We start from the raw sequence: 287,568 nt of genomic DNA on the forward strand, positions 1-287,568 counted from the left end.
TATTTTTGCTCACTTTTCTTCCAAGCACCTAAACATATAGAGGTTGCACAGATCTTAAAGTCCTTTGTCTTCTAGGTAAATTCACCTCAATTGATTGCAACCCAATTCAGTGCAGGTTTTTGTTTCCTGACACTTAGGTTTCCTCCTCCAGGCTATTTAGGGAAACAATGAAAAGAGTTTGTAAAATTCTTCCAGAGCTTGGGATGCATGATTAATTGGGGGGTGAAGGATCAGAAGAAGGCTGAGGAAAGAGGCCAGGTAAGTAATTAACAGCGGGCTGAAGGTCCTGTATCTAAATACGTTTTGAACCTTAGGACACGTAATTGCTGAGTGATTCAGTGAATCCTTTGTGAAGGTCTCTAGTACAATAGTTTGGGCATGATTTCCTACTATGTTTTTCAGTAAAATGAAAAAGGTACACCAGGTGAATCTCCTTTACCTCTTACAGTTGGTAAACATTCTATAAGTTTCTCTACTTTCTAGTAGGGATGGAAGCCACCCAGAATCCTTGACAACACACAGTTGAAGGACTTTGATCTCCAGGCTATTGTGTGAATCCCTCAGGTACTTGACTAAGTGCTCAAGGCAGGTCCAATCTTCAGAGGGGTATAGATGTAGTCCCAGGGGAGGGACTGCAGTGGGCTTTTTTTTTTTTTTTTTAAATTTTTAATGTTTATTTATTTTGAGAGACAGAGAGGCAGAGCATGAGCATAGAAGGGGCAGAGGGGGCAGAGAGAGAGGGAGACACAGGATCCAAAGCAGGCTCCAGGCTCTGAGTTGTCAGCAGAGAGCCCATGTAGTGGGCTTTAAGAATGTCCTGGAACAGCCTCAGTATCAAGTAGCAAACCATTTTTCTGGCACAGACAGGCTAAAGTGGAGAAAGGCAACTCAGTTTTCTTTCAATTCATCTTATTTTAGGAGATCTATGTTTGAGGTCTGAACTAATTGTAAAATTACAGAGCTGACCTTAGATAGTTGACCTTTATGGGTATCACGTAGTCTCTTCTAAAAACAGAAAAAATTTAGGGGCGCCTGGGTGGCTTAGTCGGTTAAGCGTCTGACTTTCGCTTAGGTCATGATCTCGCGGTTCGTGGGTTCGAGCCCCGCGTCGGGCTCTGTGCTGACTGCCAGCTCGGAGCCTGGAGCCTGTTTCAGTCTGTGACTCCCTCTCTCTCTGACCCTCCCCTGCTCACGCTGTCTCTCTCTCTCTCCTAGAAATAAATAAAACATTAAAAAAAAATAAAAAAAAAGTTTAAAAAAAAAATAAAAACAGAAAAAATTTAAGTTACACAAATAAGACATGAATACATCCTCTTCGTGAACAGTTCAAATAGTGTGGTAATATAGAGAATAAAAAGCAAAAGTCCCCTTTACCCTTCTTCATTTTACTTCCCTCCCCAGGGATAACTGCTGGTGTCATTTTGGTAGGGAGGTGTACCTTTTCATGCCTTTTTAAAAAAAATGTTTATTTATTTATTTTGAGAGAGAGCGAGCGAGCACCCAAGCGGATGAGGCAGAGAGGGAGAGGAGAGAGGGGATCCGATGTGGGGCTTGATCTTAGGAACCATGAGATCATGACCTGAGCAGGTATCAAGAGTCAAATGCTCAACCAAGTGAGCCACCCAGACACCTCTCCAATCCTTTTTTTTTTTTATGCATTCAGTTATATGTAAATATAGACAGTTATTTTTTCCTACACAGATGATAACACTGATTGCGCTATTTTTTTCTATTCAACACCTTTAAAAATTTTTTAAAAATGTTTTTATTTATTTCTGAGAGAGAGATTGAGAGACAGATAGAGTGAGCAGGGGAGGGTCAGAGAGCGAGAAAGAGATACAGAATCTGAAGCAGGCTCCAGGCTCTGAGCTAGCTGTCAGCACAGAGCCCGACGCTGGACTCGAACCCACAAACCGAGAGATCATGACCTGAGCAAAGTCGGACACTTAACTGATTGAGCCACTCAGGCTCACCATTTAAAATTTAACAATAAATCTTGGGGGGCTCCTGGGTGGCTCAGTCGGTTGAACATCCGACTTCTGCTCAGGTAGTGATCTTGTGTTTTGACCCCTGCATTAGGCTCTGTGCTGATAGCTTAGAGCCTGCTTCGGATTTTATGTCTCACTCTTTCTCTGCTCCTCCCCCACTCACTTTCTGTCTCTCTCAAAAATAAACATTAAAAACTTTTTAAAAAACAATAAATTTTGGAATCCTTTCATTGAAGTACATATAGGTTTGCCTTATTTTTTTCACAAACTAAATAGTATTCCATTGTATGAATGTAGCAAACATTTGTTTAACCTGTTTTCTATTGTTTCCAATTTTGAGAGGCCCCCATAAACAGTGTGTCAGTTAATCTTTACATAGTCGTATCTGTACAAATTTGCAATATCCACGTGTAATTCCTAGACATGAAATTACTGGGTTAGTGGGCTTATGCATTTTCAATTTTGATAAACTTGGTCAAAATGCTATCCACAGAGGTTTTAGCAATTTTATACAGCATCGCTGTATACAAAGATTTATTCCTCATCCTTGATCTGTTTAAGGGGTGTTTTACCACTAACATTGTAATGTTATAAGTCTATTCCTTTGCTTTCTGATTTTTCAGCATTTACTTGTTTGTGTGTCTACCATGTGCTAGGTACTGTGCTAGGTGCTGGGAATACAACAATAAAGGAGACTGAAACAGTCCTTGCCCTTGCTGCACGTGGAGTCCTGAGTTTCATACAGTTGCTTGAAAACAAAAGACAATGAGTAAATGTTTGCTGAAAAGTGTTGGCCTCCAACCAAGGAAAGGCAGATGTCAAAAAGTATTTTTAGGACATTATGCTAAGTGAAATAGGTCAACTGCAAAAAGACAAATACTGCATGATTCCACGTATGTAAGATATCTAAAGTAGTCAAACTCTTAACAGAAAGTAGAATGGTGGTTGTCAGGGACTGGAGGGGGTAAATTAGGAGTTGTTCAACTGGTATAGAGTTTCAGTTTTACAAAATGAAAAGGTTTTAGAGATCAGTTGTATGACAGTATGCACTACTGTACAGCATATTAAAAATAGTTAATATGATACATAAAGATGAAAAATTTTATGTGAAGTGTTTTTATCTAAATTTTTAAAAGTATTTTTGGACACAAAGGGTAGTATGAAACAGATGGCTAAGAGACAAGTCTAGCTTAGGAGGGAGTGTTGAGGAGGATGGATCTTTTTTTCCAAAGGTAGCAAAAACCAACCACTCAACGCTTCCTTCCCGGTCCTCCCACCTTTGTCTGGGAACAGGTGACTATAAAATCTTATAGTCTGCTACAGATAAATCGCAGCCAAAGATACGTTCCTATCCTTTTTCCCCTGAGAGCCCTTCTGCTACCTATTACAGGGCATAAGCCAAAAAGAGAAGCTTTAGCTTCCTAGGTCTCTGTAAGAGGTCCCTTCTTCAGTCGGCAGAACTAGATAGAAAACAAAGTTCTGATGAGAGTGAGGCAAATTAGGACCAAATAGGAGACTACATTCTCCAGCACGCACTGCTCTCCTAGACGCAGTCAATGACGCAAAAAGACGCGATACTTTTGCGACAGGAATGGGGCGCGCGGGCGAGGGACGACTACATATCCCAGAAGGCAAAGCGCCATCACTCGTTACAGTCTGGCTCGCTTCTGGCTAGCTGGCGTTCCCAGCCGAAGGGACGCGAGGGGAGCGGAACGTAGCCCCGCAGCGTGCCGGACTTGACACTTCGAAAGAGAAAGGAGAGCGGGGGGTGGGGGGGGAGTGTTTTACCCTAACTCAAAGTAGTTCCCGCGCAGGGAGGTGAGGGTTTGTGGGCCCCCTCCCTTATTTATTGTTTCTCAGAGGCAATCCCAGGCCCTTATTGGTGGAAGACCTCGAGGGCAGGTGGGAAGTCTCTGAAGCCCCAAATCGAAGTTATCTGCGTCTCCCCATTGGTCTTTCTCTCGTGCGCAGGCGCGAGAGCGCCGACTCCAGTCCCCAGGGACGGGTGAGCGGCAATTGGCCAAAACCCGCGAAGTAGGAGTCGGGATTGGTAGTTGCTAGCAGGAGCCTGGTTTCTTCCTTGACTTCTGCAAGTGATAGTGTGTGATTGGTTTAAATCCGCGGGCACCTCACGGTGATTGGGCGGGAGCCACGAGCTGGGTACGATCATTGGCTGGTGCTGGGGGCATCCCTCCTCGGGCGGGCAGCGAATGATGAAATGGGAACGGGGAGGGGAAAGGCCGCGACGTGAGCGCGCGACCTCCGGCGCCATTTTGTAGAGAAACAAGCGGAGTTAACCGAAGAGGGGGTCGAGGAGAGCCGGAGTCGAGGACTCAGGAGTTTCCTGTGTCCAGCGCTGCCGGAGCCGCCTGAGGTGAGGCGGGCCGGGGTCGGGGGCTGTGGCCGGCTGGCGGTGTCAGCTACGGAACGCGAGCGCCGGTGGACGAGGGAATGGGGTGGTCCAGGGGCCATTGGGAGCGTTTCCCGGAGCTCCGCGGAGCGAGGGGCAGTCGGGACGGGGAAGTGGCGAGGCGGGAGCGGGCGGACTCTTCCCACGGCTCGCGGACTCTTTGGGCTCTGAAGAGAAAAGGTCGGGGCGCAGGCTTCCCGGAGCGCACGGCAGAGCGCCGGGTGAGCCCCGGGGTGGTCCCCGGTCCGGGCCTGGAGGCTCTGAGGGCGGCGGTGGCGGCAATTCCGGCGGCTGGGCCTCGCTTCGCGCGGGCTGCACCCTCCTCGGACCCCACGAGCTCCTCAACTGCCCCTTTCTCTCGGGGCTTCCGGACGGGTGTAGCGGGCTCCGGCCCCCGAGGCCTAGTTCCAGAGGCGAGGGTCCCGGTTCTTTCTGGTCGACCCGGAGCTGGCAGTCCCACTCCCGCTGCCCCCAGCACGTTGTCAAACCCCTGGTGGTTCGGGTGTCCGCCGGTGGGAGGGGCAGGCGGGAGCCAGCACTTCCTCATTACTTCTTGCCACAGGTTTTGTTCCACTCGCGCGCCGGGGCGCTCAGCTCAGACTTTCTCCGGAGTGTCTGTGCTGTGGCGGCGGGTTCGGCTCTCCCGTGGGAAGTGCCCCCCTAGTGAGCTGGATGTTTGTAGGCCTCGATGCTGGGCAGAGATTTCCTTCCTGCAGGTCTCGGAGAGGCTGCTTCAGGCCGCACGCAAAATACTCTCACTCGTTACCAGTCTCTCTGCAGAGTTCACCCACCTGGCCTCACACAGAATTACTTCCGCCAGGAGTAGGATTTGTAGTTTGTGTGTGTGTGTGTGTGTGTGTGTGTGTGTTTAAAAGAGATGCCTGATATCTGTGGGTTTGGAAATGCTGCGTTTAAAATAAACTTTGAAATGGAAACTTCTCCTCAAGCCACCCAATCAAACGTCACATTTCTTAGGACTCCAGTAAAAAGCCTGTTTTCTCGCTGTAAGCTGCGTAACGATGCTTAATTTCTCGCCTTATTTCTCTGTAATTCTGTTGCCGTGAGAGATTTATTTTAACAGTCAATAATTGAGTCAAAATAATTGAGTACCTTTGGCGGGGGGGGAGGGATTTTGAACATTGCCCTAGTGATAATCCATTTGGTAGGTATAGGGATACAAAGATGAAAAAAATGGGAGGACAAGTAAAAAATTAGAAAGCAGGTCAAACAGATTAAGAACAAATAATCTGTTAGTAAATCTGTACTCAGGTTGACATTCCTACCTTTCCAAAGATTGGGGCAGCATGGTGTTTTAGCTATTAATACTGTGGTAACAGTTTAAATAATCTTGTTTTAGGACACTGCAAATCGTTACCTTGTCTAAGTAGAAAATGAACTGAGGATACATAGAGTTTTAGGCATCTAGTTGTACTTTCACTGAAATGGTAGCATGTTGATTAAACTTGTTGAAAGTTGAGAGGGTTGGTCCCTTTTCAACAAGTGTGGGTCCCAAGTCCTTCATTGGAATCCAAGCACAAAGACTTGATCATCAATAACTGAAAGCATTGCCCTTTTTTGCCTAAGATTGTAACCTTAGAAGTTTTAAGGCAGGGTTTTGTGGCATCCTGGTGGAACTTAACTGAAATGCTCTTAGTTCCTAACTCAAATGGATTAGCTTAGCTTTTTCTCTCTAGTCTGTAACTTTATATTGGGCGTTTACATCCCGGTCTCTTCAACATGGAATCTGGTCAGGCTAAGTTCTGTGACATCCTTCTAACTTTGGGTTGTGTATTTAAAAACGAACTACTGTGTGAGGACAGGAGAGGAGATGCTTGCTATCTCTTCAAGACATGCTTAAAGACTAAGCTCATATTTATCCTTGCATGTTGCTTTTTTTTTCTAAGTATGTTTTTTGTTAGATTCTGACTTACTTATGAAAAGCTTTCTTTTTAACCAGCCTAAATTGATGAACTTGAATTTTTATTTCATTCCATGAGGTAACAAATCTTTGGCACTCAATGCTATGGAAGGTAATCTGTCCTTATAATAATTTTAATTGAATGCTCACACATCATTTAAGACACTAAATTTTGATGTTTATACTTCTCAAATGAACAAAAATAATAGCCTGCCATTTTGAAATGCTATATTTTATGAACTTGGTATACTTTATTAAAGTACAAAACTAACTTTCAAGTCATTTAAAGATATTAGCTGAAGCACTTCTTAAATGGCCCTGTGACCAAACTGAACTTCCTGCTGGGACCTTTCAAAATGGTATCCCACTGAGTCTTATTTTAAGACCTTATACATAGAAAAATCCTACAGTTCCTTTCTGTTTGCACACAGTTTTTGAGAAGCATGTTTCAAAGCTAAAATGGGCCCAAAACCTTTAGCACCTTATATGTACACACTATTTTAATGTACTTTTCACTCATACATTTGTAAGGATGTGACAAAGCAAATAAAACACATTGTTCATTGAAACCACTGTTTGAAAAGTCAGTAATTAGAGATGTAGACTTAATCTGAAACTGTTGAGATTTGAAGGAAATGCAGCCTTAGGAAGTGTTTAGTATAGATTTAAGAAATGTATTTTTGTGTTTAATGCTGGAAAGCTCAGCAGAAATCTTCGGGATAAAATGTCTTTGTTAATTTTGTTAACATTTGTTAGGTGGAAATTCCTAAAATGTTGAATGCGATGTTAATGGTTTGCAGGAGATGTGTTTTTTTTGTATATGTATTGTCGGACTAATTATATAAACTATAAAAGGGAATGAAGTTGTATTTCAAAAGACATCATCTTACTGTTCTTAATCCTCCTCAAGAGCTCAGCATTTTCCCTTTCACAGATAATTAGTTTGAAAGTTTGTCACCTTGGAGTTATAGCTCATATTTTTGAAATGTAATGTTTTAAATTTTTATGTAGACTAATCATAGTCTACATAGTTATCCCTTTGTTTCAGACCTTTTCTCTGTCTTTTTCTCTCCCTCCCTCTCTCCCTCCTTCATCCTCTACCCTCCTACTTCCAACGTGGGGCTCGAACTCATGACCCCAAGATCATGAGTCCCGTGCTCCAGCAACTGAGCCAGCCAGGCACCCCATTTTGTCTTTTTTGCACTAGCTTTCTAACTAATCTCCACTGTCTTTGCCCCTATGATTTGTTTATTGTTTGTTTTTATTACATAAGTAACACGTAAGTACATTCCAGGTGTAAATGATTCCAGGAATACAGTGAATTCTTTATGCCCAAATTGCCTCCCAAATCATTGGTTTGAAAATAGGCATCCTCTGCTCCAAAGTCCTTCAAATCCCTTGGCCTAGAGCTGTGTAAACATTGATCCCTCCCTACCTGTGGCATCCTATTACTGTCTTATGCTGTAGTCAAAAGACTTATACAGTGGTTCCTGAATATATCTTTGCCCCTTTTATCTGGAATGTCATTGTTTGTATCTACCAAAATTTCCATCATTTCAGTTCAAACATAAATATATTGTGTGTATAAATCTTCTCCCTGATTTTCCTAAGCAAAATTGATTTCTTATATACCTCTTGGCTAGTTTCACTTACCTGTAGCATATGCTTTTTTGCCTTACAGTAAGTTTTCTACCGCATTTTATAGTGGGTAAGGAATCTCCCCTTCCCCACAAATAATGTAATTGCCCTGAATTGTAAATGAAAAATGCTTGTTACACTTCAGAAGATTTATAGAGAATTTTTTTTTGCACAGTCTTGTTGACATCTTTTAGATGGTTAAACTTTGAAAGCTGGTCATACAGAATTATGGTATCATCCTTTAGGAAATTGAAGCTGAGGAAAGTAAGGTGACTTACTTTAAGGTCAGAACAGGTTTTCCTACTCTACCCTAGTGTTCATTCTGTAATTTTCACACTCTGCTTGAGTTCAGTTCAAGCAAAAGAGACCTGTGAATTTGTTCTTCAAAAAAGTGAGCATCATCTATGTGGTCAGTCATTTGGTTTTTGAAAGAATGTTGATCATCGCACAATTAAAATCTCTGGAGGTTGATTGGTAGTTCAGGATTTCACTTTCATGGAGTAAATTGGAGTTTAGCACATCATACTATGTCTATTAACAATAATTCTATAGAATTAGGGGTGCCTGGGTGGCCCCATTGGTTAAGCATCTGACTCTTGGTTTTGGCTAAGGTCATGATCTCATGGTTTGTGAGTGTGAACCCCACATTGATCTCTGCTGACATTGGGGAGCCTGCTCGGGGCGCGCGCGCGTGCTCTCTCTCTCTCTCTCACACACACACACACACACACACAATAAATAAATCGACTTAAAAAAATACTAATTCTAGTATCTAGAATTAAACTGTTTCTTAGGTAATTAATTACCAAGGGAAATTTTTCCTTTACTCCTAATACGTGATTTTCCCGTTTTGTTGACATAATTGACACACAATTGTGTAAGTTTTATATGTAGAGTATATAAGTTTTATATTTAGAATGTAATGGCTTAGGGGCGCCTGGGTGGCTTAGTCGGTTAAGCGTCCGACTTTCGCTTAGGTCATGATTTCGCAGTTCGTGGGTTCGAGCCCCGCGTCGGGCTCTGTGCTGACTGCCAGCTCAGAGACTGGAGCCTGTTTCAGTCTGTGACTCCCTCTCTCTCTGACCCTCCCCTGCTCACTCTCTCTCTCTCTCTCTCCCTCCTAGAAATAAATAATAAAAACATTAAAAAAAAAAAGAATGTAATGGCTTGACATACATATATTGTGAGATACCACTAACGTGTATTTGGATAAGATTTTCTTAGTTGTGATGAAAGCAAATAGATTTTTTTTTCCCAGTCAGGTTTTGAAGGACAAGACAAAGGATTTGAGTTTTTCTTTTCTTCAGTGTAAAAATAGAAAATTCTAGTCTGACAAAAACGTGGTCTTTTCTGTTGGAGTTATTGTGAGTGGTCATTATTTAACCTCTAACTTAACTAGCAATTCTGTTAAGACCTCCAAAGGATGGGGAGGGACTTAGGTTTTAAATGTTCTTCAGCACTGTAAATTGAATTCTAACAAATGTATGAGTAAGTTTTGTCTTGGTGTAGTTATTTTTAAAGTAGCTCTATGAAGGATACTCCGTTATCTTTTAGTAATCGAGTATATTATATACTACATAGCTTTATAATTTTGCAGGTACTCGTAGGAAGATGCTTCTGAATATTCAACTGATTCCAAGTCAAAAACTTGATTCCTTTCTGAGTTTGGAGTAGGTGTACTTTTCTGCTTCTCCACTTTCTCAGTTTCAAAAAAAAATAGAGATTTTTTGGGGGGGGGTGCCTGGGGCTGGCTCAGTCTGTAGAGCATGGGTCTCTTGGTCTCATGGTCATGAGTTCAAGCCCTACATTGGGTGAAGAGCTTGCTTTAAAAAAAATAAGGATTCATTTGCTAACATTAACAGTATCTCAAACTATGCTAATGTATGGATTGGATTAAGTCCTGTAAAATTCTGAAACTATTCACAAGCGGATGTTAAATGTTCTTTAACATCCTTAAGATTCTGTTGAATTGAGTAAAATTGCTTGTGTAAAGTGGCATGGTTAGGAAACAAGTTAGTTCGTGTCCCATTTATTATTATCTCATTTCACACCTATTTACTATTTGTTGACCATCATGTCATTGGATATTTCCTTATCCCTTGTCATCTTGTCACCAAAAAAAAAAAAAAAACCACCAAACGTTTAATATTAGGCTTCTCTGAACTTTGTAATACATAATTTTGGGATGTCCATGATTGGATTAGTCACACTTGTTTTTCACTCTTTAGTTTGGATAATGGAGAGTTAAGTCTACCATCTATATGCCCACTGTTACGACATGGTTATTTTAAGAATATTCCCCTTTCCTAAAGCAACTGGTTGGCTTAGTTGATAGAGCCTGTGACTCTTGATCTTGGGGTCATGAATTCAAGCCCCATGTTGGGTGTAGAGATTACTTAGAAAAATTTATCTATCATCTAGATGTAAAGAAATATATAAGATAATGTTAACAAAAAAGGGGTCCCTGGCTGGCCCAGTGAAGGAACGTAACTCTTGATCTCTCAGGGTTGTAGGTTCAAACACCATGTTGTGTAAAAAAAAAAAAAAGAATCTTTAAAAAAAAAAAAAAAAAAAAAAAGAATATTCCCTTCCCTTTTCAGACAAATATACCAAAGATTACAGAAGTTGAGGTTGTCCATCTAAATGTAAAATGTAGAAATTATGTGAAAGTATTTAGTCATGCCTGAATCTGTAAGCTCTCAAGTTCTCTGGCAACAACAAAACATTGGTGTGATAGCTTGATATACTAACTTAGTTTTGGCTTATTTATATACAACTTTGTAGAGTTCTTCTGTGTTGGGTTTCAGTGACTAATTCTCTCTTAATGTGCTATTCTTATCTACCTTGTTTTTGCCCTGGCTTCCCTGTAGTTCTCAGTTCATCATCTAGAATGATGTATTTTAAAAGTCATGTCATTCTGTGCAGATCCATCCATTGATTCTCCATTTGTCTTTCATAAAAGCCAGAGTCTTTTCTTTTTAAAAATTTTTCATGTTTTATTTTTTATATTTGAGAGAGTGTGTGAACAGGGGAAGGACAGAGAGATGGAGACAGACTCTGAAGCAGGCTCCAAGGCTCCGAGTTGTTTGCACAGAGCCCAGCGGAGGGCTCGAACTCCAGGGCAGTGAGATCATGACCTGAGCCGAAGTAGGATGCCCAACTGATTGAGCCACCCAGGCCCTCCAAGCCAGAGTCCTTTCATTACCTACAGAATTTAACTCTGCTCTATAGCTCCTCAGGTATTCTCCATTTCCCTCCAGCTTATCATCCCTGTCCCCCCATTGGTTTCCTTCACGTACCCTTGGCCTCCTTGCTTTGCCTTTCACATGTCATGCACTCTTAGGAAGCCTTCGCACCAACTGATTGATCCTTCTGCCTGGAACATTCTCTCAGATATGTGCATGGCTACACCCCTCAACTCCTTCAGGTCTGCTCAAAGACTTCTGTCTCAATAAGGCTCACTCTGACCACTGTCAGAAAACTTAATTTGCAAACCTCCTATCTTCTGTTTGGTTCACTTTTACCTTGATATTTTTTTTCCTATAGTACTTAGCATCTTCTAACATGTTTCATAATTTCTAATGATTACTGTTTCTCACCTCCAGTGGGAATGCAGGAATATGTTTATGTCTGTTCACTGATATATCTTAAATGCCTGACACATAGTCAGTACTCAACAAATAATTGACTAGGTTAGTACATACAATGAATAAGCTGATAACTTGTGGTAGCCACTATACAAAAGGGATACACTATTTCTTTTTTATGTTTTTTATTTATTTTTGAAAGTCAGACAGTGCGAGCAGAGGAGGGTCAGAGAGAGAGGGAGATATAGAATCTGATGACAGGCTCCAGGCTCTGAAATAGTTGTCAGCACAGAGCCCGATGCGCCGCTCAAACCCACGAACCATGAGATCATGACCTGAGCCGCCCAGACAACCCAGCGATACACTATTATCATCTGATGAATTTCAGTTGTGCTTGGCTTTGTTAACTTTGTGGAAAGCCAGACTTGAGGTGTTCATATCTAGGGGTCACCTTACAGAAAGTGGATGCAAAAGCCTTTTTCTCAGCAAGGCACTGTTGGTGTTTGGGCAGGATAATTCTTTGGTGGTGATACTGTCCTTTGTGTGATGTTTATTTCATCTCTAATTCTCATTGTGTGCCAGTGGCTATCCCAGTCTTACACATTTCACAATGTTTTAGGAGGGGCGCCTGGGTGGCTCAGTTGGTTGAGTGTTGGTTGGTTTCAGCTCCGTTCATGATCCTAGGGTCCTGGGATCGAGCCTGCATTGGCCTCTGCATTAGGTGGCTCAGTCATGATCTCAGGTCATGATTGCATGGTTTGTGGGTTCAAGCCCCACATCGGGCTCTATGCTGATAGCTGAGAGCCTGGAGCCTGCTTGGGGTTCTGTATCTCCCTCTCTTTCTGCCCCTCCCCTGCCTGTGCTCATGCTGTCTCTCCCTCTCTCTCAAAAATAAACATTAAAATTTATTTTAATTTAATCACACTGTCCACTATTGTTTCATGTTTATTATCCTTTGTATCAGCTCCCAGAGACAGGCGTCCCTAATTTTATAGTGCAGCATAGATATTGAAGAGGAGGGGAGATAGATTAGCAGATTTGCCTGTAGATGATCTGAAGTGGTTTAGGAGGTTTTGGAGGGGCTAGGGCTTGAAGTTGGTGCTGGTCTTATTACCTGATGCATCATCTCCTTTATGGAGAAGTGTTGGTAGCCACTAACTTTCTTCTTGAAGGTTATCAATGATCATTTAGTTGCTATTTCTGATAATTTATAATTTTTATGTACTTTTGATATACTGCCAACTATACCTTTTAAAATCTTTCCCACATGGGGCCACCTGGGTGTCTTGTTTAAGTATCCAACTCTTGATTTCAGCTCAGTTCATGATCTCCTGGTTTGTGGGATCGAGCCCTGTGCCTGGCTCTATGCTGATGGTGCGGAGCCTGCTTGGGATTCTCTTTCTCCTTCTTTCTCTGCCCCTCCCCACGTGCTCTCTTTCTCTCTCAAAATAAGCTTTAAAAAAAAAAAGGTCTTTCCCCCTTGATTTACACAGACTATAGGTATATTAGTTATCAATTGCTGCATGACAAAATACCCCCAAGTTTAGCTATTTAACCTTTCTTGTTCTTTATTTCATATAGGCACAGCTTGGCTAGGTGCTTCTGGCTCCGTGTCTTTCACAGAGTTGCAGTGCAGGTATTCACAGGCTGCAGTCATCTCAAGGCTGGGAAGGTGGAGAGATCTTACAAGCACACTCGTGGCATTTGGCTGGCTTCAAATTCTTGCTCTTGGTTGGGAGACATCAGTTGCTTGCCACATGTGTTTTCTCCATAGGGTTACTTACAGCGTGGCAGCTTGCTTTTCTTAGAGCACAGGCTCAGAGGTAAACAAGACAGAAGCCAGTCTTTTTGTAACTTACTCTTGGAAATGATTATTTTCTTCTTTTGAAGCCACACTTAAGGTCCAGCCCCCTTGTAAGGAGAGGGTATTACATAAGGATAGACATTTTAGGGATTGTTGGGTTGTTGAAAAAAATTTTTTTAATGTTTTATTTATTTCTGAGAGAGAGAGAGAGAGGCAGGCAGTGTGAGCAGGGGAGGGTCAGAGAGAGGGGGAGACACAGAATCCAAAGCAGGCCTCAGGCTCTGAACTGTCAGCACAGAGCCTGACGTGGGGCCCGAACCCATGAACCGTGAGATCGTGACCGGAGCCGAAGTCGGACGCTTAACCGACTGAGCCACCCAGGTGCCCCTGTTGGGGTTGTTTTAGAGGCTGCCTGCCACAATGGATATTTGGTGAAGATTCATCCTTAAGGCTCTCTTTAGGGATGCTGTTTGTAGGTTTTACTTATTACCGCTAAGTAGCGGCCTTTGCTTGATTTCTGGTATTATGCATTCTAAGTTTCTTCCACCTCTCAGGCTATTCTTCATTTCCCTTCTTGAGTTCCTCTTTATCCACCCTTAAATATCCACCCTTAAATGCTAAGCTTCCTTAAGATTCTCTCTAGACTCTCTTATTTTCATTCTGTAGTTCTCCTGGGCTGTCTTTTTTATAAGTTGATGACTCCCAGATCTATTGTTTGTAGCTCACCTTTGCTGTGGTGCAGGCTGTAATTCATAGTCATGTCCAAATTGAATTCTTCATTTTCTTTCTTGCCTTGTAAACTTTCTCTTTGCAGTTGTTTCATGTCAGGACTAAGTAGAACCCAGGTGCTTAGTGGATCTATATTTGACTCCTCCTTTTCCTTCATTTCTCTTGCTTATTGACACAGTTTCAGAGTCTTTGCAGTTCTCTTAAGTGCATTCACTTTGCTTTCCCTCTAATACTTTCTTTATTTAAAAAAATTTTTTTCAATGTTTTTTTATTTATTTCTAGGAGAGAGAGAGAGAGACAGCGTGAGCAGGGGAGGATCAGAGAGAGAGGGAGTCACAGACTCTGAAACAGGCTCCAGGCCCTGAGCTGGCAGTCAGCACAGAGCCCAACGCGGGGCTTGAACCCACGAACCGCGAGATCATGACCTAAGCGAAAGTCGGACGCTTAACTGACTAAGCCACCCAGGCGTCCCTCTAATACTCTTTTTTGTTTGTTTTTGTGAGATGAGAGAGCATGCTTGAGCGGGGGAGGGGCTCATTCTCAGACCATGAGATCATAACCTGAGCTGAAATCAGGAGTTCACCTAGGTGCCCCTCCCTCTAATCTTAAATTTCCTTGTGACCTCCTCTTAATTTTTCACATTGTCACAAGTAGCCTCTAAAAATGATTGTTACCAGATCATGTCCTCTGTTAGTAGCCAAAGCAGGTTAATGTAAAAAACAGCCCCAAGATACAAGTGGCTTAACAGTGTAAACATTTATACTCCGATTCCTCAGGTAACTTTCATTAAGAGTGTTCATAAGGTTGCCTTGTGTGAGGTAATTCAGAAACCCAGCCTCCTTCCATCTTGTGGCATTGTTTTTCTCTAGAAGGAGTCCTCTTTATTTAGCTGGCAGGTGGTGAAAAAACCGGAGGGTCATGAGTAGGAGGTTTTATGGACCAGGTCCAGAAGTGGCTGGTATCATTTTTGGCCTACGTTTATTGACTAGAAGTTGGAAACTTGGCCACACCTATGCAAGAGAGGCTTAGAAATGTAGTCTAGCTGTTTAGCCAGGAAGAGGAAACAGGATTTGGTAAGCATCTACCTTGTCTCTCCTACTCCCTTACTCCCTAAAATATATTCTTAAACCAATTCATGTAGCTTTCAGGATCATCTTTATGATGAAATCTAGATGTCTGAGATGGGTTTTATACACATGAGAGAAGAAAGCCACAAAATGGGTCTCCGTTACCTCCAGAAGACATTTCATTTTGGCCACTGGCAGGGTTAGTGTGTAGGGATTGTTTAGGACTGTGATTTATTACAGCAAAAGGATACAAAGCAAAATCAGCAAAGGAAAAAGGCATATGAGGTGAAGTCTGAGGAAACTAGACTCATGCTTCCAAGCTGAACCTCTCCCAGTGTCTTTCCCAGTGGAGTCACACCACTTAATTCCTCCAGCAAGGAATTGTGACAGCACATAGGTGCAAAATGTTGTCCAGCAGCTGCAGCTCCTTAGAGTCACAGTGCCTAGGATTGTTATTGGGGAATTGTCATATAGGCACCTTCTGCCTGTCACACAATAAAATTCTAGGTTCCTGGAGGTAAGACAGGTGTTGAACATGAACCACATTTTTGGTACAGTTTAGGCACAGTGAGCCACTCTTAACTAGCTCTGGGGGTGGGTATTAGTTTTCCCCAAATCCAGATTCTCACACCAGCCAAGGCATGGCATGTCTTTCTAAGGATAGCAGTGACAGGCCATTTGTGCTCTTTTCTGCTCAGTGAGTGAGGTGAAGGGTCTCCATCAAAAGGGATTTTGTATAGAGAATCTTGGAATATGCAGAACTTTGTTGGCCTAATATTTTGTCTTTGAAAATTACTTCTCTATTTCAGTAGGGAAGAAAGGTTCAATTTCCTTCTTACCTCCTTTCATCTAACTTTTCAGATAGTTATTTTTGTATCATTTTGGATACTCTATATATAAGGAGATATAAACAAACACACAGTGTTCTCTAACTTGCTATTTTTTATTAATTTTTTAAAATGTTTTATTTCTGAGAGGGAGACAGCGTGAGCAGGGGAGGGTCAGAGAGAGAGAGAGAGGGAGACACAGAATCTGAAGCAGGCTCCAGGCTCTGAGCTAGCCACCAGCACAGAGACCGATGCAAAGCTCGAACCCACAAACCGCAAGATCATGGCCTGAGCCAATGTCGGATGCCTAAGTGAGCCACCCAGGCGTCCCGTCTGTAACTTGCTTTCTTCCCAAAAGAGAATTTCCAGTCTAACTCCTTTTTTTTTTTTTTTTAAGATTTTTATTTATTTCTAGGAGAGAGAGAGAAAGACAGCGCGAGCAGGGGAGGGTCAGAGAGAGGGAGTCACAGACCGAAACAGGCTCCAGGCTCTGAGCTGGCAGTCAGCACAGAGCCCGACGCAGGGCTTGAACCCACCAACCGCGAGATCATGACCTAAGCGAAAGTCGGACGCCCAACCGACTAAGCCACCCAGGCGCCCCCCAGTCTAACTCCTTTTTAAAGAGATTACATGGTATTCCTTTTTATGACTTACTTAACCAGTGCACTTTTACATGGTATTTAGGCCTTTTTCACTTGATACGGTTTTTAAAGAGTTCACTTCCTGGATGAAGAAGGAATGGATTAAAGATGATTCCTGAGTATTCAGTGCAGAATTGGGGCTTTAGTGGTCTAAAACTTTTACTTTTCATCCTAAGGTTGGAGATACTCCTATCAGGAACTGTTTGTTTCCTTGCTTTAAGACTTGGTATTACAACAGTTATTTAGACTCTTAATGATTTTGAAGGCACACTATAAGGATTTTTGTTCATTTTTAAATCATCTTAACCTCTGCTGTCCAGTTCTTTTAAGTTGTATTAGATACTGTCTTTAAAATTCTACTAGTAATTGCCATTTAAACTATTCTTCAGCTATAAACTTGAGATAATACCTTCCTCAAAGAGTTACCAGGTTTGAATAAACTAATATATATAAAAATGCTTAGAACAGTTCTAAGTATTGTGATTGTACTGGGATAAGTTATCCTATTTTGTACACAATAATTAAGATTTTAATAAGTAAACCAGCATTTTGGATGAATGAATCAGGACTGTGTACTATAAATCTAGAATCTCTGCCTGTTGGAGGAACATTAAATATTGGTATGGCCTTTTGCCTCATTGCATCCAAGAGAGCAAACGGGTCACCAGCAGCTGTACTGGAGCTGTCCGAGGAAGTTTGGCCAGGGTTCTTGTTCTTGCTGCATTTGCTAGAGCCAGCAGGGTCGGATCCAGAAATGCTCTCTCAGTATGTGCTGCCGGTGTTTTCATCAGTCCATGGAGGATACGGGCTTCATTAAAATGGTTTAAGTGAACTTCCTTGAATGGGTCATCAAAGAAACCTACCTTAAGTGCAGATATCCAGGATACCGACCTTAATGCCAACTCATTGTACATAAAATAAAAACACTTTAATTAAAAATAAGTAAGTAGGGGCACATGGGTGGCTCAGTCAGTTGAGCTTTGACTCTTGATTTTGGCTCAAGTCATGATCCAGCATTGTGGGATGGAGTTTCATGTCCACCTATGGCACTGAGCCATGGAGACATACTGAGATTCTCTCTCTCTCCCTTTCTGTCCCTCTCCGTGTGTGTGTGTGTGTGTGTGTGTGTGTGTGTGTGTGTGTTTACTCTAAAATAAAAAATACAAACATTAGATAAATTGGGATGAATATTTTGTTTTGAGTTGGTGATTTGTTGGTTATAAAGTCCCATAGAAAATAATGAGCTCTCCCTTTTAAGGAAACGAAGGGGAAAAGTGGGGGCATTTGGGAAAATTAGTATTAGTTGTTTCTGGATGCTAGAATAAGATACCCTCTCTGATTTATTTGGGTCATTAGGAGTTTACAACATTGGCCAATATGGTAACCACTACCCACATGTGGCTGTTTAAATTTATACTAAGATTAGTTAAAATTATATTTAAAACATTGAGTTTCTTAGTTACCTTAGCTACATTTTAAATAGCCACGTGAGGGGCGCCTGGGTGGCTTAGTCGGTAAGCGTCTGACTTTCGCTTAGGTCATGATTTCGCGGTTCGTGGGTTCGAGCCCCGCGTTGGGCTCTGTGCTGAATGCCAGCTCAGAGCGTGGAGCCTGTTTCAGTCTGTGACTCCCTCTTTTCTCTCTGACCCTCCCCTGCTCACGTTGTCTCTCTCTCTCTCTCCTAGAAATAAATAAAAAACATTAAAAAAAAAAAAAAAGCCACATGAGGTTAATAGCTGCCACGTTGAACATTACAGATGTAGAACATCTCCAAAATTGGAGAAAATGAGAAAAGAGAACACTCAGCTTGACTTCTTGGTTAGAATGCTACTTTTCAGAGTTGGGAAGAGAATTTCCAAGGTCAAACTGTACTATTAGTAGACTTAAGTATTTGTTCCACATTTTTTATGTAAAAATTTTAAAATACTCCCTACACCCATCTGGGGCTTGAACTTAGAACCCTGAGGTCAAGAGTTGCATGCTGAGCCAGCCAGGCACTCCTCCATATATATATATGTTTTAAATTTTTTTAATGTTTTATTTATTTCTGAGAGAGAGAGACAACGTGAGCAGGGAAGGGTCAGAGAGAGGGAGATACAGAATCTGAAGCAGGCTTCAGGCTCTGAGCTATCAGCACAGAGCCCGATGTGAGGCTCAAACCCACGAACCATGAGATCATGACTTGAGCCGAAGTCGGAAACTTAACCGACTGAGCCACCCAGGTGGCCTACCCCAATATATTTTTAATATCAGAAGTTGGAGTTTTAATAAATTAGCTTTGGGTCTGGCCTATTTGGCTTCTGTTTTTTAATGTCTGTTTTTGAGAAAGACAGTGTGTGAGTGGGAGAGGGGCAGAGAGCGAGGGAGACTCAGTTTGAAGCAGGCTCCAGGCTCCATGCTGTCAGTACAGAGCCTGACAGGAGGCTCAAACCCATGAATTGTGAGATCATGACCTCAGCTGAAGTCGGATGCTTAACCACCCAGGCACACCTATACTCTTTCCTTGAGGATTTTGATTATCTTGGTGTAGGGTGGTGCTTCGGGGTCATTTTTTTTTTTTTTTTTTTTTAATGGTTGTTTTTTTTTTTTTTTTAAATGTTTTATTTATTTCTAGGAGAGAGAGAGAGAGACAGCGTGAGCAGGGGAGGGTCAGAGAGAGAGGGAGTCACAGACTGAAACAGGCTCCAGGCTCTGAGCTGGCAGTCAGCACAGAGCCCGACGCGGGGTTCGAACCCACGAACCGCGAGATCATGACCCGAGCGAAAGTCGGACGCTTAACCAACTACGCCACCCGGGCGCCCCAGCTTTTTTTTTTTTTAATGTTTGTTTATTTATGACAGACACACAGACCCACACCCACCCACCCACCTACCATGAGCAGGGAGGGGTGAGAGAGAGGGAGATCTGAAGCAGGCTCCAGGCTCTGAGCTGTAAGCACAGAGCTTGATGTAGGGCTCAAACTCAAGAGCCATGAGATCTTGGGGGCGCATAGGTGGCTCAGTTGGTTAAGCTTCCAACTTTGGCTTAGTTCATGATCCCTTGGTCTGTGAGTCTTCCTCTCTCTGCCCCTTCCCTGGTCACGCTCTGTCTCTAAAAGATGAGTAAATGTTAAGAAAAAATAGTATATATATAAAAGAGCCATGAAATCATGACCTGACCTGAAATCAAGAGTCAGAAGCTTAGCTGACCAGGTGCCTCAGTTTTGTTTGTTTGTTTTTTTTTTTTTCTATTTAAGTAATCTCTACACCCAGTGTGGGTCTCGAATACGTGACCCCGAGATCAGAAGTCATATGCTCTTCTGACTGAACCATACAAGTACCCTGCATCTCTCAGTTCTTATGCACGATTTTTTTTCACAATTGTTTTAGTGACACAGCACTATAGTAAAAACCTGTATATATTCCATTAAGCCCCTTGTATTTACTTTTTGTTTACTATAGCACCTAAATTATGTCTAGGGCATAATGTTAGGCTCAAGTGTTTGAATTAAAGCGTGCCATCTTTAGCAAATGAAGATATTTATAAAGTATATTGAAGTATATATACTAGAAGGAGACCATTTCAGATATTTTATACAATTCTCATAAAATAAGGGATGATAATTTTTCCATTAAAAATATTTTCAGGCCACCCATGTAGCTCAGTTGGTTAAATGTCTGACTCTTGATTTTAGCTTAGGTCATAATACCACGGTTTGTCATTTTGGGTCCCAAGTTGGGCTCTGTGCTGGCAGCGGGGAACCTGTTTGGGATTCTCTCTCTCCCTCTTTCTCTGTCCCTCCCCTGCTTGCCTGCTTTCTTTCTCTCAAAATAAATTTTAAAAAAATTTTTCAAAGTTTAATGAATTTGAGCTTGTTTCTGCAATCAGATTTATGTTGGTTTTTATGCTTGAAAGCCTACATAGCATTTTAATCTTCAAATTACTGACAGTCACCATCAAAAGAAGTCTCATTTACATAAAGTTGATACATTTTAAAACATTTTTAGAGTCATTCAAAGATTTAGAATTGAAATATTTAAAGGTAAAGGTCTTTTTGGGGGGCAAAATGGATAATCGACTTAAAAATTTGTGAATATATTTTAGCCCAATACTAAAAATAATTGTGAGGGTAATGATTTATGTTTAATATGAGAATTTATGCATTTCAACATTGTAAGGCATTACAGCTATATTCGTTGCTACCAAAACAAGACAAAAGATTTAAGGGTTTGGGTTCCTTCTGTCAAGAACGTACCTCTCAGTCTTCCCATATCATCACTCTGGACTAGGTAGTCCTATCTTCGTTAGTCTGGTTATGCTCCTTGGGAACTCCTGCAACAGCTCCATCTGAAGATTGGCAGCTGTTCACTTTTCAGCAAGCTCTTAAAGCAGATATTGAGGTGATAGAGGATCTCATCCTGTGTACTTGTCCTGGATACTTCCTATTGATCACCTGATGTTATCAGAGGGTAGGACTGGTTTGAGATGCTCTCTGGAGCTAAAGACTGTCTTGAGGGCTTAGAAGATTCTTATCTTTGATCCATCTCCTGCCCATTAGAGGTCTACCCTTTTCAGAAAGCTCTGTTATAGCCGTGGCCTAACTTTTACAAATAGAGAGGAGGGGGAAGCATAAAGTATCAGTCACTTGTTCAGGTTTATCTAGTCTTGTGTTCTGTGTAGTTGCTGGTCCTGTGGGTTTAAATTTGGATTATTATTATTTTTAATATTTTATTTTTGAGAGAGAGAGAGACAGCATGAGCAGGGGAGGGGCAGAGAGAGACGGAGACACAGAATCCGAAGCAGGCTCCAGGCTCTGAGCTAGCTGTCAGCACAGAGCCCGACGCGGGGTTCGAACCCACAAACCGTGAGATCGTGACCTGAGCCGAAGTCGAACACTCAACCGACTGAGCCACCCAGGCGCCCCTATACTAAACTGTTTTATCTCAAATACTTGAGCATGCATTTCCTGCAAATTAAGACATTCTTAAATAGCCAAACTACAGCTAAGATTATTAAATACTTTTATAGTATCCATTTAACTAAAAAACGTCATTTGTCTCAAGAATATCTTTTATAAGATTTTAATTTTTTTTTAATTAAAATTTTTTTTGCGCATGAGAGAGCACAGAGCAGGAGAAGGGCAGAGAGAGGGACAGGGTGAGAACTTAAGCAGGTTCCATGCTCAGTGTCGAGTTCAGTGCAGGGCTTGATCTCTCTCTCAACCCTGGGATCAGGACCTGAACCAAAATCTAAGAGTTGGACACTCAACCAAGTGAGCCATCCAGGTGCCCCTTATTTTTAATATTTTGAGGAACTTCCATACTGTTCTCCATAGTGGTAGAATCACTTTACAATCCCACCAGCCGTTCAGAAGGGTTTCCTTTTCTCCATATCCTCTCCAACACTGATCTCTTGTTGCTAGCTATTCTTAAAGGTGTGAGATATTTTATCCTGATTTTGATAGGCATTTCCCTAATGAGTAGTGATGTTGAGCACCTTTGCAGATACCTGTTAGCTATTTTGATGCCGTCTTTGGGAAAATGTCTATTTCGTTTCTCTGCTTATTTTTTAATTGGATTGTTTGTGCTTTTTTTTGATGTCCTTACTGAGTTAAAATTTTTTTTTAATGTTTATTTTTGAGAGATAACATGATCAGGGGAGGGGCAGAGAGAGAGAGAGAGAGAGGGAGACACAGAATCTGGAGCAGGCTCCTCTAGGCTCTGAGCTGTCAGCACAAGCGCAACGCAGGGCTCGGACCCACGAACAAGATCATGACCTGAGCAGAAGTTGCACACTTACCTGATTGAGCCACCCAAGTGCCCTGAGGCTTTCTTTTTTTTCTTTTTTTCTTTTTTTTAAATATATCTATCTATATTGAGAGAGAATGTGTGCCTGCACAGCTAAGGGACAGAGAGAAGGAGAGACAGAATCCCAAGCAGGCTCTACACCATCAGCACAGAGCCCAGGGCAGGGCTCAAACTCACAAACTGTGAGATCATGACCTGAGCCAAGATCAAGAGTTGGGTGCCCAAACAACTGAGTTACCTAGGTCCCCCTGTAGGAGTTCTTTATAAATTTAGTATGTTAACCCTTTATCTGGTACATGTTTTGCAAATATTCTCTCTAATTTTGTAGATTGCCTTTTTATTTTGTTGTTTCTTTTGTTGTGCAGAAGCTTTTAATTTTGATGTAGTCTCATTTGTTGATTTTTTTCTCTTTTGTTGTTTGTGCTTTTTGGTGTCATATTCAAAAACATCATTACCAAGATCAGCACTGAACTTAACTTTGTATGTTTTCTTTTTGGTATCAGGTCTTCTGTTTAAGTCTTTGATCATTTTGAGTTAATTTTTGTGAGTGTATAAGATAGAGGTCCACTTTAATTTTTCTGCATGTAGTTTTCCAGTTTTTCCAGCACCATTTGTTGAAGAGACTATTCTTTCCCCATTGGTTGCTCTTGTCTCCCTTATCAGATGTTAGTAGACTGTATATGTGAGGGTTTCATTCAGGGCCCTCTGTTCTCGTGTGCGTGGCTATTTTTGTGCCATACTCTTTTAATTACTCTAGGTTTGTAGCATAGTTGAAAATCAAGAAGTGTGTTGACTCTGAATTTTTTTTTGTTGTTGTTCTTTCTCATGATTGTTTAGGCTTTTGAGGGTCTTTTATGTTTTCATACCAATTTTAGGACTTTTTTTTTTTGTTTATCTGAAAAATGCCATTGGGGCTTTCATAGCGTTTGTGTTGAATCCAGGTGGCTTTGGGTGGCATGGACAGTTTAAGAGTATTAACTCTTCTAATCCATGAACACAGTGTCCTTCCACTTGTTTGTGTCATCTTCGATTTTTTTTTTTTCAACAATGTCTTGTTTTATTGTATGGTCATTAGACTCAGGAAATTATAGTTTTAAAAAAAAGTTTCTGCTAATAATTCCATTTCAAATATAGTATTTTAGGCCTTTAAACTTCTGTGTTTACCACATTTTTTGCACTGAATTTGGATTCCTATTTATTTGACTTACCCAATAATATAAAAATAGCTTAAACTTTTTTATTTAAAAATTATTTTAATGTTTATCTTAGGCAGAGAGAGAGGAAGACACAGAATCTGAAGCAGGTTTCAGGCTCAGTAGGCTGTCAGCACAGAGCCCAACGTAGGGCTTGAACCCACGAACTGTGAGATCATGACCTGAGCCACCCAGGTGCCTTGTAAACTTTTTAAAAAATGTTTATTTGCTTATTTTTTGAGAGAGCATGAGTGGGGGAAAGGCAGAGAAAGAAGGAGACGTAGAATCTGAAGCAGGCTCTGCACCATCAGCAGAGAGCCTGATAATGGTGCTTGAACCCTTGAACTGGAACATCATGACCTGAGCTGAAATCAACCAACTGAGCCACCCAGGCACCTGTAGTTTAAACTTTTTAATAAAATAAGTTTTAAATAAAATAAAAATTTTTTAAATGTTTATTTTTGAGACAGAGAGAGACAGATCCTGAGCGGGAGAGGGGCAGAAGAGAGGGAGACACAGAACCAGAAACACGCTCCAGGGGCTGTCAGTGCAGAGCCTGAGCCCAATGTTGGGCTCGAACTCACAAACCATGAGATCATGACCTGAGCTGAAGTTGAATGCTTAATCGATTGAACCACTCAGGTGCCTCTTAATAAATTTTTATTTATTTTTTAAGAAAAAAAATTTTTTTTAATGTTTTATTTATTTCTGAGAGAGAGAATGAGGGAGAGGGAGTGGGAGACAGCGTGAGCAGGGGAGGGTCAGAGAGAGAGGGAGATGCAGAATCTGAAACAGGCTCCAGGCTCTGAGCTAGCTGCCAGCACAGAGCCCAGCGCGGGGCTCGAACCCACGAACTGTGAGATCGTGACCTGAGCCGAAGTCGGACACTCAACCGACTGAGACACCCAGGCGTCCCAGTAAAGTAAATTTTTAATAAAATTGCTAACAGTAAGCATGAGTCAAATTTCTTTGATTTCTTTTTGTCCTGAAAAATAGGGGCACCTTGGTGATTCAGTTGATTGCGCATTCAGCTCTTGATTTTGGCTCAGGTCATGATCCAGGGTTGTGGGATAGAGCCCTGCATCAGGCTCTGTGCTGAGCATGGACCCTGCTTAAGATACTCTTCCCCCCCCCCCCGCCCCCTCCCTGCCTTCAAATAAAAAAAAAAAAATACATCCACCGCTCTACATTGTATATCAAGGATGTATAGCATCTCTGTTCAGTAATTATTTGAAATAATTTGTTTTCATTGTGTTTTATGTTACCAATTTGACACTCAGGTTTATTTCTCTTTGTATTTGGTTGTATTTTTTCTTTAAGAAAAAAAGTTGTTTAATGTTTATTTTTGAGAGAGAGAGAGAATGAGCAGGGGAGGGGCAGAGAGAGAGGGAGACACAGAATCTGAAGCAGGCTTCAAGCTCTGAGATGTCAGCACAGAGCCCGATGTGGGTCTCGAATTCACAGACCAGGAGATTGTGACCTAAACCGAAGTTGGATGCTTAACCAACCGAGTAAGCCACCCAGGCATCCCTGATTGTAGTTTTTTCTTAACTAAATTTCGAACATGGAAAATAATTACATGGTTCAAAAGTCAAAAACATATAAAAGACATACTTGGTGAATTTTCAATCTGATTTGTATGCCTTCTACCCTTTTCTCCCTTATGGGTAGCCATTTTCATTAGTTTGTGGCTTATCTTTCCTGTATATCGTTTTGCAAAAAGCCAGCTGTATATATGTGCATATATATGAGCAAAAAGTATCATATATAGAAATAACAGTTTTATAATTTTTTTTTTGTGAGCGAGAGAGAGGCAGAGTGTGAGTGGGGTAGAGGCTGGGAGGGTAGGGGAGGGAGAGAGAGAGACAGAGAGACAGGATCTGGAGTAGGCTCCAGGTTCTGAGCTGCCAGCACAGAGCCCGCCATGGGGCTCAAACTCACGAACTGTGAGATCATGACCTGAGCAGAAGTCAGATGGTTAACCGACTGAGCCACCTAGGTACCCCTAGAAATAACAGTTTAAATAAAGGGTAGAATACTGTATACATTGTCCAAGATGTGTATTCTGTCACTGACTCACAGCCATTCCTTCGCTATGATATCTATTGCTGCACTGAATACTACTACTGTACATGCTGTATGTATGAAGGTATGTAGATTTCTAGGACTTAAAAAATTTTAAGTGCACACAAGCTGGGGAGAGGCAGAGAGGAGAGAGGAGTTCCAAGCAACCTCTTTTGCTCTCAGCACAAATACTGATGTGGGGCCCAAACTCATGAACTGTGAGATCATGACTTGAGCCGAAACCAAGAGTCGGATGCTTAGCTATAACTGCACGACCCAGGGGCCCCTCAGATTCTTTTTTTAAATGGAATTTTAAGTGAAAGACTGTCTGTAACCACTATGATTGAGACCTTCTTTTCTCTGCACATTCTAGAAACATAAGATGTCTTTCTGAGATGCATTCTTGATATTCATAGTTCTGTAGCTTTTCACTCAGTGTTATGGGTATTCTTTTATGTTAACATTTAGAAGATTAACTGTAATCCACTGTGCTTGGTATTCCTTTGATTTGATGTACTAGAAACAATTTGTAGTGTTCTAAGAGTAAGAGCCAGCAAAAGAGACTGAGAAGGAGAGACTAGTGTAGTGAAAGGATATTTTAGAAACAAAGTAATGTAAGTCTGTATCTTGGAGGGAATGATCAGTTTTTTGTTTTTTGTTTTTAAGGATTTTTGCCAGTTAGGGTGATCACATGTGTTGGTTTATACCTGTTCTGGTTTAACTTGTTACACCTTTTACTTTCAGAAGTGTTTTGGGGCGCCTGGGTGGCTTAGTCGGTTAAGCGTCCGACTTTCACTTAGGTCATGATCTCGCGGTTCGTGGGTTCGAGCCCCGCTTCGGGCTCTGTGCTGACTGCCGGCTCAGAGCCTGGAGCCTGTTTCAATCTGTGACTCCCTCTCTCTCTGACCCTCCCCTGCTCATGCTGTCTCTGTCTCTCTCTCCTAGAAATAAATAAAACATTAAAAAAAAAAAAAGTGTTTTGGTTTGGTTGACAAATTGTGTTGCCATTCTAATAGATGTAATAAGATAAGGGCTTGGAATTGGTCATAAATGCATTAACTTTTGTTTTTTTTAACTTGTTCATATAATGAAGATTTGGTTTTTGAAACTTGGATTACACTAGTATGTTTATGTATAGCAGTCTTCAGATGTTAACATGGAAAACATGAGGCTTTTTATCAGAAGATAATGGTATAGTCAAAGTACCGAAACCTCAGTTTTAGTAGAGGAATTTTAGGAAGGTTATTCAGTATTTGTTTTGCTGTACGTTATCATAAGTAAAATAAAGTCTGTGCTGTCCCACGGGTAAAATAACAGTTAAAACACACTGGGGTGTCTGGGTGGCTCAGTCAGTTAGGCGTCCAGCTCTTGATTTCGGCTCAGGCCATGATCTCACATTTCATGAGATCAAGCCCAGTATGGGGCTCTTTGTTGACAGCATGGAGCCTGCTTGGGATTTTCTCTCTCCTTCTCTCTCTGCCCATCCCTTGTTCTCTGTCTCTGTAAATAAACAAACAGTGAAAAACTTTAAAAAACAAACAAGCCAGGCTGCCATGGTATCTATTTCATGGTAAAGTTATTCTGTTCCTTTGTGTCAGCCTTTTAAAAAAAATGTTTCTTATTTTGAGAGAGGGAGAGAGAGGGAAAGGGAGAATCCCAAGCAGTCTCTGGGCTGTTAGTGTGGAGCCCAACGTGGGGCTCTTTGTGGGGCTTGAACTCACAAACTGAACCATGAGATGATGACCAGAGCCGAAATTGAGAGTTGGACACTTAACAGACTGAGCCACTGAGGCACCCCAACCTTTGTGAATTTTCTGTACCTTACATGGTGAGTTCTGATTGTAATGAAAGTATGAGCAGATTTTATAGAACATGAAGCTTTGTATAAGTTAAGCTCCTTGTACTCAGAGATTTTTGTATTTCAGCAGCAGTGCTTGGTGAATGCTTAAGAAAAATGTGTAGGGGCTGCTCGGTGGCTCAGTCAGTTAATTATCTATCTGACTCTTGATTTTGGCTCAGGTAATGATATCGCAGTTTGTGAGATGGAGCCCTGTGTTGGGCTCTGAGCCGGCAATGAGGAGCATGCTCAGAATTCTCTCTCCCTTTCCTGCTTGCAAACTGTTTCTCTCTTTCGAAATACATTTTACAGGTGAGCCTGGGTAGCTCAGTTGGCTAAGCGTCCGACTTTAACTCAGGTCATGATCTTAATGGTTCGTGAGTTCAAGCCCTGCCTCGGGCTCTGTGCTGACAGCTATTTCAGAGCCAGGAGCCTGTCTTCAGATTCTCTGTCTCCCTCTCTCTCTGGCCCTCCCCTGCTCACTTGCGCGCTCGCTCGCTCTCTCTCTCAGAAATAAATAAAACATTAAAAAAAATAAATACATAGTACAAAGGGGCGCCTGAAGTTGTGGTTTAATTTTATTTTTAAAATAGATTAATATAGCAGCACTGTGTGGCTCAGTCAGTTAAACATTTGACTGGCTCAGGTCATGATCTTGCGGTCCATGGGTTCGAGCCCCGTGTCGGCCTCTTTGCTGAAAGCTCAGAGCCTAGAGCCTGCCTCAGATTGTGTGTCTCCCTTTCTCTGTCCTGCCCCTACTCATGCTCTGTTTCTCAAAGGTGAATAAACATTAAACAAACAAAAAAAAAAGCTTATGTTTTTTTTTCTCTTTTTTTTTTGTAATACAGAATAGTTCCTCTGACTCAGCCTCTGGTTGGAATTAAACTGATGAGCATCCTGTCATTTTAGCTATGTCGCTGCTTTGGGCTTCTCTTTCTAAACTTGCCTAATACAATTTTCAACATTGTGGGAAGGAATTTGGGTTATGGAGCCCCTATTTGCCTTTAAGACAACCATTCAGATACCTAAAACATACATCCTAAGGTACAACTTTAAGACCAAACTATCTGATTCTGTAGCAGTACATAAGGCTTGTAAAGTTAATAAATGGGATCTTGTAAATAGGTTGTAGATAGATAGTGTGGAAAGAGAAACTGAAAATGTCAGATGAGTCTTTCTTTCCACCTATCCTAATTTTAAGTACTTTTGCTGTTCCTAAAGGTATAGTGTAAATCATTTTGAAGTATAGATAAAGTAGAAATCTTATATTTGAGGTTGTCTCGCTAAACTGCAACTTTTTGGGGGGAGTGGTATTTTCTTTTTCTATTGGCTCTACATAATTTTCAAACTTGGCCTCATTTATAAATAGTGTTTGAGACATTTTAATTTGGTTTTTCCTAAGTCTTTAGGAAAGTATTTCTAGTATTAAGGTTGAGAGATGATGGTGGTTTTACTTTTTTTCCCCTAATAATAAAAGCTACTTTAAAAATCTGATTTTTCTTTTTCTTCTTCTTTTTTTTAAACACAGGTGCCATGTTTCAGAACAGAGTAATACCCCTGGTAAAGAAGAACTGAAGACATTGCACAGACATCAGATATAGGCTAATTACAAAGAAAGCATTAACCTGCCTCTGAGGTGACTAAAGGGGAATAATGGTGATTTTGCGCCGGGCTCGGCCGCCTGCTTCCGCCCCAACCAGCAATGAATCTTGACTCGCTCTCGCTGGCCTTGTCTCAAATCAGCTACCTGGTGGACAATTTAACCAAGAAAAACTACCGAGCCAGCCAGCAGGAAATACAGCATGTAAGTAAACTTAGAAAACAAGTACTAGTAAAGGAGTGAGTATGCATTGGAAGGAAGGTTCTCCTCAGCTTTACTATATGAAAGAGATTTATCCTAGTCCATTTTTTGAGGATTCACAGATTTTAATTTTTCTGTTCAAATTATGAAATAACTTATTTGTTTTGGTCTCTTCCCATTTTTTTCTAGCCACATTTTGAAGTTGACATAATACTTCACAACATGTAAAACTCATCCTTTTAAAATGTGCAATTTGGTAGTTTCCAGTAATTCACAAAATTACTTAATTATCACCATATAACTCCAGAATATCTTCATCTTTGAAAGAAATACTTGACGCTGTGAGCAGTTGATCTTCCATTTCCTCCTCCCTTCAGCCACTGGCAAGCAATAATCTTTCTGCTTTTATGGATTTGCCTTTCTGGACATTTCATATAAATGCAGTCATACCAGACTTTTGTGTCTGCCTTCTTTCACTTATCACACTACTTTAAAGTTTCATCCGTGTTGGAGCCAGTGTCAGTACCTAATTCCTTTTTATGAGTAATAATATTGTGTGAATATTATTCATAATAATGAACAATAGTCATTTCTATGGATATTTCTCATTTACTTCATCAAATACATTTAAATTTGTTTGCATTTTGTGGCTTTTGAGTAGTGTTGGCTTTCAACATTTGTTAATTTTTTGGGTGGATATTTTAAAGTTTTTTTTTAAAGTTTATATATTTTGAGAGAGAGACACAACACAAATAAGGAAAGGTCAGGGTGAAGAGGAGAGAGAATCCTAAGCAGGCTCTGCACTGTCAGCTCTGAGCTTGATGCGGGGCTCAAACTCCCATAACCATGAGATGATGACCTGAGCCGAAACCCAGAGTTAGATGCTTAACTGACTGAGCCCTGTTTTTAATTTTTTTAGTATATACCAAAGAATGGAATTTGTGGGTCATACAGTAACTCTAAATGCTGAAGAACTGCCAGAGTATTTTTCAGAGCACTGGACCACTTTTCAGTTCCACAGGCAATGTATGGAAGGTTTCAATTTTTCCTCCTCTTCACTAACACTTATACCCATTCTAGTGAGCGTGAATAGGTATCTCATTTTGGTAATGATAGATATTGATGTTCAGCATTTTTCGTGTGTTTGGGTATCTTTGGAGAAATGTCATTTCAAAATCTTTGCTCTCCAGGTTTTGCCTTTGACCCCCAATTTTTAAAAATTATTGTTTTCAGGTATAGGTTTGACTTAGCATTTTATTAAATCTTTTTGAAAGTCATATAGTATACCTTCATTTCAATGATGGTATCCCCTTTGCATTAATAAATCAAATGGCATATCATACTTTGAATTACATATGTTGCTAAAATTAAACATACTAGTTGTGTGATAGTAGGTAATTTCTCTGAACCTTATTTTCCTCATCTGCAAAATAAGAAAAATAAAATTTGCCTGCCATCCTTGTTAGGATTTAGTGGTTAAGTGGAACACGTAATACAGTTCTTGTCATAGCATTATTTTTAAAAATGCTAATTCTCCTGTCTCTGCATTATAAATTACGGTTATTATATAAGGTAAGTAGTACACACGTATAAGCTTGTAAATAAAGTAGGTGCCTAATTATTTGAGCTAAATCTAAGAATTAAGAGTTCGTATGGGAACTTTTTTCTCTCGTTTTTGGAGTGTGTGTGTGTAGAAGTTACAGTTTAATTTTATTTTTAAAATAGAGTAATATAGGGGCACCTGTGTGGCTCAGTCAGTTAAGCATCTGACTTTATCTCCGATCATAATTTTGTAGTCCGTAGGTTCAAGCCCCGCGTCGGGCTCTGTTGCTGACTGCTCGGAGCCTGATCCTGCTTCGGATTTTGTGTCTCTCTCTTCTCTGCCCTTCCCTGTATACACTGTCTCCCTCTCAAAAGTAAACATTAAAAAAAAAAAAAGTGAAAAAATAGTAAAATACTTCTCATCCTTTTTTACATAGTGCTGTATGATAGTGTGCTACGTCTTGATTTTTTTTTTTAAATTTACCAGTCTGTTTTAGAAATTATTCCTTAATCCATACATGAAAAGTTTCTTCATTCTTTTAAAAGGCTGTATAGGAAACCATTGTACGGATGAATTACAATTTTTTTCACTCTTGAGGTACATTTAGGTCTTACAATTATTTTTTTTTCTTTTTGCTATTGACAATACTGTCCTAAGATTGTTTTTTACTTGTGTGTTAGTTTATTTGTAGGATAAACTCTTAGAAATTCAAGCTTGGGCAACTCTTCTACTTACTTTTGCAATGGAAAAGCTCAGTTCCTGGGAATTACTCAGTTCCTATTTGCCTTTTTCTCTTGGAGTGTTTCAGTGTACTCGTACATTGAAATATCAGCACGTTTGTATGCTTACAGGGTTTAATGCATTTGATGCTCGTTTAATTAACAGTTCTTTAGTTCGTTTTTCTAATACCTTCACAGGTCCTTTTCGTACAGAACAAAATCCAAGCTTCTCAGTCTGAGTTTCAGGACCCTTTAAGTTTTTCTGACTCTTGGAATTCTCATCTTCGAAGAACCAAATTTAATAACACCTCATCAGTGAAGACTTAATGTCTTTTTTTCCTTTATTTGGATTAATTCTTTAGGATAAATTCTGAAAGCTGTGTTGGTCTGTGACCTAAGAATTTGATGCAGCTACTATTTAAGCATCTGCTGTGTACCACACATTATTTTTTTAGTCATTTTTTTTTAAAGTTATTTATTTTGAGAGAGAGAGAAAGCTCAAGTGGGAAAGGGGAATAGAGAGGAGAGAGAGATTCTCTTGTGATTTGACTGGTTCAGACTCACCAACTCTAAGATCATGACTTGAGCTGAAGTCCATATGTAAATGAATAAGCCTCCTGGGTGTCCCTAGTCAGCTTTTTATTGAAGTAAAATGTATATATACAGAGAGGTTCACAGATCATAAATATGCAAATGAAGGGTGCCTGCATGGCTCAGCTGGTTAAGGGTTGCACTCTTGATTTTGGCTCAGGTCATGATCTATCTCATGGTTAGTGAGATCAAGCCAAATGTCTGACACCGAGTCCCGTGTTGTGCTCTGCGTAGACAGCATGGAGCCTGCTTGGGATTCTCTCTGTGCCCCTCCCCAGCTTGCATGCTCACTTGCACACTCTTTCTCAAAATAAATAAACTTAAAAAAAAAAATATGCAGGGGCACCTGAGTGCCGAAGCTGGTTAAGTATCCAGCTTAGGCTCAGATTGTGATTTCAAGGTTTTCGAGTTCAACGTTGGTCTTGCACTGTGGTGTGGAGCTTGCTTGGGATTCTCTGTGTCTGTCTGTCTGTCTCTCTGCCCCTTCCCCACTTGTGTACGCTCTCTCTAAATAAATAAATTTAAAAAATAGGTTAATTTTCATAAAATGAACACAAATCTGTATAACCATGCAGATCAAGAAAAATGATACTAACGTCTTCGAAGCTTGTTTTTAAGGTACTGAACATATCACTTATGACCCAGCAGTTCACTTCTTTGTATACAATAAAACAGAAATGCATATGCATGTTCATTAAAAACCATGTATTGCAATAGCCCCATGCTGGAAATAATCCAGCTGTCTATCAGTAGCAGTGAGATCATTAAGTGGAACAACATTGATCTTAACAATGTTGTGTGGAAAATGGTAAGCATTCTGTTAGTTCACTCATTCTTTGTGCATACTCAGTTCTGTTACCATTTCTTCCTAGCAACCATTGAAGCACTTATAATAACCATGAAGTATTATTTTTTGATGTGATTTTTATGTCAGTTTTCACATTCTCCTCATAGTAGTGCAGGGTAGGTGGTATTCTGTTTTACACGGAGGTTCAAAGACATTAAGTGTTTTGCCCACTGGTACTGTCCCTGAAAATGGCAGATGTGAGATTTGAATCCACAACATTCCTATGATGGATCTCATTCTTCATGGAGGACAACGAAGTAGAAGGAAATTAGACTGGATTGGAATGTCTTTTTAGTCCAAAGTTTGGCTGCCCCAGACAGCCCCTACTCTAAAATGTCTTCCACTGTGTTGTCAGAGTGACCTTTTAAAAATGTATAGCTAATGGTCTCTGCTGTTTTAAAATCTTTAGTCTATCTCTGTCCCACTCAGTTAAAAGCTCAGATTCCTAAGCTCGCCGTGTGTTGCTTTTCTCTTGAAGCATGTAAGAGGTAGTTTGGAATCCAGGTTACTTACAAGGTTTCCACAACTGTAGAGAAAGGAGACCAATTGGAAACAGAACTGGGCAGAAGGAGAACTGTGGTGGAAATGTTGGTAAACTGTTTGGGGAGTTTGGGAACTAATCTCAAAGTCGACCTACAGTGGGCCCGGGTGGCCAGGCCTTTACATCCTTTATTATCTCCTATTATATGAGATCTACCTCGGGCAGAGCTTTCCCATGCAGCCGAGACAAACTCTGAGGGACCTGACTGCCAGTGTGAGTGAAACTTCCTTGAAATAAGGAATATTGATGGTGCAGTATATCACTTTACCCCAGCAAAGCTCGCCTGAACTGGTCAGCTTAATAGTATACTATAATTGACCTTCAGTTGTGGAACTATCCTCTAGTTAATATCTTTATACCTATAAATGCAATTGAGATGAAAGAAGGGATAAAGTATTTAGTAATTTATTTATTTTTTTTAAAAATTTTTTTTTTTTTTTTTTTTAATTTCTAGGAGAGAGAGAGAGAGAGACAGCGTGAGCAGGGGAGGGTCAGAGAGAGAGGGAGTCACAGACAGAAACAGGCTCCAGGCTCTGAGCTGGCAGTCAGCACAGAGCCCGACACGGGGCTCGAACCCACGAACCGCGAGATCACGACCCAAGCGAAAGTCGGATGCTTAACCGACTAAGCCACCCAGGCGCCCCTAGTAATTTATTTTTTAAAAATATTTTATTATTTTTTTAAAATTAATTTTATTGGGGCACCTGTCAGTCAGCCAACCGAGCCACCCAGGTGCCCCTTAAAAATTGTTGGGCTCAAACTCAGAACCCTGAGATCAGGAGTTGCAGGTTCCACTAGAATGAGCCAGCTCTGCACCCCAGTAATTAATTTTGAAGATAAACGTTAGACTGTTTGGTTTGGCCTAATGATGGAGGTTTTCACAGTGTCTACAAAGTTTTCTCAGACAAGTAAATTTTGTGTCTTTGATAGCATCTTTGCAGGGGGCGCCTCTCTCCCTCTGCCCCTCCGCTGCTTGCGCATGCTCTCTCTCACAAAATCAATAAACTTAAAAAAAATAGTATTTTTACAGCCCCCTTGTATTCTGTTATTTTCAGAATGATTAGGAATTTAGAACTGATGTGGAAGCAGTGTTACAATTTTTGGTTCTGTCTTGATTGCTTTAGGTGATTGGTAAATGTTTATTATATTCTTGAATGCTTAGAATATTCTAGGCTTGCTTTGTTGTGGCTTAGTCTGAGCAGACTTAAAAGCTTGACCAGGAGTGTATTCCCTTTGTAGTTTCTCCTAGAGAGAGGTGATAAAGGAATGTTCATTAAATTTATTAGATATATGGGTTCACTAGACATGTGAACTAGCTAGTATTACCATTTTATAGATGAGAAAACAGGATTAGAATCTGTCCCATCAGTCATGATTGTATGTTATTCCTTAAAGATCAGCCCTTGTAGTTCTTTCATGCATCATTCAGGGGCACCTGGGTGACTCATTCAGTTGAGCCGTCCGACTTTGGCTCAGGTCATGATCTCACGGTTCATGGGTTCAGGCCCCGCCTCGGCCTCTGCTGACAGCCAGCTCAGAGCCTGGAGCCTGCTTCAGATTCTTTGTCTCCCTCTCTCTCTGACCCTCCCCTGCTCACACTCTCTCTCTCTCTCTCTCTCTCTCTCTCAGAAATGAATAAAACATTAAAAAATTAAAAAAAAATTATCATTCATTGTTGGAACACCCTGGTGACTTAGTAGGTTAGGGTTCGACTCTTGGTCTTGATCCCACACTTCATGAAATCAAGCCCCATGTCAGGCTCTGCACTGACAGTGTGGGCCCTGCCTGGGATTCTCCCTCTGCCTGTCCCTCTGCCTGCCCCTCTCCCTCTACTACTGCCACTGCCCTGCTTGTGTGTTCTCTTCTCTCAAAAACAAAAAGTAGTCATTGTCATTATGTGAAAGAAACTGTATAAGTAAAATAGAAACAAATAAAATTTTCAAATCCTCTGTTTCTTAACATTTCTGAATATTTTAATTTTGTCTTAGCATTAAAAATACATGTGCTATAAAAATATTTTATGCTTTGGGGTGCCTGGCTGACTTAGTCGGAGAGCATGGGATTCTTGATCTTGGGATTGTTTGAGCCCCATGTGGGTGTAGAGATTACATAAGTAAAACTTAAAAAAAAAAAAAAAATCTTGTATCTTGTCCTTTAAGTTACAGAGTTTCTGTAAATATAATTTAAAAATATTAAAATATCAAGTTTATTATAATAAAAGGTGATATAAAATAGATTTAAAATTTTATTAAGAATAAAATTTACAGTAAGAGTTTTATTAAAGATAATCTCAAGCACAGGAAGACAGTATATCTTCCCAAATCTATCATCCTTATTTTAAGTCATGACTAATTTTGTTCCAGTCTTCTGTTTTTGTTTTTGTTTTTTTTTAAAGTTTATTTATTTATTTATTTTGAGAGAGAAAGAATGCACACGTGGGGGAGGAGCAGAAAGAAGGGGAGTGAGGACACCAAGCAGGCTACTCAGGTGTCCCCAATCTTCTGTTTTAAAACTGGTCCCATACATAATTTTATTTATTTATATATTAATTTAAACCTAACCACAATGCCAATGTCCTATCTTAATAAAAAAAAAGCATAATAAATTTCTAAATGTAATGTCCAGTGAACAATCAAATTTCCTGTTTGCCTCATCTAAAATATATAATACTTGGGTTTGAATTAGGAGCCAATAGGGGTGCCTGGGTGGCTCAGTAAGCATCCAACTTAGGCTCAGGTCATGATTTTGGGCTTCTTGGGTTCGAGCCCCGCGTTGGGCTCTGTGCTGACAGCTCCGAGCCTGGAGCCTGCTTCAGATGCTGTGTTTCCCTCTCTCTGCCCTCCCCTTCTCATTCATGCTCTATGTCTCAAAAATAAATAAACAGTAAAAAAAAAAAAAATTTTTTTTTTAAATGAATTAGGAGCCAGTAAAATAAACATTTGTCGAATTTGCCCTTATTAAATGTCTTTTAAGATCTGTGGTTTTCTGGGGTGTCTGTGTGGCTTAGTGGGTTAAACATCCAACTTTGGCTCAGGTCATGATCTCACATTTCCTGAGTTTGAGCACAGCATTGGGCTCTCTGCTGTCAGCGCAGACCCTGCTTCAGATCCTCTGTCCTCCTAACCCCCTTCTTAAATACATAAAAACTTAAAACATTTTTTTGGCTTTTCCTTTTTTTTTTTTTGCAAGTGTTGGTTAAATCAGATTGTCTTGTAGCTACCCACAGTGTGGATTTTGCTGATTATAGCTCCAGCATGCTGTTTAATGTGTTCTATTGTCTCCTGTAAGTCAGTAAATTTAGAAGCTTAATCAGAATTTTTTCTTCCCTTAAAACAGTTTTATTTAAAAAAAGAAAAAAAATTTTTTTTGACATTTATTTATTTTTGAGACAGAGTGTGAGCAGGGAAGGCCAGAGAGAAAGAGTGACACAGAATCTGAAGCAGGCTCCAGGCTCTGAGCTGTCAGCACAGACCCTAATTCAGGGCTTGAACTCACAACCATGAGATCATGACCTGGGCTGAAGTTGAACACACAATAGACCGAGCCACCCAGGTTGCCCCTCCTCCCCAAAACAGTTTTAAAGGTGGTAGTATATACTTTTCATCAGGAGGTTTGCAATGTCTGGTTGACTCTATTTTTGTGAATTTTAGCAGGCTTTGTTCAGGATTGTAAAATGATGGTACTCTTGTTAATGCATTTTTGAAATAATTCTGTAAAAAGAAACGTGCCCTTACCAACTATATGGTTATCTGAGGTACAGTGGTTAAAAGAAGGACAAGATTAATGCTTGATTCTGTCTTTGCCAGTTTTCAAAGTGACTTGTTTCCTAGCTTCTTCCAAACATGACCATGAACATGAGTATTTTAACATTCTTTGGAACTCTTTTTTATTTGAGAGAGAGAGAGCACAAGCGCATGTGAGTAGGGGAGAGGGGCAGAGGCGGGGAGAGAGAGAGAGAGAGCACTCTGTGCTGAGTGCAGAGCCCAGTGTGGGACTTGATATCATTTACACTGGGATCATGACCTATGCCAACATTACGAGTTGTATGCTCAACCACTAAGCCTTCCAGGCACCCCAGTAGCTGATGTATTTTTAACATTTGATGTATTTATTTTATTTATTTATTAAAATTTTTTTAAATTAACGTTGTTTATTTTTGAGAGACAGAGACAGAGCACGAATGGTGGAGGGGCAGAGAGAGGGAGACCTAGAATCCCAAGTAGGCTCCAGGCTTCAAGCTGCTAACACAGAGCCCATTACAGGCCGGCAGCTAATGGTTGCTGAAGGTTGAGGAGGCTGTGGCAGTTTCTTAACATCGATCGACTCTCGATCAACTCTTCCTTTCATGAATGATTTCTCTGTAGCATGTTGTGCTGTTTGATGTATTTTATTTGCAGTAGAATTTGTTTCAGAATCATGGAGTCAGTCCTTTCAAGCTCTGCCACTGCTTTATCAACTAAGTTGATAAACAAGTTGATGGTTGATAAACTAAACTTAGTTGTCATTACAATAATCTTCACAGCATCTTCACCAGGAGTAAATTCCATCCCAAGAAACCACTTTCTTTGCTCATTTAAAAGAATCAACTCTTCATCTGTTAACTATTTTTTTTTCTTTGAAAGAGAGAGCGTGCGAGCAAGCGGGGCAGGGGCAGAGGGAGAGAGAATCTTTTCTTTAAAAAAATTTTCTTTAGTCTTTATTGAGACAGAGACAGTGCAAGCAGGGGAGGGACAGAGAGGGAGGGAGACACAGCATCTGAAGCAGGCTCCAGGCTCTGAGCTGTCAGCACAGGGCTCCAACCTACCAACTGTGAGATCATGACATGAGCTGAAATCAAGAGTCCAACACTTAACTGACTGAGCCACCTAGGCGCCCCTCATCTGTTAAAATTTCTGTCATGAGATTGTAGCAATTCAGTTACATCTTCCAGTTCTGGTTCTCTTGCTATTTTAGCACATCTGTGGTGTAGTTCTTCTGCTGAAGTCTTGAATCTCTTAAAGTAATCTGCTGCAAGGGCCGGAATCAACTTCTTTAACTCCTGTTAATTTTGATGTTTTGACCTCTTCCCATAATCATGAATGTTCTTCTTGGATGGCCTCTAGAATGGTAAATCGCCTTCCATAAGGTTTTCAGGTTACTTTGCCTGGATCCATCATCAAAGATGATCATCACCTGTGCTGGCTCTAGCTTCACAAAACGTACTCTTAAATAATACAACTTGAATGTTTAAAGGACTCCTTGATCCACAGGGCTGCAGAATGGATGTTGTGTTAGCAGACCTGAAAACAACAATAATCTCTTTGTATATCCCCACCAGAGCTCTTGGGTGACCAGGTACATTGTCAGTGATCAGTAATCTTTTGAAAGGAAATCTTTGTTTCTGAATGGTAGATCTCAACAGTGGACTTCAAATATTCAGCAAACCATAGTGTAAACAGATGTGCTGTCTTCTAGGCTTTGTTCCATTTTTAGAGCACAGGAGGGTCAATTTAGCATAATTTATAAGGACCCTAGGAATTTTGGAATGGCCAACAAGCATTGGGTTCACCTTAAAGTCGTCTGCTGAATTTGCCCTTAACAAGAGAGCCAGCTTGTCTTTTGAAGCTTTGAGTCCAGCATTGACTTCTCTTTAGCTGTAGAAGTCCTAAATGGCATTTTCTTCTTCTTCTTCTTTTTAATGTTTGTGTGTGTGTGTGTGTGTGTGTGTGTGTGAGAGAGGGAGAGAGAGAGAAACAGAGCCGGGGGGCGGGGAGGTAGAGAAAACAAGTGGGGGAAGGGCAGAGAGAGAGAGGGAGACACAGAATCAGAAGCAGACTTCAGGTTCAGCTGTCAGCCCAGAGCCCTATACAGGGCTCAAACCCATGGCAAGATCATGGCCTGAGCTGAAGTCGGACACTTCACCAACTAAACCACCCATGTGCTCCTGGCATTTCTTCTAATAGAAGTCTGTTTCATCTTCATCTTTTGCTTACTGTAGCTGCCTTCATCATCTGGCCAGATCTTCTGGATAACTTGCTACAGCTTCTACATCAGCCTTTCCTTCACCTTGTGCTTTTATGTTAGGGAAATGGTTTCTTTTCCTTAAACCCCATGAACCGACCTCTGCTAGCTTTATACTTCTGCAGCTTCCTCACCTCTCTCAGGCTTTATAGAATTGAATAAAGGTTGGGGGCTTGATCTGGATTAGTTCTGGCTTAAGGGAATATTATGGCTGGTTTGATCTTCTGTCTAGGCCATGAAAACTTCCTCTATGCCAGCAAGAAGATTCTTATGATTTTTATCACTCATGAATTCACTGGAGTAACACTTGTAATTTTTTACAAGAAACTTTTCCTTTTTAAGTGTTCACAGCTTGGCTAACTTAAGTGCAAGAGGACTAGCTTCTGGCCTGTTCCGACTTTTAACATGCCTTCCTCAACTAACATTAATCATTTCTATCTTTTGATTTCAAGTGAACTATGTTTGACTCTTCCTTTCATTTGAACACCTAAGAGGCCATTGTAGGGTTATTTGGCCTAATTTCAATATTCTTTTGTCTCAGGTAACAGGAGATAAAAAGTGGGGAGCAGCTGGTTGGTGGAGTAATCAGAACACACATATTTATTGATTTATATTTGCTGTCTTAAATGGATGTAGTTCGTGGTGCCCTCGAACAATTACAGTAGTAATATCACTGATTACAGATCATCATAAGAAATATAGTAATGGGAAAATTTGAAATATTGTGAGAATTACCAAAATGTGACACAGAAACAAGAACGAGCAAATGCTATTCAGAAAATGGCGCTGACACACAGTTGCACAAACCTTCAATTTGAAAAACAAAAAATGTATCTTCAAATTGCTGTGAAGTGCAATAAAATGAAGTGTGGCTGTATATCTCAGTAGAGATGTACCATCAGATTAGTGTTTGATGTATCATCAAATTAGTGTTTTAAAGCTATTTAGAATTAGTTGTTGGTATAGTTACACCACCAACTAGATACAGCATTAGGTTCATTGTTTTCATATTACTTTCAATATTTAGGGACTACCGGGGTGCCTGGGTGGCTCAGTCGGTTAAGCGTCTGGTTTTCGCTCAGGTCATGATCTCATGGTTCGTTGGTTCGAGCCCTGCATTGGGTTCTGTGCTGACAGCTAGCTTAGAGCCTGGAGGCTGTTTTGGATTCTGTATCTCCCTCTCTCTCTGACCCTCCCCTGTTCACGCTGTCTCTCTCTCTCAGAATTGAAGAAAACATTAAAAAAAATATTTAGGGAATACCTTTTTATTAAATTTTGCTTGGTAATTATGTAAAATTTTTGTTCCCAAAGTTAAATATGTAAAACAATTTATATTCAAAGAGCAATTTAGCCTTACTAGAAACATACTATATATTGAAATGGATTCAGTTCTTCCTGCCTGTCCTTTTACTACAGTTTCTAGTTCCCCCCAAATATCTTCTGTTTTCATTTATTTCTGTTTTGGCTGTAGATTATTGTCAGATATGTTTTATTTAGAACTTGGATGCTGGTAATGGAGTTCTTTCATGCTTGAGAATGTTCCCATTTTTATTTAAAGTCCAATTATGACTACATATGAAATTATTACATTACGTTTATTATTTATTTTGAGAGAGGGCAAGTAAGAAGGGAGCAGAGAGGGGATAGAGAGAATGCCAAACAGGCTTTGCACACTTAGCACAGAACCTGACGATAGGACTCAAACCTATGAACTGTGAGATCATGACCTGAGCCAAAATCAAGAATTGAATGCTTAACTGACTGAGCCACCCTGCTGCCCCTAAATATGAAATTCTTGAGTCAAGGTTACCCCTAGTTTTTTTTTTTTTTTTTTTAACGTTTATTTTTGAAAGAGAACGTGAGCGACGGATGGGCAGAGAGAGAGGGAGACACAGAATCCAAAGCAGTCTAAAGGCTCTGCCAGCACAGAGCCTGACGCAGGACTTGATCCCACAAGCTGTGAGATGATGACCTGAGCCGAAGTCGGATGCTCAACTGACTAAGCCATCCAGGCGCCCCTTACCCCTAGTTTTATAAATATTGCGCCCCATTATTACTTCAGCAGCATATAAAGTCATGCTTGAATGTCTTTCCTTGTTTCTCTCCTTCCTCGTACATTTTATTTTAGGTAACTAACTCTTCCTACCAGTATCTATTCCTAACCTCAGTATCCCTGTGAATTTTCCTTTTTTTTTTTTTTTTAATTTTTTTAATGTTCTTTTTTTAATTTATTTCTGAGAGAGAGAGAGATAGATAGTGTGAGCAGGGGAGGGAGACACAGAATCTGGAGCAGGTTTTAGGCTCTCAGCTATTAGCACAGAGCCTGACGCGGGACTCCAACCCACAAACCGTGAGATCATGACCTGAGCCAAAGTTGGACGCTTAACCGACTAAGCCACCCAGGCTACCCGCGCCCCCCCGCCGTGAATTTTCTTTTAATTAGAGTTCACTAACTTTATGTGTATGCTGTAGTATTGGTTATCTGCATCAGCCTTTCTTTTGCTATGGTATACCTTTCAGTCTTCCCATTCAGATCTTTATTTCATGGATATTTTTGTTTTCTTTTTTTTTTTTTTTCATGTGGATTGAATTAGATTTCATGTGAATTGAGATGGATTGTTAGGTTATCTTTTTTGAAGATTTTGCCTTAATTTGGTTAAAAAGTTTTTTGTATATACAGTTTTTATCTAAATGTTTATTTTTGAGAGAGAGAGAGAGGGCACGTCCTAGCCTGAGCAGGGGGAGGGGCAGAGAGGAAGGGAGACACAGATCTGAAGCAGGCTCCAGGCTCTGAGCTGTCAGGACAGAGCCTGATGCGAGGCTCCAACTCCCAAACCGTAAAATCATGACTTGAGCCAAAGTCCACAGTCGGCTGCTTAACTGACTGAGCCACCCAGGTGCCCCTGAATTTGGCTTTTAAATGTTTATTTTTATTTTGAGAGAGAACAAACAAGCAGGGGAAGGGCAATGAGAGGGAGAGAATCGCAAGCAGCCTTAATTTTCTTTAAGTAGCATAAGCTTGCTTTCATTTCCTTCTGTTATCCTGTGTTTGAACCAGTCTTTTACCTTTTTGAGGACTTTTCCCCTTCAAAAACAAAAACAGTTCTTATAATATCTTTGATAGTATGAAATACTATTTGCTGAACTCTTTCGTATATTTGGGCAAGTCCTTTCAAATGTATGTTCTTCATGTGTCTTGTTTGTTTATTTCTTTGGTCTGTTTATTTTACAGTTACTTCAAATAAGTTCCATGCTAGGTCTTTGGATTTTTGCTCATCTTTACTTACATGCAAACAAGTCTTGGAGATGCTTGAGGGCAGGGAAGTATGTTGAGGGTAGTCTGCCATTTCTGTTTTCAAATTCAGTAATGGTTACCACTGTCATAGTCTCTTCTTCATTCTGCTTCTGCAGTATTCTCCTTTGGCTAGGTGGTTTGCTCAGAGACATTTAAGTAGCATCTTGAATTTGGTTGTGTCCTCAGCTCTAGCTCCTTTGCCATTCTGCAGTATGTTGGTCATGTTTCTAAATGGTTAGTCTTTTCTTTCATGGCTCAGCTAGCCCCGAGTTCATCATTTGAACAAACAAAAGGATATCGTTTTTTTTTTTTTTTTTAATATTTTTATTTATTTCTAGTGGGGAGAGAGAGAGACAGAGACAGAGACAGTGTGAGCAGGGGAGAGTCAGAGAGAGAGGGAGACACAGACTCTGAAATAGGCTCCAGGCTCTGAGCTGGCAGTCATCACAGAGCCCGACGCGGGGCTCGAACCCACGAACCGCGAGACCATGACCTAAGCGAAAGTCGGATGCTCAACCGACTAAGCCACCCAGGTGCACCTTAAAAGGATATAGTTTTTGAAACAGTTATCAGTCCCAGACATTTTTTACTTCTGGATTTATCAGTTCTTAATAGAAATCTACATTTGACCTGTCATATGAGGTGCTAAAAATGAGCTATCTTCCATATCTCTTTGGGCCACTTCTTTCAAGAGTATGTTTGATTGAAAATGGAAATTAAGTTTTTTGTTATTTGGAAAAAATAAGTGCTGTAGTCCCTCCATATTTGAGTAAGGACTTTGAAAGTTTTGTCCTTAAAATTAATGATTTTTTTTTTTTTTTTGAGAGAGAGACAGCATGAACAGGGAAGGGTCAGAGAGAGAGAGAGAGACACACACACACACACACACACACACAATCTGGGTCAGAGAGAGAGAGAGACACACACACACACACACACACAGAATCTGGGTGAGAGAGAGAGAGAGCTCTCTCTCTCTCTCTCTCTCTCTCTCTCTCTCTCTCTCTGAAACAGACTCAAGGCTCTGAGCTAGCTGTCAGCACAGAGCCTGATGCCGGGCCCAAACCCACAAACTGTGAGATCATGACCTGAGCTGAAGTCGCTCACTTAACTGACTGAGCTACCCAGACGCCCCTAAAATTAATGATTTTCATTAGAACTAACCCTTTATACTTGCTGCATGGTTTTTTCTTGTTCTTTTCAATATAGTAAACTGTTTGAAATATACACAGTATTTTTTTTTTACCAAAGTAACCTAAAGTATTCATAAAGATAATATAATAACCTGTATATATCATTTTAAGACTTAAAAATTATTTAACTAGTGTAAGAAATAAACAAGGATGCTCTATTATTTGGATAGAGTATATTACAGTGTAAACTGTAATCATTGTTATGTATAGAGTTACTGCCTTCAGTTTAAATTTTAAAAATCTGTCACTTTATAACTGTGTAAAATCTTGGGCATAGTTTGGACCTTTGAGGTCATTTGACCTTATGTGAAAGTCACATCTGTAAGTAAATATATAAAATCTTTCTTCACAATGCCTATGATTGAAGATACAGTTCATCAGATAATTGCTACTTTATCAATATTCCAGCAAAAGAAAGTTAATACTAGTTAATAGGGAAATATTCTTGTTGTTTTGGACTATGAAGATTCTTTGACTATCTCGTAAGATTACTTATTACCATTTATGGACAACCTTTATTAGGCATTTCCTTATAATGAGCTAAAATAAATGTTTGGGGCTCTTTCTGTATAAGATGTATTATTTCATGTAACTACCCTTCACACAATTATGTCTTTAATTCTCCTTCATGTTTTCTAGGATAAATAGTGCCCCATTTTTCTAACCATTTCACATGATTTTCTCAATTTCAACTATCATAAATGCACTCTTTGTTAATCGTCCTCTTAATGTGTGACTTCTAAATGAGAATATGTTACTCTAGTCACAGATCAGATCATTACAGAAGTATTGTGGAATGCCTTTGGTATAGTTAATTTATATTTTAATGTAGCCTACAGATTTTGTTATCGGATTGTAATGTAGTTATTTAGCTAAAACTTTGAATTATTTTACTGCCCTCCCCTGTACAGTGGGTGGAATGTTTTGATTTTCTTCTCTTTTTTGAGAGAGAGGGAGAGAAAGAGAAAGCTGGGGGGTGAAGGTGGGGGCAGGGAGAGAAAGAAAAAGAATCCCAAGCAGGGATCCCAGCACTGTCAATGCAGAGAACAAAACGGGGCTCAATCCCATGAACTGAGCCAAAATCAAGTTAGACACTTAACCAACTGATTGGGCCATCCACGTACCCCAGATGGTTTGAATTTTAAGTAAAAATGCATATGACTTGGTCTTTTGGGAATCAAAATCTTGGCCTTAACATCTTTGTAATCCAAGATCACATATTAAAAATACCACTTGATTTTTTTTTTTTTTAAAGCACTTAAAATGATTTTTTATTTTAGCACGAGCGAAGGAGAGGGGCAGAGGGAGAGACAGAGAGAATCTTAGGCAGGCTTCATGCTCAGAATGGAGTCCTATGTGGGGCTCAATCCTTCCACTCTGTGATCACGACCTGAGCTGAAGTCAGAAGTTGGATGCTCAACTGACTGAGCCCCAAAATACCACTTTAGTTTTAGAAGAAAAAAGTTGCTTCTAATGAAGTGCAGCATGCATGGTATCACAGAATGAATATTCCATTCACCTAGCAGCTATAAAACACACCTTCTGATCCTACGACTCTACGATAACTTATGTGTGACATTTGTCTTTTTTCTTTGCAAACTTGATTTTCGTAAACAAAAACCCAACAACTGTATTTTTAATAACATGGTATTGTTTTTATATAATTTTTTTAAGGTTTTATTTATTTTTGTGTGTGTGTGAGAGAGAGAGACAGGCAGACAGCGTGAGCGGGAGAGGGACAGAAAGAGAGGGAGACACAGAATCCAAAGACAGGCTCCAGGTCTGAACTGTCAGCACAGAGCCCGACGTGGGTCTTAAACCCACACTGTGAGATCATGACCTGAGCCGAAGCTGGTTGCTTAACTGACTGAGCCATCCAGGTACCCCTGTTTGTCTGTATATACTGAGGGTTGTTAAGATTGAATGTAAAAGCAGTTGAAAAATTATATTGTAGAAATAAGTGTAAATGATAAGGGAGCTTCTTAAAATTCTGCATATTCTAGTTTGTAAAACAAAATGTTAAATTTGTGCTTTTTTTTTTGGCTGTTGAATATGTCTTCCATCTTTTAGATTGATGTAACAGTACCAGATAAGTCAGTGGGTTCGTTAACCATGATCTAGTCTCCTGACTCCTTTGGCTTTTTTTTTCTTTTTGTTATTTATTGCATTTGCATACTATTTACATTTTGCCTCTAATGCTCTTTCCTCCAGCTCTGTGTGTGGTTGTTGTCACCTCAGTTTATATGTTAAATCTTTAGAGAAGGCCTTTCTGAGGCACCACTCCCCCCTCCTATTAATATCAGATCACCTTGTTTTTTTTAAATCTCTTTAATCTTTATTCATTGAGAGAGAGAGAGAGAAAATATGAGTGGGGGAGGGGTAGACAGAGAGGCAGACACAGAATTCAAAGCAGGTTCTAGTCTCTGACCTGTCAGCACAGAGCCAGACGTGGGGCTCAAACCCACTAACCACAAGATCATGACCTGAGTGGAAGTCAGATGCTTAACTGATTGAGTCACCCAGGTGCCCTTCACATCACGCAGAACACTTAATGTTACCAGACAATTTCATACTTTTTCCCTCTGTGAAAATGTACTTTATGAGAACTACAGAAACTGTCGGTCTCCTTTCCTGCTATATTTGCTGTACCTTGAATTGCATCTAGCACGTATTCAGATTTTTTTTTTTAAGCCAGGTGTTCTTGATCATCTGAGTGAGAGGTCCGTTTGGTTGGAGCATAGATCATTTTATTCCTAATTATTTTTAGAATTGGCCCTTTAAGGTAATGCTTTCTGCATTCCAGGGGATAGGAACAAATAATCTCTGCCTTTATAGAACTTACAGAATTTTAAGAACCCACAGAACCAGTATATTGTGAATATGGTCACAATAGTTTTTAGACATGTGAAGTTCTTCTCGACTATTTGATTTTATTGATTTTAACTTGAAGATCTCTGTGGGACAGTGTAAAAATTAGTCTTATTTAGCTTCTTTTTTTTTCTGGCTGGGGAAAACTGAAACTGAAATAAGCTAACTCAGCCAGCTACCACATAATTATGATACAATACAAAGAGCATAGGCTTTGGAGTTGGACTATGAATCCAAACTTACCAACTCCTTGACTACACGAATTGATGCTCAAGTTGTCTGATTTAAGTGTTCAACTGTTCATATATAAAATTGCAGTAAATTTTGGCAGAGTTGTTGAAGATTAAACCAAGGGAGCTCAGTACTGTACTTAGCCTAAAGTGTGTTATTTATAATATTCTTAAAAAGCATTTAGTAAGATAATAATTACTCTGTACTTAAAATGCACTAAGCTCTTTTCTAGACTAGCTGCGAAGAGGTAAGCCTAACTACACAAATTCCCTCTTCTCATGCAACTTAATGTCTAGTGAGGGACATAGAAAATAAACATAAATTATCAGGTGATTTTAAGTGCTATGGTGAAAAGTAATGCAGCGTGAAGGGGAGATGGTGAGGCAAGTCATGTAGTTATGAAACTGATAGAACAGTCTGTGTTAGCACTCTGAAGCTTTTTTTGTTTTAATTTTTTTTTTAATGTTTTGTTTATTTCTAGGAGAGAGAGGCAGCGTGAGCAGGGGAGTGTCAGAGAGAGAGGGAGCCACAGACTCTGAAACAGGCTCCAGGCTCTGAGCTGGCAGTCAGCACAGAGCCGGATGCGGGGCTCGAAACCATGAACCGTGAGATCATGACCTAAGTGAAAGTCGGACGCTTAACCGACTAAGCCACCCAGGGGCCCCAGCACTCTGAAGCTTTCTAATTAGAACAGCAGTAACATTGGTAAATTTGAGAAACAGCAAGAAACTAACAGAGCCCAGGGGCAGCATCTAAATAAAGTACTGAGGTCAGATTGTTTTTTGTTTTTTTTTTAGGACCTTGCCTTGTATGCTATCATAATGAGTTACAGTTGTGTTAGATTTTGGGTTAGGTATTTAGGGTACAAATAATACACAATAAAAGTGATACTCTCATAACTCCAGTTTGTTACAAAATTGTTGCCTTACCACTAAAAAAAAAAAAAAAAAACCATTTAGTATTCTCATTACGTGTCATTTATGCTACTTGGTTTTTTGGCTTAGATATTGACCAAAGTGCACACAGTTATATATATATAGACTAATTAATTAGTTCTTCTGGTTTTTTTTCCTGCCAGTGACTGTAGGAAACATTTTAAAAAACCTTTAATTATAAGAGACTCATACCTCTATATCATTAATTCCAGTAACTTTTTTCTTTTTTTTCTCAGTAACTCTTACTCAACATGAAAAATTAATGTTAACTTGGGATTTGCCTAGAGACATTTTTAGTACTTTTAAAGATAATTATCCATGTTTGAGAGAGAGAGCATGAGTGAGGGAGGGTCGGAGAGAGAGGAGGGACAGAGGATCTGAAGTGAGCTTTGCTCTGACAGCAGCGATGAAGGGCTCGAACTCACGAACTATGAGATCATGACCTGAGCTAATGTTGTACAGTCAACGGACTGAGCCACTCAGGTGCCCCAGTTTTTTTAATCCTCCTTAATGTTGACTATAAATTCATATTTTTGGTCTTTTTAGATTGTGAATCGGCACGGTCCTGAGGCAGACAGGCATTTATTACGCTGCCTATTTTCGCATGTGGATTTCAGTGGCGATGGTAAAAGCAGTGGCAAAGATTTTCATCAGGTATTGGGGCTTACAGAGCTCATGTTTACTTAGATCTGATTGTTCAAGAAATTGCATTTTGGGCATAGTGTATGTATCAAATGGCTTACACAGATCATCCAGAGGTAATCTTAGCTGAATGGCTAAAAGGTTTTGGGACTTGTCCTTTTTTTGTCCTTCCCTTCTCCTGCCTGACTACAGACCTTGACAGCTACCTAGTTCAGACTTAGATTGCTGGGTATCAGTCCTGCCTGAAGGAAGCAGAAGTGAGGGGGAAATCCTGGTTGACAAGTAAGGCCAAGAGAGGGGCTGTCTTCTTCTAGATTGACTTTCTTTGGCTTGATTTTCAATCTGGAAATAGTCTGTCATGATGTTATTCCTTATAGATATCTTGTCATTGGACTCTATTATGTAAAAGTGTTCGTTTAACACTTGTTGCTTATAGACTCTATGGGTTTAAATGTGATTTTAAAGAGCTGATTTGATAATTTGGAAACAATATCCAATATTGGATTACACTTCAGTATTCTGGGCACCTCTGCATCTGTTTGTGAAGAAGATGAATGTTAATGCTAATGACAATTCACCTTTTATTTTTAAAGACTCAGTTTCTGATTCAGGAGTGTGCGTCGCTGATTACAAAGCCAAATTTTATCTCGACGCTGTCCTATGCCATTGATAATCCATTGCACTATCAGAAGGTTGGTATTTTTATCTTTAGTAGTCTTACGAATGTGACTTTCTGAAAAGACCTTAAATCTTGATCTAATAATGACATGTTTTAATTTAAAAATTTCAGTAGTTACTATAGGGTTTTTTAGCTTTCTAACAAAATCAAGACTGTTAGAAACTTAACTAAAACCAGATCATGCAAAGACTTGTTTGTCATTCCATAGTTCTAGGACATGGTGTATTGTTTATAGCAACATTACAGATTCGGGTGAATAGATACTTTTATAAAACTTACTGAAAATCGTAAGTTTGTCTTGTTTTTAAATTCTTTCTTTGAAATAAATTTATGTTTGGTTTGTTTCAGAGTTTAAAGCCTGCACCCCACTTATTTGCCCAGCTGAGTAAAGTTCTCAAATTAAGCAAAGTACAAGAGGTAAGTGATTTAAGAAGAGATACACGCACAGTTGGAATTCAGAACAGCTACTCGACTCTTTGGTCACTTTAACCCTTCTTGTTTCAGGTAATTTTTGGCCTTGCCCTATTGAATTCTTCCAGTTCAGATCTTAGAGGTTTCGGTGAGTTGTTTTTTTCTTAAAGATCCTGTAGTGAAGTTATTTCTCTAAAATCCATGAGTTTTTGAATCTTGAGGCACTAAGATTTAGAGAGTAAGATAACTTCAGATTATTTTCTTTTGGCCTCTTGTATGAATGTATGTATGTATGCATAGTAAAAAACCTAATAAAATATAAAACTTACCTCATAAGCATTTATTTTTAGTTTTTAAAAATTTTTAAATAAAAAAATGTTTATTTTGAGAGAGAATATGAGTGGGGGTGGGGGTAGAGAGAGAGAATCCCAAGTAGGCTCCATGCTGTCCTTGCAGAGCCTGATTTGGGACTCCATCTCACAACTGCGAGATCACGACTTGAGCCAATATCAAGAGTTGGGTGCTTAACTGACTGAACCACCCAGGCACCCCCTCCTTCATAATTTTAAATGTATTTTGAATGTATAATTCAGTAATATTAACTATATTCACGTATGTTGTGTAACATATGTCTGGAACTTCTTTGTTTTGCAAAACTGAAACACTACCCACTAAACAACTCCCATCTCCCCCTCCCACCAGCCCTCAGCAGTTAGTCTCTTATTTTACACTTGCCACGTAGAGCTGTGAAAATATTAGAGGATGAAGGGTGAGTTGGTGAATAAGAATGATAGTCATCTGTATTCTGATGTAGCTTTTTATCCACTGTGGTGCTAAAGTAACTTGTGATTTTTGCTTTACCTGACTTCTAGCTGCCCAGTTTATCAAACAGAAGCTTCCTGATCTTCTGCGTTCATATATTGACGCAGACGTCAGTGGAAATCAAGAAGGTGGCTTCCAAGATATAGCAATAGAGGTCCTACATCTCCTCCTCTCTCATCTCCTCTTCGGTCAGAAGGGAGCCTTTGGAGTTGGACAGGAACAAATAGACGCTTTTCTTAAGACCCTGCGCAGAGGTAAAGGAGTATCTGTTGCCTATAAAAGATGATTTCATGACAAAAGGATTTTAGAATATAAATGAAGACCATGATTTATCTTTCTATAAATTGGTAATTTTTTAAGGAAGTATTTTGTAATTTTAAATATAAAAGTTAAAAAAGCCTCATGGAAAAGGTATAAAAGGAACATAACTTTAATAATCTTGTTATATAGATATAATTTCAGTTAAGACTTGGTGTTTCCATGTAATCTGATTTCTCTCTTAGGGTGGTGGAGAGTATACTGTTGTGACATGTTCTTTTTAGTTAAAAAAATTGGATATTGATATACCCACTTTGTCTATTTGGCTATTTGAATTTCTATGCTAAGAGAACTCTTGTTTCTGTTGTTGCTATTCTTTTCTCATATGTTTCCTATAGAGATAGATATAAGTAGTCTTTTTGAAATAGATCTTTTTTTAAAATATGTTTTTAAAAGTTTATTTATTTAATTTTGAGACAGGGGGGTGGCAGAGAGAATCCCAAGCAGTCTTCACACTATCATTGTGAAACCCGATGTGGGGCTCAAACTCAATGAGATCCCAACTCTTAACCGACTGAGCCACCCAAGCATCCCTAAAACAAATCTTTGATTATAAACCAATCGCTGTCCATTTCCACTGTTACTTTGCTTTGTAATGTTTAAATACCTTAATTTTAAACTGTGTTAATTTACTTAGTGATAGGACATTTTCTTATCAGTGAAACAAATACACAATGATATTTTCGTTGTCTCTGATGGTTTCTTTGTATGGGAACTGATGGTTAATCCTGTCAAATTTTAACATAAAATTTAGGTTTTCAATTGGTCACTAGATATTGGGATCCTCGTATAGAAACTTAGAAATATACTTGAGCGATTCTTGTGATGAGAAAACATTCAAATTTTGGAGTTAATGTTAAAGTCGTAACTTGGCCTAGCTGGATTGGAGAAAAGTGAATAACCTTTGAATATGAATTTGTGGAAGATACAGCTTTGGGGCCTTTTAAGGACTGTAAATGAGGATAATTTGTTTTTAATCAGTATAACAATTGTAATCTTTTCCTCTTTCAGATTTTCCCCAGGAACGCTGTCCCGTGGTGCTTGCACCACTTTTATACCCTGAAAAACGGGACATTCTAATGGACAGGATCCTGCCTGATTCCGGAGGGGTAGCTAAAACCATGATGGAGAGTTCCTTAGCTGATTTCATGCAGGAAGTAGGCTATGGCTTTTGTGCAAGGTTGGTAGTAAGATACACTAAATTTCTGTTGACTCCTGTGTCAAATATGATGGAATTCTTTAAGGCAAGTTCCTGAGATTACTTAATCTGTTATCTTTGTCTCTTAAGAATTTTGCTTCCAAATTTAATCTACATACAGGCATACCTCATTTTTCTGTGCTTCACTTTATTGTGCTTCACAGATCCTGCACCTTTTTCTTTTTCTTTTTTCTTTCTTTCTTTTTTTTTTTTTAAACAAACTGAAGGTTTGTGGCAACAAACAACCTGTGTTGAGAAGTCTGTCCAGTACCATTTTTCCAATAACATGTGCTTACTTTGTCTCTGTCACATTTTGATAATTCTTACAGTATTTCAAGCTTTTTCATGCTCTATTTGTTAGGGTTCTCTATGATCAGTGATTACAACTCACTGAAGCGCAGGTAATGGTTAGCAATTTTTAGCAAAAAGTGTTTTTTGATTAAGGTTTGTATATTTTGTTTAGACCTAATGCTGTTCCATACTTGATAGACTACAATAGAGTGTAAACATAACTTATTTACGTTGGGAAATAAAAAATTTCATTTGGTTTTATTGCGGTGGCCTAGAACTGAGCCTCCAAAATCTCTGAGGTAGTTTTGGTGACAAAATCACCTAGTTTTGGTGACAGCTGTAAATATCATGGTAGCTCAATTTCTGTTTCTTTCTCTACCTCTAGTTTCTCAAATTTAGAAATCATAGGTTCCTAGTCTAGTTGCCAGGATAGACATTTTTAGCTTCTGGGGAAGATAGAGCAGCATTGAGACAGGTGTTTATGGAAATTGTATCCTTTCCTACCTCATGTGTTTAACCTTCTCTTACCTCCCTGCACCTTCATATTCCCACTGTACCTTCCTTTTCTACAACCTTCCTTTTTCTCTGCTGCCTCTTGAATGTTTTTCTCACTTGCTAGGGACACCAAAGGAAATAGTTTCACCCTTTTGGTAGCACTTAGGACTGTGATGAAGTGGATTGTCACTATTTTCCTGAGAATTAATTAATGATATTAATGTGCATTGCTTTGACTTTAAATGTAGCTTTTAATGTTTATGTTTTTTAATTTAATGTTTGTTTCTTTTTGAGAGAGAGTGTGAAGGGGTGGGGAGGGACAGAGGATCTGAAGCAAGCTCTGTGCTAATAGCAGTGAGCCCTATGCAGGGTTTGAACTAATGAATCGTGAGATCATGACCTGAACCAAAGTTGGACGCTCTACTGACTGAGCCACCCTTTTGCCCCAGCTTTTAATGGTTTTAAAACTCTTCGTACAAACCAAATTTCCTGTTATTTTAAAAAATTTTTTTGTGTGTATACATGTGTGCCTGGCATAAAACTTGTTTAGTTAAACTTCAGGGTGTAAAGTAGCAAAGTTAAGGTGCATTTTCAAGGCTGTGTTCATATCAGAATAATCAAACTCCCCTTGAGTGTCAGCATTTTATTGTATTTTAAAATTTTATTTATTTAAGTAATCTCTACACCTAACATGGGGCTCAAGCTTATGACCCTGAGATTAAGAGTCCTATGCTTTCCTGAAGGAGCCAGCTAGGTCCCCTGAGTATCAGTATTTTATTTTTATTTATTTTTTAAAGTTTGTTTATTTTGAGAGAGGCCATGCAAGTTGGGGAGGGGGAGAGAGAATCCCGGCAGGCCCTGCACCATCAGCACAGAGCCTGATGTGGGTGGCTTGAACCCATGAACCATGAGGTCATGACCTAAGCCGAAACCAAGAATTGGGTGCTTGATCAGCTGAGCCACCCAGGCGTCCCTCTTCCCCTGATCTTTTAAATTTTTGCTATTTTCCTTTTTCTCTCTAGTTTTATTGAGAAATCGTTGATATCCATCACTGTACAAGTTTAAGCATATAGCATGCTGGTGTGATTTACATGTATCATGAAATGATTGCTATGATAGATTCAGCTCATAGCCATCTTCTAATACAGATAAGCAAAAAGGAAAGAAAGGTTTCCCATTTTCTTTCTTTCTTTTAATGTTTTATTTATTTCTGAGAGAGGGAGAGAGAGAGCGCGCGAGCACGAGCAGGGGAGGGTTACAGAGAGGGAGACACAGAATTTAAAGACAGGCTGCAGGCTCTGAGCTGGGTGTCAGCACAGAGCCTGACGCAGGGCTCAAACCCATGAACCGCCACCCAGGTGCAGTGGGTTTCCCATTTTCTTAGTTAAGTAGGTGGTTTTTATATTCCTAGCTATATAAAAATAACATGGAATGAAGCTGATGTTAGTAAAAGTCTAAGGATTTTACTTAAGGCTTATAATAGCATTTCTAATTTTTGGTATTAAGGGTGGGAGTGTTTATTTTCTGAAACTGAAGTTTATTTTCTGTTTCAGTATTGAAGAATGTCGCAATATAATCATGCAATTTGGTGTCCGGGAGGTCACAGCTGCCCAGGTTGCCAGGGTTTTGGGAATGATGGCTCGAACTCATTCAGGATTGACAGATGGAATTCCATTACAGGTAAGTGTAGAAATCAGCTATTTTATAATGTGAATTAATATCCCACCCTCTTTATTTTATTTATTAAATTAAAGTATGATTTAAATTATAGTATGATTGTAGTATAGCATTAAATTATTAGTATGATTGATTGATCTACCTTCCAGAGCTGAACACAAAGTAGTTGGTTTTGTTTAATTCAAATTTTACTTGTACAGAGTATCTCTGCTCCTGGCAGTGGGATCTGGAGTGATGGAAAAGATAAAAGTGACGGAGCACAGGCACACACATGGAATGTAGAAGTCTTGATTGATGTTCTCAAAGAACTGGTGAGTACATGTAATCATGATTTTACATTCATGATGTTAATATGATACAGCCTACGAAAGCAAATTTTAACAAAAGTCTGCTGAATATGCAGTAGTGTTTGGGGGTTCCTGACTTCATTGGCTCCAAAGCAATGAAGTGTCCAAGATGATTCTGTACTGGAGATAGTTCATAATCAAATACCAGTTTTGTTCATTAGGAGTTGTTGCTCTGCAGTTCTAAGTGAAACTGCTGAGGTGATTTGGTGGAGCCCTGGTGTGGTTATTTTGGAGGGACAGATTTATTGCAGAGTAATGATTGTATAAAGAATTACTGAGAGAGGAGGCCTTCTGAATATTTTCTGGAAAGTGCAACAGAAATTCTGCTAACTTTTTTTTTTTTAAATAGTTTATTGTCATGTTGGTTTCCATATAATCTGCTGTCTTCTATGGTGGGTAAGGATATCAAAAATCCATACTTCTCTTACTACTCTCACTTCTAGAATATCCGCAAACTAAATAATTGGCCCCCAGATAAAATACCTTTCCTAAAATGTTAAAATGCTTGAATAAATTATTTAAAAGCTTTGAGGTTTTAAAAGGGAGTAATGAAATTCAGTCATTAGGAGAATAGTGGAGTCAAGGTGTAATGTCATTAGTCTCATTCATAAAATGACAAGGAGCAAAATATAACATTAAAGACGACACATACCTATTTATAACATTTTTTTTCCTCAGGTTATTTATCCTTCCTAATTCTCAGTTTTAGTTTATTATGTTTGTAACTTATAGATGGAGTTGGGTTATAGTTGTCTCTATTACCTTACTATTAACAGTATCATGGGTCTTTAAATTTTTCTTTTTTTTTTCTTTTTTTTAATTTTTTTATTTTTTTATTTTTTTATTTTATTTATTTTTTTTTCTTTCTTTAAATTTTTCTTTTTTTCTTTTTTTTTTTTTTTAAATTCTTTTTAATGTTTTTTATTTATTTCTAGGAGAGAGAGAGAGAGACAGCGTGAGCAGGGGAGGGTCAGAGAGAGAGGGAGTCACAGACTGAAACAGGCTCCAGGCTCTGAGCTGGCAGTCAGCACAGAGCCCGACGCGGGGCTCGAACCCACGAACCGCGAGATCATGACCTAAGTGAAAGTCGGACGCTTAACCGACTAAGCCACCCAGGCGCCCCAAATTTTTCTTAATAGTAGGTGGAGTTATAGTGTTCAGACCTATTCTCCTTTAGTAATAGGATAAAATAATGTTTGATCATGGCAGAAAATTTGGAAAATGAAAAGCAAAATAAAGCCATAGTTTCATCACTTATGGATAAACCAGTTGTTTTTATCCTGTGGTTGTCATGCAAAAGTGAAAACAGCCTTTTATTCAATAGTTTCATTATTGTACTTTATTGCCTTAGTGAAAATAATTTCTCTTTAAAAATTGCAGACAAGGACAGTATTTTTATGGATCTGAACCTATTTTCTGTTTTCAGAGATTGTAAAAGACTATAAAATGGAGTGCCCTACACTGTGGGTTTGAACACTTGAGTTAGTAACCCCTTTCTTCCTTCCTTTTTCTTCTCGTATTTTAGAGTTTTCTGTACACACACAAAAAATGTACTTTAAAAATTTTTTTAAATGTTTATTTTTGAGAGAGAGAGCAGAGAAAGAGAGAATCAGAAACAGGCTCCGGGCTTTCAGGGTAAACCTGATGTGGGGCTTGACCTCAAAAACTGTGAGATCATGACCTGAGACGAAGTTGGATGCTTAACTAACTAAGCCTCCCAGATGCCCATTCTGTACATTTTTGGACACAGCAGAAAACCATTTCAGATACGTTTGGGGTCAATGATTTTTGTCTCCATTGCTCACCAAAGATGAGAGGAAGAAACCACAGGGGATTCTTAGTGTTTTAACAAATCAGCCTGTGGTTTTACCAAACTCACCTTTGTGATAATGCTATCAATAGTATGTTAATGGTTCTGTTCTGTCACAGTCATTGAGGCAAATTTTAGAAAGGAAAAAACAGTCTTATGTTCTCAGTGCTCTTGTTGGCTTGGAGTGAATATTTAAGTTGAAGTTTGTTTGTACCGTTGCTTTTTTCTTCTTAAGTTTATTTATTTAGGGAGAAAAAAATGAGTGAGTTCGGGGAGAGAGAGAGGAAAGAGAGAATCCCAAGTAGTCTTTGTACTGTTGGTGCACAGCTGGATGCAAGGTTTAATACCATGCACCGTGAGATCATGACCTGAGCTGAAGTCAAGATTTGGACCCTAAACCGACTGAGCCACCCACACACCCCTGTGCATTGCTTTGTAAAAAGCAAGCATTAATGTCTTCATGACTTGAAAGGGGTCACCTTAGAACAAAACTAAACTGGCCATGATGTTTTAAGTAGATTAAATTCAAAGTGTGGACAGCCTTTTTCTTTTTAAGCATGAAATAAAGTTAGTGCACTTTGTGCAGGGTGGTAAATTGTCTTCTATAAATACGTGAACTTTGCTTTGTGTTTTCTTGAGTCTCATACTGCTTTTTTTTTTTTTTTTTTTTTTAATATTTTTATTCATTTCTAGGACAGAGAGAGACAGCGTGAGCAGGGGAGGGTCAGTGAGAGAGGGAGATACAGACTCTGAAATTGGCTCCAGGCTCTGAGCTGGCAGTCAGCACAGAGCCCGACGCGGGGCTGGAACCCACGAACCGCAAGATCATGACCTAAGCGAAAGTCGGACGCTTAACTGACTAAGCCACCCAGGTGCCCCTCATACTGCTTTTTTGAGTGCCTTTTCATATTACATTTTTTTCAATGGAATATTCAATCATTTTGACATAAAGAATTTAGACCACTTTTCCTGATGCCTATAATTGGTATACTTTCTGGGGAGATCTTTAGTTAATTAAGAATGGTATTTGGGGGGTGCCTGGGTAGCTCAGTGGTGGCTCAGTCGGGTAAGCGTCTGACTCTTCATCTTGGCTCAGGTTGTGATGTTAATGGTTTGTGAGATTGAGCCAGGTGGGCCCTGTGCTGATGGCACAGAGCCTGCTTGGGTCTCTCTCTCTCTCTCTCTCTCTCTCTCTCTCTCTCTGCCCCTCCCCAGCTGGCAGTGTTTCTCTTTGTCTCTCAAAGAACAAAGAAACTTAAAAAAGGGAAAAAAAACCCAACCCTTTTAAAAAAGAATGGTATTTGGGATCATTGATTTACCTTTGCTACTTTGTTCCAAGTTAGTAGAATCTTGGCTTAAAGACAAAGACTCATTGATTGAAGAGTTTTGCCAGACTGGGATGGAAGTATTGTTGGACTAAGTATGGGAAGAGAGAGTCCCTTTTATATACTCCCATAGTCAGAAATATGTCTTGAACCAAAAGGTTGGAGTGCCTTACTAGTAGAGCCAGTTTAATTTGAATATTATTTGTTTCTAAGTCTCTAGAAACGTCAGATTATGATAATTTGATATAATTACAACATTTTAATTTCAGATTTAATTTGGCTCTTTGGATAAAGCATAAAAATATTTACACTTTTTGTTCATTAACTTTTCAAATGTTTTTCTGTTTTAGAACCCGAGTTTGAATTTCAAGGAAGTAACTTATGAACTGGACCATCCTGGATTTCAAATTCGTGATAGTAAAGGACTTCATAATGTGGTTTATGGCATTCAGAGGGGTCTAGGAATGGAAGTGTTCCCAGTTGACCTCATATATAGACCTTGGAAACATGCGGAAGGCCAGGTGAGCAAATGGTGTTTAGCTGTGGAAGAGGAAGCAAATAAAGACTTACTCTTTATGTAGTGCCATCTGTCCATTGATTAAAACATTTTTTTAAAGTAGAATTTGTCTTGTGCAGTTTAGAATAGCAGAGACTCCATTAATTTTCAAGATTATTATCATAGTTTAGTACTAATCAGACTCGAAGTGAAGCAAACTGTTTTCCCATATGTTTGTTTCCAACACCATTTTATCTCATACCATTATTCTGTTTGAATTGTCTGTGGCTTTGAAAGAGCAGAAAATTGTTTTAAAGGAAAATTGTCATTCTAGTAACCTTAAGATTGAGATTAGCCAAATGAGAATGTTTCAGATTTTCATAGCATTAGCAGTCATTTATGGTAGTTAAGTATTTTTTTTTCTTGTTCCAGCTCTCTTTTATTCAGCATTCCCTTATAAATCCAGAGATCTTCTGTTTTGCTGACTATCCCTGTCATACGGTTGCCACTGATATTCTGAAAGCACCACCAGAGGATGACAATCGGGAAATTGCCACCTGGTAAACACTCTCCTCTAGCTTTTCTTGAAAGGATAACTTGTACTTTTTTGCAATAGAAAGTTAATAGGGAGCAACTATGTAGTTAAAATGTTTTTACTGAAACAGGATTTTTAGTGAGTCAACTTGCTTTAAATCTTTAGAGAGATATTAGTGGATAAAAGTCTAATTTTAGTCCCATTATCACTAGATAGTAACTTTTTTTCTCTGTAAGGTCTGCTACTGGGTATTCTCTGAAATTGTCAAATATTGGAAAAGAGGTTTGTACTTTTCCTTTAGATTAGATCCTTTTCTTCTGCCTACAGATTTACTTGCTTTCTTTCCTTTGTAAGTAGCTCAAGATGGCCAACCCATCCATTCTAATCCTTTCAGCTAAATTACCTAGTTTATTTGAGTTCCAATTCCTAATTTCTGAGGGAGAATCAGACTCTGGCCCAGTACGTTTCTCCTGGAACTCAAGTCACTCCTCTCTAGGAATGTGAGGTAAGGATGGTGAAAGTACTTCCATTACTGTTGAAATACACACACTCACATGTTCACACACGCTCAACAGAGGGGCATGAGCTTGATTGCTCCCCAAAGGTAACAACTTTATGTTTCTTCTTTCTCATACCTGTAGTTTTCTGAGACCCTTTTCTGATACAGAAGAGATGATTGTCTGCAGTTTGAGGGCTGTGGGTAGGATTTTTAGGGCAGTTTAAAGCCCTTTGGATATTTCTAGATCTTCTAAAGCCAAAAGATGGTAGACTTTTCCTATGAAGGTTTAGTTAACATCTGCCTTTTCTGGCCATATGGTCTCCTTAGCAAGTACTTAAACTCTTTTATTGTAGCAAAATATAAATACAGGTGTAGCTCTCTCAAGAAAATATTTAGTGAAATAGTCAGTAGGTGAGGTTGGTCTGTGGCTGTAGTTTGCTGATCCCTGTTCTGAGAGATTGGCCCCAAGGAGTAGTTTGTCCTAAAATGTGTCCTTGGGTGCCTGGGTAGCTCAGTTGGTTGAGCATACAACCCTTTATTTTGGCTTGGATCATGATCTCATTGTTTTTGAGTTTGAGCCCTGTATTGGGCTCTGTGCTGAATGTGTAGAGCCTGGTTGGATTCTCTCTTTCTCTCAAAAATAATATGTCTTTAAAAAAAAAAAAAAAAAGAAAAGAAAAGAAAGTGTATACTTTTCCCAGGTGCTAGCAACATTGGATCTGCAAGCTTGATTGATTTTTTTTTTTTCCTGTGAAGTCTAATGTGTATAGCAGTATTTATTTTATAAATCCAAAATTTCATACTACATTTAACAGTTACTTAACGTAGCTGTACATTCAAGTCTGTCTCAAGAATGTCTTTTAACAGCTTGTATGATTAAGAGTTCAGACAAGGTTAATATGGTTTCTTTTATTCTGTAAGTTTTCCCTTTCAGATCCTCACTTGAGTGTTTGACTTGAGCTCAGGTCATGATCTCACAGTTTGTGAGTTTGAGCCCCCCACATTGGGCTCACTGCTGTCAGCTCAGAGGCTGCGTTTGGATCCTCTGCCTCCCCCTGCTCTCAAAAATAAAACATGAAAAATAAATATAACTTTTGCCATGGATTTGATGAATAATGAGATCATTTCTCCTTTAGATTGCCCCATGGTATGGGGTATATGTTTCCTCTTGGCATTTAGTTTGATCTCTATCCCCATAGTTTTCATGCACTACGAGTACAGTAAGATTTTGAGGTTTGATTAAATTCAACCACATTCAGCTTCTTGGGGCTAGAATAATGCATATGGGATACTGTGGACTTCTGAACTTGGTTGATATCAGGTGGCACTTAAGTTATACCCTTTCATTATCAAAGTAAACATCCAGCCTGTATTTCTGTGTAAAATTTTTCTGTGTATAAATTAGGTCGATGTTTATATTTTTGATTTTTGACTATTACTGAACTGTATGATGTTTGTTTCTATTTTTTTACACTAATTACAAAAATCTTTGATGGTATCTCCTTGCTAAGAAGGATCCATGATTATATAAGTGGTCTGTAGTGCCCTTTCCATCACTTACTGTCAACTTGGGCTGTCTCTGAAATTAGAGTGATATACTAGTATATAATTTTAATATGAACACCAGTTTAAATATTTTTCAAATATGGATAGATGACACCTCAGTTTTGTCATGGTAGTTGGTATCACTTACTTGGAAAGTGGATTTTTGTATACTTAATGTTTTCATTGACAGAGTATCTTACTTTCATTCTTGTTAGGAAGAGCTTGGATTTGATTGAATCTCTTCTGAGGCTTGCAGAGGTGGGGCAATATGAGCAAGTCAAACAGCTCTTCAGCTTCCCTATTAAACACTGTCCAGACATGCTGGTATTGGCCTTACTACAGATCAACACCTCTTGGCACACCTTGCGCCATGAGCTCATCTCCACTCTGATGCCAATTTTCCTCGGAAACCATCCTAACTCTGCTATTATTTTGCACTATGCGTGGCATGGCCAGGTAAGATATGAATATTTCTTTGTCTTAATGTTTGACATTTTGTAGAAGGTGTTCAACTAAATTGTCAGTTTTGAATATGACACTTTGGAACAGTCACACATTCATGAAGCCTATTTTATCTTTTAGCATCATGTGGGTTTTAAAGTATAAAACTTCAAAGAGTAAGAAGGCAGTAAAAAAAAAAAAATCAGTATCATGAAGGCTCCATACTACTGGGGCAACACTATTCTTTTGAGCTTAACTATTTATCATGGAACTAGAAGGTACTTCTGTCACTTTTTAACAGTAAATGGGAGAAGATCACATCAAATTAATTGACATTAGTTTCTCTTTCATCCAAACCCAGCCTTTAAATTTTATTTTAGTTTCTGCTGAAATAGCTTTTAAGCCCTTTGCTTTCCCTACCTAATTTTGTAGAATATATGTAACATGTAAATATTTTCTTGCCTGTTGAATTTCCACCTCCCCCTGCCACCCACTAGCCTGTTGTTTTAATAATGACAAATGCAGAAATGGAGGGAAAAAAAGGCAGTCATCAACCCCTTTATATCAAGTTCCTTTTCTGGCTATTGTTTTTTTCGTTCACCATTTTTATTCTCTGTGAAGTTTATGTTATATATAAGTGCTTTTAAAACATTATATAAATGAAAAATGTTAGCTTTAGTTCCATGCTGTTCCAGTCAGCCCTCCATTTCTAGACACTCAACTTACATGGTAAACTTACAGTTTACAGAATATTTAGCAGCCAAGTAACCAAAGTTTGCTGCCCAGACATTTTTAGGTCTTTCTCACCACAGCTATGAGGTACAGATGGCAAATGGAAAGGAGCTGCATCTCCTCATTCTGTTGAATACTTGTTTCACTTGGACTTTCTGTTGTCCCAGGACAGTTACTGGAAAGTGATTTAGATAACAGTGCTAGTAATTGCCTTGCCATTGCTTCCATGGGAACTGATTACTAGATTATGACTGTTGGTTTCTGTCATTCAGCTACAAGCCATTAGATCAGTTCTCAAAGTCAGGATGTTTTCTGGAAAAAAAGGAAATTGAATAATTACCCAAGAAAAGGAGCATTCGCATTTTTGAAAACAGCTAGATTTATAATGTACAAGTACCATTCCCAGAAATACTGGTAGAACATTACGCTGTGCCACATGAGAAATGATCACCTAGAACTATTTTTTTTTAAATCTATAAACTAGTAATTTATAACTTAGTAAGGAATTAAGCAAATTTCACGTACCCTCATGTTCACGTCTAATCTGAAAATGTATTGGCCTATGTTTTATAGGACAGGTACATTTATTGAATGACTGTATGACCCAGGGGTTAGGGACAGGTTTTCATTTGGAAGGTGTGGCGATAACTTGACTTTCTTATAAAGAATGTTACTGCAATCACTGCTTGAGCCTTGAACTGATAACACCTCAATTTTATGTAAATATAACAAGTAAAATTAGCTGGGCATTTATAGTAGTTCCTGTGAAAATGTTTAGCATTATTGATATGTAACCCACGTTTTCTTAGGGACAGTCTCCCTCAATCCGCCAACTTATCATGCATGCAATGGCAGAATGGTACATGCGAGGGGAGCAGTATGACCAGGCCAAATTGTCTCGAATACTTGATGTGGCCCAGGACTTGAAGGTGAGCTTGGAGGGACAGACACTTTTATTTATTAATGATAAGTAACATTTTTTATGTTTAGATACCTTAAGGATAATGCAAATGTAACTAACTCTTAGCTAGATTATGTTGAGCTTTACAATATTGCCTTATAAAGTAGAAAGGGATTGAAAGGAGAATGGTTTTAGAAATGTAAAAAGTGTTTTCAATGTTTACATTTGATTGAATTTTGTTTGGTCTTTTATGATAGTCGCAAGGCTATTTTAAAGCAAGTGACAATTGGCCTCAGATGTAATCTGTGAGATATAATTTGTGGAGAAACTGGTTGGGTTTTACCTCCTTTGTAGATTTCATTAGCATTAATGGAATCTTTTGACAAATAGTCTCTGACTCTTGATGTCTTTGACCAGTAGGTGCATAGTACTGATATTGCAGTCGTGGTTAGGTTAGTATAAGCCCTAGTTTAGATTTTTTAAGATGGAGTAAGGATACTTTTTCATGCATTGTATCTTGCTCTGATTTAAGTTTAGTTATTTTAAGAAGCACAGGGTCAGTTTATTTTGAAGGTCAAGTCATGTGTCCACCTTTGAAATGTGATCTTAATTTAAGTAAGAACTAAATCTCCATTGAATTGTAGTCAGCTTTTTAAAAAAATACGACCAAGGAAATATTAGGAATGTTATATTTAGACTTGTTTGTAAAAATAAAAGCAGGAAACAAAATAGGACAGAGTGATAGAAAGACACTTAATTGTATGACTTACAGTTTCTGATATTCTTTTGCTTTAGGCCTTGTCTATGCTGCTAAATGGTACTCCATTTGCCTTTGTTATTGACCTTGCTGCACTTGCTTCACGTCGTGAATACCTCAAACTTGACAAGTGGCTCACAGATAAAATTCGAGAGCATGGAGTAAGCAAGATTTGTCCCATTTGTTAACTGCTCTTAAATTTTGAGGGCTAAAATAGCTAAATAAACAACCTTTTTAAATGGCAATGAAAATGTTATCATATTGTGGATTTTAGTCATACTGTCTTTAATAGTCTTTAATCTGAAAGCAATTATCTTAAATCTGAAGGCAATTAAGATCAATTTCAGATACACGAAGAAACTTTATATTTTCCAGGAGCCTTTTATCCAGGCATGTATGACTTTTTTAAAGAGACGGTGCCCTTCTATTTTGGGTGGACTTGCCCCAGAGAAAGATCAGCCCAAAAGTGCTCAACTGCCTCCAGAAACTCTGGCAACAATGTTGGCCTGTTTACAAGCTTGTGCAGGGTAAGAAAAGCATGCTTAAATATGACTATTTAGTATTGGAATTAGATTATATGAATAATTTGTTTTGGGGAAAGAAGGGTTAAGTGTAAGTGACAGGGGTTTAGATAATCCAGTGGTTTTTGTCTAGAGTACTATATTAAAAATACATATTCTTTCCATTTGAATGGATTTTTTTGTGTGTGTATGATGTGAGGTGGGGTCCAGATTCAATGTTTTGCATATGGAAGTTCAGTTGTCCCAACACCATTTGAAAAGACTGGTCTTTATCCTTTAAGTGGTCTTTTGAAAAATAAGTTGCCCATAATGTATGGGTTTTATATCTGGATTCTTCGTTCTATATATGTCTATCCTTATGCCAGTACCACACAGTCTTAATACTACAGCTTTTCAGTGAGATTTGAAATTGGGAAATATGAGTCCTCCAAACTGTGTGTGTGTGTGTGTGTGTGTGTGTGTGTGTGTGTGTGTGTGTGTGTATGTGTGTTTAAGTATTGTTTTGGCTGCTCTGAGTCCCTTGCATTCCCATGTAAATTTTAGGATCAGCTTGTTTTGCAAAGTTGTGAAGAAGCCCACTGGGATTATGTTGAATCTTTACGTCGTTTTGGGGGAATATTGCCATCTTAAAATACTAAGTTTTCCGATTCATGAATCTGGGATGTTTTTCTGTTTAGGTCTTCAGTTTGTTTCAGAAATGTTTTCATTTTCAGTGTACAAGTCTTACACTTTTTTTGTTGCATTTATTGTTAAATATTTTGTACAAGTCATGTCATATGCAAATAGAGGTTTATGTCTTCCTTTCCCATCTTTTTCTTTCTTATTTTCTATAGTGTAAACCTGCAGACTAATGTTGAATAGAAATGGCAGCAGTTCTTTAAATCTTCTGTAGAATTTAGCATTGAATCCATCTGGTGCTAGGCTTTTTCTTGTGGATAGTTTTTAATTACTAATTCAGTATCTTGTTATGTGTCCATGCAGATTTTCTTTTTTAACTCGAATCAGTTTTGGCAGTTTGTCTTTCTATGAATTTGTCCATTTCACATAGGTTATCTAATTTGTTGGTATATTGTTCTTATATACTGTATCCTTACAGTCTTCATTTCTCTAAGGTTGGTGGTAGTAGTAATCCTGTCTTTCATTTCCTGGTTTTAGTAATTTGAATCTCTTTTGCCTTCTTCCTTTCCTCACTTAACACCCCTTTCTTGTCATTTTGGGTAAATGTGTGTCTATCCTGTTGAACTTTTCAAAGAAGCAACTTTAGGTTTTGTTTTCCTCTTGTTTTTCTGTTCTCCATTTCATTTATTTCAGCTCTCAACTTTTTTTCCTTCTTATTTTGAGTTTAGTTTGAACATTTTAAACCTGATTAAGATGGAAAGTTTGGTTTTTTATTTGAGATTGTTCTTGTTTAATTGGGGTGTTTATTGCTTTGAATTTTCACCTATGAATGCATTAAGTTTGGTATTATGTGTTTTCATTTTCATCTGAAAGTATTTTATAGTTTCCTGTGACCCATAAGAATATGTTTAATTTTCCCATGTTTGGGAATTACATGGTTTTCTTTTGTTACTGATTTTTTTTAAGTTTGTTTTTATTTATTTTGAGAGATAGAGAGCAGGCGGGTAAGGGGCAGAGAGAGGGAGGCAGAGTTGCACGTGGGGCTCGAACTCACGAACTGTGAGATCATGACCTGAGCTGAAATCAAGAGTCAGACGCTGAACCAACTGAGCCACCAAGGCACCCCTTCTTTTGTACTGATTTTTAATTTTATTCAGTTGTGGGTGGAGAATATACTTTATATGATTTTAGTCTCTTAAAAATATTTTTTTATAGTTTATTTTTGAGACAGAGAGAGACAGAGCATGAGTGGGGGAGGGGCGGAGAGAGAGGGAGACACAGAATCCGAAACAGGCTCCAGGCTATGAGCTGTCAGCACAGACTGTGATGTGGGGCTGGAACCCACGAAATGTGAGATCTGACCTGAGCCAAAGTCGGATGCTTAACCAACTGAGCCACCCAGGCGCCCCTAGTCTCTTAAAATTTACTTGGACTTACTGTAAGGTCTGTCCTGTAGAATTTTCCATTTGCTCTGGGGGATATGTGTACTCTGCTGTTAAGAGTGTTACAGGTCTGTTAGGACTAGTTGGTTCTGTAGTGTTGTTGAAGTCTTCTTCCTTTTTTAAGTGCTCTATTGTTCTATCCGTTAATTTCTAAAATGACATATAATTGATGTTGTGTTTTTGTATGTGTTGATGTGATACATTTATATATTGCAATATATAGTTACCATAGTAGTATGGCAAGATCTATTCTCTTTGCAACTTTGAAGTGTATAATATAGTATTGCTGACTATTAAGTATTGAAAGTGGGGTAGAGAAGCTTCAAACTATTTTTGAGTTGTCTGTTTTCCCTTCAGTTTCCCCTTCATGTGTTTGGGGACTCTGGGTTTTTTTTTTTAATCTTTTATTTATTTTCTGAGAGAGAGAGAGAGAGACAGACAGCGTGAGCAGGGGAAGGTCAGAGAGAGAGAGAGGGAAATACAGAATCTGAAACAGGCTCCAGGCTCTGAGCTAGCTGTCAGCATAGAGCCTGACGCAGGGCTCGAACCCGTGAACCATGAGATCATGACCTGACCAAAGTTGAACACTTAACTGACTGAGTCACTCAGCTGCCTCTTTCGTGTATCATCTTAATTCCCTTGTTTCTTTGAGTTTATGGCTTTGAGTTCTTTTTTTTCTTTGTAGTTACTTACAAAGATTAACATTTTAGGGGTGCCTGGGTGGCTTAGTCGATTGAGCATCCAACTTGGATCAGGTCATGATCTCATGGTTTGTGAATTCAAAGTCCTACATCAGGCTTGCTCCTGTCAGTACAAAGCCCACTTTGGATCCTCTGTCCTCCTCTCTCTTTGCCCATCCACTGCTTGTGTGCTCTTTCTCTCATGTAAATAAACATTTAAAAAATTAATTTTTTAACTTAAAACAATCTAATTCTGATTAATACCGACTGAAGTTCAATAGAATGCAAAAATTTACTCATAAAGCTGTGTTCCCTTTCTCCTTCATTGGGCTGTTGTATTCAGATTACACCTGTATCTTGTGTGCCCATGAAAAGATAGATAACTATTTCATGTGCTAATCATTCTTTAAATCAAGTAGGAGGTAGGTTTGTGGCAAGCTATGGACACTAGTCTCTCTTCCACAGGATGAGGGTTGTTAAAGTTGTCAAGAACAAAGCTTGCATTTGAAGTTTAGAAGAAGATGAGAGGGTAAAATTGATTAATGTGCTCAAAAACACTTGGTAATTGAGGATAAAAATCAGTAGCACATACCCAAATATAGGATGATAGGTCATGTAACCGACAGATATCATTTGTCCGGTTCCTTATGTTGGTATATAAGGAGATATGATAGTTTGTAAAGCTTATGCTCATGAACTCCCAAAGTATGGTGCAAAGGTTGTCCTGACAATTCTGCTGCAGCATATTCTACTGGCCTGCTGCTGTCTCACAGGTTTTTCAGTAGGGTTGGCATGGACAAGATCTGTGAAGGCTAAGTGGAGGTGACTGGAGAGGAATTCAACACTGACGATGTACCTGGTACCTTCACCTGCTATTTGAATGTAGGACTTGTCAGAACTACCGCTGGAAATAAAGTTTTTGAGACCCTCAAGGGAGCTGTGGATGGAGGCTTGTCTATACACTGGTTACAATTTGGAAAGCAAGAAATTCAATGCAGAAGTACATTGGGAAGCACATCATGGGTCAGAATGTTGCGGAATATATGTGTTACCTAATGGAAGAAGATGAAGATGCTTAGAAGAAACAATTCACTGAATACATAAAGAACAAAGTAACTGTAGACATGTGGAGATATATAAGAAAGCTCAAGCTGCTTTACAAAAGAATCCAGTCTATGAGAAGAAGCCTAAGAAAGAAAATGAAAGGAAGAGGTGAAACTGTCCCAAAATGTCTCTTGCCCAGGAGAATGTAAGCATTTGTAGAGCTCAGGATTGGGACACTGAGAGCTAATAAACAAAACCACAATTTCTCTGAAGATTTTTCAGATAAAGACAATAAACTTATTCACCAAGTCAAAAAAAAAATCAAGATAAAAAGATTATAAATTTAAAAAACCCTCATAATGTGTTTTATATTTACCTATGTCAATTTACTGGTGCTTATTTTTTTCATGTGAATTTAGATATTGTTCAGTGTCCTTTCATTTTAGCCTGGAGGTGTCCCTTTATTTTAGTATATGTGCTGCCGAAGCGAGCACAAGGAGGTGTCCCTTTATTATTTCTTATTCACCAAGAAAGAATTCCCTCAGTTTTGATTTATCTAGGAATGTCTTAATTTTTCCTTTGTATTTGGAGGATAGTTTTGTAATCTAGGAATCTTTTATCTTAAAAAAAAAAAAAATCTTTTTTTAAGGGGCACCTGGATGACTCAGTTAAGCGTCTGACTTCGGCTCATGGCATGATCTCATGGTCTGTGACAGTTCAGAGCCTGGAGCCTGCTTTGGATTCTGTGGTCCCCCCTACCTCCTGCTCATGCTCTGTCTCACTCTGTCTCTCAAAAATAAATATTTAAAAAATTTTAATAAAATTTTTATTTTTAATTTTCATTTAATTTGGAGAAAGCATGAGCAGCAGGAGGGGCAGAGAAAGGGAGACACAGAATCTAAAGCAGGCTCTGGGCTCTGAGCTGTCAGCACAAAGCTGGATGAGGAGCTTGAACTCTGTGAGCCTTGAGATAGGACCTGAGCTGAAGCTGGGACACCTAACCCACTGAGCCACCCATATGCCCCTGTAATCTAGGAAACCTTATTGATACTCCTTTTCCTTCAGTTCTCTGAAAATGTCATCCTGCTCCTTTCTGGTTTCCATAATATCTGATGGGTCATCAGCTGTTAATTGTTTTTGAAGCTCCCTTGTATGTGCTAAGTTACTTTCCTTTCTGTTAAGATACTTTGATTGTCTGGATGCCCAGGTGCCTCAGTCATTTAAGCACCTGATTCTTGGTTTCAACTCAGTCATGATCTCAGGGTTTTTGAGTTTGAACCCTGCGTTGGGCTCTGAGTTGATTGGATATGTGCATGTTCTCTCTCTCTCTCTGAAAAAAAACTTAAAAAAAAAAAAAAAAAAAAGATACTCTTACTGTCTTTTTTCTTTCTTTCTTTTTCTTTCTTTCTTTCTTTCTTTTTTTCTTTCTTTCTTTTTCTTTCTTTCTATATATATATATATTTAATATTCATTTATTTTTGAGAGACAGAAACAGAATGTGAGCAGGGGAGGGGCAGGGAGAGAGGGAGACATAGAAACCGAAGCAGGCTCCAGGCTCTGAGCTGTCGGCACAGACTCTGATGCGGGGCACGAACCCACAAACCATGAGATCATGACCTAAGGCGAAGTAGACGCTTAACCAACTGAGCCATCCAGGCTCCCCTTTTCTTTTTTCTTTCAACAGTTTGATTATGTTGTTTCTAGGTTTGGATTTTTTTATGCCTATATTACTTGGAATTTGTTGAGCTTCTTGGATATGTAGATTAATAGTTTTCATCAAATTCAGGATGTTTTCAGCTGTTACTTTAAAAAAAATACTTTCTGCCCCCTTTCCATTTCATCTATCCGGTGTGACTCCCATTTATTTATGTTGGTAAATTTGGTAGTGTTCCACCTGCATCTCAGTTTATTTTTCTTCCTTTTTTCTTTCATTTTTTTCAGGCTAGGTAATCTTAAGTTATTTTCAAATTCATATTCTCTTTTGTCTGCTTGAATCTAGTGATGTTTTGGGAAACTGGTGAAGCTTTCAGTTATGTATTTTTTTAACTTTAAAAGATACAGTTAGGGGCGCCTGGGTGGCTTAGTCGGTTAAGCGTCCGACTTTCGCTTAGGTCATGATCTCGCGGTTCGTGGGTTCGAGCCCCGCATCGGGCTCTGTGCTGACTGCCAGCTCAGAGCCTGGAGCCTGTTTCAGAGTCTGTGTCTCTCTCTCTGACCCTCCCCAGCTCACGCTGTCTCTCTCTCTCTCTCTCTCTCTCTCTCTCATAGAAATAAATTAAAAAAATATTAAAAAAAAAAATAAAAGATACAGTTATTTTTTTAAAGTTTATTTTTTTAAACCAATCTCTATACACAGTGTGTGGGGCTCTAACTCCTGACCCCAAGAAAAGGACCGTCAGCCATCCCAAAAAATATTATTTCTTACAAATACCTCAAGAGGAAAAGGCTATTTGTAGTTGGCCTGCTCTATTTTTAGGGACTTTATTTTAAAGATTTTATTTTATTTTATTTTTAAAAATTTTTTAAAAATGTTTTATTTATTTCTAGGAGAGAGAGAGAGACAGCGTGAGCAGGGGAGGGTCAGAGAGAGAGGGAGTCACAGACTGAAACAGGCTCCAAGCTCTGAGCTGGCAGTCAGCACAGAGCCCAACGCGGGGCTCGAACCCATGAACCGTGAGATCATGACCTAAGCGAAAGTCGGACGCTTAACTGACTAAGCCACCCAGGCGCCCCTAAAGATTTTATTTTTAAGCAATTTGTATACCCAGTTTGATTTTGCGGCATGTCTTGTAAAATATGGTTGAAAACTGGTAAGTTTAAATAATGGGGCAGTTCTTGAAGTTAGGCTCTGAAGCAGGCTATACAGGCTCTGAGGTGTCAGCACAGAACCCTGTGGAGGACTTGAACTCATGAACTGTGAGATCATGTCCTGAGCTGAAGTTGGACACTTACCAAGTGAGCCACCCTGGCATCTCAAGCATTTTATTTTTAAGTAATCTCTGTACCCACCATGGGTCTCAAACTCACAACCCTGAGATCAGGAGTCTCATGCTTTACCAACTGACCAGTGAGGCACCCTTATAGTAGTCTTTTTTTTTTTAATCATGTTTGGCCACTGAAGTCTCTCTTTGGGTAACCTTGTGGTCAGCTACGCCAATCACTTGACAATTTGACAATAGCCTTTACTTTCTCCTTAGAGCCTAAAGGCCAACTTGAGGTGAGCTCTTGGTCCTTTTTAGGTCTTTAATGGGCATATACAGATTTAGGTATTGGCAGAACTCTACACATGTCTGAGGATTTCTTGATTACTTGGGAAAATGAGAGTTTTTCAGAGTTCTATCCATGAGAATCTGATTCCCAAATTTTCCTTTTAAGCTTTTTGGTTAACCTATTGTTTGCTCAGACTGTGATCTTCTTTCCCAGGGAGCCAGAAAATTAAAACAGTTAACTTTAAATGTTTTCTACAAATACCACTATTTGGAGCTGGCCAGCTATTAGGTCAGATAAAGATAATCTTGCCATTGGTGGTCTCATAGCGAATCTTACAGTGAAATAATGGCAGTTCTCTAAGAATGAGGCTTTGAAGATGCCTCAAGCTGCTTCTGAACCCTCTCCTGTGGCTGTCAGGCTGCTGGTTTTCTCTGAGTTTGTGAGCTATTAGTTCTCAAGGCAGTGGGATAAAGTGGGAATAAAGATGGAAGAAAGTTTACTTTTATTACCAAGGTTTTCTTTCTAGAGTAAAAATTCCTGGATTGTTGTAAGCCTTTAGTCTCCAACATTTTGATAAAGTTGATTCTGACAATATTTTCCACTTTTCTAGTTAGTTTTATGGGGGAGAGAATATATGGATATCTTTACTACACCATTTTTGCTTATGTACTATGTATTTTTTTGTATGTGTGAATTCTGAAGTGTAATAAACAGGTATGAGTCTACTCTCCAACTTAAACTGTAACATTTTTGAAGCTACCTTTCTTTGTTTTCCTCTCCAATCCTGTTTTCTTATCTCTCCCACAAAGATCTTGAATTTTATTTTGCCTTACTTTTTAAAAAAATTACATGCATATGTATGCCCCCAACCCGGTGTTCTCAATCAATTAATATTTTGCTCCCTTAAAGTCCTAAGACAATATTATTGATTGTTTTAACCAGAGAGAAGTGTGCTATTGGCATCTAGTGGGTAAAGGCCAGGGATACTGGTAAACATTTTACAGTGAACAATAGAACCAACACAACAAAGTGCAAAGTGCTAATAGTACACCATTTGAAAAACCCTGCTAAGTTCTTCATGTGCTAAAATTTAAAGTTTGAGAGTTTTGACTCTCACATTTATACAGTTTAATCCACTGTAATTAAATGATCTGAAATTAAATACTGGAAGTTTAAGGGCATATTGAAATTGAATAAAATGTTTTGTATTTATGTGTAAGGAGGTAGTTTACCTGACTTGGATCTCAGTTTCTTTTGGTGATGTATTAGAAGAACCTATTTTCTTGAAGAATTTAACTTTACTCATGTAAAGTATTTAGAATCAATACTGATAAAAATAAATTCCAAAGAAGGAAGGTTCTTCCAGTTAATAAATATAGAAGTAATTATGATGGAGTCACAAAGTTTAGTGGATGTTAAAAGGAGTGAGTGAATGTTTCAGGAGCAGGACAGTCACCTAATTTCAGAGTGTCTCCCCACAAATTAACAAAGGGAAAAAGCAGTGACGTTTCATTGAAAGAACTGGCATATGCTACATTAATTCTTTGATCAAAGTGATCACCAGCTCTCTATCATATACCTCATAATAAAATGTGCGAAGGGCACCTGGCTGGCTCATTCAGTAGAGCATGTGACTCTTGATCTCAAGGTTTGTGAGTTTGAACTCCATGTTGGACATAGATATTACTTAAAAAAGAAAATGCACTGGGAAGAATACAATGTGGTATTTCTTCCATAAATGTATCTAAAATGCACTGAGAAGAATAACTAATGTAGTATTTCTTCCATAAATGTATCTAAAATATCAGACAAACTCAAATTAAGGGACATTGTATAAAATATATATTTTAAAAAATCAATTTCAAGAGAGACAAATAACAGCTGATGAATTTTTCCAGTTTAAAGAAACTAGGAGTGCCTGAGTGGCTTGATTGGTTAAGTGTTCAACTTTAGCTCAGGTAAATTGATCTTATGAGATCAAAACTCTTAGGAGTTTGTGAGATTGAGCCCTATATCAGGGTTTCTGTTGTCAGCTCGGAGCCTGCTTCAGATTCTGTCTCCCTCTCTCTCTGCCCCTCCCCTGCTTACGCACGTGCTCTCTCTCTCTATCAAAAATAAACAAACATTAAAAAAAATAAAGAGGTGACAACCCAATGCTGTGGATTGGATCATGATCCAAGGGTAAAGTAGCAGTGTAGTATGTAAATAGAACACTTGATATAATTTGAACATGGCCTGTTTAATCTGTGTTAAACTTTATTTTTATCATTTTACATAGTTGTGTAAGAAAATGCTCTTGGTTCTTAGGAAATACAGTATTTAGGAATTAAAGATATTTATGTATCTAACTTTAAAAACTTTGTGGAGGAGAGAGTAAAAAGAATGGTTAAACAAGGCAAAATGTACCTAATTGGTGGGTGAAGCATTTATGGTAATTTTTTATAATTGTCTAGCCTCTTCTAAGTTTGAAATTGTGTGAAATAGAAGAAAGTTTTTCTAGAATAATGAGTATTTTAATCAAATTTTATCAATCTGATATACCCAGCTTTTAATATTTTAACATCTGAAATGATTCATATCATTAGTGACCTCTGAATTAGAAATCTTACTGTTGGCATCAAGAAGTAAAAGTAGTCACATTTGGAAAAAGAAAACAAAACTGTACATTAAATGGGGTGCCTGGATGACTCAGTCGATTAAGTGTCCAACTGTTGGTTTTGAGTCAGGTTATGGTCTTATGGTTTCTCAATTGGAGCCCCTTTGTAGGGCCCTGCCCCAGCAGCAAGGGGCTTGATTGGGACTCTCTTTCTCTTTCCTCTCTTCCCATGTGCATGTGCTCTCTTTCTCTCTCTCAAAAAAATAAACTTAAAAATTCAAAACTTATTAGCTGCACTGTACACAAGATTTAGTTTCAGAGTTATAAGGTATCTCAGGGACACCTGGGTGTCTCAGTTGGTAAGCGTCCAAATCTTGATTTTAGCTCAGATCATGATCCATAGTTTGTCGGATCAAGCCCCACATCAGGTTCCACGCTGAGCATGGAGCCCCTTCCTCTTCACCATTTGTATGAGTGAGCTCTCTCTCTCTAAAATAAAAAAAAAAAAATTTTTTTAAATTAGATATCTCCAAGAGAGAGACAGTGCTCAGAAAATCCTAGTAATTAGTGATGAGTGCAAAGGCATATGGGGGATGGTGGAAATTTAGCCATGTGTTCTAGTAGGTTTTCTTTATTAGAAAATAAGGTTTGTTTATTTAGGTGTCCTAAGGAGTAGCAAGTGGTATTTTTCATTCTTCTTTTGTCTTTAGGAGTGTTTCTCAGGAGTTATCAGAAACCATCCTCACCATGGTAGCCAATTGCAGTAATGTTATGAACAAAGCCAGACAGCCACCACCTGGAGTTATGCCAAAAGGACGCCCTCCTAGTGCTAGCAGCTTAGATGCTATTTCTCCTGTTCAGGTAAGTGAATGCTACAACTGGTATGTCTGCATTTGTTCATAGACTTGGAATAGAATAAACTTCTACATCATTAGTAATCTACTCAAAGAAAAATTTGTATGAGCTTATTACCAATGAGATATCTGCATGTCTAGCATCCACTACTACATTTTAAAGGAGATCTATAAATAGGCAACATAGTTGAGGATAGAGTTTAATCATTAAATAAAATATGTCTCTGAGAGGAAAGAGACAAAATAACTTCTTTAGGTAAATGGTAAGGGCTTCTTTTTAAAATAAGAATAACTTAGACTTGAGAAATAAGCACTGCCTTTGAACCTGATGTGTCTTGTTTGTAGCTTCACGGGCCAAGCAACAGTGCTAGAGCATAAGGACTTGTTATAACTGGGGCTCTTCAGCTCTCAACTGAACTGCTCTTTTAAAAACAAGGTACATTTAAGTTACTCCCTGACACCAACCATCCCCTTTCTCTCTGGGAGCAACATACTCCACTTCTGTTTTCATCTGCATTGACTGGCAGATTGGGGCTAAAAAAAAAAAACCAAAAACTTTTAGTGATTCTTCAGTGGCTGCTTTATAAAAGGCATTTTGTGTACCGTTTCAGTAGTCATAAAAGTCTGAAATAATGCCATGAACAAAGAAGCTTGGAAGTACAGTTATTAGATATTTTAAAAGATCTTTTGGTGAAAAGCATACCTTGTTTTTTGTTCATTTTAAATTAGAGCTGATCTCCAACCCTTAAGATCCTCACAATTTGAGTAGGTTTATTTGTTTCGGTCCATCAGAAGATTTATTTCTAATTACTAAGCTTTTATTGTATTGGAAGTTAAATAATGTAGTTTGAGAGATTCTTTATCTTGTAAATGGGCTTCTTGGAAATTTTAAAGACCTAATGTAACAGTTGTGATGTGTCATTACTAAGTGCTTAGTGCTATGGCTACAGGGCAGTTCGTGTTAAAACATGAACTCTTGAAGTTCCATGTCCCTCATACTATAGTTCTGGTACTTTGGCAGAGGCTAACTCTTTAAACCTCCTCTATGATATAGTAAGAAAAATGTCTAGTACACTTGACTTGATTTTGGGATTTAGGTATCATCAGGATTGCTTGGGTTTTGCAGTTTACTTATTAAGCATACGAAGATAAAAGATTTCTTTACCTGTGTCATAAATCTGCATGGGCTTGACATATGTTTAATACATTCTTAAAATGTTTTTCTTTAGATTGACCCTCTTGCTGGAATGGCATCTCTTAGTATAGGTGGTTCAGCTGCCCCTCACACCCAGAGTATGCAGGGTTTTCCTCCAAATTTGGGTTCTGCATTCAGTACCCCTCAGTCACCAGCAAAAGCATTTCCACCCCTTTCAACCCCAAACCAGACAACTGCATTCAGTGGTATTGGAGGACTTTCATCACAGCTTCCAGGTAAGGGGGATGGCGGATGGAATTGCAGATCATTTGTAAGTTTTGTTTTACTTTAGTGTATAGTAAGGTGTTCGGAGTCATGGTGATGAACGAAAGCTGTTTAAATTGTGAAGGTTACTTCAGCCTTCAAAGCTGGGAAGAGAAAATTATACTATTATAATATTAATTCATTCACATTGTAAAGATCCTGTATTACCAGATGATTGTATAAACAATAACAAGTATGTTAATCACATATTCTGCAAGATTTAGGTTTAGATAAAGAATTCACAGCTTTATGAATTACAGTTGGAATAATAAACACAGAAAATCTTTTACATATGAGATTCAGGTATATGTTCTGCTTCATCCCACCTCACCTACCTTGACAATGATGGTAAATCCCTAAAACCTTTTCAGTTTTTTTTCAGGTATTTTAGCTTTGAACTTTTCTGTTGAAGTAGAGGTTATATCCCAATCCAACCCCCAACCCCACTTCTGTACCCATTTGTTTTGTCCTAAGATATCTGCATTTTGACTCTGTAACCTAATTAACACTGCTGTTATATGGTTCTAGCCCTGATTGTTGATTTATTTAAGTCAAAGTTACTTTGGGGAAGGCTTTTTGGCAAAGTCCTCACTTAAGTTGTTTGCTAGAGTTGAGGAATAGGGAAGCCCTCCTGGTTCATGTTAACTGGAAGATAGTAGCCAGAAATTTCATTTTCAGTCATGGAGAAAAAGAAAAGCAAGCCAGTTCCCCCTTATTTTGACTACTTTATGTATCATATCACATAAGAGAATGTACAGTTAAGGATTTGTGTATTAATATCTTTTTAAGAATATAAATACACAAATAATTCTGAATGCTGCAGAAATTCTGGCATTTCCATTTTCATCTCCTTTTATTAGCTTAGGTTCTCTATAAAATTAAATAGACATTGAGGGAATTAAGAAAGACCCTGACTTTTTAAGTAAGAACCTGTATCTCTGACGTAAATAAAGTCAAGAATATAAGTAATGATAAGACTTCTGGCTGCCTTCCTTCTTTCTAGTAGGTGGTCTTGGCACAGGCAGCCTGACTGGTATAGGAACTGGGGCTCTTGGACTCCCTGCAGTGAATAATGATCCTTTTGTACAGAGGAAACTGGGCACCTCTGGACTGAACCAGCCTACATTCCAGCAGAGTAAGATGAAACCTTGTAAGTGGTAGTGTTGTCTGTGATTGTGAAGTATGACTGATGCACATAAAGCTTTTTAGATTTTCAGTTTGTTCTTCCTAGGTTTATGGACGGCCCAGAGTTATGTGGACAAACACATGGACTTCTCTTAATATATTGTTAGTAGGGCCACATGTTCATGTGCCTTCTAGATCAGTGGGAATTAGTTAATGAACTTGAGTTATTAAAATAAAAAACTGAGGTATCACTCCACCTTTGATCTGGATTGTTAATATGATGGTTAATAAGAGGTGTCATCCTTCAGGATCATTAGTCTAGAAGTAAGAAATACAGTAAAAAGAAGACTTTTAGCAGTTTAAATATATGCATAAGTATTGTAAAAATGTGTTTGTGGTGGTTTTTTTTTTTTTTAAAACAAATAGAGAACAGCCATGAAAATTTCAGATTATTATTTCAGTTTGGCAGCTTATAAAGCAGTTTATTTTAAGTTTATAGCTTTATGATCTGTATAGCATCATATATAATAAATATCACCATATATATGATGTGACTTGGAAAACTGCTTTTGAAGTTTTACCTCCTTAGTAAGGTAATTCTCAAAGTCAGAAGTCCTCTTTGTAAATACAAAGGCATCATTTACGTATAAATACCCTTCTTATTGGAACAAAATAGTCATTGTACAGGATTTGAAAATTATACCAGTTGACTTGAAAATGTTAGTGTGAAAGGCTTGTCTGAATGTTAATGTTTTGTAGCATGCTTTGTGTTTATATTAGTGTGTCATGCACATGCATTGATAATTCTTAGATGTCATTTTTAAAATAAATATTTAAAAATAATTTATTTATTTATTTATTTATTTAGTTTGAGAGAGAGAGAGAGAGAGAGTTGGGAGAGAGCAAGTGCAAATGGGGGAGGCAGAGAGAGAAAGAATCCCAAGCAGGCTCTATGTTGTCAGAGCAGAGCCCCAACACGGGGCTTGATCCCATGAACCTGTGAGATTATCACCTGAGCTAAAACCATGAGTCAGATGCTTAACCGATTGAGCCACCCAGGTGTCCCAAATGTCACTTTTATTAAAAAGTAGTAAAAGACTTGTTAATGTCAAATGAGGTGCTATTAAGGGTAAATGCATTGTGAATTTGAATGTAGTGGGCTTTCATGGGTTGATAAAGCCTGATGAAGAAAATACTAATTTCGAACTATAGTTACAAGGCAATTTTGTTAAAATCTTTTTTATGTAATTAAAATACTTGAATACTGATATTGACCACTTAATAATTTCTTCATTTTCTCCCTTAAAATTAAAATGAAAACCGCAGTGTTCTTTTTGGCTTTCTGTGTGCTTCATGGGGGAAATGAGAAAGAGCTTAAATGCCCACTGGGTTTCCTTTCTGTTTCTTACAGCGGACTTGTCTCAGGTGTGGCCAGAGGCAAATCAGCACTTTAGTAAAGAGATAGATGATGAAGCAAACAGCTATTTTCAGAGAATATATAATCACCCACCACATCCAACTATGTCTGTTGATGAGGTAAGTGTCTCGGATGTCCCAATACTTTATGGTTTCGTAGATCTTAAATAAATGCCCTCTTCAAAGAGTTTAGAAATTCAGCTGAGATTGTTCTGATATGTCTGTGTACCTTTTCCGATGTTAACATTAATATCTCACTCAAGTGTATTGTTAAATATTTTGCTTAACAGTTATTTTTAAAAATTACTTCAAGTGTATTTATTTTTTCTACACTTGATGTGGGGCTCTAACTCATGACCCCAAAACAAGAGTCTCATGCTCTTCCAACTGAGGCAGACAGGTGCCCTCTTCCCCACTTAAAAAATTATTTTATTTTAAAAATATGTTTATTCTTTTTAACAATTCTTTGAAGACTCTTTGAGGAATGCCTTTCATAATAGTTTCCTTTATGAATGTTTTTGTCTTGTTTTTTTCTAGGTATTAGAAATGTTACAGAGGTTTAAAGACTCTACAATAAAGAGGGAACGGGAAGTATTTAACTGTATGCTGAGGAACTTGTTTGAAGAATATCGGTTTTTCCCCCAGTACCCTGATAAAGAGTTACATATAACAGCCTGCCTGTTTGGTGGGATAATCGAAAAAGGACTGGTCACTTATATGGCACTAGGTCTAGCTCTGCGATATGTTCTTGAAGCCTTACGCAAGCCTTTTGGATCCAAAATGTATTATTTTGGGATTGCTGCACTAGATAGATTTAAAAACAGGTGAGTGGATAGGTTTCCTATGAAGCGTCTCTTTTGTAGTATAAGAAGAAATAATAACCAACTAGTTCTTGCCATGCCCCATCATTATATATATCTTAATGTATGAAGTTGAAGAGGAAGAAATGAAAACAGTTCATTACTATTATGAAAGAAGTGGTAGGAAAAGTATAAACTGAAATAGATTTTTTTGTTGTTGAGGGGTAAGTCATTGTTTTAGATTACATTTCTTTGAATTTTGTCAAAATTTATACAGTTATATTACCACTACTATCACAATCAAGATACTGAATATTTCTATCACTCCCAAGCAGTTCTCTTGTTTCCACTTTGTACAAGTTCATCTTCCTCCATCTTTGACCCCTGGCAGTCACTAATATGATTGCTTTCTAGTTTTTCCAGTGTTACTTAAATGGAACCATACACAGCATGTATGAGTCTAACTTGTTGCATTTAGCACCCCTCTTTTGAAATTAATCTGTGTTACTCTGTGTTTCTGTAGTTTTTTTTCTTCTCATAGCTGAGTGTAATATTCCTTTGTATGGATTAACTCTGAATTGTTTTTCCTTTTAACTTTTTTGAAGAACATTTGGAGTTTTTCTAGATAGCAATTTTAGTGGCTCATTGTAATTTTAACTGAAATAGGACCTTTAAAAAGGTAATTTTCTTTTTTTTTTTTTTAAACTTTATTTTGAAAAAGGGAGACACAGGATCTGAAGTGGGCTCTGCACTGACAACAGTGAGCCCAATGCAGGGCTTGAACTCATGGACTGTGAGATCAAGACCTGAACCAAAGTCAGATACTTAACTGACTGAGCCACCTAGGTGCTCCAGAGATACAGTTTTCTGATGTAAAAGGAGTGAAGTTCATAAATATTTCTCTCTACTTCTGTGTTATTAACTTTGGCATTCTCTTCAGATAAGGTGTTTCCAAGGTAGAATGAGGACAGTAGCCTAGAGTAGCCTAGAGTAGCTAAAACAAATTTAGAAAAAAATTTGTTAATTGTGCTTCTTCTGTTCTTACTTGAAAAGATGAATGAATGAATGAATGACTATTTTATTGGCAGATTGAAGGACTATCCACAGTATTGTCAGCACTTGGCTTCTATCAGTCACTTTATGCAATTTCCACATCATTTACAGGAGGTAAGTGTGTTTACTACCTAAAATCTATCTAGTAGTTGGAAGGTTTATCTATTTGATTTGGATTTACTGGGACTGGCATTAAGATTTCTTAAAGATTGGCATGTTATAAGCATACGTATATTCGGTGCTCATTTTGCAGCTTAATAATAGGTCATGAAAAAAATGTCATTCTTGGATTATCTTTTCTAAGCAGTGGTTTTTGCTTCATTTAATGAAGGGCTTTTGTCAGGTACTTTAGCCTGATAATGCTGTTGAAGTATAGACATCTTTTACTAACAATTCCTGTCTGATTCTGTAAAGGATTTGGAGTGGGAATCTTGGATAAAAATAAGTAAAGATGTTCCTTTGATTTAAATGTTAGTATGAGTCAGAGCTGTTTCATATAAGACTAAGATAAGTGTTTCTTGAAACTACAGCCTGCTTGGGGCATCTGGCTACCTCAGTTAGAGCATGTGACTCTTGATCTCCCAGTTGTGAGTTTAAGCTCCATGTTAGGCATAGAGATTACTTAAAAAAAAAAAAAAAATTCAGCCTTAGATTCCTTTCATATACTTGTTTAAAAGGAGGTAGTCCTTGAGGAAATGGACCTAGAGATTATAGTTTTAAGGCATTTTAAATGATTGTTCTTGAAATTTGTCAACTATTTTAGTAAGTGATTTTAGGTTGATTGGTTAATATTATTCATACCCTTGTCTTGCTTTAGGCAAAGTCTGCTTACAGAGAACAAGAAAGTTGATACATTTTTATTATTATTTTAAAAGAAGCTGAAAAATGGCTTTATAACATCATATTTCAAGGAATCAGATCAGAATTTGAACCTACTTTTAATTTTTATTAGAATTTAGTCCAGTGTTTTCTACCTCATACCATTGGGTTTGCTGTAGGAGGCCAGGGTTTTTGTAAAGGCTTAACCTAGGAGACCTATGGAGTGCCAGGCGCAAGTGTTACTCATTCATCTGTGGGGGTTGGGAGAATATGCCAATATAGTAGTACTGAAAGCTATGCAGGAGAGCAGAGTTTTATAAAGCTGAGAAGCTAGAGGCTTACCACAATAAAATGTGTTTGGAATTCAGATCTAGGAATATAGGTCTTAGGAGAGTGGAGACCAGGAGAGAGGGGTATGGGCATGAACACACAAAAACAGTGGTCCCCGTCACCCCTTGTAACAAGATAGCTAGAGAGTGGAAGAGCCAGTTGTTTATATTTGTTTACTTAGTTTAAAAATGCTATACTTTGTTCAGAGATTGTCTTCCTTGAAAATGTCCTTTTTTGAATACAGTTATGTATCTAGATAGTAGTTTTTGTTTTGTTCAGGCATAGACTGCTGGAAGTAGGATCCAGAACCCCATGTCAGTTTTCTAATTTGTGCTAGAAAGGTGGTTAGATGGTCTGTGAAATGGGAAAAAATGTCTGCTGTCTTGCTTATTAATTCTAGAAGTGACTTGCCCTTCTACAGTGTGTTTATTTGGTAGTTATGGCTTTGCTGAGAGATAACTCCCATTACTATGTATTTTTTAGGACTTAGATTTCTCATCAGTGTCCATTAAAAGAGATCAGTTTACTATATAAATTTAAAAATACTAAAGTTTATGTATATTAAGGGATTTATGGAAGTATATATGCAAGCATTGGTGGTGGCTGTTTTTGAAAGTTTGCTAGACTAGTTCTCATAAATATTTTAAAACATATTAATATTTTACTTCCTAAAGAGCTCATAGTATCCACTTACGTATATTATATATAGAAATGTGGACCAGAATGGGGCAAGAAGTAAGGGATATAGATGAGCCAGAAGAGTGTTCTGAAATGATTTTTCCCGTTACAAGTGAGGAGAGTATAATTCAGAATTTTCAGTTTTTGTTAAGAACTCTTTTAATATGTTTCCCTCTCCCTATCCCTATAGTATATTGAGTATGGACAGCAGTCTAGAGATCCTCCTGTGAAAATGCAGGGCTCTATCACAACCCCTGGAAGTATTGCACTGGCTCAAGCCCAGGCTCAGGCCCAGGTTCCAGCAAAAGCTCCCCTTGCTGGTCAGGTTAGCACGATGGTAACCACCTCAACAACCACCACTGTTGCTAAAACGGTTACAGTCACCAGGCCAACCGGAGTCAGCTTTAAGAAAGATGTGCCAGTAAGTAGATCTTTTTTCTTTTCTCAGATTTGTTACGTTATAATGTATCTAGTAGTGAACATGTGTTTTTATTATAAAACAGCACATGCGTATTAAAAGTATCAAGATCAGCGTTTCTCCCTTTGTATCTCCCTTCCCTAGGCAGGCACTATTAATAGTTGAATATATATTCCTGTCAACACTTCCAATGCACAGCAGTATATACCATGTATATGTTTTATACTAAATTTGTATACATTTTTTCCCTGAGATTTGTCAAGCAGAAATTTCAATTCATTTATTTTATGTACTTTGTGTTTTTAGCCTTCTATTAATACTACAAATATAGATACATTGCTTGTGGCCACAGATCAAACTGAGAGAATTGTAGAGCCCCCAGAAAATATCCAAGAGAAAATTGCTTTTATCTTCAATAATCTCTCACAGTCAAATATGACCCAAAAGGTGAGCATGATGTAATAGTTTATATACCATTGTGAATACTATCTATTTTTATCCCTAGTGGGTTGGGGGATTTCTGTACCTTTTTAAATACTCAGTTTACTTTAAAGATTGAAGTAATAGAGTCAAAACAAAGGAAATACAGATATACAATTAGTAGCTGTGGTTTTTATAGACATTAAATAGCACTAGTTTTGTGGTGAGTTTTACAGGCTTTTGAAATAAACTACACGATCTCATCGTGATGGAACATTTCATTTGTACCTCATTGCAGCTCATGTCCTCCCAGAGACCATTCAGAACTTTTTTTAGGTGCTTAATAACTGAGGTAGACCTTGTGCAAAGCACAAGAAGTGATTCTTGTCTTTCAAGATTATATAGTAACCCATTGGAAATGCCCGTTTTAGCCCATAAGATTAGCTTGAACAAGTAGGTTTTGAGATATTATGTATGTACCATCTTTCAAAATCCCACCAGAATTGATTGTGGGTAAAAATAAGCCTTTAGTGTCCTTTTGGAAGCGGAGTTTCAAACTGTAGAGAAGATTCCTGGAGAAAAATTCAGAAAAACATACAGTTCTGGTGTTAAGTCTGTTAATGGCAGGTTGTGCATTAGTAATATATGCAATTTGGGTCATATGGAGAGTTGGGTAAGATGAGGGTGAGGAAGTTAAAGGTGAAAGGAACCATAGATGTCTTAGTTGTAATCATCCAGTTGGAGAGATGATTGACTCTATACTAACATAGAATTTTATATATTATACTTCATAGCATATGTCTTATGTGGAGGGAGATGAAGCATGGGGCTTTAGCATCTAATTTTGCAAGAAGCCACATGGTATAGGATTGTTCACATAGAAGAAACACAAAGCTGTATTTTGTCATCTTTTAACCTTGTACTTCCTGTGTCTTATTGATTGGCTAGGTTGAAGAACTAAAGGAAACTGTGAAGGAAGAATTTATGCCTTGGGTTTCACAATACCTGGTTATGAAGAGAGTCAGTATTGAGCCAAACTTTCACAGCCTCTATTCAAACTTCCTTGACACGCTGAAGAATCCTGAATTTAATAAGATGGTTCTGAATGAGACCTACAGAAATATCAAAGTAAAATTTAGTTCTTCTATTCCTTTTCATTACTCCTTTGAATTTGGAAATGCTTGATTGTACAAGCAGAATTTTGGGGGAGGTATTGGCTGTTTTTTTCTCTGTGTTGTGTGTATAAGGTTATTTAGGGTTTGTTTAAGAAATATGGAACTAAATTTCATGAAGCATTTCATGAAGATCTGCTCTGTACTGTTTACTTTGAAAGTAACTATACTATTCTGAATTTGTTTTTATTATTCCATGCATAATTTTAAATATTTACTCTCCGTTTATACTTTCAACTTGTTTTTTTCCCGTCTTTGTATTTGTAATATGCTCTTAGCTCTAGTTCCTCACTTTGTTTTTAATAGTCTTCTAGAAATCCATTGTATGGATGTTTATTACTAATGGATAATTAGATTGTTAATAACTTTATTACAAAGATAGTCCTCCAGTAAATCTTTTAAGGATCCTCAGCAGTTTGTAGTCAAAGTTTTCCTAATGAGCTAATGCTTATTTCATGAAATTTGGTATTTCATTTCTTGGGAGGAATAACGTTTCAAGCTGTAATCATTCTTTGATGAATGATTTGGGCATTGGCTTAGGAACCAGCACTATATTTAAACCTTTGGATGGAAATTTTCCCCATTCTTGGTTACGCTGTAGTGCAAAATAATTCCTGGCTCTTTCTGTTTGCACAGCTGACTTTGTGCCATTCTGCTGTTGCTCTATAGAGTTAAGGAACATAACTATACTCATTCGCCCCTCCCCCCAATCTGATTGCAGCGATGATTGGGATGTGAAAATTTCCACATAATTCTGGAGCAGAATCTCAAGATTCTTTTAAGCAAATTAAAATTACAACTTTAAATTTATAGCTATAGATTTATAGGTAACGTAGTAAGATGGACATATATGTTTGCCCCAGAACACAATCATGTGATGTTTATGTCCCCCTTAGGAAACTAAGTACTACAGAATTAATGAAACAGATAGGTAATTAAATCTATATTTAAATCTAGAAATTTTACAATAAGCACTTTAGCAATATTATACTGTATTACAGAAAGTTGACCTGGAAAGCGCTAAAAGATTATAATAGATATTTCGATTTCAGTCTTGGTTACATTTCTCCATATGCTTGTTTTTTTGAAGGCCTTGGGAACTATAGCTTTAGTCATCATTTGAACTGAATTTTGCTCTTCAAAATAGATTTGCATTTGGGTGCCTGCTTCAAACCAGCTAAAAATTTCAGTTTTAAAATACTTTTCTGTAGGACTATATACATGATCCCTTAACCTTGTATAGTGTAGTTAATACTTTGATCATATGGAGTAGATCTACTTTGGGATGTGTTCTCAGAATTGACATCTTGTTTTTAACATTAGATAAAATGGAATTCTCAAACATTAAGTTGAGAATTTTTTTCTTAAACCTGCTTTCTTTATTTCTTAATTCTTTACCATTTCAGGTGCTCCTGACCTCTGATAAAGCTGCAGCCAATTTTTCAGATCGTTCTTTGCTGAAGAATTTGGGACATTGGCTGGGAATGATCACATTAGCTAAAAATAAACCCATCTTACACACTGTGAGTTCCAGCCAGAAGTTCATGTAAAATTTGAGAGTATATAGCATATTATGTTTAAAAGTCTTGACTTTATTTGGGACTGTTTTAATGATTTTGGGCATTTATAAGAGTTTGGCCCATGGTTTGAATCTCTAATTGCATGCTCATGATTCTGTATTTTTGAGAACAGTAAAAGTCAGTAAGGTCTGGTTGTCACCCTTTTTGTAAGGCAAGGGTCATAAATACCTTTCTTTGGGTGCTTTGTGAGGGGTTTTGAGTATATTCCCAGCTTTTTAAAAATAGTTTTCTTATTCTAGGACTTGGATGTAAAATCTTTGCTGCTAGAGGCTTATGTTAAAGGACAACAAGAGTTGCTCTATGTAGTGCCCTTTGTTGCCAAAGTCTTAGAATCTAGCATTCGCAGTGTGGTGAGTAGATTTTAATATTTTATTGATGGTTAATCTGTAAGAGTTAGTTTGTTTCAGCAAAGGATATAATCTCGTGATTATATCCTTAGTTCTGAATATAGAGCTAGTTCAGTCAGTCTTCCTCAGGGAAACTTGGATTTCCAATGTGTGAGAAGTTAAGGTAGCATTATTTAGTAATTCTGATTTTAATTGATGACTGGGTTTTGGTGTTTTTCTAAGTTATGATATAGATGGAAAAACCAGGGATTTTGTTATAGCCACACAGGTATAAGTGCCTAACTATTTTTAAATAATACAAATTAAAGAATGAGTTTGGGGCCAACTCAACATAATAGCTTTTCTTTAGGTTTTTAGGCCACCCAACCCCTGGACTATGGCAATTATGAATGTATTGGCAGAGCTACATCAGGAACATGACTTAAAGGTACATTTGTTGCTGCTTTAACCTTTGAAACTTCCTTCACATTATTAAAAGTTACAGGAAATGTGGAGAATTGTGGGGTGGGGGGAGCACTGTAACAATTGGGTAAGAATAATGATAGTGAATAAAACTACATTTTTGTCTTTAAAATTCGTTATGCAGTTAAACTTGAAGTTTGAGATTGAGGTCCTCTGCAAGAACCTTGCATTAGACATCAATGAGCTAAAACCTGGAAACCTCCTAAAGGATAAAGATCGGCTAAAGAACTTAGATGAGCAACTCTCTGCTCCAAAGAAAGATGTCAAGCAGCCAGAAGAACTCCCTCCCATCACAACCACAAGTAAGTGTGATAATTAGCCCTCTGCTTTACCAGAATTTTCTTAAATGGAACATCTTATTCATGCTACATGTCACAAGTTACATTATTTTCCACATAATGTGGTGTTGAAATTTTGTATACTTTTTGGTGAGCCATCTAAATTATTAAGGAAAAGTCAGGAATGTCTAGGCATTGTCTTCAGTTTAAGAATTCATCTGGGTAATTCTTAATGGCATTTTTAATTAAGTATCGTTAATCATATCCCAGCTAAGCTGGGTGATTCTTTATATTGTTTGAGATCAGAAAGAACTGCATGGCACAATGGGTCTGTGTTATTTCTCAAATGGTAGCCAGACTACCAGGTAGACCTGCCCACGTAGTGGATTATTATATATGGATCATAGATTGGAAATGTGGAGGCTATAGGAGTGTTGAATGAAAGATTAGGAGGTATGTAAGATAACTAGCTTGTCATTCTTTCTCAGTAGCTAAGAATCCTCAAGTGAAACCAGAAAACAGCCTAGATTGTAAATAAACCTCTGTAATGAAGAGTAATCAAGTCTTGGGCTTGCTAATGTAGCATGTCCTTGCAGTTGATTTCTTTGCTGTGGGGCATTGTCACTGACATAACTTTACATAGTTTGTTCAGATCTCTATATTAAAACAATAGAAATTTTCTTGTTATATTTTCGGTTGGAAAAAATGTGACCTGTACCATTCTCATCTCCACCCTAAGAGACCAGTCCAGTTAAAGACCACTTAATGCCCTGATTTGTAGCAAAGTCAAGAATTGTGCTTTTTATTAGCTCTTATTTTATCTCTTTAACATTTAGCAACTTCTACAACACCAGCTACCAGTACCACTTGTACAGCCACAGTTCCACCACAACCACAGTACAGCTACCACGACATCAATGTCTATTCCCTTGCAGGCCTGGCACCACACATTACCTTAAACCCAACAGTAAGTAAACAACTGTTCCATCCCCTAACTCCTAATTTATGACAAGGTAAATGGGTCACCTTTTCTTTGTCCCCTTCCTTCTGGGTTCCTAGGTCTTAGAGGATTTTGTGCAGAGAGGAGGGATTGGAAACTGCTGTATATAGTACAGCTGGGGTTTTTTCCTACTCTAAAAACAGTTATTGTGACTGGACATTATCTATGTTCCTCGTATCTAAACCCTGTATATCAATCATCTGGCAATATAATCAGAATGGCCATGAATTCCTCACACAGATCAAAAGATCCTTAAGTATTCCATAGTTTTTTGCTCTTTTTCATTATCATGCCATTCTTCGCCCTTGCTTTAAGCTATTTTGGATGATAGCTAGAACTCAGTTGATTCCTGTGTTATGTAAAGTCTCCAGGCCAGGATCTAAAAGTGGGACTTAATACTTTCAATTATATGTCTGTAGCCTGTTCCAGAAGGAAGTTTGGTTTAGAGTCCTGTAAAATGCCTAAGTTAGAGGCATTTTACCTGTGCATTCAGAGTGATGATTATCTTCTCTTTTAGTCTCTTTAACATTTTTTCAGAATCAGATACTAGAGTATCCATGCTCTTTGATTTTTAGACTGTAAATGTTCACAATACAGGAGTAACATTAACACACTGAGCTTTTTAATTTAAAGGACATAACGGGATTTAAAACATCATTTTAGGGGCGCCTGGGTGGCTCAGTTGGTTAATCATCTGACTTTGGCTCAGGTCATGGTCTCATGGTTCGTGAGTTTGAGCCCCTCATTGGGCTCTGTGCTTATAGCTCAGAGCCTGCTTCATATTGTCTCTCCTGCTCTCTCTCCCCTCCATTGCTTGTGCTCTATCTCTCAAAAATAAATAAACATTAAAAAAATAAAGATTTTAACCTAGGTCTTCCCCCACCCCTGACCCCTAGGGCACTTACATTTTTGGGGTGGGGAACCCTTAGATTTAGACATTGTGATTCCCCTTTATAACACTGTCAGTAATCTGAACACTTTTATGTATCCATCCATGATATTTTAGAAATTTCTTACAAATTAATTAAGAGACCAAGTGAATATTAGGGCATACCAGAGAGAAAAGATTAGAAACAGTCGTTCAGGTGAATGAAGCAAAATGCCTTCAATTTATGGTAATGTAAATGTTTGCTATTCTGGAGAATTATTTGTATTAATGTTTCTATAGAAATCCTTTTCTCTGTTTACCTGATTCTTTTTGCATTTCTCCAAGCAACCATAAAAACTATTTTAAGAGTACTTAAGCTACAGATTGTAAGTAAGCACGTAATGCATCCTGTAATAAAAAATTTGCCCATCAAACTTAAAGATTTCTTAAAAAATCAAAGACCTGTTTATTATCACATATCATATGGTATAATTAATGCAATGAATACTGCTCTCTTTGCAGCCTAGCTTCTATGTCATGACCTTTTTTTTTTAATTTTTTTTTAATGTTTTATTTATTTCTAGGAGAGAGAGAGACAGCGTGAGCAGGGGAGGGTCAGAGAGAGAGGGAGTCACAGACCGAAACAGGCTCCAGGCTCTGAGCTGGCAGTCAGCACACAGCCCGATGCGGGGCTCAAACCCACGAACCGCGAGATCATGACCCAAGCGAAAGTCGGACACTTAACCGACTAAGCCACCCAGGCGCCTCTATTTCATGACCTTTTTATTGGTTAATTTAAAGTAGAAATTGGTAGTTACTGGTTAGCCTCGAAGTCATTTCCAGAATCACAGGTGTGATTACTGATGTAAGTTAGGTTTTCTTACCTTGAACAGGCTATTGATTTAACTTGTCCTTGTCTTCCTCCCCCAGATACCCTTGTTTCAGGCACATCCACAGTTGAAGCAGTGTGTGCGCCAGGCAATTGAACGGGCTGTCCAGGAGCTGGTCCATCCTGTGGTGGATCGATCAATTAAGATTGCCATGACTACTTGTGAGCAAATAGTCAGGAAGGATTTTGCCCTGGATTCTGAGGAGTCTCGAATGCGAATAGCAGCTCATCACATGATGCGGAACTTAACAGCTGGCATGGCTATGATTACCTGCAGGGAACCTTTGCTTATGAGCATATCTACCAACTTGAAAAACAGTTTTGCCTCAGCCCTTCGTGTACGTTGATTATTTTCTTGATGTGATACAGAATTTGTGATGTTTGCCCGAGTTTCTTTTTGTTTGCATGTCACCACATTTGTTTGATGTCTCCCGTCCTATTAGATTGTAAATGCTCTGAGGTGAAGCCTCATGTTTTTTTGCTCACTATTGTATCCTCAACACAGTGAGATATCCAGATATTTATTGGTTTAAAGATAAGAAGCGTTTAAAAATCCCCACGTTAACAATCTTGTATCTGGTTATTATTAAGAATTTAGATTAAAATAGTTTCAGTAGGTCAGTGGAAAACTGTGTAAAGTGACTACACACACACTTTCCTCAGGTTAACTCAGTTGCTAATTTTGGGTCTTCCATGTCACCATTAATGATGGTTCCCCCCCCCAAATTGCTTTACTGTTTCCATATTGTTCACTTTCTTCACAACAACCTGTAAGTAAAGTGTTTTGGGTCAGTAGTATTTTCATGTTAAAGATGAAGATGATTATTAGGCTATTTTATGGTCACAGCTAATAAGTCATAAATAGAGCCAGAACTTTAAAAATTTATATAAACACTGCATCTCCTATTATTTGTCTTACCTGTCTACAGAAAACTTTAAATTGTTTTCTTCTGTCTCTTCCCCTTCCAATAGACTGCATCTCCACAACAGAGGGAAATGATGGATCAGGCAGCTGCTCAGTTAGCTCAGGACAATTGTGAATTAGCCTGCTGTTTTATTCAGAAGACTGCAGTAGAAAAAGCAGGCCCTGAGATGGACAAGAGATTAGCAACTGTAAGTGTTTAGCATCTGTCATTTAAGTATTTTGTTTTTTCTATTTAAGAAAATGCCTCATAACAAGAACCTCAGTGACTTTTTTTATTTGTAGGAATTTGAGCTGAGAAAACATGCTAGGCAAGAAGGGCGCAGGTACTGTGATCCTGTGGTGTTAACATATCAAGCTGAGCGGATGCCAGAGCAAATCAGGCTGAAAGTGAGAACTGGGGCCTTTGTCTCTCCCTGCCCTTCTTTATTTTCTTTCTGTTCATGTTGCTTAAACTTTGCACCAGGACTAAGACAGTGGTGTTACATGTTGTTTCTGGGACAACATCCCACCCTCAGTAGCATATCACTTGAAGGCTACTGTGGAGAAGGCATAAAGATACCTTAGATGAGGGTACTGGGCTGGTCCAGTTGGTAGAGCATGTGACTCTAGGTCTAAGGGTCGTGAGTTCAAGCCCCACATGGGGTGTAGAGACTACTTAAAAAATACTACTTTATAAAAGAAAAGTTAACCTTAGATGTATGCACCTGACAGTTGTTGAAGTCCCTATGTAAAGAGTTCATGTGCCTGTTAGTTTTTGTGTTTCACAACTTGGTTTCCTTCTAGTACTTCTTTTTTTTATTGTTAACTACTTATTGGTGAGAAGATGATGTAAGAAATCTGATCATTTTTCCCAGCTCCATTGGAGAATTGCACTTGGCATGGTTCTATTTGAGGCATTTTCCACTGGAAAAACTCAAATGAATTTTTAAACAAAGGGGGCTTTCGACAGGATTCAGGGAAATGGGACACACTGTGAATTGTGTGGACACATACATAGGCAGGTCATGCTATTAGATGTTGTAGTAGCTCCCTTGTGCCTTCTCCAGAATCCCTGTGCATACTCCTACCCAGAGTTTCCACTTTCAGAGAACTTTGCTATGATTCTTTGAAGAGGATCCTGTCAAAATAGGTTTTCTTCTTTCCAGGTTGGTGGTGTGGACCCAAAGCAGCTGGCTGTTTATGAAGAGTTTGCACGCAATGTGCCCGGCTTCTTGCCCACAAATGATTTAAGTCAGCCTACAGGATTTTTAGCCCAACCCATGAAGGTAAATCGTTCTTTGGATTAAATTGAGTATTTTACATTCATTTAATTTGAATGTTTTTGTTAGTCTATCACTTGCTTCCTGAGAGTTTTAAGTATTAGGGGGAAAAATTACCCACAGTTGTTGAGTATGGCTATTCTTTTTATCAGATCATCATGGCACACAAAGGAACTTTTTTTTTTTTTTTTTAAATCCATGAGGTTGATTTTCATGTTTTGGCCTAATTAGGGGAATTTATATGGTGACTCCATGGCTTTGCCTATTTGTTGTAAAAAGATTTTCTAAAAATTTGAAACAATTATTTGCAGAAGACTTGGAGAGGTAGGGGAAGACATTTTGACCCTGAACCATTTGAAAATAAGATGCTGACCCTGGTGTCCCAATCAGTCTCAAATACTTTGGTGCAGCTGTTGAAATCAGGAAGCTAATATTGACATAGTAATATCTAATTCTTAGGCCTCATTTAGATTTTATGAAGTGTCCCAGTATCATCTCTTTATAGTTAAAAGGACCTATTGCAGAATCATACATTTTCAGTTATGTTTTTAAAATTTCCTCCAGATCAGTCTGGTATAGCACCTTACCTTTTCCTCATCTTTCATGACCTTGACACTTTTGTAGACTATGGGCCAGTTATTTTCTAGAATGTCCTGATTTGGATTTGTTTAATATGTTCTCAGGAATAGATTTAAGTAGTGCGTCTTTGATAGGTTTATCACAGAAATGATGCTGTGTTATTATTCTATCAGGCTTTGACAGTTGGACTGAGTACTATATTTTCTATGGTTTGGGTTACAGACTTTCCTAGGCTATATCCTATCCCATTATTTATCTTGCTTTCTTTGATTACTTGATTGTGTGTATCTGTCAGGCTTTCCATAGTTATGTGAAATACCCCTCCCCACATCCCTGCCTTGTACTGCCCCACCTAATATCATTAAGATTGAATAGTTCAGGAAGGGGAATGAAAGAGTCCCTCTATTCTGATGGGGAAGAAAAAAAATAGGGGAGTAAACATATTAAAATATTTTTTAATTGTTACATGTGCCAATGAAAAATCTGAAAAATTTTTGCTTATCTCTTTTTTTGTTCTTTCTCTCAAACAGCAAGCTTGGGCAACAGATGATGTAGCTCAGATTTATGATAAGTGCATTACAGAACTAGAGCAGCACCTACATGCCATTCCACCAACTTTGGCCATGAATCCTCAAGCTCAGGCTCTTAGAAGTCTTTTGGAGGTTGTAGTATTATCTCGAAACTCTCGGGATGCCATAGCTGCTCTTGGATTGCTCCAGAAGGTTAGTTCTTTATTTAACGTTTGTTTATTTTGAGAGAAAGGGAGCAGGGGAAGGGGGGCGGGGAGAGAATTCCAAGTAGGCTCCTCCCTATCAGCACAGAGCCCAATGTGGGGCTCAGTCCCAAGAACTGTCAGGGCATGACCTGTGCTGAAGTCAACAGTCGTACACATAAGGACTGAACAACCCAGATGCCCCATTGAATGTTACTTTCAAGAAGAAACTATGTTTGTAAATCTAGTGACCTGCACCATCATCTACTTAAGTTAGCTTCAGATTTTAAAATTAAGATAAAACAAGTTTTGTTTGATAAAAAACAGGTGATTTTTCTCCAAAATAGAATGTGGTCGTTGGCACTTAACCAGCAGCGAAGTGGGAAAATTATTCATTACAATTTTTTGAAAATATAATCATTTAAGAAAGTTTAAAAGTCACACTTTAGATTTGGAGGAAAGGTTGATCCAAGTAGGGTTATATGGGAGGATTGGTACAGAGCATTGGATTTTAACTATGTAGGGACAGTGGGACTTTTTATGTGGAGAACATGTATGAATATAAATTACAATGTAGAGAGAATGTGTGTGTTAAGGTAAGTGTGTGTGTGAAAAGGGTTTTGGTGAGTAGAGACACTATTAAGTCGAGGCTCTAGAAGATCTATTCTAATTTCCGTTAAGGTTTGGTTTTTGGCTTTGAAAGTTGGGCTGAATACTGTATTTTCCATGTTTGTGAATACTTACTTTCTTCCATAGGCTGTAGAGGGTTTACTAGATGCTACAAGTGGTGCTGATGCTGACCTATTGCTGCGCTACAGGGAGTGCCATCTATTGGTTTTGAAAGCTCTTCAGGATGGCCGGGCATATGGGTCTCCGTGGTGTAACAAACAGATCACAAGGTCAGTAGCCCTCTTACAAGAGTACTGTTTATTGGACTGCTTTCTAAGATATCTGGCCTTATTTCCAGGGGTTTCCAGAGGTTTCCTTTTTTTCTAGAAGGTAAATGGGACACTGGGAATTTCTAGGTAGTGAGAAATAGTTGAATGGTTGGCCTTTTCTCATTTTGTACCCTTGACAAATAACGAAATCCAGTACTTCGCTTTGGGGAATAAATTGCAGATCATTGGCTTTAAAAGGTTTCAATGATTTCATAGCAGTGGTGTTCATATATAAATATTTAAGTGTTTTACACAGAATGATTTGTTTTCTAGGCTTTGAAAGCAAAGCTTGAGTTTTAATCTGTGTTTGTCAGCATCATTTCTACTTCATTATTGGCTATTTTGAATTTTGGATTCTGATTTGCAATTGGTTCTCCAAGCATCCTTAATCTGGAACAAATTACCACTGAATACAATTAGGATCTTTATTTTACCTGTTACATACTGTTGTACCTATATGAGTAAAGATACACTTTTCTAGGTGCCTAATTGAATGTCGGGATGAATATAAATATAATGTGGAAGCAGTGGAGTTGCTAATTCGGAATCATTTGGTTAATATGCAGCAGTATGATCTTCACCTAGCTCAGGTATGGAGGGAATTTTCTTAAACAGGCAAAGGGCTCTGGTAGTTGGGAAGTATGTTTGTTACAAGTGTTGTCTATGTTACATTTTGCTTTCTGTGTTGCCAGTCAATGGAGAATGGTTTAAACTACATGGCTGTGGCATTTGCTATGCAATTGGTAAAAATCCTGCTGGTGGATGAAAGGAGTGTTGCTCATGTTACTGAGGCAGATCTATTCCACACCATTGAAACTCTCATGAGGATTAATGCTCACTCCAGAGGCAATGCTCCAGAAGGGTGAGGATGAAATGTTCTGCAATCTCTGTGTATTGAGTCTAATAAGGAGCTTTAGAAATGAATGTGCAGACTTAACTAACATTACCTGTTAAAACTGCTGTTATCTTCAAAATGTGGGAAGCTTTAGTGAGGCCTAATATTGTCCCCTGAAGTTATGAAAGCTTAACTAATTGCCAAGCCGCCTTGTTGTAGAGCAAGCAGTACATACAGTACTAGACGTGGTGTCAGGAGTCCTGATTCTAAGCCCTAGACCTTTAAATTCTGATTTTAGGCAAATTGACTTATCCCCTCCAAGCCTTTTCTTGAATAAAATAGAAATAGTATCTCAAAGCATTGTTTAGATTAAGATAACAAACCATGGCACATGGTAGGCACAGAGTATTTGTTAACATAGCACATCAGCTCCCTCTCAGTAAGCATTTTTTTGGGGTCAAGAAGTGGCTTTAACTGAGTCGGTCATTTGCATATTATGTGATCATGAATAAACAGATAGGAAGAGACCAAAGATAGCTTTGTTTAAATATGGAAATCACTGTGTGGTTTCTATTAAATAAGCAGATTGTCCAACTGTATGTCTGTGAAATTACAACCATGAGTAGACTGATTTTCACTCTGGATTTATTGTACTAGATTGCCCCAGCTGATGGAAGTAGTGCGATCCAACTATGAAGCAATGATTGATCGTGCTCATGGAGGCCCTAACTTTATGATGCATTCTGGGATCTCTCAAGCCTCAGAGTACGATGATCCTCCAGGCCTGAGGGAGAAGGCAGAGTATCTTCTGAGGGAATGGGTGAATCTCTACCATTCAGCAGCAGCTGGCCGTGACAGTACCAAAGCTTTCTCTGCGTTTGTTGGACAGGTAGAGCTTTTGGAAAGAAAGGTGCTTTTTATTCAACATAAGTAGGGTGTGATTCCTCCAATATTTAAGCTCAGTATTATGTACCTGTGGTGAGACAGTTACCTCCATACTCATGTAAACAAACCAAAAATGTCAGCATTGTTATTCTGTTAAATTGATAAAGCCTATTTCATTCCTTTTCTTTGGACACTAAGCAGTAAATTCAGCATTTCATGCCCCCTTTAATTCTATTTATCTCATTTCAGTTGTCATAGCTACAAAATACAGTGGATCAGATAATATGAATAATGAAATTGCCAGATTTTTGTAGTAATTTTACTGGCTTGATAATCAGTAGTGAGGGGATTTGGGGCTAATGAATAAGTAAAATTCTCATAATAGCCCATGTTTTTAAAAAAGTAAGAAAATACAACAAAACTTAAATATTTAAATGGTAGAGTGTTTTATTATATTTTCTAAACTAAGTATCTTATCTACCTAAAATTGATTAACATTTTCTTTTGGGAAATAGTTTCAATTATTTATTTTCATGTGATTTTATCTAAATTGGACTTTGAGTTAAAGTGTTAGGAAACCAGTTCCTAGAAAAATTGGGTTTGGAAAGAATATTTGAACAGGATGAATAAACAATGATGTAGCAAGAGAGCTAACGTACCATTTTAGCATTCTGTTTTTGATTATTGCTGGCTATTTTCAGCCACTGTAAGGGATTCATACCCATTAGTCAGTTTGTCCTGATCATATTATTTAATTGCAGGAGTGGTGCTTTTGCTGAACTGGCCTTAGAATTCCTTTAGTTGAACTATTGTAATGTTTATTTAGGGAGAGATACTAGCTTATCTGCTTATTTCTGCAGATTGACCATTATATTTCTTTAAACTGAGACCAAAGCTTAGGTATGCAACCAAAGAAAGATTGCAAGTTAGATCTTTTGTCAAATGACAGTGGATTATGGAAGAGCTTATTAAAATTTTAGAAGTTGTTAAAAATTGGATTTACTGTTCAAGATGAATGTTAACTTAGTAAATAAATCATAGTAAGTCTCTACCCCAAAAGAATTCTAAAATACACCTTATTAAAAAGCTATTATTGAATATTTACGGTTTGATTTCTGATTTGGATGGAAGAACTTTAAATCATTTGGTTTTTGTGATCATCAAAATTTCATGGGTATGGATGTGGCACCTGTCTCAGCTCTTCCTGCTGGCTTAGTTACTTGTTTCTTCTCTCTGTTTAAAAAAGATAATGTATTTATCCTTTTTATTCTCTTTTGCATCCTTTTGAGAATTCTTGTGCTCCTCTTAATCATAGCAGTCTGCCTTTATTTTTTTAACCACCCCCGCCCCCCGTAGATTTTCAGATTTCAACGTACAAAAGTCCCTTTGCTGACCTTCTGTCTTGTCTAGAGTACATAAGTCTCTATTCAGTTACTTTATTGCTTATCAAGGGACAGTGAAATTGTTTTAAAGTTTCCAAGATACTGCTCAAGTTTTCATTCTGGGCTTAGTGTCTTTAAGCATTTGCCCCCTTCTCCCTCTGTAGTCTTAACACCCTACTGCCTTTTTCTTTTGTGCTAGCCAAATAACTTATCTGCTCTGCTTCACTTCGAAATCATATGTCATAAAATTTGTATTTTATCCTTTCTTTTAAAGAAATTTATTTCCATGTTATTTTAAACTTAATTTGAAATAAACTCAATTTACATTGAAGTAGCCAGGTATGATCTGTGGCTATTTTCTTTGGTGTACCTGCTTATTGCACAAATTATTACTTGACTTTTCCTGTTGCAGCTAGTTGGAGTTTCAAAAATTTCGTTACTGGTTAAATCAGTTGGGAGAAATTATCTTAAATTCTGTGAAAAAGTAAAATACAAAATATATGTAACTTAATCTCTTACCTGGGACAAATATGAATTGGTTAGAATGTCTTGCTATGACTTAGTGGGTTACTAAAAGTTGGTTCGTTTGGAAAGTTAATTTTTCCACTTTATGTTGACTTAGTGGGTTACTAAAAGTTGGTTCGTTTGGAAAGTTAATTTTTCCACTTTATGTGGTTATGGACTGTTATTCAAAATTGCCATATTATTATCTCTTTCTCAACTTCCATCTTTTCTGATCTCCATAAAACCTAAAACTAAGAAATTCTGCCATCTGTCTTTAATGGAGAAGACATTTTCATGACACCTTGTTTTTACAAAGTAAGAATTAGAAATGTTACAAGGAGTAATTGGGAGAATACCTCTTAAACATGAAAATTAAAAATATATTTGTGTGTATTTTATCTTACTGTTCCTTTATATTTTTGTTCCTTTGCTAGATGCACCAGCAAGGAATCCTGAAGACTGATGACCTCATAACAAGGTTCTTTCGTCTGTGTACTGAAATGTGTGTTGAAATCAGTTACCGTGCTCAGGCAGAGCAGCAGCACAATCCTGCTGCTAATCCCACCATGATCCGAGCCAAGTGCTATCACAACCTGGATGCCTTTGTCCGCCTCATTGCACTGCTAGTGAAGCACTCAGGGGAGGCCACCAACACTGTCACAAAGATTAATCTGCTGAACAAGGTCTGAGATTCTCTTTTGCCTTAGTCTTGATACCCTTGAAGCCTGCAGTGGTGGTTCTCAGGACCCAACCTCTCTCCCAAAAACACTGTAATATCCTTTTTTCCATCCTGAAATTAAATTTGTAGATAGTATTATAAACATAATCATTAAATTTGAGAAGAGTATTGTGTCTGAACTAAAAGTCTACCCCCGACTCCCACCACCATAAGGTATTTCAGTATGTTTATGCTTGGTAATGACTATACTAGGAGATATTTAGATAATATGGAATTTTTGCTTACATGCAGAATCACCCTGAATGGGGTGAGTAGATCTGTTCACTAATAACACCTCAATACCAGGAGTGACATTGTAGTTGTTGATGGATTTTCTTCAAAGGAACAAAATGGTTTTCTTTTGATATATATAGAGTTCCTGGAAATTTGAGTATTACAACTGCAAAAAAGAACTTACTCTCTTGGTAATTACATATAGGCTGCCCTGTCCCTCATTCTTCAGTGGAAAAATCAAGTGGAATGCAGTATGGGTTTTTTTTGTGTGTTAAGGTTTATTTATTTATTTTGAAAAAGTGCTCAAGCTGGGGAAGGAGGGATAGGAGGGAGGGAGAAAGAGAATCCTAAGTAGGCTCCATGCTGTCAGCACAGAGCCCATTGTGGGGCTCTATCCCACAAACCATGAGATCATGACCTGAGTCAAAATCAAGAGACGTTTAACTGCTGCTTAAGCCGCCCAGGCACTCCCAGTTGTGTGTGTGTGAGACATTTCTGCAGCTTGAGAGCTTCCCTGTCTTTCTAGCTATTAAATGACAAGAGAAGTAGAAATGGTTTTGCCTCTTGTCAGCTTTATATCAGAACAAAAAAATTAAGTTGTTACATTGCATTAACATGATGGAATATGATAAACCATGCGCCTTTCTAGAGCTTAAGAAAAACTAGTGGGTGTGGAGAGTGTGTTTCTGATCCAAGATCATCGAAATTCAAAGAAAACACAAAATTCTGCAGACCACTTCAAACCAATATATGGCCCTTTTGGCTGCCAGCATATAATTTTGTATTCAAATGGTATGTGTCCTTTAATGTGGGGCTTAAGAATACAAGGTAAAAAAAAAAACATGTCTGTTGAGTGGTAAGTGAATTGTCTTTATGATGTATAGGTTTGTAATGTGTGTTCTATAGGTTCTTGGTATAGTCGTGGGAGTTCTCCTGCAGGATCACGATGTCCGGCAAAGTGAATTTCAGCAGCTTCCCTATCATCGAATTTTTATCATGCTGCTCTTGGAACTCAATGCACCTGAGCATGTATTGGAAACCATTAATTTCCAGACACTTACAGCTTTCTGGTGAGTATTGTTAATTTAATAAAGAGTTCCTGTTAAGAATTGCTGTTTTGGTAAAATTTGAGAAGTAGTACTCTTGTGAATTTGAGCCATGTTGATTCGTAATACAACGTGCATGTTACTTACATTGATTTGGTATTCACCATATTTAAGTTGGACGTTCTTCTGACTAAGGTTTTCTTCTTCCAGCAATACATTCCACATCTTGAGGCCTACCAAAGCTCCTGGCTTTGTGTATGCCTGGCTTGAACTGATCTCCCATCGGATATTTATTGCAAGAATGCTGGCACATACGCCACAGCAGAAGGTGTGGCTGCAGTTTATCTCCTACAGATGAAGACTGTAACTACTTGGAGCTTATTATTAGCACTCTTAGTCATTTAGTAATAACTTTACTTCTTCCAGGTTTAGTCAAGAATAATTTCATGAGTAAAGTTTTGGAGAGAGGTTTAACAAGTACTTGACTGCCTCTGTCTAGAAGCCATTCCTCAGTGATTAGGGTATCACTTTTCCAAGTCTGTTGTTAGCCATCTATGTTAATCTCTTAAGGACTTTTTTTTTTTTTTTTAAAAAAGCTGAAACCTGGAGCACCTTTGTAGACTTCTGTATAAAACTGTGGGTAATGGAGCTCTAGAACGCGCCAGTTTTACAGGTTCTCACCTTAAATGCGTTCAAACTCAAGGCTGAAGACCGCTGGTCTGTATTTGAAGAAATTAGGATCAAGTTCTAGTAGAGTTTGATTATTAAATTTTTTTTTATTAAAATTTTTAAAAATGTTTTTGAGAAACAGAGAGTGGGAGCAGGGGAGGCGCAGAGAAGAGAGGGAGACACAGAATCTGAAGCAGGCTCCAGGCTCTGAGCTCTCAGGACAAAGCCCAATGCAGAGCTTAAACTCATGAATCGTGAGGTCGTGGCCTGAGCTGAAGTCAGACGCTTAACCTGCTGAGCCACCCAGACTCCCCTATTATTTTTTAATATTTATACTTGAGAGAGAAAGAGAGTGTATGAGCAGGGGAGGGGCAGAGAGAGAGAGAGAGAGAGAACGAGTGCGCATGCGCGCCACCCAGGTGACCCCTGTAGTAAAGAGTATTTAAAGTGTAATTGCAAATAAACACAGTTAACATGAGAGGTTTCTCTCTCATTTTATAATTAAGCGGCAAATGAATATGGTAGAATGTACCCTTGATTGGCCTTTTAGAATAAACTGACTACTTATGTGCTTGGCAAAAAAGAAAGTGAGATAATCCTTAAATTGAATGGGTTTTGTCTGGTGTTCCAGGAGGAGGAACACAGCAACATATTGAATAAAATTACCCCAAAATAAACATAATTAGTAAAATTGGGAGATAGTGACAGGCCATGTTTGGCTGAAAATAGAGGATTTATAGTGTAAACTTTTTGTAAACTGACTGGATCAGGTTATTTGACAGGAGTTGGGAGTAGAGAAAGAAATGGTTTCAGACCTAGGACATAATTAAAAGAAGAAACTTAAAAATATAAGAAGGAACTAAGACTAAGAAAACAGACCTCTGTCAGTTTCTTAGTTGACCGATTGTTTTGTGTCTGAAATTTTCTTCAGGTTTACTCCTCCTTCTCTTTAAATTTTGCTTAGAGGCACGAGGAGCAGTGTGTCCTAGAATTCTGGAGCCACTTTGTTTTTAAATACTTCACACTGTTTCTATAATTGTCCTTACTCCTTTTGAATGCCAGTCTTCAAGAGACTTATTTATGTCAATATTTTCTAGTTATATTAGCATTAAGATAGTAAACAAGTCACAGTGTAGATGCTTGGGCAGATTTTAGGTGGTAGAGCAGTAACAGTATAATTATGACTCCTGTACATTTCTTTCTTTCAGGGATGGCCTATGTATGCACAGCTACTGATTGATTTATTCAAATATTTGGCGCCTTTCCTTAGAAATGTGGAACTCACCAAACCTATGCAAATCCTCTACAAGGTAATTAACTTTGAGTTATAAATTAAAATAAAATTTAAAAATACATAAAAATTCTCAGCTGGAAATGTGACGCCTAATATTTCTTAAATAAAGCTTTTAAAGTATAACATATATTCAGGAAAGTGCAAAAATCAAATGTTCTTGTATAACCAGCACCCAAACAGGGTCTTCCATATGTTCAAATTTAGTAGATACTACTTTTATAAAATATACATATCTTTGACACACCGCATGTGCCTGGTATTGTCCGTTTTGTTTTAGCCATTTTGGCATTGTGCAGTAAGATCTCATTGTGGTTTTATGTTGGATTTCCTTGATTTTTTTTTTTTAAATGAACAGATTGCCCATTTGGATATCCTTTTGTGATGCTCCTCTTTTTTTTTTTTTGCTCATATTTCTACTAGATTATCTGTTCTTCTTACTTTTTATAGGAATGCTTCACATGTTCTGGGTATAAGCCCTTTGTTTAATACATATTCAAACATTTCCTACTCTTGTGGCTTACCTTTTCACTCCCTTAAACATAAGGTGTCTTTTGAGGAATGGAAGCTTTTAAGTTTAACATAGTCAAAATTACCAAGTTTTTACTTTCATCACATGTAAGATATCTTTTTTTTTTTTTTTTTTATCTCATGTAAGAAATCTTTGGCAATCCCAAGTCGCATTATCTTCTGTGTGTGCTCTGTTCACTGCCCAAGAAGCCGTATAATTCTGGCTTTTACGCTTAGGAGGTATCACCTATCTCAGACTTATTTTTGTGTATGGTAAGATTCATTTCCTCCTCCTTCCTTATACTCCCACCCCAATAAATAATGTACAGCCTTTCAGTACAATTCTTCATTCCCTATTGAATTGCTTGGGCACCTGTGTCAAAATAATTGACCTTTTGTGTATGGGTGTCTCTCTAGTTTATCTGTTTTGTGTTCTTAAGCCAATACCAAACTGTCTTGATTTGTAAGACTTACATATAAAGCCGGAGTAATCAAGCAAAGCTATTCCTCTTCAACTTTGTTCTTTTAAGATTATTTTAATAATTTAGCTAATTTGTTCATTTGCTGTTGCATAAAACTGCACAGTCATCTTCACTTCTAAGAGCTGGCTGGAATTTAGATGGAGATTGCAGTCAATCTGTAGATCATTTTGGAGAGAATAGACATCTTAATAATATTGAGCCTTTCAATCCTGAACGTGAATATTTCTATTTAGTTAGCTCTTTAATTTTACTCTGCAGTGCTTTGTAGTTTTCAGCTTTTCAATCTCTTTCTTTAGACTTCTCCGTATATATTTTAAGAGATTTTTGGTGATATTGTAAAATATCTTTAAACCTTTTCATACTTGCTGGCAATGTATAGAAACAAACTGATTTTTGTATGTTAGCCTTGCATCCAGCTACCTTGCTAAATTTACTTCTGAGAGTTTATGTCTTTTGTGGGGAGAAGTGTGATCTGTATACACATATTCCATCTACATGTAGCTGTGGGTGTTTTACTTTTTCTTGCTTTATTGCACTGGCCAATAACTTCCAGGAATGTGTTGAATAGAAGATAGTGATAATGATATGCTTGTCTCATTAATGATCCTAAAGAAAACTTTTAGTTATTCACCATTAAGTATGATATTTTTATAAATCTGCAGTTTTGTTTTGCAGATACTATTATCTGAATAAGGAAATGCCCTTCTGTTCATAATTTATTGAGTTTTTAAAATCATTAAATGGGTATGGAGTTACCTTGAATGCCTTTTTTGCATTCAAGATCATGTAAAAAATCTTTTTTCTGTTAATATAATTCCATTAATATTCAAATGTTTAAACTGCCATTGCATTTTGGATCATTTGGTCATGATACATCACTGTTGTTTCTCTTAATATTTAGGATTTTTATGTGATTTTTTTTTTTTTCCACATCAAGTTTTGGTATCAAGATTATGCTCATCTCATTCAAAGAGTTGGAAAAAGCTGTCTCTTTAAAAAAAATTATATTAATAAAGGCTGGGGGAGCTCTGTTTATTTTAGAGAGGGAGAGGGAGAGAGAGAGAGAGCATGAGGGTGGGGAAGGACAGAGAAGAGGGGTCAGGATCTGAAGTGGGCCCCGTGCTGATAGCTGTGAGCCCCCATGAGGAGCTCAAACTCATGACCTGTGAGAATATTACCTGAGCTGAAGTTGGACATTCAACTGACTGTACCTTCTAGGCCCCCCTGAAGTTTTAAGATCGTGAAAATAACATTTTTTTCTTAAATATTTGTAAATTTTCCATTAAAGCCATCTAGAACTATTCAGAGTTTTTTTTTTTTTTTTAAGTTTACTTTTGAGAGAGCATGCACATGCAGGGGAGGGGCAGAGAGAAAAGAGAGAATCCCAAGGGGACTCAGCACACAGTGTGGGCTCCATCTCTTGATCATTGTGAGATCATGACCTGAGCCGAAATCAAGAGCTTAACCAACTGAGGCACCTAAGCACCCCTGTTCAGATTTTATTTTGTTTGGGTTTTTGGCAAATTGTATTTTTAAAGTAATTTGTCTATTTTATCTGAATTGTCAAATTAGCATATAATTGTGTGCCATTTTTTTAAAGTATTATGTCTGTAGGATCTGTAGTGATGGTCCCATTTCATTCTTGGTATGGGTACTGTTTTTTCCATCAGTCTTGGGTAGGATTCATCAATTTTATTAATCTTTTCAAAGAGCCAGTTTTGGTTCACCCTCCTATAGTACTTTTTAAACATGTAATTGATTTTGGTTCTTTTACTTTCTTGGTTTTCATAAATTGTCTTTTTTAGCTTCTGAAGTTAGAAGCTTATGCCTGTCTTTTATTTATTTATTTATTTATTTATTTATTTATTTATTTATTTATTTATTTGCTTGCTAGCCTCTGCTTATGTATAGCATTCAAGGTATAAAGTCCCCAAAATTAGTTTTTGGTGATTTCCAAAATTGAGTTACTTTGGCAAATCACTTATATCTTTTATTAAAGCCTGTAATTTGTTAATGAAATATACTTTATACTTTTGTTTACTCGAGTTACATTCATGATAGTATAAATGTTACTCTCATTTTCTAACTTAAAGTGAAAACAACCAATGTTTTTCTCATTTTTTAAAAATAGGGCACTTTGAGAGTGCTTCTGGTTCTTTTGCATGATTTCCCTGAGTTCCTTTGTGATTATCATTATGGATTCTGTGATGTGATCCCACCTAATTGTATTCAGCTAAGAAATCTCATCCTGAGTGCCTTCCCAAGAAACATGAGGCTCCCAGACCCATTCACTCCTAATCTGAAGGTAAAGTTCTAAACAGTTCAAGGAAAAACAGTTACGTCTTAGTATTTCAGTCCTGTTCTCTGGTAGTAGACTAAGTGTGTGGCCCTGATGCTGCTGCTGTAATTTTTATGTCTTTTGTATTCTTTTTCTTTAATTTACTTTTTTAATGTTTATTTTTGAGAGACTGAGGGAGAGCAGGGAAGGGACACAGAGAGAGAGAGAGAGAGAGAGAGAGGGAGACATAGAATCCGAACTAGGCTCTAGACTCTGAGCTGTCAGCACAGAGCCCAACACAGGGCTCGAACTCAAGAGCTGTGAGGTCATGATCTGAGCTGGTCAGATGCTTAACTGACTGCACCACCCAGTCTCCCCTCACATGTATTTTTTTTTTTTTTTTTTAAAGTAGTAAGTATGATGTTCTTTTCTTCTGAGGCATCTTTTCAAAGACAGGAATATCTCCTCTGTACTCTTACTTTGAAATCCAAGTCCAGGAAAAAGATAGTGGTACACATTAGACTTCTTCACAAAAGGTACCTATCTTGCCTTAATTTAGGAAGATAATTTGTTACAGAATGAGAGATTCCTATCCTTTTATTAGATTTTTAAAGTGGCAGCTCTAAGGTCTTATTACAATGTGTAGTTTTAGGAAAACAATCCTACTTTTTAACACCCATAGAATTTGCTGTTAACTCCTACATATGCTTCTAGTTTTGATTATTGTATCTGTCTGTGGCAGGTGGATATGTTAAGTGAAATTAACATTGCACCCCGGATTCTTACCAATTTCACTGGAGTGATGCCACCTCAGTTCAAAAAAGATTTGGATTCCTATCTTAAAACTCGATCGCCGGTCACTTTCCTGTCTGACTTGCGCAGCAACCTACAGGTTATTGGTTTGACTTTCAGCTGTGTCTTTGGGTGTCCTGTTTGGGGAAGTTCGTGTTTTCAACCAGATTTTAAAATTTCTCATGGTTGGAGGAGATTCACTGAATTATGCATTTTACTAGTTCATCTTATCACTGACCCAAAGCTATAGCCTTAGAAGAGGCAACCAGGGGATTAGGCTGATTTTCTGTAAGAAACATGGCTGATCATGGCTCCCTGTCAGTATTCCCAAAGGTGGTAGTGGTGGTTTTTAATGTTTATTTTTGAGAGGGGAAGAGAGACAGACACAGCATGAGTGGGGGAGGGAGAGAGAGAATCCGAAGCAGGCTACAAGCTCTTGGCTCTGAGCTGTCAGCACAGAGCCCGATGTAGGGCCTAAATCCATGAACCATGAGATCATGACCCAAACCAAAATTGGATACTCAGCCAGCTGAGCCACCCAGGTCTCCCCTCAAAATTGTTCTTAATAAGTAGATTCTGGCTTAGTTTGTTTAGAAAAGGACTTCAAATCGTGTTTTTCCACACCAGAGTACCATTCCCCACCCCACCCCACCCCTTTTTTTTTTTTTAAGATTTTAAGTAATGCCCACACCCAACATGGGGCTTGAATTCACAACCTCGTGATCAGGAATCTCACATTCCACCAAGTGAGCCAACCAGGCACCCCTCCAGATATTTTTTATAATTGAGATAATATATTGACTTTATAAAGTTTATTTATTTTGATACCCGTTAAAGCTTTGCCTTCCTGTTACTGACACAACCAACCATAGACAGCTGTGTTATTTGTTCTGCAACCTCACAAAGTCCAGTAAATTCCTAAAATTTAAATCACAAAGAACTCTTGAGAGCAGTTCAACTTTTTTATGAAGGCATAAAGAGAGTTTAGAAGTACTGAATCCTCTGTGAAAATAAGGGGCTTTCTATTTTGTTCATTTAGGTATCCAATGAGCCTGGCAATCGTTACAACCTCCAGCTCATCAATGCATTGGTGCTCTATGTAGGGACTCAGGCCATTGCACACATCCACAACAAGGGTAGCACGCCATCAATGAGCACGATCACCCACTCGGCTCACATGGATATCTTCCAGAACTTGGCTGTGGACTTAGACACTGAAGGTGAGTGAAGCCAGCCAAGTCTCAGAGTTAAGTTCTCTGTACTGTTTGCCAGTCTGGTCATAGAAATACTTTTAAGTTGAAACAGACATACAATATTTTGTCAGTACATTTATGGCTCCAGCTATTGTCTTCTTGGGGGAGTGGGGGGTGGGGAGGGCTAGGAAACTCTTTTGTCATGAGTGTATAGTGGAGTTTTCCAGATGCTACAGGAAACCATACTGAAACAGATTGAACACCGGAGTGGAAGAATCCAAGTGTCTTCTATTAAATGACGTTAAAGAGATCTGTGAAACGTAAAACAGTGATATTCTTCCCTAATTGGGGTGGGATGAATGCTTTAACGTGTATTCACATGCAGTGTTTTTAAATATTTCTAAAAACTGTAATGTGGAAAATAAAAAAATAAATAAACCTCCCCCAAAATGGAAACATTGGGGACCGGAGAAAGGATGTGGGAAAAGCCAGGGTCCCAAATCCAACCCCTAGCCGCCACTCAGAATGATGTCTTTTTACATTGGCCTCTCAGAGCAAGTGTGTAATAAAACTTCATTTCCTGATTTTCTAGGTCGATATCTCTTCTTGAATGCAATTGCAAATCAGCTGCGGTACCCAAATAGCCACACTCACTACTTCAGCTGCACCATGCTGTACCTTTTTGCAGAGGCCAACACTGAAGCTATCCAAGAACAGATTACAAGGTAAGGGAGTTTTTCAGATGATTCCCAATGGATAGTAAAGGGGACAAGGCAACCATTAAGTGTTTTTTTCCTGTGCTGTCAGTGTTCATGGATATCTTTTTTGTGTCCATTTAAAACATCTTTTACATGTGTTAATATGGGGTATAGCTGTGAACAAAATGTTCATGGTTCCTACTCTGGTGGACACAAAATCACGAGTAGAGAATTGCAGATCATAATCATTGCTAAAGTAAAGAGTTTTCGACAAACGGTATAGGTATCTTGATTGAAAGTCAATAGTTTCTCTCAGATGGTGGTGAGAACTTTTTCACACAGGCCTATTAAAAGCCATTTTGTTAAAGAGCTTGGGCTTTTATTCTTCATCCTCTAGGTGGAAAGTTTGCAGGAGAAATAAACAGGATTATACTTGCGTTTTCCAAATGATAGTCCAAGCAATCTATAGCAGTTTCCTAAACTATGTATGGCACTGGAGATTAGGCAATGGGTAGACTCTGGTGAGAGAGACAGAGAGAGAGAGAGAGAGACAGAGAGAGAGAGAGAGAGATACATTTAAAAAACTGGACCAGACTTAAAACTGGTCCCTCACTTAATAGTTTGTGTATTAGATACAGTATTTTATCTCAATAATATCCTTGTGATTATTTTTACATATACACAGGTAGTAGAATTCATTTCCTTTCACGGAGTAGACATTCCTTAAGTAGCTTTCTGTGAGCTATGTAATCTGATACGATTATCCTTTAACTTAGTTTTCTAGGCTCACTAATGGGAAGAGGCAGAATTCAAACCTAGGTTTTCTAATTGCAGGATGCACATGCATTAACCGTGCTATATAGAGTTTAGACCTAATCCACCTGTCTTCAGTAAAGCTAATAACTTTTCATGTAGTTTATTAATCAAGGAGAAACGATAGGTTATAAAAGGTAAAGGAGAAGTGGTCATAAATTTCTGTGGTTCTCTGCATTAACTTCTCTTTTTTTCCCTTCAGGGTTCTCTTGGAACGGTTGATTGTAAATAGGCCACATCCTTGGGGTCTTCTTATTACCTTCATCGAGCTGATTAAAAATCCAGCGTTTAAGTTCTGGAACCACGAGTTTGTACACTGTGCCCCAGAAATTGAAAAGTGAGTTCAAAGTAATTTAATTGTCCAAGGATGAGAAACTGATGATGGCTCTAGGGTGGGTGATTAAGAGGGTTAATAATAGCCACAGCTAATGTGACACAAGGTACTGCCAGGCCTGAAATGTTATCACAAACTTGTGATTGTCTTTTTTTTTCCAGGTTATTCCAGTCGGTTGCACAGTGCTGCATGGGACAGAAGCAGGCTCAGCAAGTAATGGAAGGGACAGGTGCCAGTTAGATGGAACTGCCTCTCTGCTGTAAATGTGTCAGCCTGGAGGTCCTACTGCACCAAGTTCATAAACTGGCTGAAAAATCCTTTCAGCTCTTCCTGACTTTCCCAGCCCCTTGGTTCTCGGGTACCTGTCCCAATTACTGTTTGGGTCAGCTTCCTGTGTATGTGGGCACGTTCCAAAGTTTAAATGCATTTTTTTTGACTCTTGGCCAAAATTTAGAACATGCTGTGAATATCATTTTGAAGTCATGTAAATATATGAGAGAGAGAAAACTTTTGTCTGGAACTTCTTGGGTTTGTGCAAAATATGTCCAAGGCAAGTAGATAAACTGGTACCTGCCCAGCTTATAACTGAAAAGGCTGCTGCTGCCATCCACTTGTCTGGGGACAGAACATATAACTCCATGTCTTCTGACATTCCTGGTGTCCCAAAGAATAGCAAAAAAGCCAGTTTAAATATTGTGTAACTTATTTTTTTAATGTGGACAGGGGACCTTGAAAGTCACAAAGTTGTTAAAAATGTGTTATGTGCTATAATTTGGTATGCTTTAGGGGACATGGGAAGAGCTCACAATGGAGATCCCATGGGTTTTTGTTTTGCCTCTTCCCCAAATCTGCTGGGAGAGCATCATTTTCTCATTTCTACTAGAGAATCTGCCCCCTTAGGCCCTGGGAGATGCAGTCAGCTCTTTTTGTAAAGGGAAACCAGACCAGGCCTAAAGTGCCCCGATCTTTCTCCTAATACTTGTAAATTGTGGGAAAGGGAGCCAATAGGGTATGAATTGCCCTTCCCCATTATCCCAGTGAATAGCCATACAGGCTATGTTGAACCACCACGAAATCAAAAGGACCAATACAGCCCCTTTTGTAAGGATTTTGAATGTTTTGTAAATTGTATTGGTCCGTGTGTTGTATTTTGTAGCCTTTCTAGTTCCTGGGCTCTAGCTCCCATACTTGTATGTGTATGCATACTGTAGTCAAACATTAAAGTCATGACACACATGTGAGTCCACTGTGCCTTTCTCAGTAGCAGCAGCCAGTGCTGATGGTGAGGAAAGTGGACAACCCAGCCTCGCAGAGCCTGCGGCCGTTGGGAAACATCACTTCTTGCTGAATGGTAGCTCTTTCCCATGAATCTGGCATGTTTAAACAAACAAGCAAGGAAGTGAATTTTGCAGTGTTTCAACAGTTAAAAAAATTGTCCCCTGGTATTTTGATATATACCTACTCGTTTTAAAAAGTATTTCAAATTTACACTATTTAAAATACCTTTAATAACTCAAGTTTTATGGCCACAGAAGACAAAAAGATTCAAGATTAAATAGCAGAAATCTTAAATGAGTGACGCTTGAATGTCATTGGTATCTTAGGGTTTCTTCCCTTACTGGTGAGCTGTGCTACACAGAGGAAACTTCCGACTCCTAAGCAAGTACAGTAATTGCTGAGTGCCAGTGCCCTGTCATAACCCGTAACAGGAAATGGAAGTTTTGGGGTGGGAGGAGTAGCTTGTAGACCCAGATCTACTTTCACAGTCTATGTTACTAAATGCTAGACTACACTGGGAACCCATTACTATCATTTCTTCTAACCTTTGGTTCAGACTGGGAACAAAACAGCTATAAAATTTGTGATCTTAGTAACAGCAATTTGCAAGTCTGCTGTGCCCAGTCCTTAAACAGGTCACCCCTTACCTCAGAGTTAACCCTAGCATACCACCGTTGCTACTTTTCCTTTTGGTATTTAATAAAAGGAAAAGCAAAAGACCCAGATTTTCCTTGTTTTCAATCATCACTGAATATTAGCTTAGAATAAAGTTCCTGTGGAAGGTCCTTCAGGCAACAGGGAACCTGCTAACTTGTCAGTTCCAACAGCTGATGTAAGATCATCTTCTGACCATAGCGAACCTGCAAGGCCTGCTGTTCCCTCCAGCTGAGCTTGGTGTAGACCTCCTTGTTACTTAGTAAATCTTGTTCCGATTTTAAGTCTGTGGCATAAGTTTGCAGGGTCAACAAAACACTGTCCCGAAGCAGCTGTCTCCATGATGCTTTCAGCTTGGGGATATTTGTGGTTGTCAAGCTCTCCTCTTCCCTTTTATCATCTCCCCATCCATCCTGGTCTTTAAACTCTCTGAACTCCTCAGCAGGCATGCATAGTACCTAGAAGCAATCATTGGGCCCTTTAATTATGAATTGCTGAATTTAGAGAAAAGCCAGCCCTATCCTGGCAGCATTTAAGTGTCCTCTCCTTCCATCCCACCTTTCCTCTTTCATCTGTTCTCAGCCCTTTACCTTGAGTGTGGTGATCAGTTCCTCTTCAGTTAGCACCTCCTCCCGCCCAATCACAAAGGCTCCCTCTTCCCCTACCATCTCCAGTTTGCATAGGAAATCCCAGCGTTCATACAGTAGGAGCCTTTCAGCTTCAATTTTTGTTCCTGCAGATAGAGAAACAACAGGGTGAAAGTCTCCGTATACCCAACAGTTCATTCCGTCTTCAGTCTACCACCCAGTCTACAAAAAGGGCAACTACTATTTAAGAGCACTTGGGGTGGGGATAGAGACATGTGTCCACCAGTGTCTAAGACTCAATCCGACACTCACCCAGTAATGCCGCTTCACGAACTGTCACCATCTGAATGTCAGCTGTGTCATCTGTGTTGTCGGGATATGGTTCAACAAACCCATACATATGAATCAGCTGCCAATTAGCCATTTGTCCGTAAGTGTTGAAAATTTCATGGCCTTTAGGAATGGTCTGAGTGGCCACCATCCGAAGACAATTCTGGGATGGAAGGGAGAAGCTGGGACTAGGCCATGCCCTGGCCCGCCCCACGAAGATCACTTCTGTTTTAGGAAAGGCCTCCAGTGGGTACAGTTCAGCAATGGGACTGATGATATACCTTCCAACATTCTATCTTTAGTTCCGGTTAAAATGCCTGAGGTACAGGCATACCTCAGATTGTGCAGGTTCAGTCCCAGACCACCACAAAAGAGCAAACGTGTTAAAAACCAAAAGGCAGGTCAAATGAACTTTATGGCTTCCCAGTGCATATAAAAATGATGTTTATGGGGTGCCTGGGTGGTGCAATTGGTTACGTGTCTGACTTTGGCTCAGGTCATGACCTCATGGTTCTAGCATTTGAGCGCCAAGTTGGGCTTTGCCTGGACAGTGTGAAGCCTGCCATGGATTCTCTGTCTCCCTCTCTACCCCTCCCCAGTTCACATACTCTTTCTCAAAAATACACTTGAAAAAGTTTTAGAAAATGTTTATGCCATACTGTTGTCTATTAAGTGTGCAGCAGTATTAGGTCCTAAAGGACAGAAGAAAAATGTGCTTATCTTAAAAATTTTCTTGCTAAAAAATGCGAATCACCATCTGAGCTTGCAGTGAATTGTAACTACTGATCACCAAAACTATAGAAATGATGGAAAAACTACGAAATTGTGCAATTTTTGCACTTGTAATTCAAAGTATGATACACAGACCTGAAGTACTGTAAAGTGACACTGACAGCCTTGCTCAACGCAGGGTTGTCACAGACCTTCAGTCTGTAAAAAGTACAAGATCTGAAGTATAACAGAACGAGGTATGCCTGTATAGCAGGATGAAAGGGGTAAAAGTCGCTAGCTTTTAAAAATGAACAATTAAACACAGATCAAAGTAGGATTGGCACATGGAGGCAAAGATTAATAGTCATTTCCTAATTTTTGATTCCATGAAGTCGGATCTGATCTTGCAACTTAACACATACCAAACAGAACTGATAAAACCTTCGTATCAAGTTAGATCTGACCTATGACCATCCCCTTTCCCCCCTCTTCTTCCCCAAGTGTAGTGACAGTATATCCAACCCACGCTGCTGTCCAGAGGGCCCCAACATGACCTTCGTTCACTGGCACTGTACAGAGAAGCCAACCTCTAGCACCAAATGATGACAGTAGCTTATTACAGAATTAACCACAACTGTGCATTTTGAAGTTTTGTGTTCTATTTCATTGGAATATGGAAACTCAAAGTACATACAGAAGAGCTAACTTCACCTATGCAGTTTTAGCATGAGGAGAATGGAACCCACTTAGCCCAACTGTCAGGGCAGCATTAACGACCAGACACTGGTATGAATCAAATGCCTGATCATCAGTGCACATAAGAACAATAACTGAGAGGGATCCACTCACTGGAGAGTATTCTAGATTGGCATTATGATTGGCTAAGTGGTTTAGTATGTCTGCAGCAGGCACCATCAAAGGGGAGTTTGGCTCCTTTTCATCCTCCTCTTCCTCCAGTGGTTCCTGAAAGCTGCCACAGAGAGAACTTTGCTAAAGCCCAGGGTAGGGTGAGAGACTGGGGTGTGGTTCACTGTTCTTTCCCCGCCTATCCCTCAACAGAGTTCTAAAGAAAAGGAGTCCTTCAAGGTTCGGCTCACTGACCTGTAGGCCATCACAAGAGCCACCAGCTGGTGATAGAGCTCCAAGGAGCGAACCCTGGGGCTGAAAAGATCCGGGTGGGCTTCCATGAAGGGCAATACGATGGAATAGTATTCGCTGCGGATGTTGGCCAAATCCTTCTCCACGGCCTCGGGTACCCCCGTGCCCTGCAGCAATCGCCGGCGCTCCTCCTCAGGCCTGCAGGGACACCCCACCCGGGCTCCCTTCACACACCCTACCGGCACTAGCGCTCGGGGGGCCGGGTCCCCGGGGCGGGAAGAGCCGCGAGGCTGCGGGGCCGGTGCCCCCCGCCCCCACCAAAGCTCTCACCAGAACATGGGGTGCTCCAAGCGGCCTAGCTCCGGCCAGAGCGCAAAGTAAGGGCTCCAGGGCGAGGCCGGGGCCTGCAGCTCGTGCAGCAGCGCCAGCAGCAGCGGCACCCAGCCCGACTGGCTCTGCAGCGCACCACGCTCTGAGGGAGACACGGAGGTGAGAGCACCTGCGCGGCCCCGCGGCCCGCCTCCCCGGCGCAGCCCCGCCGACGCACCCACCTCGCTCCAGCAGGCCGCCGATGGAGCAGGTGTGCTGCGACAGGAGCGCGGCCCGCGGCACGGCGAACAGCAGCTCCCCGGGCTGCACGCTCTCCCGGGCCACCATGCCGTAGCCGGCCACCGTGCCCTGCCGGCTCACCGCCACCTGGGCAGGGCAAGCGGCAGGTCAGAGCTGGCCTGCGACCCAGCCGCGTCCGCCCGCACCCCCGCCGCCTCACCTTGGGACTCAGCTCCAACCCGACCCGCCGGCACCAGCTCAGGAAGCCGGCCACGGGGTCCGGGTCCGGGTCGCCGCCCACAGGCCCCGCCACCTGGAACGAGCCAGCGCGGTAGAGAGGGTCGGCCCAGGAGAACGCGCGGGAAGCGGGAGGGCACCGCGGCGGCGCGCGGGGGAAAGTTCGCTCTAGGTGGGGGAGGGGACGAGGAGGGCGGCCGGAGACCCGCGCGAGCGAGCCTCGGGGACCCGCGGGGCCGCACTGCGGGCGGAGAAGGGGCGAGGCACCCGGAGAGGGGCGGGCCCCCCGCCGGCCCCCCGCGACTTACCCGCCGGCGCTTCGCCCTGGTCGCCATTGCGGAGGACGCGCGGCCCCACCGCTCAGAAACTCCGCGTGAGCGCTTCCGGCGTCCGGGAAAAGACCTCCCGGCGGGTGGGGCCTGTGTCCCCGCCCCGGCGCCACGTGACGCTCGCCTCCGGATTCCCGCGGAAGACGAGTAGGGATTTGCACCTGGTCAAATCACTCTTCTTGAGAATATGCTTGTGGAGCCCGACTGCCCCCAGTGGGGTTTAGGTCGTGTCCGGGAAGGCGTGTCTCTATGCCGCCTCGAGCCCTTCGGTCTCTGTGAGCGGAGACCTTTCGTACAAGTCCCGATGAAGAACAAGACTCAAGTTTTCCGGTCCCAGCGCAAGGGCGTCCCGGCGCACCGGCTGTGAGCGCACCCAGGTGGGCGAGCCTGCCTGCTTGTTCTCGAGTCCTCGTTAGCTACGGTCATCTAACCGTTTTATTTGTTCAGTTAGACCAGGTTGTGTGTGTGTTTCCGAGGGGTAGGGGAGGGTTCCCAGAACTAGAATAAAGCCCTTCTGCCCGCATTCGCTAGTATATCCGTTTTTCATCATTTGCATAGCACATGGTGGGTTTTATTTTTATTTAGATGCTTCTTTATTAGTTGACACATAGCAGGTACGCAATATCTACTTACTGAGTAAATGAGCGAATGAGTCAGAAATGGGGGTTAAACATGGGAAAGTAGCATGCTGTTAAGTTTCAGTAAATGAAGCATTGCATATAGAGGGTTTTGAAGCCAAACAATGCCAAAGCCAGTTCTCAGCTTGACTTATTAGGGTAAATTCCTTATCTTGAGGCTCTGTTTCCTCAGCTGTGGAAACTAAGGTAATATCTACCCTATGGAATTAATGTAAGAAATGGTAAGATAATGAATGTGATAACAGGAATTACGTGGGGCACATGGCTGGCTCAGCCAGTAGAGCGGAGGACTCTGAATCTTGTGATCTGATTTCAGGGTCCTGAGTTCAAGCCCCAGGGAGGGCTTAGAGTTATAAAAGAAAAAAGAACCAGAAGTAGAAACATGGATGGAAACTCCTACAGCCTTAACCCCATCTAAACCCCAAGATGCACCAGCTTCAGTGCTGTCTTCTCACAGGCTTCCCATGATGGGGCTGGTGTCACCATACTCGAATTCTTCTCAGTTTATTAGTTTTCCAGCACACTTAACTCTTAATACTTTGACAAGGGCTTTTATTTGTTTTACATTTTGTCATCTCAAAGTTTCATGACATCAGCCACCAGAATACACAAAATTAGGTTCTTCACTTTATATAGACAGGAAAATAATAAACTCCATTAAAAGTTCACTTTGACCAAAGAGACAACCTCCGATGGAAAACCACACGCAGGAAGACCCAATATACATATATATATATATATATAATGTATAGATATTTATAGATATCTGAAAGAACACAGAAAAAAATCCAAGATTTGTAGCGCTATCTACAGTAAGAGAGATTAATTCTACCAGCTTTTCAAACAGTCACATTTGATATTCAAAGGAAGCACATAAGTGAGTAGAACTGGGGACAGACTAACACTCCACCAGGCTCTAGAGCAGTCTAGTAATGGCTTAAGATTCTAGAAGGGGGTGATATGTGCAGAAATGTGAATGCAGGTGTCCTCTCAGCCTCAGAGCATCCCACACACAACTGTCCCCTGCACAGCACTGCCTTTGTCATTGCTCGCTCTCCCCTCTTTTATTGTTTCAGAGTTTGTGGCAATTGATTTAGGCTCCAAGACCAGTGGCTCTGGTTTCGGGGCCAAGAGATTCTCCCTGATAGTGCGGGTGGGTGGGATGTGTATGGCACAGTCCTGGGCTTCAGATGAAAGTAGGGGACCGGGGTGCCTGGAGAGCCTTTCTCCTCTGCCTGGCCTGTGGTCACTTCAGGAAACTTCACCTCCCACCCCAGGGCCAAGCAAGCCACAACCCAAGCTCCAACAGTCCTGAGGTGGTGATGTGCGCCTGCAGAAGTCTCACTACCTTAGACCACTTCTTTCCAGATAAAGTCTCTTTTTTCGTAGTGATGCCCACATAAAATGTTGGCATAGCTTGACCAGGACTCTCCCTAACAATGCCATGTTTCTGGTGGCCTTGGACACACTGCTGCTGATTGGGTTGTCCTCCATGGCACCTGGGGGCAAAAGAGGGGGTTTCCTGGGAGTCTCAGCCACCACTGCCTCTAGTCACATACTGGCTCCTGAAGGCAGACACCATGAAGTTCTCAGGGGTGCGTCTAACCCTCATGGGCTATCCCAGCATTTAAGTTCAGCCCCCAAGTCAGGCCCCTATGGAAATAGAAGATCAGGTAACTTTCTACCTCAGGGCCTTGGCTCAGTCATGGGACAGGGCCAGGAGGTGGTGGAGTGTGTGGTCTGGGACAGTCTGTGGGGTTCCTGCCTTTAAGACCCTCTGTGTTTGGTCTTCCTTGGGCAAGAGACACCCTGTTCAGCCCCTGCCTGCCTGCCTGCCTGGCCCTCCATCCAGGCCAGCCCAGAGAGCACCAGGAAAACTGCCGCCTGGTAGGAGTGCCCCCTTGTGGCTAGGGTTCAGATGATTGTCACATGTGCAAAAGACAGAAACAGATGTGCTTGGTGGTGGAGATGGGGAGAAAGGGACCCGCAGGGCTCCAGGGCTCCTACCTCCCAATGCTCCCCAGTGCCGTCTCCTGGCTCTCACCCCAGTGCCTGAGCTGGACCGCGGGCTCCTGCTGTCCCAGCACACCACCTTCAAACCCCATTCCGTCTTCAAACCTGCCCGGCCCTGCCCACGGGGGTCATCTCATGCCTTCTTCAGTCCAGGATATTACCCTGGATCCTGCCCAGATCCCCTTCCTCCCTGAACCCCGCCCGGACTGTGGGGAGTTGGAAGAGGGGTCTAAGTCAGCCAAGTTAACAAGGTGAGTGAGGGGGGGGTGGGGAGGAGTGAGCCTCTCAAACCCTCTGGAGACTGTTCTGCGGCAGCATCCAGGATGAATCCCCTCATGTTTTTAACAAAAGAGAAGTGAACCCATTTCCTCCCCTGGCCTTCACACAAATAAACTAAAGGGAAAACGAGCCGGCGCGAGGATGCCAGTGGTACGTCGATGCGGGCGGGGGCAGGTGTGCGTCTCTGCCACGCTAGGGGCTTCAACAGGACACCTCCATGGTGTGGTTGACCTGACCCAGGCCCTCGCTGCTCTCCGAGTGGGTGCAGGCCTGCGGGCGGCTGCCCTCCACTGAACCGGCACTGGTGAGCGACGCGGTACGAGAGCGGGCGAGGCGGGTCATGCTGGCCGAGGGCACTGTGGGCAGAGAAGGGAGCGGGCATGAGGACCGGCAGCCAGGGCTGGGTGCCAGCAGGCAGGAGAAGGGTTGACGCAAGCAAAGCGGCCAGCAAGACCCGTTCTTCCAACGGTGCAGAGGCCCCTCCCAAGTCAGGGCTCTGGCATCTACTCCGTCAAGCTGGAGGCATGCAGCACCAGCGCGTGAATGAGCCAAAGAGGTGGGGGACCGGGAGCCCTGCAGAGGCCAGCGGGACCCAGCGCACGGCAGCTGGCCAGAGCTATGGCCAGAATGGGGTGGGTGCCTGGGTAGCCCTGAGCTGTTACAGGGATGGGACAGAATTCCAGCAATGCCCCGCTCAAGAGGATGATGCGACAGGGGAGTAGGACTACTTCTGTGAAGGCGGATTAGGTCTGGTGGCCGCAAACCGCCCTAAATCTAATTTCTATCCTTATTTGGAGTTTCACAAGCAAGACCCTCAGGGGGCAAACTCCGCCTTCCTGAGCTGGGTAGCTGGCTACTGGTCCAGCTGGGGCATGGTCAGACACCCTTGCCCCCAGGGCCAGCCTAGGCTTCACCTCTGAGAGGCTCTGGTTCCAAATGCCTGAGCTCTGAAAGCCACCCAGAAGCCAGACTGCTCTAAACCCCAGCCTGTCCAGAGCCCTAACATGGGACACAGCCCACTAGGTCCAGGATCCATGAAAAAGCACGACTCTTTCGGGCTTTAGGAGGTGAGCAGAACACAAGAAAGTTCCAAACCACAGCAAGATGAGGCCCGGCCGCAGCGCTGCACAGAGGAAAGAGCAGGGGGGACTGGGGCGGGGGTCCATGCATCAGGGGAGGGGCCACAGGGCTACCTGCTCCTCCACTCAGCCTTCGGTCCTTCAAGTACGCAACTAAGAAAGAAGACAGAGCCAGAGGGGTGGGGTGGGGCGGGGCGGGGGAGACACAGAACACGGGTGAAGAGCGTGAGCTGGCAAGGCCGGGGTGTTGCAAGGGTCAGACACGACGACAGGCCGGGCACAGAGCGGGCTGGGGCAGGGCTAGAGCCTCAGGAAGCCCCCTCCTGCCCATCCACTGCGGCGGCGGCCCTGGAGGGAGCCCTGAGCCCACAGTCCAGGCACTCATCTTGCTTCTCAAGCCTGGGCTGCGACCCTGAGGGGCTCATGGCCACAGGCCTAGTGCCAGCACCCTCGGCCTTCTTCCGGGCCCCAGTGCCCCCATGTATAGAACAGGAGAGGCCCACACAACCTCCTAAATCCTGCCCAGCTCTCGGGCTGCCTGGTGGCATTTGGCCTGGGGTCCTGAGAACATGTCCCAGCCCAGCAGGCCCCGGGCTCAGGCCCAGCCTCAGAGCTCCTGTGTGGCTCGCTGATGGCTCTGGCCTCTCTTTGCCCCACATCCCCAGGGAGAGGCTGGCTGGGCCCCCAGCCTTCCCCCACAGGCCAGTCCTTCTAGGGAGGCAGAAGCTCCAGAGGGTAAAGTCCACAGGGAAAAACACATTCAGGGAGAAGAGTTCTGCTTCCAGCAGGAGAGCCAGGTATATGGGGAAGGGGGGGGGGTGGGGTGGGGGGGAATCAAAGCGATAGGGGTGTGCGCATGTGTGATTTAGAGGTGCCCATGAGCAGTCTGGGGATCTCATCCCCACGCAAGGGGCAGTTTGGAGAGGGGAGGACAGTGGGTATAGCCACCCCATAGCCCCTATTACCTTGGGGTCTTCACATACACCACCCCCAGTTTGGTTGCCTTTGGCTCCCTCCTAACACCCAGGTGGTCTCACGTGCCTTCCCCACGCCCTAGATTCCAAGACCACTCTCATGTCGCACGTACCATCCCACCACCTGTGACAAAAGCCTGGCTTAGGCGCCGTAGGCCTGGCAGGGGGCCGGTGGTATGTATGACTCATCTTTAGGCAGGCTTTCTGGGCAGGACCCAGCCCTGGGCTCTTGCCCCCCGTGGCTGGAGAAAGAGCCTACCGCTCCAATGCTGCCATGAGAGCACTGTCCCAAAGCCCCTCCAAGGGCCCAGGGCAACCACACACAGCCTGGGATCATGAGATGCCCTAGAGGGTCCCCAGTCACGGTGGGGAGCATGTGGTGAGTGGCACAGCATCTGGGCCCTGGGAACACAGAGCTCATATGCCCACAGGCTGCTGAGTGTCGCCTGACACCGTGTGCCAGCCCCACTTTGCTGCCTGCCCACCAGTCTCTAGGGTGGGGCGGGGGGAGGAATACTTACTGTAGCCCATGCCTTGCAGGAAATATTTGAAGGCCTCGGTCAGCTTCCCCGGCTGCAGGACAGAGGGACAGTACATGCTTTGATTGGCTGCCTGGGATTAGGGGGTAGGGAGGCTCCCCCCACCTAGGCTAGAAAAGGGAAGGAGGGCCAAGTGTCTCACCTGTGTGACCTGGGGGAGCCCCCCGGAATCTGCCATCTGCAAGGAAGAAAAGCAGTGAGCTGAGCAGGGGCCACCTCACAACTTGCCTGGGCCTTGAATACCTAAACAGGCTGCCCTGACCCCGCACCCTGTCCTGCTCCCGCCCTGGATGAGACCCCTAGCAGGCCCCTCCCTGAGGCTGGGCCCTTGGCTGGGGTGCGGGCCGATGGCTGGGGAGGAAGGCCTCACCTTCAGGAAGGTCGTGGTGGTTGGATCCAGTTTGGAGTTGCACTCCACCTATGGACAAGGTCAGCAGAGTAAGGCAGCCCCGGCCCCGGGGGTAGCAGGGGAGACCCCTGCCCCGGGTTCTGTTCCCAGAGATGGTGAGAAGGGTGTGCAGGGGCAGACGGAGGCTAGCACCTGGGCCTGGCTGAGGCTGCCCCACCCCTGCCAGGCTGCCTTCTGGAAGTCTAAGTCCCTGCAGATCAGCAAGCAGCTCCCCAAGGGATCTGAGATCCTCGGACTCCACTCCTAACTGCCGGTGGGGGGTGGGGGGGGAAGGCTGTGCAATGTCCTTGTGGGGAGCCAGAGCCACCTTGATGGCAGTGGTGGGGAAAGAACCAGGTGGTGAGGTGAGGGAGGGTCAAGGATCGGCAGGAGAGCGCACCGCATCTGTCCCGGCCTCAGGCACAGGGAAGGTATGCTAGTGTCTGTAGCATGGGGGGCTGCCCTGGGTACTCCTGGCCCCCTGGCCTGTGGTTGCTAATGGAGACATGAACCCCCCCAGCTGCCTGCTCCCAGAGTTCCAATGGGAAAGGAGACAGTCCCCAAACACAACAGGTGCAAGTGGAGGTCAAAGGGTGTGCGTGCTCAGGAATTGCTTCATAGTGAATGAAGCACCATGTAGAGAAGAGAGAGCTCAGTCTCTGCGCCGGAAGTGGGTAGAGACCGAAGTGGGGCTGCACTGCTGGGAGGCAGGAGGGACAGGGTGACCATCAGGTGGTCTGACCCCAGCTCCCTCCTGTCTCCACGCCTCCCTCACTCGAAGGGTGGGACTGTGCCAGGTGATGATGCATGGCAACATGGCGGGGGGTGGCATGAGAAATCCAACATCCAGTGCCTGGCCCTGCTGGCCAGAGGCCAGTGATCTCCGTACTCCCGCCTCCCACCCCCAGCCAGGACGCAGTGCCTCACTCACCACACCGTCCTCGGCAGGCGCGTTATCCCCGACCACCAGCATCACGGGGCAGCTGCAGACACAGAGGACAAGGGTTGTCTGGCCTGGGCATGGTGGGCAGGCGCACGCTGGGGGGTGAGGGGCACTCACCGGAGCGTCTTGGCATTGGGCACCGTTCCAGGTCGGTTAATGTCCAGGTCTCTGCGGCTGCGGGCAGAGGCAGAGGTGGGCATCTCAGGACTGGATCCCAGGGGGTTGTGTGCCCCAGGCCCGCCCCTGCTGTATTTCAGCCTCACCCCGTCCTCCCGCAATGGCAATTATGGTCCAGCAGCCCAGGCTGGTCCCAGAGTTGGGGTTTATGGTTATTGAGTTGTCTCAACTATGGAAAAGGCCCTAACAGATCCCTGTGTGGGGTAAACAGGGAGGCAGGGACCTGCTCTGCACAAACAGGGGTCTTCAGGCCACCCCTCATGCATAACTTCTCAGACCCCCCCCAATTCATGTCAGGGGAGTCCTCAAATTTGGCTGTCCCTCCCCCTTAAAACACTCCTCCGACATGTGCACCACCTGTGTGTGGGATGTGGGATTCCTGGGTTGTGGAGGGAGGCAGGGCCTGGCCCTCTCATTCTCCATTGTTCCTCCAGCACCATGCACACAGCAGGTGCTTAATATATATTTGCACAAGAAAAAGAAAAGAGGGAAGGCCAGGGGACTCTAAGGAGCACAGCTTGAAAATCATGGACTTCATCCAACACCCTCCCCCCAGATGTCAGCCCTGAGGCTCAGGCTGGGGGGCACGTCAGGGATGTTGCCCACATTCCCCCACTGCTCCTGGCTGGCCAGCAATGCCCCAGGGGAGAAGGCGTAAGAGCCCAGAAACCAGAGTTCGAAACCTTCGAAGGGTGCGACCCTGGACAAGAGGTGACTCTTCTCAGAGGTACAAGTTGCTCATCTACAAACTGGGGAGAGAACGTCTCCTGCCTGCCTCCTTCCGTGAGTGGTTGTGCCAAGGGGACCCCAACAGAGGGAGCGCTCTGGGGCCTGGTGCTGCGCGGCTGGGCCCCACGCTGCCCGCACCTGTTGTACATGTTCCAGAAGAGCTGCAGGTTGGCCTGGTTTACCACGTTCCCGATCTGCTGCCGGTAGCTCTGCACCAGCTCTGTGTTGTTCACCAGCTCCTCCTGGTCCGGAGGGATAGACGGGGGAGGTGCAGGAGGGGAGGGGCAGTCAGGGGCGTGGTCTCAGACCCACACAGGGGTCACAGCCGGAGCCGCCCTCCCCCCATTCCACACACCCCCTGCACGGGGCTGCGTGGCCGCATGAAGTGAGGGAGGAGACCTCCCACGTGTGTCTCAGCCACGTAGAGTGAGACAGGTCAGATGTTCATAACGCCAACCCGGACTCCCCGCTGGTAGGCGCCCCGGGGGCCCCTGGGAGTAGGCAGAACCAGGCCCTCCAGAGGCTCCCAGGACCCCCCAGTTTAGCCACCACTGCTGCTCTCGTGGGGGCCCCACCCCCTTACCTGGCTGAAGAGGTGGGATAGCACCGTGTCAGGTAAAGTGCTGGTCAGGCCGGAGAGCTGTGGGCCAGGGCGGAGGCCAGTGTGAGTGCCACCCCTCGCTGCCACCACCCCCCTCTGCTAGGGGGACCACGCTCACCTTGGTGGCCGCCCAGTCGATCCAGCCTTTGCCGTTGGGGTCAATGTTCATCAGCACCAGCCCCTCCACCAGGTCGGGGAAGATGAGCTGCCGTGAGAGGGAGAAAGGGCTTGGGAGGCCGGAGTATGCAGGGAGCCCCAGTCTTCTCACCCGGCAAACCCTGCCTATCTCACGGGTGGTTGGGAGGGGCCAATGAGGAGGACATGCTCTGGAAGGGCTTTGCGGAGCCACAGATGATTCAACTGGCTACAGCTGGAAACCTGCCTGCCTCCCTCCTCCTCACCCCTTCCAGCTGCCCCTGCGCACCCTCCTCCCTACACAGAACCTTTCGGTATTCTTTGATTGGTTTCAAATCTAGGCCTATTCACCTCTATTAATAGATCTTTGAATCTGTTTGATCTGTTGTAAAACTGAGGATTAAACATCTTCAATAAAACATTTTGTTTAGGGGCGCCTGGGTGGCTCAGTCGGTTAAGCATCTGACTGCAGTGCAGGTCACGATCTCACGGTTCATGCGTTTGAGCCTCGCGTTAGGCTCTGTGCTGACAGCCGTGTCTCCTTCTTCTCTCCCTCTTTCTCTCTCTCTCTGCCCCTCCCTCACTGTGCTTGGTCTCTCACTCTCTCAAAAATAAAAAAATATGACATTAAAAAAATTAAAAATAAATAAAAATTTAAAAAGAAAACACTTTTGTTTCTTTGCTTTCATAGAAAAAGAAGCTCCAGTGAAGAAACTGACCTTTCCAAAGCCTGTTTTGCATTTGATCGTAAAAGAAATTCGAATGATCTGTTCAGCTGTTTGCCCACATTTAGGGGAATATGTTCATATACCTACAACATTACTATCCTGTCAAGTTTATCTGAGATGACAGGGAATGGTCTATAGTTAACAAGTAGTTAAGTGCTGAAATCCATACTGGAGTTGAAAATTCCTGGTCTTTTCTTTTGAAAAAAGCAACGTTTTGAATCCTGACAATTTTTTGTTTTTAGAGATGAAAAGCTTGTGGGCTCCTACTCAACACGATGTTTCAGAAATGCAACTTTCTTTAAACCTTCCAAACGTAACCTAAGTGTAATTTTTGGTTGAGAAAGGACTTGTGTTGGGGCGCCTGGGTGGCTCTGTCAGTTAACCGTTTGACTTTAGTTCAGGTTATAATCTCACAGCTCACAAGTTCAAGCCCTGTGTCAGGCTCTGTGCTGACAGCTCAGAGCCCGGGGCCTACTTCCAATTCTGTGTCTCCCTCTCTCTCTGCCCCTCTCCTGATCACGCTCTGTCTCTCTCTCAAAAATAAATAAACATTAAAAATTTTTTTAAAAACGAAAGGACTTGTGTTTCAGGCATCAACCTCTTTGACCTCATCCACAGCAACTTACTAGACATGTCTCCTGAGGCAAGGGAAACAAAAGCAAAAACAAACTACTGGGGCCTCATCAAGATAAAAAGCTTCTGCACAGAGAAATTAACAAAACTAAAAGGCAGCCTATGGAATAGGAGAAGATATTTGCAAATGACACCTCTGATACAGGGTTGGTATCTAAAATCTATAAAGAACTTGTCAAACTCAACACCCACAAAATAAATAATCCAGTTAAGAAATGGGCAGAAGACAGGAACAGACATTGTTTCCAAAGAAGACATCCAGATGGCTAACAGCATGAAAAGATGCTCAACATCACTCATCATCATGGAAATACGAATCGAAACCACGATGAGATACTATCTCACACCTGTCAGAATGGCTAAAATTAACAACTCGGGAAACAACAGATGTTGGTGAGGATGTGGAGAAAGGGGAACCCTCTTACACTGTTGTGGGAATGCAAACTGGTGCAGCCACTCTGGAAAACAGTGTGGAGGCTCCTCAGAAAGTTAAAAAATAGAACTACCCTATGGCCCAGCAATTGCACTACACAGTATTTATCCAAAGGATACAAAAATACAGATTCAAAGGGGCACATGCACCCCAATGTTTATAGCAGCATTACCTACAAGAGCTGAATTATGGAAAGAGCCCAAATGTCCATTGACTGATGAATGGATAAAGAAGATGTGGTATATACAATGAAATAGTACTCAGTCATCAAAAAGAATGAACTCTTGCCATTTGCAATGATATGGATGCACCTGGAGGGCAGTATGCTAAGCGAAATAAGTCAGAGAAAAGCAAACAGCACATGATGTCACTCATGTAGAATATAAGACACAAAACAGGTGAACATAGGGGAAGGGAAAAAGAGAGAGAGGCAAACCATCAGAGACTTAACGATAGAGAACAAACAGGGTTGATAGAACGAGGTGGGCGGAGGGATGGGCTGGATGGGTGACGGGTATTAAGGAGGGCATTTGTGATGAGCACTGTGTTGTAGCTAAGTGATGAATCATTAAATTCTACACCTGGAACCAATTTTGCCATCTATGTTAACTAGAATTTAAATAAAAACTTGAAAAGAGGGGGGAAAAATGACTTGTGTTTAAATATTACCCTAATTACCGAATGAGCAATTAGGATAATCTTTACTTAGTGGCTAGAGCAATTAGTTGTATGGTTTGCTGCTAAAAGAAACTTTGGTTTTGAATAATGGTTAAGGAAGTTATAGTCGATAGCATTTTGAGGAAATGTATGGAGAAAGTAATCTCTCTCTCTCTCTCATTTTTTAAAATTTCCTAGGGTGAATAAAAGAAAACAAAAGGCTTTTCTGAGTGAAGAGGAAGTGGGGGGAGGGGAAGGAGAAGGAAGAAAGAGTAAACATTCCAGTGGTTGAAGGGTGGCCCCTCCAGGAGACATCAGCCCGGGGGTGGGGGTGAGAGTAAGGAGACTCACTGCAAACTTGGCCAACACATAAGCTCCGGCTCCCACTCCAATGCCAATCACGTACTTGAACCTGGTGGAAAGCATGGCTGGTCACTCCAGGGCTCGGGGAGCTGCCTCCCATGATGGCCATCAGGTGGCTCTGATGGCACCCCCCCCCCGCACAGGGGCAGGGTGAGGGCGGAGACTCACCCAAAGTGCTGCACCACGCAGGGGAGCATGGCGGCCAGCTGCTCCATGGAGGGGAACTGGTACCTGCAGGCAGAGCGGGAGGTCAGGGCCAGGTGCCGCCTGCAGCCCAGAGCTGGGGAAACCTGCAGGGGGCGTTCCCTGGTACCTACCCCTGGGGAAACTGCGACGCCCCCACCTGCTGACCAGGGGCATCCACGTGGCACACCACAAAGTGCTTGGTGATCTCCTGCATGTCCTCAAAGTTGAAGAAGGTGTTGAAGCACAGCTTGTCTGCAAAGACACACCTCTCAGCCGTGGCTTAGCAAAGGGGTAGGGAGGCCTGTGGCCCTGAGAGGGAAGGCAAGGCAGAGGTGACCAGACTTGTGGCCCGGCAGGGACACCAAGGCCCAAATGGCTAAGGGCACCAAGCTGAGTGTGAGTGGGAATCTCTAGGACTCTGTGGGGAAGGAGGGGAGGCAGAGGAAGGCAGGATGAGGCTGGGTTGCACTTACGATTGAGACCCACGTCATGGTAGGTGAGGATGGCCGGGCGGTTCCCTTTGGGGGAGCCCCGGATCACCACGTGCAGAAGGCCATAAGGCGTCTCGATGTCATGTTCCTGGAGGGGAAACGGCACTGGACACTCTGGGCAGCCCTCACTGCTGGTTATGGGCAGCCTGGGGGCTGTTGGGCCTGTGGTAGGGCCTCCACCCCCCAGAGGGGGGGGGTATCTCATTTTCATCAGCCCAAGCAGCCCCCAGGGAGAACAGAGCAGATGGAGCATTCCTTCCCAGAGGTGCTGGCACAGACACAGCAGGACCCAGTCCGCGCAGGGAGGATCCGCAGACCAGCGGGGTGGGTGGCCACTGGCCAGGCCCTGCTGCCCTCAGCCCTGCAGAGCCCGGTGAAGGTGAAGCTCATTTTCTCCATCTCCCTGAAGCCCCTCCAGGACAGTTCTGCCACCTGGGCCTGAGTCATGACCTCAGCACGTTCCTCCTCCATTCAGAAGGTAAATGGCCTCAACAGCCCTGCTGAGAATCTGAAGTAACCTCCCCCACTGTCAGCCAAGCCTAGCCTCCAACCCCCGCCCCTGACCCTGGCTCCCACCTCCACACTCGTGCTCATGCTGTTCCTTCCACCTCAAATGTCCCTCTCCAGGATCCCCAAGGACCCCTTTCCAGCAGGGCATGGTTAGACGTGCACCCCTTCCCCTAAGGCCTTCTGCAGTGAGCACTCTGGGATCCTCCTGTGTTTGCACCCTTGGTTTTGTGGCTTGGGGTTGTTAATCCTTTAGGAAACAGGTGCTGGATGCTGTAGGTTCAAGACCCCCTCTGTCCCTTACTGTGTGACTCTGAACAAGGTATACCACTTCTCTGTGCTCAGCCACCTCTTCCCACGCATCTCACGGGGACCCCATGACAACGGAAGAAGCTGATGTCTGTGGAGCATTTAGCACTTGCAGAAAAGGAGGCTGAAGTGCTCGGGTGTCCCTGAGCCTTAGGGAGGTGCCCTGCTGGCTGGTCCCTCTGCCAACTAGTTCCTTTTGGCCACTTGAAGAACAGACTCTAAGAGGGTCTGTCACAGCTGAATTAGCAGCCTTGCCCTGCACCATGGGGACCCCTGTGAGTTACCCCTGTGACTTGGAGGCAAAGCTAAGGTCAAGGGCAGGAAAGGAACAACATGTGAGTGACCACAACTGCGTGCCAGGCACCATGCATGGAATGCATGCATTTCCCCCTTTTGCAGATGGAGGATGCTTAGGTTCAGAGAGAACCCACGTTCCTGCCCCTGACAGAAAAGGGAAGACTCAGGAGGCAGGAGACGGCTTCCTGGGGTCTGGTGTTCTTGGGTCAGGGCTCAGAGGACCACTGTTCAGGCCTGTGTCTTCAGTGGGGAATGGCAAGGTGATGTCATGGCCAAAGGCTATACCCTGGGAGCCACAATTCTGGTGTGAGGTCTTGTTCAAGAAACCTGATGTCCTCTAAGTGGGCCCAGGTCCACCACAGCCTCCCCACAGCCCAGGCCTGTCCTCAGGGCCATCAAAACAAGGAGCACTTACTGCTCACTGACTGACCAGCAACTTTTCATGTGTCTTCTCATTTACTCCTCACAGGGACCCAAGTCCCAGAGGAGCAAACTGAGGTTTAGAAAGGAGAAATGACTTGGCCAAGGTCAAGCCCAGAGAGGACACAGCAGGCCTTGCCAGGTGCCAGCCTCAGAGATCAGAGGTATGCAGTGAAGGCTCCACCCAATGATTTGCAAGCAGGCAGATCTCCAGGGCTGCCTGGCCCTGCTGGGGGGCAGGGGGAGGGGCATGCAACCCCCCCTTAGCTCTGGAGGGCTGGGGTCAGGGGCAGGAGGGGTGCACAGTCCTATGGAGGGCGGGTGGGGAGAGACTGGGAGGGCTGGGGGTAGGAGGGGCACCCATCGCACAAGAGCTGCAATGCGCTTCCTGCGGCGTGAAGGGCAGGTCTCCGTGTGGGGTCAGCTCCAGCCCCGCTGGGGAGAAGTCCGGGCCCAGGGCAGCAGTCTTCCACGCCCAGACCTCCACCACCGGCGACTGTGCATGAGGGGTGTCTACCCGCCCCCAGCCGTCGTGTGACCACAGCATCACCATCACCAGCCCCCGGGCAATGCTCTCCCCACTAAGGCTTAACTGCCCGGGGCGGGATGGGCTGTGGAGGGCAATGGTCCGGTTGCGGAGCCTGCGCCCGTCCCAATGACTTGGCTGAACCCTCTCCCGCCAATCCAGAAGCTCAGACCCAGCTCATTCAGATAGAAGCCCATATCCCCGCTCCTCCGGGTGCTGCACAAGAGGGGCGACCCAAGGGCCGCAGGCGGACCCGCTTGGAGCCCCCAGCCCTCAGTGCCGAGCGCTCCCATTGGCTCCTGGTGACATCAGAGCGCCCGCCTCCAGGTGGGCGCCCGTGAGGCACAGCTGCCGCAGCAAGGAGGGGGCTCTGACGTCCTCTCTGACTCCCTTCTCCCATGACCTTGAGGGCTGGAGGGTGCTCCCAGCTGAGGCTCAGCGCATGGGAGGGGGTGAGGGGCTGGGGGGCCAGTACAATTCATTCCATCAAACCACATCAACGATTTGGCTCCCTGGGTGCTGACGTCGCTGCCTAGGTGCAGGGCACCCGGTGGTCTGCGGACCCTTCAGGGCAGGCTGGACGTGGGGGGTGGAGTAGATGTGCCCTGCTTCTCCCTCCTGGAGGAAGGACAGCACCCCTGGGCGCTGCTGCCCGGACCCCGAGCCCCACATGGCTCCAGCGTTGCCTTCTCCCACCCACGAAGTATGACCCTGTGACTCCCTCCTCGATCCCTCCCCAGCAGGGACCTGGGCCTGAAGACTCGGTTAGCACCGCACCCAGACCTCCCACCTCAGCCAGACCGGCACAGCCATTCCCTGGGGACCACGGAGGAGCTGCAAGCAACTCCTAAGGAAGGAAGGAAGAGGCTGGCTGTCCTTCGGTTCTCACTTCGGTACAGCGATGCAAACAACCAAGACAACGCTCGCAGGGCCAGGAAGGGGGAGACTCCAGCACGTGCGGGAAACACAGCCTCCCCCAGGGCTGAGATGGTCACAGGCGGGAGGCAGACGCGGCCGGGCACCTGCCAGGCGGAGGGCACACCGCCCTGGGGATGTGCACGCGCTGGCACACCGGCCCACCCCGGCTTGCGGACAGGTCATGGCCCATTCCATTTTCTGCAGATTTCAGCTCTTCCCCACAGACCCTGGCTAACAGCTAACCCCTAACCACTGCTGCAGGCCAGGGTCACCGGGGAGACTAGAAACTGCTGGCCTTGCCTCAGTGACTCCCAATGTGAGGCGACTGAAGGCAGATCGGCCACCAGAGGCAGAGGGATGTCCCTTCCTCCCTGCCCACCTGGCCGCCCCCAGAGCCCTCACTCACCCCATCCCAGCACTCCGGCATCTTGCCGAGCGAGAAGGCGATCCGCCTCTACCAGGAAGGGCAAACAAAGGCCTGAGTCACCACGGTCCAGAGGGAGGGGGGCAGTGAGAGGGGGAGACGGCGACGCTGTGATGGGGCGCAGCTCCCGGGCCGTTTATAAGCAGAACCGGGTGGCCTAGGCCGCCCCGCCTCCCTGCGGGGTTTCTGCGCAGTCACTCGCTCACCCCGAGCCCCCGCTTCCAGATTGGCTGTCGGGAAACAAAGCTGACTCTAACTGGCTTCTGAAGTCCTCACTCACCAGCTCCTGCTCCGCCCCCTGCTCCTCCGCCCCCAGCAACACATCATCCTTGACGGTCCCCAGCCCCTGCATCCCGCCCGCCCCCAGCGCGCAGGCACACACCAACAGCTGCAGCCGCACGCGGGGCCCTGGGAAGATGAGAGAAGAGGCCACACGTACAGGTGTGCCCTGCGTCCGGTACACAGGAGCTGTCATAGACACGGACACTAACGCGGGGCAGGGGAGGCCACACAGGCATGCCTAAGGCGGCACCGCCCTTGACCCATTCCCTGGGGAGAAGGGAGGGCCTCCTGAGAGGGCCCCGGAGCCCAGCCTCCCCATCCACGGCGGGAAGGTCTGGATGACTTAACCTTGAAGGGATGGGAGACTGACCGGCTATCTGGGGCAACCTTCTGTCCTGACCCCATTCTAGGGAGTGCACGCCCAGGTTCTCCCCTAGGGCAGCCCCCATTCCGCCCACATGTATGCCCAGTGCCTGCCCACAGTGCAGAAATGGGGGTTCTGGGAGCAGGGGGCCTGGGCAGACTGCAGGACCAGCCGGTATGGTGGGGCACGTGCCAGCCTTACCCTCCCCGCCCCCATCCTGCAGCAAGGGGCTGGAGACTACGGGAGAGAGGAGGGACTGGGTCAGCCTGTCAAAGTGGACATCCCCAACTCCTGCAGACCCACCTGGCCAACCAGTGTGTGGGGCTTGGCTCCCGGGTCTCTGGGGAGCAGGATGCACGAGCCACCTCAGGCTCTCTGCCCTGTCCTCCTGAACAGCAAGGACTTGGGTAGGGAGCTGGCTAGTTGTGGAGGTAGAGGAAACTGGGAAGGAGGCGGCCAAGGAGAGCAGAGGAGAGGAAACTGGTCAGGGAGGTGAGCAGAGGAGGGAGCCCAAGGCCTAAGGAAGCAGGAACAACAGAGGAGGAGGTATCTCTTTGATGAAGGAACGTGCCACTCAGCCCGGCAGTGACAGCCCTGCATGCTGTCTAGCAGCACTGAGGGAAGGGGATCACCTCCCCATCTCTGGGTGCCCAATGACCTGGTCCGCACCTGCCACATGTGCTATTTCTGGCCACGTCCTCTGTCTGGAGCGCACCAACGACTTTCCCTGCTCCGTCTCTGACCCCGTGTCAGGATGTGGAGCAGGGCATCCCATGGCCCCTCACCTAGTGGCCACGTTCCCTGTTCCCTGCGGCCACTTGGGCACAGCCACGCCCCCTGTCCACAAACTCCCCCTACCTGCTCCTCAAAGGGGGCGAGGGGTGTCCGCCCACCCTTTCTGCCACTAAACCCCTGCTCCTCCATGGTCGCCTTCCAAATTTACGCCCAGTCCGGGCTCTGACCTTTGAGTGGCGCTGCCACCCTGGGACCCAGCTGAGAGACTGACCCTGGATCCTGCCCACTCCAAGCCATGGCCTCCATTTCTGCTCAGCTCACTGCCTTCAAATCCACAGATTTGAGGTCAAGTCCCGGCTCCCCCACCCACCAGCTGGGTGACCTCAGGTAAGGAATTTTAACTTCTTTGTCCCTCAGGCTCAACTGTAAAATAGGAGCCATGCCTTCTGGAAGAGTTGCTACGAAGACAAGAAAGAGCTGCGTGAGGGGCTCTAGACCTGAGTCCACGCCTGCCCAGGCCCTGACAGGGGAGAAATGGGGCAATCTGTGTGCCCAAACTGGGAGTTAGCCTCTTCCCTGGAGGTCATGCAGCTGTGGCTGGACGAGGCAGGCTCCGGTCCTACTAGCCAAACCTAGGCTCCAGCCATATCTCTGCCACTTCTCTGCTGGGTGACCCTGGGGAAGTCAGTCAACCTCTCTGAGCCTCCACATCTGTAAATGGGAGAATAGCTGTGGTGTCTGCATAAGTGGCTGCAAGGATAACACATACTCCTCACACACCTATGGAAAAGGATGAGAAAACTGAAGCACAGAGAAGCTAAGGGTCCCAATTAGCTAGTACACATGGAGCTTACCCGCAACTTGGCACTCCGGGCCTGAGGTCACATTACTGAGTAGCAAGTGTTTGGAGCCTATTTCCTCCTTGCCAGTCTCTGTCAAATGCCTTACACGTGCTACCTTATTTTATCCTCTTAACATCCACTTTACCGATGAGGAAAATGAAGCGCAGAGAAGTTCTGTAACCTGCCCAGCATCACACAGGACTGGGAGCCACACTCGGGTTGTCTGCCTCTGACTCCATGCTGTGGCGGCCACAGTCCCAGTTAGCTCCGGATCTGAGTGCTGGGCCTGGGCCTCGTTCCCCAACCGTACAAACACGCAGGGGGATCCGAGCTCTGTCTTCGCTGTACAAATGAGGTAGTGACGTGTGCTGGAGGTCACGTGGCCCATAAGTGGCAGGGCTGGGCTTTGGACCCAGGTCTGTCTGGCTTTTGTTTGTTTTGCCTCCCCCACTGGCTGGGTCCATTGAGGCAAGGAATCAAAAATCCCGGTCAGGCCTTGGCCCAGATAAGGGTCATCTATCATCTCAGCTGCTTTTCTAATTAAAAAAGAAAAAAAAGAAAAAGCAGCCTGTGCGCAGCCTCCGTGTGGTGCAACTGGCGTAGAGGGGAGGTGAATGTTAGCATGAGCTCCCTTTACCAAGCAGAGGGGCCCGAGCACTGCCGGCAGCAGCCCTGGGCTGGGCCGGGTACACGGGACTTAGCTGCAAAGGACCCCAGGACACCCTTCTCCCCTGTCATACCCTCCAGGGTGTGTTTTGGGGGCTGCTGGTCGGCCCCTGGTCTGGCAGGTCCCACTTGGTGTCAGGCAGGGATTGGGTGCTCTGGGATTTTACGTCTCCAGCCCCTCCTGGGGCAGCAGCGCCGTCTGTGCACACATGGTTGCCCTCACTGGAGCAGGGAGGACCAGAAGTCCCTCTCGGGGTGCCGCACTGATCTCCAGCTGGGCCCAGGCCATCTCCTGGCCACCCGCCCTCCTCTCTCCCTTCCTGGGCTCCTGTTTGTTCCCCAGAGCCCTTCACATTCTCAGCTCCAGAGCCCTTTGTGTTTGGAACCCGTGCTCCCCAGGGACCGGAGCACATGCACTGTTCTCAAGCCTCCTCTGGTGTCCTTGAAGGGACACATGACCCAGGGCCCGAGGCACAGTCCTCCGATCTGGACACCTGCACTGTGCATGAGGGGGAGCGGCCTGGAGGCCACCCCATTTCTCCTGTCACCCTGGACCCAGACCAGGTGGCTGGGGCTATCCGGGGGCTCTGAGACCAAACCAAACAAGTCAGGCCCGGGGCCAGGGCAGTGGCCTGGGGGCTAGTCCCATTTAGCCAGGAGGAAGGTCCTAGAAGGGTCTGATTCTGTTCAGCAGGTTTTGATGGCCAGCAGGGCCTTGGCACCTGCTGAGGTCCCCCATTGTGTCTGCCATCAGATGTGTTCCAAGACCTGGAAATAAATGGCCACGGTGGGACTCAGAGGGAAGAAATGGCTAGCCAAGTGAGCGAGCTCAGCGTGCAGAGGAATAAAAACAAAGAACAATTTCAATTTTCACAGGGAATCTGGCATCAAACTAAAGAGGACACGGTTGTCCTGGCAACAGCTTCCATGGAAACGGGAGCTATTTCAGAGCACCAGCCTCGCTGGAGGAAAGTGCTGATTCAGATGACAGCACTCTTCTCCATCCTCACTCTCCCCAGGCCTCGCCCCTGCTTCAGTCCCGTGCAGGGAAGGAGCCGCATGTCTCTGCCGGGCAGGGGGCAGACAAAGCTGCTGTGAGTGAGGGCTGGTCCCAGGGGCTGTGACCCTCCTCTGGGGCCAGGCTGCTTAAGGTAAGGTGCAGGCCACCTGTCAGGCCCCTACCTTGGCAGGCTGAGCTGAGACCTACCTTCCAGTCTGTGTCCACGGCCAAGAGGAAGGTGTCGGAGTTCTCCTAAGGGGAGGCAAACAGAGAGGTGGCATGTTAGGTCCCAGCTGGCCCGGGAGAGGCCACAGGGGCTCAGCCTTGAGCAGACTTACTAGCTGTTCCCCAGTCCATCTTACTGTTAACAAAAGTGACCCAGGGCTTCCCAGGTATCGGGCCAGTAAGTGCCCTGATGCACGAGCCTACAAGCAGCTACTCCTGTCAATTTTACCTATTCATTTAAAATGCGAAGATCCCCATCTTACAGGTGGGAAGGGTGAGGCTAAGAAAGGCTGAATCACACAGCTATTCAGTGGTGGCATCTCTGAAGCCAAATCTTTGCCATGTGTCACTTGTCCTGCTGCCCTACAGACGGTTTTCAAGGTCATTGGGGCATGACAGCACACCCATTTTTAGGGATGGGGAAGCTGAGGTCCATGCATTGAGGGAGGAACTCGTGGGCTTTTCTAAGCTGCACAGAGGCTCTGTTTGGGCCTGCTCCCACCTCTCCAGACCTGCCTGTTCTGTGCTCTCAAAGCATGGAAGTCTCCCGTTTTCAGGCTCATTTACCCCAAACAGTGTGAGTCTCTAGTGCCTGTCCCCTGTGCTGGGCTGTAAGTGCCATGAAGTCAGGACCGCGTCTGACTCTGCTCTTACCAGAAAGCCTGTAATGGAATGGGCTTCCCAAACCCAAACAGATATGGGTGAGCCAGTCTGACTTTGCTCAAAAGCAACACTGTTTGCAAGGTAGCAGAAGTGAAGTCTGACTTTGCAAACGAGGGGAACTGAGCTCAGAAGCACCCATTGTTTGCAAGGCAGCAGAGACGCTGAGAGCCAGAGGGCAAGAAGCCCACCCCCACGTGTCTGTGTGGCAGGGTTCTCCCTGATGCCACCTAACAGCCTTCAGACACTGCGTCCTCTGTGGGTCTGGTCTAGGGAAGAAAACCTCATGGGAGCCAGGGGGGAGTCAGCACATTTCCAGAAAAATCAGAGATCCTGGGTCTCCACCTTGCTTCCGACTGTGTCCGTCTAGAAACCTCTCCTCCCCTCTGCTCAGCTATGACAAACAGGGCAGGCCACCTTGCTTCTGAGCCTCAGTGTCTGGGAGGATTCGAGAAAGGCACGGTGTTAGCTGTCGCTCTGTCCTTTATACTCCTGCACTTGACTTTGTATGCTACACGTGACCCCTAAGGCTCTGCTGAATAACTACATGGATAAATGAGACAATCGGATGAGAACCAGGATGTTATCGGAGGACACCAAGACAAGGGGTGGGCTACTAAGGCACAAGAAGGAAAATGACCCTAAATCACAGGAAAAAAAAGAAAAAGAAAAAGAATGAAAACCAGCAATTCAGGTGTTTTACTCTCAAAGTAAGGCAAAGTTCAGCCACCTGCTGTGCGGCAGGTGGGGTGGTGGGGGTGGTGGAGAGAATGAGACGGCACTGGGGGGGGCTCACACCCCAGCAGGAAGGCAGCCGGAACCGGAACCGTATCAGACACAATGCTGTCCTCTGGCTTCACCTTCTGGCCCCTCCAGGGCCTGGGGGGTCTGCATGGGGGAGGAGTGGAGAGCACGGAGGTGGCCAGGTCTCTCCCAGAGCTCTGAGGGAGAGGATGGCGGTCTCCGGGAAGGGGACGAGGCTGGTTACTGATAATCCTCTCACTGGAAGATCACGCCCAAGTGGGAAAGCGATATGAGAGATTTTTATAGCTGGGAATCCTAAGGGGACAGTTATCTCCGAGAAGGAAGCAGTTTTGTTAAAAACACAATCAGTGCAATGGATGAGGCAGATAATGGCGGGGTGTGCTGTGCGCTCTCAGAGGGCCGGGGGCCCCCAGGAGATGAGAAAGCCTCTGGAGGGGCAGGACCCCAAACCAAGAAAGAGCAAGAATAAATACAAGCCAATCCAGAGACCCCGGGAGGGCCTGGGGGTGCAGGAACAGAGGGAGGAAGGAGGTGGGAGGAGGCCCAGGAGCATCTGTGGGGAGGACGGAGATGTAGGCGCGGGGAAAGGAGCAGCAGCTCTCCCGTGGAGCCTGGACACCTGGTGTCCGAGTCTTAAAGGCCAGCAAGCCTGCAACAGTGAGAGGTGGCGGGTAGAGATGTGGGACCATTCACTCCTTCCTGGACTCAAGAATTTGCACCTAGAAGTATGCAGTTTAAAAGTGAGGGGACAGGGGCGCCTGGGTGGCTTAGTCGGTTAAGCGTCCGACTTTCGCTTAGGTCATGATCTCACGGTTCGTGGGTTCGAGCCCCACGTCGGGCTCTGTGCTGACTGCCAGCTCAGAGCCTGGAGCCTGTTTCAGTCTGTGACTCTCTCTCTCTCTGACCCTCCCCTGCTCACGCTCTCTCTCTCTCTAGAAATAAATTTTAAAAACCTTAAAAAAAATTAAAAAACAAAAAAGTGAGGGGACAGAGGGGCACCTGGGCGGCTCAGTCAGTTAAGCATCCAACTTCAGCTCAGGTCATGACCTCATGGTTTGTGAGTACGAACCCCGCGTCGGGCTCTGTGTGGACAGCTCGGAGCCTGGAGCCTGCTTTGGATTCTGTGTCTCCCTCTCTCTCTGCCCCTCCCCTGCTTGCACTCTGTCTCTCAAATATAAATAAACATTAAAAAAAATAGTGAGGGGACAGACCCCTTCCCGCACCACAGCTAGAAAAGGAGAATCAATAGAAGAAAAGAGAGCCAGAATAGCTCTGGAAGGCAGATTGAGGTCACTGGAATCCCCAACAGCCATGCTGGGAGCGCACAGGTGATTAGGGGGTGGAGGTGGGGCTGCTAATGTGCCTTTGGTAAAAGTAGATGTGACCCGTCCACAGCCCGGGGCTGGTGCCAACCCAAGAGAGAGAGAAACTGAGCTGGGGACTTGATGCCTCCCTGAGCCCACATCTCAGCCCTTGTGATGAGGTGCAGGGGTCCGTATGAGCACCGTCCGCCCACCAAGCCTCACAAGTAGGCTGGTCTCTGTTCGCATGCCTTGAAAGGGGTTGTGAGGAGGAGGGACCTTTTCAAGAAGTTTGGAGAAACTTCCTTCTGAGAAGCATCTCTGTCTGTGATGACCCAACCCTCTCTGCTGAGAGACTACACTGTGCAAGGCTCTGCTAGGCACCGGGGAGACAGGGAATAAAACAGACAGGATCCAGGTGTCAGTATCAGACCCCGTGTCAGGCAAAGCCTCTTTGAGGACAGGGCGTCTGACCAGAGCCTGAATAAAATCAGGGAGAGTTTGGGGCGCCGGGTGGCTCAGTCGGTTAAGCGTCTGACTTCGGCTCGGCTCAGGTCATGATCTCACGGTTTATGGGTTCGAGCCCCACGTCGGGCTCTGTGCTGACAGCTAGTTCAGAGCCTGGAGCCTGTTTCAGATTCTGTGTCTCCCTCTCTCTCTGACCCTCCCCGGCTCATGCTGTCTCTCTCTCTCAGAAATAAATAAAACATTAAAAAATAATTTAAAAAATGAGGGAGAGTTTGGGGCTAGGAACCCCAGGCGGAGGAAGCAGCTGGGAAGGTGATTGGCCAGTTCAAGGAAGGGTGGTGGGCCTGGCATCAGGAGAAGAGGGACGCAGTGGGGCATCTGGGGACAGGGTCACGCCTCATCCCAGGCCTGGGAGGGATGGTGGCTGTGGCTGTGAGCAGGTGGCAGCCACTGAGCAGCGTTAGGCAGAACATGACATGATGTGCTTTCAAAGGCTGTAGGGTAAAGAGAGCTCTGGGGACAGGCCACTGGACAGGAAATGAGGGGGGCCTGGAACAGGGAGGCGGGGCAGCTAGAAGGAGGGTACAGCTCACCAGCCACCCCCCTGACGGTTCCTGGGAGCTGCCCCCACATACTCAGGTTTTGTCGGGGAACTCAAGGTTCTGTCTTTAAGGTAAGGGATGGAACTGAGCCCAGACAGCCACTCGGTCCCAACACGAGGCCCTCGGTGGCACGTGGGCTCACCTCCCGGCTGGAGGCTGTGGAAGGGCAGGGTGGGGACTGGTGGGCTGAAGTCCTGGAGACTGGGCTCTGGGCTTCCCCACCTGTAAAATGAGGGGTGGGCAGCACAGCCAGCAGAGAGCTGGGGTCCTGACACAGCAGGGTTCTACAAGCAGTGGACCCTCAGCTTTTTCTTGCGGGGAGGGAGAGGGAGGCTGCGCTAGGCGTCACCACGACAACAAAACGTGGGGTAGAAACAACTTCAGAATCTAATGCCTGGTGCCCCAGTGGGAGCCGTCTGGACACAACCACCTCGACAGCCTCAGTCCGACGGCTCCTGACGGCACTGTTGTTAATATCTGCCCTCGTCCCTTGGAGGCTTGTGAGGAAAGACAGAGAAAGCTGCAGACGAAAGGCCCTGGCACTCTCCAGCAGGTACCCTCTTGGGGCTTCGGGGCCCCCCAAAACCAAGGGTTGAGTATGGCGCCATTCCCCGAGAGCTATGCGACCCTGGCCAAGTGTGTTAACTTTCTGTGCCTCCGTTTTCTCACCACTGAAATGGGAATAACTCTCCCAAACAGCCTCCCAGCCCCAAAGAAAGCACCACGGAGGGTCCACGGGCTCCTTGCCATCAGCAAGACCCAAGGGAAGGCACGTGGTTTCCTTCCTGGCCACGAGGTGGCGCCCTCGGTGCCAGGACCGCGAAGGGGCGACTCACCAGTTCGGCGGCGTCCTGGCCCCGGAGCAGTGGCTTCTCCTCAGGGAATCGCAGCTCCTGCAGCCCGGCCATGGTCACGTCGTGGAGCAGGAGCCCTAGGGAGGGAGGAAGGGAGGACGGGGATGAGGGTTGGGCCCTGCTGCTTAATCCCCCCCTTGCGGAGGAGGACAGCACGAGCCCAGGCCTGGCCCGGGCACAGGGCACTGCCCCGACCGCCCCATCCCCCCTGCGTCCCGAAGTGTAGACCCATCGCAGTGCTTCACGGGGCAGCAAGGCTTCGTCTGCAAGCCCCGCCTATTTGGCTCAGAGGACGTCATTATTTTATTTGCTCTTAGAAGTTAAAACATGTTTAGAAAGAAAGAAGAGAAAAGGCACCACGGGATGATTTCTAAAGCAATTTCAAGGGAAATTCTGCATTTATTGAGATGCAGAGGGATGGGTGTGGGGAGGGAGGCCACACGCAGGGCCAGACGCAGACAGACGCCCCCTGTGGTTGGAAGTGGAAGGGCAGGGGCGGGCTCCTGGACAGAATGGGGAGGAACAGAACCCAGGGCTGTCCTGGGGCCTGGGTGGGCATGGCTCTCGCAAGCGTGGCAGGCAGAGTGCAGTGGGTGTTGAAAGAGGGGGTGGGGGTCTCCTCGTGCCAGCAACAGGGTGGGACGGCCACTCAATCCACAGCCACCACATGATAGGTCCCACGCCCTAAAAGTTAGGTGTTCCTGGGACCCCTGAGGCTCTGAACCTCAGGAAAGGGTGACACTGCACCTGTGTGTACACATGCACGCCTGTGTGTATATTTGGAGGTGGGGGCGGGGGGCGGCGGAGACAATCTGTCTGGCCTGGCACAGCCATCCCTACTTGGATTTCACGACATCATAGATTAGAACGCAGCAACAGAAAAACTAGCTGAGGACATGCACTGGAAATCCAGAAAAGAATTAAAATTGACTAATAAATACATGAGAAAATATTAAAGCTCGCTACAAGTCAAAACGTTCCAGTAAAAACAAGATACTCCTCCCCCATGGAACTGGCACTTCTCTTACACAGTTTGTGGGTGTATCAACTGTTAGGTCTTTCTGGAGGGCAGTTTTGCAGAATGAAGTAATTTAAAAGGTTCATGTTCTTGGACTCAGCACTCCTCTCCCTGAAAGAAATTTCCTAAGGAAACCAGAGAGGGCACCTAATGATTTATCTGTAAGAATGCTCACCACAGTGCCTTTTATAATAATAATAATAAACTAGAAAAAGCTAAATGTCCATGAATAGGCACTCAACAGACTCTGGGTCAATCACTTGTAAACGATTATGCAATAACATGGGGAAATGCCTGTGGTGTAATAAATGGAAAAAGAAGGTATGAAACATACAGTATCCTTGAGATTATAAAATAGGAATAGTTCCACAGAGAAGCCTGAAGGATGCACACCCAAAGCTCACAGGCATTATTCCTGGGTTGAGGACTGAAACACCAGGGTCTCCCATCTGAAATCTAGCGAAGCCAGCATTTAAAAAAATTTTTTTTAATGCTTTTTATTTATTTTTGAGAGAGAGACAGCATGAGCAGGGGAGGGTCAGAGAGAGAGAGGGAGACACAGAATATAAAACCAGCTCCAGGCTCTGAGCTAGCTGTCAGCACAGAGCCCGATGCAGGGCTCAAACCCATGCACCGTGAGATCATGACCTGAGCCGAAGTCTGACACTCAACTGACTGAGCCACCCAAGCGCCCCTAGAGAAGCCAGCATTTTTTAGAGGCTATATGAAGATGGTCATCAGCGCCCTATTCTTGTAAGCATTTCATGGCTTACAAAGGACTTCCTTGTGCTATTTGATTTTACCCTCAAGGGAAGGGAGCTGGGGAAACCTGTGCTAAGGGACACTCCAGGGCATGCTCAGGTAGGGCCAGGCCTGGGAAAGGGGTCTGTGAGTTCCTGCGTTAGACCAGTGCTCATTCAGTAACACAGCCGCCTGGCCGGGAAGGATGGATTCCTGTCCTTCCTCCCATTCGTTCATCCCCACTCCGTCCCCCATTCTCTTTTAGTCACTTGTGAAAAATTTTAAAACATTTATTTATTTTTGAGAGAGAGTGAGCACGGGTGGGGCAGAGAGAAAGAGAGACAGAGAATCTGAAGCAGACCCCAAGCTGTCAGTGCAGAGCCCCACATGGGGCTCAAACTCACATACCCCAAAGAACCGAGAGCTCATGACCTGAGCCGAAGTCAGACACAGCCGACTGAGCTACCCAGGTGCCCTGTATCTTAGTCACCTTAAGGGTGAAGCCCTCAGACTTTGCCTCCTGCCCTGAAGGCTGACAGTCCCCCACTAGCTGGTTGGTCAGACGACACCCCCCACCCCATCCCTTCCCTGGTGGAAGGGGCCCAGTGACTGCGGAGTCTGCACTGTGGTTGCGTGGGGCCCAAGGGCACGGGCCTCAGATGGGACCTCTTTCTGTGGTAGACTGTCATGAGACCAGGCGGCGGCTCCAGACCTTCCCTTCCCTGGGCTTCCTTCCCACCTGTCAGAAGCAGGAAGCCTTAGCCTCCAGAGCCTTATGAAAAGCTGCCTCGTGACAGCATGGGGGTCCCCACCTGAGTCCAGTTTGGGGTTTAGATGTGCTGAGGTTGGGCTGGGAGCTGCCGGCCACCCAGGCCTCCTGGGAAGCTAATGGAAAGCTGCAGAGCCCCCCCAGGGAAGAAGCCCAGCAGGGAGGTCCCTGCCCACTCAGGCCTCCAGGTCCCCCCACCTCTGAGCCCTGCTAGAGCTCTGTTCCCAGTGGTTTCCGGGGAAACCAGCTAACACAATGCAGATGGGCTGTATTTTTAGAAAGGCATCCTCTCCCCTCCCCCCTTTCTCTTGCACCCTCTCTGGTGTGTGCACACTCATCCATCCATCTGGGCGGGGAGCTGAAAGAAGGGCCCCCACCTTGGAAACCTCTTCCCCCATTAGGACTTTTTTTAGCTGCTAGGCTCCTTGAATAACCAACTCGATTAAACGCCTTGGCAGCACTGGGGTGTCCCCGCCCTCACCCAAGCCTGTTACGAAACCACGTGGAGACTGTCCTCCCCAAGGATGGTGCTATTAAAAGGGCTGAGAGTGGGCAGTGCAGGGACAGATGGCCTGTGATGGAGGGGGTGGTGGGGATGGGGTTGGAGAGAAACCTTAAATCCAGAGAGCTGGGAATGTCTCAGCCTGTGGAAGACAGGCAGCTCAGGGCCCAGCAGGTGGTGATGCGGGGCTTCAGAACAGAGACATTCCCACAGGGTGCTGGCCTAGAAGCTTCTTCCTAAGAAAGTTAGGGTTAAAAAAAAAAAAAAAAAAAAGAGGAGCTAGATGATAAGTTAAAGGAAAATGGGATTCCTTATAAAATCAACACATTATATACCTTAAATGTACATAAAGTTATCTATCAATTGTATCTCAGAAAAGGTGGGTTGCTGGCGAGGGGTGCCTGGGTGGCTCTTGATTTTGACTGAGGTCATGATCTCACGGTTTGTGGGTTCGAGCCCCACGTCAGGCTCTGCGCTGGCAGTGTAGAGACTGCTTGGGATGCTCTCTTTCTTCCTCTTTGCCCCTCCCCCACTTGCATGCTGGCTCTCTCTCTTTCCCTTTCTCTCAAAAAATTAATAAATAAACTTTAAATAGAAAAGAAAAGCTGGTCAGGGAGGGGAAGAGAGATTCCTATCAACCTCCCACGAGGAAGCCAGAAAGCTGGGGTCATGTCTGCAAGGAGGTAGGTGGCACAGGGCAGGGTCCTGTGGGTGACCCCAGGGGTTTAGGAAACAACAGTGATGGCTCTTTTCACTCGGTCTGTTTTCCTTCCTTTTGATCCCTGATTCCCTAAAGGCAAACTAGAGTTAGATCCAAACAAGCCTGGGGTTATTCTCACTCTCCACATTCTCAGTGCTGAGGCCTGGAGTCACTGGAACTATGGCCAGTATTTCTTCCCCGTCACTCACTTTATTTCGGGCAAACCACTAAAAGATGCTTCTCTGCAAAATGGGAGCATGTGCCTTCCTTTGCCAGGAGGTGCATCAGAGACAATGGATAGAAAAATGCCTTTTAAATGGAAGATTTGGGGATCCACCTAGGTGGGACAAAAAGAATTTAACAAAGGTGATTGATCAGGGTCTTCCTTAACTTCCTAATCATGCATAAGGCAACTCTGGAGTTCTTTTCCTGCAGTCTTTTGCTCCAGGGAGGAGTCACACCTGCTGGCAGGGAGGTTACAGGAATGTTTGCAGTAGAGGGCATGGGCACGTGGCCTCTCTGACCCGGTGCCAGAAACATGTCACAGGGCAAATAGGAGCTGGGGACAGCAGCGGGGGCTCCTGAGTGGATGTGGGTGATTCTTTAAGAGGATTTGCATTTGTTTTAAATTACTTTTGGTTCCTGGTTTGTGCTTCTATCTTTTCTTTCTTTTTTTAGAAAGAGGAAATCTTTTTAAAAAACATTTATTTATATATTTTTGAGAGAGATAAAGAGCATGAATGAGTAAGGGGCAGAGAGAGAGAGGGAGACACAGAATCTGAAGCAGGCTCCAGGCTCTGAGCTGTCAGCACAGAGCCCAATGCTGGGCTTGAACTCATGAACCGTGAGATCATGACCTGAGCCGACATCAGACACTTAACGGACTGACCCACCCAGGCTCCCGGACTAAGTGCCTGTGACTCTTGATTTCAGCTCAGGTCATGATCTCACTTTTGTGGGATGGAGCCCCGGCGTCAGGCTTTGTGCTTGGTGTGGAGCCTGCTTGGGATTCTCTCTTTCCCTCTCTGTCTCTTCCCTTCTCCCCCACTTGTGCTCTCTCTCGCTCTCAAAAAATAAAATAAAATAAAATAAAATAATTGCTTTAAAACAATAAATAAAACCCACACTCCATGTGTATTCTGCCTCCCGCGCTAGCTACCCAACAGGAGGCCACAGGGGATATGATTTTTTTCTGGCCCAGCTTCCACGTCCTCTCTCTAGTTACGGCCCCTTGATTTATGCGCATCCTGAACCAGATCAGTTCTCCTATTTTATTCTGACTTAGGCCTATGAACTCCCACCTCCCCACAACCGCCGCCACCCTGACAACACACACACAGTCACCCTTCCAGCACATTCCATTGTACTTAAGGCAGCCATGTGGGGGGATCCTGACCCTCACAGCTAAAGACCCCGGCTGACGCAGTGAGCACATTCTACCCACCAGAAGCATGTCCAACCTGTTTCTCATCATACTTTCCCCCACTAATTATAGCAACCATTCATGATTCTTGCCTACTTATTGTTGTGTTTTCTTTTTTTTTGAATTTTTAAAAATGTTATATTTATTTCTGAGACAGACAGAGAGAGAGAGCAGTGAAGGGTCAGAGAGAGAGGGAGACAGACCCTGAAACAGGTTCCAGGCTCTGATCTGGGTGTCAGCATAGAGCCTGACGTGGGGCTTGAACTCACGAATTGCGAGATCATGACCTGAGCCAAAGTCGGACACTTAACCGACTGAGCCACCCAAGCACCCCTGTTGTGTTTTCTTAATGACACTTTTCTATTTCCACTATCACTTCTACATTTATTAATTGGAGTTCTCCTGTAAGAAAGAGCTATCCTTTCTCCTCCATTTACTTATTTATCCGATTATTTGTACTACGACAGACTTATGCATAGTTATTCTAGTCAATGGGTTATAATCCAATCTTTATTTCATTGTTCAAACTGTGTCAGATTTGGCCATTAGGGGTTCCTCCAAGTTGGCTCCTCTGAATGAGTTCTTTTACTATACACCCATTATTTTTTGAGTAGTTTCAAATTTTCTGGTGCCTTACGATGTTCTAAACTCATTTCGTATTTTCTCTGCCTGAGTCCTGGAATCAACCATTTCTCCAGAGAGCCTGGTTTCCTTGTATTGCAGAATACTGTCTAGAAACCAAGATTTAGAGGCCCCTGGCTGGTTCAGTTGGTGAACCACATGACTCTTTGACTACGGGGTCGTGAGTTCAAACTCCACACTGGGTGCAGATACTGCTTAAAAATAAAAACAAAAACAAAACAAAAAAAAAGGAAACCAAGATTTGGGCATTAGTGTGCTCATTGCCACTGGGATGCCATTGTTCCAGGCTGTTTTAACAAGCCCGGTTAGGATATGTGGGTGAGTATGGTAACAAACACTTGTGTATCTAGATATCTGTGGGTGTGTGCATAAATCTGAAATTAAGGAGAGCCTGGGTGGCTCAGTCAGTTAAGCATCCAACTCTTTGTTTTGGCTCAGGTCATGATCTCACAGTTCGTGAGTTCAAGCCCCACATCCGGCTCTGTGCTGACACTGCAGAGTCCGCTTGGGATTCTCTGTCTCCCTCTCTCTGACCCTCCCCACTTGCGCTGTTTCTCTCTCAAAATAAGTAAATAAACAAATACTGAGACCTTTAATTCCAATTCAACACCACAGTTTTTAAACGAAATTTTTCATTAATTTTTTTTTTAAGTAGGCTCCAAACCCAACATGGGGCTTTAACTCATGTCCCTGAGATTAAGATTCACATGTTCCACCAAGCCAGCCATGCACCCCAAAAGAGTTTTTTCTAATTTCTCCCCTTGTGTAATTTTTTCTGCCATAATAAGAAAGCTGGCTCTCACTACCCATAATAGTTTCACTTATTTGTTCGTTATTTTATGCAACAAAGTAATTTCAGAACTGCTACTCACATAATGAGTTCTTAAAGTTCAGAACTTTTCATTACTTAATTTTTTGTACTTTACTCTTTTAGACCCAGATTTTTAAAATTGTTTTATTTATTTCTGAGAGAGAGTGAGAGAGTGAGAGTGAGAGTGAGAGAGAGAGAGAGAGAGAGCGAGCGAGCGAGCAGGGGCGGGTCAGAGAGAGAGAGGGAGACACAGAATCTGAAACAGCTTCTGTGCCTACAGCTCAGAGCCTGACGCGGGGCTCGAACCCACAAACTCTGAGATCATGACCTGAGCTGAAGTCACATAACCAACTGAGCCACCCAGGCGCCCCTAGACCCAGATTTTTAAAAGCATCTATCAGTCTTGCAAATTCAAAAAGAAGCTACATGTGAAATAAATGGTTTAAAGCCTTACTAAAACTCCTCCACATCCAGGGTCCATGCCCCTGAGTCACTGTCATTGACTGCGTGCTTCTCCACGCAGTCTGGCTCCTGGGACATCAGGAATGCTCGTGGCGCGGGCACTTCGCACCAGGGCTCCGCTGCCATCCCCGGGATTTCCCTCCAGCCCCAGATTCCGTCCGAGGCGCGGGGCCAGGCTCCCCAAAAAAGACTGCATTTTAGACACGAAAGAGTATGAAAAGGAAGTGCACCTTGGAGTTGACATAACACAGCTCTTTCATAACATTTCCTTCTACTGAGATTGAGCACCAATGTGGGAGCTCTGTTTCTTTACACGACATGGCCCCAGGAATTAAACACAGACCGAGGAGAGACAGAACTAGAACCCCAATAACATCCCATGTGGGCAGCTCCTGGAGGGACCCAGTATGAGTCCCACCATGGCAAGGACTGTTAATTGTCCCCCAATATCTGTTCTCCCCTTCTTCCTTAATAATAGACCCCTACATTTTAAACTATCTATTTATGTGTTTATTTATTTAAAGTAAGCTCTACACTGCTAGGAATTTACCCAAGGGATACAGAAATGCTGAGGCATAGGAGCACATGAACCCCAATGTTCATAGCAGCACTCTCCACAATAGCTAAAACGTGGAAAGAGCCTAAGTGTCCATCAACAGATGAATGGATCAAGAAGATGTGGTTTATCTATACCATGGAATACTACATGGCAATGAGAAAGAATGAAATCTGGCCATGTGTAGCAACGTGGATGGACCTTGAGGGTGTTATGCTGAGCGAAATAAGTCAGGCAGAGAAGGACAAATATCATATGTTTGCACGTATAGGAGGATTAGGAGGAACTTGATGGAGGAACAAGGGGGAGAAGAGGGGCAGAAATGGTGGGGGTAAGGGAGAGAGGCAAACCATGAGAGACTCTTGAATGCTGACAAAAACTGAGGACTGATGGATGTGGGGGGGAGGGGGGATGGGCATGGAGGGAGGACACTTGTGGGGATGAGCACTGAGTGTTATGTGGAAACTAATTTGACAATAAACTATTTGTAAAAAGAATAAATAAATAAAATAAAATAAAGTAAGCTCTATACCCAATGTGGGGCTTGAACTCACGATCCTGACATCAAGAGTCATGTGCTCTACCAAATGACCCAGAGAAGCACCCCTGGATCCCTACATTTTATTTTATTTTTATTTATTTATTTATTTTTGAAAGAGAAAGAGAGAGAGTGGGGGGGGCAGAGGGAGAGGGAGAGAGAATCTCAAGCAGGCTCCCTGCTCGGCGCAGAGCCCAATGCAGGGCTTGATCTTTTGATCATGAGATCAAGACCTGAGCCCCAATCAAGAGTCCGATGCTCAACTGACTAAGCCACCCAGACACCCCTAGATCCCTACATTTTAGACAGGCAGGTGGATAATGGGAATGAAACTTACTTATGACCCTGTGACAACACTGTTCTAGTAAGATGTAAATGGAAGCATGTGACTTTTAATGGAGGTGACATGCTTTTCTTCAATCCAACCTCCTTCTAACTGGCTGGAACACAGATGTGCAGGTGGGGGCCTGAACAGCCATTTTGTTTATTTATTTATTTTTGAGAGAGAGAGAGAGAGAGAGAGAGAGAGCGAGTGGCGGAGGGCAAAGGGAGAGGGAGACACAGAATCTGAAGCAGGCTCCAGACTCTGAGCTGTCAGCATGGAGCCTGACGTGGGGTTTGAACTCATGAGCCATGAGATCATGACCTGAGCTGAAGTCAGATGCCTAACCAACTGAGCCACCCAGATGCCCCTGAACAGCCATTTTGGGCCCTGGGGCAGGATACTAAGGAGTCTATAGGTACCAGAGAATCATGAAGCCATGATTCAGGATGGCCTGTCCTCAGGTTCTGTTTATAAAAAAGAGAAATACATTTTTATCTTGTTTAATCTATGAGTATCTTGGGTTTTCTGTCCCATACTGTTGAAATGAATCTAAACGTGGGGCATTTTTCTTGGAGGCCCACCCTAATGTGCTGAAGGAGCAGAAAGCCAAAGGAAAGGAAAGAGCTTGCCCGAGGAAGGCCAGGGGAATGCTAGAGCGCAGCGAGAACTGGCAGCTTCCTCTCTCCATGGGCAGTATAATCTAGAAGCAGTCCTCTCTGTTCACTCTTCAGCAGAGCCAGCCCCTCTCACCCACCCCTCACAGGTACACGGTGACTGTGATGAGTAACCGTGACCTACCTAAAAAGGTAAAGAGCCCACTTTGGCATTTTTTTTGCTACCGATTCTCAAGTTTCTCTAACACCGGTGCTTCAGTTCAGCTGTGTATCTGCCTCATTTGGCAAATTTCCCAGAAACAAAGATATACTTGTCCTGGATCTTTATGCAACATCCAAAGAGGTAAGCTAAGGCAGCAAGCGTCGTCCAGCTCAGGAATCTGCACGAGGGTCTGAATTAGTAGGAGGCAGCAGCTTTCGTACTGGGTATTTTTACACAGAAAGTCCCTGTGAAATGCCTAATCTGTTAGTGTTTTCAGGAACAACATTCACCCAGGAGAGAAGGACCCACTCTAAGCAACTCCGAGTCTCCCCGCTTCAAACACAATGTCTACAGAAGGGAGCCCTGTGTGGGGACCCACTCAACACCCAGGTCTTTCCCACTTGTTTTTGTTTTTTAATGTTTATTTATTTTTGAGAGAGAGAGAGAGAGAGAGAGAGAATGAGCAGGGGAGGGTCAGAAAGAGAGGGAGACACAGAATCTGAAGCAGGCTCCAAGGCTCTGAGCTGTCAGCACAGAGCCTGACGTGGGGGTCAAACTCACAAACCGTGAGATCATGACCTGAGCCGAAGTCAGACGCTTAACCGACGGAGCCACCCAGGCGCCTCAGGTCTTTCTCACTTGTAATGGCACCTGGTTTCCTTTTAGGAAACCATCCCCCCACTGCTCTATTGCCCATCCATGTGGTTAAGGCCGGTGTGGCCAAGTGACTCAGGCAAAAATCCATCCGTCCAACCATCCAGTCACTAGATACTGACTGAGCACCTACTATGTGCCAGGGACTGTTCCAGGCACTGGAGATGAGATAGTATTATAGACAAAACCCTCTGTGGAACTTTCTAGGAGAGGAGGTCAACCTCAACAACTCCCAGTTAATCCACGGTGTGTCAGACATGCCAAGTTCACTGAGGAAGCAGTGTCGAGAAAGGGCTAGACAGCAGGGCTGGGCACTGCAGTCTGAAACAGGGTTCACGGAGGCAGGGAGAGGGCCCTGTGGATGTGGAGGAGCAGAGGCCAGAGAGAAGGGCAGAGGCTGTGAGGCAGGCATTTGCCTGGCACGTTCAGGGGAGCACGGGCAGCAGCACGGCTGGGGAGGGGGTGAGTGGGGGAGGACTTGGGGACAAAGACATAAGGGCAGGAGCATCAGATCGTGTTTTGCCTTGAAGGCTGTTAGGGAAACTGGCTCTTCTCTGAGTGTGTTGTGCTGGAGGGTTCTAAGCACAGGGGTGACGTAAGAGGATTTCCATCTTAAAGACTCCCTCCACCTGCTCAATGTGGACCAGATGTGGGGGCGGAAACAGGGAGACCAGCTGCAATGATCCGGAAGAGACTGGGCAGCTGGTGGAGGTGGAGAAGCCCTCTGGTTCTGGTGTGTCCTGAAGGCAGAGCCGGTGGGGGCTGTGGGCCATCGGACGTGGGGCATGAGGGAGGGACAAGAGTCAAGGGTGACTTGGGTTTTGCTCTGAGCCCTTGCGGGGAGAGAGCTGGGAAGCAGCAGCTTGGGAACAGACAGCTGGGGGGTGGGGGGGCGGGCGGGGGGAGCAGGTTTAGCCTTGAGCAGGCAGAGAAGCAAATGGCTGGGCTCCTGACATCACCACAGAGACAGTGCCCAAACTCGTGAGACCGGACGGGGCCGGGCAGGGGGTGAGTGAGGACACAGGTGTCCAGGACTGGAGCCCAGAGAGAGGAGAGGAGGGGAAAGCAGCAGCGAGGTGGGAGAGCCTGAGTGGGAACCAGGCGCACGCGGCACAGGGTGTGGCCTCGGAGAATGCAGGGAGCCTGTGGGCTCCCGTCAGGACCAGGCCTTTGCTGGCATCCTTGGGAAAGAGACACTCTTTGCCGGGGCTATCGGGACGATGGTCTGTGAGCCAGCAGCCATCTTGCCATCAAGAGGCAGAGCCTGACTTAGAATCAAAACAACCCAAAGACCCGAACAGGTAGGTGGGGGAGAGATAGAGCCTGGTGGCCCGGTGCACCCCACAGTCTCCTCTGTGTCACCCTAGGCTCAGTTTCTGTAATCAGGAGACGGAACGGAAGGTCCAAGGTCTTTTCTCCCGCTTGGCCTGGCACCTGCCCATCTGCCCGGCAATCACACGGGGCAGCCGGGCCCGGGCATGGGCTCAGAGGGCTCATGGGTTGGGGGGTAGGACTTGCCCACCACACCCGAATGACAATGCCACAGTCCACTCTAGCTGTGTTCCGGGCTTTTCCATCCCGGAACATCTCAGGGCCCGTAGCCCTCCTGGATGACCACTTCAGATCTCAAGGGACCTCGGGGCCACCCCCAATCACTGCCCGCTCTACCCGGACCGAGTGGGCCAAGTTCTCTGCGAGTACTCTGGAGCTGCCCAGGGCTTTAGACCAGTGAGCTCAGAGCTGTTACTCTCAGCACAAGGAAAGGCAAGTGTACAGCTCAGGGTGGGGCAGATGGGATTCTCCAGGGAGCTTGACAGAGAGTCGGCAGTTTCCACGTTTCCCCCCCAGGCCCCAGGGCCCCAACGGACATCGCTACTCCTGAACACCAGCACGGAAAGGACTGTTAAAAGCCACTTCTGGCACCCACAAGCCTGGGCCTGGAGCAGGCTGTCAGGAAACTGTCTCGGATGCACAGATATGACCCTGGCTACAAACCTCAGATGTGGCTACAGAACCCCCACCCCCACCCCTGTCTAGGGAGATGACATTCCAGAAATATTCCCTCTGTCCCATCCAAGGAGGCTGGGGTCCCCGTACCTCACCTGCTAAGACTGGGTGCAGCACCAGGCACACAGCATCTGTCCTGCCACGCCTCTCCCAAAAGGTGAACCAGAGGGGCGCCTGGGTGGCTCAGTCAGTTAGGCGTCCGACTTTGGCTCAGGTCATGATCTCACAGTGGATGACTTTGAGCCCTGAATTGGGCTCTATGCTGACAGCTCAGAGCCTGGAGCCTGCTTCGGATTCTGTGTCTCCCTCTCTCTCCCTCCCTCTCTCTAAATAAATAAATAAATAAATAAATAAATAAATACATAAATAAATAAATAAAGCATTAAAAAAGGAAAAGAAAAATAAAAGACTGCCTGTGAGCTTGGCCCGGCTCAGCCCAAGGTCACATGGCCAGGGCAGGTTAGATGTGGCTTTCCAGATCTCAACCCCACAGTCTGGCCACCACCCTGTGCTGCCAGCCACTGAAGGGGCTGAGGCACTGGGTCTGATCTGCATACCCTGGGACTGGCTTCCTGGGTGTCACAAATCACCATAACCTCGGCAGCCTCCAACAAGGCATATTTATTGTCTTATCGTCTTGGAGGCCAGAAGTCCAAACTCCACTGCGCTGGGCCGCAACGAAGGTGTTGGTGGGACCACTCTTCCTCTGGAGACCCGAGGGCACAGTCTGTTCTCCTGCAGGCCCCAGGTTCTAGAGCTGTGTTCCTTGCATTGCTTGACTCCTGGCCTGCCCTCCATCTTCAAGGCCGGCAGGGTGGAGAAAGTCAGGCATCTTGCTGGGGGCATTCCATCAGCTTCTTCCATGCTCTGTGGTCAAATATCCTTCTGCCTAACCCCTTGTAAGGACGCATTCAGGGCCCCCCTGGCTAATTCAGGACAAGGACCCCATCTCACGTGCCTTCACTTAATCACACCTGCAGTCTCTTGTCACCTAAGGTAATATTTACAGCTTCTAGTGCTAGGATCTGAATATCTTTAAGCGCTATTATTCAGCCTAGTGCACACACACCCATGGTCTTGCAGCCCTACATTTGTCAGAATTGCTCACTGTGCCCCTACACACTTGCTCTTCCCTATACTTAAGGAAAGCCAACTTCAATATCCACTGCTCTGCCCTCAAGCTTTCCAAGAACACACCCCTTCCATAGCACTGGGCTTCAGCTGTTCCTCAGAGTTTCCGCCCGCTTGATTTCATCAACACCCCAGCACTTAGCACTCTCCCCTCTGCGTCTGTTCCTTTTTAGTTTTTAAAACTTGAACTTGAATTTCATGTAACACACATTCACTAAGAAAAGTCAGAGAAGCAGAAGAGCGAAAAGAAGTAAAAAGCACATATAATCCTACTCATTGCAGGAAACCACTGTTAAGATATCTACTTATGTTCTTTCGTCTTTTTTCACTGCTGATATACATGCTGAAAAAAGCTTTTTTTCCTCCTGAAAACAAAAAAAAAACTGTTTTGAAACACAATTTTGGACTCTGGAGACAGATATCCTGGTTCAAATTCCAGCAAGCCGCTTCTTACCATCTATGTGACCTTCGGAAAGTTACTTAACCTCTCTGTGCCTTACTTTGCTTTACGTATATAAAGGAGGAAATAATACCACATCCCTCCTAGTGTTGGTGGGATGAGTTAACACATAGAAAGTGCTCAGAACTGTGCCTGGCACATGGCAAACACAAGTGTGATGTCACCACTTATTATTACATGCATAAGGCAATGTCTGTCCGGATAATAACCTGTGATGGCATAATTTGCGTTGCTGGGGATCCCTGGGATGATGGCACCCGCATTTATTTAACGTCCTCTGCTGTTAGGCATTCATATTGTTCCAGTTTATCTTTTTTTTTCTATAAACAACTACAGGATAAACACCCTTGAACAAACACCTCGGCACACATCTTTATTTGTTCCTAAAAATTCAACTGCTGAGTCACAGATCACACGTCTTTTTAAACTTCTGATACATCATGGCCAACCGGCCCTTCATAAAAGCTGCACCAGTTCCTCTCTGCATGCACAGTGGGACCCTCACCTGTGGGGGGTGGGGGGGGAGAGGATCTGCGCGCCCCTCCCTCCTGCAGACCACACCCCTCTCACTCATCTGCATGGCCTCCACCCACACTGCAGCACACTGGTGAAGCAGAGGAGTTTGTTGAAATGGATGAACTGGAAATGAGGATTTGGGATCCTATTTTCAGCTTGCTGGGATAAATCTGTGCTTCTCATTTTCCCCCACATGTAAAATGTGGGTCAACACACCTGCCAAGAATCAAACACTATTTAAAGGTAGTCTATGAAATTGTGTGGGACTGCATATTCCGTGCATTCAAATGACACCAAAATTCCAGACAGAACAGGCAAAAAGTTTTGCTTTTTAATCACACATCGAGTATATTTTTAAAACATTTCCAACACCCAACATCAGGGCTCCCCAGGGACCATATCAGAGCCCCAAATCTGCCATTTTAGAGTTCCCTCGGGACGCCAAACCATCCTGGAGGCATACTGTTTGAGTGTCAATGCACATAAGCCATCGCTTTCCTATTTCCAAGCAGACGAATGTCCCACTTTCCCACATCGCACTAAGAAATAAGAAAAAAAAACCAGCCACAAAAGGCACCAAGAGCCTGTCCTCTGAAGACTGCAGCAAACTTGTGTGGGTGCACGGGGGGCAGCGTGTGGGGTCCTCCCAGTGCTAATGAGGTAGGGCCCTTATTCCCGTTTTACTGATCAGGAGACTGAGCCTCAGAGAAATTACGAATTTGCTCAGGAGCTGAGACCTGAAATTACAACCTCTGGTCCCCAAATCCCTGCCCTCCTTACACGCAGGACTCTGAGAGAGTCTGGAAGATGCTGGCCACCACGTGCATCACTTGCCTGTGAAACTTCCTAGAACAGCCCCTACCACCTGCGGCTTCTCTCGGCAACAAAAAGACATGCTCGGACTGGGCACGACAACCCATGGACGTCCTTCCAGCCCCACAGGTGAGGCGCACCTGGCTTTCCCCACCTGCTGTCAGAGCTGGGACCTGGGGCCAGCAGGGCCCAACTCCAGATGTCATGCCCCAGTCTGTCCCGCGTGACGGAGAACTGAGGTCTCAGCAGAGTCCCCCGGGGGGCACACTGCAGGGAGATCTGGATTTGTCCCCCGGGGGCACACTGCAGAGAGATCTGGATTGTGTGGAGAAGACAGAGAAGGAACTGGAACATCTCAGAAGAGGAGCAAAGGGGAAGGGAGAGACCCTAGGACACTGAGGAGGGAGCTCGGGGACAGCAGCCCTACAGATACGATTTGCTGACGTCTGCCGGACGCTGCACGCAGCGTGGACACACTCTCACAGCTAACTGCTGAAACACACAACCAGATAGGTTCCATGATGATCCCATTTTACAGACGGGAAAAAGAAGTGTAGAACAGCTTGAAGGCTGGCCCGAAGCCAGGCAGTTTGAACACATGGGATGGCTCAGTGCTCAGGTTTGAAACCGAGCTCCACCTCTTCCCCGTTGTATGAAGACATGGCTGACCTCACTGGGGAAATGGGCAGGATGATAAAAGGGGAGAATGTGAAAACTACAAACAGCTAGAGAAATAGTTCAGCAAAGAGGTTCAATGGAACAATTCCCTAATGCTGTCAGGGAGTTATGGGCTTCTAAGGAATTATCCCGGAGACACCACTGAGCCTGGACTCAGTCAACAATGATTGAGCATTTGCTGTATGCCACCACAGTCAACACGGAGCCATGCTGACCTTGGCCTGCTCGTCACCCAGCAGGGAAGACAGGTCAGAATCTCACAGATGCATGTGAGCAGGGATAAGGTGGGATTAGGGACAGATCCAAACTTTCTAGTGGCCAGCCAGCCAGGGGAGGTGGAAGCTCTCCATGACAGGAACTCTCCAGAAGGGAGATGAAGCCCCAGAGGTGCCCACCAGGGCCAGCCCCCTCACCTGTGCTACCTCAGTGAGCCTCAAGCCAACTCTCAGAGGGAGGGGTCAAGAGTTTCATCTCTAAAAGAAAACTGAAGTCAGAGAGGTTAAGAAAGCTGTCTGAAATCACACAGCTGGTCAGCAGAGGGGCTGGGATTTGAACCCTTATCTGTGGGACCAGGAGGAGGACAGGAGTTGGGGAGAAGGTCAAAGACCACCAGGCAGAGATGAAAGGGATGCACTGTCTCCCAGAGCCTGGTGGGAGGTGCAAGTGGGGCCTGTGACCCACGACAGTGCCCGAGGGCTCCTGTTCCAGCCTTGCCACGGGCTGAGGAGTCTGCCAGAACCAGGCAAGCCTGTCTGATGAGGGAGGAGGGCCCTGAACCTGTACCCAGGAGATAAGGGCACACTTCACCGGGACCCCAAGGCTGGGCCCCCAGGGGAGCCCCCATGCATGCCTCCCCAGAGCTTTCTTCCTCCGGGGCCTTCTGGGGCCACAGAGGAGAAGGGGAGGATCCAGAAGTCCTGCCCTCTGAGCAGGGCTCCAAACATCCACGGGGTTGAAAAACTTTCCCTCAAGGGCATTAACAAGTGCATTGGCCTCGAAGTCAGGTGGGCCGGCCTGCCTCTAGTGAGCTCTACAAGAAAAAGCTGGCAAGGGATTGGAGCGAGGGCCAGCCCCGTGGCTCACCCAACTCAGATCTGGCCCTTCTGAGCCCCGGGCCAGGCTTTCCAGTGCTTCAGAACGGCCCCCTCTTCCCTTGTTTGTGAGCCTGCCCAGAGCCCAGGAGCAGCAGCCGCAGGTGACAGCTCTCACTCACAGCCGGAAACCTCACCAGACCTCTCCTTCCTGCTCCAGGCCCTCCAGCCTCCGCATCACCCACAAGGCCTATATGTGAGCTGGTCCCTCCCTCCGCAGCCTGCGATGCCACTTCTCTCTCCATTAATAGAAATGCTGCCTTTTAGGGTCCAGTTCGAACACTGCCATGTACTCAAATCTCTCTGCTCCCCTCCCGCGCCCTGACTCCGACTCCAGCCTGTTTCCTGAGTGCACCCCCACACTGCTGCCCCCTTCGCTGTCTTGTAACAGGGCTCCTGTGCTCTGTTCTCACACCAGACAGAAAGGTCCTCTAGGTCAGGAACAAAGCCTTCCAGGTGCCCGACCACCTCCACTGCCCAGGCCCTGGCGAGATGGGGGCCCTGGGTGTTTCCCTTTCCTCCCCCCTCCCTCCCCCGAGTCTCTCCTCACAACCTCAGGGGTGGGAGCGCTCTCCCACCTTCCGGACACGGGGTCTCCGGCCTCGCTCTTTCCTCATCCACTTCAGGGCATACCCAGTGTCCCCCGCAGATCTCCAGCCACAGCACCCGGGATGCGGCTTCCAGCAGGGTGTCCGGCTCCTTCTCCAGAGGAGCCTCGAGGCTGAGAGTCCCCACTCAGCGGGGTCCCATCTGGTTGCCCACTTCACAGACCACTTGGCCTCTACTCCCAGCAAGAAACTTCTAGGGAGAGGCGCTCAGATTGTAAAAGGCCTACGGCAGGGGTCCTGTTGGGAGCCCAGAGAGCTCCTCCTTAACCGGGGACCGCGACACTGATTGGAGGGCAAGGGCTCTGAAATCTCTCTCGGTGCCCCGACTGCAGCTCGGCTAGTCGGACGCTCCAAGCGGCCGCTCCCCTGCCCCGCGCTCCCGCCTGCGGGACGCCGGCACCGCGGACTGGAGCAGAGCCGGGCGGGACACAGCCCCGCGTCCCCTCTCCGGCCGTGCTCCGCGCAGGGACCGAGAGCGAGCGCACCAGCTCGGAATCGGCTGGCCTCCGCACCCGCACCTACAGCTCGAACCCGAGCCTCCCCGAACCCCGGCCGGCGCGCCGGGCTCCCGCTCCAACTCGGAAAGTAGCGGGCGGCGGAGGGGAAGGGCCGGCGGTACCTGTCAGCAGTTCGATCTTGTGCCCCAGCACCTTCATCTCCGCGTTGCGGCGTCGGGGAGCGCGCTCGGCAGAGCCGGGAGAGGGGCGCGGGAGGCGACGAGCGGAGCAGCCGGAGAGCCAGGAGCCAGGCAGGCGGAGCTGCCGGGAGCCAGGAGCGCTCTCGCCGCCCCCCCTCGCCGCTCTCCCCCCTCCAAAGCCGGTTAAAAAAATCCACCAATTGCACGACCGCGCACCCCTAAAAGGCGCGCGCCGCCACCTGGTCGGGGTGATCTCCGGGAGGCGGAGGGAGCGCGCGGGCTGGGTGCGGGTGACACTCCCGGCGGCGGCGGGAGGGGGGCCCCCTGCGCCGGTCGCCCGAACAAAGAGGCCTTGCCGCCCGCGTCTCCCCCACCGCGACACCTGGGGGTCCCCGCGTCTGGCTGGGAGGGGGGTACCCGCCTCGTAAGCCAAGGGTGGCCCCAGCGAGAGGGCGCGCGGCTCGCGAGTCTCGGGTCGTGCGGGGAGGCAGAGCTGGGGTGGGGGGCTGGCCGCAGCCGCAACGACAGAGGGGCGAGGGGGAGAAGGGCCTCGGCGCCGCCGACTCACCGGGGTGATGTGAGAGAGACGGACACGCAGGCGGGGAGCCGGGCCTCGGCGCCGCCGCCGCCAACGCGCGGGTGCAGGTGCGGGCAGCAGGGAGCCCCTCCGCCTCGCTGCCGCTGCGGGGGGCGGAGGCCGGGCTGGGGGCGGAGCGCCGCGGGGGGCGTGCCCACGTGGGTGTGGTGGGCGTGGGCGCTCAGCAGGCGCGGCGGGCCCCGCAGGGTGGCTGCAGCCGAGAAGTCCCGGCGCTCGGCTTCCCGCTCCGGCCACCGCGGGAGCGCCCTGCGGATGGGCGGGCCGGCGGGCGAGCGGACGCCGCGGCCCCCGAGCCTGGTGGGGATCCCCGGTGGATCCGCACAGTCCCTTCTCTCGCAGGCGTCCGCGGCAAGGGTCCCCGGCGTTCTACCTGGCCGGGTGCGGCGGAAGGCCCCTAGCTGCCCGTGCTCCCTGCAGCCGCGCGGCGTCGGGTTCCCGGGGAGGGGGAGGCCTCTGCCTCCGTCTTTGTTTAGATTCCCGAGGGTAACCCCGGCGGGTGGGGACAGCAGCCTCCTCCGCCCCAGCCGCCGGCCCCCGCCCCAGCCCGTTGCCGCTGGGGACCCGTTAGGGAAAAGTCCGGGGAGGGGGGAGGGGAGGTCGGAAAGAACCAGGTGCTCAGGGGCCCTTGGAACCCCGTCCAGTTTTCAGAGCCCCTGGGTTTTCTGGGGAGCTGGTGGGGGAGTGATGGTTGCCAGGCAAGGGTGTTCTGGGCCCTCAGGGTCCCTGCTCTCCTCAATTCACCCTCACCTGGGCGAGAAGGGGAGCTGGCACACCTTGTCTTGCTCAGGCTCACTCCGGTCTGGCCCAGTGACGTTGCTCTCACCTGTCACCCCAAATGAAGCAGCGCTAAAGTCCCTAGTTGGAGACCTACTGTAGGGAGAATGGAAATCTGACGACCTGGAAACATTTACTTGGGCAAGACAGTTGGAAACAGTGCTTCTGGAGACGACGTTCTATTGAGGCTCTGCCAGTGACCTTGGTCAGGAATCTGCCTCCCCCTGTTCAGTGCAGAGTGAATGAGTTGGACCAGTCATCTGGGAGGTCCAGGGTGACATTGGGTGGGAGTTCAAGAGGATCCTGCAGCACCAACTCCCCTTTGTCTGGGCTGGTGTGTGGTGGGGTTCTGGCTGTCCCTCAGCTCCAGGCTGGCGGAGGCTGCCATGCCATTGAATGGACTGACTCATGGATCTCAGGGAAGCTGGTCAGATTCACTGGCCCAAGGTGGGGTGTGTGCCCCTGCTCCTGTACAGAATATAAACCACATAGAAGGTAGCAAGCTTGGGTTCTCCTTACAGCTCTGGGTCTCACCTTGGGGAAGTCCCTGCCTCTCACTTAGCATTTTGTAAAGGGGATGGGGGGAAGGGGGGTCAGTGGTGACAGAGTGAACTTCTGTGTCTGAAACATCTGGGAGACTGTGGTTCTTATGTGTATGCATCTGGAGCCAGTCCTTAAGAGCAAAGGCTGGCTCTACAATTTCCCCGCTGTGTGAGGTCCAGCAAGTACTCACCTTCCCTGAGCCTATTGGGGTGATGACCCCTCAGAGGGATCCTGTGAGAATTAAATGATGGAACATAAAGAAAATGCTTAGCATAGTGTCACACACGTGGTTTAAGTTGTTCACTAAATAGGTGCTATTGTTATTGATGATTTGATTGTTATGACTGTATTAGGGATTCAGGCTTCCCTGAGTTCTACCCTTTTAAATAAATTCAGACCTAGTCATGGAACAAAACTAATGGTTGATGTTCTAGTAACTTCATGAGGCCTAGCTAGTTCTGAATTCCCTGGGGGGGGGTGGGGAACACAGGCCCCAGGAGTATGTTAGGGCTGCCAAACAAAAGCTTTGATGCTGTGACATGTCTGTGTGTGGAATGGCATCTGCGAGGGCCTTGAACTGATGTGCACAATCCATGAAGCTCAGATAATTCACGAACCCCAAGTGAGCATTCAGATGGGTCAGGTTGCAGATTTGAACCTGTGAAAGTGGACCTTTGATAGCTGGTGAAGGAATGTAAGACCACCCGCCCCCCACCCCTGAGGAGTGGGGGGGTAATGCCCCCAGCACAGGTGCTTAGGGAATAAGCAGGCAGCGGGGGCCCTGGTCCCTTCGGGAGGAGACAGTCAGTCATGCCAGAAAGAGGGAACCCTGCTGAGTTAGCAGAAGAACAAGCCCTCGGTCTCTTCTGCTCCCAGGCTCTCTTCATCTTCAACACCCCATGCAGGAGGCATGATGTTTGAGGACAGGCCGGATTGCAGGGCTTTGAACAGAGGAAAACAGAACACGGCAGAGGGCCAAGCTATTGGCTGGGACTGGGGGTCTTTAAAGTGCATCCCCCAGCCTAATTACCTGAAAGATGCTGCCTAAGTCAGTGCCTTTGCCAGACTTCCCCTCTGCCAGTTGTCAGATGGGCAAGAGACTGTCCGTCAGAGACGAGAGGCAGCCTTTCTGAAGAGCTCTCTGAGCCTTCGTTTGCCCGTCTGGAAATTCAGGCTAATGCAGCAGCCTGGGCAGTTGACAGAAATAGAGAGCGACTCTGGCTAGCTTAGACAGAAAATGGCTTTGTTACAAGGAGGGCAGGCGGCTCTTTGGATCTCAGGAGCCAGGCCCAACACTGCAGTGCTGGTCTGGTGTCAAAACCACCACTGCCGTTGCCGGGCACAGACACTGCAGCCGGCGCCGCCTGTGGGCAAGGACATGGGACACTGCTGTGCATCAGGACCTCTTAAGTCTGAGGTGCTCATGCTGCCACGTCCTTGCCAGAATGGATTCTGTGTGGCCTCAGCTCCCTAGTGCCGCTAGTTTCTCATTCACAGTCCAGAATGGGCGTGTCTGATTGGAGGTGTCCAGGTCAGGTAATCTGCCAAAGCTGCAAGGGAGGCTGGGAAAAGACGCTTTTAGTTCCTCTAGAAGGAGGTGGGCTCTGCCTTGTAGGAAGGGCAGCTCAGATGCTGGTGGCCAGAACAGTGGCAGTGCCCAGAAGAGTGGGCTTGTGCAGCCGCTATGAGACGCACACAAGGGCACTGACCTCGGAGCCGGGCATGGAGGGAACACACCACCTCGGGTCGCTGAGATTCATAGCCCGACTGCAAATCTACAGTGTCAATGGGTGGTGCTCCCTGCATAGTCCAGTCTTTGATTTTCCAGCAGGTGAAAGACAAAAGGACCTTGAAAACAGTATGGCTTTCTGCCCTTCCAGATGCAGAGGCAACTCGGGTCCGTTGCCAGGAGGACAGGTGACTGGGTTTTTCCACTGTGGTGATGAATTGGGCTGAGTCACCATTCCTCTCCAGGCCCCTCGTGACCATGACTGGAGCAAGTAAAAAGAACTAGCAGGTGAGGTCGGAGGTGCAGACGAGCCTGGGGCCAGGAAGCTTGCTCTCCTAGCAGGGGAAGGTGAGATAGGGACTGTCCCCCACTCCCCAGCGCTAGTCATGAGTCAAAGGGCCTCAGGGAGAGAAGAGTGGATCCTTTTTCTTTTCTTTAAAGGACTGGTTGAGTGCCTCTTGGGTGCCAAACCTTGTGTTGTGGGGTGTGCTGGGGAACGAGAGCCAATGAGGGCATTTATTGACCTTGCTACGGTTTACGCACTAATGGAGGAAACCAGCTCAGAGTCCCATAATCTAGATACTGGGCAGACTCTGCTAAAATGTGTAATTGAAGTTACCATGCAGTAGGGTGGGGGCCTGGAGGGATCAGCAAGGGCTTCCTGGAGGAAGAGGCATCTGAGCCTGCAGAGAGATGGAAAGTCAGCAGATGGAGATGAGAAAGTGGGTGATGGGGGAGATACCATCCAACCATCATACACTAGGACAGCCAGGTTTGCAAAGGCCAGGCAGGCACCGAGCTAAACACGAGGCAGCCGTGCCCCCACCAGGAGCTCCTGAATGGAGGTGGAAAACGCTGCGTGTGTGTGCGAGAGCAGATGGTAAAGAAGCCGGAGCAAGGAAGTGGGCAAGGGTGAGCTTCTGGCCTCAGCCTGGCTCTGGAATTTCACCAGGCACCAGATTACGTGCTCCCACTCCTGGGCCGCCCTGGACCACTCGCCGGCATTGCTACCCCCTTTCTCCCACGCAGGCAAAGCCCCTCTCCTGTGGGGCCAGCCCTTGCTCTCCAGGTAAATCCAGACACCCTACCGTCTCCTCCCCCCTCCACAGGGCAGCAGAAGCCCCTCCAAGTCCCTTTGAGAATGACCCTCCCCCTCCCCTGAAAGTTTTACCAGACACACGGAGCCGAAGTCTGTGCTGAGTCAGGATGAGGGGTGATCTGGCAATATTTTTTAAGAATTCCAATAGTCATATATAATCAATGCAGAAAACTTGTAAGATGTAGAAGGAAAAGTAAAAATTTCTCATGATTCCATTGTCTAAAAATAACCAGTGTTAACATGTTAACATTCTGGGGGGTATATCCTTCAGCACTTTACATGTGTGTGTGTGTGTGTGTGTGTTTCGCCCCCAAAGAATCATACTGCACCTATTTTTTGGTGATCTATCTTTTTCCCACTTCCTGGTATATCATGAACATTTACCCTGATAAAAGTTATTCTTCTACAACGTAATTACAATAGCTGCACTGTCTTCATTGTGTGGATGCTTCATTATTTTCTTGGCCAGTCTCAAATGCCAGGTGTTCAGGATGTTTCCAAGTTTTCATTATTGGAAACAATATTGCAAGCAATCCACCCAAAGACACGGCTTTGCCCACATCTCCTGGATGACCTTGGATGACCACTCTGCGCCTCCCTTTGCCTGGCTGCTTGGTCTTGGACTTGTCAGTGCCAGCTCATCCATCCTCAGAAAGGGGCCAATGCGTGCTTGAAAGCCCTGACTGTCTTCACACCTGTCCGGGTGCTTGGGGGGCTCCTGGGGAAGGAGGGGAGGGGTTGCCAGCCCTCGCCGTCCCCATTGAGCCAATATCATTTTAAAGCCTGAGGTTTGGATCTTGTACTTGTACGATGTTACTGTTAGGGAACGCTGAGTGAAGGGTACACAGGACTTTTCCTTTTGCAACTTTCTGTACTTTTTTTTTTTGCAACTTCCTATAAATCTATAATCATTTCAAATAGCAAGTTTAAAAAAAAAAAACAACTGAGGCAGGTCTGGGGGTAGGCTGTCTGGCCCATCTCAGGAACTAATGTTTTTATGTCTCAGCTTGTCACAAGGACCAGAGCTGTTAGCTGAACTTGTCTCAGGTTCCCCTGAAGGGTGGGAATTGTTCTACGGAAAGGCAGCCCTGCTGGCGGAGGGGGTGGCCCTCCAGGCTGTCCTTTATCCTCACTCTCTGGCTAGCTCGGGAGGGTGTGTGCTACCCGGCTCCAGGGGGGAAGGGAGACCCGAGGGGCAGGAACAAGGTACGGGTTCCCCTGCGAGTCTGGGGAGCTCCCATGTGGGCAGGAAACTAGCAGGACACAGACAAAAGCCGAGATGCTCTCTCTGGAGGACAGCAAAGCCATTTTCCTTCCCAAAGAGGACACACGTGTCTGGAGGAGCCTCTGTCCGAAAGTTCTGGGGAGAAACAGCCTCCTTTCTGCAGCGTCATTGTCCCAGGCCCGCCCAGGCTTGAGCTGGACTGAGCATGTGCGGGTGGGGTGGGATTGCCCTGTGGCCGGACCACGTGGGGGGCCGCTCTCCCCTCTCCAGGCCACAGTGTCCCCGCAGAGACCCCAGCACCACAGCGACAGGGTAAGATTGAATCAGAAGTTCCGACCAGCTTTCCAGATACTAGAAACCAAGGCACTAAGGATGCTGTGTCAGGGGTCCCCAAGGCCACCCTCAAGCTCAGTGATTTGCTAGGAAGAACTCACAGTGCTCTTGGAAAACCCTTCGTGCTCCCAGTGACTGTTTGTTCTAATGAAAAGACACAGAGCAAACTCACTAAAGAGAAAAGGTGCCCGAGCAGAGGCCAGGAGACACCAGGCACAAGGTTCCAGGCGCACCTCCCACCCCCGGGCTGGTGGAGTCACATGGAGACACGCTTCATTCTTCCAGCACCGATGTCCCAACCAGGGGTGCTCACCCGAGCCTTGTGTCCTGTTTGTATTGGGAGTCAGTCACGTAAGAATGCAGCACCCAAATCGCTGCCTTAGCCCAGGCTCCAGGCCCCAGGAGGTCCACTGATACGGAGGCCTGGCCTCAGGCATTGCAAAGCAAAACAAGTCCTGTTGTGACTGCGAACTATCTGGTCAAACTGATATAGTGTGGCCCAAGGCCTCAGACATAATGGAAGCTGCTCATTGACAAGATCTTCCGAAGGCTCAGAGGTTACCTCCCAGGAGAGGTCAAGGGCCTGTCCTTTTTTTTTTTTTTAATATTTTTTATTTATTTCTAGGAGAGAGAGAGAGAGAGACAGCGTGAGCAGGGGAGGGTCAGAGAGAGAGGGAGTCACAGACTGAAACAGGCTCCAGGCTCTGAGCTGGCAGTCAGCACAGAGCCCAACGCGGGGCTCGAACCCACGAACCGCGAGATCATGACCTAAGCAAAAGTCGGACGCTTAACCGACTAAGCCACCCAGGCGCCCCAAGGGCCTGTCCTTTCTTTGCGAAGTGCCGGATTTAAGCAGCCCAAGCCTGCTGGGTCAAACCCTTACTGCACCAAGCCAATCATTTATGCTGCCACATGTATGCACAAGCCATCGTCTATTCTTAACCTGATTTCATAAAAGAAAGGAAGTTTAACTTCAAGGTGGGCTAAATATCACAACGTGATATGGCCTGTGCTCCCCAAGAGAAAGCAGTCGGCCCAGTCCTGCCAGGTGTGAAGACGTAAGGGGCCGCGAGCCACGGCCATGGACCAGGAACCCACCACGTGCGTTTTTCTTTTGGGCAATTCAGCTGTGTCCCCAGGTAAGGAGCAGATGAGCTGAGAGGCTCCCTCTGGCTCCTATACTGGCTCTAAATCAGATGTCCCTGCTCTTGGGGAAGGCCAGGCCTGCTGAGGTGGGGGGAGGGCACAGCCTGGGACCCTCCTGTAAGTGTCCAAGCGAGCGCGTCCTTTTTTTTTCTCTTGGGCCTTGCTGTGGTTGCAACTCATCCCGGGGCCCTGGCCCCTCCCCTGGCCTTACCCCCAGGGTCAGGTCCCCCTAAGTCGAAAGTAGGGTAGATCAGCTATTCTTCAAAAGCTCTGCCTCATCCCGTCTTCCCCTGTCCAGCCTCCGTGCGTGAAGTGAAGCCATCAGGGCCTAGGCTGCTGGCGTGTGCGACCCTCCTGATGAGGAGCCAGGCAGCCCTGGGCTCTACCACCTGATACCTGCATGAGCTTAGTCACGTGTCCTAAACTTAAGCGTTTCCTCCTCTCTCAAAGGAGTCTAAGTATAAAGCTGTGAGGAGTTGACAAGTTGATAACCGAAGAGGCCCTAGCCCAGGGCCTGGCGCCTTGTCAGGGCGCATTGGTTAGTGGCTGTTAGGATCATGAATTTTGTGGCTCCAGGCAGAAAGTGTGGGGCCAGTGGGATCCTTATGATGAAGGAAGTAGGGACAGTGATACATGTAGCCACTTTGGAGCTGGATGCTGAGAAGCCAGGGGGTCCCCTACAGCTTCTGGACCTCTGGGGAGGAGCACAACTCATATATGCACAAAGCAGAAAGAGACCTCGTATGCTATCAGGGTATCATGAGGATTCAGGGGCCTGGTCACCACGGGGCCTTTGCACGTGCATTCCCTCTGCCTGGGGACCCTTTGTTTCACTTCCTACACTTCCCTTGGCTAATCCTGCTTATCCCTGGGGTGTCAATATAGATCTCACCTGACTCTCTGGTTCCCTGACTCCCCTCCTCTGTGCGCCTATCATGCCACATGCTTAATAATAAAATACCAATATTAATAGTCCACCATTTATTATGCCCTTACTGTGCACCATGCATAGTGCTAAAAGCATACTTACATATGCTATCTCACTCTATTCTCCCAACACTTAGGGAGCTAGTTCCCGCTCTATGTTTCTGAGACCAGACAAGACCCAGTGTGTTCAGGGTGGCGGCCGCAGGCTATTTTTTTGATTTTACAGGTAAAGAAACAGGTTTAGAGAAGCAAAGGGAATGGCTCTACCACCTTCCCTTAACCCTGTAAAGTAGTGTCTGTGTGCAGGTCCCTCTGGGCCCTGTACTGTGAGCCTCCTGAGGGCGGGGGCCTGTCTCTGGCGGTTCAGCCTCGGCATCCGGCACCAGGCCTTGTCCTCAGGCTGGAAGCCCCCCACCAGCATTTGCTGAAGAAATAAGTGGGCGGATGCTTGTAAAGCACCCACAGGGCACTGGGCCCACCACATGCTGGCAGGATGGTGCCTCCCCATAAGCCAGGGCCTAATCCTCAAACCCATGAAGGTGTCACGTTACCAGGGGAATGAAGGCAGCAGATGGACTGACGGTTGCTAATCAGCTGACTGTAACCCAGGGAGATTACTTTGCGTTTCCTGGATGGGCCCAGTGTGAATGCAAGGGCCCTTAAAAGTGGAAGAGAGGCAGGAGAGAGCCAGAGACGGCCGCAGGAGGGCACAGCTTGGCTACTGCTGCCTTTGAAGATGAAGGCCACGAGCCAGGGAAAGCGGATGGTCTCTAAAAGCCAGAAGAAGCAAGGAAGTGGATTCTCCCCTAGAGCCTCCAAAAGGAAGGCAGCCTTGAAGACTCCTTGATTTTAGCCCCAGGAGACCCATTGCAGATTTCAGACCTCGAGCTCCATCACAAAGTAGATTTTTGCGGCTTTAAGCCACTAATGCAGCCACTGTTCACAGCAACAATCAAAACCCGGGGCAGGGCCTTGTGGTGCCGAGGGCCACGCCAGGTGCTCACTTATTAAATGAGTTGAACCGAAGTGGATTGTTACTGTAAGCAGAAGTGGATTGTTAACGTAAGTGTGCCACTTGCTATCAGTAAAGACACATGGACAAAAGTGCCCTTTTAATATTTTGGGTTTATGACATCCCAGGTCTCATTGGGAAGTCTCAGGTCTCAAGATGGGTTAGAGTTCGATCCTGAGACAAAGCCATCGGCTCAGCAGACTGGGCAGGGCCACAGAGGGGACATGAGCAGACTTCTAGGGGAACAGGGCCACCGGCTGGTGAGTGAGCGCTGGGCAGGGAGAGCCAGCGACCTGGGCCACCCACTGGCCTCTCTGGGCTGTCTGTACCTGCAGCCTCCAGGGTTCTCAGGGACACACCGCGGGGCGGGGGCCTATGCGCCACCCCCCCACCCCGTCTCAGTCATCTTCAGTCGCCATCATGAAGTATTGCAAACTGGGTGGCTCGTCCACACTTCTGGAGGCTGGAGCCCTGAACAGGGTGCCGGCTTGGCCAGGGTCTGAAAAGGGCCTCTGCAGGGAGCTGTTTGCTCACACGGTGGACAGCAGAGAGAGCGCTCTGGGGTCTTTTTAAAAAGGGCACTAACCCCACGTGTAAAGGACTCCACCCTCATGACCTAAGCACCTCCCAGAGGCCCCGCCTCCTAATACCATCACCTTGAGGGGGTGGGCCCACAGTCAGTCTATAACAAGCTCTATGGTGTGAGTGCTACCACCGTACCAATCGGCCAGAGGAGGGAACATCCCACTTTTCTACACTTCACTGTGCTGGGCACAGTTCCATGTGCTGAGTGTCTTTAATCCCTTCTGTCCTCCTAATAGCTCCATGTGATGGGTGCTATCATTATGTCCATTTCACAGATTAGGAAACTAAGGCTTGCAAAGGTAAAGTCACTTGTCGGCTCGCACAGCCAGTAACTGGGACTGAACAAAGGCAGTGGGGCTTCTGAGTCTGTTCTTACCTACTGCGATCCTCTGCCTCTCTGGATGGTATAATGACTGATAGCAGTAACGCCACCTCACGTTTGAAGACCTTTCTGCTCACACACATTCTCATGCTGTCCTCCCAGCGGCTGGTCATTATGATTACTGCCCCTGGCTTGCATTTTGGGAAGCAGAGCTCATGAGAAGGAGGCACCCAGCCATTCAAGGCCAGGTGGGATTCCTGCCCCAGTCTCCTGACTCCAAGTCCAGAGTCTTTCTTCCCCCAGCTGCCCCGTTCCTTACCCTGATGCATAATTTATGGCCCATTACTCACCTCCCGCAGGCGCCCAGATGCTGCTTGCCAGAGCTGTGACCTCCCTGTGTCCCCTGGAGAGGACCAAGGGCAGCTCCTTCCCCTCATCCTCACTCTCTTCTCTCCCTTCCCCCATGCAGTTTCTCTGGGTCTCAGCAGGATCCTGGTGTGTGGCACAGCCTGTCCCCTCTTCCCACCCACGAGAACCACCTTGTGAGCAGTTTCCTCTGTGCCAAGCCAGCCGACACTTCCAGCGAGCTCCCTGCCTTCTGAGCAAAGCAGCGGCGGCAACAGAGTCCAAATTCCACCATCTCTCCCCCCTCCTCCCTCTTGGCCCGCGCGTGTGCGCGGGCGGCTAGTGTGTGTGTGTGTGCACACGTGTATGTTATATATGGGGTGGGGAGAAAGCACTCGCAGGTGAACACCTCTTCTGGGTCTTGTCGCAGACAGCGCAGTGAGAAAGGATCATTTTCCTCTTCCTTCTTAACATGGGGAGCGGGAAGAGGTGCTCAGGTCTGGGGTTAAGGTTGGGGGCAAGACCCTTCAAGGCCGCTGGAGCCCACAGTTTGGAGCCCTGTGACATTAAGCAAGTTGCTTCATCTCTCTGCACACGATTTCCTCCTCAGGAACTACCTCACTGGATCCTTACAGGGTTTACCTGCAAAGCAATCAGTGGAGAGCCTAAGGGGCAGTAAATGTTGATAAATGCTTTTTCTTAATGCACCACACCCGTGCCTCCCTGGAGCTGAGGAAGGAGGAGTTTGGGTCTCAAACTCTTGGGAGGAAGGGCACCTGGAAGAAAGAAGGAGCCAAGGGTGTCACGGGCCAAATGGTTGGCATCTAGGCAGCCACAAGGCTACCGTCATCTTAGTTTCCACATCTGTAAAATGGACAATAGCTGAATTTAGCAGTTACTTAACATCCTGGCTCTCCCCATGGAATTCTGGAAAATGAATTAGCACCTAAAATCAGAGAGAGCAGGCATCTCTGTCTCTCCTCCCCATTTTTTTTTTAATTTGAAAGAGAGTTAAATTTGAGAGAGAGAGAGGGAGGGGGGGCAGAGAGAGAGAGAGAGAGAGAGAGAGAATGAATCTTAAGCAGGCTCCACACTCAGTGCAGAGCCCGATGCAGGGCTTGGTCCCACAACCCTGGGATCCTGACCTGAGCCAAAATCAGGAGTTGAACATTCAACTGACCGAGCCATCCAGGCGCCCTACCCCACTTTATTTTAAATAAAGATTTCATTTTCTATTTAAGTTTTATTTATTTAAGTAATCTCTACACTCAATATGGGGCTTGAACTCACGACCCTGAGATTAAAAGTCCTATGCTCTTCTCACTGAGCCAGACAGGTGTTCTGAAAAAAAATTTTTAAGTAATTTCTATACCCAACATGGGACTCAAACTCACAAGCATGAAAGCAAGAGCCTCAGGCCCCACCCACTGAGCCAGCCAGGCACCCCTCTCCTCTCCACTTTTAAGCTCAAAACTCCCAGATCCTGAGTTGAAGGTTCTCAGAATCATCTGGAGATGCCGTGACCCAAGCAGCCCCTGCTCTGACCCTGGGATCCTGGTTAGAAGGGGCTAGGGACACCAAAGTATCTGTGACTTCAATCGACTTTCATGGTGATTCCGAAGCAGGTGGGCCACTGTGAGAAATTAGAGACCAAGCACTCTGCTGGAGACTGCCAGATGCCTCTGGAAGGAGTCCTAGGCCTCCAGAGTCCTGTCTCCCAGGCTCCTCCTCCCCAGCCTAAGACTAAAGATGGAAGGAATGGGCTTCCCCAAACCTCACCACCTCCCACTTCCTCTAACTTAGCATCACTGGATTTTACATCCTGATCAATTAAAATTTTTTGAATATTTATTTATTTTTGAGAGAGAGAGAGAGAGGGCTCAAGCAGGGGAGAAGGCAGAGGGAGTGGGAGACACAGATTCTGAAGCAGGCTCCAGGCTCTGAGCTGTCGGCACAGAGCCCAACATGGGGCTTGAGCCCAGGAACTGTGAGATCATGACCTGCGCCAAAGTCAGACGCTTAACCAATTGAGCCACCCAGGCGCCCCTTGATCAATTTCTTTTTTTTTTTTTAATATTTTTATTTATTTCTAGGAGAGAGAGAGACAGCGTGAGCAGGGGAGGGTCAGAGAGAGAGGGAGTCACAGACTGAAACAGGCTCCAGNGAGTCACAGACTGAAACAGGCTACAGGCTCTGAGCCGGCAGTCAGCACAGAGCCCGACTCGGGGCTCGAACCCATGAACCTCGAGATCATGACCTAAGCGAAAGTCGGACGCTTAACCAACTAAGCCACCCAGGCACCCCTCAATTTCTAATCATCGTAACTGGTTTTAGACCCAGGACAGTGAACATTTGTTTTGCAGATGACCCTCTTTGGAGGCACGGGAGAGTGAGTGGAGCTAGATTTATAGCAAGGTCTTCCTCAAGAGAAAGGAAACCCGACCTGGAGAGCCCACCTGCTGGCAGTAAGGCAACTGAGGTGCCTGAGCGGTCAGTACCCGGTGAGCCCCACGCGCCAGCGCCCTCCTCACTGCATCTGTGCCTGGTGCAGCCAGCGGGTGCGGGGCAGGCACTGCGGGTGGCGGGGTGTGTGTGTGTGTGTGTGTGTGTGTGTGTGTGTGTGCACGTGCCTGGACGCCTCCTGGCTCTACAGGTCTGCCTGCTCCAGATACGAGAGACCGCAGTGTTGTTCAGTAGGAAACCTCTCCCGTCCCCTCCCTCCTCAGGAGCGTGCAAGTTCCGGGCCCTGCTGGCCTCAGGCTTGGCCGTGATTTGCTTTGGACACACACTGGGTAGCCGCCTCCTACAGAGCCTGGGTCCAGGAGAAGATGCGGGGAATAGGTGTGGCAGGGCCTGGGGAACGGAGCAGAGCTGCAGCAGCCTATCTACAGTCCCCCGAGCAAGAAGACCCACAAACACTTGAGGCTGTAAGCCCCTGAAATAATGGTTGTTACCCAGCAGTGCTGTGGCAACAGCTGCCTGGTTCGCCGGGGTCGGTCTGTTTTCTCAGAGGGTTTTGGGGCTAGCTTTGCCTGCGTTCAGTCTCACTGCATGATTTCTTGCCTATAGTGAATCAGCAAGTCTAGTTCTAAGGTCCCAGGTCATTTTGGTGACATTCACGGTGCTCAGTCTTCCTTCTCTGGAATCAGCTGTGAGCCTCCTGGACGCACGCCTGTCCTTCTTCCATCTCATTCATCATGGGAGCAACCACAGTCGTCACCTGCAAGCCTTGAATGTTGACCACAGACTGCTAATCCATCTGAAATGTTCTCTGTCACCACCATCCTATGAAGTAGGAATCTAGATTATTCCTATTTTAAACGTGGGAAAACCAAGGCTTGGGGAAGTTAAGAAACTCACTGGCAATCCTACCATGGTAAGTGGTGGAGGAAAGACTGGGGCCCAGATCTCCCAGCACCCCCCCCTTATGTTTATTTATTTGAGAAAGAGAGCAGGGGAGGGGCAGAGAGAGAGGAAGAGAGCGAATGCCAAGCAGGCTCTGTGCTGTCAGCGCAGAGCAGATGCAGGGCTTGATCCCGCGAATCGAAATGGGTCAAACCGAACCGTGAAGTCATGACCTCAGCCGACATCAAGAGCTGGACAGACGCTTAACCAACGGAGCCCCCCAGGCGTCTCTCCCAGCCTGTGCTCTTAAGCATTCTTTCCAAGAGCCCCCTGGTATTGGGAGAAACGCCCGGTGTCCTAGCACACACAGCACTACCCCCCAAGCCCTCTTCCACACGCCCCTCCACCAGGGCCACCTTCCAGCTTCCAGTCCTTCCCACTTGCAGGGAAATGTACTCAGTCCCTGCCTCCGGGAGGTAATTATTTCCAAAAAGACATTTGGAAACTCAGCTCTGCCATGTCTAATGTGTTCCCTTTTGCTAATTTAATAGTTCTGTTTTTCAACTAGGAGTGTGCTTTTAAAATTTGTTCATTGGGCTGTTTGTCATTTTATTACCCTCCAGATCCCTCCCCGCTGCTGCTGCTTTTCCTTTGAACTCCTGCTGCTACAGCCCTGTGGGTTTCAGAGCTGGGACCTGTGTTTTGTGATTGGAGTGTCTGTTCACCGAGGGCGAGGGCTCAGCAACCAGGCGGGACAGCCTGAAATCATAAAAAATAAAAAGTATTGGATTGTTTTTAAAAGCAGCAGCTTGGGTTCTTACTGGTGCATTTGGTTCACCAAATGTTAACAGTGCTTATTTTTAGGTGGTAGATTTTAGGGAGTTTTTAGTTTCTTCTGTATGTATCTCTAGTTTTCTTTTTTATGTGTCTCTTTATGTGTTTCACTTCCCAGTGTTTTACTTTTATTATTTTTTAAAATTTGTATTTGTTTTTGAGAGGGAGAGTATCAGTGGGAGAGGCAGAGAGAGAGACACACACACACACACATACAGAATTTGAAGCAGGCTCCAGGCTCTGGGCTGTCAGCACACAGCCGGACATGGCACTCAAACTCACGAACCATGAGATCATGACCTGAGCTGAAGTGAGATGCTTAACTGACTAAAGCCACCCAGGTTCCCCCCCGACCTTTGTTTTTAATTTATAAAAAGATGCATAATTTCAAGAATAAAATAAGAAAAAGTTACTACCATTAAAAATAATGTGTACCAGATTCTGAAGGAATCCGGTCCTTCAGGCAGACCATCAAGGCAAGGCTGGCTTTTATGAACTTGTTAAAGCCAGTCAGAGGAGCAGGAAGTGAGAACTCTGCTTAGAAAGAAAAACAAGGGGCACCTGGGTGGCTCAGTTGGTTGACTGTCCTCCTCTTGATTTTGGCTCATGTCATGAGCCCAGGGTCATGGGATTGAGCTCCAGGTTGGGGCTCCACCCTCAGGATGGAATCTGCTTAAGATTCTCTCTCCTTCCCTCCGCCCTTCCCCCACTCACACTCTCTAAAATAAAAGAGAGAGAGAAAACAAGATCCAGGATAACAATTATGTTCACTAAATAATTTTAATACATGTTTGTAAAATGGAATGGAACTTGAGTTTTTAAAATGTTAACTTTGTTAGACCTTAGATACCACTTTTCTTTACCAATGTATAGTGGATCTGTTTCTGGTTTTCATTCAACAAATATGGATGGAGTTTTGCCCAGTGCCAGGCAATGTTCTAGGCTCACAGGATTCAGCAAGGAATGGGGATGGGTCCCAAGCTTGGAGCAGGTCCTAGTCAGGGAGGGAGACAGTTATGGCAACAGCACCAGATTGGATAAGTGCCCTTGGAGGGCACTGGGGAAGCCCAGAAGAAATAGTCCTTTTCTCTGCCCAAGAAAATCATGGAAGGTTCAGAGAGGAAGTGACTGACACTTAGAGAGGAGAAGAAGTGGGAAGACATGCCGGGCAAATGGAAGAGGACATACAGAGTGACCCAGGCATGTGAGGGGGTGATAGGAAAGCTAGAATTGTCTTCATGAAATAGCCACTAGCGGACTGACCACAAATCAGGGTAAAGGAGAATGTGTTTGGATCATTGGCTCGATGGCGAAGGGCCTGGATGATGGGCTAAGAACTTTACCTGGTTTAGGCAGGGAAGTGGCAGGATCATATTTGCTTTTTTGAATGGCTGCTCCATGGATGTGAAGGTCCACATGGGAAACAGAAACCACACAAGTTCTTTGAACAGAAAGAATTTAATGAAAAGAATGACCTACGTGTATCCATCTATCCATCCACCCATACATCTCGGGGTTTTTTTTTAATGTTTATTTTTGAGACAGACAGAGCATGTGTGCACAAGTAGGGGACAGAGAGAGAGGGAGACAGAGGATCCAAAGTGGGTTCTGCGCTCTCAGACGTGGCGCTTGAACTCACGAACTGTGAGGTCATGACCTGAGCCGAAGTTGGATGCTCAACCGACCGAGCCACTCAGGCGCCCCCATCTTATTTCTTTAATGTATTTCAAGGTAAATTGTGGGCATCAGGGCAATCCCCTAAAACACCTTAGCATGCAGGTCATTAAACTTCAATTCTTTCCAGTTTTTTCTTTTAATTTAAACTTTATAATGGAATGTAAAAATTTGAAGCATTTGTCTGCTGAATTCTGACAGATACATACACTTGTGTAACCCAAATTCCTGTGAAAATAGGAGAAATTACCTTCACCCTAGAAAATTCCTTCGTGCCCAGCCTCAGGCAATCCCTGTCTCCATCTCCCAGAGACAATCACTGTTGTGATTTTTTTCCCACCATAAACTAGTTGAGCCTTCTCAACCTCAGCGTCATGGAGATTTGGGTCCAAATCATTCTTTGCTATTGGAGGTTGTCCTGTGCATTATCCAGTCTATTCCAGACCCTCATGTCATTGGAATAGATTCCTTTTAGTTTGGTTTCTTCCATTTAACGTAATGCTTTTGGGATTCACCCACGTTGTTTAGTGTGACGTTGTGCCTCTTTGATTGTGGAGCAGTATTCTGCTACCTGGCTGCACGACAGTTGATCTGCTCTCCTGTTGATGGACATTTGGGCCGTTTCCAGTTTTGGGGTTATTAGGAAGAAAGCTGCCATAAACATTCTTGTACAATTTTTTTTTCTGGTGAGCATATGTTTTCATTTCTCTTGGCCACATAGCTACGAGGAATTGCTGAGTCATAGAGTAGGTATATACTTAGGTTTTTAAGACACCCCCATTCTGTTTTCCTGAGTGGCTGAACCATTTCACATTCCAGCAAACAAGTTACCAGAGTGGTACCAGCGGTACCATGTCCTTGCCAACATTTGGTCTTGTCAGTCTTTTGAATCTTAGCCTTTCTGGGGCGAGGGTTAAGTCTTCCTTGTGGTTAGAATGTGTGCTACCCTGATGAATAACGACGCTGAGCGCGTGTACTGTTGGCCATTTGAACATCTTCTTTGGCAAAGGCTCTGTTCAAATCTTTTGCTTAGTTCATATTGGATGGTCCATTATGCAGGTGAGGTGCCTGAAGAGAGGGGCCCCAGCCGGCAGGCCTCGGACTGAGCTGCGTGGTGAGAGGTCCTGAGGGCCCCTTGGCACCCTGTTGGAGCCTGGTGCACCCTGGGCCAGGGGAGGCTTTGCTCGGCTTCACCTCCGACCCCTCCTGCTTCCCATAGTCCCCACCCATCCTATCGCCCCCCTCCTGGAGAGCAGCGAGCTGATGCTTGTTCTACCCTCATGCACCTTCGTCATGGGCTGGGTTGTGTTCTCCCCAAAGTTCATGCTACAGTCCTAACCCCCGGGACCTCACAATGAGACTGTCCTCAGAGAAAGAGTCTTTAAAGAAGTGATTAATTTAAATGAGGTCCTTAGAGTGGGCTGAAATCCAGTAAGAGTGGTGTCCTTATAAGAGGACACGTGGACACAGAAGGGCAATGGTGTGGGGACACAGGGAGACGGCGGCCATCTACAAGCCAAGGGGGGGAGGCCTCAGAACAAACCACATTTGCAGACGTCTTGATCTCAGGCTCCCGGCCTCCAGAACTGAGAGAAATTAAATCTCTGTTAAGCTGGCTGCCTGCAGCCCCAGGTGGGGGTCACTGTCGTCAGCCTCATGGTCCACGTGAGGAAGCCCACTGTCAGAGAACTTGAGGGACTTGGGGTGGAAATTCAAAGTTTAGAGGAAAAAAAAAATTTTTGTAAAAAGCTATGTCATATCACCCCACATGCTCTCCTTGCACCCAAGGATACCAGGGGAAAATGAAGCCTGGGAGAATATTTAACTCCACAGGCGAGAGAAGCCAAGCCAGACTCAGAGGAGGCACGGTCTCCCGCAGCAAGAGGAGAGCTTCTCCGTGAACAAGAACGGCCCCTGGGGGAGCGGACTCGCTGGGGACGGGGGCAAAACCAGGGCTGGTGGCCCCAGGCCTTTTGCAGCTCAGAGATGCACTTATTTATTTATGCAATGTTTACTTTAAAAAAAAAATAATGGCCAACATTTAAAAATCAGTGATTTTTCTTTTCCTTCCCTTTCTCTCTCTCTCACTCTCCCTCTCTCTCTCTCTCTCTCTCTCTCACATGCAGAGACTAGGTATCAGGCTTCTCCTGAAGGCTCAGAAGACCGGGCAATCCCGCGCAGCCCCTGGCTGGGGCAGAAAGCAAATGGCCTCTGCGGGGCATGGGTCCCACAGCCCCGCCCTTGCTGTCCTTTACACTTGGCTCATTTCCCTCCCTGATGGCACCTGCCGGCCCCTCCAATGCACTGGGTTTGGGATCTCTGACTCTCAGGTGTTAATGCTGCCTTTTTCATTTGGGGGTTTTCTCAGAGAGGATGCTCAAGCTGACAGCCTGGGTAAGACGCAGGAGGCTGTGAATTCGGATGCAGTATTAAACCTATATTCTTGGTGTTTTTACTGATCTGGGGACTTGCTGAGCCTAGAGAGACTGTCACTCCCAGAGCTCATCCCTAGAGATGATGTGAGCCTGTAAGTACATCTTTCAATCTAAAACCATCTAAATCTAAAACCCATACCCTCCAGCCACCTCTCTATACTCTGGGCCACTATTCCCATGCCTTGATTTCTCCAGGGCCAGGTCCTGGATGGGATGACACATGACACGAGAGATAGTTCCTATGCCTCAGAGCCACTGGAATGATTCAACTAGCCAATCGTAAGCCCCTGTGTCCTGCCTCACTGCTTCCTTCCATGGAAACCACAATAAAGGCTCTTGCCCACCTTTCCGTCCTGCTCCCTCTGCCTCTTGACTGGTCCCCGTGCAGCCGAGATCTGTAACAAACATACCCCATCCAGTGGCAGTCATCTCTTCATCTTTTGGCTCTACTCTCTACCTGAATAATAACACCTACATTTTAAAAGAATGAGCCCAAAAGATTACACTTTTCACCTCTGCCTGTAACTTATCGTAGGCCACAAACCACAGTAGCCTCAGTAGCAGACATCAGATATTTTCATACCACACTATGGTTGCTGGCGACAATTTGAAATATTGTTTTTGTTCCTTGCTACTTTGTTTTTTTTTTTAATTTGTGTTTGAACACTTACTTATTTTTGAGACAGAGAGAGACATAGCATGAGCTGGGGAGGGGCAGACAGAGAGGGAGACACAGAATCCAAATCAGGATCCAGGCTCTGAGCTGTCAGCACAGAGCCTGATGCAGGGCTCGAACCCACAGACCACAAGATCATGACCTGAGCTGAAGTCGGACGCTTATCCGACTGAGCCACCCAGGAGCCTCTGTTCCTTGCTGCTTTGAAATTAGGGTAGTTAATAAGTCTGTAGCAAGATGGGAAGCTTCACAACCCAGCTGACCTCCTGTGAACCCAGGATCTTGATCTAAAAGAAAAAGAGAGGTGATAATCCCGAAGGGCAGCCCAGAGGGGCAGCAGGATGGGTCACTAGTGGTCTAGTGGCCTTTTGCCTATGAGGTCCCAAGCCACAGATTTGCTGTGTCCTCCATTTCTGTGCTTCTGTGTCCTGGCAGCCCATCCTGGGGCACATACTTCAGACATCCAAGATGTACAAGATGGTTTCAAGTGGCAGTGAATCTCATGGGAAGTTATCTTTTCCGTGCTGATTATACCAAGAGAAAGTCTCTGTTTGCTTCTGGAGGTCTTTAACCCTCCCCAGCTCTTGTTAGTCCTTAACAAAGAAAGGCTGGCCCAAGGCTTAGAATTACTGCGTCTATGTTGTATATGCCCTTGCCATAGTATATTTAAGTTTTAAAAAGTGGGTTACTTGGAATAAAATTGGTGGCAGGGCAATGTGGCAAAAATCTGAATGACGAATTTGAGACCCACTACACCGAGTGAGGTCCAAAGTCTTTTGAGGTCTTAGGAGATTCCCTGTATGATAACCATCTCCCATACTCTGCTCTTCTGCGATATCTGCTGGCTGGCTCACTCATCCATTCATCCATTCCTATATTCCTATGGAAATATCAGTTTATTGAGCATCTATGAGAGCCAGGCCCTGTTAGTTGACAGAGATCTAGCAGCTTCCTGCCACTACTCATCTGGATATGGAATTATTCCTGTCTGCCAGCTTCTCTCCAGAAATGTGCCTTTCTTTGTTCCTCTCTTGATCTAAGAATCTCATTCCTGGGGGCGCCTGGGGGTCTCAGTCAGTTAACTGCCCAACTTCGGCTCAGGTCATGATCTCACGGTTTATGGGTTCGAGCCCCACGTCAGGCTCTGTGCTGACAGCTCAGAGCCTGGAGCCTGCTTCAGATTCTGTGTCTCCCTCTCTCTCTGCCCCTCCCCCTACTCACTCTGTCTCTCTCAAAAGTAAACATTAAACAATTTTTTAAAATAATAAAATAATAATAATAAAAAAAGAATCCCGTTCCTGGAGGCCTGGATCTTGGCCGTCGCCTACCGGGGTGGGAGGTTGAAGGTACCTATGGAGTAACCAATCTGCCTGTGAGTCACCCTCAAGAAAGAAGGGGACAAGGTCAGACTTTATCTGGTATCCACGAAGCCTCTTAGGTGAGCAGCCTTTCTGTCTACATCAGATATTCTCTGATGCCATCACCAACCTGCCCCTTACCAGTGGTCTCTCGCTAACCTTGAGTCATCAAGTACAACCTGGAATACTGTGGGCTTGTTTGTACTCCGTTTTTAGAAATCCGCCGCTGCTCTGGGTATGTGTGCGTATTAAAACACAAACTTGACGGGCTTATACAAAATAATTTAAATGAAGCCATTAATTTGCTCATGGAGCTGGGAGGTATGGGGACGCATCTAGTTGAGGCACGGGTAACCCAGGGACTCAAAGCCGCCAGGTTTTGCTCTGGCTCTTGCTTCTCCCATGTCTGCTTTACTTGTGGGTTTTGTTTAGCGGCCAGATGGACACAAGAGTCCTGGTCGCTACCTCCTCTCTGGCTTCAGGTCCAGCAGGGACTCACGTGCGAGCGCCCAGGAGCGCTTCCGGGACTCTGACTTGGCTGTGTGCCCGCTCCTGTCATCGCAGGGGGAGTGAGAGGCATTGACAGGCTTGGGCTGAGGAGCCCCTGCTCTTCCCCTGGAATCGGGCTCACAATCAGCTTCTCTGGGACCATGTGAGTCAAAGAGGTGGTTTCTCAGAGGACAAGAAGGGTAGAGGTATGAGGGAAGGCAGAGAATGAATGTTGACAGAAAACAGATGTTCTTGGCTTCTCGGGGATGCCAAGTAGAGGAGCTAAGCTTGGCCCAGGGCTGTTGATGCTAGAGCCAGACCTCCGTGCCGCCACGGTCTGGGACCCATCTGTGTCCCCGAGCCCCTCCCAGCCCCCACTGACCTGTGCCTGGCACCCAGCAGCCAAGCAATACCTGTGTGCGGACTGAATTTCCTGTTGCTGTGCTCCGCTCACCTGGATGGTAAGAGACCCTGTTTGTCAGGACGCCATTGCCTGGCTTCTTGCGCTCTAGATATTGGGTCCCGTCCTATGGGTGAGCCCCTTCTAGCCTCCCTTCTTCTTCTCCAGCAAAGCTTGGTCTGAAGTGAAACATCAGGAAAGAATCTAGCCTATGGTGTTATGGACACACACACACACACACACACACACACACACACACACAGCCAGCAGGTTCTGGCTCGGAATTTCAGAACATCCCTCGGACTTAGGTGTGGGTGAGAAGGGGCTGGAGGCTGTGGCAAAGCCCTAGGAGCCACGCGGTGGGCTCTCCTTGGAGCAGGGCATGTGACCAGGGAGTCGAATGCCAAGTGGCAGATGAGTTGGGCACTCAGTTCTGACTGCAGATGGGCGATGCGGTGCCGGTCCCCCGCCCTAGGGAAACACGGACAGCGGTTACAGCTCCGTGCGCAGCCCTGAACCTAACAGTAGAAATGAACCAGGGACCGTGGATGGGCACCCCGTCATCATGCTTGGAGCTGTGCCACCTTAGCTCAGGCCGCCGTAACAAAATACCATAGACTGGAGGGCTTAAACAGAAATTCATGGTCTTCCTCTTTTTAATGTTTTATTTATTTTTGAGGGAGAGCGCAAGTGGGGGAGGGGCAGAGAAAGAGGGAGACAGAGAATCCGAAGCAGGTTCCAGGCTCTGAGCTGTCAGCATAGAGCCTGACACGGGGCTCGAACCCATGAGCCGGGAAATCATGACCTGAACTGAAGTCTGACGCTTAACTGACTGAGCCACCCAGGTGTCCCTGGTCTGCCACTTCTGGGGGCCAGAAGTATAACATCAAGGTACTGGTAAGGTGGGTTTCATTCTGAGACTTCTCCACCCAGCTTGTAGTGGCCACCCTCCTGCTGCAGGCTCAAAAGATCTCTTCTTTGAATGCATGTAGAGAGGCAAGGATGAGGGAGGCAAAGAGGGGGGCAACCTCTTTTATTAGGGCACTAATCTCATCATGAGGGCCCCACCCTCATAGCCTCCTCAAAACCTAATTACCTCCCAAGGACCCCACCTCCAAATGCCATCATACTGTGGGTTCCCCCTTCAACATATCAAGTCAGGGGACACTTTCAGTCTGAGTTCCTCCATTCCCATCGTACAGAGGAGGGTGCTAAAACCCAGAGAGGAGAGTGATGGGCCCAGGATTCAGAGTCTGTACTGGTAGAGCCAGGGTTTGAACCTGGGCTCACCTGGCTCCAAGCCACACATTGAATTATTGGGCTCTGCAGTCCCCCAGGGACCAGAAAGCTACACCGCTGTCATTGTCTTCTCTTCCCGTCCTGATCACTGATGAAAATTAACTTAGGTGTTTACTTTTTGAGTACCTGTCCCTCCCCATGGACTGTGAGCTCCATGAAGCCAGAGGCCTTGTCTGCTGTGTTCAACACTTTAGGTCCAGCAGAGTAGGAACCCAATCCAGAGTCGTTAGATGATTAAGTAAATGGCAAAGTCATTGAACTTGGGTCTTGTCACTCCTAATTCAGTGTTTTTCTTTAAAAAAATTTTTTTTTAATGTTTTATTTATTTCTAGGAGAGAGAAAGAGAGAGAGACAGCGTGAGCAGGAGAGGGTCAGAGAGAGAGGAGTCACAGACTCCGAAACAGGCTCCAGGCTCTGAGCTGGCAGTCAGCACAGAGCCTGACGCGGGGCTCGAACCCACGAACTGCGATATCATGACCTAAGCGAAAGTCGGACGCTTAACCGACTAAGCCACCCAGGCGCCCCAACTAATTCAGTGTTTTTCAACCTTCTTATATTCTAGAAGGGAAATGAACTCAAGAATCTGCTATCAGGATGGGGTGCCTGGGTGACTCAGTTGGTTAAGCCTCTGACTTTGGCTCAGGTCATGATCTCGCAGTATGTGGATTTGAGCCCTGTGTTGGGCTCTGTGCTGACAGCTAGCTCAGAGCCTGGAGCCTGCTTCAGATTCTGTCTCTGTCTCTCTCCACCCCTCTCCTACTCATGCTCTGTCTCTCTCTGTGTCTCTCAAAAATAAGTAACACGTTAAAAAATAAGAGAGAATCTGCTATCGGCCTTGCCCTGAGGAAGTTTGTATACTAGTAGAATATAATGATTATACAATGTCAATACACTTACCATTTACTAGATGCTGGTCTAGTTCCAGCTACTACCCCTCCCTTCTCCATCTCCTGTAGCCCTTCATGAACACACTAGGAGATGGGGACTCTTATGATCCCTACTGACAGAGGAGGGACCGAGCTGAGGATCAGAGACTTGCTTGCTCTTCCTGGCCAGGTCAACTGCAGGCTCAAGGGCATGAAAAGGCAAAAGCCCTGTGAAGGAGTACCTGTCCTGTCCATTGCTGTGGCTCAGAACAGAGCCTCGTGCATGCCTGGCTGGCTCCCACTTAGCATGTGACAGATGAATGAACATGTGATGGATTGGAATGGATGTAGAAACCAAGAAGTTGCTATGATGGCAGGTGGAGGGAACCCCTGTGAGTTGGTATAGCCCTTCCTACAGCCACTCTGGTAAAGTAACAGATGATTTCTCCTTCCCTGCAGGCTGTCTGAGCCCCAAACTCTGGGCATGTCTTGGTACATTTGTGTACCGGTCAGGGGTACTGACCAGGGTCACTGCTCCAGAGTGAATGCAGGGATGAGGGTGAGGAGAGTTCCGGGCCAGAGTCTTGCCAGCCTGGCTCACTTGCCTGAGGTCACAAGGCCAACAATACTACAGAAGAACCAGGACTTGAACCTGGAGAAGATTCTAGAGCCTTGATTCCCATCTACCCTTGTTTCAGAATAGACACAACCAGAAGTCTCTGGCAGCACAGTAAGTATGGAAACTCATTTATTTGTAATCTCATGCTTATGGCCCACTGGGAGGGCCACTATGAAGTCCTAGGAGTGGGAAAAGGAGACTGCCCACCATTCTTAGGCCAAATGGAGAAAAGCACAAGGCTAGGAAAGCATGTTGGGCTTTTTTGTAAAGCTTTCCCATATAAATCACATCTTAGGCCCTCAAGCTGAGCTTTTTTTTTTTTTTTTTTTTTTAATATAGAGGCTTTTACCTACTCTATTATTTATTATGTTGCCTCTATTAGCTTCCTTTCTCTGAGATTTAAGGGGACAGACCTACTTGCTCTTTTCATTCTCTGAGAGCACATGGAATTGAAATGGCAACAAAGAACCAGGCAGTAGTGAGATGGGAGAGATTCTAGTATTTCATTACTTATTTACACAACATGAAGTTTAGGAGGAATTAAAGGTGAGTTGTGCCCCAAAGTCAAAAGAACAGACCAAGGACTCAAGAGAGATGGGTCATTTGGGGGTTGGTATTTTGAGAAGGATATAGATACCTTAAAATTATCTGGAAGGCAGGGCTGGGGTTGGAAACCATGAGTACATAAAAGATGATAAAGAAGAAAATGAGCTTATTTTTTAAACCAGCAACTTTAGGTCACCTGTTGAATGATTTTTCTCACCACTGCTCTAAAAAGCTACTACAAACTAGGCTGCTTAAAACAATGCATATTAAGAGGACTCTGGAAAGACGGTGGAGTAGGAATCACCAGAAGTAGGTCTTCCCACCCAGGCAACAGTTGCGTTGGTAGAATCTGTCAGATGTATTTTGCAACTCTGGAGTCTACTGAAGGCTTGTAACTTCCAGGGGAAACGTTCAGACAGCTAAATTACAGTTGATTTGGTCAGTTCCAGCTCTGAGCTTACAAGTAGCCGTCCCCTGTCCGCGTGGTAGATCACTGTGTCCATATCCGTGGAACAGCTTACATGAGCTTCCAGGGGCCAGAGTGGGTGGAAAAGGACCTTGTTCTCCAAATATCAGAGACCTGTGCTCTGACTGCTTTTGACCACAGACGTGTAGACAAAGGGGCAGGGAGCCATTGTTGTGGCCCTTCCCCCAGGGGCTGCAACCCCTCCCACTCCAGCTGAAGTGACTTCCAAAGGAGTTAAAGGACCAGCATGCTTTCTCCCCCCCCCCACGCCCCCCTTCATTTTTACCTTTTTCTAGTTTGGGAGCCAGCCTTTAAGCCATTGTATTATTCAGGGTTCTCCAAAGAAAAAGAACCAATACATTATATGTAGATATAATAAATCTCCTATATATGTGTATATAGGAATTAGCTCATGCTATGGAGGTTGAGAAGTTCAATGATCTCTATCGGCAAACTGGAGACACAGGAAAGCCACTGGTATAATTCAGTCTGAGGCTGAGGCCCTAAGAACCAGGGGGCTGAGGGCTGCTGGTGTGAGTACTGGAGCAGGAAGTCCCAAGAATCAGAGGCCTAATATCTGAAGGCAGACATCTCAGCTCAAGAAGAGTGAGAATTTGCTGTTCCGCTGCCTATTTGTTCTATTTGGATCCTCAGTGGGTTGGACAATACCTGCCTACATTGGTAAAGGCAGATCTTTACTCAATTCTACTGATCCTCTGCTAATCTCTTTTGGAAACACCCTCACGAACACACCCAGAAATAACACAGACTGTTACTATTTGGGCATCGCTTACTACAGTCAATTTGACACAGAATTAACCAATCAGACATTCAAAGCAACTGCACATTTGGGGAAAAATGGCAAATGACCATGCATGCCCAAGGAAAGGCTAAAATGAGACCCAGGACCTTAAATTTATTCCTTAGGGCTGGTCAGTGGCACAGAGACAGTCTATAAAGATTTTTTTTTAATGTTTATCCATTTTTGAGAGAGAGAGAGAGCACGCAGGGGAGGGACAGAGTGAGAGGGGGATGGAGGATCTGAAGTGGGCTCTGCACTGACAGCAGAGAGCCTGATGCTAAGGCTTGAACTCATAAACTAGGATATCATGAGCTGAGCTGAAGTGGGACACTCAACCGACTGAGCCATCCAGGTGTCCCAGTCTATAAGGATTTTTTAAAAAGCTATAAACAAAATTTAAAAAACAAAGCAAATTGCCAGCAAACCCTGGGAAGGGGGAGAATCTGATCTCCACAGTTACCATATAATTAAATTCAAATATCCAGGGGCACCTGAATGGCTCAGTCAGTAGAGCATGTGACTCTTGATGTCAGGATCATGGGTTCAAGCCCCATGTTGAGTGTGGAGCCTACTTAATTTTTAAAAATTGGGGGCTCCTGGGTGGTATAGTCGGTTGAGTGTCCGATTCTTAGTGATTTTGGCTCAGGTCATGATCCCACAGTTTGTGAGTTTGAGCCCCACACTGGGCTCTATGCTGATGGTGAGGAGCCTGCTTGAGATTCTGTCTCTCTTTCTCTCTGTCCCTCTCCCACTTGTGCTCTCTCTCTCAAAAATAAACCTTAAAAATTCAAATATGCACATTTTTTCAAAAAATTTACAAAGCTTACAGAGAAACACAAAAAGTACAGTCCGTCCAAAGGGAAAAAGCAAATCAACACAGTCTCTTACAATGTCCCAGTGGCAAACATACTAGGCAGAACAGCGGTCTTAAAACACTTTAAAAAGAACAGCCTTGGGGCGCCTGGGTGGCTTAGTCGGTTAAGCTTCCGACTTTCACTTAGGTCATCATCTCACGGTTCGTGGGTTCGAGCCCCGCATCGGGCTCTGTGCTGACTGCCAGCTCAGAGCTTGGAGCCTGTTTCGGAGTCTGTGACTCCTTCTCTCTCTGACCCTCTCCTGCTCACGCTGTCTCTCTCTCTCTCTCTCTCCTAGAAATAAATAAAAAACATTAAAAAAAAAAAAAAAGAACAGCCTTAAAGACGTTCAAAAAACTGAAAGGAGATGTGGAGAAATTCAAGAAAATGATAGATGAATAAAATCTGAGTATCAGTAAGAAGATGGAAAGCCTAAGAGAACAAAGAGAAATTGAGCTGAAAAGCACAATAATTGAAGTGAAAACTTCACTAGAGGGATTCAAAGGCAGATTTGAGCTGGCAGAAGAATCTTGAATAATCTTGAAGATAGGACAAAGGAAATGATGGAGTCTGAGGAACCCAAAGAAAAGAGATTGAGGACACGTGAACACTTAAATAGAAGGAAATGATCTCAACATAATAAAAGCCATGTACGCGAAACCCAGAGCCAAACATCATACTTCATGGTCGAAGACTAAAGCTTTTCCTCTAAGATCAGGAACAAGACAAAAATGCCTGCTCTCACTACTTCTGGCCAACGCGGTACTCAGGGTTCTGGCAAGAGGTATTAGGCAAGAAAAAATAAAGGGCATCGAACTGGAAAGAAAGTAAAATGATCTCTATTCACAGATAAGAGGACCTTACATGTAAGAAACATCAAAGATTGCATAAGAAAAGAAACTGTTAGAAGTCATAAATGAACTCAGCAACTCAGCAGGATACAAAGTCGATGTGTAAAAATCAGTTGCATTTCTATACACTAGCAGTGAACAGTCTGAAAAGGAAATTAGGAAAATTCTATTTACAAAAGCATCCAAAAGAGTACAATACATAGGAATTAATCAAGGAGGTAAAAGATTTGTACAATGAAAACTACAAAACATCGCTGAAAAAAAATTAAAGGGACATAAATGTAAACACATCCCATGTTCGTGGATTAAAATACTTAATTCTGTTAAGTGGCCAATAGTATCCAGTGTCATGGAGACTCATTGCAATCCATCAAAATCCCAATGACGTTTCTGCAGACATAGAAAATCCTATTCTAAGATTCATATAAAATCTCAAGAGACCTGGGATGGCTAAAACAATATTGAAAAAGAAGATCAAACCTGGAGGACACTTTGTGATTTTAAAACTTACCACGAAGCTACAGTAATGAAAGCAGCGTGGCAATGGCAGAAGGACAGACCTATAGAACAATGGACTAGAAACCCCAGAAATAAACCCTCATATATATAGTCAAGATTTTTTAAATGTTATTTTTGAGAGAGAGAGAGACAGAAAATGTGCATGCTCCTGAGCAGGGGAGGGGCACAGAGAGAGAGAGAGAGAGAGAGGATACAAAGCAGGCTCTGCACTGTCAGCACAGAGCCCAATGTGGGGCTTGAACTCCTGGACCGTGAGATTGTGACCTGAGTCCAAGTCAGACACTTAACTGACTGAACCACCCAGGAGCCGCTATGGTCAAAAGATTTTTGACAAGGGTGCCAAGACTATTCAAGTAGAAAAGGACACTTTTTTCTAACAAATGGTGCCGGGAAAACTGTTTGTCCAAACGCAAAAGAATGAAGGTGGGCTCTTACTTAACTAACATTACATACAAAAATTAACTCAAAATGGACCAAAGATCTAAATTATAGGATCTAAGACTATAAAACTTTTAGGAGAAAAACAGAGGACAAAAGCTTCAGGACACTGGATTTGGAAAGGACACCAAAAGTACAGTCAACTAAAGGAAAAGTAGGTCAATTGAACTTCATTTCTGTGCATCAAAAGACACCATCAACAGAGTAGAAAGGCAACCCACAGGATGGGAGAAACGATTTGCAAATCATATGTATATTAAGTATTAATATCTAGAATATATAGAGAACAACGAAAAACAATCTGATTTAAAAATGGGCAAAGGGCTCATCAAAGATGATACCAGTTTCTCCACTACTGGAAGCAGTGTTCCTATGAAACTTTTCTCAAGCCACCATGTTGTAAAGCGAAGAAGCAGTCACCATTCATTTATATGGAATCAAACTATACCCCCCCTTAGGCTTTTCTGATGCTTTAGGACACATCTCGCTAATGGATGCATCAAGTACATGGAGATACAGTACAGATTCTCAGAGACACAGTTCAAAGCTCAGTCAGCTTGATGCTGAGTGTGGTGTCCGGGGACGGAGCTTGGCGGGGCCAGTAGCCGTTCTGACTGCACGACATCTTTATAAAGGCGGCAAAATAAATGCTGAGCGCTATTTCTCCTTTGTGCCTTTTAATAAAAGCAAAAATCCTCTTCGGGTTTCATTCACTTAGCGAGAATGGGCCTTTCATAAAAGAAAAATGGCTGACCATGAACTTTTGAAAAGCAGGGGATACTTGTAAACACACTGCCAACAAGCACACGATAAGACGTTCAACAATTACTAATCATGAGTGAGGTGCTAATGAAATGGACTATTTGATACTGCCTCACATCCATTGGATGGCTACTATCGAAAACAGAAAACAAGTGTTGGTAAAGATGTGGAGAAAGTGGCTAGTGGGAATTAAAATGGCGTAGTCACTATTAACAGTATGAAGCTTCCTCAAAACATTTAAATTAAAATTACCACGTGACCCAGCAGTTCTACTTCTTTTTTTTCTTCTTCTTTTTTTTTTTTTTATATTTATTTCTGAGAGGGAGAAAGAGAGACAGCATGAGCAGGGGAGGGTCTGAGAGAGGGGGAGACAGAGAGTCTGAAACAGGCTCCAGGCTCTGAGCTGTTAGCACAGAGCCCAATGCAGGGCTCAAACCCACAAACCGTGTGATCATGACCTGAGCTGAAGTCGGATGCTTAACCGACTGAGCCACCCAGGTGCCCCTAGCAATTCTACTTCTGAATAAACACCTGAAAGAACTCAAAGCAGGGTCTCAAAGAGATATCTGTAGACCCAAGTTTATAGCGGCATTATTCACATCACTAAAACATAGAAGTGACCCAAATGTCCATTGACAGATGAATGAATAATTTCAAAACTGAAAAAATTTTTTTTGAACAGCACAGCAATGAAAAGAATCCACAACTACCAAAGTCTGTAGAGTATCTGTGGAAAGGAGCTACCTTTTCTGAACTGTTTTAATGAAATCTTCTATAGAGTTTTACCTAGTAGTTTTTGACCAAGTGCACAGAATTTCTCCTGTATGTTTGTGTCTCCAATGGCACAATTTACCCACTTGTTTTTGAAAATTCTATATCGAATCAAGTCAGCTTTGATCTAGCCCACTTATATATTTTTTAAAAAATCTAAAAACAGACTTGATTTCCTTGGGAAATCTGTAATAAACCCTTTTGTTAAATTAAAAAATTTATTTTTAAGTATGAGAGAGAGAGCGGAGGAGGGGCAGAGAGAGGGGGGGGAAAGAGAGAATCCCAGGCAGGCTCCATGCTGTTAGTGCAGAGCAGCTTGCAGGGTTTGAACTCACAAACTGTGAGATCATGACCCGAGCTGAAACCAAGAGGTCACTTAACTGACTGAGCCACACAGGCCCCCCCCCCCCCGCCCACTTTTGTTTATTTAAACATCATAAGTTAGATAAAATCGCCACTGATTTTTCTCATGGATATCTTTTACAATGTCAGCTGATTCAAATTCGTTGATACATTGTCAGCTGGTTTTTCTGTTTGCAATCAGCTGTTACCTCTTGGTGTCTGGGCTAAGAATGCCTTTTCTTGGTCCGCCCTGGAAATCCACCATCATACAATGAAATATTATTCAGCCTTAAGGTGGAGGGAAATTCTGATACCTCCTAAAACCTGGATGAAACCTGAAGACACTAGGTAAAAGAAGTCAGCCCCCAAAAGACAAATACTGTATGATCCCACTATATGAGATGCTTAGAGCAGTAAAATCGGAGAGACAGAAAGTGACATGTTGGTTGGTAGAGGGGAAGGGGGAAGGGTGAGTCTCTGTTTATAGATACAGTTTCTGTTTTACAAGTAAAAGTTATGAGATGGGCCGCCTTGATGGCTGCATAACATTATGAATATTTAATGCCACTAAAGGGTATACTTAAACACGGTTAAAACAAATAGCTTTTATGTTACATGTATTTTACCACAAGAAAAAAACTTGAAAAAAAAATCCACAAACGGATTCTCTTACAGTTCTGGAGGTCAGAAGTTCTAAACAGGCTGGCAAGGCTGCTTTCTTTCTGCAGGCTCTAGAGGAGAACCGTTTCCCGGCCTTTTCCAGCTTCTAGAAGCTTCTGCGTTCTCTGGTTTGTGACCTCCTTCTGGCAAGGGCATCCCTCTGACCCCCGCGGCCTCACACATCCCTGCTGTAACTCCCTGTACAAGAAGCCCTGTGATTACATGGGGCCCACCTGCTAGGCCAGGACACACGCCCCAGCCTGCAGGGTGTCACCCATCACACCTGCACCCGCGCCATGTAAGGAAACAGATTCCCGGGTTCTGAGGCTCGGGGCGCGGGCACCTTCGGGAGGCTGCCACCCTGTGGGCCACAGTTGTCTGCACAGCCATTCACAGGAGTGCGAGGGCGCAGAGCAAGGACTTCGAACACTGTAAGCAGAGTGACAGCCCGAAGTCTGACAACAGGGTTCTGGTTAAACAACGGCTCAGACGTTCTATAAGACGCGACGCAGCCATAAAAGGAACGAACTAGATGACGTGGAGGGATGTCCGTGGGGTATATTTGAGGGAGAGAGACGGCTATCAGAAATTCAGAATTCATTTGTTCTGCAAATATTTTCAGTGTTTACCATGTGCCAGGAGCTGGGGGCACCACAGGTCAATTAGACCGAGGGAGTTTACAGCCCCTTTCCGCATAAAAACGATATACCAAAATACGGGTGTGCGTGGAAAAAAAAAAAAAAACTGAAAAGGAAACACTAACTTGAAAAGCGGTGAGTGAAAGCAGTGAAGATTTGCTTTTCTTTTTTGGGTGTTTTCACAGTTTTATTTTTTTCAGCAAGCATGTATTATTTCTGCAAAAATATTAAACTAAAATACAGTTTTGAGGACAAGATACTGTCTACTTTCATTTCATGATGATAAAACCGAACCATCTGCAAAACAAAAAGGAGGAGGAGGGAGGGAAGGAAGGGAGAGAATGGGGGGAAGGAAAGGAAGAAAAAGGAAGGAGGGAAGGAAAGGCGGAGAAAAAGAACAAGCTGATTCGTGTTAACTCGGAGAAGGCAAGGCACGTGGGGCGCTGAGTCAGGCACCTCGTGGAGCGGAGCGTCCCTCCCTCCGCCCGAGGGAACTGGCAGCTCCCGCAGATGCCATTCTTCACAGCCCTCCTATGGCACCCGGCCCCGTGCCAGTCCGCGGAGGTGACCAGTGACACAGCGTTGACAAGCCACGTCACAAAGGGGAGCGCCGGTTAAGGCGCAGATGAAGCCTGAGCAGGACATGCCCGCTATGGCAGCAGGCTCCCCCACCAAGCCTCAGCTCCGCACCAAGATTCGTGCCCCCTCGTGTATCACCGTTTCAACTCAGCCCCCTGGATTTTCTAGTTCATCCGAAGCAGGGCCTCTGCAGTCCGCAGAACTGGGTGGACGTTCAAGGTCACTACTTCAGCCATGGTGGTCTCCATGATGAACTTGTGCTCCGCTACTTCTTTGTCCTGAGCTGCAGCCTCCGAGCTGGGCTTTCCGCCCTCTGCGTGTGTCTCTGAGGCTGGTGTTTTGTGGGGTGCAGGGAAAACAGGAGGGGTGAGGCCTGGGGCCCAGGGGCCCTTGTTCCCCTGGGAAATACTGTTTTGAAATCGCACACCTGGCAAACGGGCTGTCTGGGAACACGGCCCAGAAACCAACAAAACAAGTTTGTGTCTCTTCGTTTTGCTCTCGGTTCTCACTGTTCTAGGAAAAAGAGACTGGACTTGAGTATCTGAGACAGTCACGTGTTTTGCTCGGAAAACAAGGGAACTCTGATTTTCTCGGTGGAACAGTGAGAATTTTCACTTCCCTTTAGTGCTCTAAAGCATAGCCTGAAACAAGGGAAACATCATTTCAGTTTGTTCTGTCTCCTGAAATACCTTCCTCACCCTTCTTAGACCTGCAGTTGCATAAAAGTAAAACTGCTCCCAAAGTGGAGTTGGGTTCAGTCTGCCAGCCATCTGTGACATGTCCCTGCCTGCTTATAGCCCTGTCCTGTCACCTCCCAGGTCTCCCTAATGCACATTCTGGCACCTTCCTGCCCCAGGCCCTTGGTACTTGCTATTCCCTCTGCCTGGAACACTCCTCTCCCACTCATGTTTGTGTCTTTCCTTTAGGTCTCTGCTCCAGCATCATCTTTTCAGGGAGCTTCCCTGCCCACCCCCTTTAGAATTGCAACTCCCACCCTGTCCTCACCCTCCCAGCCCCAATGCTGCTTAATTTTTCTCCATAGTACTTGTCACTTTCAAATAGATCACTTCTTTATTTTGTGTATTATCTACCCTTGTTTAATGTTAAACCCCATGAGGACAGGGAATTTCGTCTGTTTGCAACCATTGTAAACCCAGTCATAGAATAATTATTGAATCTGAATCTTTACAGAGGACTTTTGCATTATGTATCTCAAATCTTATAAATATGCTAGTGATTCCACCCGGCTAGTCCATGCCTAGAAATTTATCGCTGGGAAGTAATCACAGATGTGCGCCAAGATATAGTTGGAAATGTTGCAAAAGCAAAACACTGGAAATAATAAGAGCTGACATTTAATTAGCACTTACCATGTGCCAGACCCCGTTCTAAACATCTTACGCGTACGAACTCTTTAAACCTCACAACCACCCTGTAACCCACTTGTTAGTGTCTGGATCTTACAAGCCAGGAACCAGGCAGATGGAGGGACTGAGAGATAAGAAAAAGAGCCATGATTTATGTGGTGTGTCAGACTTAAGAGCCCATACTCTTCACTACTCTGTGGGTTAAATGATCTATGCTCCACCCATACTGAGGCATTCAATACAACCATTTAAAAGAATGGTGTTGAGACACCTGGGTTGCTCAGACCGTTAGGTGCTCAGGTCATGATCCTCAGCATGGTGGGATCTAACCCCGTGTAGGGACCCAGGCTGGGCATAGACCCTGCTTCAGATTCTCTCTCCTTCTGTGCCTCTCCCCAACTCACATGTGCTCTCTCTCTGTCAAAAAAAAAAAAAAAGAGAGAGAGAGAGAGAAATTCTTTTAATGAAATGATCATGTAGACAAAGTATTTTTTGGTGGGGGGAGAGGATGAAATTATATACAAATTATGTACTCATACACATTGCAGGGAAGAAAATGGCTTTACCGGATTCTCAAAGATGTTCAAGAACCAGGGTTGTAGAATAATTTTTCCACATAAACAGATTCATGTGATAATATCCTACACATGGGTTGTCACTATTGTTTTTAGCACAGTCTTTTTAAAAAATTCTTTTTCGCTTCCCTCCTTCCACATAAGCTTTTCTTTTCTTGCTCCCAAACCATGTTAGCAAGCTCAAATGTCACCAAGGAAGAATCCTGAATAACTGGGAAAGGTCTCTACGATATATAGTTAACTGCAAAAGGCAGGTTTCTAGAAAGAGTATACATTGTGACCACATTTACATAAAAATTCGTGTGTACATATACGCATGGCTAAAAGGAGTCAAGTAGATTATGTGTTAACAGTTGTCATTTCTGGGTAATGGAATTATGAGCGATTTAATTTTTTTTAACATTTATTCATTTTTGAGAGACAGAGCGTGAGCAGGGGAGGGGCAGAGAGAGAGGGAGACATAGAATCTGAAGCAGGCTCCAGGCTCCAAATTGTTAGCACAGGGCCTGATGTGGGGCTCGAACCCACGACTATGAGATCATGACCTGAGCCGAAGTCAGACACTTAACTGACTGAGCCACCCAGGTGCCCTGGAATTATGAGTGGTTTAAAATTTCTGGTTTTGTTCGTATTCTTTACAGTGTTTTTAAGAACATGAGTTATTTTTGTAATTAAGAAGACTTACTTTTTTTTACTTAACGTTTATTTATTTTTGAGAAAGAGAGAGAGAGGGAAAGCAGGAGCCGGGGAAGAATAGAGGGAGAGGGGACAAAATATCCAAAGCAGACACACTCTGTACTGACACCAACGAGCCCAACTTGGGGCTCGAACTCATGAACCATGAGATCATGCCCTGAGCTGAAGTCAGATGCTTTGCCGGCTGAGCCACCCACGTGCCCCAACACTTTTATTTATTTATTTTTTAATGTTTTTTATTTATTTCTAGGAGAGAGAGAGAGAGACAGTGTGAGCAGGGGAGGGTCAGAGAGAGAGAGAGTCACAGACTGAAACAGGCTCCAGGCTCTGAGCTGGTGGTCAGTACAGAGCCCAACGCGGGGCTCGAACCCACGAACCGCGAGATCATGACCTAAGTGAAAGTCGGACGCTTAACCGACTAAGCCACCCAGGCGCCCCGGACCTAATCTAATTCAAATATGAATCCTAAACCTGACTCCAGTGGATTAAATAAAAAAAAATCGAAGTCCAGTAACTAAAGTTAAGAACAACAACTTTATGTGATTTTTTTTCACTTTCGTCTAAAATCCACATTCTGAGAATTGTTTCCTAAATAGATNGAACCGCGAGATCATGACCTAAGCGAAAGTCGGACGCTTAACCGACTAAGCCACCCAGGCGCCCCCCAACACTTTTATTTTTAAAGATAAACACAGTTTTGGAGAAGATAATTAGGCGGTAGGTATCAAAATTTTAGTGAGCATACCCTTTGATCTAGCCTTTCCATTTCCAGGAATGGGGTCTATAGAAATCTTTGCAAGTGAGTCTGAATTCAGGTCCATTGACATTCTCTGCAATGTTGTAACAATTTCTAAAGAGCCTTAAACCTTTAGAGAAGGTGAGCGGTTAAATAAAATATGGTATCTTCGTACTATAAAAACCGCAAAGCTGTTGAAAAGAAAAAAAAAAAACCCACCCAGTAGACAGATCTCTGACAAGGTACGTTGTTAGGTCAAGAGGGAAGTAGCAGAACAGGGAGTATAATGAGGCCCAACATACATGGAGGACGTGCGGGTGGGTGTCGGGGTGCTAATAGGGGCCTGGAAGAAAGCCATCTGTTTGCTGAAGGTGGGTGCCTCCAGGAAGGCCCCGGGAGCTGGGCCTGGGGTGTAGGAAGGGATGGAGGAGGGGACCTTATGTTTTGCTCTGGATGATTTGACTCTTTCACAACGTCTCTATGTGCATGAACACGTATTATTTATGTAATCAATTAAAAAGCACACAGTCAAACTATGAAATCGTTTTAAAGTAAAAAAGCCTCCAAACTGCAAGATGCCCCACCGTTGGCGACTGGAGGGTCTGTGTCCAAGCAGACAGCAAGTCTGGAAGTCAGGAAGGGCCTTGGATCTTGGTTACTCTCAGGACTAGAGACAGGCTCAGTCACCAGCAAGGGGTGAATTGTTTTATAACAGGTGGGGCAGCCCTCCACACACGCTTGTGCCCCAAGCAAGAGCAGGGACGGTGGGGACCTGGGGCAGTGTGGAAGCCAGGTGACAGAAGTCAAGTGGGACGCTGCACAGCCAGGTGGGACACACACATGCCAGGGGAGAAGGGCCACAGCGGCTTCGTTAACCACATGGCATCATATTATCTTGGCCCAAACCTGTTTCCTCCTGGGGCTTTCTCGACCCCCAAGGCTCACCCCAGCCGGGCTCCACTGGTCTCTCCTGCCCCACAGTCAGTGGTCACCACACCCTCTTCACTGATTCTCCTCCCCAGGCTGCTCCTCTGGCCCCAGGCACCCTCGCCTCTCACTCCCTTATCACACTGGCCTCCTGACCTTGTCTTCTGTTTGCCACACCCTCCCTCCCTCCCGATGTTCCTGCCTTCCCAGCACCCAGCACTCAGCACCCAGCAGCCACAGTGGTTTCCAACCTTTGCAAAGGTAACTCAGCCCACTTCCCTGTTTCCCCATTGCTTCTATAATCGTACCTTCACCCTGGTCTCCAAGGCCCTGTGTGGCCTCCACTCTTGCCCGTCTCTACAAGCACCTCTCTCTCTCTCTCCCTTCATCACTGCGTTCCAGACCCGCCAGAGTTCCCAATCTCCCCGGCCAGCCAGCATTGTTGGGGGTCTTGTGCCCGGCGCTACTCTAAGCACATTACACACAACCCATTTAGTGTTCCTCAAAATCCTACAAGGTAAGTATGACTATGAGCCCATTTTACAGAGGAAGAAAGTGAGGCACAGAGGTGAGGACCTGCCTCCAAGCTGGGCAGCAAAAGAAGTGGCGCAGCGGGACTACATACCGCTGGTGCTGCTGGTGGGGCCCATGGGAGCCCCGCCCCTAAGCTTCCAGCGCCTGTGGCGATCGGAGGGACACAATCTGACCTGCGTTTGCCTGAATATCTGATAGAACGGACCATACAATCTGCATTTCTGCTGACTCTCAAGGCACTGAATCCATGAACTCATTTCCTTTCTGTAACTCTCTACAGGGTCTGGCCGCCCGAGGGGGACCAGTCTGCGGAACTGAAACCCAGCAGAGCTCCTGTTTGCCAAACTAGGGGCTCAACGCCTATTTGGGTGCTATTTTTATTAAAATCCCATTAACTTGTTTCTATCAGAGCAATTAAGGTGTCAACGCCTGATGTTCTGCATGGCGGTGGAGGAGGCGCTTTTTTTAACGGGAAGCTGTTTTGTTTGCAGGCAGAGAACTTTTTCTTTTCTTTTTTAAAGTTTATTTATTTTTGAGAGAGAGAAGAGGGTGTGTGGGTGAGGGGCAGAAAGACTCTCAAGCAGGCTCCGAGCTCTCAGCTTAACTGACTGAGCCACCCAGGCACCCTGAGGACTTTCTTTTCTAAAGAAGGCTGAAGTCTCAGGCTTGTTCTTAGCCCCGCGGTGTGTTTTCTTAGCAGGTAATCTGGCAGCATCTTCCATAGCTGGTCTTGAGTTAACTGGGGTTGAAGATAACATCATTTCCCTTCTGTGGGGGGTGGGGTACACGCGTGTGCAGGCCGGATTTTTGTGACTTGAACCTGTTTAAAGGCTTCCAACCAGCTGCAGCCCATGTTAATTCCTTTTACACCTTATAAAAGTTTAAGCACCGCCCCAGGGCCCCAGGTGTGAAGTTTCACTTGGCAGAGCTATAGAGATGCGTTCTGCCTATACCTTTGCACCTTGGAATCAGCTAGGCCTACGTGAGCCACCCTGTCGTCATTCTACATAGGGTGGGTGTGACCCGCTGGTGCCGTGCTCCCCACGCGTCTGCATCTTAACATGGGAGCACCTTCTGGGATCATTTGGCTTGCACTTCGACCATTCAATAAATGAGCATTTCCTAGGTACAACGTTCTGTGCTCTGTGTTCTGGGGCATTCGGTAGGTCTGGGCTGGGGTCTGAGGACTTGTAGTTCTAATGAATTCACAGGTGGTGCTGATGCTCTTGGTCAGGGACCACACTTTGAGAACCGTTCCTTTTGGATTTTGCTTACACATCATTCCTCTGACACAAACACATATGCACCCTGACTTGGGAGGGTGCTCCTGCCATAGGTTCTCGGGCAATCTCTACAGCCTCTCCTGGACTCTGGCATGTGAGGCTTTATAATGTCCTCCCACCTCCTACCTATCAGCTCCATGCACAGGGTGGTGGTCTGTTGGATTTACCTCTCAAAGGATCTGGCCCCTGCTTCCTACCTCTGCCTTCCCTTCCCCCTACTCCCCTTCTCTCACTCTCCTCCATGCCCTCCACGTCCCTGCCACCCAGGACTGCTTTCCTTCCTCAGAATAGGCCAAGCTACAGACCTTACCCTTTCCTGCCCCAGGACCTTGGCACTTGCTACAGTCACTGCCTGGAACATTCTTCTCTGTGCTCTTCACTTGGCAGGCTCCACATCCTTCCCCAGAGAGGCCTTTCATGAATACACATTTCAAGAAGGTCCCTCCCGCTATTCCCCTTCACATGCCCCTGAATTCACATGACAAATTTCATCACAATCAGATGTAACCCCAAGGGCCAGGAGGGGTAACCATTCTATTCCCCACTGTAGACCCAGCACTCAGCACTGGCCCAAAGTGGACCCTCATGAGAAGGGAATGAATTGGGTTTCTGCTATCAGTGAAATCCACGATGGAAGAGGCCAGAAACCAGCAAGCTGTGCCCCACAACCCCCCTTCCACCAGGCCCACACGGCACTTTGTTTCGAGTGAGAGTTGGGGTGGGGACGGAGGACAGGGGAGTTTTAGCAACAGCCAGAGTTGCAGATTAGACGCGTATAATCAAATCCAGAAAGCTGCACTGTGTTCTGTCAATTGAGATACGAGATTCAGCAGGCCCAGGGCGCCTGGGGCAAGACGCCACGCAAAATATCTTTTCAAAAATAGCAGCTTGCAATCTCAGGAATGAGCTTAAATTGTCAAAGATGTGAGCAGTGTTTTGAAACAGAAGGAGTCCTATTTATACTGCAGATAGTGGTTGTGTGACATAGGCGTATCTTGGGCCAATATCTTGGTCTTCAAGGTTTTTCCATACTGTACCTAATGTCAGAATTTCCTTTGTTTTTGAGGATGAGTAATATTTCACTGCAGGCATACACCACATTTCGCTTATCCGTCCATCCATAGAAGGACACTTGGGCTGCTTCTAGCTCTTGGCTACTGTGAACAACGCTGCAATGAGCACGAGTATGTAAAGATCTCCTGGAAATCCTGCGTTCAGTTCTTTTGGGTATATGCCCAGAAGTAGGATTGTTGGATTGGATCATATGGTAATTCCATTTTTGATTTTTTGAGGAAACTTCAAACCGTTTTCCACAGAGGCTACACCATTTTCACATTCACGCCAACAGTGCACAAGATGAGAGTTCCAATTTCTCCACATCCTTGACAGCACATATAATTTTCTGTTTTTTGTTTGTTTGTGTTTGGATAGTGGCCATCCTAATGAGTGTGAGGTGATACCTCATTGTGGTTTTGATTAGCATCTCCCTAACGATCAGTGGTGCTGAGCATCTTTTCAGATGTTTGCTGGCCATTTGTATGTCATCTTTAGAAGAATGTTTATGCAGTCCTTTGCCCAAATTTTGATTGGGTTTGATATACTCTTGAGCCGTAGGAGTTGGTTATATATTTTGAATATTAATCCCATATCAGATACATGATTTGCATACATTTTCTCCCATCCTGTTTTCCTTTTCACACTGTTGATGGTCTCCTCTGGGGTGCAGAAGTGCTGAACGTCCGATGTAGTCCCATTTGTGCATTTTTGCTTCTGTTGCCTGGGCTTTTGGTGTCAGGTTCAAGAAATCATTACCAAATCCAATGTTATGAAGACTTTCCCTATGTTGCCCCCCACCCCCACCCCTGGGAGTTTTATAGTTTTAGGTCTTATGTTTAGATTTTTAATCCACTTTAAATTTTGTACCTAGTGTTAGGTACGGGTCCAGCTTTAATCTTCTGTAGGATCACTTTTGTATTAAGGGATTCCTATCACTTCTTTGTGCCTATTCTTCCTTCTAATAAAAAAAAAAAGTTGGATAAGAGCTTTTCTATTCCTGAAAAGATACAACAAAGAAAATTATAAGACAAGCCACAAACTGGGAAATTCTTTGCAGCACAGATAACTGACAAAGGATTAGTATCCAGAACAGTCCTATAGATCAGTAAGGAGAAAACAACCTAGAGGAAAAATGGGCAAGACACATAAAAAGACATTTCATAGAAGAGGAAGCATGAATGGTCAGTGAACATATATAAAGAGAAATCAACCTCATTAGTGCTGAGCAAAATGCAAATCAGCATCACAATGACTTATCATTTTATGCACATTAGGTGCGCAAAGGTTAAGAACTCCAATAAGGAGGACTCTTTTTTTTTTTTTTAAATGTTTTATTTATTTCTAGGAGAGAGAGAGAGAGACAGCGTGAGCAGGGGAGGGTCAGAGAGAGAGGGAGTCACAGACTGAAACAGGCTCCAGGCTCCGACCTGGCAGTCAGCACAGAGCCCGATGTGGGGCTCGAACCCACGAACCGCGAGATCATGACCTAAGCGAAAGTCGGACGCCCAACCGACTAAGCCACCCAGGCGCCCCAAGGAGGACTCTTAAACATAGCTGATCGGAGAGTAAATCGGTACCTTTTGGCACTCTCCTGTGACATCGAGCACTCACAGAGCCTACAAGCCAGCATTTTCACTCTTAGGTGAAACTCTTCCCAGTGAAACCCTCAAATAAATGACTCAGATGTGTCACAGAACATGTACAGTGACAATGTTTGTAATAGAAAAAAGGACTGGATGTGGGTCAGACGTCCAGCGATAAGAGAAGGTTTATGGAAATTGTGGCACGTTCCTTCGGTAGGATGCCATAAAAGGAGCTGCAGTAGCCGTGGCTGAAAGTTTGAACATAAAAATGAGTAAAAGAGCCAAGGGACATGCAGTGTGGTATTTCACAAAGTTCAAAACCAAGTCAAAATAACGTATTCACTAGATATATAAAGCAAGGGGGTAGTCAACATAAATTCCAGGGTAGTGGTTACTCTGGGGTGGTTACTCTCCCATGCACCAGGAACCCGAAGCATTGATTATGTTCTAGAACTTAAATGAGTGGATGCTCACAGGTGTTCATGTTACAATACTTCATAATCTAAAGACAGGGCACATATATTCTATTATGTATTTACATGTGAATATAACATGATAAAAAGTATTTCTGGGGTGCCTGGGTGGCTCAGTTGCTTGAGCAAAGGACTCTGGCTCAGGTCATGATCTTGCGGTTCGTGAGTTCGAGCCCCACATCAGGCTGTCTGCTGCCAGCGTGGAACCCACTTGGCGTTCTTTCTGCATCTCCCGTGCTCCTGCTCTCTCTCTTAAAAATAAATAAACATTAAAAAAAATATATATATATATATATTTTTTATAGGGGCACCTGGCTGGCTCAGTCAGTAAAGTATGTGACTCTTGATCTCAGGGTTGTGAGTTTGAGCCCCACCTTGGGCATAGAGACTAGTTAAACAAACAAAAGTGATTTTTATTTTTTTTTATTTTTTAAAAATTTTTATTTATTTCTAGGAGAGAGAGAGAGAGAGACAGCATGAGCAGGCGAGGGCCAGAGAGAGAGGGAGACACAGACTCTGAAACAGGCTCCAGACTCTGAGCTGGCAGTCAGCGCAGAGCCCGACGCGGGGCTCGAACCCACGAACCGCGAGATCATGACCTAAGGGAAAGTCGGACGCTTAACCGACTAAGCCACCCAGGCGCCCCCAAAAGTGATTTTTAAACAGCCTGTGCTAGTTGCTAGTTGGTCCTCATGCACCGCCCCTCCCCCCCCAACAGCTGCGTCGCAATTGCAACTACCAGTCTAGGGAGATCTGATAGGAAACACTCACTCCATTATTCCATCATCTGCTTATTTGGGGAAGAACTTGGAAAAGGCTGGTATGTCTCTGCCTTTGAGGCCTCCAAAACAAATTCTGGGCACAAAACCAGAGTGGAGGCTGGAGACTGGTAAGAGACTGGGAGAGGCCCCTGGGGAAGGAGGAAAGCCCCAGCTCCCCTACGACCCCCAGGACTGTGAGAACTGTTTAGCCTGCACCTTCCTGCACTTGGGTCCAAGTCAGACAGAGGATGAGTGGGTCATCAGGCCACCATCTACCAACCATTACATTTCTAGGAAGAAACAGGGATGAGATCACTAAAGAAAGGGGTCCCAAGGAAAATACTATCAAGAAGTCACCCCCACATTAGTTCTTTTTGTTTGGCTTCCCCAAGTTAACGATCATCTGTGGGGCCTGAAGACATAACCTCTTTCCTGAGAGATCTGTTCTGGGGCAGGTCCCCACGGACCCTTGCCACACAGCTCATGGCCGACATCGAAGGAGGTGGGTATGCTTTGGCCATAACTAAGCAAGGCAATACGTCATCTCCATTCAACTCAGCTACACACGATCCTCTTGACAAATACAGATAAATAACCTGACACATTTTTTTCCTATGGTTTGTCTTATTTGCAGTGACAAAAAGGCACAACTGCCTTGGGGTGCCTGGGGGGCTCAGTTGGTTACGAGCCCCATTCTTGGTTTTGGCTCAGGTCACGATATCATGGTTTGTGGGGTCAAGCCCTGCGTTCGGGCTCTGCACTGACAGTGCGGAGCCTGCTTTGGATTCTCTCTTTCCCCCTCTCTCTGCCCCTTCCCCACTTGTGCTGTCTTTGTCCCTCTCAAAAAATAAACTTAAAAAAGTAAAAAAAAAAAAAAAATCACAACAGTCTATGGAGATAACAGTCTTTCAAAATGGAGTGAGATTTTCAACTTTTATAAATGTCTTTTAAAAATTCCTTAAAAGTTGTGGAGAACTTATTTTTCCCTGCTAACCACACACAGACAGGATGCATCATGTTACATGGGCAGCTCCCCCCAAAAATCTCTGAAATGATGTAGATTGTTAGCCCGTAAAATCCTCTGATCAAGGTCTGGGTTGGCTCAAAACCTGAAAAAAACCTTTCCTGGACTTCTCGGTTATTTGAAAAGAGGCACATTACTTAATATTTATCTGGAGTCTGGGGGCACCTGTGTGGCTTAGTCGGTTAAGTATTGGACGCTTGGTTTCAGCTCAGGTCATGAACTCATGGTTTCTTGAGTTCAAGCCCTGCTTCAGGCTCTGCCCTGGCAGCATGGAGCCTGCCTGGGATTCTCTCTCCCTCTCTCTCTGCCCCTCCCCCACTTGCACTCTCTCTCTCTCTCTCAAACTAAATAAATAAATTTAAAAAAAATTTATCTGGAGTCTTGGATAAAGAAGTGAACCTGAAATGCTAAGTTAGAGAGTGACAGTGTCTTTTGAGGAGATTTTTCAAGCCCTCTTGTTCCCATTAAGGTAAGGCCACTCTCTGCGAACAGCTGTTTCATCTCTCCCTTCCTGTGACTTGCAAACGCCGACTTTTAGTCCCAGTTTCTGTCTTCAGTCTTCAAGCATCCACACGTATCTTTGCCACACCTTCCCTTCAATAAATCTTCCCCCCTGCTCTGACTGGTCTTCCTGGCGCCATTTGAATCCAAATTCCTTAGCTGCTCATTTGGTTTTCCGCATCCCAAGAAAAGAAACTGTCCTGGGGAAGAATTTCCCTTGCACAAAGGGAGTCACTGACATTGTGTAGGAACCAAATAAACTCTCAAGGGTGACACGGGAGCAGAGAATGTCACAAAGACTTAAAACTCTGGGCTTTTTTTTTTTCTTTTTTTAATTGGCCATAGGTGGGAGATGTTTGCAAGGATGAGCTGGGTGCATTCCCTTTATGGAGTCTGAAACACTGGCAGTTTTCAGGCACTATTTTCAGAGCTGTCCTGACACTTGTTAATAATGCTGGTATATGAAGCTGTGCTCTTTTTAAACTCATTTAGACACAAAAGAAAATTAGCTAGTATGTGCCAGAAGGGAAAGGGGAGAAAATCTTGTTCTTGCTGTCAGAGAAAGAAAGCTAAAAGCTGTAAGAAAAACTAAAGAGGCCTTTTCCAAATATTGGGGAGTGAAATGTTCAGGTGAAAAGCAAATTCTCTGCCCTCCTGATGAGCTTATTGGCAGCTTGCTCCCGGGCAAGGCCTAACAAGCCCCCTGCTTGGGCCCAGTTACCTACATCAATGCAATGAAACATTTCTAATAAGATAAACTCCTGAAATTAACATAGGGAAGAGTCGGATGTTCTTTTTGGCTTTCAAAATGATTGCCCCCTAAATGCAACATAGGATTTTAAATTGCGTTCTGGAACAGGAAAAGGACATTTAGCGGAAAATCCGGTGAAATCTCAAGAAAGCCTGTGGTTTAGCTAACAGAGTTTAATAAACTACCATGGTTATGTGTAAGATACTGGGTGAAGGCTATAGGGCAACTTTCTATATCAGCTTTATGACTATTGTGTAAATCTAGAACTACTCCCAAACCAAAGGGTTTAATGAAACGATGCCCCTTTAGTTGACTTGACTCTGATCTCTGAAGAACAGACACACAAAGGAGACCTCTGGCTTCTGGGGGCAGTCTCCTCTGTACCTTCCCCTAGACCACAGCAAGGGCAGCCAGAGAACATACCGGATAACATACCGGGAAGAGAATACTGGTGTCCTGAGTGAGTCTGTGTCTCAGAAATGAGGTCAGACAAAAGCAGGATGGGTTGGTCACCTTTGTTAATCATCTGCTCTTAGTAGGGGAGGCTTACCCTTGCTGCATACCCATTTTATTCACTACCCATTGAGGATTGGGGGGGGGGGGAGTTTATTGCTCATTCAAAATAGTGACATTAAAAGTTAGCAACAGAACTCCAATTTCAGACACTTTTCTTTAGGTATGGGGTACTGAATTGTCTTTTAGAAATTATTTCTGTGTGTATCCGATATAGAACATTTCAGTTTATTTCACCCATATTAGATAAGGATGACAAAATTAAGGTTCTTTTTTTTTTTTTTTTTTTTTTAATTTCTAGGAGAGAGAGAGAGAGAGAGACAGCGTGAGCAGGGGAGGGTGAGAGAGAGAGGGAGATACAGACTCTGAAATAGGCTCCAGGCTCTGAGCTGGCAGTCAGCACAGAGCCCGACGCGGGGCTCGAACCCACGAACCACGAGATCATGACCTAAGGGAAAGTTGGACGCTTAACCGACTAAGCCACCCAGGCGCCCCGACAAAATTAAGGTTCTTAGAGTTAAGTATCTATCCTACATTTTGTTCAACAAAGTTACTTCTAGTATACATTTTTCTCTTTTTGTTTATTTGAGAGAGAGAGAGAACACGCGTGCCAGTGGAGGAAGGGCAGAGGGAGGGGGACAGAGGATCTGAAGCGGGCTCTGCGCTGAAAGTAGCTTCAGTGCAGCGAGCCGGATGTAGGGCTTGAACTCACGAACCACGAGATCATGACCTGAGCTGAAGTCAGAGGTTCAACCGACTGAGCCACACAAGTGCCTCTAGATTTTTCTCTTAAACACAAAGATATCCACTTTCAGAAACACACATACAGCCTCTGTATAGTTATTTTCTTTTGCTAAGATGTATAAAATAACTATATTTGCACTTAAGCACTACTGTTTCAAGCATAAAGATGAAAACGCTCTTCTGGGGTTTCTTGAAGGATAGTGGAACAGGAGAGAACAGATTTGCTCATTCAAAATAGTGACATCCTGAGTTAGCAACAGAACTCCAAATTCAGACACTTTTCTTTGGGTTGAGGGCATGGAATCGTCTTTTAGAAATTATTTCTGTGTGTATCCGATATCTTGTAACCAGATCACTGGGGTTAAGAGATCTTTTTAACAAAAGGATGGCAGAGTGGACTTTTTTTTCCGGAGATGGGAGAGATTTGAGCTGAGAGTGAACAAGATTGGATTCATTGTCGAACAAAGACCACTCTGGCTGCTACAGAGTGAAGCCTGAGGGTGGGAGGCTGTTGGGAGGCAGCCACAACCACTCAGTGCAAGACTGGAGGTGGGGAAGAGGTCGGTCAGATTCTGCAGATTTGAAGGCAGACCCAAATGAGATACAGAGAGTGAGGGGAGGGCCAAGGAGGCACGTAGGATTCTGTCATGCGCAATGGGGAGGGATGGTGGTGTCAGAAACAGAGAGAAGAATTATGGGATGAGCAGACTGAGTAAGATTAGCTGTTTTAGCCACGTTGGGTCAGATGGTGACGTAGTAATGTCAAGCGGGTGGCTGGATGCAAGTCTGGGGCTGGAGGGAGGGGTCTGAGCTGGAGATCAAACTTGGGGCAGTCAACAGCACAACGATGGTGTTTAAAGCTTGAGGAGGGGAGAGGTGCCCTCACAGTAGGAGTGGCTAGGAGAGCCCCAAGGACTGAACCCAGGACTGTGTCAAGTTCAGAGGTCAAGGAGAGCGGGAGGGATGGCCCAGGAGACGAAGACTTGCCCCATTCCTCTGACAGTCCAGGTCATCCCAGGGAAAAATCTGAAAATGCTGAGGTCTGTCATTTCAGTCCAGAGTTAGCTGGTAACAGAGCTTTAAGGGGAAAGGGCACACATTCCCCACCTTGATTTTAAGAGCAATTTGGTATTTGAGTTATTTGTTGATTCATTTGGAAAAATTCACCTCTTTGAAGGGATCAAAGAGTGACCCAAAAGCCTGATTCAGGGAGGACTGCGGGGGACAGGGTGGTAACTGACAGGCTTGAAGGCAGACTTGTAACTGGATATAGGATTCAAAAGCTATTTGTAATAATCTGTTCAAAATGTAAAACAGGGAATGGATTCTGCACATGCATACCCACGTATTCCTGGCATGTGGCTCCTGCGCAGTTGTGTTTTTTTTTTTTTTTTGCAATAAGAGAAAACAAATGGCAGGAGCCTTAGGACTGCCTTTAAACACAAAGCTATCTGTGAAAACAGTCAATCCCCAAATCGAAGACTATACTTTCCTCAGTCTGACTATGAATCATCTCTGGGGCCCCAGCTAGCTGTAAATGCTGTGCCAGCCATGAAGCCCCACCTTTCTTGGGCCCGTCTCGTTCCTACAGGGAATGTAGCTCATGTTCATGCGTCTGGTGCAAAGAAGAGAGCGGCCACTGAAACATGGACTGAGTTGGGCACTGCTGTGGAATATGATCACGGACAAAAGTCTTGCGAGCTCTGTCTGATCGCCTGTAGTACTCGAGTTACAGAAACAGTCACTTGTGCAGAATGTATGCACGCGCTAAGTGGGTCATTTATTTAGCACCAATATCAAATTATAAAAATATCGCTTCTGTCTTAAAACATGCATTTCGAGAGCCATTGTGGCACTCCAAGCTTGCACTGAGACATATGCACAGTCTGAGTGCCCAAAGCTCTCTATAGTTTCTAATGACAAAGGCCAGTCACATTGGTTGTGGGAAGCTGGTGTGGAGACAACTGCCCTTCAGACGGTGGCCCGCAGGGAACCAAGTTTCTTACACAGCCTGACGTTTCCGCCTTGATCTCCAGAAGAGGAGTTTTGAGCTTGCTTAAGCAGATTCTCAATAAATGGTCAGGAATCCTCTAGGTAATAATGCTGCAAAATTTACCGAAGAGGAAAAACACAGGCAACGTCTCGTGCCCACTCATTTGCCACGTTCAGCTTCTGAAACAGGGCTCTGCCTAACCAGCAACCCTAAAGTCCAGCTTTCAAAATAAGACGGGCTGGTTAACACCCTTTAATAACTACTTTGCAGCTCCAAATGACTCCATGACAGCCTCCTAGTGAGGGCATGGATTGCTGGGTGGGTGGCTCTAAAGATCTCGCAAAAGACAAGCTCAGGTTAACCATTTCCCTCCGGGCTGATGGCAGAGTTTTGTGAAGCCCAGTCCCGAAGCCCTGACTGTGGAGGAGAGCAATGCCTTCTCTGTAGTAAAAGCCCTAATACCATTCATCTGTCTTGTCCAGGGATCCCAGTTCCAATTGTACCGTGATGTATGTGGCAACCGTCCTTATTTACAAAGGGCTTTGGTTTCTCCCCGGCTGGGGGTGAGCAGGGTGGGAGAGTCCTGTTAGCCACACAGGCCAGAGACATCCTCCAGCCCATCCTTCCCCGAACACACAGCCACTCCGAGACTGCTGCACGAAATAAGCCATGATGTGGCCTGTACAAAGTCAACGAGGCTCCTATCAAGGACACATAGAGCAGTAATTCCACAAGGAGCAATTCTGTGTCCATCTGGCCTTCAGTTTCCCATGTCTGTGAATTTTCTCTTCTTATAGTTCTGAACGAGGTTGGAAGCTGTGATCTGAGAAGCGCGTCCTTTCTCCCAACACTGAAAGTCATTGAGTCCTTTCTGCCCAGTTTGAAACAAACCCCGCTCCATCTCATCGAGCCTGGCTACCAGGGCCGAAGTGTCTTCGTTGTAAGCATTCTGGGAGGAGTCCATGATGCGGCGGAAACGTCCAATGAAGGTCTGAAGGAGAGGGGAGTGAAAAAAATCAGACCCATTTTTATCCCCGAACATTTAAATGTCATGAAGGGCAAGAGTTTGGTCTAGGATTCAGTCAAAAGGAGGTCCGAGATATCTTTACCACTCGAGGAAGGGATTTCACATTGTCACGCCTCAATTTCCTCATCTGTGAAATGGACGGTTATGAATATCCAATAGGCTGTTACGGTAGCCGATGAAGACGTACATGTAGAATATCTAGCAAATGGCTGGCAAGAGTAAGCTGCTCAAAAAGCACTGCCTGTTAACGTGAGCCCCGTGTCAGGCTCTGCGCAGACAGTGTGGAGCCTGCTTGGGATTCTCTCTCTTCCTCACTCTCTGTCCCTCCCCTCCCCCCAAAAAAAAAAAAAAAAAAAAACCATTACCCATTATTGTTATTAGTAACAAAGGCCACAATAATGCGACGAGACACTTGCATACAAGTTTGAACCAGAAAAGAATCCTGATCTAATTAAATGCATTTTATATCTTTTTCGGTGTGAGAGCAGGGGAGAGACACAAGTAATCGAGGGCTGTTATTTTACCATAGGGCCCTGAGACCAAGCCACAAGCCTCTGCCTCAGTTTCTTCAACTGCCTCATGGAGTTGTCACTTTACCAAAAGGCAGCTTTGTAGAACATGAAAGCAGTGATGGAAAAAGAAAAAATATAAGTCACTAACAACGGGCACTGTTCCAATTCAAGGACAAGACACTAAGACAAAGAAACGGACTTGCCTCATTTTTAGCTTTCTGCTCAAAAGAGTTTTGTAAGCTCAAACTGCCTGTAGTCTATGTACTGTTTTCTTTATCTCAATGGATGGCAACAATGTTTTTCTTTACTATTTACATGAAAAACATCTCCAGTACGTGTTAGGCCAAACAACCCTTGAGCCTGATGGAAGGGGTCTATACAGTCCAGGAAGGAAATGTGTTTTCAGCCGAAGTTCTTATAAAGGTAGAAATGAGGAATAAATTAAGAGGTAGAAAGGGTAGCTTCTTCTAACATTAGAATAAAAATCAATCATGGGGCTGCCTGGGTGGCTCAGTCAGTTAAGCATCTGACTTCAGGTTGGGTCATGACCTCACAGTTTGTGGGTTCAAGCCCTACACTGGGCTGTGTGCTGACAGCTTGGAGCCTGGAGCCTGCTTCAGATTCTGTGTCTCCCTCTCTCTCTGCCCCTCCCCTGCTCAGGTTCTACCTCTCTCAAAAATAAAAAACATTAAAAAATAATAATAATTATAAAAAATTAAAATAAGGTTATAGCGTAAAGGATGGTAATACAGGTTTAACACTGTTCTGTCCGTGGAAAGTAACAGTAACTGTTATCATTTGTTAAACGGCACCACCTAATCTCACTATGATGCGGTAACTTTGGCACTACTATTATCTCCAATCACGGGTGAAAAATGGAAGCCTAGAGAGGTCATGCGGTTAGCACATGGCAGAGCCACGTTTTAGCCCAGAGCAAGGAACGGGAACAAATAACACATATACTCCTGATGGAGCCCTCAGACCAGTCCTGGGCTGGGCCGGGCTGGCGTATTTGAGTGCCTGTCACCTATAATCAACCATCATCTCTTTGTTACTTCCAGGACTTCCTGCGGCCCCAACTCTTTTAACAAGTGAACATGAAGAGCCGCAGACAAGTCATTTTTAAGTATAGATATAATTGGCAAACGCTAACTGTAGGCCGCTGGGGAGTAACTAATGAACGAAGTGTGTACGTGATCCGCCTCCCTGGGTAAGGGTGGGGGCTGGTGGCTGCCGCGCTGGTCCCTACGGTCTGTGTGGCGCCACAGGGTTTTCACGTCAGCTACTTGCCTGCAGGAGAGACTGGGAGATGTCCGCATTCTCTGGGCTGTCAAAACGCAGGAGCTGGGAGCCAAACCCATAGAAATGTGGCCCCAGTTTGTGGAGGTCCACCACGTTGGCATCGGCGCTGAACACGGTCCTCCAACCCTGCTGGTAGATCTTGGGAAGGTCCACAGAGAGGATCCGGCGCTTGTGGTCATAGAGCCCCTTTGCCAGCCACAAGGGGAGCTCGAGCTTTGAGCCCTGCATCACACAAAATGGTAGATTTTAACGGCAAATAGCGGCAAATAGCACGCGTGCGGCAATACGCAGAAATCCACGCTGCTCGAGCAGATAACAGGGCTACCTGCTCTGTTTGGGGGCGTGGCTACCACAAGCGGAGGATCTGGTTGTGACTTGAAGAGATGAACTGCATGGGCTCAAGTGTTCCCTCATGATGGAGTGCTGAGAACAATGGGTGTTTTTCAATAAGAGCACAGTACAGACCAAAAATGTGGTCCAAAGGGGAAGTTTTCTAACTCACAGAAATATGGCTTAGGTCATGATCTCGTGGCTCGTTGAGTTCGAGCCCTGCATCAGGCTCTATGCTGACAGCTCAGAGCCTGGAGCCTCCTTTGGATTCTGTGTCTCCGTCTCTCTCTGCCCACCTCCTGGTCGCGCGCTCTCTCTCTCTTTTAAAAATAAACATTAAAAATTTTTAAAAACACAAAAATAAGCACTTCTGCTTTCTTTGAATATTCAATATCTATTCCTCATACACACTCATTGGAGACCTACTATGCGCTAAGCACCACTGGGTGCTGGGTGATATATGGAAAAACAGCATCAGCCTGAGCTCAGGCCACAGCCCCTCTCCATCCCACTTCAGTTTCAGAGATGACAGTAAAGACACATGCCTCTCTATATTTTTAAAGCCTTAACAGAAATAGAAAATAAGATGAGGTCGCCATGACAGACCAGAAATTAGGAGAAATAATAAAAAAAAAGCCAAATATAACTGAGTTGATGGCATTTTCAGACATAAAGTGTGCAAAGTTAATACCCAAGCCTGAGACTACCCTCCTTAGATGGGTCTGCCTGCACAGTTGGTCCTCGGTTAGTGTCCTGGAACTGGGGTTTCAGGAGGGCTCCCCTTCTTCTCAGAGTAGATACGAGTGCCTTGCTGTGTTTACGCAGTTTGCACAAACAATATGGTTTACGCTGAACACCCACTTTCCTTCTGGGAGTCTGGACTCGCAGAATGTGTTAGGTACAGTGTCTGTGTAACTAGCCGCGGTACGACCTCGGGTACCAAGTCTCTAAGGGCCTTCCCAGGGACACACACTTCACCCATGCCATCACAATGCACTACTGGGGATTCCAGTGCATTCTGGGCGACTCCGCCTGGACAGGGCTCTGGGAAGCTTGTGTCCAGCTTCCTGCAAACTGCATCCCACATACCCTTTCCCTTTGCTGGTTTTGCTCTGTACCCTTCTACTGTATTAAAATTTAAACATAAGTATGACTAGATGCTAAGTCCTATGAGTTCTCTTAATGAATCATTAAATCTGGGCTGCTCTTGGGAACCCCTGAATAAACAGAAACAGAAAGTTTATCACTAGAAGACACGGACTAAGGAAATCTTGGAAGGGGGAATGAAAATGATCCCAGAAAGAAATACAGAAATGCACTATTTACACAAAGTAAGCAGTAGGAAGGGGGAAAATGCCACAAATATATCAACAATTACATTATATGTGAACAAATTAAATACAACAATTGAAACACTGTCAAACTGAATAAAAACAAAACCCAACCATACCCTGCTTAAAAGAGACATATTTGAAATATAAAGACACAGAAAGGTTAAAAAATTGCCATGCAAATAGTAGTCAAAAGAAAGAAGCAGACTAGAGATAAAGTGGACATTTGACAATAATAATAAAAGGGTCATTATATCCACAAGAAAAAGATGGGCATCTGTCTAAATTGACAGAAGTAAAAAGGAGAAATGGATGAATTTATAAGCATAGTGGGAGACTCTGGTATATCTCTCTAGATAAATGAGAAGCAGCCAAAAAAATCAATAAGAATATACAAGATCTCAGCAAAGGAAACAGCAAACTTGATCTAACTTACATTATTCACCACACACAATGACTTCTAAATACACGTCTGGCCAAGTGCATATGGAATGGTTAAGTTGATCTTATGCTACAGTATAAAACAAGCCTTAACTTTCAGAAGACTGAAAACATTCAGACTCTGTTCTGACCACGGTGGAAAGAATTAAGCTAGAAATCAAAAATAAAAAAGATGAAGAGCAAAATCCTAACATATGTGGAATTAAGCACTGGTCTTCTGAATAACCCATGAGTCAAAGAAGAAATCACAATGGAAATTAGAAATTATTTTGAACACACTGATATGAAATAAAATACAACAAATCAAAACGTGTGGAATGCATTAAAGCTGTGCTCAGAGGGAACGTATAGCTAAAAAAATGCATAAGGGAAGGTTGAAAAATCAATGACCTTGGTACCTAGCTCAAAGTGCACACACAAGGTTGGGGGGTGCCGGGGGTGGGGGAAAACAATAGAAAATTAAGTCCAAAGAAGATAGAAGGAAAGAATTAAGAACGTAATGACCTAGAAAACAACAGTACAAAAGAGAAAACTGACAGAGTCCTAAGTCAGTTCTTTTAAAAGATTAATACAATCGATCAACTCCTAGAAAGACTAATGAAGAAAGGGAGCATAATTTCTCCATATCAAGAATAAAAATCAAAGCATCGACATAAATCCTAGGGATGTAAAAAACATAGTAAGAGGATATTTTGAACATTAAACCACTATCTTTGAAAATTAGGATGAAATTGTCAAATTCCTAGGGGAGAAAACAATGTTCCAAGAGTAACACAGGAAGAAAATAGAAAATCTGAATAGTCCTATATCCCTGAATGAAAATAAATGTGTCATTGCAAAGCTTCCTGAACAAATCGCCCACACAGAATTTCAAATACCTTGAATAGACAGTGCCCTCAAAGAAGCAGAGCCTAAGTCCCATGCCTTAGGTGAGCCGGTGCACAATAACTCCCTCTCCAAAAGAGGAGGAAAAAGGTGGAAAAAGGAGCAACCTTATAGTGAAGAATCCTGACCAACACTACCTCCGCCAGGTGCTCGAGGTTCTTAGCAATGTGCTAAGTCATGTTGACAGCATGTGCCCTTGATATGATGCGACAGAAACAGCACTTGACCTCTGCGATCCTCCTCCTCAAAACCTACCCCTGCAAGTCTAACCACGAGGAAAACATCAGACAGGGCGCCTGGGTGGCCCAGCGGGTTAAGCACCCCACTTCCGCTCAGGTCATGATCTTTCGGTTCATGAATTTGGGCCCCGCATCAGGCTCTGCACTGACAATGCAGGGCCTGCTTGGGATTCTCGCTCGCTCTCTCTCTCTCTGCCCCTCCCCCGCTCGCGCTTTTTCTCTGTCTTGAAATAAATAAATAAACGCAAAAAAACAACACATCACACAAATCCCAATTGAGGAACATTCTACAAATTATCTCACACTCCACAGAACCATCATGGTCCTCAAAGACAAGAAAAGTCTAATGAACTGTCACAGCCAAGAGGAAAGTCTAATGAACTGTCACAGCCAAGAGCAGCCTAAGGAGACGTGATACGAAATGCAATGTGGTAACCTGGCTGGGCATGAGATAGAAGGAAGGCAATATAATATGCCTTAGCAGGTTCCCCCCTAAAACTACAAAGCCCTCGGGGAAGCGCGCACGCGCCGCGGAGCCCCAAGGCGCACTGGGAATTGTAGTCCTTCAGGGTGGAGGGAACCCTCTCCCTAAAAGCTTACCTGAGGAATCGTGTGGTCAGTCTCGGCTCCTGCGCTCCGGTCCAGGAAGAAAGCCCCGAGGCGAGGCATGGGGGTCTCTGTGCGCACCGGAATCTTCTCGTGGGACATCAGGATGTCGTCCAGTGACAAAAAGTTCTCCTCAGGCCCCAGTGCACCCGACTCTACCCGGAAATAAGCCTCGGACATGGCGGCGGCGGCTTGAACTTCTCCGCTTCCACTCGTGTGAGGCTCGGAGTCCGCGATGTAAAAAGCAGGAGAAAGCGGAGGCAGGTCCGGGTTGTAAAGGGTGGGGAGGTCGCTGCGGCAGTTAGTAGGGATTGAAATTTTTCCCGCGCCGGGGACGCGCCAGACTGGAGCAGTCGAACCAGGCAGGTCGGCCCAGGCAGAAGCAATCGACAGTCGGCCGACTTGGTCCCACGTGATCAGGGGCGGGGCGCAGTAGGGGCCGCGCGCGCAACATCCTCCCGCAGAGTATAAGCCCCGTGTGAAGGAGTTGGACATGCCCCTTTGAAGTTGATGGATGCACCTGTACTAGATTGTGTTCATGTGGTCCTTTACATGTTTATATGAAATTAAAAACGCTTTGCAACACGTTTGGGGGCTTTTAAAGAGACATCACTGTGACCGCCCTCTGAGGTCTGATCAAGTCAGACCGGTTTACTATAGTCTTGTCATTGTATCTGATACTCTTCGTGTTTGAAGAGTGAAGAAACATGAAAACAAAACCTCAGCACTAGCCCCAGATAATTATGAACTATTTGTAGTATTTTGGCATTGATAAGGGTGGGAGGAGGAGGAGCACCAGACTACCCCTGGCTCCCAAAGGTCCTGAGTTTACTTCAGGGCCTTATCATGGAGTGGCAATCTCCTTTTGTGATTCTTAATTTAAATCCTTAAAAGAGGAAATCCATTTGGCTCAGGTTGTCTTTTTTTGAACAGGGTCATGACAGTGATACATCGCCAGCCACGCTGTAGATTGGATGGGTGCCTATCTCTTGTTCAGTTGGGGGAAAGGGGTAGCGAAGGGATCATGGTTATGGGAAAATTAATAAAGAGAAACCTCATTAGAATGGAGTCGGGAGGTTCAGTAGGGGAGCCCACATGCCTATCACTCTTTGTTAATTGCAGATCCAACAGGATACCTGGGCAAGAGGGCAAGAGGAAGAAAGGCTTTCCTCCAACCGCCCAGCCAAGGAGAAGCCACTATACTTTGAACTCCTAGTTTACTCCATTGGATTTCTTGTTCTAACAGTCTCCCCAACTCCCCAACCTCCTCTATAAAGGAGCCGGCTTTTTTTGTTCTCTGGACTTGTCTGGTTTTGCCGTAGTTTGCGTGCCCTGGACGGCCATTCTCTGCTATTCCCAGATAAACCTATTTTGCTGGTAAAGTAACTGGCATTTTTATTTTTAAGGTTAAAAGTTAGATGCTACCAGACTTGGGGGTGCTATTCAGTCATGGCTATGGGTGGTGGAGAGTGTTGAGAAATGCACTGTAGATCTTCACACAGATGGGTCTTTTCTGGGGTTAGAGCTATGAGCAAAGCGTTCATGGGAAGGAAGATGTGAGTCAGTCCATCTTTCTTACTCCCTGCTTTTTAGGATGCTGTGACATCTATCCCACAACAAGTGAGCGAATTCCTAGAGTAACAAACAACCTGCCTGTGAACACACCTTCCGTTAACCAAACAATCGAAAGCCTATATTCCCAACCACTTCCTTTGACTCTCACACACCAAGCCAACGGTTCCCCTGCCCTAAATCACCCCAGGGCCAAGTACTGGACAATGGGAGACCACCCTTATAGCCCAGAGCCCAATGACATTATTCAAAGTATTCCATCCTAAAATCGCTCAAATTTGCCTACTGTGCCTCAACCCATTCCTTCCCATGGAAACCACACTAGACGTTCTGGGTCGCGTTCTCCTCTCCTTTTGCTTCCTTACTGATGCTGGTACTTCCCCATGTGGCTTTGGATGGTGCGATGTGCTCCCTTCTCTTGGGGACTGAGAGCAATAAAACCTCTTTCAATGGCACTGGCCACTCTCTCATTACTTAGTCACCCTTATAAGTGAAAACCTGGTGTAATAAAAAATGAGACAGTGGGGGAATCAGCGCCAAACTGTGGAAAGCCTTGGATGCTTAAAAAGTTGGGGCTATTCCATAAGAAATAGGAGAAGAAAATGTGAGATTTTTTTTTAAGCAAGTGATAACATAAATCTGAGCTTGAAGAAGAGAATTCTGGTAGTGGGGAGAAGATGGGAGAGATTAGATGCAGGGAGGCCAGCTTGGAAGCTGTTCAGTGAGCAATACCTAGCAACTTAATTGGAAATAGAAAGGGAAGGGTAGAGAGGGGTCAAAGATAATTCAGGTTTTTAACCTGGTTGACCAGGTGGATGGAGATGTCACCAACAGATAGATATACAGAGGACAGGAATGTGGGCACTTTGGGGTAAAAGGTGAGTTTGGTATGCACTCATGGAGTCCAGGGGCCACCAGACAGGTAGGTCTGCAGCCCTGCGGAGAAAACAATCTTGAACCTTTAGTCAGGCATCCATGTAGAGGTAGTTACAGGAGAGTCCTTTCCTTGATCATATTTTAAATGTTCACTTTGCTGTGCTATCCAATATAACAGTGGACATAAATCATAGTCAAAATTTATAATTTGGTGAAATGGCTGTAGGGTCTGGATATAGTCAGGAATAGAAATGTGTTCATTTGTCTAATTGAAGGCAGTGTGGGTTATTTACTGAGAAGGCCCGTGAGCTATTCTTTATGTTGAAACAGTTAAGATGGATGCTTAATAACATCAGTGCCAAGAAAGGCATTATTTTTGTACAGAGACCATTGGCTCTAAACCTAACCACCACAGCTATTTTAATGGTAAAGTAACAGGCCAGTGTTTAAGATAAAATCAGATTACCTTGTTTTTCTTCTGTGATGCCTTGGCTCACCATGAAACTTATTCACTGTTGTATACTTTTGCTATATTTAATCTGCCCTCTTCTTGAACTCCCGAGTAAGCCAGAAAAAGTGAAACTGAAGTTTGAGCTTCTGATGCTAAACCATTGCATTAATTCATCTGATAAAAGTGGTACATAATTTATCCAGTATAGATCTGTTTATAGCCTAAATTTTAAGAGCCAGGAGTATTTCTTTTCTTATGAAATCTTGGGTTCCTTGCTACCCAGCCAGTCAATCTATGTACCAGAATTGCACTAGACAGTATTTCAGTATGTTTATGATATTCAGAGTGTGTTCAGTATGTTTACAACATACAGGACTTCAGGATTCCAAAGGTGTCTGCTGGATCCCTGAAAAAAAAACCCCACTAATTTTCCTGGTGCAATCATTTCAGGATTGCAGACTTGTGGCACACACACAGACTTCAGATAAGCAAAACCACAAAGCAGCTTTAAATCTGTTCTTTTTAATACCAGTGCTTTCTAAATTTCTTCCACTGAGTGGGGAGGCTGTGACGTAAGTGACAGGACTCCAGATCCAGGGGATGGGAGAGGATCTTTGGGGGAAGAAAAGAAAAAAAAAAAAAGAAAGAAAACCAAAAACCAGAAAAATGTGTTGCTTCCTGGGCCAAAAGTTCTAAGGTTCTTCTTGATTCCCTGCCCCTTCCCCTGTGTAACTGTTCTACCAGCAAGTGTTCTCTCTGCCTTCATGATACATACTTTTTAATGTTTATTTTTGAGAGAGAGACAGAGAATGAGTGGTGGAGGGGTAGAGAGAGAGGGAGAGACAGAATCCGAAGCAGGCTCCAGGCTGTGAGCTGTCAGCACAGAGCCCGACGTGGGGCTCGAACCCATGAACCGTGAGATCATGACTTGAGCTGAAGTCAGACTCTTAATTGACTGGGCCACCCAGGCGCCCCTGCCTTCATAATATTTCCAGAATTTGATGATTTCTCATCACTGTGGCCCAAACCAACACCATCTCTTGCTTGGACTTTTGCAATAGTTTCCTGTCCAGTTTTGCTTCTGCCCATGACCTCCTTATTGCTCTCTGAGAGCCCCAGACACACTCGTTTCTTTGGGCCTTGCACTGTCTCTTCCCGCTCCCTGGATTGCCTTTCTGTTGGATTTCCACAGGGGTGGTCTCTTTCAGGTCTTTATTCAAGAGTCATCTTCTCAGTGAGGCCTTCCCTCGCCGCCCTATCCAAAATTTTAACCCTCCCCACTGACACCTGATAACCCCCTCCTTTTTTCCCTCAGCATTTATCATTCTCTGATGTACTATTTGTTTTACCTTTTAAACTTGTTTATTGTCTGTCACCCCTTGAACATTAGCTCCGTGAAGACAGGGATTCTTTTTGGTGCATTTTTCATGACTATACCCCCACTGCCTTGTGCATGTCCCCACTCCCTAAATATTTGCTGAATAAACTGGTGGTTCTTATAGTTGTGATACTATTTTCCTCTAAAATAGTAAGCAGAAAACAGTGAATCAATTTCAAGTAAATAATAGCATGAGTGGTGTGTACATATTACAAAAGTCACAAAGGGTGACTTTTAATTCAGTGAAAACACTGAATTAAAGTGGTACAAAATGGGGACGTCTGGGTGACTCGGTTGTGTCTGACTTCAGGTCATGATCTCGCAGTTCATGGGTTTGAGCCCTGCATCAGGCTCTGTGCTGATAGCTCAGAGCCTGGAGCCTGTTTCAGATTGTATGTCTCTCCCTCTCTCTCTGCCCATCCCATGCTCAGGCTCTGTCTCTGTTTCTCTGAAAAATAAACAAACATTAAAAAAAATAAAGTGGTACAAAATAGTTTGCCAACCTACAGGTTAGGTCACATAGTCTTCTAGAACCGTGAACTCGCCATTGATAATACCCTGAAGAAAACTCACTAATTGGGCTCTACTAAAGTTCTTGACGTTTTGGTAGAATTATACTGAATTTGGCAGCTCTTTCTGCCCATGGATTCTGTCCCTGTGCTTTCATAAAAACACCTTTTTGCACTGGCAAAAAAAAGAACTATACTGAATTTTACCTTCACACCCACTGTAAATATGGAATGTTTAAACAAAAGGAGCGAACAGGTTGTAAAGTGGCTTAGTCCCCTACCCACAGAACATTTCCAGCAGCCGTTTATATTCAGCTGCTGTGTTTCTTCTGGAATCCAACAGGCCTGGGTAGAGTCCAACTTGCACCAATTCAGTTGGCTTTGTGACCTTGGGGAGTTACCTGTCGGAAGCTTAGCTTCTGTACCTACAAACAGGATGATAATGGTAGGAGGGTAACGAAAGAGCCAGCAGAGGCAGAGCTCTTAGCTCCAGGCCTGGCCCCTACAGAGCAAGGGCTCCATAAATTTCCTTCTTACCATCACTATTCAGATGTGTTAATTCACTGCTGTGTCCTCCGCACCTCACGTAATACCTGGCATGTAGCATGCACTCTGTGAACATTTGTGAAATAACCATCATCATTCATTGTCATCGGTGTTGAGCTAGGCTTGGCCACCCCTGCACCCCCCACCCCCCCCCAATCACATTTCCAAACGGACTTGAAGGCCATAGATCAGGATTCTTCAACTTTTCCCTGCAAAGATTCAGATAGAACTTATTTCCTCTGGGTTCAAATGATTCAAGTGGGGTTTTTTTTTTTTTTTTTTGTATTTTAAAATTACAGTACTATGTTTGAAATTTTATTATGTAAGGTTAATGGATTTAAATCACTGGAGTTCATTTTTACATAATTTAAATGTTCTTTTGGTTGAGCTATTTCTTGAGCACTGCTCCAAAACGCCTTCAATGAGATCAAAATAAATTGATAGGCATAATGCGACCTTATGTGTGGGTAGTGCCAACTTTAGATTCTTCTCACAGTCTTTAGCAATACGAGGAGAGATTGTAAACCCATCTCATATATCCAGGGAGATTCAGTGTGTGTGTCACCCTCATAAACTTGGCAAAGGAGCGGCGATCACATCATTATAATTGAGGTGCTTTTTGATCCAACTTTTCTTTTTCTGTGTTCCCAGCTCCATAAAAATATCCTTTCCTCACATTCCTATATTTTCATCTTTTTTTTTTTTTAGGTAATCTTTATTTATTTTAATCCACAATCTGATAGCCAGAGCTTCCCTCAGTCCGAGGTGGGCGGAGTGGCAAGTAAATTAATTAGTTTGAGAAGAATATGGGGGAAGAAGAGCAATCCTTTATTCATCAAGATGCTCAGGTGCCTATTAGACACCCTGGGGCTCCCGGTGTGGACATGAAGAAGAATATGACAGGTTGGGGCCCAGTGAAGGAAACAGCAACATGAGGTGATAAAAGCTATGATAGAGCTGTGTCTGAAATGTTCTAGAAGCTCAGAAAGAGTGGCGAATTCTTACCTGGACAGAATAGGGGTTTACAAAGGCTTTACAGAGGAAGATGCATTAGAATGGGGCCTTTGGGTGTGAACAGGACTTTTTCAGGAGATCCACAAATGTGGGGGGCATGAGGGGAAGAGTCATTCCAGACCCAAGGATCAACTTTGAGCAAAGAGTTGGAACTGTGGAAGTTCAAGGTGAAATTTCTCTCTTTTCAAAACAGCCCCTCCTTTTGCCTTGCGTATGCCAGTTAATGGCTGCACTATTCACCTGATTACCAGTATCTATCTGGCAAGTAACAAGGAAATTCAATTCAAAATGGCTTATACAACAGGGGATTTCTAGATACTATGACTAGAGAGTTCAGGACTTCATGGTCAATTGATCCAGCAGCCCAAGGATGTCTCTGGGGATTGAACTTTGCTTTGCACTGCACATGGTCACCTCTAGTCTATGTCTCATTCACAGGGGTCACTAGATGTTTGCCAGTTAAGCCAGCTCTATGAGCTTCCTTGTTCTTGTCCCGTGGGGGAGAGCATTCAGGCTCAGCCTTCCAATAGAGAGTTCTGACCTTCACCCTCACTGGCAGGTTTAGACCACATGCTCACTGCTGAACCGAAACTACCAGAGCAATGGAATGTGCTAATTAATGTAAGTCAGTCAAAGCCCAACATTAATGTTGGGAATAGGGTGAGCTTCCCCGAAGTACATGGGCTGCACAATAGGAAAGACTGGGGGTCAATTCTGGAGTGACAGTCTGGGTGTTTTTAGGATGAGGAAAAGCTGGGTAGAAAACAAATAAATGTCCACTATGATCACTATCCAGCTAGGAACATGGGAAAATTCAGTATTGATTCCCTTCTGACTTCCCTATGTCCACCTGGTCAATACACACTGCTTATTCTACCTTCTTCTTCTTCTTCTTCTTCTTTTAATGTTTTATTTATTTTTGAGAGAACGCAAGCAGGGGAGGGGCAGAGAGAAGGGAAGAGAGGATCTGAAGCAGGCTCTGCACTGACAGCAGTGAACCCGATGTGGGGCTTCAACTCACAAATTGTGAAATCATGACCTGAGCTAAAGTCAGGCATGCAACCTACCAAGCCACCCAGGTGTCCCTGCTGATTCTACCTACTTATCATTCTTTTGTCTGTCCAATTGCCTCTGTTTGAGCCCTCATCATTTCTCACCCATGCTCTTAAAATCCCTGCTGACTGCGCTTTCTCGGTCTCTGATCTCTCCTTGTTCCAAAGTTCCTTTGTACTTGTCTTTCAGTGATCTTCTTGCTACTCCCCAGCTTACAACCGAGATCATCCCCCATTGGTTACAGAATAAACTCTAAACTCGTTGGTGAGTCATAAATGTCTTCCAAGGTCTGTGTATTAGTTTGCAAGGGCCACCAGAACAAAGTACTGCAGACCGGTGGCTTGAACAACAGAAAATTTTCTCATAGTTCTAGATGCTGGAAGTCTAAGATCAAGGTGGTAGCAGGGATGGTTTCTCCCGAGGCCCCTCTCCATGGCTTGCAGGTGGCCACCCTCTTACCAGGTCCTCACAGGGCCTTTCTCTGTGCGTGCACATCCTTGCTGTCTCTTCCTCTTCTTGTAAGGACACCAGTACTATCGGATCAGGACCCTACCCTTAGGACCTCATTTAACCTTAAAGGCCAGGGCCTGCTTGCATAGCACGGGGTAAAACTGGGAGGAGGTCCCTGCACAAGGATCCCGTGAATTTGGGAAGCATTCCCTATTTTTCATAGGCCCGCCCCACAGGCTACATGCTAATCACAAAGAGGAAAAGGAACACTTATAGTGGAGAGATCCCCCAGTCACCACGACACGGAAGCCATCAGGCCTTGGGCACTAATGCAGGACAGCCTCAGGGACGGGATAGCATGCCATCCTGTGCTGACTCACCTATGGTTCCAACCCGAATCCAGTCAAGGCTCGAGACTTCACAGGAAATACGGGAGATGGGGGGAGTGGTGAGAAAAAGTTAAATAACACCAAGAGGAAACAAGTAGATAAGATCAGAATGTGGGCCATTCTACAAGGGCACCACTAGTGAAACACTGTTTGGGGGGATCTGCAACCAGACTGTGGGATACATGTGTACAACCTCAGAAAGACAAGATGGTTCTTCCTAATCCACTCAGGTATACAGACCGCTAAGACCCTCAAGAGCATGCCTTATATCTCCTTTTAGCTAGACAGTGTGCTTCTGATACAGGCGTACCTCGTTTTGTTGTGCTTTACGGAGACTGCATTTTAAAAACTTGTTTTTAAATTTTTAATTCTTTTTTGCAAATTGAAGGCTTGTGGCAACACTGCATGGAACAAGTCTGTTGGTGCCGTTTCCCCAAACAGCATTTGCTCAGTTCACGTCTCTGTGTCACATAATGGTAATTATCACAACACTTCAAAATTTTTCATTATTATTTGTTATGGTGGTCTGTGATCAGTGACTATGACTTGCTGAAAGCTCAGATGATGGTTAGCATATTTTAGCAATATTTTAAAATTAAGGTGGTACATTTTTTTAGACAATGCTATTGTGCATTTAATGGGCTACATAGTATAGTGTAAATGTGAATTTTATATGCACTGCGAAACCAAAAAATCCACCTGACTCATTCTTTTGGGGCGGTCTGGAACAGGACCTGTAGCGCCTCTGAGGTTTGCTGGTACTTCTAAGGATCTAGTCCCACAGAAGGTTCGCAAGGAGCCCAGAATAAGGAAAGGCATAGCTCAAAGGGCCTGATTTTGCAGAAGTCTTGGAAAAGGGTGTGTGTATCTTGCAAGCGAGAGAAAAGCAAATAATTTGTGGCTGGAGAGCACAAAGGTCTTGTGGCAATTTTTAAGACATAGTTTCACATTATTTAAATCTGGGTGGGCTCTGTGGGTAGTAGAAACAATGCAGCACGCCGGAGGTGATGTGATGCGATTCCTGAAGCTAGGTCATAAAAAGTAATGCAGCTTCTTTTTTTTTTCTTTTCTTAAATAGTTTACTGTCAAGTTGGTTTCCATATAACACCCAGTGCTCATCCCAACAAGTGCCCTTCCCCATGCCCATCACCCCCAGCTTCTGTCTTCTTTCCCTAAACACATGTTCCCAGATTGATAGGCTGTTAGATCAGAAACCTGGGCACCCCGAGGCCACCATGCTAGACGGGCCACATGGACATGCTCCGGTGGGCAATCCCAGCTGAGCTCAGCCCTCCAGCCATCCCAACCCACGTGCTTTTCAGACATGACCGTGAAGCCAGCTTGGCCCCTCTGCCCGGTCCATCTGCCACCAGAAACCAGCACGCGGCTTCTGTCAGAGTTCTGTGAAACAGAAGAATTGCCTGACTGGGCCCTGCCTGAATTCATGACTCACAAAATCGCGAGATACAGATAGTTGCTTTAAAGGGCTCCTGCCTGGTTCAGTCTGTAGAGCAGGCAACTCTTAATCTCAGGGTTGTGAGTTCAAGCCCCATGTTGGGTATAGAGGTTATTTAAAAATAAGACCTTTTTAAAAATTAAAAGAGAAATAGTTGTTTTAAGCTACTAAAGTTATAGAATATTAAATTTCTTATGTGGACAGCCAGAATAGAATTTGGCTCTTCAAAAAGTCATTGTCATGTAAGGGGGAAAGATGGATCTGTTTAAAGAGCTCTAGCAGCCAAATGCCATAAGTCAGGCCTGATGACAGACACTTTGGGGACAACTGGGGAGACTTGAACATGGACTATTAGATAATATTTTTAGAAAACTATTGTTAATATTGTTAGATACAATCATGGTATTGTGGTTATGTAGAAAAATATGTTTATTTCTAGGAGATAATTCCTGAAGTAACTGTGGATCAAGTATCATTATGAATGCAATCTACTATACAATGCATCAGCAAAACAGTCACACACACACACACACACACACACACACACACACACACACACAGTGAATATAGCAAAAGGTTAACAATGGCTTGAATCTAGGCACTAGGTATATCGTTGGTTGTTCATTATACAATCCTTTTAAATTTTCTATATGTTAAAATTCTGTAATAAAAAGCTGAGAAAAAATATGAGGGAAAACTAACTTATGAATTAGAGTACATGGAAGAGTAATTAGCACATGGTAGATATTTAATAAATGTTGGATGAAGTACTTAGGGCCATCAAATTCATAGAGACAGCAAGTCAAATGGATGTGGTGGTGGTTGTACAACTGTGTAAATGTACTTAATGCCACTGACTGTACTATTTATTGATTTGAGAGAGAGAGTGAGCATTGGGGTGGGTTGGGGAGAAAAGGAAAAGAGAGAGAGAGTCAGTCTCAAGCAGGCTCCACACTCAGTGCAACATGGGGCTTGATACTACAACCCTGGGATAATGACCTGAGCAGAAATCAAGAGTCGGATAGTCAACCAACTGAGCCACTCAGGGTGCCCCACTGACTGTACTCTTAAAAATGGTTAAAATGGTAAATTCTATATTATGTATTATTTATCACAATTTAAATTAAAAAATTTCAATGAGTAATGGTCGCCCAAGCCCATCAAGTCCTAATTCCTGGAAACTGGAAGTATGTTCCATGGCTGGTGGTTATTCAGGAGGCCAGTGGAATTCAGGCTGTCAACCAACTGACCTTGAGGTAAGGAGGTTAAGCTGGATGATTCAGGTCAACCCAGTGTGGTCAACAGGATCTTTGTAAGTGACACAGGGAGGCCACAGAGGGAGTCAGAGATTGGAAGATGTTGCTCTGTGGGCTCTGAAGATGGAAGGGGGTGATGAGCCAAGGACCGCAGAAGCTGGACACACAAGTTAAGAGACTCTCAGAGCCTTCAGAAGTAACAAGGCCCTGCCAACATCTTGGCTTTAACACTGAGGGACACATTTCAGACCTGTGATCTCCAGAACTGAAACACAACAGACTTGAGTGGTTCTAAGCTGCTAAGTGTGCAGTAGTTTGTTACAGCAGCAATAGGAAACTCATACAAACTGGAAGGACATGATTAGATGAAATTTTAACATACAACCACATTTGGTCTTTATTTCTATTAAATATTTTAGGCATACCAAAAAGGCATAACTATCTGACTGCCTGTATATCCAGGCTTGCACAATAGGGAAAGAATAGCAATTAAAATGCAAATCTGACAATTTTCTCTTTAAAACCATCAGGGGCACCTAGGTGGCTCAGCGGGTTAAGTGTCCGACTTTGACTCAGGTCATGATCTCACAGTTGGTGAGTTCAAGCCCCACATTGGGCTCTGTGCTGACAGCTCAGAGCCTGGAGCCTGCTTTGGATTCTGTGTCTCCCTCTCTCTCTGTTCCTCCCGAGCTTGTGCTCTGTCTCTCTGTCTCTGTCTCTCTTAAAAATAAACAAACATTAAAAAAAAACAACAACCCATCAATAGTTCCTATGGTCTGCAGGAGAAAGCTTAAATCTTTGCTTCTAACTGGGCCCTTGCTTGCAGTTTTGGCCTAATCCTCTACCTGGCCCCCTAGAAATGCTGAATTTCTGGCATTCTCCTCCCTCTTCAAGCTTGTTTGCTCACGCCTCAATGTCTCTGCCCATGCTGTTCCCTCTGCTTAGATCGCCATTCCCTCCCCACTGCATCTGACTAGACTTCATTACTCCTTTACTTCTTAACTCAGCTCAAAGCCTTCTCTAACCTCCAGATGCAGCCTAGCTCCTTTTTTATCTGCACTAAAGAGAGAGCATCCACAGGAGACAGTGATACCTACTGTATCACAACAAAATTTATTTGGACCCTGCTACTAGACCGCACACTCCTTTAAGACAGGGGCTTTGTTTATTGGCATCTACTATTTGCTGGAGTGTCTCAGCTAACGCTCCCTCCATATACATGGAAGAAATGTGTAACAAGTCCTTAGTTGTTTTAAAAATACAGGCTGGAGAATTGGCTTGAACAAAAAAATAGTAATATTACCTGGCTCTGATATATGAAGAGATCATGTAGTACTATTCTGTTTTTGGAAAGTCACTTTTCAGTTGAATAATTTGATTTCACTTTAAGAAAAATTTAGAGAAAGAGAGAGAGAGCATGCAAGCTGGGAAGGGACAGAAGAAAGGGAGAGATAAAAATCCCAAGCAGGCTCTGCATCATCAGTGGAGAGCCCAGTGCAGGATCTAAACCCACGAACCGCAAGACCGTGGCCTAAGCCAAAATCAAGAGTCAGACGCCCAACCAACTGAGCCACCCAAGCACCTCCAAGTTATATTCTTTTTTAAAAACCATTGATGATTTTATTGATAAAGATAATGCTAATTGATAAAAAATGGAAGCCAAAGGTATACTTCTGAAACTATGAACTTTAAATTTTATTTACTCAGCACTGATTTTAGATGAGAGATTAAGTAAAATTAGTGATGTAAGCCAAATGATGCAGGAACAAATTCAGTGTACATAATGCTCTTGACGGCATCAAAGGAATTAAGAAATTCTTTGAAGGAAACCAAAGATTATGTTAATCAAACACTGGTCACTGATGCTACACAAATTGCAGAACCTCTTGATTTTGACAACAGCTTTTCTCCCTTAAAAATAAATAAGTAAGTAAAAAGGATGAAGATCCTCAACTGAAAAATCTCATGACCTGGAAGTTACATTATTAAGAAGCAACAATGCTACAAGAAGGCAAAAAAGAAAGAAAAGAAAAGAAATGGAAGACATACAGCTTAGCGAGGAAGAAACAGGACTCTATTTGCAGAAAAAATAATGGCAACACCAAATGCTGGGGAGGCTGCACAGGCATTGGGTTGCTGGTGGGAATGTAAAATTAAAATAAAAGTTTGGCAATTTCTTTAAAATTAAAAATACAATTACCACATGGCCCAGCAATTACGTTCTTGGGCATTTATTGAAAAGAAATTAAAACTTATATTGACACAAAATCTGTGCGTGAAAGTTCATAGCAGCTTGATTCCTAAGAGCTCCAAACTGAAGACAACCCAGATGTCTTCCGACAGGTTAATGGCTGAAGAAATGGTGGCACATCCAGATCAGGAGATACTGCTCAGCAAGAAAAGGGAACCAACTACTGATGCAGGCAACCGTTTAGATGAATCTCCAGGAAATTATGCTTAGAGGGAAAGAGCCAATACCGCAAGGTTACTTACTGTATGTCTCCACTTATGTAACATTTTTGAAAAGACAAAATTTTAGCAATGGAGCATAGATTTGTGTTTGTTTGCCTGGGGCTCAGGACAAGGGAGGAGAAGGAAGGAGTTGAGTATGATTATAAGAGGGCCACATGAGGGGCGCCTGGGTGGCTTAGTCGGTTAAGCGTCAGACTTTCGCTTAGGTCATGATCTCGGTTCGTGGATTCGAGCCCCGCGCCGGGCTCTGTGCTGACTGCCGGCTCAGAGCCTGGAGCCTGCTTCAGTCTGTGACTCCCTCTCTCTCTGACCCTCCCCTGCTCACGCTGTCTCTCTCTCTCTCTCTCCTAGAAATAAATAAAACATTAAAAAAAAAAAAAAAAAGAGGGCCGCATGAGAGATGCTGGTGGTGATGGAACTGTCCTGTGTCTTGACTGTGGCTGTGAATACGAATCTGCACATGTGATAAAATTATGTAGAGCTGAATATACATAAAAGCTGTACAAGGCAAAAACAGCAGTACAAGGAATTATATCTTAGAACTGTATGTGCATCTAAAACTATCTTTAAAAAGCTCAATTAAAAAAAAAAAAAAAGCAAGATGCAGGGGCACCTGAGTGACTCAGTCCATTAAGTGTCTGACTCCTGATTTCAGCTCAGGTCATGATCTTAGAGTTCTTGAGTTGGAGCCCTGTATCAGGGTCCACGCTCACAGTGTGGGGCCTGCTTGGGATTCATTCTCTCTTCCTCTCTCTCTCTTTGAATAAATATATAAAATAAACTTTAAAAAAAAAAAAGCAAGATGCAGAACAACGTGTATAGCATGCTACCATTTTTGTAAAACTGGGGGATCTCAATTTGTAGATATGCTTATCTTTGCATAGACTATTTCTGGAAAGATAGTCATAAAAATGTTAACTGGTTTCTTCTAGGAAGGACACATGGGAACTGAGGGTCGGGGAGAAGAGAGACCTACTTTTGATTGTATAGTCTTTTGCACAGTTTGATATTTTAAACCTGTGCATGTATTACTTTTACATTAAAAACCACAAGAAATTTAAAAATAAAGCAAGTTAGAATATTAAATATATACTTCTGTAGTGAAAGCAAAGAAAGATGAACACTTATCAGCCATTACTTTACATATTATAAAGAACCTAGGCCCCTTTTAATGGGGGAAATAAGGAATTTTAAAAAAAATTAATTAACTTATTTTTAAATTTACATCAAAGTTAGTTAGCATATAGTGCAACAATGATTTCAGGAGTAGATTCCTTAGTGGCCCTCACCCATGTAGCCCATCCCCCCTCCCACAACCCCTCTGGCAACCCTTTGTTTGTTCTGGATATTTAGGAGTCTCTTATGTTTTGTCCTCCTCCCTGTTTTTTATACTATTTTCGCTTCCCTTCTCTTATGTTCATCCGTTTTGTGTCTTAAAGTCCTCGTATGAGTGAAGTCACATGATATTTGTCTTTCTCTGACTAATTTCGCTTAGCACAATACCCTTCAGTTCCATCTATATAGTTGCAAATGGCAGGATTTCATTCTTTTTGATTGCCAAGTAATACTCCATTGTGTATATATACTACATCTTTTTTATCCATTCATCCATTAATGGACATTTGGGCTCTTAACATAATTTGGCTATTGTTGATAGTGCCGCTATAAACATTGGGGTGCATGTGCCCATTCAAAATAGCACATCTGTATCCCTTGGATAAATACCTAGTAGTGCAATTGCTGAATCATAGGGTAGTTCTATTTTTAATTTTTTTTTAATGTTTTATTTATTTCTAGGAGAGAGAGAGAGAGAGAGCGTGAGCAGGGGAGGGTCAGAGAGAGAGGGAATCACAGACTCTGAAATAGGCTCCAGGCTCTGAGCTGGCAGTCAGCACAGAGCCCTATGCGGGGCTCGAACCCACGAACCGCGAGATCATGACCTAAGCGAAAGTCGGACGCTTAACTGACTAAGCCACCCAGGCGCCCCTATTTTTAATTTTTTAAGGAACTTCCATACTGTTTTCCACAGTGGCTGCACCAGTTTGCATTCCCACCAGCAGTGCAAAAGAGATCCTCTGTCTCCTCATCCTAGCCAGCATCTGTTGTTGCCTGAGTTGTTAATGTTAGCCATTCTGACAGGTGTGAGGTGGTATCTCATTGTGGTTTTGATTTGTATTTCCCTGATGATGAGTGATGTTGAGCATTTTTTCATGTGTAAGTTAGCCATCTGGATATCATCTTTGGAAAAGTGTCTATTCATGTCTTTTGCCCATTTATTCACTGGATTATTTGTTTTTTGGGTATTGAGTTTGATAAGTTCTTTATAGATTTTGGATACTAAACTCTTTATTAGATATATCATTTGCAAATATCTTCTTCCATTCCATTGGTTGTCTTTTAGTTTTGCTGATTGTTTCCTTCATTGTGCAGAAGATTTTATTTTGATGAGATCCCAATAGTTCATTTTTGCTTTTGTTTCTTTGCCTCCAGAGATGTGTTACATAAGAAGTTGCTGTAGCAGAGGTCTAAGAGGTTTTTGATGGCTTCCTGTCTTACATTTAGGTCTTTCATCCATTTTGAGTTTATTTTTGTGTGTGGTGTTATAAAATGGTCCTGGTTCATTTTTCTGCATGTCGCTGTCCAGTTTTCCCAGCACTATTTGCTGAAGCGACTGTCTTTATTCTCCTGGATATTCTTTCCTGCTTTGTCAAAGGTTCGTTGGCCATACGTTTGTGGGTCCAATTCTGGGTTCTCTGTTCTATTCCACTGATCTGAGTGTCTGTCTTTGTGCCAGTACCCTACTGTCTTTATGATTGTAGTTTTATAATACACCTTGAAGTCCAGGACTGTGATGCCTCCAGCTTTGGTTTTCTTTTTCAAGACTGCTTTGGCTATTCGGGGTCTTTGCTGGCTCTATATAGATTTTAGAATTGTTTCTTCTAGCTCTGTGAAGAATGCTGGTGTTATTTTGATGGGGATATCGGGAAATAAGGACTTTTATTGGGTGGAGGGGGTAAGCTCCAACAGCATGTACCTCTGTCAGAAGGCCACTTGTGTCTCTTAATTTATAAGTTCAGAGTGGGAGTGGGGGGTCACTGCACCACCCCCATCCTGACAAAAGCACCGTTTGCCAACATTCTGCTGCTGGCTGTAAAGATAATCCTGTGACTCCACTTTATGCCACATGGTTCAGCCCCAGGGGAGGCTTTTATCCTCTGAAATATCATTACACATAATTTAACATTTAAAATCAATCATCAGTCCCAGCTATGTAGGCGTTCTTATGTATTAACATGTTGAGTTGGAAGGTGTGTTGAAGGTGAAGAAGGCCCACGCTTCCAGAAGGAACCAGAAACGCCCCTCTGACAATTCTGATCCCTTGTAGTGAAGCTGCTTATGGCTGTTTGATCCTTAGAAATAAGACCAGGTGTCTGTTTACTCAGTTTATGATGATCAATACCACATTATCACTACTGAATTCTTTTAATTTTTTTTATCACTAACCATGTTCATCTAATATTTTGTTGGTGAAACTTTTTTTTTAGGAGAGGAGATAAAGATTTCTATTTATCAAAAACAGAAAAATCAGCTGAGCAGTCTGTAAAAATATGCTAAAAAAAATTCCTGCATCCCACACTACCTGTAGACAAAAAGCCAGTATTGCACTTATGAAATTTAAAATGTGAGATTAGGGGGGCCTGGGCGGCTCAGTCGGTTGAGAGTCCATCTCTTGGATATCAGCTCAGGTCGTGATCCCAGGTGCGTGGGCTCCATGCTGAGTGTAGGTAGAATCTGCTTGATATTCTCTCTCTCTCTCTCTCTCTCTCTCTCTCTCTCCTTCTGTCCCTCGTCCTCCCTCCCCCCTTTCTAAAATAAATTTAAAAAAGAAAAAAAGAAAATGTGAGATTTAAAGTATAAATAGTATGATTTGATTGAAGGAAGAGCAGAGCAAGTACTTATTTCTTAAAAACTTCTCTTTCCCTTCCCCCATCTCCCAGGCCATCAAAGATCTAAAATATTTCAGACCCGAAAGATACTCAGATCAGTCAGTGTTTAACAGCTGGGAAACCAATGCAAACAGAACATTACACCTCCCCAGAACCTACGGTTCCCATTCTTACCACACAACAAGCCACGTTACAGACCGTGAAAAACAGAAGCCCTTGTTGGTTATACTGACAGTAATACCAAAGGACATGTTTCATGCCAGGAACTGAGCATTCAGTTTTCACACTGCACAACCAATGCCCTGGGGAAAAATATGTAGAAAAGTGATGACTTTGGCAGCTACTTGTCTAAGAAAGAATGCACAGAAACACAGGGAAGAAACCGATCTGAGATTTACTGGAAATGCATGGGTTTAGTAGTTTCTTGTTAATAGAAAACCCTCTCAGCTTTACAAGAGTTAGATCTTTGATGTACTTTATTTGTAAGGCCAGGTTTAAGTAAAACCAAATCCTGTAGTATGAATGTGTGAGAGAGAGTTATCACTGGTGTCCCTTTGGACACGGATGCTGTCACTGAGGCCTGGACACTCTGCTCGAGGCCTCTGAGAGCCACCTCTCTTTAGCCTGCTCAGTCCCTCGAGGCTGTGTGGGAGGGACCACCTTTCCTAGAAGACCAAAATCATGTTCTGAGCCGACAGAGCGCCACAGGTGGTGACGCTCCCACTGGTTGTGCTGAGGTCCTGGCTTCCCATGTGTTGCCTGGGTTCCTGTCTTGGGGGGGGGCGGGGTTCACAACCCAGTTTGTCTGGGACTGAGGGGTTTCTTGGGACATAGGACTTTTAGTGGTAAAACTAAACACTAAAGACTAACGACCTAAACATAAGACTGGAAACTGTAAAACTCCTAGATGAAAACATGAGGGAAAGCTTCACTGGTCTTGGCAACAATTTCATGATATGACACCAAAATCTTGGGCAACAAAAGCAAAAATAGACAAGTAGGGCTACATCAAACTAAAAGGCTTCTGCACAGCAAAGGAAACAATCCACAGAAGGAAATGGCAAGCCACAGAATGGGACAAAATATATGCAAACCACATGAGAACCTCAAAGGGACATCACCTCACGCCTGTTAGAATGGCTTTTATCAAAAAACCAAAAGGGTAATGAGTGTTGGTGTAAAAGTTGGAACACTCGCGCACTGTTGGCTGGGGTACAAAATGGTGCAGCTGCTGTGGAAAACTGTATGGAGGTTCCTCAAAAACTTAAAAATAGAACTACCATATGATCCAGCAATTCCATTGCCGGGTATATATCCAAAAGAATTTAAATCAGGATCTTGAAGAGATAATCTGCACTCCCATGTTCACTACAGCCAAGATATGGAATTTCATTATTCATGACAGCCAAGAGATGGAAACAACCCCAATGTTCATCAACAGATAAATGTACAGAGAAAGCAAGCTACATACATGCAATGGAATACTATTCAGCCTTTAAAAAGGAAGAAAAGCCTGCAATTTGCAACAACATGGATGGGCCCGGGAGACTTTATGCTAAGTGAAATAAGTCATCACAGAAGGACAAATACTATATGATTTCACTTAGAAGAGTATATAAAATAGTCAAACTTACAGAAGCAATAAACGGCATGGTGATTGTCAGGGAATAGGGAGGTGGGATTATAAGAAGTTGTTGTTCAAAGGGTATAAAGTTACAGTTATACAAAATGAGAAAGTTCTAGAGATCTATTATACAACAGTGTGCCTATAGTTAATAATATGATAGGGTAGATCTCATGTTGAATATTCTTTTTTTTAATTTTTATAAATTTTTTAAAATTTATTTTTGAGAGAGAGAGAGCGAGCATAAATGGGGAAGGGGCAGAGGGAGAGGGAGACACAGAATCCAAAGCAGGTTCTAGGCTTCGAGCTGTCAGCACAGAGCCCAACTTGGGACTGGAACACATGAACTGTGAGACCATGACCTGAGCAGAGGCCGGATGCTTAATCAACTGAGCCACTCAGGAACACCTTCAGTCCCTATTTTAAGATGAAAATACTAGACTTTCTTTAAAAAAAGTCAGTCCCATTCTCAATAGCCAAAAGGTGGAAGAAACTCACATATTCATCAACAAAATAAATAGATAAACAAAATGTAGTAGGTCATAAAATGGAACACCACCAGCCTTCACCAGGAATGAAATTTGACACCATGTCAAACAACATGGACAAAGTTTGAGGACATTATGCAAAATGAAGTAAGCCACACACAAGAACATACACTGTATGATCCACTATCATGCAGTACCTAGAGTAGTCAGATTTAGAGACATGGAAAGTAGAATGGCGATTGCCAGGGATTTGGGGTCTGAGGAGTTGCTTAATGGGCATGGAGTTTCTGTTAGGGAAGATGAAAAGGTTTCTGAAGATGGGTGGCAGTGATGGATGCACAACAGTGTGAATATACTTGATACCGCCGTGTCACCTCATGTACGCATGGTACACAGAATGTACTCAATGCCAGCGGACATCTACTGGTTAACATGGTAAATTCTCTTACGTATATTTTACCACTATAAAAATTTTTTAGTTAAAAAAAGAACTCTGAGCCAGTGCTAGGCAGACTGGGACAGTGGGCCATCCCTGTCTTGCACCTTTGTGCCTTTCCCCTCCACACCTGTCATATAGTAAATGCATTTTGATTCACCAGCTCACTCAAACCATGGTCCCATAGGTGGAGGATTCCCTGGTCTCAGCCTTTATTGTCTGAAAGGGCAGGTTCAGAAATATCAGATCCCACTTTCCTCCAGTCCAGGATATAGCTGACTGGATAGGTTGACCCTCGGTCTAAACAGAGCAAGACTCATGGTGTGGCCTGAAAAGATGGGCTGGACCGGTCAGATTTCTCCCTTGACCATTTGCACTAACTGACACAAAATGCAGGTGCAGTTGGTTCTGGGCTCTGCAGAGGAGAAACTGAACAGAATAAGGCAGGAAGGATCTAAGAGAGACCCGTCCTTGAGGCTTGTTGAGTCAGCCTTCTTTGGATTGCCAGAGGATTCTAGTCTCATGATACCCTTCTTGCACTGGAGCTACTCGGACAGGATTTCTTCTCCAATTTCCCAAGAGTCAATTGAACTCACTGAGAAGCCTTCTGTAGTTAGAATCACTTGGTAAAATTGGATTTTATCGGCATAATTATAACAAAAATAAGCCTGGGCAAGTCACATAACCTAGAGCAGTGGTTTTCACCAGGGGGTGATTTTGCTTCTCAGGGGATATTTGCTAATCTCGACAGACATTTCTGGTTGTCAGAACAGGAGGCAGAAAGTGGATAGGTGCACGGGCTTCTAGTGGGTACAGGCCAGGAATTGGCTAAAGATCCTATGATGCACAGGACGGTTGACCACAACAAGGAATTACCTGTCTCAAAATGTCAACTATGATGAGTTTGAAAACTCTGCTGTAGAGGAATGAAGCATTTAAAAAATATACACCAGAATTTATTCAGATCCTAATTTCCTAAATTGAAAGCATTTAAAAGTATTTCCAGCCTCCAAGACAGAGGCAATGGAGGACACGAGTTGTTTTTGCTTGTTCAGAATCTATTCGCTATTGATTTGTCCTTAGGGAACCACCCTTCCCCGCTCTCAGTCCATGTGGGTTCTGTGAGGCTGACCCGAATGGCCACAGATCTCAGGCTGGCCAGTCAGAATATTGTTACCCTCCCCGCATCCCCACCATCTTCAATAGTGGAGGTAAAGAGAGGGCTATGTGACCAAACCAGACCAGTCTAGGGACCAGGAGCATGCTCTTCCAGTGGGGGATGCTGAGGGGGTAACTGAATTGCTGGCCACCTGGAGGGGAGCACCTGTCTAGTCTGGGAGCCCACAGGGACCAGTGAATTGTGAGATGGGCTGAGGCTGGGTTCTTTATAAGGCATTAGATCTAGCTATGCCCAAGCCACCCCCTGCAGTTTTCAGTGACATGAGCTGGTAGATTCCAATTTTGACTTAGGCTACTTGAAGTTGGGTTTCTATCACTTGATACTGAGAGGTAAGAGTGGCTCAGATAATATCTCTGTCATAGGTTTAGCAAAGCCTATAGGAAGGACTCCTATGGTAACACGTAGAATGTCTCTATGTGTGTGTATATGTGGGTGTGTCTATGCAAAATTATACATAATATAGATACTATTGGGGCACCTGGGTGGCTCAGTCGGTTAAGCTTCTGACTCTTGATTTTGGCTTGGGTCACAACCTCACGGTCGTGAGACTGAGCCCCATATCGGGCTGTGTGCTGACACTGTGCAGCCTGCTTGGGATTCTGTCTCTCCCTCTCCCTCTCCCCTGCTCTCTCTAAACAAACAAACAAACAAACAAACAAACAATTAAAAAACATATAGATGTATTTGGAGTCTTGCTTTATTTTTTTCCAAATAGAAGATCCATATACTTGCTTCCGCCCTATTTTAGTCCCTGTTGGTTTCCTCCCCATATTCTCTCTTCTCCCCAAACAAACAAACAAACAATTAAAAAACATATAGATGTATTTGGAGTCTTGCTTTATTTTTTTCCAAATAGAAGATCCATATACTTGCTTCCGCCCTATTTTAGTCCCTGTTGGTTTCCTCCCCATATTCTCTCTTCTCCCAGCTGAATACAGCCATTAATTATTACCTCAGCCCTTTGTGCCTCAGTTCCCTTCATAACCGTGCCTACCTGCTGGGCCCAGTGAACTGAATGTCAGCTCATGCTTACTGACTGCCTACTAGGTGCCACACACAGTGCCACACACACATACACATGACCTCATCTGATGGGCATAAAAACCCTCCGTGTAGGGACTATTACCCTCCTCATTTTACAGTCAGGAATTTGCTCAAGACGTCACAGTTCATTAGAAGTTGACTTAGGATTCAAACTCCAGTTGGTTGGTTCCCACTGTTTACGTCCTTAACTCCTATTCCACACTGCCACCTAATTATTTAGAAAGATTAATAACTGGGGCTCAGTCAGTTAAGCATCTGACTCTCAATTTTGGCTTGGGTTATGATCTCATGTTTGTGAGGTCAGGCCCTGCATCAAGCTCTGTGCCGACTGCTTGGAGCCTGCTTGGGATTATCTGTCTTCATCTCTCTCTTTCCCTCTCCCACTTGCTTTCTATCTCTCTGCCTCAAAGCATAAATAAATAAACATTAAAATTAAAAAAAGATTAATTACTTGAGCCAGGAAAAAATACTCTATGGAATTGAATCAATACACTTCTGAGACATTTTGTCCTACAGAGATTTAGATGTGAAGAAAGTTACAACTTTTTTGTATCTATGGATTGGCGTTCATAATCTCAAGGCGTTTTCCAATCAAATATAGGTTCCCAAAATTTCCACAAAAGGAAATGTAACTTTCATAGTTCTGGTCTGATCTTCCAGCTGTATACCTCCATGCAAGCTTTCAAATCACTGACAATGCACAGGCAATGCTTAGTACAAACGTGGTGTCACGTGGCTCCATGCCTGCATTTCTGAGTCACAGTCAGATACCCATAACCGCCAAGGGACATATGCTCTAATAGGGTCTGACTCACTTAGGGGAGCTCATTAACTTGACAGGGTTTGATTTTATAAAATTGAAGAGGACTCTCCAACTTTTATTTTTTCATATTTATATATAACAATAATAGGAGCTCAAAATTATCCCTACAGCCTCATGTGACTTTGGCTTAGTCACTGCTTAACTGTTCTCCTTTTGTCTTGAGTGAAATTTCTCAGAAGTGCAGCATACCCTTAGTGGGTGCCAACCATTTGCTCCCCAGTCACTTCTCTACCCCTTGCAGCCCAGCTCTCTGGCTTTTGTTCCCTCCATGTCACTGAACTTAGCCACAATCTTCTAGATCCAATCTTTATAGATCTTTACAGATCTTACCTGGCTTGGCTTCTATGAGGCATAGTTTGCCACTCCAGTCTTTTTGACATTTTCTCTCCTCTTGATTTCAAGATTGCATGCTCCCTTGGTACCTCTCTTGCCTTTCAGCACTAACTTTTAGTCTCTCTTGCTGGCTGCATTCTTTTCTCCTCTCTTTCCTTCGTAGTCTGAGCACCATTTTCCACAAATGCATCCTCCTCCCCACTGCCCTTTTCCTTCCTACTCTGAGCACCATCTTCCACAAATGCATCTTCTACCCCACTGCCCTGGAAACCTCTCTAATGGAAACCAAATAAATCTTGGGGTCTCCAATGCACATCTCAGCTTGGTGAGGCATTCAAAGAAACACACCCCAGTGACCAAAGGAAATTAAAAACACTTCTGATGTTCTCTTCTACATCTTAAAGAACATCAAAAGAGGTCTTATTTTTAATCCTAGACACTGCCTCCCCAAATCTTCTTTCCCTATTATGCAGCTATTTAAAGAGTAAGGTAAATGTATATGCAGTAGCCTGGAAAGCTAAAATGATTAGTATACTCTTAAAAAAAAAAACCCACAAGTTACAAAGGTATAGGCTACAATTCCATCTATGTTTTCAAAAGGTATATGTGAGCACATATAGGGAAAAGTTCAGCATGAAATGCACAAAACAATAGGTGGTAACTTCAGGGCAAAGTGATGGTAGAGGGAGGGAGGAAGATTAGCAGAGTGGAGGTTTTAGACAGACACAGACACACACACACACACACACATTATGGATCATTTACACTATTTTGTGTTAATATTTTTAAAAAATTCTCTGAGAAGCTAGAAGCTTTCCAGAGAAGGATCCAGAACAATGCAAGGATGTCCCCCCTCATTACTCCTTTTCAGCATCATACTGGATATACTAGCTAATTTAACAAGATAAGAAAACTGGATCAAAGGGAAGAAAGAAATAAAGTGGTCTCCATTTGCAGCTGACATGACTGTCTATGTAAAAGAATCTGAGGGGTCCTTGGGTGGCTCAGTTGGTTAAGTGTCTGACTCGATTTTGGCTCAGGTCACAATCTCATGGTTGTGAGATCAAGCCCCAAGGTAAGCCCCAAGGTATTGGGCATGGAGCCTGCTTAAGATTCTTTCCCATTTTTGCATGGAGGAGGGCACTTGTGGGGATGAGCACTGGGTGTTATGTGGAAACCAATTTGACAATAAACTATTTGTAAAAAAAAAAAATTCTCTCCCATTTTTATAAGTAATTAATTCACTACTTGTTGAATACATACTATGTAAAAAAAGAAAGAAAAAAAGAAAAAAAAGAAGATTCTCTCTTTCCCTCTTCCTCTACCCATCCCCTGCTCTGGCACAAACGCACACACTCTCTCAGGTAAATAAATGAATGAATGAATGAATGAATGATATAGAAAAACTGAAACAGTACCCCCCAAAAAACTCTTGGAGCCAATAAGCAATTTTCATAAGAAAGGCTAATATACAAAAGTCAGTTGCTTTCCTATATATCAGCAATAAACAAGTGGAATTCAAAATTGAAAACACAACACCATTTGCGTTACCAATTCTAAAAATTAAATACTTAGGTATAAATCAAGCAAAATATGTGCAAGATCAATATAAGAAAAACTACAAAACTCTGATGAAAGGAATCAAAGAAGAACTAAATCAATGCAGAGATATTCCACACTCATGGATAGAAAGACTCAATATTGTCAAGATATTAGTTATTCCCAACTTGACCTATACATTCAATGTAATCCCCATTAAAAATCCTGGCGAGTTATTTTCTGGATATTGACAAAACTGATTCTAAAGTTTTTATGGACAGGTAAAAGACCCATAATAACAAACACAGTATTAAAGGAGATGAACAAAGTCAGAGGACTGACATTGCCTGATTTCCCAGACCTACTATAAAGTTACAGTAATAAAGACAGTTTGATATTGGCAAAAAATAGACAGATCAATGGAATAGAATGGGGAGTCCAGAAATAGACCACATAAAGATATTCAATTAATCTTTGACAAAGGAGCAAAGACAAGGCAATGTAGTCAAGAAAGTCTTCAATGAATGGTGCTGGAACAAGTAGACATCTACATGCAAAAAATATGAATCAAGACACAGGCCTTACAGCCTTTACAAAAATTAACTTAAAATGGATCACAGAAATGCACAACTATAAAACTCCTAGCAGATAGGAAAACATCAAAATGACCTTGGGCATGGTGATGATGTTTTGGGATACAACAAAGGCATGATCCATGAAAGAATGAATTGATAAGCTGAACCTTATTAAAATAAAAAATTTCTGCTCTGCAAAAGAATTAGAAGGCAAGCCACAGACTGGGAGAAAATACTTCCAAAAGACAAAGACTTGTATCCAAAATATTTAAGAATTCTTAAAACTAGGAAATAAGGCAAAACAACCCAATTTAAAAATAGGCCAGCACCTGACATTTCACCAAAGAAGATATACAAATGGTAAATAAGCATATGAAAAGGTGCTCCACATCAGACATCATCAAAAAATGCAAATTAAAATGACAATGAGATACCACCATGCAGTGAATGTAAAAGACTACAAACACCACCAAATGCTGGCAAGGATATGGAACAACAGGAAGTCTCATTCATTACCGGTGGGAATGCAAAATGGGTGCAGCTACTTTGGAAGACAGTTTAGTGTTTCTTATCAAACTTAACATACTCTTACCATATGATCCAGCAATCACAGTCTTTGGTATTTACCCAAAAGAGCTGAAAACTTATGTCCACACAAAAACCTGCATGCAAGTCTTTATCGCAGCTTTATTCATAACTGCTAAAAGCTTGGAAGCAACCAAGATGTATTTCAGGAGGGGAATGGATTAACTGTGGTACACCAGACAATGGAATATTATTCAGAGCTAAAAAGAAATGACTATCAAGTCATAAAAAGATATGGAGGAATCTTAAATGCACATTACCAAGCCAAAGAAGCCAATCTGGAAGGTGCATACCGTATGATCCCAACTATATGACATTGTAGAAAAGGCAAAACTATGGAGACAATAAAAGGATCAGTGGTTGCCTGGGGTTCAAGGAAGGGAAGGATGAACAGGTGGAGCACAGAGGATGTTTAGGGCAATGAAACTACTCTGTATGATATTATAATACTTAATACCTGTCATTATGCATTTGTCCAAACCCAGAAGATGCACAACACCAAGAATAAACCCTAATGTAAACTATGGACTCTGGGTGATGATGACGTGTCAATGTAGGTCCATCAGTTGTAACAAAGGTATCACTCTGGTTTGGGATTTTGATAGGTGAGGAGGCTGTGCATGTGCTGGGGCAAGTGGTATGAGAAATATCTATACCTTTCATTTGATTTTGCTGTGAATCTAAAACTGTTCTAAAATATAAAGCTAATTAAAAAAAAATCCCTGTGTATCATTTGTATCGTTCTCTACCCACCCTTATTCCCCCTGCCTTTCTCCTTCTTTGGCCTCTGTTCTTCTGGTCTTTTTTTTTTTTCCAATGATTTTTATTTATTTCTGAGAGAGAGAGAGAGAGAGCAGGGGAGGATCAGACAGAGAGGCAGGTACAGAATCTGAAACAGGCTCCAGGCTCTGAGCTGTCAGCACAGAGCCCAATGCGGGGCTCAAACCCACGAACTGTGAGATCATGACCTGAGCCGAAGTCGGATGCTTAACCGACTGAGCCACCCAGGCGCCCCAGTTCTTCAGGTCTTTGTAAGCGAATTGCACATCTGTAGACCTCACCGCTCTACTACTCTGAGCTGAAGTATCAGCCCCAGAATGGGATGAGGGAATAGGAAGGGAAATGGGGATATTTCTTCCTTAACATTGTTGCCCTGGTAAAACCAAAGTATTGCTCCCTGCTTTAAAGCCCTCTGGTGGTCAGAGGAGAATGCTAGGACATTCAAGACTCCCCTTGATCTTGCCCTTCTCCACTGAACTTTTCTTTGGACCATGCTACCTTTCGGTCTGGCTCCCAGAGCATCTCCTCGCAACTTCTATGTAAATTTTCACATGCTTCCCTCACTCAGTGGGGGAGCGTGGGGAGTCGGGGATTTAATCTATCTTGTCTACATCTCTTTGGTGCCCAACATAGTTGCTGGAACACAGTACACGGATGTTCTAAGGATCAGAGCAAACATATGTTGAGTACCTACTGCATATGTGGGTTTTAAACTAAGTTAAGATGGTACCAGTCCTCCCCCATTCTCCTCTCTTTAAAAACAACTCTGCCCTGGTCATGCAGAGGGAATAGCCAGGGGTGATCGCTTTCTACATCAAGAAACCCTACTCCTGAATCACAGATGCCCATACCAGGAAGGAGGAGCTGGCTCGGACCAGTCTGCCTAGAGAGGATAGCAGCCTGTGTGGGGCCCAACTGAAAAAGCCCCACCCAGTCAAGGGTGGGGACAATTAGCTATGCCCATCAGATTCTTGCTGGGAACCACAAGGGGAGGAGACTTGTAGCAAAAGCAGGAGCTGGGGAGATGTACAGGAAGAGATCACCAGGCACTGATTCCCGGGAATAAAGAGAAACTAAAGAGGAAAGAAGCCAAGCACCGGGCAGGGTGGGGGACTGGGAGCGGCAGTGACTTGAGCAAGGGAGCAGGGAAGGGAGTGGGTGACACTGAGGATGAAGAAACATCTACAGCAGACGACTGGCAAAATAATCTGGTCCTTTGAGGTGGGCTGTAGTCTTCCTACCACAAAGGACATCGGTGTCCATCAGGCCAGTTGGTGGCTCTTTTTGTGAGCTCCTGTAGGGGCTGTGCCTGGCTGAGTATACAATTTTCCCCATTTCTGAGGCCTTCATGATTTGCACCAATTACCTGCCTGCATCTGTGTTCTTCTAGAGCCTGCCTGAGAGGGATGCTCTATACTGCCACCTGGGTTAATTACAAGAACACAGAGGCTCTGAGAGGTGAAGAGACCCTCTCCACCCCAAAGTGGTGGAACTAAGCTGTGAACTCAGGTTCATTGACTCCAAAGTTCATGGTGGTGCAGCTCTCTCCGGACATTCTAATGTCCATTGCCTTCACTGCTAAGCCAAAGAATAAAGATGACTCGGTTCCAGTTCTCTTCCCAGACTATGCAGTGCAGACTCTTATTCAACACAGGCTTCGTTTTTTCTAAGTCATATGTTTCCCTTTGCAAAAGCCTGTACCTCTTCATTAATTTTCATAATGACTGTACCAGATGGTGTCCCAAGCTCTGTGGGTATGTAACCTGCTCAGTTTCAATTTGGTAACAGTGATAACAGGAGGGAACTAGAAAGAGAACACTACATCATAATTATGGTGGTTGAATATTGGAATATTCAGTTATTGCTTTGTCTGCTCTGAACCTCCTTTCCCACTCTTTTCTGGAACTGGCTTCTCTGCCCACTCCAGCCATATGGTTTGGATAAAAGCTGGCCACGACAGATTCCCTACCCCTGGCTCCAGTTAATTGGGTCAGGGGTGGGTATGTGATCTTTCCTTCTTTCCTGCATCCTGGGAAAATCATGCTGTCCCCATCCTGTCCACCGCTGGTTGGTGCACACGAGGGCATTTCCAAAGCCAGGTCGGTCAGAGCCCTTCTCTGAGTTCATCCATCTGGGATAAACTAAGAGGGATGTTTACATGTATGGAAAAGGTTCACTCTCTCTCCCCCACAGATGAGGTGAACTCTATAATTTTTTTATTGTGGTAAAGTACACATAGTATGAAATTTACCACTTATCACTTTAAGTAAGTATACAGTTCGGTAGTGTTAAGCGCACACATTGCTGTGTAACTAATCTCCAGAGCTCTTTCCATTTTGCAAAATGGAAACTCTTGTGCCCACTAAACAGTAACTTCCTACCCCCTTTCCCTCAACTCCTGGCAAACACCCTTGTCCTTTCTGTCTCTATTTGACTATGCTAGCCCCCTCGCAGGAGTGGAATCACACACATGCTATAGTATTATAGTTGTCCTTTACGCTAAAAGAATGATTTAAAGAAAACTCTATTGAGCTGAAATTGCTTGCAGTTTATAAACACACTAAATATATTATAGCCTGATTATTTAACCACTGTAGGATTATCAGCCCAGATTTTACTTCCTGGAATTCCCCAAGTGAGCCACGGTAGACAACTTCTTCATTAGTCTCCATCATGACTGCACCAGATGGCGCCCAAGCCTTGGGGGTATGTAACTGGCTCAGTTTCAACTCAGGGACAGTTCTGCAGCAGTGGCTGAAACTGTACACCAGTGGTCCTCACCGGGGGGGGGGGCAGTTTTCCCCCCAAGGGATATCTGGCAATGTCTGGACACATTTTTGGTTGTCACAACGGGTGCTCCTGATATCTGGTGGGTGGAGGCTGGGAATGCTGGAAGACGCCTTCCAGTGCACAGGACAGCCCTCTGCAACAAGGAAATTATCTGGCCCAAAATGTCTGTAGTATTGGAGTTAAGAAATCCTGGTCTACACAGCAGCCGCCTTTCCCTGCTCCATGCTGACTGTAATTTTCCAATCAAGGAATCATGGCAAACATAATGGAATGGAAAAGTGCCTCCTTTCCTTAAAGGAGATCTAGGAAGGTTCTAATAGCTTCAGTCCACTACCAAAAAATATTTCCGAACGGTAAGTCATGTTAAAAAAAAATTTCCCCTGTATAATGGTTCTAAAACTTGACTTTACATGATGCTTTTATAAACTCTTCCTACATCTTACATTTTGGCATTTTATAATGGAAACCATAAATTGTACCAGTATTCTAGCTTTTTGGAGAGGTGACGGTCAGGACTCCTCCTTTTAGTTATTGAGCAAAAGCGCTTTCAGAGAGGTGCCTGGGTGGCTCAGTTGTTTATGCATCTGACTCTGGATTTTGGCTCAGGTCATGATCTCATGGTTCGTGAGTTGGAGCCATCAGGCCTCATGCTGACCGTGCAGAGCCTGCTTGAGATTCTCTCTCTCTCTCTCTCTCTCTCAAAATAAATAACCTTATAAAAGAAAAAGCACTTTCAGATTCTTGACTCTCAGGTGGTCTGGAAAATGGATATAATCCACAAATGTATTTGTTTGCAGCAAACATCTCCATGTTAGCACCACCACATAGCAATGAATCTGAAACACATAAGACCCAGGTAATTCTGTCTAGTTGGCAGCTGGCATCATATGATAGAAATCCTCAAAATGCCAAGCAAAGGTATTTCCATGATATTTTGAGCTTAAAAGAGGAAGTAAAACCAGGCACTTCAGGCATTATTTAAGAATTCTAATCCAGAAGTAATCAACACTAGCCCCCAGAATCTAGGGGACTGTGACTAAATGAATCCAAGGTTGAGTTAGATGCCTTGTGAATTTCTCCATATGATACTGTTAGGTATCTTGTACCAAGTTACTCTGTGACTGTCTTGTCAGTTAGAATTCTTGTTTTTCAATTTTTTAAAATTTGTTTAATGTTTACTTATTTTTGAGAGAGAGGGAGACACAGAAACTGAAGAAGCTCTGAGCTGTCACCACAGAGCCCAAAGTGGGGCCTGAACTCACGAACGGCAAGATCATGACCCGAGCTGAAGTTGGACACTTAACCGACTGAGCTACCCAGCCACACCAGGATTCTTGTTATTATCAGTTTCAGAAAACTCAAGCCCAACTGGGAATATATTGACATAGCCAAGCAGTCCTGGGACAGCTGGGTTTAGGACCTTAAAGGGATGTGCTCAGACACATTGGTCTACTGGCTCTGTTCTCTCTGGGTGCTGGCTTCATTCCCAGGCTTCCTATTGAGGCAAGGTGGTTGTGGTCCCACCCTCCCCGGCTCCCTCCCATCTCCGCGGTCAGCAGGACAACAGAAGAAAGGACTCTCATCACTCCCCTAAAACCCCACCCAAAGCCACAAGGCATGTGCCATCCTGTGGTCAGACTGGCTCCTGCTCGGGTGGGAGGGTGAGGTCAAGTGGCCCCAAGCACAGGACAGAGGGTAGGGATGGGCAGCCCTAGGGGCAAATTTGCTGTTATCAGCAGGGGAGAAGGTGATGCTGGGCCATCAAGAAAGAAAAAGACCACCACAAGTATGAGAATATATATAACCAGTCATGAAACAAAGCAAGAGAAACACTTGTGCCAGCTAACTCTTGAACCCTTTAAAAATTTCGTAGCATGGGGGCACCTGGGTGGCTTAGTCAGTTGAACATCCAACTCTTGGTTTTGGCTCAGGTCATGATCTCATGGTTCATGAGTTCCAGCTCCACATCTGGCTCTGTGCTGACTGCATGGAGCCTGCTTGGGATTCTCTCAAAATAAACTAATACAAATTTTTTTTAAATTTTAAAGTGTGAGTATGGTAGTTTTCCTGGACGTCTTTAGCAATATTCTTGTGACTCAGTGAAGGCAAATATAGCTACTCACCCTGTCTTGGGGGAAGAAACTCAAGCCCCACCTGGTGTGTGTGATGTCCTTGGTCATCCCAGGGCAGTGACCTGACTAGAAACCAGGTCTGGGGATATTGACACTGTTTTCTATTCATTCTGAGGTGCTCTCTTTATAGACCATTATGTGGGATTTTTTTTTTTAATTAAAAAAATTTTGGGGCACCTGGGTGGCTCAGTTGGTTAAGCATCTGACTTTGGCTCAGGCTATGATCTCACAGTTCATGAGTTTGAGCCCCACGTCAGGCTCTGTGCTGACAGCTCACAGCCTGAAGCCTGCTTCAGATTCTGTGTCTCCCTCTCTCTCTGTCCCTCCCTGTTTGCACTCTGTCTCTCTCGCTTTCAAAAATAAGGATAAAAAAATTTTTTTTAATATTTTTATTTATTCCTAGGAGAGAGAGAGAGAGAGACAGGGTGAGCAGGGGAAGGTCAGAGAGAGAAGGAGATACAGATTCTGAAACAGGCTCCAGGCTCTGAGCTGGCAGTCAGCACAGAGCCCGACGTGGGGCTCGAACCCACGAACTGCGAGATCATGACCTAAGCGAAAGTCAGACGCTTAACCGACTCAGCCACCCAGGCGCCCCTAAAAAAGTTTTTTTTAAGTAGCATTGGCTAAGTTTCTACTTCAGGTAGGTGAAAAAATTTACAGTGCAGACACTTAGAGTGCTTTCAGGAATCATTTTATGTCCAGAGTCTGGGCTAGAAGAGCTCAGAGAGTGTGATGAAGATGTAAACAGTATGTACTGTACTTTCAGATCGTCTGTGAAATCAGAAACGTCTCAGTACATCATAGAAACCCTAGGATCTTTTAAGAGATGCTCGCTCCCTGCCCTTGGTTTTCATTTGAGCTGTCCTTCAAGGGCAGCACTCTCTGGAGAGGTGGTCCTGGGCACTGAGGTTTGAGGAAGTGAACAGCCACTAAATGACCATCCTGGCAATAGCTGTTTGCCTTGCATTGTTTTAGGGGTTAAAATCTGAAAGGTGCTGGGTGGATCGTGCCTTTGTGATTTGTCTGGTGGTGCTCTGAAAATTTCTTGTGTCTGTTTCTAAATTTAGAGTTAGCAGCTGTCACGGCTTTGTTCTAACAAGTCGGAAAATTTCCATTCCCCTGGCTTATTCGTATCCCCTTTATATATCGTCACTCATTTTGCAAAAACTTCTTACTTGGTCTTATCAGTTTTTTAGCCCCAAGGAAGGATGTGGATGTCTATTCTTAACCTATCACTCAGTATTTCTGTAACTGAGTCACTGCTTACAAAAGAAAGTTTCTCTCCTTCAGACCTAAAGTATCACCTCTATTTCACCTGCATACACTCAATGTGTATAATAAAAACATTGTTACATTATTTGATAGATGCAATTTTAGCACCTCATGTTTTACAGGATATGACGTTCAGTGCTTCTTTATCTTCATAGTAGGAAGGCTGCTTTTTGTTTTTTATTTGTTCATTTATTTTTCAGGATTCCCTGGGTGCTACTAGAATTCCTTGGAGGTATTTTAAAGGTGGTGCCATAACTTTATTTTTCTATTTTAATTTTGCATTGTCTGATATTTGCATCAAAATAATCCAGATGGTGTGGGGCTCAGTGGGAAGAGCATGTGACTTTTAATCTCGGGGTCCTGAGTTTGAGCCCCACACTGGGTATAGAGATTACATACATATATTACATGCATAAACTCTAAAAAAATAATAATCCAGATGGTGAAGAAGGGGATATAGGCCAATAAAACAAGACTGGCTGTGGAAACTGTTGAAGAGGCTGGTGAGAACATGGTGGTTCATTATACTACTTCTCTATACTTAAAATTTTTTTAAATGTTTTGTTTATTTTTGAGACAGAGAGAAACAGAGCACGAGTGGGGAAGAGGCAGAGAGAGAAGAAGACAGAATCCAAAGCAGACTCCAGGCTCTGAGCTGTCAGCACAGAGCCCGATGTGGGGCTCGAACTCACGAACCGTGAGGTCATGACCTGATCTGAAGTCAGATGCTTAAATGACTAAGCCACCCAGGTGACCCTGTACTCTCTATACTTTTATGTATGTTTGACATTTTTATAGTAAAGAAGTTCTTTAAAATTTTGCAAAAAAGATGATTTCTAGTTATTTCTAATAATCTGCCTTTTAATAAAGGCAATGCTGATAATACAAATATTGCCACCTATAGGTGGCAAATATATTACACTTCTTTTCTTTGACTTGGGTAGGTCACAACATCAAAGAGATAGGAAAAATTTATTATAATCTTCACCCCCAACCTAATAAGTGATAACTCTAAAATGTTACTGCCATTATTATCATTTTACCAAAACCTCTCACTCCATTTGTATGAGGTACAACTCACACAAATTTTATTTTATGACAATCTCTCTTTTATGTATCAGTAAGACTATTGTTTGAAAAAGGTCAGCCTACATTTTAATATAAAGACTCATGATTTTTAAAGTTTGAAAATCCCAAACCAGAATATAATGAAGAATGTATATTTGACACCTCAACTGTTTTTGGTGACTGGAGAATGAGTCTATATTTTAAGTTCTCATGTCCATGTGAGCTTGATATTTTCATGTGAGCCCACAGAAAAGTTTTCAAATTTGGGGAAAATGTAGAAGAAACTTTTAATAATCCTAGAGAGTAGACTTGAGTAACTTTATGGGCACCATAAATGAGTTACAAAGATAAATACTTTTGGGGTTAGGGAGAATGTTCTAGAAATCATACTTGAAGCTTTTGATAGTTCTGATCCTAGGGTAAGCACCAAGTTGCCATTGGAGCCTATTTCAAGCCTCTCTTCCTCTCTTGTGATTAGAGTCACATGTTCACTTAATCATCCTTTGCTTTCTGAGGTATAAATTTTATTCTACATCATTGTCGTATATATGTTTTCCAGATAAAATTTATAATATTTGGTCAGTTAAAATTCGAAGAGTAACAATTTTTTCTGAGATGCCTGACATTTTTTCCTCACTAACTATGTCTGGGGGACCATGTCTGTACCCTTCTGCTTCTTACAGGTCTTCTGAGAAGGGCAGAGATTCACCCAGACCCTCTGTAAGCCAAACCTACTGATTAACAGAGGACACATACGTTCACATCTTCCTGGAAAACCTTGTAAGCGGCTGGCTCCGGCTCTTGTATTACTCATCAGGGCACAACGCAAAGATAACATTCAAACATTCCTAGTAATGGCCATACAAACGCTAATCAAAACTATCCTTACCCATTCAATTCACCTGCTATTTTAAGAAAATGAAAAAATGACATTCCCCACTTTAGGGTGATGTCCAATTTCTAATATTTTTGGCCCAGAAACCATTTGGGGGGACCACATTGCACTCTCAAATGGTTAGCTTGTTCTTGGATAAGACACTAAAAGTATAGACAGTGAAAGAAAAATAGATAAATTAGACTATATCAAAATTAAAAACTTTTGTGTATCAGAGGACATCATCAAGAGTTTTGCAAATCATACATATCCAGATTATTGAAACTACTTCTACAACTCAACAACAGAAAAAATCCAAATAACTTGATTTTAAAATGAGTAGAGGGGCACCTGAGTGACTCAGTTAGTTGAGCATCCAACTTCTGCCCATGTCATGATTTCATGGTTTGTGGGTTTGAGCCCTGCGTCAGGCTCTGCGCTGACAGCTTGGAGCCTGGAGCCTGCTTCATGCTGCGTCTCTCTCTCTGCCCCTCCCCCACATGTGTGCACATACTGTCTCTCTCAAACATAAATAAATAAACACTAAAAAAATGGGCAGAAGTGGGCACCTGGGTGGCTCAGTCAGTTAAGTATCTGATTCTTGATCTTAGCTCAGGTCTTGATCTCAGGTTTGTGAGTTTAAGCCCACACTGGAGTCCATGCTGGGTGTGGAGCCTACTTAAAATAAAATAAAATAAAATAAAATAAAAAATAAAATGGGCAGAGGATGAGTAGACATTTCTCCAAAGAAGATATAAAAATGGCCATTTAGGGGCGCCTCGGTGGCTCAGTTGGCTAAGTGTCCGACTTTGGCGCAGGTCATGATTTCTCAGTTTGTGAATTCAAGCCCTGCCCAGGCTCTGTGCTCAGAACCTGGAGCCTGCTTCGGATTCTGTGTCTCCCTTTCTCTCTGTTCCTCCCCTGCTCACACTCTTTCTTTCTCTCTCCTGCCCTCCCTCTCTGTCTCTCTCAAAAGTAAACAAACATTTAAAAAATTTTTAAAAAATGGCCATTTAGTACAAGATGTTCAACATCACTAATTAGAGAAAGGCAAATCAAAACCACATGAGATACCACTTCACCCTCATTAGGATGACCATTATAAACAAAAACATTAAAAAAACAACAACAACAGAAATCAACTAGTGTTGGCAAGGATGTGGAGAAATCGGAGTGGAGTGTCCTGCCGGTATGAGTGTAAAATGACTTAGCCGCTATGGAAAACAGTATGGAGGTTCCCCAAAAAATTGAAAATGGAATTACCATATGATCCAGCAATTACATCTCTGGGAATACACCTAAATAAATTAAAAATAGAGACTAGGATAGATATTTGTACACCCGTATTCACACCAGCATTAATCACAACAGTTGAGAGGTGGAAGCAACCCATCCACTAGTGGACTAATGGATAAGCAAAACATGATGTATACATACAACGGGGTAGTATTCAGCTTTAAAAGGAAAGAAATCCTGACATTACTCAGTGTGGATGAGAGCCATCATACTAAGTCAAACACGCCAGTCACAAAAATATAAATACTGTATGATTCTACTAACATAGAGCACTAGAGTAGTCAAATGTATAGAGAGACAGGAAATAGAATGGTGGTTACCAGGAGCTGGGGAGGGAACAATACAGGGAGTTATTGTTTGATGTGTACAGAGTATCAGGTTTGCAAGATGAGAAAAGTTCCCGAGATAAGAGTATAGCAGTATGAATGTATTCAATACCACTGAACTGTGCACTTAAACATGGTTAAGATGGTGTCTTTTATGTTCTGTAAATTTCATGATTAAAAATAAAGTCCATAAACAAAAAAACTATTTTGAATAAAATTTGAAAATTAAAAATGTGTTGTGTTGTGAAGGAATAATTTCTGAGAGAGAGCTGAAAAAATAAAATGCTAGCTAAAAGCATCAGGTAGAATCTTCCCAGTTCTGAAATTGTTCTTTTCAATAGTCTTCAAAATTTGTCTAGGGGCTTGTACTGACTTGGTTACTGCTGCACAGGAAACATTATCCTGACCTTCGTGGACAACCTTGGTGGGAAAAGTAGATGTTGTATATGAAACAAGAAACAGGAAAAGGGTATATGTGATGAGATTTCCAATAAGCGTCATAGAAAAAAGTTTGAGAGAGAAGAGGAAAACTTCCAGGAGGCCTGGTCGTGGAGAGAAAAAGGGCTAAAAATGAGAGGTAAGAAAAATCCGAAAAATCCTGCAGTTGCTTTGAATTTTTCAATCCAGACTTCAATTCAGAGACATCTCTATTCAATCAAACAAGGAATACTTATTGGACATCAAGTGTGAGTCGAGAGGGAATTACAGACTGTATAGAAATGAACAGAACACTTTCTCTGCCCTCAGAAAGGTTAGGCTCTAATAAAGGAGCCACAGTATTTATACAAAGGCTTATTTTTTAATTTTTTCTTTTATGTTTTATTTATTATTGAGACAGAGAGAAACAAAGCATGAGTGGGGGAGGAGCAGAGAGAGAGGAAGACATAGAATCTGAAGCAGGCTCCAGGCTCTGAGCTGTCAGCACAGAGCCCAATGCAGGGCTTGAACTTATAAACCATGAGATCATGCTCTGAGCTGAAGTTAGATGCTTAACCACCCAGGTGCCCCCCAAGACTTATTTTTTTAAAAATCTCTCTTATTCATCAGATCACAGCCATAAAAAACAACCCCCACAGAATATTCTGCAACCTCACCATTTCTTTCATTTTTACATCATGAGAACTAAGTTCTGTCAGTGCTCCAGAGAGAACTTTCTGGAGACTTGGTCATGAGATGTTCCAAGGCAATTTCCTACATGCACAGTCCCACTGAATCTGTCTTAGGCACTTGGGATGCAGTGGAAAAAACTCCTCACCAGACATCAGATCCGCTGCCTCTAGCCCAGCCTTGAAGTCAAGGTGACCCAGGCAAGTCACTGGCCCCCACTCCTATAAGCGAGGGAGTTGGTCTGTCTGAGTTCTGTCCTTTCCAACTCCCAAATTACCCACCATGTTTCTTTACCACTTGTCAGGGGCAGAACAGAAAGAGGGCCACTGTGGTTTTCTTTGAGACAACAAAATGGAGCTCAGTCCAAGTTAGGGGAAATGCAAAGGCAGGAGAGGAGCCCCCCCCCCCCCCCCCCCCCCCCCCCCCCCCCCNCAGCATTTAAGGAGAATCGCAGTCTGCTGTCGAAGCGAGGCCAGCACCCCCACGGGAGCTTGAGCTGCGGTCCAGCTGAGCACAGGCCGCTCGTGCCCCCCCCCCCCCCCCCGGCCCCGCCCCAGCAGCAGGGAGTAGCCCCACCCTGCCAGGTAGGCGGGGACACAATTCTCTGGCAGGAGAAAGCGCTGAGACAAGCAGATGCTACATCCCAGTGCTTCTTCTTGCTCAGTACTTACTCCTAACTTCATGGATGTCATACAATGGCATTTCCAGGTGAGCTTCCAGAAAAACTCATCTGTGCTCTGAGTAGTGATGCCTGCTTTCATCTCCCCAAACAAATGAGTTTGGAACACCTCTAATGTGTGCAAATCCCAAAGGGTGGTGTGTTGATCATCTCTTAAAAACGAATTTTGATTACAGTTTTCTACTCTGAAGCTTGGATCTTTTGAGCTTTCATTTACAATTCCAGCTTACAAACACTGACTTCTGTGAATCTATTCGAATTGACCATAACAGGGTTTAAATACTATTTCTATAAAGAGCTTTGTTTTTGCCAATCTTGAAGCATAATCCCCCTCTGCCTCTCTGCACCACTTGACACCCCTGGGTCGTCGTGAAATTACTGGTTTTTAAGAATGTTTTGTTTGGGTTGACAGCAGCAGCAGATTTCTATCAAATAGAACCTTACCTTTGATCTCCAATATAAAAATAGGCACCCTTCTCAGTCTCTGGGATTTGCACCCTGTCCATGAGGCTCTGCAAGGGAAATAGAAAAGGAGCTGAAACCCCAAGTTCTGGTGAAGCAGAAATAATGTTCTAAACGCTGCCACCCAGCGAGGGTGACAGCCGCAGACAGACATTTTCCTGCAAGGCCAATCAGCCTCTACTTTGAGAATTCATTTAAAAGTCCGGGCGCCTGGATGGCTGTTGGTTAGGCATCCCGCTTCGGCTCAGATCATGATCTTGCAGTTTGTGGGTTCGAGCCCTGTGTTGGGCTCTGTGCAGATAGCTCGGAGCCTGGAGCTGCTTCAGATTCTGGGTCTCCTTCTGTCTCTGTCCCTGCCCCACTCACGCACACATGCTCTCTCTCAAAAATAAATAAACGTTTAAAAAGTTTATAAATAAATAAAAGGAAAGAAGAAAGAAAGGGAGGGAGGGAGAGAGGAAGGAAGGAAGGAAGGAAGGAAGGAAGGAAGGAAGGAAGGAAGGAAGGAAGGAAGGGAGTCAGGATGCTAAACTCCCTTGGAAAATGAGGCAGATGAAAAGGCCACCTGACATTAATGATAGGAATAAAAAAAAACCAACCCACCAACATTGTTTTAATTAGTTGAATTTAATAATACATTTTCAGGAAGTTGACAAAAGCAAGCAATTGTGTTTCCTTTTTTAAAGCAGTCCCTTCTAAAAGCAGTGATGAGAAAGCAGGGAAAGCACGTTTGCTTCTGACACTTTCTTTCACTGTTGCAAATACCAGCTCTGCCAAGGAGTCTTCAGGGGAGAAACTTTTTCAGGGAACTAGGCCCAAGTGCCACATCCAGCTGCCCTTTGGGGAAACCACGAAGGTAGAATGTCGCAGGCAAGATCGCCGCCTCCCGGCCAAAATGATCACCACATGCAAGTGCCAGAGTGGCATTTGGTTGGCCTGGCCGCCTGCGGATGGAAATACTTAGCTCCCCAAGTTCCTTGGCTGGACTCTCTCGGACAATGGAGGGGCAATAATATGTGTGTGGTCACCTCAAGAAAGACTGAGAGCCCAGAACTTACCCATGTGAGGAAAGCGTGTTCCCATTTCTGCCGCCACTCTCCTGGAATCCTCTTAGCTTCTGAAACACCTTGCACTGTCCAAAATAAATAATGTTTTACAAACGTACCTTGTGGAATAGCAGCTCTAAAAAGATGCAACTTTATGGATTTATGAGTTACTAAACTTGAAAGAGCGATCTAAGATCAAGAGGGACGCCATCAGTGACCAGTTTCAGCTGGCACAACTCGCACCCGGTTCAGAGCCCAATGTTGTGAACTAGGGAGGTTCCTCGGGTCCTCTGCCTCCTACAGACCGCACAGTCTAGCACTTAGCTTACATCATGTTCTATTTTTTAATCACGCCCAGTAGATATCCTTTTACGAGCCTTCTTACCACTCTGAGTGGGTGCAGCATCTGTGCAGATCAGTAGGTCATTCCTTTCCCAAAATACATTTTTCAAGAGAATAGTCATCACTTACAGCCACATACTTTGAAGTCAAACAGATCTAGGTTTGCATCCAAGCTCCACTAATTAATAGCTGTGTGACCTTGGGCAAGTTGATCAACCTCTCTGGTCCTCAATCTCCTCATCTTTATTATGATTTTAAAAAAAAAATGTCTTTGTCGGGGTGCCTGAGTGGCTTAGTCGGTTAAGCATCCGACTTTCGCTTAGGTCATGATCTCGCGGTTTGTGGGTTCGAGCCCCGCGTCGGGCTCTGTGCTGACTGCCAGCTTAGAGCCTGGAGCCTGTTTCAGTCTGTGACTCCCTCTCTCTCAGACCCTCCCCTGCTCACGCTGTCTCTCTCTTCTAGAAATAAATAAAAACCTTAAAAATTTTTTTTGAAAAAAAAAATGTCTTTGTTTTATTTTGAGAGACAGAGACCAAGCAGGGTAGGGGCAGAGAGAGAGGGAGACACAGAACCCAAAGCAGACTCCAGGATCTGAGCTGTCAGCATAGAGCCTGACACGGGGCTCGAAACCACGGACTGTGAGATCATGACCTGAGCCAAAGACAGACACTTAACCAACTAAGCCACACAGGAGCCCCTGATTTTTTTTAAGATTTTATTTTTAGGACCGCCTGGGTGGCTCAGTCGGTTAAATGTCTGACTTAACTCAGGTCACGATCTCACAGTTTGTGAGTCTGAGCCCCGTGTCAGGCTCTATGCTGACAGCTTGGAGCCTACTTTGGATTCTGTGTCCCCCTTTCTCTCTTCCCCTCCCCCATTCATATTGTCTGTCTCTCTCCCTCAGAAATAAAATAAAAAATAAAAAACTTAAGGGGTGCCTGGGTGGCTTAGTCGGTTAAGCGTCCGACTTTCGCTTAGGTCGTGATCTCGCGGTTCGTGGGTTAGAGCCCCGAGTCGGGCTCTGTGCTGACTGCCAGCTCAGAGCCTGGAGACTATTTCAGAGTCTGTATCTCCCTCTCTCTCTGACCCTCCCCTGCTCATGCTGTCTCTCTCTCTCTCTCCCAGAAATAAATAAAAATATTAAAAAAAAAATTAAAAAAATGGGTGCCTGGGTGGCTCAGTTGGTTAAGCGCCCGACTTCAGCTCAGGTCATTATCTCATGGTTCATGGTTTCAAACCTGTGTCGGGCTCTGTGCTGACAAGCCTGCTTCAGATTCTGTGTCTCCCTCTCTCTCTCCCCCTCCTCCACTCGCACTCTGTCTCTCTCTCTGTCTCAAAAATAAATAAACATTAAAAAATATTTTTTTAGTAAAAAAAAAAGATTTTATTTTTAAGTAATCTCTACACGCAATGTGGGGCTCGAACCCACAATCCTGAGATCAAGAGTTGCACACTCTACCGATGGAGCCAGCCAGGCTGCCCCAACCTCATCTTTAAAACGTAGATAATAAATTCTTCCTCACATGGTGGCTGTGAGGATTAAATGAGATAATGTGTGCTGCTGCACTGAGCAGGGTTAGAGTAATACTAAACGTAAATACCAGAAGTATTTCTACATGTAGATTAAATGTATTAAAGTGGTTTTCCTCTGTGACTTGTGGAGGGGGACTTAGATGACACAGGAGCATGGTCAAATTTTTGTTGTTTATTGTTCAAGCTCCTTAGAGCCACCTTGACCCCTCGTATGGAGGCAAACTGGTTTCCAGGTCTCAGGGCAGGAAGGTGGCTGCCTTACCCCAGCTGGAGGTCACACCAAGTTATGTTTGTGGGTGCTTGTCCAGGCCCCGAGAGGTCCCTGAATTTGACACTGGTGTCAGGATCCATACCATTCGGGTTCATCTAAGTAACCAGAACCCACGGACTTCAGTTTTTTTGAAGCTGGAGAAGCGCCTTTTGAAAGTGGTCAGTTTTCGTTCTCTGGAGGTTGAGTGATCAGTTTTAGGGAGGCTTCCATTGCTTGGGGAAAACGTGTAGGATGGGCCTTTTAGTGACACAAATGTAAATGATTTTTGGTGACAACTGTGCGGTCACCTGGTAACCAAAATACCAATGCCTCACACACCAGGATGTCCTGGGAATGTGACTGGTGGAGGCGCCTCTAGACCTAACACATCCTTACGGAGTCAGAGGGCTTTGGGCCCTAAAGATCGATCCAAACTCCACCACCGGTAGATGTGCGGATTTGTTCTTGGGGGACAGGAGTGACCGAGAACCTCCCGCAGAGCTCAAGGGCAGGCCCAGGTGGGGAGGATGAGCAGCCTCTGGGCCTCACCCGGAGGGAGCCCCAGAAGCACCAACCCGGGCTGCTGGCCAGGGCAGGGAGGGACCTCCCTGCAGGGAAGGGACTGTTCCTGCACTTAATAAGGCGCATGTTGTCCAAGGCACCCCTGAGGCTGAAGGGTCGGCTGGCCTGTCCACACAGAGGAAGGAGATGCCAAGGCGGAGAGGGGGCCAGGAAGAGAGATTCCTTGAGTGACTAAATTAAACTGTCCAGAGCAAGGCCTGGAAATCTATTCAACCAGAACCACAGTTTGGGGACCACTGTCCCAAATTAGTGATTTGCAGCCTTGGCTGTGTGGTAGGGTCTTTGGGGAGTTTTTAAAAATGACAGACATCTAGGGACACCTGGGGGTCTCAGTCAATTGAGAGTCTGGCTCTTGATTTGGGCTCAGGCCATGGTTTTACAGTTCATGAGATTAAGCCCTGTGTCGGGCTGCATGCTGGTAGCACGGATCCCGCTTGGCATTCTCTCCCCCTTCTCTCTTAGGCCCTCTCTCTGCCCCTCCCCTGCTCCAGTGCGTGCCCACGCTTTCTCTTTCAAAATAATAAACTTAAAAAAAAACAACAACACCCAACTACATACATCCAGTATACACCCAAGGATTAAGAATAGATGTTAAACATTTGTGTATGAATGTTCATAGCACTATTCACAGTAGCCAAAAGGCAGAAACAGGCCACATGTCCAGCGATCAATGAATGGATAAACGAATTACACAATATCCGTTGGATGGGGCACAATTTTGCTTTAGAAAGGAATGGAGTGTTGAAACATGCCACAACACAGATGAACTTTGAGAGCATTATGCTAAGTGAAAAGAAGGCAGACACAAAACGTCCCATTTTGTAGGGTTCCTTTTATGTGAAGTATCCAGAATAGTTCAATCCGTACAGACAGAAAGCAGATTTATGGCTGCCAGGGGCTGGGGCAAGGGTGAAATAGGGAGTGACTGGTTAACGCGTGCAGGGTTTTACAGGGTCTTATATTTTGGGGGGGTGTTTTGGAACCATACAGGGGTGGTGGATGCCCAGCGTCGTGAAGGTACTAATGCCACTGAACTGTTCGCTTTAAAATGGTGAATTCGGGGCACCTGGGTGGCTCAGTCAGTTAGAGCATCCGACTTCCCCTCAGGTCCTGGTCTCATGGTTCGTGAATTCAAGCTCCGCGTCGGGCTTGTGCTAATAGCTCGGAGCCTGCAGCCTGCTCTGGATTCTGTGTCTCTCTCTGTCTCTGCCCCTCTCGGTTCATGCTCTCTCTCTCTCTCAAAAAGAAATAAACATAAAATAATAAAAAATAATAAGAGTGAATTCTACGTTATGTGAATTTCACCTCAATGAAAAATCATGACATTTATAAAATATACAAGTGCCCAGGCCCTGCTGCAGGCTAATCAGATCAGCGCCTCCAGATGTGGGGCCAGAGGTGGACACACTTAGAAGCTCCAAGGTGGTTCCTGGTGCATCCCAGGCTGAGAACCCCACTCACGGGCGATTTGCTGCCGTTTCTCGGCTCGTGCCTGGTCTCTCTCCTGTATGCAGCCAGGTGTCCCCTCCTTCGGAAAGCTGTCTTCAAGGGTGCTCCCTCCTGCTCTGCCTGGGAGGTGGCCTAGGTGGCAGCTCCTCTTCTGGAAAGGCCACAGCTTCTTTTTGCACTTGGTTGCCCGAGTTAGAGGTTTCTGAGGGAGGCACCAGGCCTTCTTTGCGGCTTGGTTTCCCCAGGCCAGGGTCAGGCACAGCAGGGAGCCTAAGACACACGGAGAGAATAAGGGGACAGACGAACACTGAGCAGAGTGGGTGCGTGAGCAGAAGCCCACCTGTGTCTTCTCTCCCCCAACAAGCTTGCCCAGAGCTTTCCCGACGCAGCAGCTGAAGGGGTCCTTTGGGAGCGAGACTCTGGTTCCTCCTACAGGTTTATTCCTGCCGAGTAGCGTCAGTGCCAGAGGCCGAAGGTGAAGTTCCCACCTGAACTGCTGAGAAGCGAGATGCGAGTCTCGAGTCTCGTGCTCTGCGCATTGGAACCACCTGGGGAGACGCGGCCCTCAGCATCGGATTCCATGGGTCTGGGGTGGGACCATGGCGGTGGGGGGGGAGGGATCCTCACAGCCCCCAGATGATTCTCATTTGTACCCAATACCACAAACCACTGTGTGGATGCTTGACTGCAGCATTCTTGAATCATTTTACTCCTAAAAATCCCCAACCATTCAGCAACTGAGCAACTGACTGTCACGTTCCCTTACTTAGAACTTGGAAACCGGGGCGTGTTGAGCACGACCATCATAGATGCCTTGAATATGCTCTCAAATTCGATGCCATTTCTTTGCATGTTATTACCTTCAGCATCAGACAGTCTGTGGGGGAGAGGATTTGCTCCTCATCCACCGGCTGTGCCAGGCAGTCCCAGGAAGAGGCGGGCAGCAGCCACTGAGGCAATGGCTCATTCCATCCACATGGCTTTACTGCCGCTGGAGTGAGAAGGCTCCCAGGACTCCAAGAAGCTGCAGGATTGTCTTCTCTTCCTCACCTGTAAATAGAGAGAGAGCAGGGGGAAGTCCGGCCTCGAACCGGACTCTCCAAGTCTCTCCCCTACCCTCAGCACAGTCTATGGAAACCCAACGGCAGCACACTCCGTAGTTAGAGTGAAAACAGTTTTTAACTCCGTGCATTCCTTTTGTTAGAATTATCGTATCTTGCTGTTGAAGAAACACAGAGCCTACACTCTGTTTCATTAAGTACACTTCAATATTTGTTGTTCAGGGTGCTATTTCGCTGGTGGTGTTTGTTGTTTCTCTTCATATAATGTGACAAAAAAATAACTCACTTTAATATGCATGACTAATTCTTAGGTATGATCCCGACCAATGACTTCACAGATACTGGTTTGGATTTTTAAAATTAATATTGTACTGGAGTACACTATATATATATATTACAATTTTTTTTTTTTGGAGACAGAGCATGAGCCAGGGAGGGGCAGAGAGAGAGGGAGACACAGAATCTGAAACAGGCTCCAGGCTCTGAGCTAGCTGTCAGCACAGAACCCGACACAGGGCTCGAACTCACAAACTGCGAGATCATGACCTGAGCTAAAGTCGGACGCTTAACTGACTGAGCCACCCAGGCGCCCCTGGGAGTACACAAAATATAAACTTGACCGTTCCGAAGTATGAATCTACAGCATTCATTAGATTCAGTGTTGTGCAACCACCTAGCTCCATCTTGTCAGAAGCACAGCATTCCAGAGCTTTCTTATCCCCCCTGCACCTGTCAAGCGTCACTCCCCATTCTCTCTATCCAGAACAGACAAATCAGAGACAGAAAGCATTTGTGGCTGCCAGGTGCTGGAGCAGGATTTACTGGGGACTAATGGAAAGTGACTTCCAAAGGGTATAGTTTTGTTTTTTTTTTTAAATGGTAATGAAAATATTCTAAAATTGATTGTGGCCGTGGGTGCATGAGTCTGTGAATTTTAAATTTTAGGTGGATGCATTGGAAGGTATGTGAATTATATCTCAATATATTTAAGAAAAAAACCAATGAAACACTGATGTCTAATTTGCTGAGCTCTGACTAAGCCTTGGACTTGTGGTATTTATTAGTTTGCCTCTTTTATTTTGGTAGATTGGAGCTTTTATTTTATTTTATTTTATTTTATTTTATTTAATAAAATGGGTAGCTCTCTCAGGGAGCTCCTAAAGCAAAAACCGCATTCCTCCTCCAAGCTTCTTGGGCAAAGTAGGCTGCCTGCTGTAGTTTAAATTTCTTTATTATTCAGTAAGGAGCGTGGTAAGACTATCCATTTTCCTCTGAGTACAGCTCTATCCATGGGTTTTGAAGGTGGTGTTTTCATCAGCATTATTTCCCAAAAATTCTATACATTTGTTTTTTGTCCAAGGGAAGTCTGATAGAAAATGTTGACATTCTCAAATGGTTGATGTTTTGCTTCTACTTTTATTTATTTCTAGGTTTATTGTGTTATGATCAGAGAATGTGATTTGTACTATTTCTAATTTGTTATGTATAATGGGTTTTCCCTTATGTTCATTTTTCTTTCTTTTTCTAGATAAAGAAGGAGCGTGTGTTTGTGTGTGAGAGAGAGAGAGAGAGAGAGCAGGGGCAAAGGGAGAAAGAAAGAGAGAAAGAATCCCAAGCAGGCTCCATGCTAAGCACGGAGCCTGACGTGGGGCTCAGTCGCACGGTCCTGGGATCATGACCTGAGCCGAAATCAAGAGTCAGACGTTCAACCAACTGATGCACCTAGGGTGCCCCCAGGTTCATGTTTATATAACTTTTTCCATTTGTACTTGAAGTCTACTCATTTCAAGGAATACAGTTGAGAATATTAGTTACTGGTTATATTGTTCTTTTAGTTTATCAATAAGCACAGATATTATTAATAATCGTGCTAATGAAGATAATTTTTATAGTATAAAATACTAGAATTATTTGAATAATATTATTGTTACTATAATTTTCTTACCTTTTTGCACTATCTAGTCCAAGCACTGAAATAAGCAGGTGAAAGTCCACCAGCACTGTTGTATTTCTGCTGGATTTGCTTGGTTATTCCTGCAATTTGTCGATACATAAGAAACAGGGGACTTCATGAGATGCCTCTTGTCAGCTTTCACTGAGGACCCAAAGTGCGGTGGGACAACACTCAGACGCCAGCAACCCTACCTCCTACGCGAGGGGCAGGATGCCCTGTGCAGGATGTGCCAAGAGGCTATAAAAATGGAAAGTGTAAGAATTACACTTCAACTAATCTTAGAATTAGGAAGAAATGAGGCAAAGCATAAAAAAAATTTATGTGATAGAATCTTATGCCACTGTTAAAATATTAACATATTCAAAATATTTCAATGAATAATGATATGGCAAAAAGATCATAACATATTATTAATTCTAATTTTGTAAAATAAATGCATATATAGAGAAAAGGAGGGGAGCCTGGGTGGCTCAGTGGTTACATGTCCAACTCTTGATTTTGGCTCAGGTTGTGATCTCACTGTTTGTGAGTTTGAGACCTATGTCAGGCTCTGAGCTGACAGTGTGGAGCCTGCTTGGGATTCTCTCCCTGCCTCTGCACCTCCTCTGCTCTCACTCTCTCTCTCAAAAACAAATAAACTTAAAAAAAAAACAGGAAAGAAGTACCCCAATTGAGATTTCAGGTACTTTTTCTTCTTGATATTTGTCTGGATTTTAGAAATTTCTTATAATAAATATTGGTTTATTTTTAAATCATTTTTATGATTAGGAAAAAAAACAGTTAAGAAATAGTTAAAAGGTTAACTACAGTGTGGAATCTGAAACCATAACAATGAATTATTTTACTCTGTTATATTAAAATCCATTGGTCCAACTAACTCTTTGGATGCATCTTTTACCCATGCATGATTTTGTAACCTCATGTTTGGGTCATTTAGAAGTAAGTAATCACCCACGTAATCACCTTCCTGTGCTACGTATCTTGACTCTCCAACTTAAGAACAATACGTGAGTGAAAAGCGATGGATTTGTGGATGATCTTCCTCTTACCCAAGGTCCCAGAGGAGGCTGGGGGCCGCTGAACTGGCTTCATTATCAGGCAGTTTGAATAGAAGACTCTTTTGTTTGTTCTCCCTGTAAATGGGCAGAATATCTTGAGAGAATGCGTCAAGTTCTCCACTTCCCGTACACTTATTTGGGGCTGGTGCTGGGACTCATGCAGTAGCTTCAGTTTTATGTTTAATCACAGCTCTGAAATTGAGTTGCCATAGTTACAAGAGGACCAGTATGGTGTCTGATGTCACCATTGCCATTTGCCTCATGAGCTGGTTAAAACTGACCTTTAAAATTTCAGCTTAATTACCTCCACTGCCAAAACAGGCCCCCGGGGAATACGCCTTAATGAATCCATATTTTGACAACCACTTCCTTATTTCCTCATCATTAAAACTTATTTTCTGGTCTGCCACTGAACCCACACTAGGCCTCTCTGAATTCCACAGTTTCCACATCCCTGTAAGACAAAATCCTTATTTGCACCCTGCCTTCTCCCTGGAGAGGAGGGCCTGGATCCAGGAAGAAGGCAGCCCCGTTCCTTCTTTCCCCACTTCTACCCTTCCCTTCACTGGGGTCACATGTCAGAAGCAAAGGAGGGGGAGGGATGATTCAAGGCATACACTCCACCCCACCTCTTCCTGTCTCTCACCCAATACAGCAATATCTTGTTCTATAGATGCTCTGGAAAACACGTCTATAGTGAAGCTAGCTGTGGTTTGAGTTTTTTAAGGTGTTCTTACAGATTGTGGAAAGGATCAGCCATGCTCTCATGCGGCATGCCCATATGCACAGTTGCAGAGGCCACAACCCATAGCTTCAGCTGGTCCACACACAGATGAACACACATTTTGTTCTTTGAACAAATGTCCTAGAAACTTGGGATCCGGCAATGAACAAACAAGACAAGGAAAACAGCCTCCTGGAGCTACTTTGAACGGAGGAGGCCGAAATGAAACTGATAATCTCAGAAGCAACTCCACAGTCCCTTTGATGTTAAGTGCCATGAGGGAAGGATACAGGGTACCATGAAAGCCTATTTCTCCTCTGTGGGGTGGGGAAGGGAAGGGAAGTTTCAGGCAAAGTCTCCCTGTGGCATTTAAACTAAGACCTGAACACTGTCAATCCAGATTTTCTGTGTAAAAGATGATTCAGGACAGTACTCAGGTTAGAGAAAATGATCACTGCTCATGTCAGAGAAGGGGAGGTGATGGATAAGACTTCTCTGAACACCCTTTATCACCAATAGTGAACATGATAATTGACATAGTCAAAGGGAGCAAGTGCAAAGGTCCTGAAGTCAGTCTCCTAGTGGGACATTCCAATAAAAGATCTAAACACAAATTATTGTTGTAAACAAGTGGTTCTCAAACTTTTTGATCTCGGAACTCTTTACTCTATGAAAATTACTGGGGCTCCAAAGAGCTTTTGGTCATATAGAGTATATCTACCAAAATTAAACTACCTATTAGAAATTAAAATAAACTCCAAAAACTATTATTTAAATTTTAATTCTTTAAAAAAATAATAGACTGGAGTGCCTGGGTGTCTCAGTCAGTTAAGCATCTGATTTTGGCTCAGGTCATGATCTCACAGTTCATGAGTTTGAGCCCAGCATCGGGCTCTGCATTGACAGTGCAGAGCCTGCTTGGGATTCTCTCTTGCTCCCTCTCTCTGCCTTCCCCCACTTGTGTGCATGCTCTCTGTCTCTCAAAATAAATAAACTTAAAAATAATAAACCAATTATGGAAAAGTAGGATATCTTAATGGTATTTTTAGATAATTGTAAGGATCCTTCTCTGATACTATACCGAAACTCAACCACTGATAGTTTATCTGTAAAGGTTATATTGTTGGGGCGCCTGGGTGGCTCAGTGGGTTAAGTGTCTGACATTTGATCTCAGCTCAGATCTTGATCTCAGGGTCATAAGTTCAAGCTCCACATCATGCCCAGTGTGGAGCCTACTTAAAAAAAAAAAAAAAGTCACGCCCAGTGTGGAAACTGAAACCATGTCAATGAATTCTTTTACTCTGTTATATTAAAATCCATTGGTCCAACCTACTCTTTGAATGGATCTTTTACCCATGCATGATTTTGGAACATCATGTTTGGGTCATTTAGAAAATTTTGGTTCATTGAGTTGTACAGATTTTCCAAATGTCTTCATTATGTAAAATTTAAAAGTGATGTATGTTAATATCACTGCCAAATCTCATGTAAGTATTGGAAGGCTATCTATCTCACTGCAGCCAATACAGGTTTTCCAAATGTTGATTTCACCTAAAAGCTCAAATTTTATCATTGCCCATAGATATTTCTGTTGTTTTCCTTGACAGCCTCCCTTCACTCATTTTCAAGAAGATATCTGCCAAAAACGCAAGTCTGAATAATCATAGTTTGCAAATCATTCTTTCAAGTAGAAGTGATGTTATGTGCTGAATTAACAGGCTAGAGGGGTGGGCAATTCTATCACTAAGTGCTTTTCCTCTACATAACCACTGTCTTTGGGTTTGCAGAAGAAATGTTTTATGCTTACTTCCTAGTTCGTCATGCAGAATTTTAAAAAAGCCATGTGCTCACAGGTCAAGATCTAATAAAATTAATAACGTAAATGGCTTCATCAAAGACATTACTATGTGAAAATGGTTCCCTCCAGAACAGCTCACAAGCCCCATCGCGCCTACTTCATGTTTTCTTCCTGGCACTCACCATGGACATTGTATGTTTCTGAACTTATTTTTCCTTTTACTTCCTAAAGGTGATTCATGTGTCTAGGGCTGTGTCCAGCACATAGCAGCTGTTGAATGAACATTTGTTGAATGAAGAAGTAAATGCTCAGAGATGCGTGTGCTCAATTCTCCCGAACTAAATACCCCAAAGACATCTTTCCTTCTCTTCCTCTCTCCCTTCCTGCCTTGTGTTTCTTGGGCCAGGACTTCTGCTCAGCCCCTTGGGAATGTAAAGGTGGACAAGACTTAGTGTCTCCCTTCAGGAATCTCACATTTCCATGCAGAGCACCCACACATCCACAAATGATTCTCAAGTGGCTCAGCAGATGGGGGCCAGGACTTGGAGTGGCAGAGCCCTGGGTTCAGACCCTCAGTCTTAACCCTTCTGAGCCCATTTCCTCATCTGTAAAATGGCAATAATAATAGTACCTGCTGCTCAGGTTGGTGGCAAGAATCAAATGAGCTAATAATATAATGACATGTCTCACATATTATTAATAGATGTTTTAAGTAGTTAAAATGGAATTTCAGTCTTAAGGGCTATATATTAAAAATATATACAGAAATCATCAGAGTTGGGGACAGGGGGTGGCGTCAGGGTGGGGGGGGTCTCCCTGAGGCACTGCTGACGTGGGGACATTTGGTGAGGTGGGTACTCTGAGCTGAGAGCGATGGGATGAGACTAGAGGTTGGCAGAAGCCTAATGGCAGAGGAGTCTGTGGCCTTGCTGGGGGCTTCTCGCCTACGGGCAGGAAGGGGAGACCTAACCAAAGCCGCGGAGTAAGAAGATTGGTAGTGTGGTGCTGGATGGATGGCCGAGGCAGGCGGGCCACTGAGGCGGAAGGATCCATAGGAGATAGTGAAAGGGTTGGGGACAGACTAGGAGACTGGGGGGTGAGCCTGCATCAGGGAGGACCTTGAGTGCTATGCGGCGGACTCGGGCCATAATTACGACCCTCTTCTTGCTTTTGTTCCATCTCATGCAACTGTGTCAGGTGAGGTATTTGTTTCCTGTCCCTCTGTCCGTCAATAAGGTGATGTGGATGAATCCAGAACGTCAATTTCTGCGAAGAGGCAGAATATCTTAACAGCCAGGCTGATGCTCTCTTAAATTGTTTTGTTTTATAGTGAGGGACATTTGGAGTCCTTCCTTAATTAGTTAATTGGCTGGTTTAGATACATCACATTTTGTTCCAAAAAAAGATCTTCTTGTTCTAACTCTTATTCAGTAAGCACTTACTGGCTGATAAATGTTAAACGTGTGATGTAATTTTTAAAGTACAATAGTGTTTGTTAATTATTTATAATAGAATGTTTTAAAAATTAACTCTGCTCCTTTGAGCTCCACGGAAGGGCTGGAAGTCCAGACTGCAGCCGGCACTGGATAAATGTCCCTTACTATACAATGGTAACCGTGATTATTCAAGAGAAAGTACACAATTACATGAAGCTCAAAGTCAAAGCTTCCTACTCTCCACCACCCCCACCATTCCTAATCTACTCCTCAGGGGGGCGGATGTGGCCTGTTAGACATTCTAACCCAAACCAGGGCACCTGCATGGCTCAGTGGGTTAAGCAAGTGATTTCAGCTCAGGTCATGATCTCATGGTTTGTGAGTTTGAGCCCTACAACAGGCTCGCTACTGTCAGAACAGAGACCCCTCTGGATCCTTTGTCCCCACCCCCTGTCTGCCCCTCCCCTCCACTTGTGCTCTCTCTCTGTGTCTCTCAAAATAATAAACTTTAAAAAAGAAAAATTAAAAAACCAAAACCAGAAATGAGCTTATGCTCTACACCCTGTTTTGTAACTTGCTTTTCTCCTTCAACAATAGATAGCCAAGGCCTTTTGGGGGTCCCAGCATTGACTTGCGCCCCTTCTTGCACCCCTACTGGCTGAAGAGTCCTGTCCATGCAGAATTTGTTCTTAAAAGCATAGGTGGCCTTGAGCACCGCCATCTGTATCAGAAAAAGCAGACTCTGAAGAGGCTGATACAATTTGCAAGGGGATCCTTGGAAAAAGGAAGTTTTTGTCCTTTGTAAAGCACCAGCCTGTGGCTGGACACCATGTCTCAGACCCCTGGAAACTGCAAATGTTCCGCAGCAGCAAGAGGGTCGCAGGGGGAACTGGGCCAGCTGGAGAGAGCAGCAGATGGCGGGGCCAAGATACACGGCTCTGTTGCCGGATCAGACTCTTGCTGTAGGGGAACTCAGAGCCCCAGCTAAGTGTGTTATGGTTCCATTTTCCATTTCCTCTGGGGCTTTGGTCATGGAGAATACAAAATATGACAGGTTGATTTATTTTATGAGGAAAAGTTCCTTCCAGGAAAACACACAGCACAGTCAAGCAATGGTGTTTCTTTAGTGTAATGGGTTAGTCCTATGAAACACAGAGAAAATCCTTTATGCTTGCATATAAAGACCTGGACAAATATAGTTTCTGCTGGGTTATTTCTTAATATTTTAAAAACTGGGCATAATTCCAATGCCCATCAGCAGGGGAATGGATAAATAAATCGAGGTAGGGTTGCTGGAGGGGAGGTGGGTGGGAGAGTGGGCTAAATGGGTAATGGGTATTAAGAGGGGCACTTGTTGGGATGAGTACTGTTATATTTAAGTGATGAATCAGGATGCCTGGGTGGTTCAGTAGGTTAAGTGTCTGACTCTTGATTTCGGCTCAGATCACGATCTCACGGTCCATGAGTTTGAGCCCCACATCCAGCTCTGTGCTAACAGTGCAGAGCCTGCTTGGGATTCTCTCTCTCCTTTTCTCTCTCTCTGCCCCTCCCTTGCTTGCTCTCTGTCTTTCTCTCAAAATGAATAAAAAAATAAACTTAAAAATTTTTAATAAAAAAATAAGTGATGAATCACTGGGTTCCACTCCTGAAACCAATACTACACTGTATATTAACCAACTTGAATTTAAATAAATTTTTTAAAATGCAAAGTTATAGGGGCTCCTGGGTAGCTCAGTCGGTTAAGCATCTGACTTTGGCTCAGGTCATGATCTCGTAGTTTGCGAGTTCGAGCCCCAGGTTGGGCTCAGAGTTTGAAACCTGCTTTGGATTCTGTGTCTCCCCCTCTCTCTGCCCCTCCCATGCTCATGCTCTATCTCTGTCTCTTAATAATCAATAAACATTAAAAAAATTTTTTTTGAATGTGAAGTTACAAAAGTAAAAATGAATTATAATTTTAACTGCATTTTAAAGATAGTACATGTGAAATTATTAAGTCCAGATAATAAACTCAAATGCCTACACAGGACAAAAATAAATAAATTGAGGCACATTCATAGGCTAGACCACTTGACAGCAATTAACATGAATGGACTAGATCTTAAAATCATACTGAGTGAAAGAACAAGCAGCAGAATGTTAGGTGTGGTGTGAGACTTTCAAAAACACACACAATGCTGCAAATTGTTTATGGATGTGTGTGATCTGTACGAAAGTGTAAGACAACACCAGAAGTCATAAGCTGACCTTGAGGAGGGAGACGCGGAAGACACTGCCTGCCTGGACTGCATCGGGTCCTTCACTTGCACCTGTGATGTTAATTTCTTTTTTGATAAAAAAACATGTAACGCAATTTACCATCTTAACCATTTCTAAGTGTACAGTTCAGTCGTGGTAATATGTTCACATGGTCATGAAGCAAGAAATTTCTAGAACTTTTTCATTTTACAAAATTGAGACTGAACCCATAAACAATAACTACCCACCTCTCCCCCGGCAACCATTATTCTATTTACTTTTGCAAATTTGACTACTCTAGGCACCTCATAGAAATGGAATCATACCATCATTATCTTTTTATGACTGGTCTAATTCATCTAACACTATGTTCTCCAGATTTATCCATGTGGTAGCATGCGTGAGAGTTTCTTGTCTTTTTAAGGCTGAATTAATATTCCATTGTTTATATTTACAACATATTCTTAACGATTTATCTGTTGATGGATTTGGGGGTTTCTACCTCTTGGAAAATGTGAATAGTGCTGCCGTACACGTGAGTAAGCAAATATCTCTTCAAGACCTTACTTTCAATTCTTTTGGATATATACCCAGAAATGGGATTGCTGGGTCATATTGTAGTTCTATTTTTAATTTGTTGAGGAGCATCCATACTGTTTTCTACAGTGCCTGTGCCATTTTACATTCTCAACCACAGCGCACAGGGGTTTCAACCATTCCACACCCATGCCAACACTTGCTATTTTCTGTTTGCTGTTGTTTTTATCATTTACAGCCACCACTCTAATGGGTGCATGGTGATAACTCACTGTGGTTTTGATTTGCTTTTCCCTAATAATTAGTAGTAATCATTTTCATGTGCTTGTTATCCACTTGTATATTGTCTTTGGAGAAATGTCTATACAGCCCTTTGCTCATTTTTAAATCAGGTTACGTGATTTTTTGTTGTTGAGTTACAGGAGTTCTTTATATATTCTGGATGTTAACCCTTTATCAGATACATGATTTGCTAACATCTTTATCCATTCCATAGGTTGCCTTTCACTCTGTTGGTTGGATTAATTTCTTTTTAAGAAGGCAACAAATGTGAAAAAGATTAACTTTTGCTCATGAGTCCTTGTTATATTAAATTTTTTTTAATTTTTTAATTTTTGAGAGAGAGAGAGCGAGAGAGTGAGCATCCCAGCAGGGGAAGAGCTGAGAGAGAGAAAGAGAGAATCTTAAGCAGGCTCCATGCTCAATGTAGAGCCCAACATGGGGCTCAATCCCACAACTTGGATCATGACCTGAGCATAAATCAGGAGTCGAATATTCAACTGAATGCAATACCCAGGCACCCCTCATTTAAAGTATTTTTTAAAAGAAAAAAGAAAAAGATGGTGGGAAGACTTGAGGGTCAGACAGGTCTGGACTAAAGTCTTGGCTCAAGATATTTATCTCTTGAGTCTGCTTCCTCATTTATAAAATGGAGACAATAAAACTCACCCACCAGGATTGTTGTAAGAATTAAAATAATATATTTAAACCCTAGCAGATTGCCCTGTTGTCCAATAAATGGTGATTATGATTTCACTGATGCTTGGGGCAGAAGTTGTCTTAAGTCACTTCCCTTCCTCCTATAAGATCGAAACACCCTACCACCCTATCATTTTTCTTTCTGCTGTTTTTTCCCTTCTCTTCTACTCCTCTCCTGCTTCCATCCTCTCTCCCTATCTTCTTCCCTCCCTGTTTCCCTTTATTCCAAAGCTCGGCACTCAGGCCTTCCATACTGAGGCGGGCTGGTATAGGATAATAGAGAGCTCTGCAGGGGCAGTCACCCCTGGGCTCCTGGCTGCCATGCTGGAATGGGGCCCCAATGTTGTCAGATATTTGGGTGGGGCAGATTTTGGGGGTGGGGTGGGAAGAAGTCAGAAATCCATATTCTTGTGGGAAATCTTTGAATTTTTAATTGTTGGAAATAGTCTAAATTTTATTTATCACTATGGAGTTCAAACTGAATTCATAAGTGGGCCAGAAATAATCTGCAGAGTGCCAGCCTCTGAGAGGTGAAGGAGCCACGTACATGGTGGTGGTCGGGGCAGGAAAGGAGGGGGAATGGGAGCTCTTCTGGGTCTGTGTACATGTGTACATGTGTGTCCCTGTATCTATGCACCTTTATATGCATGTGCACATGTCTGTCTCTGCACCTACATGTGTATGGAGATGTGTGCACTTGGACGTGTACTCACGCATGTACAGGTACCCGTGTATATGTGCATGTGTGTCTCTATATCTGTGCACCTGCATGTGTATGCAGGTGTGTACGCCTGAATGTGTACGTGCACATGTGCATACATGTGCATGCACGTGTGTGTGTATTTTACTGCCATTTCCAGTCCTAAGCGATGAGAAAAGAGTTGGTTGCTCTGGACCATCTGGTAACTGGTGAGGCATTGGTTGTATGAGACTTGGGCCATTAAACATCTGTCACAAGGGGTCCTTACCTTTTCTCTTGGAGACCCAAAGGTACATCAGAGACCCTAAACTGGTCTGGAAGGCCTCTGGGTCCAACAATCAAAGATTAAGCCCAAACCTCCTAGTTTCCTCCAGCCTTCCAAATCTTTAAAGACTGTGTGCACTCAAAGTCATGCCTGTCTTGGACTTTTCTGTCCTTCTGAGTGACGGACAAGATTTTCTGTCACGTGGATTGCAAGCTGGTGGTCACCGATGGGACCTGGCCATCGCTGCCTCCTTTAAACGGGCTCCTTGCTCCCCCGTCACTCCAGTTCCTACTGCTTTGGGTCCATCTGCACCCCATGGCTGACAAGTATCAGCGGCATTTTATCATCACACCTGTCATGCTGTTGCCTCACAGTGAAGTAGTTTATGTACCCAAGCCTCCATCCTAAATTAGAGAAGGGAAGACCAGTGGACAGGTTATGTATAGTTATGAATATGAGGGCACATTTCTTTGTGGAGGTGAAGAATATTCCTTTCTGCCTAATAAGTAAAGTGTCTGTATTAGAAAGATGTAACTTAAGATTTCATGATCAAATAGATCATAGTAAGAACTATGATCAGCATCTATAAAAGATGAGTGTTGGAGAATTAATAAAATAAAGAGGATTAGGGCACCTGGGTGGGTCAGTCGGTTAAGTGTCCGACTCTTGATCTAAGCGCAGGTCTTCTAATTTTTTTTTAATGTTTATTTATTTTGAGAAAGGTTGAGAGAGAGAGAGAGAGAGAGAGAGAGAATGCACATGTCCAAGCGGCATAGGGGCAGAGAGAGAGGGAGAGAGAGAATCCCAAGCAAGCTCTGAGCTATCAACATGGAGACTGATGCAGGGCTCGATCTCACAAACTGTGAGATGATGACTTGAGCCAAAATCAAGAGCCAGACACTTAACTGACTGACCCACTCAGGCACCCCTCAGCTCAGGTCTTGATCTCAGAATTGTGAGTTCAAGCCCTGTGTTGGGCTCCATGCTTGGCATCAAGCCCACTTAAAATAATAATAATAAATAATAAAAAAGGATTACAATTTCAGAAAGGTTTTGTTTTGAATGTGGGTGACTTAAAATAATAATAATAAATAATAAAAAAGGATTACAATTTCAGAAAGGTTTTGTTTTGAATGCGGGTAAGTGACACTATTGTATAACTGCTGTATAACATGTGTCATCCAGTTACAGATTTCAGGGGGGAAGTATCATTGCTCTTCAGTGAGTACAGTTATTATTGTCAAAGAGACCTTTTTAGGCAGTAGTCATTCAATCAGACATGTGATAACAACTCAGACATCAAAGATACTCTAAGCTGTAGGCCAATGGAGTGGTCAAGTTTTCCATTCTTACGCAGTGAAGAGGCTTGCTGGTGGGCTGGGAGCTAGTTCACAGAAGAGCCGGGTCTCAGGGAGGACAGGGCAGGCAGGAGCCCTCAGTGTGGCCAGCAGGGCCTGCTCTCAGGCTGGCTTGGAGCCTCCAGCTATTTCAGTTTCTCTGTCCTTTGGCTCCAGATTCAAATTCCAGGGATGGGAGGGTCTACTGGGCCTGGCTAAGGTCACAGGTTCACCCCTGGGCCCACGGGAATAGCAGGCCTATGTGTTGTTACAGCTCCAATTTGCAAAAATGAGGGGAAATTTAAAAGAGGCTCCGTGAAGTGTAAAAACAGTGGTGAAAAACAGATGCATAAATACTGTAACTCGAGGAAAAGAGCAGCTAGGACTCAAGTGTGATTCACTTATTCTGGGATAAGTGATTTGGAGAGTATGATGAGTTAAAGTAAGCATCCAACAATTTAAGCAAATAAAACCAAACAATGGCAACAAAACAATTCAAAAGTAAAACAGGAAGTATAACAATGACTACCTGAAAATTATACTTTTCTTTACTGTGAATCTATCTGTCCAATTTCTAATGTGTGGTTTGTCGTCTTTGAGCATCACTGCAGACGAAGTGGTCTGAAGAGACTTCTCACTGCAAAACAGTGCAGGGGACACACCCTCTGAGTTATCTTTGCTCTTACAAGCTACAGGAGAAGATTCCAAGAAAAGTGAGCTGAGGCCAGAGCTCTCAACAGTTGGGAGAGGAAGCGTTGCCTTTGGACAGGCGGGGGCTTCAGCAGCACAGCTGTTTAAATACTGAATTAGTGGAGAGGGTGGGAAGCCAAGCCACAGTCCCTGATAGTGATGCCCTCTGGTGACGAGAGACAGAAGCAAACTCTGGAAGAAAGTATGTCTAATTTAGACCCATAGGATAACCATCCATAAAGAACAAGAAACTGACAATCATTATGAAGGCACATGGGAAGGGAAGATACTTTGTGTAGAAGTTAGCAGACAAGGGGTGCCTGGGTGTCTCAGTTGGTTAGGTGTCCAACTTTTGGTTTCAGTTCAGGTTATGATCTCATGGTTTGTGGGTTCAAGCCCCATATTGGGCTCCATGCTGACAACACAGGGGCCATTTGGGACTCTCTCTCCCTCTCTCTCTGCACCCCCCGGCCCCCACCGCGCTCTCTGTCTCTCTCTCAAAATAAATAAATAAACTTAAAGGATAAAAAGAAGTTTGCAGACAACTGACTCTTGATTTTGGCTTGGGTTATGGTCTCATAATTTGTGAGTTTGAGCCCCGTAGATAGTGTAAAGCCTGCTTGGGATTCTCTCGCTCTCTCTCTTGCTGCCTCTTCCCTGCTGTGCTCCCTCTCTTTCTGTCTCTCTCAAAAATAAATAAAGAAACCACTTAAAAAAAGAAGTTAGTAGACAAGGCAAAGAGCATATTTAGAGTTCCCTCACCCCTGAAATAGAAGATCTTGAAACTGTCAGATATTAAATGTAGAAAAGATATATATGAAATATTTTGATGAAGAAACAAAAGATGCAGTGACAAAGATAAAGACCAACAAGATACAATCAGAAACAGGGAAACTTTAAAAAATAGATCTTCTAGAAATAAAAATATTCCTTTGTTGAATTTAAAGAAAAGAACCTCCACAGGATAGTTGAACAGTAAATCAGACGATGAAGAGGGAATTAGCAAACTGGAAGGTATAGCCACAATAATCACCAAGAATGCAGCACACAGTGACAAAGAGACAGTGAGATGAAAGCAAGGAGCTTGGGAAGATGGCAGAGGAGGGTCCTGAGCTTCCCTCTTCCCAGGGACACATCAAGGCCACAACTACATTTGGATCAACACACTCAGAAAACAACCTAATGACTAGTGAAACCGCTTTAGCAGGGCACAGCTGAAGATATAAAGAAAAAAAAACACACTGAGAAAGGTAAGAAGGGCAGAGACATTGTTGGGAACGAAATCACTGTGTGGTGACCCACAGTGGGAAGGACATCAAGGGTGCCCCTGGAGGAGTAGGGGATCAGGCTCCACATTGGGTACCCACCACCTTGGGGATCTGTACCAGGAAGATGAGCCCCCATAATATTTGGCTTTGAAACTCAGTGGGGCTTAACTCTGGGAGAGCTAGAAGGCTACAGGAAATTGGGACTTTGCTATTAAAATGCCAGTACACCATATCGCTTAGTCTGAAACTCAGCACAGAGGGAGCATTTTGAAAAGGTGGCTGGGTTATACATGAAGGAGATGTATTGACTACTGTTAGGGCACGTGCCAGAGGGGCAGGGATCTGCACGAACTTCCTCCAGGAACAGAATTGCTGCCAAGTGCCATTTTATTTGTCCTTTTATGGCCTAGCTTGCCTGACACTGGCAGGAGCCAGTTCTAACACTCTCAATCTACCCAGGTAACACCACTTGCCCCACCCCAGCATTCTGTCATGGACTCGCCCCACCCAACCCACTCACCTTGGTGGGTGCCCCTCCAAAGTGCCTCTGTTCAGCCACACCTGGCAGGAAGCCTCAGTTGGGATCAGTACCCCTCCAAAGCAAATCCTTCCCTGGGGAGGGGGATGGCAGCCTTGCCTACCAGCACATCCACAATAGCTGTGGCCAGGCCTCTCAGCCAGCTGCACCAAGGGCCAGGCTTGCCCACCAGTGTGGCTGCAGCAATTACAGTCCAGACACAACAGGAGGGCACACACAGCCCACACAAGGGATCCCCCTGGAGCACCTGAATCTGGTGAACAGGGGTGATTGTGCTACTGGGCCCCACGGGATGCTATCTATACAATATGCTACTACATTTAAGACCAGGAGATGTAGCTGAGCTACCTAACACATATAGACAAACAGAGATCCAGACAAAATGAGGAGACAGGGGAATATGTTCCAAGTAAAAGAAGAAGACAAAACCTCAGAAAAAGAATTAAATGGAGATAAGAAATTCACCTGATAAAGAGTTCAAAATAATGGTCACAAAATGCTCACTGGATTTGAGAGAGAAGTAGATGAACTCAGCAAGAACTTTAATAAAGAGAAAATATAAAAAGGAACCAAGTCAGAGCTGAAGAATATAATAACTTAAATGATAAAACACTAGAGGGAATCAACAACAGATAAGAGGATGCAGAGTAGATCAGCAATCTGGAAGGCAGGGTAGCAGAAATCATCCAAGCTAAACAGAAAAAAAAAATTTAATGATGTGTAAGACATCATTAGGTGTGTTGACATTCACATTATAGAAGTCCCAGAGGGATAAAAGAGAGGGAAGGGGGCAGAAGACTTACTTGAAGAAGAAATAGCTGAACATGTCCCTAACCTGGAGAAGGAAACAGACATCTAAGTCCAGGGAGCACAGAGAGCCCTAAACAAGATGCACCCAAGGAAGTCCACACCAACACACAAAATAACTAAAATGTCAAAAATTAAAGATAGAGAATCTTAAAAGCAGCAAGAAAAAAAAGCAACTAGTTACAAACAAGGGAAACTCCATAACTCTGTTAACTAGTTTTTCAGTAGAAACTTTGCAGGCCAGAAAGGAGTGGCATGCTATATTCAAATTGCTGAAAGGAAAAGACCTATAACCAAGAATATTCTACCCAATACTCAATATTTTTAGAGAGAGAAAGAGCATGCATGAGTAGGGGAGAGGGGCAGAAGGAGAGAGAGAGAATCTTAAGCAGGTTCTATGCTCAGCGCAGAGCCCAATGTGGGGTTCTATCCCACAACCCTGGAATCATGACCTGAACCAAAACCATGAGTCAGACACTCAACCTACTGAGCCACCCAGGCATCCTGGATATCATTTTTAACTTAAGAAGAAATAGAGTTTCCCAGACAAACATAAATTAAAGGACTTTATCACCACTAAACTGGCCTTACAAGAAATGTTAAAGGGACTTATTTAATCAGAAAGAGAAGGCCATAACTAGAAGTAAGAAAATTATGAAAGGAAAAGATTTCACTGGTAAAAGCAAATATAAAGAAAGTAAAGGTAGTAGATCTCTCACTTATAAAGCTATTAAGAAGCCTAAAAGACAGAAGTAGTAAAATCAATTACATCTACAATAATTAAAGGATACAAAAAAAGATATAAAATATGATGTCACATACATAAAGCATGGAGGGGGGAGTAAAAATGTAGTGCTCTTAGAATGTGTTCAAACTTAAGTGACCATCAACCTAAAATAGACTGCTATATACATAGGATATTATATATGAATCTCATTGAACTACAAACCAAAAATCTATAATAGCTACACAAAAAATAAAGAGAAAGAAGTGTAAACATAAAGCTAAAGAAAGTCATTAAATCATAATGGAAGAAGAAAGGAACACAGAACTACAAAAACAACCAGAAAACAATTTAAAAATGGCAATAAGTACATACCTATCAATAATTACTTTAAATGTGAATAGACTAAATGCTTCAACCAAAAGACATAGGGTGACTGAATGAATTTAAATAAAAGATCTATCCATATGCTGCCTACAAGAGACTCACTTCAGACCTAAAACACATACAGACTGAAAGTGAAGGGATGAAAAATGATATTCAATGCAAATGAACCAAAAGGAAAGGTGGGGTAACAATACTTATATCAGATGAAATAGACTTTAAAGCAAAGACTGTAATAAGAGACAGAGAAGGGCATTACATGACAATAAAGGAATCCATCTAACAAGAAGATATAACAATTATTAATATATATGCAACCCACCATAGGAACACATAAATATAAAGCAAATATGAACAGACATAAAGGAAGAAATTGACAGTAACATAATAATAGAAGGAGACTTTAACATACCATGTAAGTCAATAGATAGATCATCCAGACAGAAAATCAATGAGGAAATGGTGGCTTTGAATGATACATTAGACCAGATGGACTTAACAGATATACACAGAATATTTCATCCAAAAACATCAGGATACACATGCTTTTCAAGGCCCATGGAACATTATCCAGGATAGGTCACATGTTAGGCCACAAAACAAGTCTCAGTAAATTTAAGAAGATTGCATTCATATCAAGAATCAGTATGAAACAGTATGAAACTAGAAATCAGTTATAAGAAAAAAATGGAAAAACCCACAAACATGTGGAGGCTAAACAATATACTCCTCAACAATGAATGGGCAAGTGAAGAAATAAAGAGGAAATAAGAAATTACCTGGGACAAATGATATTGGAAACATACTGGTTCAAAACCTTTGGGATGCAGCAAAAGCAGTTCTAAGAAGGAAGTTTATACAATACAGGCCTTCCTCAAGAAATAAGAAAACTCTCAAATACACTATCTAAGCTTAAACCTAAAGAAATTAGAAAAAGAGGAAAAAACAAAGCCCAAAGGAAATAATAAAGATTAGAGTGGAAATAAATGAAATAAAGAGGAAAAAGGCAAGAGAAAAGATCAATGAAACTAAGAGTTTGTTCTTTGAAGAGGTAAACAAAATCAATAAGTCTTTGGCCAAATTCATTAAGAAAAAAAGAGAGAAGACTCAAAATCAGAAATGAAACAGAAGTTACAACTGACATCACAGAAATACAAGAGACTATAAAAGACTACTATGAAAAATTATATACCAACAAATTGGACAATCTAGAATAAATGAATGCATTCCTAAAAACATAGTCTTCTAAGACTGAATCAGATAGAAATAGAAAATCTGAACATATCAATTATTAGGAATTAAATTGACTCTGTCATTAAAAAAAAAATCTCCCGACAAACAAAAGTCAAGGACCAGATGGCTTCACAGACGAATTCTACCAAACATTTAAAGAAGAGTTAATGTCTATCCTCAAACTATTCCAAAAAATGAAAGAGGAAGGAATGCTTCCAAATTCATTCTACAAGGCCAGCATTACCTTGATACCAAAACAAGACAAAGATACTACAAAAAGAAAAATTACAGGCAAATATCCCTGATTAAAACAGATGCAAAAATCCTCAACAAAATATTATCAAACTAAATCCAATAATACATTGAAAGGATCACTAACTACAATAAGCAGGATTTATTCCAGGGATGTAAGGGCTCAGTATTCACAAATCAATCAGTGTGATACACCACATTAACAAAATGAAGGATAAAAATCATAATTATCTCAATAGATGCAGAAAAAGCAGTTGACAAAATTCAAACTCCATTCATGATAAAAAACTCTCAACAAAATGGCTATTGAGGGAACACACATCAACATAATAAAGACCACATATGACAAACCAACAACTAAATCATACTCAGTGGTGAAAAGCTGAGAGCTTTCATTCTAAATTCAGGAACAAGACAAGGATGTCCAGTTTTGTCACTTTTATTCAACATAGTGCTGAAAGTCCTAGCCACATCAATCAGACAAGAAAAAGAAAATATGGACATTAGTAAGGAAGAAATAAAACCATCATTATTTGCTTATGACATACTATATATAGAAAACTCTAAAGATTCTTACAAAAAACCTATTAGAACTAATAAATTAACTCAGTCAAGTTGAAGAATACAAAATTAATATACAGAGATCTGTGCACTTCTATACACTAAAAACTAGCAGAAAGAGAAATTAACAAAATAATTCTACTTAAAATTATATTTAAAGGAATAAAATACATAAAAATAAGTTTAACCAAGGAGGTAAAATATTTGTATTCTGAAAACTATTAGACACTGATGAAGGATATTGAGGATTATACAAATAAATGGAAAGATATACCATAATCATGGATTGGAAGAATTAATATTATTAAAATGTCCATACTTCCCAAAGCAATCTACAGATTCAATGCAGTATCTACCAAAATACCCATATTATTTTTCACAGAACTACAACAAATAATCCTAAAGACCTCCAAAAGCCAAAGCAATCTTGAGAAATAAGAACAAAGCTGGAGGTATCATGATTCCAGATTTCAAACTATACTACAAAGCTATCATAATCAAAACTGGTACTAGCACCAAAACCAACAAATAGATCAATGAAACAGAATAGAGAATCCAGAAATAAACCCATGCTTACAAGGCAAATTAATCTATGAAAAGGTATACAAAAGTATACAACAGGGAAAAGATAGTCTCTTCAATAAATGGTGTTAGAAAAACTGGAAAGTTACATATAAAAGCATAAAACTGGACTACATTATTGCATCATTTACAAAAATAAACACAAAATGGATTAAAGACCTAAGTCTAAGACCTGAAACCACAGAAGTCCTAAAAGAGATAGGTGGCCAACTCTTGGACATTGGTCTTAACAATATTTTTCTGGCTCTGTCTCATCTGGCAAGTGCTACAGAAGCAAATATGAACAATTGGGATTACATTAAACTAAAAAGCTTTTGTGCAGCAAAGGAGACCATCAATAAAATTAAAAGGCAAACGAATTGGAGATGTTTGCAAATGATATATCTCATAAGAAGTTACTACCCAAAATACATGAAGAACTGATACAACTCAACACCAAAAAAATCCCAAACAATCCAATTTAAAAATGGGTAGTGGATGTGAAGGGACATTTTCCCAAAGAAAACATACATATGGCCAAAAGACACATGAAGATGCTCAACATCACTTAATAATCAGGTACATACAAATCAAAACCACAATAACATATCACCCCATGCCTGTCAGAATGGCTAGAATCAAAAAGGCAAGAAATGACAATGTTGGTGATGATGTGAATAGGGAACACTCATGCACTGTTGGTGGGAATGTAAATTGGTGCAGCCACTGTGGGAAACAGTATGGAGGTTTTTGTTTTTTTTTTTAAGTTTATGCATTTATTTGAAAGAGACAGAGACAGCATGAATGGAGGAGGGGCAGAGACAGAGGGAGAGAGAGAATCCCAAGCAAGCTCTGTACTGCCAGTACAGAGCCCGACATGGGTCTTGAACCCACAAAACCATGAGATCATGACCTGAACCAAAACCAAGAGTCAGACGTTTAGCGAACAGAGCTACCCAGGTCCTCAGTATGGAAGTTCTTTAAAAATCTAAAAATAGAGAGATGTCTGGGAGGCTCTGTTGGTTAAGCATCTAACTCTTGATTTTGGCTCAGGTCATGATCTCACAGTGGTGAGACTGAGTCTCATATGTCAGGCTCCATACTGCTTGGGATTCTCTGTCTCCCTCCCTCTCTGCTTCTCCCCACCCCCTCAAATAAATAAATAAATAAATAAAAATGTTTAAAAAAACAACTAAAAGTAGAAATATCATACAATCCATTAATTCCACTGCTGAATATTTACCTGGTAAAAGTGAAAACACTACTTTGAAAAGATATATACACCCCTAAGTTCACTGCAACATTTTTTACAAAAGTCAAAACATGCTAAGCATTATTTACAATAGCCAAAACATGCTAAGCAACCTAAGTGTCCACTAGTATAAAAAGAATGAAATCTTGCCATTTGTGACAACATGAATAGACTTAAAGGGAATTATGTTAAGTGAAATAAATCAGACAATACAAATACCATATTATTTCACTTATCCATAGAATGTAAGAAACAAAACATATGAACAAAAAACCCAGAAACAGACTCAAGTGAAATAGGTGAAGGGAATTAAGAGTATACTTAGAGTGATGAGCACTAAGTAATGCCTAGAATTGTTGAATCATTATGCTGTACACTGAAACTAATATAATATCGTATGTCAACTGTAACTCAATTCATAAATAAATAAAGTCTATGTTCAAGTGAAGAAAAAAATGAAAGTGATAATAAGAGATATGAAGGATAGAATGAGAAAATCTAATATGTCTATTTGGAATCCCAAAGATAAAGCATAGAGAGCCAAAAGAAAAAGCAGTATTTGAAAAGATAATGTCTAAGATAGTTCCAGAATCTATAAAAAATATAAATACACAAAAACAGGAGCATAACACCCTAAAGAGAATAAACAAAAATAAATTCATACTTCAATTCACTTTAATGAGACCATAATACACCAGAAACGTCTTAAAATGGGCAAGAGAGAAAGAATCTCTTTTATAAAGAAACAGTTAGATTAAGGGTAGACTTTTTCAAAACAATGGAATCCAGAAAAGAGTGAAAGAACAACTTCAGAGAAATGAGAGGAAATAACTCTCAACCTAGAACTGTGTATCATCAAGGTAATTTTTCAAGAAAAATGATGCAAAAAAAAAAAAAAAGAGAGAGAGAGACATTTACAGGGTAGCAGAAACTGAGAACATTTGCCATCAAGAAATCTGTACTAAAGATACTTCTAAAGTGTTTAAAGGAAGATGATAAAACAATTCCAAATAGATTAATAATCCCAATAAATATAATAGAAGTATATTTGCCAATCAAAAAGACAGAGACTGTCAGTTTAGATTATTTTAAAAATAATCCAACTGTATATTTATAAGAGATATATCTGAAGCATAAGGATATAGAAAGTTCAAAAGTAAAGAAGTAAAAGCATGTAAAAGGAAATATCAACAAATAAAAGCATAGTTATTTTCATATCAGAGAAGATTTAAGATAAAAGGTATTCTTAAAGGATAGAAATCATATAGTTGATCCACATTATTCGTGGATCCCATATTGCAATTTTGCCTACGCATTAAAATTTATTTTTACTCCAGAATCATTTGCAGTCATTTGCACACAGCAGAATGGCAAAAAATTTGAGTCATTCAATGCACATGTTCCCAGCTAAGGTTGAACAAAGTGACACTCTGCATTCTTGTTTCAGCACATCCTATAAACAAGTGGTCCTTTCCCCCATCTGTATAGTGCCACACTTTTAGCATTTTTGTGCTTTTCATGGGTGATTTTACTGTTTAAAATGTCCCCCAGGCATACTGCTGAGGTGCAGGCTAGGGTTCCTATGCACAAGAATGCAGTGATGTGCCTTATGGAGAAAATATATGTATTATATAAGTTCATTCAGGTATGAGTTACAGTGCTGTTGGCCATGAGTTCAATGTTCATGAATCAACAACATACATTAAATAAGATGCCTTTAGACAGAAGCACATATAAAACAAGGTTATGTATTGATGAAGATGTTATGACCAGACGCTCATAAGAACCTAACCCTGTATTTTCCCTAGGAGCAATGGTTTAGTATTTGTTAATATGGTGTTTGCCACACTTTACAGAACATAGTTACACAGAATAATGAGAACCAACTACAGATCAATTTAACAGGAAGATATGGCAGTTCTAAATTTGTATATCTAATAAAATAGCCTCAAAACATATAAGGCAAAAATTGCTATAACTGTAGGGAGAAATTGCTAAATTCACCATTATAATAGGAGGCACCTTTTTTTTTTTTTAAAGTTTTCATTTATTTATTTTGAAAGATAGAAAGCACAAGCAGGGAAGGGACAGAGAGAGGAGAGGATCCTAAGCAGGCTCCACATTCTCAGCACAGAGCCGGATGCCGAGGCTCAATCTTAAGAACTGTGAGATCATGGGGCACCTGGATGGCTCAGTTGGTTAAGCATCCGACTTCGGCTCAAGTCATGATCTCACGGTTTGTGGGCTCGAGCCCCACACCAGGCTCTGTGCTGACAGCCAATTCAGAGCCTGGAGCCTGTTTCGGACTCTGTGTCTCCCTCTTTCTCTGACCCTCCCCTTCTCACGCTGTCTCTCTCTCTCAGAAATAAATAAAAAAAAAAAAAAAAAAAAAAAAGAACTGTGAGATCATGAGCTGAGGAGAAATCAGGAGTCAGATACTTAACTGACTGAGCCACCTAGGTGCCCCAGGAGTCACCTTTCTTAATCATTGATAGATCAAGCAGACAAAAAAACCAAGAAAGATACAGAAGAATAGAACAATCAACAAACTTAAGGTTAATTGATGGGTATAGACACTATACATTTTCCTGAGGCAAACAAAGAACAGTTAGAAAATTTCTTACTACACACTAGGCCACAAAGAAATTCACCGAGAGTTTGAAGAATCAGTATTACACAGATATTCTCTAGCCAATTGGGTTAGAAGTGGGTATTAAAAGTCAAATAAAACTAGTTATACATTTGGAAATTTAAAAACACATTTCTAAATAGTTCAAGAGTAAAACACATCATAATGGAAATGTGAAAATATTTGGAACTGAATGATAAGGAAGGAGCAATGTGTCAAAACTTAAGAGTTGCCAAGAAAGTGGAATTTAACAGGAATTAATAGCTTTAAAGGTTTATTTTAAAAAAGAGAGGGAAAAATTAATGAGCTAAATGTCCAGCTTAAATTTTAGAAAAAGAATACAAAATAAACCCAGATAAAGTAGAAGAAACAGATAATAAATATAAAGGCACATATGACACAAAGTAATAAAGCAATACTAGCACTGGCAATAAAAAAAGATCCTAGTAATAAGCTATAAGATAAAGTTACAAAGATACAAAAACCAACCAACTAAACAAACAAACAAACAAAAAAAGGAAACAAAGAGATGATCAACAAGGAACAAAACTTGATCCTGAAAATACAAATTGGAACTCTAGAGAAACTGAAAAGAATAGACAGAGGAGTGAGTAAACAATATTGAGAATGAAAAACTTTTTTTAAATGTTTAAATTTTTAAATTTAAATTTTAAATTAAATTTTTAAAAATTGAGAATGTTAAATTTTTAAATGGAGATTTTCAAAGATCGTACTATAATCCCTATGCCAATACATTTGAAAACAAAATGGAAGAGTTCCTAGAAAAACAATTACCAAATCTGCCTCAAGATAAACAGTGGATAGTCTTAGAAACACTAAAAATAAAAATAAATTAAGCAGCTGTTAGAAATTTCCCCACAAAGTAAACACCAGGCCCAGATAGTTTTCAGATGAGTTTTGCAAACGTTCAGATAACAGACCATTTCCATCTCCCCAACTAATGCCACAAGGCTGATAAAACTGATAAGGAACATAAAAGAAAAGGATATTATAAGCCAATCTAATTCACAAACATTGATGCCAAAACCCCTATACAAAACATTGGTGAATAGTGGTATATAAGATGATAAAACATTAATCCCTGAAATTCAAGAGTAGCTTAATTTGAGAAACTGTAAATTTCATTAATCATGTTCACAAATTAAAGAAGAACCATGATTATCTTAATGCCAAAAAAAAAAACATTTGACAAAATTCAATCCCAGATTTTGACTAAAACAAACAAAAAACCCTAGAAATAAAAGATTCCTTAACCTAATTAAGGAAATATAGTTAGCAATCTATATCACATATTATTCTATATGAGGAAGTGTTAGAAGCCTTCCCTTTGATCAAGACAAGGATGCCCACTTTTATTGACCCTATTCAACATTATACTGGAGGTCTTAGCCAGGGCTGTAAGACAGGAAAGAAAGTCATAACAAAACGTTCATTATTTAAAAAAATTTTTTTTTAATGTTTATTTTTGAGAGAGAGAGAGAGACTGAGTGCGCACAGAGGAAGGGCAGAGAGAGGGAGACACAGAATCTGAAGCAGGCTCCAGGCTTTGAGTGTCAGCACAAAGTCCCACGCAGGGCTTGAACTCATGAACCATGAGATCATGGCCTGAACCGAAGTCAGATGCTTCACTGAGTGATCCACCAGGTACCCCAAAATTGTCATTATTAATGGGTGACAGGATTCTTTACATGGAAAACCCAAAAGATAACAATAAGTTTTTACAAATTCTAAGTGGTTTAGTAAGAAATGTTTACAAAGCATAATAAAAGAAAACATCATTTAATTGTAACCAAAAAGTATAAGATGCTTAGGAATAAATTCTATCAAAAGACCTTTATGGGGCAGATCATAAAATTTTATTGAAAATTCAATATTTAAAAAAACTTTTAAGTTTATTTATTTTGAGAGAGACAGCACAAGGAGGGGAGGGGCCGAGAGAGAAGGAAAGACAGAGAATCCCAAGCAGGCTCCGCACAGTCAGTGCATAGCCCAGGGCGGGACTCGGACTCACAACACCACAAGATCATGACCTGAGCCGAAACCAAGAGTCGGATGCTTAACTGACTGAGCCACCCAGGCGCCCCAAGAAGATTCAATATTATAAAGACGTTAATGTAGCCACAAATTGAACGATTGATATAATGCAATTCTAATCCAAAGCTTTGAAGGATTCGTTTGCTTGTTTTTGGTGGCAGTGCCAAGTTGATCCTAAAATATATAAAAGTACAAAGGCCAAGAATAGCTAAGACATTACTAAAGAAAAAAACACTTGCCTTCCTAAACAGTAAGACTTTGCAAAGCTGCAGTACTTAAGATTGTGTGGAACTGGCACAAGGAACAAAGTGACGAATGTAACAGGAGAGAGATCTCAGAAACAGTCCCAGGCACATGTACGTTTGAGTCACACTGGAGATCTGTGGAGAAATGAAGCTATCCGTGTGAGAAAGAGTGGATCCGTACCACGTACACACCAAAAAGCATCCCAGATTGAGGTGAGGACTTCTGGGTGAAAACAAAACTTTAAAGACTGAAGAAGATGATTTGGTAGAATAGATTGCTGATGTGAATCTAGGGAAAGGTTTCTTAAACAAGACACAAAAGAGCCCGAACTACATAATATTAATGCATTTGACTTCATTAAAACGAAAATGAAGACCTCTGTTTATATGAAAACATCATAAAAAAATTAAAACAGAAAACATAGGCCAGAAATTGGTAGCAGGTATTCACAATACATATAGTGAACAATATTCAGAATGTATTAAGAATTTCTGCATCTCAATAAGAGAAAAGCAAGCAACCCAATAGGAAAAAGGACAAAAGACACAAGCATTAACTTGTGCAGGTGACAAACATGTGAGAAAACATCCTTAACCTTACCAGTATTTAGGGAAACGCAATTTAGCAATGAGATATCATTTTATAGCCATTGAATTGACCATAAATTAAGGCTACAGTAGTAGATACTGGAAAAGACATTCATGAGTCAGCAGGATCACCTTACACCGCTGGTAGGAATATGAAATGGTTCAACCATCTTGGAAAACAATTCCTATTCCTAAGTACATACACTCTAAAGAGCCTCTAGCGGTAGTTGAGGCATACATAGCTACGCATAAACTTGTTAAACACAGAGCAAGAGAATGAGAGAGAGGGTGGAATATGTAGGTAGGCACAAGATAATGGTAATGTTTTAGCTCTCGTGTTGCAAGTTAGATGATATAAGGAAATAAGTTTCCTAGATGTTTCTTTTAAATTGAATAACTTAAAACGGAAATTTTTTCATTGGGGAAGTTTATATTAATAAATAGAGCTACATGTGGTACAAATGTTCATTATCAGCCAATCTCAAAATTGTTGGTTGGGTAATTTGACCTTTAGGGGACAGTGGCTAATGAAATGCATTTCATTTAGATAAAAATTAAAAAACTCTTGCACACCAGCTCTTTCATTAGGGGTTAAGAATATGATGGGGCGCCTGGGTGGCTCAGTTGGTTAAGCGTCTGACTTCGGCTCAGGTCATGATCTCAAAGTTTGTGGGTTTGAGCCCCGCATTGGGCTCTGTGCTGACAGCTAACTCAGAGCCTGGAGCCTGTTTCAGATTCTGTGTCTCCCTCTCTCTCTGACCCTCCCCTGCTCATGCTGTCTCTCTCTCTCAGAAATAAATAAAACATAAAAAAAAAAGAATATGATAAACATGACATTCTGTTTAAACACTTTTAGGAAAATAAAAACATTCTGTGGATTATCTATCTAATGAAAAACCTGCAAGTCCAACATAGATATCTGATAATAAGGAAACCATTAAAACATTTTTGCCATTTTCAATCAAGCACGATGACCTCTTTGGTAAATAAGTTATAAATATATTTTTCCTAGAATGAGGGCATTATAATGCTTTCCAAGAAATTCCTGAATTTTTTGCTAAGTGGAGAAGATATCTAAATGGCAAAAACCTGACTCAAACTTGTACTCTTCAGAGCAGACGTCACACCACAGCTGAGAAGCTTTCAGTGAGTGCCAATAGTAACAAAAAGTAATTCAAAGAAAACGTAGTAATTCAAAGAAAATGTAGTAATTCAAAGAATTCTGAAAATTTCTGCTCAGAAGACTCTGTAAGACATTGCATCACTATCAAAGTCATACTATGCTCTGCACAATAACTATGAAATATTTGGGCTAGCAGGCATTTTGATCAACAATTCAACAAACCATTGATCAGTAGCAGGCGACACTTGGAAAATGTATGATACGTAAATGAAGCAGTACTTGATTTTTTTTGTTGTTGTTCTGTTAATTTCATCAGAGAAGAGATTTTGAAATGCAGTAAAGTTTATTGGCATGTTTAAACACCCTCTTCCAAAACTGCAACAGAACATGAAAAAATATTTTCCAGAGGGAAAAGCAACCAAGTGATTTAGAAATCCAACCATCACTATCCCCCAGGATGAAACTTTCAAGCTACCCAGAAGAAATTTTCAACACCCCAGCCTTTGAGCACGATGGGCAGGCCCATGAATAAACAAGAGTAGTCATCAGCAAAGTGGAAAAAAAAAAGTCTCTCCATGATTTTGGAGTCCACAATCAATCTGAATATTCAGAACTATCTGCCAGTTTCCAGAACTCGCTGCAATTTCAGACACCCTTTAACTAAGAGTTAGGATTTTCTAACTTAGTAAAAATAAAAAGCGACCCATTGAGAAACTACATATGTTCCATGCTGTCACAATCCTGGATATACAGCCCTTGGCATAAAGTTGCAAATGAATTTCCTTTCCAATATATAAAACTATTATTATTACTAACCTTAAATAATTACTTATTTACAAAATCATCATGGGTCCTTTAAAAGTTTACCTAAAGCAGATGGTCTGCATTAAGTAACCCAGAGAAGTTGAAGATTTGCCAAACATGGAACCCAATGTGGGGCTTGGACTTACGACCCTGAGATCAAGACTTGAACTGAGATCAAGAGTTAGATGCTTAACCGGCTGAGCCACCCAGGTGCCCCAGCATCCCCACTTTTAAAGAGCAGTGCTTGGCTCTGCCCTAATCACCACTTCTGCTTTGGTCATCTATCAGGCATCATGGGGTCCAGCCTGAGAAATGCGAACTTGTATACAGCTCACCACCCTGGAGTTGGAAGGATGTGGACTCCAGTCCTTCCCCTGGTACTTTCCAGATGTATGGCTGTAGGGAAGTGACTTTCCTCACTCTGAGCCACCACGTTCCCATCGGGAAAGCTCAAGTAATTCCTTCATCTTGGCAGGGTGAATTGTCAATGAGGAAACACACATGAAAGTGTTTTGACACTCACGATGTCAGACTGACATCATGAACAGATTGAAGGGTCAACTCCCATTTCTCCCACTGCCAAAAATCTTTGCCATTATGTTCTCCCAGCAGAAGCCAACGCCTGCTCACTGTTAAGGGTGATGGATGATTGTAAGGCATGCAGGACATCAGGGGAATCTCAAGGGGAAGGCAATAGCGACCCCTTTCTGAGTCACGCTTTGCTTTCTATTCAGTGATCTTTCTTTCCATCAGCCACTCGTCTACCATCCAATAAATATCTTTCATGCGACTGAGCCAGCAGCCTGTGAGCTCTCTGGTTCCACGGAGTTGCATCTTACCACAATGTTGTCAACACTTCTGTCGAGTTGTGGCATTTGTGCTGAAGCCAAAGCTGAGAACAGTGGCTGGAGAGCAGATCCCATCTGGCCCTATGGTTTGGCAGAGCCAGTCTGGTGGCTTCCCTGGGACCAGCAAGTCAAAGGGCTGGGGAAACTGGGGTTCAGGAAACCACACTGAGAATGTAAGAAAGCTTCTGGGGACTGGAAAAACCAGACCCAGTTTAGTCGTGGGCTTCCTCCATCCAGTCTGACAAAGTTGTGTAGACACAGGGCGGGTGCTGAAGAAGTAGACAGACCACGGCCGCAACGGGACAGGGCTTTGTGATCTAGCAAAAGGGATGTCTTCTCGGCCAGACTTGGGGAAGGCCAGGCTTCCAGAATAGTCCTGCCAAGTTTAGGAAACAGGCAGGCTTTTCATCCTGGCTCCTCCTAGGTCTCCATGTCTAGACATTTGCTTGGTGACACCATGGTAACTGTGATGCCACAATGGAACATTCTTCCCAAGGTGGTGGAAGGAATCCCTCTGTTGAACTCTGCTGTCAGAGTGAGTTCATTTCTCCTTTGGCAGTAGCACTTCACAGAAGAGTCTGAGAGCCATCCTGACAACAAGAAACATCCAGTGTCATGAGCGGAACATGGTGACTGAGAACGGCTATTGTGCACAGTCTGAGGCAAGGGTGGGGCTGATGGTGTGGTGGATGGGGAGACACGCATCGGCTTTGAACTCAGACCCCAGTTCAAATCCCAGCTCCACCACTTGGCAGCTGTGTGGCCTTGGGCAGGCTTCTCAGTGTGTGAATGTCAGTTTCTGAATCTGTAAAATGGGGACAGTGATACTGTCTACCTTGTAGGGTTATTGCACAAATTAACGGAGCTACATACTGGGCAGTTACGATGTAAAAGTATAAGTGGCCAGTAGTGAAATGATCCCAGCATCATTTAAGC

The 287,568-nt window shown here is 43.6% G+C and overlaps 4 protein-coding genes, 2 long non-coding RNA genes, 2 other non-coding genes and 1 pseudogene across 20 annotated transcripts; 4 read left to right on the top strand and 5 right to left on the bottom strand.

Annotated features, from left to right (window-relative positions):
* Positions 1-4,205: 4,205 nt before the first annotated feature.
* CNOT1 (CCR4-NOT transcription complex subunit 1) lies at positions 4,206-110,366 on the top strand. Of its 6 annotated transcripts, none has more exons than XM_039232616.1 (49): positions 4,206-4,362; positions 29,018-29,293; positions 48,600-48,707; positions 49,289-49,387; positions 49,723-49,791; positions 49,879-49,933; positions 50,658-50,861; positions 51,937-52,105; positions 54,463-54,589; positions 54,787-54,897; positions 58,419-58,589; positions 58,997-59,124; positions 61,359-61,599; positions 63,126-63,245; positions 64,013-64,135; positions 64,350-64,501; positions 74,796-74,946; positions 76,169-76,370; positions 77,402-77,548; positions 78,935-79,059; positions 79,477-79,763; positions 80,828-80,906; positions 82,810-83,040; positions 83,344-83,484; positions 84,406-84,585; positions 86,036-86,152; positions 86,449-86,559; positions 86,906-86,983; positions 87,143-87,320; positions 88,133-88,263; positions 90,095-90,391; positions 91,026-91,166; positions 91,261-91,365; positions 92,124-92,243; positions 93,347-93,538; positions 94,285-94,427; positions 94,948-95,056; positions 95,159-95,328; positions 95,959-96,211; positions 98,507-98,755; positions 99,931-100,094; positions 100,281-100,398; positions 101,948-102,049; positions 105,154-105,327; positions 106,043-106,192; positions 107,132-107,312; positions 107,878-108,010; positions 108,999-109,133; positions 109,292-110,366. In XM_039232616.1, exons 2-49 carry the CDS (start codon positions 29,192-29,194, stop codon positions 109,368-109,370), a joined length of 7,152 nt encoding a protein of 2,383 aa, XP_039088547.1. In that variant the 5' UTR covers positions 4,206-4,362; positions 29,018-29,191; the 3' UTR covers positions 109,371-110,366. The 6 variants fall into 6 exon arrangements, with proteins under 6 accessions (XP_039088547.1, XP_039088550.1, XP_039088548.1 ...); XM_039232619.1 differs by having other exon boundaries at positions 77,402-77,533; XM_039232617.1 differs by having other exon boundaries at positions 77,405-77,548.
* On the top strand, positions 67,693-68,526 carry LOC120232117 (annotated as a pseudogene).
* Positions 75,248-75,383, top strand: LOC120232185. Its single transcript, XR_005528515.1, has one exon. It is a non-coding gene; the product is annotated as a small nucleolar RNA SNORA50 (small nucleolar RNA).
* LOC120232184 lies at positions 85,175-85,313 on the top strand. The gene has a single exon (XR_005528514.1). It is a non-coding gene; the product is annotated as a small nucleolar RNA SNORA46 (small nucleolar RNA).
* On the bottom strand, positions 108,006-115,175 carry SETD6 (SET domain containing 6, protein lysine methyltransferase). Of its 3 annotated transcripts, XM_039232624.1 has the most exons (10): positions 114,883-115,175; positions 114,558-114,650; positions 114,340-114,484; positions 114,119-114,260; positions 113,792-113,986; positions 113,540-113,660; positions 111,962-112,142; positions 111,653-111,795; positions 111,269-111,520; positions 108,006-108,501 (listed from the first exon to the last, which is right to left on the bottom strand). In XM_039232624.1, the coding sequence occupies exons 1-10, from the start codon at positions 114,907-114,909 to the stop codon at positions 108,484-108,486; spliced, it is 1,317 nt and encodes a 438-aa protein (XP_039088555.1). In that variant the 5' UTR covers positions 114,910-115,175; the 3' UTR covers positions 108,006-108,483. The 3 variants fall into 3 exon arrangements, with proteins under 3 accessions (XP_039088555.1, XP_039088554.1, XP_039088556.1); XM_039232623.1 differs by lacking the exon at positions 108,006-108,501 and having other exon boundaries at positions 110,615-111,520; XM_039232625.1 differs by lacking the exons at positions 108,006-108,501; positions 114,558-114,650 and having other exon boundaries at positions 110,615-111,520.
* Positions 115,176-116,076: 901 nt separating this feature from the next.
* Positions 116,077-157,591, bottom strand: NDRG4 (NDRG family member 4). Of its 5 annotated transcripts, none has more exons than XM_039232605.1 (17): positions 157,521-157,591; positions 139,037-139,131; positions 134,387-134,431; positions 126,872-126,977; positions 126,530-126,650; positions 126,381-126,443; positions 126,201-126,261; positions 123,382-123,468; positions 123,246-123,302; positions 122,801-122,904; positions 121,874-121,930; positions 121,745-121,796; positions 120,796-120,843; positions 120,568-120,603; positions 120,408-120,459; positions 119,027-119,065; positions 116,077-118,189 (listed from the first exon to the last, which is right to left on the bottom strand). In XM_039232605.1, exons 2-17 carry the CDS (start codon positions 139,106-139,108, stop codon positions 118,035-118,037), a joined length of 1,155 nt encoding a protein of 384 aa, XP_039088536.1. In that variant the 5' UTR covers positions 139,109-139,131; positions 157,521-157,591; the 3' UTR covers positions 116,077-118,034. The 5 variants fall into 5 exon arrangements, with proteins under 5 accessions (XP_039088536.1, XP_039088534.1, XP_039088535.1 ...); XM_039232603.1 differs by lacking the exon at positions 157,521-157,591 and adding an exon at positions 156,935-157,046; XM_039232604.1 differs by lacking the exons at positions 119,027-119,065; positions 157,521-157,591 and adding an exon at positions 156,935-157,045.
* Positions 151,625-152,703, bottom strand: LOC120232138. Its single transcript, XR_005528504.1, has 2 exons — positions 152,604-152,703; positions 151,625-152,514 (listed from the first exon to the last, which is right to left on the bottom strand). It is a non-coding gene; the product is annotated as an uncharacterized LOC120232138 (long non-coding RNA).
* A 45,649-nt stretch (positions 157,592-203,240) lies between the features above and the next one.
* Positions 203,241-212,320, bottom strand: GINS3 (GINS complex subunit 3). The gene is made up of 3 exons (XM_039232567.1): positions 211,998-212,320; positions 208,160-208,393; positions 203,241-206,321 (listed from the first exon to the last, which is right to left on the bottom strand). The coding sequence occupies exons 1-3, from the start codon at positions 212,181-212,183 to the stop codon at positions 206,091-206,093; spliced, it is 651 nt and encodes a 216-aa protein (XP_039088498.1). The 5' UTR covers positions 212,184-212,320; the 3' UTR covers positions 203,241-206,090.
* A 38,453-nt stretch (positions 212,321-250,773) lies between these two features.
* Positions 250,774-260,130, bottom strand: LOC120232167. Of its 2 annotated transcripts, none has more exons than XR_005528510.1 (5): positions 260,052-260,130; positions 256,848-257,037; positions 256,000-256,257; positions 251,844-251,917; positions 250,774-250,835 (listed from the first exon to the last, which is right to left on the bottom strand). It is a non-coding gene; the product is annotated as an uncharacterized LOC120232167 (long non-coding RNA). The 2 variants fall into 2 exon arrangements; XR_005528511.1 differs by lacking the exon at positions 250,774-250,835 and adding an exon at positions 251,482-251,729.
* Positions 260,131-287,568: the final 27,438 nt, after the last annotated feature.

This window comes from Hyaena hyaena, unplaced genomic scaffold (assembly GCF_003009895.1).
Source record: "Hyaena hyaena isolate Hyena2069 unplaced genomic scaffold, ASM300989v1 scaffold_68, whole genome shotgun sequence".
In the NCBI taxonomy this organism is placed as follows: domain Eukaryota; kingdom Metazoa; phylum Chordata; class Mammalia; order Carnivora; family Hyaenidae; genus Hyaena; species Hyaena hyaena.

What these genes read in the sequence shown, in the direction of transcription:
- GINS3 (XM_039232567.1), bottom strand. Translation starts at nt 212,183, where the DNA reads ATGTCCGAGGCTTATTTCCGGGTAGAGTCGGGTGCACTGGGGCCTGAG. An exon ending in CTGACCACACGATTCCTCAG is followed by an intron (nt 208,394 to 211,997) that starts GTAAGCTTTTAG and finishes TGTGTGATGCAG; the next exon opens with GGCTCAAAGCTCGAGCTCCC. An exon ending in TCTCCCAGTCTCTCCTGCAG is followed by an intron (nt 206,322 to 208,159) that starts GCAAGTAGCTGA and finishes CCTCTCCTTCAG; the next exon opens with ACCTTCATTGGACGTTTCCG.
- NDRG4 (XM_039232603.1), bottom strand. Translation starts at nt 156,971, where the DNA reads ATGAAGGTGCTGGGGCACAAGATCGAACTGCTGACAG. An exon ending in TCGACTGGGCGGCCACCAAG is followed by an intron (nt 123,303 to 123,381) that starts GTGAGCGTGGTC and finishes CCTGGCCCACAG; the next exon opens with CTCTCCGGCCTGACCAGCAC. An exon ending in GGCTCCCCCAGGTCACACAG is followed by an intron (nt 120,460 to 120,567) that starts GTGAGACACTTG and finishes TCTGTCCTGCAG; the next exon opens with CCGGGGAAGCTGACCGAGGC.
- CNOT1 (XM_039232616.1), top strand. Translation starts at nt 29,192, where the DNA reads ATGAATCTTGACTCGCTCTCGCTGGCCTTGTCTCAAATCAGCTACCTG. An exon ending in ATGTGGCCCAGGACTTGAAG is followed by an intron (nt 63,246 to 64,012) that starts GTGAGCTTGGAG and finishes CTTTTGCTTTAG; the next exon opens with GCCTTGTCTATGCTGCTAAA. An exon ending in TAGAGCTTTTGGAAAGAAAG is followed by an intron (nt 96,212 to 98,506) that starts GTGCTTTTTATT and finishes TTCCTTTGCTAG; the next exon opens with ATGCACCAGCAAGGAATCCT.
- SETD6 (XM_039232623.1), bottom strand. Translation starts at nt 114,909, where the DNA reads ATGGCGACCAGGGCGAAGCGCCGGCGG. An exon ending in GGTTGGAGCTGAGTCCCAAG is followed by an intron (nt 114,485 to 114,557) that starts GTGAGGCGGCGG and finishes TGCCCTGCCCAG; the next exon opens with GTGGCGGTGAGCCGGCAGGG. An exon ending in CCAATCTAGAATACTCTCCA is followed by an intron (nt 112,143 to 113,539) that starts GTGAGTGGATCC and finishes CTTCCATCCCAG; the next exon opens with AATTGTCTTCGGATGGTGGC.